This window comes from Prionailurus viverrinus, chromosome B1 (genome assembly GCF_022837055.1).
Source record: "Prionailurus viverrinus isolate Anna chromosome B1, UM_Priviv_1.0, whole genome shotgun sequence".
Classification (NCBI taxonomy): Eukaryota; Metazoa; Chordata; class Mammalia; order Carnivora; family Felidae; genus Prionailurus; species Prionailurus viverrinus.
In genome coordinates, this window is record NC_062564.1 from 150,458,070 (window position 1) to 150,668,918 (window position 210,849).

The 210,849-nt window shown below is 36.1% G+C and overlaps 3 protein-coding genes across 3 annotated transcripts; all 3 read left to right on the forward strand.

Moving 5' to 3' along the window:
* The first annotated feature begins 25,288 nt into the window (after positions 1-25,288).
* On the forward strand, positions 25,289-55,133 carry LOC125164877 (transmembrane protease serine 11G-like). The gene is made up of 10 exons (XM_047857614.1): positions 25,289-25,341; positions 27,339-27,460; positions 29,320-29,438; positions 32,702-32,769; positions 33,405-33,565; positions 46,229-46,267; positions 47,150-47,321; positions 48,436-48,695; positions 52,324-52,466; positions 54,975-55,133. The coding sequence occupies exons 1-10, from the start codon at positions 25,289-25,291 to the stop codon at positions 55,131-55,133; spliced, it is 1,296 nt and encodes a 431-aa protein (XP_047713570.1).
* A 15,134-nt stretch (positions 55,134-70,267) lies between these two features.
* TMPRSS11A (transmembrane serine protease 11A) lies at positions 70,268-123,102 on the forward strand. The gene is made up of 11 exons (XM_047857615.1): positions 70,268-70,345; positions 71,760-71,821; positions 84,043-84,164; positions 86,903-87,021; positions 101,416-101,483; positions 103,417-103,577; positions 106,809-106,847; positions 108,769-108,940; positions 116,211-116,470; positions 121,017-121,159; positions 122,941-123,102. The coding sequence occupies exons 1-11, from the start codon at positions 70,268-70,270 to the stop codon at positions 123,100-123,102; spliced, it is 1,386 nt and encodes a 461-aa protein (XP_047713571.1).
* Positions 123,103-128,672: 5,570 nt separating this feature from the next.
* Positions 128,673-204,751, forward strand: LOC125164879 (transmembrane protease serine 11D-like). The gene is made up of 13 exons (XM_047857616.1): positions 128,673-128,756; positions 134,954-135,190; positions 135,462-135,587; positions 169,945-169,996; positions 172,969-173,094; positions 174,996-175,114; positions 182,583-182,650; positions 189,241-189,398; positions 192,958-192,996; positions 195,785-195,962; positions 199,803-200,066; positions 201,194-201,332; positions 204,590-204,751. The coding sequence occupies exons 1-13, from the start codon at positions 128,673-128,675 to the stop codon at positions 204,749-204,751; spliced, it is 1,752 nt and encodes a 583-aa protein (XP_047713572.1).
* Positions 204,752-210,849: the final 6,098 nt, after the last annotated feature.

Consider the following 210,849-nt stretch of genomic DNA (forward strand, 5'->3'; position numbering starts at 1 on the left):
TTTTTTAAAAGCAGTCCCTTCTTTAAAATCATGTAATTGATTTAAGAATGTTTAAATTACACTGTAAAAAAAAAAACCCTAAGTGATCTACCGGATTTTCAAAATCATGTTTTGATATCTCAATATGTTTAGGACTATGTCTGGTTATAGACATAGTTGTAGGGTGTGTGGTCATCAGTCACCGGGGTTGTGACTACAGAGATGCAGCAGTATTCATCTTCAGGGTTCACATGTACGACCAAAGTGCTTGATTTCTTGTTCTGATATATCAGAGAAAAATCTAGCCTTTCTATTTCTTTAATGACAAAGTTTTGTTGATTTACATGTATGTATGTTTATCTGTAATATATGTAAACAAGATAAATATAACTTAAAAACTTTCCTAGTTATCATTTACATCTTAATATTGAGGTACAATAAACACAAAAGGGTCATCCACTCACACTCTCCTTTAAAAGGAAAATGTCACCACATTTCTGAGTTGATGACTGCTAATAACTAAATATCAATAGAAGCAGAGTAAAAACTTGAATGTTTATACTTCCTTCTATGCAGAGAAACAAAGGCTTCCTAGAGAATATTTAGCATATTTAAGATGTATTTGATTCAGAATAGACCTTTTTATATTAAAGCTAAACATAGTCTTTTGTAGAAAGAGGAAAACAAATCTGTCTACAAAATCAATAAATTTCTACTGTGTAAGTTCTCTAACAATGCATATATGCTTTCCTGTAACTATATTTACATTTCATAAGACTGATAGCTTTTTTGCATAGAAGTGCCTGTGAAACTGCACACTGATTTAAATGATTCAATGCTCAGTTCAAATTCAATTCAGTGACATTTTAACACAAATGAGAGCAATAAATACAAAAGGCCATAAGTAAATCTGAGAAATGGAAAAGTGGATTTTTAAAACAGGATTCATATGTCCTATTTTTAGTTTGATACCTGATCTATTGAGTGGTATTATAGGAGTCATGCAATGTATTTTACCTCATGTTTTCCATCTACCAAATGGGACATTAACTGTCTACCTCATGGGATTGTTGTGAGGCTTTCCTGTTGAATAATAAGTTGAAAAGTCAAAGAATGTTTAAAGCCTGCTAAACAAATGTGAAGTGTGTTATTGTAAACTGATATCAGTACAGATGATGTTGCAAATACAGTAAGATTGTAAAAAAAGGTTGTATTTTTTAAAATAGCGTTCACATTTTTACTGATAAATAGTATCGCCTTGTGAATTTTGCAAAAATATTGTGGTTAAAAAAAAAAAAACAAATAACAAACAAACCTGAGTTTTGCCTCCTGTGTTGTAAATGTTATAGTAATACTCTCATCTTAAAAAAACAAACAAACAAAAACCACTAAAATTTGCTTGTTTTGAAAGACAGGTCAAATCCATTAAACTGACAGTAAACAATACAGCACATAATCCCTGTGGAATCCTGATGGCATTTGGGGTGCCATGAGAACTAAAGCGTTCGTTTTTAATGCTAGAACAACAATGGACCAAAATTTTTGCAATGTTTAACCATCTCTCAATGAAATTCACAATTCAACAATAAGAGTAAAAGTACATCAATGGGAATCTACCTTCTTCAACTGAATAAATCTGTCACTTAGTTAATATGTTTGTTTGAGGGTGAGGGGATGTATTTAAGGCATTCCTTCATGCACTCATGAGAGTGAAAAATAACCTTGTTACAAATGACTGGAACCCTTGTGGCCAGTCTAGTCTTCCCCCACTACTCTCATCTGTTATGTGGCTGTCACTAGCCAGGAACATTACAGTTCTAGAAGTTGCAGGAATTAGATTGTTGCCAGCTAATGTTTCTCTGTGCAAAAAAAAAAAAAAAAAAAAAAAAAAAAAAGTGAGGAAAATTAAATTCACATAGTATTCAGCAAAGTTTCATTGGACCAAAACAGTTTTACTGTTAAGACAAACAACAAAAGTATATCCAACTATACCTAAGGAAAGGAGGATAATTTTAATGAGGCAAAGTTGCAGGGCTAGGTAAATTGTCAGCAAATTTAAAACCTTAATATGGTATAAATTAAAAATCTAGGTTATATTTTATATAACGAGCAGCAAAAGAACTCTACTAAACAACCAATGTCTTTCTCTTTGCTCTTTTCACTGCTTCATTAGAAAATCTGTTTTATGAATAGATAAAACACAGAAAGCCAACTAAAATTCAGCAAATTAAAATTTTTGATTGAGTTGTTTTTTTTTAATGTTTATTTATTTACTTTTGAGAGAGATAGAGGGAGCGCATGAGCAGAGGAGGGGCAGAGAGAGGAGAGAGAGAACCCCAAGCAGGCTCCACACTCAGCACAGAGACAAACCACCGACTGAGCCACCCAGGTGCCCTAAGCTGTTTCTGTAAATACTTACAATAAACATTCTTCTACAGATTTCAATATTTTCCTTGCCTTAAAGTTTTAACATGGCTAATAAGAAATGCAATCATGTCATAAAATTAAAAATCATGTCATAAAAATTAAAAACTTCGCTTCCAACTGCTTCAATCTGTGAAATGCAACATTAATCTACCTACCTCATGATGTTTATGAAACTTTCCTGTTGAATAATACCATCTAAAAATCAGAGAATATTTAAAACCTGTTTGAAAAGTGCAAAGTTTATTGCTGGATACCGATACCAGCATGGTTGATGCCAAACTTGCACTAAGATTGTCATAAATTTTTATACAGTGTTACCATTTTCATTTAGCAATACTAGTTGCTTTGTGTATTTTGCAAATTCCAGTGTTTTGTTGAATTACATTTAGTATTTTTTTTGTTAATGTTTTATTTATTTTTGAGAGAGAAAGAGACAGAATGTGAGTCAGAGAGAGGCAGAGAGAGAGAGAGGGAGAAACAGGATCTGAAGCAGGCTCCAGGCTCTGAGCTGTCAGCACAGAGCCCAAGGCAGGGCTCGAACTCCAAACTCAGAGATCATGACCTGAGCCAAAGTCAGATGCTTAATCAACTGAGCCACCCAGATGCCCCTTTAGCGTTTTCTTGAAAAGAAATAATATATAATCCAACTCATGTGTATTATTATTGTTAATTTATTGCAAAAAGAAAAATAGGCAAATTAAATTGTTGTTCACTTGATAGCTTTAAGAATGATTATAATCCAAATTCATTTCATATAAAGCATATTTTATTATAACATGTTAGAGAACTCTATAATCAATCTAGTGGCAACATTTTATTTTATTTTGATTTTAAATGTTTATTTATTTTATTTTTGAGAGAGAGAGAGAGAGAGAGAGAGAGAGCAGGGGAGGGGAAGAGGGGCAGAGAGGCAGAGAGAATCCCAAGCAAGCTCTGCGCTGTCAGCTTGGAGCCTGAAAGGGGCTCAGACTCACAAACCTCAAGATCATGACTTGAGCCAAAATCAAGAGTCGGACACTTGACCAACTGAGTCACCCAGGCACCCCTCTGCTGGGAACATTTTAAAAGCTATTGTGTAGTTGACAGTGGAAAATATCAAAGGCACTCCAAAATTAGCATTTAACAAAGTATACTTTAAAGAGTCTGCTTTGTAATATGTTAGTCTATATTTGGATTATTAAAAATTCTTTAACAAAGGTATGCAATAAAGAGTAAGCTAACCAGTTGTCATAGCTTTCCTTGAAGTTCTATTTTTATATATTTTGGTCCATTGTCAGAATCTATATCCCTACTTTTATTTAAAAAATGTAGTTTCATAAATAAGGAGATCATCCCATGGTATTGTCTGTAAGAGATGCTCAGATGTCCCCCTTTTAAATATTTCCAGGAAGAGAAATTTCATAAATGCATGGGATTGCCTTCCTAATGGTTTTAATAACCCCCTTTGTCTGTATTGTCAACCAAGGAAAAGCGGCTGTAAAGCAACCAGAAGTGTTGACTTGGGGTCTTAAGGATTGCAATCCAGGAGACAGAGTGGACAGAAATTAAAAAGTGTGCTCTGGAGGTGCAAGCGGGGAGTGCAGAGTTACCAAGGCAAAAACCACAAGGTGACACAACTTGTTTCAATGGAATTATGATTGGTGCTGACAGAGTTAAACTATCTAACACACTTATTGGCTACTTAGCTAATAGATGGGACCTTATCTCTATTTTAGTCCGAAGTACAGGATGTGTTCCAGAAGGCGGTCCACATGTAATGGACAAGTTGCCGCTGACAAAAGTAAAAAATCCGTGGTGCTCCAAAAATGGAAAGAGGCATGCATAAACTGCTTCCTCAGGGTCTTCCCAACCCTATTTTGAATGACTCTCTTAGCAATGCTTACTTTACCTTTGAAATCTTTCACAGTATTCAAAACAAGCACTTTTTGCCGAACCTCAAACCTGTGTCCTCTTGTTTAGATGTAAGTGGAGATTACTGAACTCCTGGGATTCACTCCACTAGTGTTTGTCCTACAAGTGATAATCCTCAGGGAAAGAGAATTAGAAGACCAAATGAACTTAGGCTGAAGTGCACTATGGAGGAAAGAATTTAAAAATGGAGAGGAGAGATCAAAAGAATCTGAAAGTAAAAAGGAAGCCATTGGAAAGACAAATATTAAGTACCAGCTACTTAATAAAAGTTTCAGAGAAAATAAAATAGTTGGACTACTGAATAAAATATTTTTTTAAAGTAAAGGGATGATTGATTTATCTCTTGAAAAAATACTATAGGAACATTATAACTATACTTTTTGAGAGAGTGCACACAATTGTATTGGCTTAACTATTTCTGTTTTTATCTTCTAATCCTTATGTATATTTTACAAAGTTGACGTTAAAGCATATATAAAATTATGGTTTTTTTTTCTGAGATCATATTATATATTTTTCAATGACTATGTGTTTGGTATAATTATTTTTTCAGGGCTACCTTTGAGTTGCTACATCAAATTGTTACATTACACAGACCTTGCCCAGAATGACAGGTTAGTCTACTGTCAACCAAATTTTATACTAGGGTCATGAGCTATAACCTAGGCATCCTTCCCTTCCTCACTCCATGAATCCCCTAGCCCTGCACCAAATGAAGAGCCCTGTAATCACCTACCCTTTCCACCTTTGCTTCTTTCCCGTTATGCTTATGGTTTCTTTTCCTCCTAATACTGTTCTTTTTCTTCCCTCCTTGGTTTAAAACCTCTTTACTACACTCTTTCTCAGCTGATTCCACTGAGTCTTCCTTGCTTCTTTTTATTAAAATATTCCTAGACCCTCAACCTTTTCACAGAATGCTCCCCCAGAGGTTACCAAAATCTGGATGCCCCTATCTAACATATCCCTTCATTTTAGGCTTTCCAAGTGATTGTCCTTTTTCTCTGAGTGTACTATTCAGTCAGAATTCCTCCAACTCTTAATTACAAGCTTATAAATACTTGTGTAGTCTTCCAACAATTACTGCTACACACTAGTATAAAACATGTAGTATTTTTAGTATATAGGCTCATACCTCTATCTATTCCACACATTGTGCCTCCTAATTACTGCCAACCTCTTGATCACTCCTCACAATTATTGACTTACTAGGTGTCTGCTCAAAATAGATCTCTCTCCCTAACTTCTGTCTTCATTGTAGTCAATTTCAACAGCCAAGTGGATAATCCACACTTAGTTTCAATTCTTTGAACTCATAAATCCAAATGACTCTAACTTCCAAATGACCCCGCCTCCATAATCCCCTGCCTAGATTTTTGGAAGAACTCCAAAATGATCTTCCTTCTCCAACTTGATGTCCTCTAGTCCATTCTCCTGCACTTTTGTTTCAATTACCTCTAATTTCTCCATCTCCTACAGAAGAGATACTTAATTTAGAGCCCAACAACTTGGATAGAAAAAAATCTTAACTTTATTTTCACTAACTTTTAACAGAAATTTGCTATTTCTTTCTATTATAAAATAGGCATAAAAAACCCAAAAAACAAAAATAAAAATAGTAACATAAGTTATATCAGTGACTTTGTCACCAAGAGAGATTATAGATATTTTTACTTCACTTAACAGTTGTTACATACTTATCAAAATATGTTTATGCTCATTGTAGCTTTGAAACTATGTTATTCAACATTGCTAAATCCTGTGATTTAATATGTTAATGGAAAAACATATTTATTACTCTGTTACAAATTTAAAATTTTTCCTATAACTATACTACTATATATTGGTTTCCCTATAATTCTGTGTATTCTATTTTATGCATCTAAAAAAACCACACATTTTTAGGAGAAGGGATCCACAGCCAAAGATAGACATGGCATTAAAAGAAATTAAGAGACCTTGACCTATAGAGTAAAAAACAAAATCCATTTTCTTGATGTTAAAAAATTTCATGATTATACTCTTCCTATTTTCCATTTTAATCTCCCATCTTGGCTTCTTCCTTTTGCCATTCTTCACTTCAGTTTTTAAAAAGGTACCGCTAGTCCTTTAAGTACACTGTAATGTTGCATCGTAAATGAACCCTTTTGCATAGAAGCTTCCCTACCCCCATCATTTTAGCAAGTGTGCTTTCTGAAACTGTTATACCAACTGACCATATTCCCAGAGTATATGATGTTAAATTTTCACTAAAATCTACTAACATTATTAAACATATAGGTTAAAGGATAGAAAATAATATTTTCTTTTAATGTTGTGGTAGGTAGGCAGAATTCTGAAATGGTCCTCCAAGATCTTCTGTCCTAATCTCATTGTAAATAAAATGAGATACACATGTCCATGATAATGTTACATTACATGGCAAAAAGGTAACTTTGTAATATGATTAAGATTACTAATCAGTTGACTTTGAATTAATAAAAAAGGAGGTTTTCCAGGTAGGTTTAATCTAATCTTTTAGAAGTAGAGAATTTCTCTTTCTGGTAGAAGAAAAGTCAGAGATTCTAAGTATGAGAAGACACACTATTTCTTGCTTGAAGACGGAAAGAACTGTGTATCAATTGCAGATAGCATTTAGGAGCAGAGCAGTCTTAGCTGACAGGCAGCAAAGGAACAGGGAACTTAGCCTTTCTGCAAGGAACTTAATTCTGCCAATGACTGGAATGAGCCAGAACATGATTTACCTCCATAGCTTCCACAAAAGAACCTAGCTGAGCTCATACCTTGCTTTCCACCTATGAGACAGAAAGCAGAGAACAAAGTTGAACTTGCCCAGACTTCTGATCAGCAGAATAAAAACAGATAACAAATGGCTGTTGTTTTAAGTGGTTAAGTTTATAGGAATTTGTTACTCATTAATATAAAAATTGGCAAAGATATAGAATTTTTATTTATTAGCTAATTTGAACATTTTGTCCATATATCACTTATCAATTGTAATTATTGTGTGTTCCTGTCTTGCCAAAAACTTTTTTTCAAAACAAAAGAGGGATGGAAATGTGAGTGAATGTGGATTGTCAAATCAACGTTATAAAAGAAAGACAGTACCACATGTCCAAGTGTTTGCAGAGGTGCTGATAAGTGCATTTTCATTCAAAGATATCAAAGTTTCTAGCCTCAAATGTTTCACTCTTTAACAGGAGAGATGGATCCATAGACGTGAAAATAAGAAAAAGTAAAACTAGATGCCAGCTTGAAGGGAAAGCATGGGTGAGGGGTTGCTCAGATAGTGTGAGAGCCAGGGAAATCTGGAGGAGTCATCCGAGAATGTAGGCTTTCAAAGTCTCGGGACTCTGTGTAGACGGATTCTAATTAAATTACTTGAATCTTACAGTGAGGTGGATTTTGAATTGAGAACTGTGCAAGAAAGAAGGGAAAGGATATTTTAGGCACGTGGGCAAAGACACAATAGGAAAAAAAAAAGGACTTGATAAACAGAAACGAAAACTCAAAGTCAAAGAAGGCAGATGCAGCCGTAGCTACAAAGAGCATATGAAAGAGAGTATGATCAGCTGGTGAAGCCTTTTAAAATGGCGGTTGGCACAAATATATTTTCATTTTTCTACCTTGAAGCTGGATTCCCCTTTAGAATACACACAAATGAACCACTGGGCCAGGCATAACGAGTACAGGTACCATTGCCCTGAGAAAAAAAAAGTCAAGGGCTATCAAATGTTTTACGAAAACCTTTGGTCTTGTTTCACGATTGCTTCTGAAAGAGAGGAAGAGCAGGGCCTGAGGACTAGACCTGTAGTGACTCAGAAGGAAGAGTGACACCTCTTGAAAGACAAATACAAAACTTCTCCAAGTTTTCAAGGGTGTTGCTTAGGTTTTGTAGGCGATACTGTTTCTCATTTATTTTCATTAGCCAAAGCCAGGAAATTCTTACTTCCTGCAACAAAGACTTATCAAGCGATTCTTCACTTCAAACCCTACTATTGGCTAAAATGTACCCATCCCAACTTGTTAAACTAGTTTATTCTAAATCCTTAAGCATTCTTTCTTTAGTTAGCTTACAAGTCTGAAAGAATGCCCAGGATGCTACTCATTTGACAAGAAATCTTAAGAAACACGGAGGTGGAGAAGTTTGTGTTCTCAGCAGAGTATGATGTATCAGTAAGTTTAACTTTATTTCATGTTTGACAGATTTGTTTCAGGTTGTGGTTTCTACTTCTGAAAATTATCGCGAACTGGAAATTGAATAGGTTTTTCTTTTCCTTGGCTGTTGTTGAAGACAATACGGTCGTGTTAGTGTTTTTTATTTCAGGAAACCATGCTAACAATTTCATATTTAGGATTTGAAAGGTTTAACAAGTTGGATTTTTATTGGAAATTTTAATGTGAAAATGAGATAGTCACAGAGACAGGAAGGAGAAACAGAGTCTGGGGTAACATTGTGTAAATTTGTATGAGTGAAAGGATGGGGCAATTCTTGCATGTATCCAGATTCTAGAATATCTAATGCTGTTTGTGATCTTTCCAAATCATGCATTCAGTTGACACCTTGAAGATACAGGAAATATACAAGTTGTAGAGCAAGTATTGTATTTTACCCCCATTCTGAAATTGATCAACATCATTGAAACTCAAAAAAAAAAAAAAAAGGAAACAACGTCCTTTTGAGACTTTTTTTTTGCTTTAAAATAAAAAGTTAAAGAACAATATAAGAATAATGTATACACAAGAATATAAAATAAGAGCAAAAAAATAATCCTAAAATTTTTGTATTTAATAGATTTGAAAGGAAGTCTATGGAAAATAAATCTTAGACGTTTTTTAGTTCCCACTCCCCTGTCTAATCCATTCGGCATTTTTCTATTTTTAACATTAATTATTTATTTGCAAATATGAGTCAATTAGTACAAATTACTCAAAATAATGAGGGAATTACAAATATCTTTCCTAATACTGTTTTTCTAGAGTTGCACTATTTCCTTTGTTGGTAATAATTGAATATTGTGTATAAAACTCAATTAAGCACACATGGACTTCTGGATCACAGTCTCCCAACAGATTTAATTCTCAATAGTCATTCAAAATGTTCATCTTTCTGCCTGCTCCCCATAGAGCTACACATTAATAACTTTAGGTTGTTAAAAGACAACATGAAATGAACAAAAACAACTTTTCACACTTAATTGATCTTATTTCTAGAACTGGCACACATTAGGATTCACTTTTTAAATGGAATGTAATAGAAGTGGGACGATGATCATTATTAATATTATTTTTATTTTAACTTAAAATTTTCTCCATTCTGTAGGGGGAAAAGTGGTGACTCCATATGATAAAGATAATCCAATTAATTATTATTATTATTATTATTATTATTTTTGCTCTTCAATATGCTATTCAATTAATAGTCCTCAATTTATTCAAGAATTACTATGTACTAGTCACCATTTGGGACATCAGAGGCATAGGGATGAATAAACACACAGTTTTAATTGCTTCTTTTAAGGGTTATGTAAATGTCAATTGTGTATTAGGGCTGGTTAAAGAAACCTACCATAAAGAAATGAAAGTGACATAAAGGGATAGAGACAGGAACAACAAGCTGAAGTAAAAATCTAGGAAAAGCATAAGACCTACCTCTGCTCAATTGACCAGGAAACCATTTAGACCTCTCCATTCCTATTATTTTATATTCTTAAGATTTTCAAAATTTTCCCTCCAAGTCCAAAATCCTTACAAATTCTATTGCCCCTATCCATATTCAGATAAATGATTATATCTACTGTATAGATTTTTGCCATATTGGTTTTGGTTTTTCTTAGTTTTGTGGCTCCCAGGAGTAATAAGGGGTACGGGTGTTTGGATGGGTGGGGGAGGTATTGAAAAACTATCTCTGTTCTTCCCTTTGGAAATCCATGCCTCAGTGTAGTTAAATCTCAGAAGATTTTCTCCATTTGAAATATACAGGTAAATGTCGATTAGTTTTTGTCACCTGTGGGTAATGTGAAGAAAATATACCTATTCTTTGTTGTACATGTTAGCACTTAGTAGAATTCTTGGCATGTAATATGTGAATTGAGCTGTTTGATTGTTCTTCAAATTTATATGGGACTAACAATTTATCAGGTTTGGTTATTTGGAACTTCTCCATTTGACTTAGCTGGATTTCATATCACTTTCAAAGACTCTTTCACACGGAAAATTTTGTTTACTTTTCTAGTAAGCCACTCTGTATTTAGATATAGTGGTATAAACAGGTGTAAATAGATTTATAATTTTTAGTCCTTATTTTCTTTCCTAAAACTGAGTAACTATGAAATAGATTCCTTGGATTATCACATTCCTACAATGAGGTTCTGAATAATTTTACATTTCTCTTTGCCTCACAGACATATGAGTCTCTTTTCTTTTTTTTAAATTAAGACATAATTAACATACAATATTACATTAGTTTCAGGTGTATAACATAATGATTTGATATTTGTCTATATTGTGAAGTGATCACAATAAGTCTAGTAAACATCCATCACCATACAGTTACAATTTTTTTTCTTGTGATAAGAACTTTTAAGATCTACTCTCTTAGCACCTTCCAAATAGGCAATATAGTCTCCTTGCTATACATTACATCTCCAAGACTTATTTATTTTATAACTGGAAGTTTGACCACTTTTGACCAACTTCATTCATTTCTTCTGCCCTCCCTTACTGCCTCTGGCAACCACCTAGAGTCTCTTTTCATGTAGTAACACCCACCAATGGATTTTAAGTTCTTTCCCACATTGATTGTAAAAATCAAGTTTGGGTTTTATAACAATAGGCATAAAAAGACTTTGTCAAGGTTTGTTGTTGTTTTTTAAATATTTTTCAGAGAGAGAGACAGATAGACAGACAGACAGAGACAGAATGTAAGCAGGGGAGGAGCAGAGAGAGAGGGAGACACAGAATCCGAAGCAGGCTCCAGGCTCTGAGCTGTCAGCACAGAGCCCAATGCAGGGCTCGAATTCACAAACTGCGAGATCATGACCTGAGCTGAAGTCTGATGCTTAACTGAGCCACCCAGGCTCCCCTCAGGTGATTTTTAATTTGGAAACCAAGCTTGTCATTTAAACAACATATTTCCCTTATGTTCTGTAATTTCCCTCATCTTTTGGGCTCTAGGAATTCAGGACTGTCAATGTAGGGCTAGGACAAGATACCAAAAAAAAAAAAAAAAAAAAAAAAAAAGAGAGAGAGAGAGAGAGAGAGAGGACAGATGGCCCCTAAACTGAGTAAGAGTAATTAGTATATCTGAAGTAGCAAAATTCCAAGTTTAAATTAGGTTTACCAGAACACACTCACATTATACATTGATATACATTTGTATTTTCTTTTTTATCAACACCTTTAAAAAATAAGACTTAATGAGATACAAACATCTGTTTTTCTATAGCTAAGTATTTTTACAGGATGATGTCATTATACATTATCTCTAATTTAAACCTCTATTTGTTTTTGTTTTTTAATTTTTCAATCATAGTAAAATGGATACACATATCATAAACAACACTGTAATAATGAACATCCTTCTGGATAATTTTTGCACAATTTGAAATTATTTCCTTAGGATAAGTTATCTTGTGCATTTTCACAATTTTTGAAATGCCATCCCTTCATTAACAAACTGCTCTACATCCTAACCTTCTTTTTTCTCTGTGTATTCTCTATATCCCTATAAAACTGAAATATAATTCTTTCCTCAAGACACGTTATTTTTTTACAACCATCTCAACTAAGGGTTTATTACTGAAGATTTAGTCTTGGTCCTCCTCACTCTTTACTGCCACCTCAGACCATAGTTCTCCACACCCTTGTAAACACCCTTGAAAACTGCCTTTTTCCTCTGAGGCTCACACAGTTTGCTCTCTGCCCTCTTTCTTTTCTCATCATGGTCCTTATGGACCCATGAGTATGCCCCCTCTTTACTGAAGACTGTCACTTGCTTCCCTTTTTTTTTTCTTTTCGTAAAGTGTATTTATTTTGAGAGAGAGAAAGAGACAGCACAAGCAGGGGAGGTGCAGAGAGAGGGGAGAGAGAATACCAAGTAGGCTCTGTGCTGTCAGCATGGAGCCTGACGCTGGGCTTGAACCCACAAACCATGAGATTATGACCAGAGCTGAAATCAAGAGTCAGGCACTTAACTAACTGACTGAGCCACCCAGGCACCCCGGCACTTGCTTCCCCATCTCTTCCTCTACTTCACGTCCTACATTTACTCTAGGTAACATCACTACCTTTGTGCTTCATCTGCAACATCCTAGTCATTTATTTCCTCGATCTTCTCATCTCTAAAATATTGTCTTCAAATACTACTCTCATGTCCACACCCTAGACTTGGTCATGACTTGGAATTACCTTTCTGAATCATAACTTTGGACAACTATTTCTATTCTAACCTTCCTTCTTAAAGTCTTAGTTATTTCTAGTGCATAAGGGTTTTTTTTTATTCATTGGCTCTTCTAATCTGTGAATTCTTCATACCTATTAGTTGCCATCCCCAACACACACACGTGCGTGCGCACATACACACACGTTTTTGTTTTGCTCGTGATCCTTATATTTATCATTTCAATAAATTTTTTAATGATGGCAAAATCCACTAAATTCTATTGTCCTTTTTTTCTTTCATCATTCACACCTGGATAAATTCTAGAGGGAATATAATTGTCTGAACAGTGGCTCACCCCTGCCCAGACCAGAAAATTCACAAATGTATAAGAGGTGCCAATTTATCTAGGATTCAGCTCTCTCCAGCATTCCTACTACATTCCCTTAGTCTGTACTCCCATTTTCCACTGCTATTTCCACCTCCTCCAGCCTCTCCAGATTTCCAATTCTCACCACCTGTCCTCTCATGTGTCTACTACTTCAAACAGAGAATGTGATTTATCAATTAGAAAAGAATTCCTTCAACTTCCTGACATTGAACCAACAAACCTACCTACATCCATTCATACTCTAACTGGATGCCTACAGTGTGTCCAAATTCTTCATTCTAGGTTAAGCCATATGGAAAGGTCAATACATGAACACTTTTGACCTCCACAAATAGCAATTTTATATGTAGGAACCTAAGAGTTTAGAATCCAGGATCCTTCAAATATCCACCCAACCTCAGGGTCTCTTCTGGCTTGTTAACACCATTGTAAGCATACTCAAAACTGTCCCATTCACAAGGGGAAAAAAATCCTCCATCAACCCATATGCCTTGATGACTTACTATCTCCCCATCCATAGTCAAGTTCATGGGGGGAAAACGTTTACATCTGCCTTTCTGTCTCCTCACTCCCAATTTATCCTCAAATCCACTGACATTTTGTTTATAATGCCACTACTCTGTTCCTTTTCCTGTCATAGTCACCAGTGATTCACTACTGCTTAACCCAATGGGTTTCTACATTTTTATCATACTTGATTTCTCAACAGTGTATGCACTGTGGATCAATCCTTCCTTGAATATCCTCTTTCATCATCATATCACACTTTACTTTCCTCTTTATTTTCCTCTGTGGTTTTCAGACTTCATTCTTTGCCCATATCTTAAATGTTAGTCAGTCTTCGTTAAGATTCCTCTCTGAGTCTTCCTTTCTTCCTATTATTTCAATTAAGAAAATTATTGACCACCTACCATATTCCATGTGCTAAAAGTACAATAATGAATTTGACACAGTACCTGGATTGTTCACTGCCATAATCTCAGTTACCAGAAGTACCTGGTATAAGTATAAACTTAATAATCATTTTTAAATGGTAAAGTAAAACTGCTAATGCATATTGCATGTTTTAAATTCATGTTTGTAAGCCAATCTACCTATTCCTTTTCATATTTGGAACATATAACTTAAAATTTGCCATTTGACTTTCCTTTTATTTATGAAAAATTGATAAATAGAAGATTTGATCTATTATTCACTTTCCTCTCCTTTAAAAAAGAGTAGTCAAATTATTTAGTGTTTCCTGTGATGATGTCTACATGCCATTTTTAGGAAGTGAATATCTCATGCAAAAATGCAAAAGCAAAACATGAAAATAAACTAAGATCATGTGATACTGATTTATCTAATCTGTTAGCTCCAAGAACTTTGCAAGCAAAGGTATCAACTTTTTATCAATGCTTGGTATCAAATAACTTAAAACAGTGAAAAAGACACAATTTATACAAACAAGGCAGTTTTTAAAAGAAGAGTTCTCCTCCTGGTGTGGCATTTCAGTAAAACACAAAGTGGGGTTTTTTTATTTTGGGGGGTTTTTATTTATTATTTTTTACAGTGTTGGCGTAGTACAATATTTTAAATGTCCCTATAGGAATAAGTAGTGTGCAATAATTATTTTATTTTATAGACTTATGGAAGCAAAGTTTGCAGTCTGAAAGTACTATTGCCCAGTCCATCCGCAATTAATCTTATTTCACAGATTCACGGCAAAGTTTTTCTGTTTCCCAGTTCATTAGCCATCTAAGAAAAAACTCCTTCCAAATTTCCTAGATATTGGCATATTACTGAGTTAAAATGCAAACTTAATCCTCAGTTCTGGTAAATAAACCACATAGAATTTCAGACTCATACACAGGGGTCATAGTAAGTGGATACTGAGAAAATTTCTTATGCAAACAAAAGATCTAAGTAATAATAAGATGAGCTCAATGTTAGTTTATTTCAACAATAACAATGAATGTACTCAATTCCTACCAAGGACAAGACTTGTAACTGGGTACATGGTAGGGGAATAAAGGAAACCTGATTTCTGGTAAGGGGATGATTGGAAGAACAATAAGTAGTAATGAATATAATACACTTTAAAATTGAATAAATGTTAAGTACAAGTATAATCAATGCACTTCAGCAAAATTACCTGAAAGACCAGTACCCATACTGCTGGTGACAAATGAAATGACTTTAGGTAGGATTTATTTTAATGTATGATAGAGAAGATAAAGCTACTATGTCATACTCAGCATTTGGTGGATATTATTGCTTAGGGATTGGCTATATTAAAAATGAGTTCATTTAAAAATGTAAGGAAATTACCTTGAGATATTAGTGCTTATGGCAAAAAAAAATTGTGATGATTGCAACTAAAATTTGAAAATCATTCAAAAAAAGAACAATGAATTTTAAACAAGACAGAATATGAACACTTCAAACACAGCACTTGAGTGAGTTCTTGAAGATGAGTACATTTTATGTACATAGGGAAGTGGCAATTGTAGACTGGGGTCATTAGATTCACAAAACAGAAAGCCTCCTTATTTAGTTAATGTAATAGGTGTTAAGTTTTAGCTTTGACCACATTGAAATCCTCAAGAAAATGCAAATTAGAAGCCCTACTCTTTAAAACACATGCTCATTATGGGTTTATTATAGAGGGTACTTATATACTTCAGCATACATAAAAATAAAATCATAAACACAGCAGGGGAAATTTTGATTTTTAAGTTTCATGGTTGATGCTTTTTTATAATTACTAGGGCTAAATATTGCTTTGATTGTAACTACCTGAATTTTCCAGTCCTTTCAAGTTTATCAAATGGAATCTTCTATAATTTTTGCAATTCAAGCTCAAATACCAACTCTCTGGCAAAAAATTCTTGTGCCCTCTAAATAATCTCTATTTCATGAAGAACTAATAAATTAAAATCCAGATTACTGAAATGTTCCCCTTACAAAATAAATAGCAGCTTAGAGCAAATAGCAGGGAAGAAACACTGGGTTTGGAGTCAGAACACCTAAATGAAAATTCCTCTAGTTAATAGCAATGTGTCCTTGGACCATACACAAGACCTGTTTTTATTGCTGTACCAATATTTCAGATAAACACCATGAAAACTACAAAAGATTACAAATGTGAAAGGTTATCATTGCTAATGGACCCAGTGAAGGTGCCAATTAGAAGACAGTTTAGTGTGTTAGGATTTATTTGATCATGACCCTTATGCCAGACACACATGTGTAACAAATGACTAGGTGATTTTCTAGGGGGTTGTTATACTTCTTTGACTTAGATTCTTACTTAGGTTTCTGAGAATAGACTCCATAGAATGGCTTATAAATGTCCCACTTATAAGCGAATTAAGTCTCTTCCACAAAGGATTTTAGTTCCCTCCAACAGGAAAAATCATGTTCTGTCCTCAACTGCTTTTTTGGGTTCCCTGAAGGTCATAGCCCAGATAGTCAGTGACCTCACTGTCGTGAGACATGTGACTAAGGCATGCCTCTCCCACATGGTCTACTGAACACCTCCACTGTAAGACTTTGGTTGCCCCGGTTACTCCACAAAATACTAGAAGCTCTTAAGTGCTGCCATGTACTATTTTTCTGAGTCTTGGTGTTCTTCCAGATCCTTGGATTTGGGCTGAAAATGAAATTGCTTTTTTTTCATAAAGTTCTGCTCAACAAAATTTCCCTTCCTTTTCCCAGGTTTCTATTTTTCTCACATGTCCCACTGGTCATTGCTGTCGTAATTTTGGATTAGAACCTGTGTTCCACAGAGAAAAATGTTCATAGGTAGAGGACGAGGAACTTAGGTGGGCTCCAATAGTTAGTACTTTTATGTTCTTGGGTAAATCTTTATAGCCTCAATTGAAAAATAGGCAAATCATACCATGTGAACTTTACAAAGTTATGGGATGGGGGTGCAGATCAAGTGTTACGGGGTATGATAAAGCTCTTTAAAAACTATAAAGTGCTATATAAATTAAAGCTATTATCATTATTATTATTGTTAGGGTGACCTGTGCTTCACCCTTCCACCCTCTACCTCACCCTCCGCTCTCCCAAACCTGTTTGAAATAAGGTGGGGCATCCTTGACTAAAGGACCACTCCCTATCTTCTCAGGGGCGCTAAGACTCTCTAGAACCACCCCCATGAGGCTCTGATTACACTGTGCAAATTTATCAAACACAGACAGAAAGAACTCCCAACAATTAAGATAGCTTATCATATATATACAAATGCCATTTATATTTAACTGAAGTAATACAGTCACCCTGTGGCAGGTATTTTGCTACTGAAATGTGAGGATGAGTCATAGGAAACTGGGGACAAGAGAACTGTATGTACACTCAGTTATCACATAGACAGGAATCTCCCAAATGAGTGTGACTTCTACGCAGTGGCTGGACTGCCTTGGTCAGAACAGAGTGTTTATATTTTTCTCTTCTTTCATTCTTTCTTTTTTCTTTTCTTTTTTTTTTTTTTATACTTTTTAAGCCATCCCATTTTGTTCAGCAGGGTCAACCAGTCTTCCTCATCCAAGTCTGATAGCAAGAGCTAATATCAAGTGCGAATTTACTAGCTCTTCATTCTTATATCTCTGTAGGGGTCATCTGCATTTTCCAGATTAATAAACTCAGGCTGTAATAAATGAGGCAAGGTCATGTGACTAGTGAGAGCAAAGACATTTTGTCTGAAAACGACCTGGGCTCTTTCCACCCCATACATGCAACCTCTCTTCAGAAAGCTGGTAAGGCTGCTGTGACCAAAGCAATCTCTTTAAAAAAAAAAAAAGTAATGTGAGAAATATTGCTTGTTTTCTGTTGAAGACTGTGTGATACATGCAGAATTATCTAGAAGAGATGCAATATCATGTAAAAATGTGTAAAATATTGTAACACAGTATTGTCTTCAAACATCTTATTAAAAGCCTGACCCATAATAGTGCACAATACATGCATTAAGATACAATCCAATAAATACGCTACTGTCAGCTTCTTTCTTCCTCATGAGTCCACAGTAACACAGAGAACTTTCAAATATGTGACAGATCACATACAGACCAGATTATACAGCTGAGTGGGATATTGAGAAAACTCTCTGGGCAATTAGGAGAAATTATCTAGATAATTGTCTTAATTCTTGACTTCATCTTTTCAAAGTGATTCTCTCAGATTGTAGGGGGATAAGACTACAACCCAATGTTTTCACTCCTTATCCCATATGCCCTTCAGTTAAATTTCATTGTCTCTGCAGAAAACAGAACAATGTTTTGAACAGAACAGTTCAATGAATAAGCCAGAATTTATTGCCCACTTTGGGCCAAACACGGTGTTAAACAGTATTGTTATAACAAGAAGAAAGGCGGAGAACACAGATGGGCACAGAAATAAGAGATAAAAAAGCACAATAGGGGTGGCAGATGTGTTGGTGGATGCTTTCTTCTGATTATTTCTATTTCCTCACTGAAATTGTTTTAAAGCCACTAGCTGAGGGTGAGGATGAAGAAGGAGGTATTGAAGATTTGAAAAGACAAGGTATGAATAATTATCTATTTCTCACACTGGGAGAAAGAAAGAATAACTAAATGAGTATTATGGCAAGGAAGCACTGAGGCCAACTTGAGGTTAGTGCTCCTGCATTTACAATGAGACTCATCAGCAAAATTGGGTATTTTTTTCCCAGCCATATTTGTATAAACACAGAGTAGGTATAAAGTTGTATTTAACCAGGGTTGGAGTTTTGTTAGATGATTATGACAGACACAAGATTACAGGATGAAAGATGTATGCCAGGAATGAGTATAATTAGAGACCATGGGATTTATGCCAAGTAAGAGAGCAATGTCACCATGAGGGTGATGGGAGACAGTGAAAAGATAGTAGGATCCATGTATTGTAAGTACCAGTGGGGGTGAAGTCAGGGTACTAAGGTAATGAGCTGGAAAAAAAAGAGTGGTGGTAGTTGCAGAGCTGGTTGATTAAAATTTAGATTGTGGAGAAATTGAAGTTATTGGTAATAACAAGATATAGAACATATATCTTGCTGGACAGCTGGGGTAAGGTGAAGGACAAAGTGACACAAATAACCATAACATGAAATAGAACACAACTAACCCAACAAAATAGCAACAATGCAGTAGAGGAAACTTCAAGGTGGCTGCTAACTGGAGTAGGATCGCAGTGAAAGGGACTGGCCCTTAAAGGAGGGAGAAGGCATTGGAGTAGTACATCGAAAGGTTTCCAGAAATGGAAATACCAGCAGCTGTGAAAAGAGGAGGTTAGAAATACAGGGGAAGAGAGGATATTTTAGGCAGAGGAAGTGTTGTGAGCAAAACAGGAATGGGTGAATGTAAGAAACAGAATAACACACGTGAAGAGAAGTACTATCCACTAAAAACCCAGAATTAAGCTAGATACACCAAATGAAAGACTCTTAAAAATCTAAATTATATCATGTTCTTCCTATATTTAAAGTTGTCCAGTGGGTTCCTATGACACTTTGAATTATCAGTGTTTTGGCATTGCCTTCAGGGGCCCCATGACTTGATACTTGTTTGTCCCTCTGGCTGAACCTCTTCTACTCTTTCTGGGACCGATCATGATCCAGCACCCTGGCCTGATTTCTTTCAAGAACTCAACAAGCTCACACTCTTTTTCTAGCTTTAGGAACTTGCTGCCACCTAGTTGTTCTTTACTCAGAAGTAAAGTTTCTAGAAGCTGTTTCTTCACAATTCACCTCTCAGCTGAAATGGCATCTCTGCAGGGACAACTCCTTACTACTCAGTTAGGCATCCACTCTCTATTCATTAATATGCTTTATTTTCATGAGATGAAACTTATTCTTTGGCTTATTTTCAGCCTCTTTCCACTAGCCTGTGAGCTCCATAAAAGGAGATAACTTATCGGTCTTTGCCACAGTTTTTCCAGCAGCAGAATCAGTTTTAGCACATAGTGGGATCTCTATAAATATATCCTCAATGAATGATTGAACGAATGAATGAATACTAACCCAAAGAGCTTATAGCAAACACAATGAGAAATATTCAAGGGTTTTTGAATGACAGAATCACATTATTAGAAGTGTATAATTGGAAGATAATTCTGGCAGCAACACTGTAGAATGTATTCGAGGGGAAATTATCTGGGCATGAAGAGATCTATTAATAGCTACTGTGTTTGTCCAGGTGAGACACATTGAATGCCTGAAGTATGATGATGTTAAGGACATGCAAAGAAGGGGACAAATGGGAAGGAAAATTCAGAGGTAGACTGACTATGTGAAGCAGTTGTGCAGAGGGAGATGTCCTATGATTTCAAGGTTCAGAGAGTGGGTAATCTAGAAAACTGTGAATAATCTTATTAACACATATATTTGTCTTTTAAAAACGTTATTTAAAAAAGTAAAGGGAAGTAAAGGAAGAGTGTAATAATAAATGTACAGACTTAGCTAAAAAGAGGGTGGTGATACAATAAGAACAAAGCAAAAGAAATGAATAGAAGGAAGAAAACGGAAAGAAAAACCACTATGGAGAAGCAAAGAGAAAAAAGAAAAGATTAGTGAAGGTGTGAAGAAATTATAACATTTTTACACTCTTGATAGGAATGTAAAATGGTGTGGGCACTTTGGGGAAGTTTAGCAGTTCCTCTAAATGTTAAGCATAGAGTTATCATAAGACCGAGAAATTCCACTCTTAGCTATGCATGCAAAAGAGATGAAAACACATTTCCAGACAAAAATGTGAACATGAATGCTCAGAGAAGCATGATTCATAATAGCCAAAAAGTAGGGACAATCCAAATGTCCATCACCTGATGAATATACAAATAAAATATAGCATACCCATAAAATAGAATATTATTTGGCACAAGAAAACAAATGAAGTCTTACCTCCCACTATGGAAAACAGTATGGAAATGATACATACCATCACATTGATAGCTTTTGAAAATATTATGCCAGGCAAAAGAAGACAAATACAAAAGACATTTGTTATATGATTGATTCTGTTTATATGAAATGTCCGGGATAAACAAAACAATAGAGACAGAAAGTAGATTAGTCATTGCCTAAAGTCAGGGAGTTAGGAAAAAATAGAGAGGGACTGCTAATGGGTACAGAGTCTCTGTTTGGGGTAATACAAGGTTTGAAAATTGATTGTGGTGATAGTTAATTTTGTGAATATAATGAAAACCATTGAATTCTACACTTTACATAAGTAAACTGTATGGTATGTGAATTATATCTCAATAAAGTTGCTAAAGAAATAAAGGAAGGAAGGAAGACATCAAAAGGCTCTGGCAGCTCAAAGTGTGTTTTGATTAAATGTAAAAACTCCTGACAGTTATTCACTAAAGCTGTCACTAAAGCTACCTATCATAACTCTCCCCTTTTGGCACTCATGTGACTTCTCTAGCAATAACAAACCTTTCTTTCAATAGTTCTTTCTGACTCAAGAAAGGCTTTACCTCATTTTCTTTTCACATTTCAAATTTAATTTTTAGAAATAAATATTTCCCTGTGGTTAGATACAGTGACAGTAGAACTTGTTCATTAGAAAATATTTGTAGCTAATACATCTGTGCATGCTTCAATGTTCAAAACAATCCCTGCCTTCTTGTGGAGGTCAAAATTTGTCATTAAACAGCAGTAGGAAGAGAGATGATTAAGGATAAATGATGCTTACTTGAAAATATTAATAAGAGCAAGAAAATGTACCAACAAAACTGAACCAGTGTTGGCCAAAGTAGTGTGGTACTTCTCTGGCCAATCACCTTCTCTTCAATAACCCAATAAGCCAATGGCCTATGCAACTTTTTGGTCCTCATCAGGTTTTAATTGCCTCAATACTCTAAATTTTCTTTCAAGGGGGACACCTGAGTGTCTCAGCCTGATAAGCATCTTACTCTTGATTTCAGCTCAGGTCATGGTCTCATGGTTTGTGAGTTTGACTTCCACGTTGGGCTCTGCACTCTGTCAGTGTGGAGCCTGCTTGGAAGTGTCTCTCCCTGCCTCTCTGCCCCTACCCGACTCGCGTGTGTACGCACACATGTACACACACACACACTCACTTTTACACACACACTCTCTCAATTCAAATAAACTTAAAAAAATTAAAATTTCCTTCAAGAAACAGCTTCTTATAGAACTTCATGCAAATTTGCATTCATGAACAGAACTTAATTATCCCCTTCTGAACTCTTATCAGCTAAAATACCAGTTAATTATGACATTAGTCAACTTTTCACTTATGAGACATTATGTCTACCTTATTTGCATAATGTGGAGTTATAGAAACAAGACACGCAGCTTGTCAGAACACGAAAGATAAACGAAAGCTCAAATCTTTCCATTTAATCTTTTTCACAACTTGTAGTATTTCTACTCACATCACAGATTTTATGCAAGTCTCATCATATCTGGTGGTACAATTAAAATCATCATCATCACTGTTCAGCCACTGTTACTATGATAATAACACCATCACCTCCTGATACTTACACAACAACAACTTTCTTCCAGAACTGTTCTGTCTTCCCTAGGCAATGGGTTAAAACCCCAGCCAGGTGATTCAATTATCTTGTCTGAAATTTTCTCATATCCATTATTGTAATTCTTCCCCTTATGGATTCTCCAAAATGTGTTCATCTGATAATGCCCACTTCTGAAACTAGGGATTACTCTTGAAGGCTCTGGTAGCCCCCCTTATCTCAAGCTTAGACTCTTATCTGCTGGAACTCTCCCTGGAGATCATCAGGGCTTTTCTAGGCTCCTAAGGGGCTTCCCAGTCTCTGCATAGTTTCTGGCCAGTGTTGTCATTCAGATTCCAAGGTCCTGGGCACCAATTCTCACCTCTTTCCTTCATGAGGGGCACATCTACCATCCAGCACATATTTTCTACCAGTTCACCCCATCTCATCTATGTACAAGGATATCTGCTTGATATCCTTTGTCTGCTGCTTTTGATAATAAAAATAATAAAATAATCAAAACTCCTAAGTCTTCACTAGGTTTTAGTTACTATCCTAAGTGCTTTAGGTATATTAACTCACTTAATCCTTGCAATAATCTCACAAGATAGGTATCATTACCTGCATTTGGTAAAGGGAACCTGAGGCACAAAGAGGTTGAAGGACTGCCCAAGGTCCCACAGAGGAGGAGCCAGGATAAGAAATCAGGTAGGCCGGCTGCAGAGCCCACATCCTTAACTACAATGAATAACCTCTTTCAGAGACCATGAACCCTTCAAGTCATGTGGCCATGGCTGTGGCAGAAAGAAAACCCTTTATCTCTCATCTTTGAATCACTGAGGGACAATATTATGGTTATATAAAATGTTTAAAAGCTCCAGGAAAACAGTAGATGAAGGACCTGAATATGTACCTTGGTAAAAAATTGTTACATTGAAAGATAATGGCTGACACTGATAAGAGCAAGGAGAGTTCATTCCCTTCTGCTGAGCTTTGGTTAAGAAATACCTCCCCATGAGACAGTCTGGATAATGAGCCACTCAGAATGTAACCAAAGGGAGGGGAGGGATCAAAAATGCTTTGACTTTTTGTGATTGACCTGTTGAATGAGTAACTTTTGTCACTGCTCATCTTTGCTTTGGCATAAACACTTCAAAGGTGAGGTCACTTTAAGTGTTTTTGTTTGTTTGAATGTCAAAGGTTTCTCTAAGGCTGGATTTTCCTACACTACACTGAATCTGTTTAGTCATCTGGCTGGGATAGTCTGACCAAAATTCAATTCTTTGAATTGGAAGGATTAGGGGGAAGGAGAAGCCAGGAAAGCAAGAGAAGGAAAGAATTGTCCTTTAGAGATTTTTAAGTGCAAAATTTATAATTGTAGCTCTATCCCACATAAATGCTTAAGATCATTTCTCCTCCTACCATATTTGAAGAAATTAATCTCTTGCAAGACTTTCTGCTAAAAAGTGTTTTCTTGTTTTTTTGGTTTTTTTTTTTTTCACAAATAGTTTAGGGCTGCCTGCTTTTTTATGACACAAAATTTTGTTTAGTAGACAAATATTTGCCAAGTACCTATGAGGTACAAACTCCACCAATCTAGAACAGCCAGTGATATTTCATCAATTTTTAAGTTAAAATTAGATTAGTACTGAACAAAATCAGGAAGAAAAATTATTTTATTTTTTAAAAAAAACATTTAAGAATACATTTTAGGGCATGTCTACATAATTAACAAAATGTACTCAGAGTGCCTGAGTGGCTCAGTCAGTTAAGCGTCTGACTTCCACTCAGATCATGATCTCACAGTTTGTGGGTTCGAGCCCTGTGTCGGGCTCTGTGCTGACAGCTTGGAGCCTGCTTTGGATTCTGTGTCTCCTTCTCTCTGCACCCCCCCCCCCACTCCACTCATGCTCTGTCTCTGTCTCTCAAAAATGAATAAATGTTAAAAAAAATTCTAAATAAAAAAACAAAGAAAATGTACCCACACATTTTTTCAATATGACCTGTATGTAAGACTATAATTCATTCTTAGTGATGTTTCTGGTGTTAGAAGTAAAACAGTTCAAAGAGAATTTTGTTTTGAAACTAAATTGCCTCCTTATGAATGGTTTTCCATATCTGACTCAGAGGAGAGGAAAGATGGGTCCAGCATTTTCAAGCTTTAAAAAATTATCATGGTTAAAATAAATAAATAAATAAAAATTATTTTTCAACCACTGTTTCCTCCAAAGAGAAATCATTAGTCCTTCTCTGAAATTGTCTTAGAAATACTCTACAGCTCTAGGAGCAATTTGGTACAATGCCATCCTTCCCTATAAGACCATAAGTTCCTTGAGAGGAAGATCTATTGAATAATCTTCATTATATTCCCCTGTTTTGTACATGACAATGCTCAATAAATATTCACTGAGTGAACTAATGAATACATGCATTAATACATCCATTAATTAGGTATATCTATATTCTCATTCATAAATTCTACTTTCTCATGTATATCCTTGAGAAATCCTTGTCTTTGTTTATATTGTTCCCTCTGCCTGTGGTAGACATCATTCTCACCAGTTCCTCCTCCTCAGCCTCCAAGACCCTGTTCAAAGGATAAGTTCTCTAAGGCAAAACCATTTGTATACACTCATCTCTCATTGCTTATTGGACATAATTCCATTATGGTATTTATCTCTTGTATTTTAGTAGTTACTTAATGTGTTGCTAGGTTACACATTCTTGAAGATGAGACTATGGCTTATTCACTTTTGAATCCCAAGCAGAAAGTGGCACACGAAGAAACTTGGTAAATGTTAACTGAATGAGATTCATGATTGCCCATGGTCTTCTATTAATAAAGGCAGTGAATATTTTCATCAGCTCTTGCCTTGCCCAGCTCTTCTAAAGATACCTCAGATGTTTGTAGATTTTTTAAAAAATTTTTTTTAACATTTATTTATTTTTGAGACAAGGAGACAGAGCATGAACGGGGGAGGGGCAGAGAGAGAGGGAGACACAGAATCGGAAGCAGGCTCCAGGCTCTGAGCCATCAGCCCAGAGCCTGACGTGGGGCTCAAACTCATGGACCGCAAGATCGTGACCTGAACTGAAGTCAGACACTTAACCGACTGAGCCACCCAGGCGCCCCAGATGTTTGTAGATTTTAATACTCTTGTCTTGCTACCAACCAAAGAAAGAGTGGCAAGCCAGAGTAACTTTAGCTCCTTCCAGAAACACAACAAAACTCAGAACCAGTGCTACCTGAGATACTTATTAGAGCTCAAGTTGATGGTTCTTGGGTGAGGAAACTGCCTCTAACTTCTTTGTGAAGATACAAGGATACAGAAATATCCCCACTTTTTCCAGATTGTTGATGCCAAAAGGTACCCCAAGGTGATATCTTCAATTATTTAGTGCTGATCTACTTTCCACTTTACCACAACCATCCACTGATCCAGGGAAGGTAATTCTTTCTTCTGCTTTTACATGTGTAATTTTAACAGAACAAGAACCGGTACCTTTAACCTTCAGAGACATATTCCTGCCTAGTTCTCCCATGAATCAGATGCTCCTGGACAAGCCATGCCAATTTTATTCCAGACTGTCTTAATTCTGTAATTATCCAGATTTAGCCTTTAGATTTTGGGCCCTGGCTCTGGGATAGGGACAGAACTTTGTCACATCCCCCTGCCTCCACACTGTTTTTCCGAAATATCAGTCATTTGCATACCACTTTCATGCTTTTTGCCATATTTGCATACTACTGGTACTATTATTGTCTTAATATTTTTGTTTAAATTGATTATTTACTCAAGTAAATATGGCCTTTTTTATCCAATATCATCTATTAAAAATCACAGGTCTGAAATCTTAAAGCCCTATGAAATAGATATTCATCAAACCAGTGGTTCTCACACCATGAAGTTCCCGGGTCCAAAGTCCTGAGCTATAATTATTTATTTGTTCATTATATTGATGATCTCTTTTTGATCTACCTATTATTTCTTCCTTATAGCTCTATTGTTTTTCTTCAACCTGTCCTATTCTAGATATTCTTCATATGCGTTACAGGTTACTTGTCATATAAATCAGGATTATGGGATTAAGTACAGAGGTCTGAAAAAAGCCCCCAAAGCCAAAGTCCTAATTCCAGTTCCCCCAACACCCAACTTTAAGGTTTTATTATTATTATTATTATTATTATTATTTATTTGAGTATTATTGACACACAGTGCTATATTAGTTTCAGGTATATGACTTAGTAATTTGACAAGTTTATACATTTTGCTATGTTCACCACAAGTATAGCTACCATCTGTCCCATTACATTGCTATTACCATATCATTGATTGTATCCAACTTTGAGCCTTTAGTAATCACTTTGAGCCTCTGTTGGGTTTATGCTAGAATGAGAAGAGTGACCCAGATGCTCTCATTATTTGAGGCTTTTTGGATGTGAACCACATGAGTGAAATATGTTTTTAGTTCATTTAACAAAGAAAAACATATTTCAGAAAATCTAGCGTGATGGGCCAGGAAGTATATGAAACAGTAGTCAATTGCAGTAAAATTCTGACTTTCTAAAATCAAAATATAAAGTCAAATGTCAATCAGTTATATTTTTCATTAACAGTATTTTAGTATTTTTTTCGATTTTTTATAGAACAATATATTTAATGTACTAAATGTAATATGAGCTAGCCATGAATTCTAGAGAAAAAAATTCTATATCAAAACTATGAAAAACTAAGATTTTAGTACTTAAGTTCTACTTGACTTTAATATACAACTCTCTCTCAAAAGGCCAGCAACACTGGGTAGAAGGACAAGTTCACTGAAACCATGGATGACTGCCCTTATTGTCACAGCTGTTGTGTTGGTTCTATCAATAATCATCGGTCTCCTTGTGTATTTTTTGGCATTTGGTAAGAATATACCTCATTGTATTATTTTGAAAATTTCAAGAGCCACTCAATTTATTTCAAAGCCTAATATTTTCTAATATTATAGAGTGCAATTTTAATTGCAACAATAATTTTCATAAATCTATGCATACTTCGTATGAAGCAGTATTAATTTGCATAAACTTATCTACATTTGGGAAATGATTATCCTTTATGTATAAAAATTATTTCTAGCATTTAAAATTTGAACTGGTTCATATAATATTATCTCTTGAACAATGCAATACATATTATTATATTGCTTAATAATATTTAATGTACTGAGGGTAAAATTTATTTTAGTAGCAATTCTGACTTCAAGGTTAACTTATGAGGATATATTATATTCTGTCATTATCTAATTAACAGCTTAAATGTATGAATTATTACTAACAGGTAATAATTTTATTATGAAACAATTGACAACCACATAACTCTGAGAATGTGTGATCTTAAAAATAGGTTAGAAATACTTGCAACTCATATGTACAATAAGGGGTAATATCCAAAATATATAAAGAACTCAAATAACTCAAAAACAGGAAGCCAAACAATCCAATTTAAGAATGGGCAGAAGACCTGAATAGACATTTTTCCAAAGAAGACATACACATAGCTAACAGGCACATGAAAAGGTACTCAACATCACTAATCATCAGGGAAATGCAATCAAAACCATGATAGCACCTCACACCTCTAGCATGACTATTATAAAAATGACAAAAAATAGGGGTAACCAGGGGGCTCAGTCAGTTAAGCATCTGACTCTTGATTCTGGCTCAGGTCATGATCTCACGGTCGTGAGATGAGCCCTGCGTCTGGCTCCGTGTTGGGCATTGAACCTGCTTAAGATTCTCTCTCCCTCTCCTTCTGCCCCTCCCTGTTTGCACCCTCTCTCAAAAATTAATAAAATAAATTAAAAAAAATAAAAAGACATAAAATAACAAGTATTGGCAAAGATTTGGAAAAAGGGAAACCACATACACTGATAGAGTGTAAATCGGTATAGCCACTATGGAAGACAGTATGAAAGTTCCTCAAAAAATTAAGAATAGATTTACCATATGAATCAGCTAATCTGCTTCTGGGAATTTATCTGAAAAAAACAAAAACATTAATTCAAAAAGATATATGCACCCCCAAGTTCACTGCTGAATTATTTACAGTAGCCAAAATCCACAAAAAACTTTAGTGTCTATTTATGGATGAATAAAGAAGATGTGATTATATAGATACAGATACACACACACACACACACACACACACACACACACTATGGATTACTACTCAGCCATAAAAAAGAAGGAATTCTTGCTATTTGAGACAATATGGACGGACCTTGAGGGCATTATACTAAGTGAAATAAGTCAAACAAAGAAAGATAAATACTATATGATTTCACTTTTATGGGCAGTCTATAAAAGCAAGCCAAATACACAAAACAAAACTCATAAATACATAATACAGATTAGTGGTTACTAGAGAGGAAGAAGTTATCAGAGGGGAAGTTGGGGATGGGCCAAAAGGGTGAAGGGGGTCAATTTTATGGTGACAGACGATAACAAGACATTGTGGTGATCACTTTGGAGTTTATACAAATATCAAATTATCATCTTGTACACCTGAAACTAATATAATATTATATGCCAATTTTACTTCAAAAAAAAAAAAGATAAAGAAAAGAAAAGGTTAGAGAGAGGTTTTGGCCACAGCTATTGAATTTTTAATTCCCAATAGTGCATCAATTATAGGATTTTTTTCTATGTTATCCCCTCTACTTCTGATATTTATACAACTCAATGAACTAAAGCAAAAACGTCCATTTTTGTTCTCCCTTCCAGATCAGAAATATTACTATTACCAAACCTCCTTCCAGATCCCCAGTATTGAATATAATCCTGAATTTTCAGTTGAGCACTCAAAAATTAGAACAGACCTGAAACAAAAAGTCAATAATGAGGTAAGTCTAGCATCATTTCTACCAATAATACTATTGTGAAGAAGGTTAAAATAAAGTTAAGAGATGATTGAACCTATACTGGGATTGCCAGATAAAATACAGAATGCTCAGTTAAATTTTAATTTCATATCCTCCTGAAAATATATTTCATTCAATATTTTAAACATGCCTATACCTTACATTGAAATGTAACCACATTTTTGTTTGCTAACTCTGGCAACTCTAACCGACATTTTCACAGGAAAATTGGAAAAATATCGTGGACAAAGAATAATTGCATCAAAGACTAAATAATAGAAGCCCAACAGAAAAATTAAATAGCTCAAACATAAAAAATGAAATTATTAGAGTTATCTGGAAACATAACTCAATCATTCAGACACAAACATTACCATGTATCAATTTTTAACCACCTAATGTATTTATGAGCCTCGTACATTTCCCACCAGGCAAGTTATACTAAACATTTATTCCTGAAAATACACCACAGAAACATACAGACCAGTTCTTCCACTGAAGACTTCAGTTGTGTACACAGCTTCTATTGTGTCTAGCATTGATCAAAGATGATAGATCATTTTGCCAGCTTTAGACATATTTCTTTCTTCATTGCCTCAACCAAAAGTAAAAACTGATGAAATGAGTTGAAGGTTACAACTGAGTGGGATTGACATGTCTTTCCAAAAACACATCATAAGGAAATTTTGATTAAGAAAAAATAATCAGGGCAGGGTATATTTTGTTATAGGAAGCAAAATATTAAATTACAGTCTAAGCATTGAAGTCAGGACATCCATATTCATATCCAAATTTTAATTTTTGACAGCCTATCAGCTTTGATAAAGCTCCTTGACCCGTCAAAGTTTTAACTACAAAACAGGTATAATTTCACCTACCTCCCTCAGTTATTCTGAAGACTGGTTTATGTTGTGAATAAAAAGTATGAAAAGTTATGTCCAAATAAATGTTAGCATCTGTTTCCTGTGCTCTCACAGAACTTTTTATACGCCTCTGCTAAAGCGCTTACCACCTTGTTACAACATTATTATTTTGTATGGCTTTGTCCTTCTGAATTTGTGAGGGGCTAAGTCTACTAATTCTTATATTTCTGGTGCCTATAACAGTGCCTGTCATGTGGTAGGACTATAAAAATACACTTCAAGGAGATGACTAGTAAGTAACGCACTAGAATTGGCCCTCTCCTCTAGAGTATTAATGGAGACAACATAATTAAGGGAAGTACGGTAATTTAGACCAGAAGTTGGCAATTTTTTTCTGTAAGTTACCAGATAGTAAATATTTTCAGTTTTGCAGGTTATGTGGTCTCTTGGAAACTATTCAAATCTGTCACTGGAGTGCAAAAGCAGCCATAAGATAATACGACAAATAAGTATGGCTATGGTCCAGTAATACTTCTTTATGGACACTTAAAGTGGAATTTTGTTAAATTGTTAGATGTCACAAAATATTCTTCTTCTGATTTTTTTCAACTATTCAAAAAATGGGAAGACCATTCTTAGATGGTTGTCTAGATTTTTCCTACAGGCTGTAATTTGCTGACCCCTGATTTAGACTATGAGTTATAGTTCTAGGAAATATTTTCCTAAAAGAAATTATTAAAACCAGTGCCTAAAATGAATTTTAGAAACTTTTTGTGGAGTTCAATAATCTAAATTGTTTATATGCTCAATTACCATGGGTAATACATGGTTCACAAAGCAGTGATTTCAAAAGAAACAAGAAAAAATAATGAAATTGTAAAGAGAATGGAAGGAGGCAAGCAGAAAATTTATGATTATATATAAGATATGCAAGTATCATATATAAAGACATATTAATGTATATAGAAAATCTGGAAGTACATAACCAAAAATACAAATAGCAGGTTCTCTATATGGTGACTTAGAAATTATTTTAATGCTTTTTGCTGTATTGCTTGCTTTTTATAACTTTTTACAATGAATATGTATTTGTTTTCTCAAATAATGTATGTATGCTATAAAAATATTTCCTTAAAAACCAAATGTATGTAGGGGCGCCTGGGTGGCGCAGTCGGTTAAGCGTCCGACTTCAGCCAGGTCACGATCTCGCGGTCTGTGAGTTCGAGCCCCGCGTCGGGCTCTGGGCTGATGGCTCAGAGCCTGGAGCCTATTTCCGATTCTGTCTCCCTCTCTCTCTGCCCCTCCCCCGTTCATGCTCTGTCTCTCTCTGTCCCAAAAATAAATGTTGAAAAAAAAAATTAAAAAAAAAAAACCAAATGTATGTATGCTATAAATGTATGTATGCTATAAAAATATTTCCTTAAAAACCAATTTTCCCTTTATAATCAGTTAGTAGGAAGACACATGGTCATTCATTTTTTTGCTATTGATTTCTCAACAAACATGCTCACTAATCCATCCAATATGATATGGCATGGCACTTCACCAGAAAAGAACTGATAAATTAACTGCATGAAAAGCATTTGTTCAACACAGACCCAGTTTCAATATTTGCAGCTCTTCACCTTTGATTTGGGAAACTGATTATTGAGACTCAAGTTCACTTAAGGTTTGGCATATGGTCAGTCTTTTTTTCAAGAAGCCAACTTGACAAGTTAATGATAATAAACAGGTTTGTAAAAGCATAGATTCTTTAATAAGCCGTGGTTTTAGTAAGAAATAATTTATTCTAGGAATTTATAGTACAGAGAAATTATCCCACAGAGAAAAGTCTAAAATGACATACAAATGGCATATGTAGTCTTGTCTTTTCTAAGTAATTATTTCATGCATTTTTTCTTGATGAATATATTTTTTTAGGAAGTACCTGATAAACACACATTCTGCACCTCTCCTCCCTTTGCCACAGGATCAAAACATGGCCTAAAAATTTCACTAAAGCCTACAAAACTGATTCTTCAATCAATGACGATAGCTGAGCTTTAATGATAATGACTATACACATCAAATTTTCAAAGAAATTCAGTCTCAGCACCTCCATCCCTATGTATATTTTATATTGGCTACTGAAATATCTAGCTTAATTCAACTCTTTATATCAGCCATCCTTGATCATGTGACAAATTGTTCAAAAATCAGCATCCACTTATAAGGATGACCTTTATGACACCAGGATTGTGCCCAAATGAGCTTTCTGAGGATAGTTGCAAACTTAGAAGTAAGTGCTATAACTGCAGATTTTACACAGGCATTTTTGTGATATATTGAAATGTGTGAATTCATATTTTAAAAGTTCTTTACTGTTGTTTTTTCTTTTTTCAGATAGATCAGATATTTCGAAGATCCAGTTTAAATCATTATTACATCAAGTCTCATGTTGTCACTCTCAGGTAATCACAACTAATTAATTTTTATAATGAAAAGACAATTTGTATTATTTAGTTATTTTTCAATTGTTCCATTTGTGGACAGGATCGAAAAATCTCAGACTTAACAAGAGCACAAATTTTTTAATATTATTACATTTAATTGTTATTCTTTCTGTATAGAGTACCTATAGGGAGAGAATTTCTTAGTTTGGGTATTGATACAATATATTCTACTGGTTGTCCTCTTAAAGACTTGCATTTTAGTTAAAGATACTTACAATCCTTAAATACTCTTCTCAGTTTTGCTTGCTTTATTTTTTAACAATAAATAGATATTGTGAATTTTTAAAAATCAAGAAAACATACACAAAGTTGATGGATTTAACAAGTGTTTTTTGATGTATTTTTCCAGAAAAAAAAATGTAGAACTCTCAGATACTCAGCTTTCTCTGAATATGATCAAGTTACACAAGGAGGGAATAATTCAGGTATTAACACCTATATGACACAGGAAGGAGGAAAAATCCATGAGAATAAAATACATAAAATATTTATGTTTATTTTCTTGAAGATATAACTAATATTTAAATACTAAGGTATAAAATAATCACAATTATTGCTATGACTTCACTCATTGTGGTGTTTTTCTTTTTCAGGTCAAGTAATGATGGTTTGAAAACAGATGTATTGCTTAAATTTCAGTTTGTTTCTAACAATGCAGACACAATAAAAAGGCAAGCTGGCAACATTTTGCATCAGAAGCTGATATTAAATGACAGCTTCTTGAAGACAGATACTTCATTACCTCATCTTAGAGGCAAGAAATATCATTTTCCTTCCCTTGTTAGAGTTTATCATTTTAGCAATATTCTCAACTACAGAGAAAAGTTTATTTTACCATAAAATGAAACCACTTTTCATTTTTAAATCTCTCCTTTACTTAATAATAAACAAATCCCCGCACAATCGACACCAAATATTATCTTCCTTTGGTTAGTATAGAAATAATTATGAAACATAAATTATACTATAACCCAAATATAATTTTTTTAAAGTTCTTGGTGGAATTGTTTGAATTAATTAAGAATGTATGAGATAAAAACCTACATTCTGCTACTGATATAGTAATCTATAGTGCCTGGCTCTTTCTGTTGCAATATTTTCTTCAATCTGAATCCAGAATGTAAGAGTGGTATGAACACAGAAATCATGATATGTGGAACACAAACATAATTTGGGCTCCTGTGAAAGGAGACCTGGCTCTTTTTCTGACACTACAATAAGCCTTCCTATAGCATGCAGGATAGGACTGGCCTAGGGCCATAGAGGAAACAGAATAAGAAAAATGTCAGGCCCTGATGATACCTGCCTCTGGCATAAAGGCACCATATCATTTGCAACACAGGCATAAGGAACTAGGTGATAAATGTTTGGGGTATGAGACTAAACAAAGCTCATCATAATTCCAAGGCTATTGTTAGCCTCATATATATTAACTTTGAAGTTGTTATATTTATAAGAACTTATGTAAGCTATGATACGAGACTCTAAGGCTGACAGATAATTAAGTTACTAACAAGTATTCCCTTGGTATCCCCCCCCCCCCCCCCCCCCCCCCCCCCCCGCCAAACTGTTCCAGAGCACTAGAGCAGATACATTATAATAAACTAACAGAAGAGAAACTTGCATTTGGTTTGGCAAAAGTCAGAAAGAAAAAAAATAGCTTGAAGAACTTTGAGTCTCTGTGAGTAATGGCCAACATTCAGTTCTGTTTATCATGCACCTAGAACAGAGTAGACTGAATCCAATGTACTGGGCTTTAGATAGCAGAGACAAGACTTCCTGAAGAAAACATTTTGTTAAGGATATAGGTACATGTGAAATTTTGACTTTTTAAAAAATGTGACTTAATCTTGAGCTCCCATGAAGCCAAATGTTAGAAATTTAAATTCCATCATTTCTGGATCTATCTGCCCACCCCGACCCCCACTTTGTGGTGTTAGGGCACTTAGGTCCTTCGCAGTGTTGCTGGATCAGGATGGGGATTGGTCTATTCAGGGATCTCCTGGTGAACCATCCATCACCAGATCTTCAGTTGCCTATCAAAGCAAGTTACTTTTAAGAAAATCCTCATTCCCATGCAAAACTCTTCTCAGATTCATCATTGATCCTGAGACTTCTGTGTTTACCGAGGGTGCTTAGAAATTAATTTGCACATATTTTATTTCATCTATCTTTGCAAAAGACTGACATTCTTGAATATTAGAAATGTGTCTTCTGTAGTTACAACCACATACCCAAGATTAGCACAGAACTCAGCACAGGGCAGGACGTTGGTATTTGTAAAATGTTCTATCTTTAACTGTGTAAACTAACTCAATCTCCTGAAAGTGGGCATGAAACAGAAGCAGTCTTAAAATCAACAATCACCACAGAACACTGAGGAAACTGGAATCATTCCTTTTTCCATATAGACTTTTAGAACTGCATGAAAATACAGAAAAATTTTAAAAACAAAAGCTGAGTTTCATAGGGTAAGAGAAATCATTTCAGTATATATAGTAAAAATAAAAATGCATGGAATATATTCTAGGAGACACTGCAGGTGGTAGTGGGAAGAACCTTAGACTAGAAGTCAGGAGACCTGTGTCCCAGCGATAACCATGGTAGTGCAGCCTTGGGTAAGTTGCTAAAATGGTCTCAGTTCCTATTTTGCAAAATGAAAATAGTAGCAACTGTGAAATTTATCCTTTGGAAAAACTTTAAAATGCTTTGAAAAGTATAAACATATTAATGTAATGTATTATTTTATGGGCTTTCTCAGGTATCTTTAGCAACACTGATCCTAGGAAGTTGGGGAATTGATTAACTTATCTCTTGAAAAGAGTATCTGGAAAGCTAAAACACACACATAGCCCCCAAACACAAATATTAGAAGAGTTAGTTGGCTAATATCTTGAGTCCAACAAAGAAAAAACAATGCAGAAATATATTAGGTTTAATTTTATAAAAGTAGTTTATACAGGATCACAATAAAGCTCAAGGGGAAGCTCTGAGTGTAGCTTTCAGAGTTAATAAAGTACAAGTTTGATAAATAGTTATCTATGTATATCTCATTTTTAAAAATTGCAGAATTTAAAGTGCTCATGCATAATTTGGTGAATTTCTTTCTAAAATTTATAGCCTTATGAAAATTTCTTCTCATTTTATACAAGTCAGAATACTCTCCAGTGATTCTAGTGACTAGATTTTGGGGGGAAAAGGAAAGAAAAAAGAAAAGGAAAGGAAAGAAACGGAAAGGAAAGGAAAGGAAAGGAAAGGAAAGGAAAGGAAAGGAAGGGAAAGGAAGGGAAAGGAAGGGAAAGGAAGGGAAAGGAAGGGAAAGGAAAGGAAGAAAGGAAGGAAGGAATGAAGGGAGGGAGGGAGGGGAAAACAATTAGTTGGAAGAGAGAATTAGCTAATATTGCCAGTGTCTCAAGAAAGTGTACTTTTAGTCACTGATTTTACTCTAAACCTTTCATGAAATTATTAATTCTTTTATGATCCCTAATTATGCCTCTATTTCTGTTTCTTTTCATCATATAAATATATATAATATAAAGAAAAATTCATGGAATTTACTTGTAGGGAGGAAAAATAATTTTCCCTTCATACTTCTGAGTTCTTGATTATAATAAAAGACTACTGTAATAAAAGATGATTGACAAGAAAAAAGAAACAAAAGTTTATTAGCATGATGTATACATGGAAGATAAGTAGGGGAAAATGAGTAACTCAAAGAGGTGGCTTAGAATTTGGCTTTTATAGCATCTTCATCAAGGAACAAATTTGTGAAGAAATGAGAGAACAAAGGAGAGCAGTTTTAGGCTTTCAAGGACAGAGATAAGGGCTAGTTAGTAAAAGTGTTATAAAGATTCTTCTGGTGCCTTCTCCAGGCTGATAGGGTCTAAAACTACCTCTAGGAATTAACCTTTCTCCTTCCTGGTAGAGAGAAGAAGAGGGACACCTTTGTAAACTTACGTCCTGCCTTTAGGCAAATAGAGGAAGGGCAAGAGGAATTTCTTGTATCTGCTTTTTCTCACTTACCTTTGATTCAAAATAACTCATATACCAAAGTGACATATTTTGGACTAGCATAATCTGATGCTCCTCACACTCTAGGAGAGGATGTAAGTGGTAGTCTTTTTTTTTTTAATCATTTAGGTCAGTTATGGGTTTTTTGGCTTGCTTTTAAAATGCATAAACTTCGCCTCTCTTTGTGAATTATCTCAGATCAAAGCCAAATAGCATGTGATATCACTTTTATTCATTCATACTAGTGTAATTTAAAAATTTTTAACATTTTAAAATCGTTTTCTGATCTTAATTTTTTCAGCCAGTAGGGCTTTTCCCTTCTAAATTTAGTATTTATTTCATAGCAGTTTTATTTAGCATAATAATAAGTTAACCAGAAGATTTATCAGTAATATTTCATTTAATCCCTTTCATGCCTTGTTTCTAATCAAACACTATATTATCTTTTTTAACCAGATCCAATATCTCACCCATTATTGAAATAAATTTTATTTTAGGTAGGAAAGTGAATAGTTAGAATAAGAAAGAAATCACAAATCACAAATTTTAAAAAGCTAATATACTACATATAGAATCCAGAAAAAAAAGGACATTATTTTTATTAATTAGTTTCTTGGTATGCCTCTGTAATACCTCACTGTTATCCCTTTACATTTTTTCGACTGCATATTTATTCTCTGATTACTTCTTCAAATGACAATGTTTTTAATATTCTATAAGAAGAATAGAAAAGTAATTCAGACTTTCCACTGGGATGCTTGACTTTTAAAAATATTTTGAAATAAGTATAGATTCACAGGAGGTTGCAAAGCAATTTATAGGGAAATCTCATGCTCTTGCGCCCTTCCCCCAGCCTTTGGTAAAGTTAACATCTTATACAACTATAGCACAACATCAAAGGCAAGAAATTGGCATAGATAAAACCCATAGAGCTTATTCAGGTATCATAGTTATATATGAGCTCATTTGTGTGTGTATGTGTGTGTGTGTATGTGTAGGTGCAGCTCTATGCCATTTTATCACATATGTAGCCTTGCATAACCACTACCACCATCAATATATTCAACTGTACCTTATTGCGTTGTCCTTGTGTTATCTGGACACAGATATAACTATACCCATCTCTTCCACCCATCCCTAGCCTCTGGCAACCATTAATCTATTCTCCATCTCTATAATTATTTCAAGAATGTCACATAAACTATACATTTTGTATCATTTTGAACTTGACCTTTTCCACTCAGTGTAATTTTCTTGAGGTTCATCCATGTTGATGTGTGTATCAATCATTTGTTCCTTCATTGCTGAGTAGTATTCCATTGTATTCCACAGTTTGTTTAACCACTCATCCATTGACTAACATTCGGGTAGTTTCAAGATTTTGGCTATTACAATGAAGCTGCTATGAACATTGGTATATATGTTCCTATAAGAATAAGTCTCCATTTTTCTGGGATACATCCAAGAGTATATTTTTTGGGTTTATAAAAACATTTTGAGTTTTGAAAGGAACTACAAAACTACTTTCCAGAGTGGCTGTACATTTTGCATTCCCATTGGCAATGTATAAGTGACCCAGTTTCTCTCAATCTTTGCCAGAATTTGGTGTTATCACTATTTTTCATGTTGGCCTTTCTGATAGGTGTATAGTTCTATCTTATTATGTCTTTAATTTTATTTTCTCCAATAGCTAATAATAGCAAAAATCCTTTTAATTGCTTGTCATCTATACATCCTCTTTGGCAAAATGTGCAAGATTTTTCTAATCGAGTTGATTTTTATTTTTTAAATATCAAATTTTGCAAGGTTTTAATGTATTCTAGATGCAAGGTCTTTGCCAGATATGTAATTTGTAAATAATTCCTACTGCTCTGACATTTGCTTTTTCATCCCATAAACAGATAGGAAATGTTTTACATTTGATGAGATTCAACCCACCAAACTTTCATTTTATGGATTATGTTGTTGGTAAGAAATATTCCCCTAGTCCTGGGTCTCTGACAATTATTTCCTATGTTCTTTTCTAAATTTTATAGTTTTACACTTATACTTTTTAACATTTTATACATATCTCTATAAAATTTGAAGGCTTCACATTACATTATATCTTATATTAAAGTCTATGATCCATTTTGAGCTCATTTTTGTGTAAGCTGTGAGGGTTTTTTTGCTGCCCACCTTTCACTGAATTACATTGTCTCCTTTATCAAAAATTAATTGGGCATTTTTGTGGGGATCTATTTTTGGGTTCTCCATTCTATTCCATTGATTTATCCTTCCACTAGGATCATACTCTCTTGAATGCTGCAGCTCTATAGCAAGCTTAGCATTGGGAAGGATGATTCTCCCACTTTATTATTCTTTATCATTATTATTTTAAATACTTTAGGTCTTAAATAAATTTTAGAATAATCTTATATATATCTACAAAAAAAAACCCTAACAGATTTTGATAGAAATTTTGCTAGACCTATAGATCTATTAGGGGCAAATTGACCTCTTTTACTATGTTGAGTATCAGCATTTTCTAACTTTCAGCATACAAATCCTGTACATTTTTGTTACATTTATAACTGAATATTTCATTTTCTTTGGAGAAACTGTAAACATGTTTTTATATTTTGATTTCTACTTGCTTATTGTCAGCATATAAAAATACAATTGATTTTTGAGTATTGATATTGTATTTTGCAACATTACTAAATTCACTTGTTAATTCTAGGCTGTTGTGGGTGGTTTTTTTTTTTTTTAGTAGATTCCTTGGAGTCTTCTATGTACACAATTATGTCATCTTCAAATAGAGAGAGTTTTCTTTTTTCTATCCAATGCATATGCCTTTTATTTGTTTTTCTTATCTTATTCAGTGGCTAGACCTTCCAGTACTATGTTACATAAGAGTGATGATAGTGGATATTCTTGCCTTATTTCCTATCATAGAGGGAAAGCATTCAATCTTTCACCTTTAAGTATGATGTTAGAAATAGGTTTTTTGTAAATGTTCATCAAAGAAGTTGAGAAAATACCTCTTAATGGACCAAGAGTTTTTATCATAAATGGGTGTTGGTTTTTTGAGATAAAATTTATGTAACATAAAATTAACCATTAGCCATTTTAAAGTGTACAATTTAGTAGCATTAAGTTGATAATATTGTGCAACCATTATCTCTACCTAGTTTCAAGACATTTTCCTGAGCTCAAAGGAAATCCTATACCAATTAAGCACTCATTTTCCCTTCCCCCAGCCCCTGACAACCCTAGTTAACTTTCTGTATTTATGGATTTACTTATTCAGGATGTTTCATATAGATGAGTCCATATAATATGTTACTTTTGTGTCTGGCTTATTTCACTTAGCATAATATTTTCAGAGTTCATCCATGTTTTAGGATGTATCAATACTTCATTTCTTTTTATGGCTGAATAATATTTTACTTTATAGATATATTTTGTTTACCTATTCATCAGTTGATGGACATTTGTGCTGTTTCCATTGTTCGGCTATTGTGAATAGTACTGCTATAAATATTGGTGTATAGTATTTGAATATCAGTTTTCAATACTGTTGGATATATACCTAGGAGTGGAATTTCTGGGCAATATGGTAACTCTATGTTTGACTTGTTACCGAACTGTAAACTGTTTTCCACAGTGGCTGCATCATTTTACATTCTCACCACAATGTATAAAGGTTCTAATATTTCCCAATCTTCATCAACACTTATTATTTTCAAATGTTTTTATTGTGACTATGATAGATGGATGTGGTGGTGTGACAGGTGCCAAATTTTGTTGAATATATCTTCTAGATCAATTGACATAATTATATAATTTTGTTCTGTAGCCTGTTGGTATGGAAGATTGCATTAATTGATTTACAAATATTGAACTATCCTTACGTACCTGGAATAAACCCACTTCATCACTCCATATTATTCTTTACATACATTGCTGGATTCAATTGGTTAAAATTTTGCTGAGAATTTTGCATCTAAATTCATGACAGATATTAGTGTGCTTTCTTTTCTTATCTAGTTCCAGTATTAGGATAATACTGGCTATATCAAATAAATTAGGAAATGTTCTCATTTCTTATAGTTTCTAGAAGGAATTGTGTAAAAGTGGTGTTAATTCTTAGAATGTTTTGCCAAAATCTCCAGTGAAGCCATCTGGGCCTAAGGATTCTTTTCTAATCTTTTATTACAAATTCAGTTTCTTTAACAGTAGGACTGTTCAGGTTATCCATACCATCTTTGATGAATTTTAGTAGTTTATGGTTTTCAAGGAATTCATCCTTTTCTTTTAAATTATCAAACTTATGAATGTAAGGTTGTTCAAAGTATTCCTTAATTAACTTATAAGGGCTGCAGGCTCTTTTGTGATAGCCCCTCATTTAATTGCTGATATTGGTGATTTTTGTCTTCTTTATTTTTATCTTTATCAATCTTCTAGAAGCTTATCAATTCGATTGATTTTTTTCTTACAACCACTGTTTTTTGTTTCAATGATTTTTTTATATTATTCTTCTGTTTTAACTCTTGATTGAAATTCTGATCTTGATTGATTTTTTTTCTTCACTATTTCCTTCTTCTACCTTACTTTAGGCCTACTTTGCTCTTCTTTTTCTAGTTTTTTTGAGTTAGGAACTCAGAGTGTTGATTTGAGATTATTTCTCTTTTCTAGCATAAGCATTTAGTACTGTAACTTTCCTCTCTGTAATGCTTTATCTGCATCCCACGATACTTAGTATGTTGTATTTTCATATTCCCTCAGTTCTATGTAATGTTTTTATTTTCTTTGGGACTTCTTGGACCATATTACTTAGTAGTCTGCTGTTTAATCCCGTGTTTGGAGATTTTCTCATTGCCTTTCTGTTATTGGTTTCTAATTTGACCCCACCATGAACAGAGAACATAATCTGATCTCAATTCTTTTAATATGCAGAAGATTATGACACTGGATATGGTCCAGTTTAATGAATATTCCATGGCTGCTTGCAAGGAATGTGCCTTCTGTTATTGCTGAATGGAGTTTTTTATAAATGTCAATTAGGTCTTGTTGTTGATGTTGTTTAATTCCATATCCTTGCTGATTTTCTGGCTAGTAATCCTGTCAATTGTTGATATTAGAGGATGGTGAAGCCCCAACTATAATTGTGAATTTGTCTATTCCTTCTTTCAGCTCTTTTGGTTATTGCTTGATGTATTTTGAAGCTCTGCTATTTGTAAACACACAAAGTTGTTACATATTCTTTGTAAATTGATCCTTTTATCATTATGTAATGTCCCTCTATGTCCCCAGTAGTTTTTCTCTTCTCTGAAGTCCACTTTATCTGAAATTAATAAAGCCACTACTGGTTTTTTTTGGATTCATATTTGTGTGATATATCTTTTTTCAACCTTTTATTTTCAATTTAGATATTTCCGTGTAAAAAGAAAATAGTTGAGCCATTTCTTAATTATACTCTGCCATTCTCTTTTAATTGATGTATTTAAACTATTTACACATTAAAGTAATTATTGATACGTTAGAGCTTAAGTCTCTCATTTTATTATAAATGCTTTCTATTTGTGCTGTGCCTTATATCTCTGTTGCTTGTTTTCTCCCTCCCTGTGGGTAACATCAATATTTTTTTAGAGTTCCATTTGATTATTTGTAATGTTTTTAAGTTTATCACTATGTATAATTGTCCTAGTGGTTGCTTTATGTATTAATATGCACACATGTAACTAGCCACAACCTACTGATGTCAACATTTCAAATGAAATATAAAAACTTTACCTCCATGTGGCCTGTGCCCTCCCCATTTTTTAGATATATTTTTCTTAAGTATTTCTTCTGTATACATTCAGCACATGAGATGGTGTCACATCTTTTACTTTGGCCATAAAATATGCTTAAAGAAACCCATGAAGTGAAAAACAGTGTATTATGTTTATTTCTGTGTTTACACATTCTGTTTCTTCCTTTCCTTTCTGAAGGTGCTAGCCTTCTTCTATTATCAGTTGCTTTTTGTTTGGAAAGCTTCCTTTAGCCCTTTTCCAAGAGTAGGTCTGTTAGAAACAAATTCTTTTAATTTCTATTTATCCTAGAATACCTTCATCTCCTCTTCATTTCTAAATACAGTTTCAGCGGATATAGGATTCGTGGTTAATAGTTTTTTTTCTTTCAGAGCTTGAAAAATGCTATGCCACTTTCTTTTGTCTTCCACGGTTTCAAATGAGAAAACTGCTGTTATTTGAATTGGTGTTACTTTATAGGTAATATATCATTTTTCTGTTTTTAAGAATTTTTCATTGTCTTTAGTTTTTAGTAACTTAATTATAATGGATCTTGGTGTGGACTTGAGTCTATCCTATTTGCGATTTTCTCACCTTCTTGAATCTGCAGATCTCTGTCTTTAGCCAAATTTGAGAAGTCTTCAACCATTGTTTCCTTCAATCCTTTTTCAGTCTCACACTCTTTTTCTTCTCCTTAGGGAACTCTGATAATAGGAATGTTAAATCTTTTGTTATCATCCCACAAATCTCAGATGTTTTCTTGATTTTTTTTCAGTCTCTTTTCTCTCTGTTCTTCTGAGTAAACACTATTTAATTTAATTCAAGTTTACTGACTCTATCCCCCAGGTCCACTCTCCATTATTAAGACCACCCAGCAGGGTTAATAACAATAATAATTAATAATAAATATAATAATATGAATATTATTGTAAATAATATTTACATATTATATAATATTATATATAAATATAATAGTATAAGTATAATAATAATTATTACTTATACTTTTCAGTCCTATAATTTTGCAATTGGTTTTTGTAACTTCTATTTCTTCGCTCAGATTTTCCATTTCTTCACTTGTTTCAAAAGAATTTGTAATTGACTGCTGAATTATTTTTCTGGCATCTGCTTTAAAATCCATATCAGATACTTCCAACTTCTTATTCATCTCAGTATTGGTATTTGTTGATATTCTTTTCTCATGCAGAGTGTGGTTTTCCTGGGTTTCAGTATGGCAAGTAACTTGTTTGTATTCTGAACATTTTAGTTTATGTTAGGAGACTCTTGATCCTATTTAATTCTTTTATTTTGGCAGAGAGCCAACTTGTTTAGGTTTGGAGTATAGATTCTCACCAACTTTTGTGGTTTCAATAACAACTTAGTTTGCAGAGTCCTTGCAGTATTTATTCTAGTCTTCTGGAACATCCTCTCAATTCCTGCTGCCAGCAACATATATGGGAATAAAACAGCCTTCTCTCAGCTGCCTTGTATCCCTTGGCCATCCTCTCCGTGTAGGGGTGTGGTGGGCTTGAACCTACTTATGTCACAGGGGAGATAAAGGTTGATGCTGTCCCTGTGGGTGTCAGTCTGCAAGCTGGTGCCCTGATTGGGAAGTGGGGTTTGGGATGGTCAAGGGCTTATTACTGTCACTGCTGCTAGTAAAATAGATAGCCAGCCCTGTGTTGTGAAACAGGAGATTTGGGCTCCTCACTAGGCCTCTGTTGTGCTTCTTCTTTCCCAGTATTTGGACGGAGAGAGCAGACTTTTCTTAGGATTTTTTTGTCTATGCCTATGGATGGTTTCAGATTGCAGGCCTTTCTTGGTCCCCAGTTCAAATGTAGGTGAGATGAAAACAAAACTAGGAAGCTCATCACACTGTCCTTCAATACTGTAGTCTCTAGCCATTTTTCCTTCCTCCTTCCAGCTTTAAGAGTTATTTTACCGTTATCTGCTAGATGATTTTCAGGATATTTAGTTGTATTTAGTTATAGGAGAAGGGCTGAGAAAAGGAAGTCTACAGTCTTGTTCCAAAAGTGGAGCTATTCAACTTTTGTCCTGCAGGTGGAGCACATCTGCTGGGTAACGTTCACCTAGGAGATTTCATGTCTTCTCTGAAGTCCCTCAGTAGTTGCCGCAGATAGAAATAAGCCCAGACTAGTTACTCATGAATTGACCATAATTCCACTCCTCTCATTGTTCCATTCCTACAGAAGGTGACACTAGACTATAATTGACCTTACCAGTGAAATGGTTGTAGAACAAGCTTTATACCTGAAGAAGTATTTAAATTATGTCCTTAATACTTTTGCCTCATACTGCTATTGGGAGGATATAAGCAATGTTTGTCATACTCCCTAGTAGATAGGACTCAGTAAATTACTAGTTATCATAACTGCTCATTATTCATTTAGCAAGTATTTATTAAGAACCTATTTGTGCCAGGAAATTACCTCTCCTCATAGAACACTGTAATTGGAATAAGAAAGACAATGGCCCACTAAAAAATAAGTAAACAAAAGTTATATCAAATAATTTGAATTTTCATATTCAATAAAGAGAATAGAGAATGGGAGGTTGTTTTGATTTGTCATGGAAAGCCTGTCTGAGGAGAAGACTTTAAGTTAATTTCTGATGGCAATAGGGAACCAACCATAAAAATGGCAGGGGACAACTAGAATAAAGACTGTATGAACACCTTGGCACAGCCAAGAAACAGAACAGCCAGGGTAACCACTGAGTTATGGCTAAAAGCAAGAACAGTTCAACATGACAACAAAGACGTAAATAGGGACCATGTCATGCAGATCCAGGTAGGAAGTTGCAGTTATAAAGATCAGGGAAGCCACTAGAGAATTATTAGCAAAACTAATTCAAAGGGATTTATTCTAATAAACAGTAATAAACATAAGCTTAGTTCCCTGCTGATGAACTCAATCTGAGTTTAGAGTCTGAAAGATGCATTAATATTTCAGGCTTACCAGAACTCCACACTAGTTTTCAACTTAACAAAACTGTGGATCTGGATTATTCATTATATTATCTGGCATGAGGAACAATTCATATAATTTCAGGGAGCAGTCACTGATCATGATTTCTTCTATTTTACTTTATGATAAAATGACTAACATATTTTGAGGATTCATTAGTACACTGGTGGACCTTTATTCTACTGGGAGCGTCTGTGGAGATGTCAGGCATCTAAGATGCTTTGAGTGCCTTTACCATATCACTAATGTGTGAATGAGGACAGAAGGAAATGGTGCCCACCATATAACAGTACACATGTAAAAGTAGTCCTAGACCCTCTTCTGTTTGACTTGCATTTTAATAAATTACTATGGCTAAATTAATTAGATGTAGCCTTCCTTCAAGAAAAATAATATCCTTCTCTATGCAGATGATTTTAAAATCATAACCCAGGATTTTCCCAGAGTCCATAAAGAGTTAGAAGAAGGGTTTAATTTATACCCAGGTCTCTTCTTCTGGTGGGATTTCATTTTATTGCCTTAAAATTAAAGAATGTCCTGACTAACTCAGCTCATCCCAACCAGAAATATTCATGTCATGTAGGCATAGTATTTCCAAATTATAATTGTTCTACTGCTGAGAAATCATCTTGCTTTTTCCAGATATGAATGAAGCACAAGCAGAGCACATTCTGAACAGCTGTAAGTTCGAGAATATCCCTGTGATGTTTGTAAATCAAATGCTAAAATTCAAAATACCGCTAGAGTTTCTCTATCCCCAGGTTTACTATTTCCCAAAAGTATGAAATATCTCTGAATGGATACATGATTTAACACTCTGTAAGAGGAAAAATTATTATTAATAATAATTGGCCATGCCTATATGGGCTCCTTGGAAATAACTTACTATTCCTCACAGAATGTTTCCCTGATAACTTATTTTAACAATTCCCTATCATTTTATTGTATTTATTCTTATTTGGCTCACTTTGTTAAAGTAGAAAATTTTGCTTAGAATTAAATAACACCCATTAATTTTAATATGTGAATTTTGATACAGTTGGGTAATGGCTATAATATTAGACAGGTATTTTAAATGTACCAGTGGTATTTTTCTGCAATAAGTAGTAAACATTGTGCACTCAAAATTGTCAACGATCATGAAGTAAACTGTTGCACATAAGAAAATGACCTAGTAAGATATGAAAAAACAAACTTTAAACTGAAATTGCTTTAAATGCACTAGGGAGGATATTAAATAGTTTATTTTTTAAGTTAATCATTTTTCAATTTGAATGATCATTATTCTATACATAATTTTGATTAATTTTTTGAAGGCAAGACAAATTTATAACTGTTTCCATCTTTATGTGCTAAACATGCCTTGACATGTTTAAAACACTGTTTATAAATAACCATCTTATAGCTACACTTGTTGAGAGCACAGCATAATGATAGAGAAGTTGAATCTCTATAATGTACAGCTAATGCTAATGTAACATTGTGTGTCAACTAAAATGAAACAATAAAATAAAATAAAATAAAAACAAAACAAAACAAAACTATCTTATTTCCTTCTGACAGGTTGTGGTAGAGGGAGAGAGTTTCCATCCATGGAACGAATTGCTGAAGGTTATCCTGCAAAAAGAGCTGATTGGCCATGGCAAGCCAGCCTGCAAATGGACGGCATCCATTTCTGTGGCGCGTCTTTGATCAGTGAGGAGTGGCTCCTGACTGCTGCTCACTGCTTTGACATGTAAGTCCTCAGTCTATACCAGCAGGATGACCAATTTCACCTTCTTTTCTTACCTTCATCTCTCATAATTCTCAAAAATTTTTCATTCTTTTATGAGCATCTTAGGCCTCCCACTGGAACTCAACATTGTGAAGCAGGCTTAGGAAGAAATGACAGTTACTAAAGAATAGTAGAAAAATTAGAGAATCTTCAGCTGCAACTGGAAATATATTCCCCAGCAATCCTAATTTAACTAAGAACAAGACAACACTTCAAAAGTTAAGCACACTCACCAGTTTTCCTAAGATATATTGTGGATTTTTTAACTCTGCTAATAGTACCCTGATGCACAAATTTACATCAAATTATCCCACATGAATGTCTTTAGTCCTGCACTTTAATTATATCTTTTTTGAAGATGTAACATATGGGATACATGGAGATAATAATGAGATACAGTAAATCTAGTGAAATTCATATCAAGTGGGAAAATATTCTGAGTAAAATGTTAACTAAAAATAAAGGATGACAAAACAATCAATATATAAAGTGTGCCTCCAAGTTGACACCTCTCCCTCTCCTTCTCCCTCCCTTCTCCCTTTCTTTCTCTCTCAATAGCTATACATACATTTATATTACTGCATGCATATGGGGGTATATATGTGCATGGATGTGTACATATATGGGCACATAAGTCTAATTTTTTATTTATTTATAGGCTTTTCAACTACTCTGTATTTCTTTTATAATCAAAACTAGCAACAATATTTTGTTTCCTTTAGAAAATACTCCCCCTCAAGGGGAGTAAGCTACCTTAGAATGGGGAGGCGGGGTGGATTTGTATCACCTAAATGAAGCAGAGCAATCCTGGGGGAGATACCTCAAGTAGAGTGGGAAGACCCCAATCAACTATCACCTTAAACAATTTTCTTTTCACTTTTTTCTTTTTTTTAATTTATTTTTTAAATTTGCATCCAAGTTAGTTAGTATATAGTGCAACAATGATTTCAGCAGTAGATTCCTTCACCTTAAACAATTTTCCCTTCTACCACCTCTATGTCCTATGCTTATTCGGAGTCTTGGGCAACTTTATATCAGAAATGAACCAACTGTAATACTTTTAATCTGTGATCAGTTACAAAAACCCCAAACTCTGGATGGCTAGTTTTGGAACAACTCTCAGCCCTCCTCTGATGAGAAGAAAGATACAATCAATTATCATTCACAACAACTATGCTACCCATAAGCATGATGACGACATTGCTGTGGTGAAGCTTTCCACCCCCGTCCTCTTTTCCAATGATGTGGGCAGAGTCTGTCTCCCAGATGATACTTTTGAAGTCTTGCCTCAGAGTCCAGTGTTTGTCACTGGATGGGGAGCATTAAAAGCTAATGGTGAGTATCTCAGTAAAAAGAACTAAGCAAAAAATGCAAAGCTGTCTTCCATTTGAATGGAGATATAAAATAAGATACAAAATCAAAATATTGAATGTAAGAGATGAAATCAAGATGTCCCATGAAAAATATCACAAAACAACAAACAAAAAAACCAGATATGGTGACTTATGGAAACTTTGGCTATTACTGTTAGACAGTATCTATGTTTAATGCTTTCTTTATGGGCTATTTTGGTTATAATTTTACAGCTAGTTATAACTTCCTTTTCAAAAATTATTAAGGCATATTTTTTCATATCATTTACTTCTTTGTTGCTGTCTCTTTTTTGTATTAAAAATTTTTAATGTTTATTTATTTTTGAAAGAGAGAGACAGAGACAGAGAGATAGAGCATGAGCAGGGAAGGGCCAGAGAGAGAGGGAGATGCAGAATCCAAAGCAGACGCCAGGCTTGGAGCTGACAGCACAGAGCCCAAGCACAGGGCACAGGGCTTGAACCCACAAACTGTAAGATCATGGCCTGAACCAAAGTTAGACGCTTAACCAACTGAGCCACCCAGGAGCCCCATGTTGCTGCTGTCTTTTATATGTAGAGATTCTGCCATGGCTGCATGAATCTTAAAGTATGTGATTTGTGAGCAGTAATAACGATAAATTTCTGTAATGTGTCATACAACTAAACAAAAACAGACTTAAGCAAATTTTTTAAGTAAACAATTTAAATGTCACGCCTGATGCTAACTATTAAATGGGACCCCTCTGATCCATGTATCTATGGAGCAGGTTTTAAGCCTCAGGATTTATACAGTTCAAAAGTACATTTTACTACATTTAATAATACACAATACACTGCAAAGATAGATCTTCAGATCTTGATAGGAGTCTCTGTTTCTACCTTTCTTAGGTGAGCAATTTACATATAGTTTAAGCAGCCTTTGAATTTCTGATTCTTATTCCAGTCTCTTGTTAAAAAGTTATAGTCTTATTTATGTACTTGCTCCAAAGATAGCTTTTATGTACTAAGTCTCTGTCACTTCATTTTTATAGAAATCTGCTTCCCTTCAATATGAACTCCAAAATTCTGATGTTGGGTCCAGGTTGCTATACTGTCATTATAATCTGAGAGTTCTTTTCCTCATCTTGGGGGATCTGCCTGTTCTATAGGCAATGGTGATGAGAACAAAGGGGAATCAAATCCTTTGGGATTAGAAGGCCACTATACTGACTAGGGTAGAAATGGAAAGCATCTACCACTAGGGCAATACCACTACACTTCCTCTAGACCCTAATTAAACTTAACACCACCCCCTCCCAGAGTAGTAGTTTGGGAGTGATTTGGGACTTCATCATGAATCATTCAATGCCCAATAGTGTGTAGATTACTAAACTTTGATCTATCTACTCTAACAAGTTGTATACTTTCCAGAAATAATGTTATAAATTTGTAAGACGTCAGTCTAAAGTTAAGCATTAAATATTTGATTATGGTTTTCTCTGTATTTTGAAACTGAGACAAGGACTAAGGTTTTCTTCTCTTACTTCCCCCAATTTTTCCAATTATATCTAATTAGAAATCTTGTTACCAGACAGCTTGTAAAATAGAAACTTTCTATTCTGGATGGTTTCTTCCTTGAATAGTTGACAATGTAAAATAGCTTGTTATATTGTTAAGCACTTGAATTGATTTTTTAAAAGTTGAGATTAAGGAATTATAAGCACTTGAAGTTTAAAACTAGGCATCCTAGGCCAATTAACATAACATATAAAAGTAGGCACACAGAAATTATAAATAGTTTAAATACAGTTGATTAAAACCTAGGAATACCTATAAATTTTAAATGTCAATTAGAGAGGACAAAAGAGATAGTATTGAATATTGCTGAAGCATCTATACAAATAGTTTAGCCTATTCTAAAAATCTGTATAAAGAATAGATAGTGAGCAGATTCTTTCACTAGGACCATTTCAAAGAGAATCAGAAATGAAGAGAAAATGGTCATATAATGACCCTCCAGTGCTTAAAAATGGTGAAGAAATGCACCAGATCCTAGATAATCTTTAATGACTATAAAAGATTTAGGCTTAGTTTTTCAGCAAGACAGTTAACGCTAGGTAAGTGAATTTACTAGGCCTAATACAGAGAATTAGATTTATTTACAGTTAGTGACAAAATCCCTAGAAACCTATATCTTCTCTTATAAAAGCTCTAGCACTCACTAGCCATCTTTGACATTGAAGTGCAGCTTAGTACCATGAGGGTTTTAAATACATAATTTCATACTCTACAATCCACTCCAATAGCTTCCATTGGCTGAAATCTAAATGTGGGACAAAGCACTATCATTATTGGTTACATTAATTATTTTTTTAAGTTTACTTATTTATTTTAAGAGAGAGAGAGAGAGAGAGAGAGAGAGAGATGGAGCACAAGTGGGAGAGGGACAGATAGAGAAGAAGAGAGAGAATCCCAAGCAGGCTCCTCACTGACAGTGTTAGCCAGATGCAGGGTTCGAACTCATGAACCATGAGATCATGCCCTGAGCTGAGATCAAGAGTCAAACACTTAACCAGCTGAGCAACCCAGGCACCCTGACATTAATTATTTTTTAACCCTTACAACAGACATGTGAGATAGGTATCATTTACTCCTTTTAGCGAGTATACTGATGCTTAGTGAGATTAAATAACTTGCCCAAGGCTAAATAGCACATAAATTGTGCAGTATTCAAACTCACATGTGCTACTGCTAAGCCTAGAGTCTTTAGCACAGAATTCGTTGGTCAAATTGACAGCACTGCCCTCCTTCCTCCTTTTAATTGTCTTTGAACCTTTTGTAAACAGTGCATCCATCTTTATATGAAGGACTAATACAGTCTTTAAAATAAAAGCTGCTCAGGGGTAATGAGAAGAATACAATGACTAAAACAGTACAATACACAATTAAAAGCACTTTTCATATAACAACAAATCAATGAATGTGTGGATCATTAGTAAAACAAGATTTAAATCTTATCTTGGTATTGGTTACTGACCCTGGAATTAGTTGTGGACAGCCATTTGAGCTATTATCAAAGTAGATATGGTCTTTCTGATGAAGCAGTAGGGTTCCATTTATTCAGTATTAAAATTACTTTCTGATCGTACAACCTCACTCTATACTGCTCTTCCTGAAAGATTTTCAATTCCCATTATAGCTGTGTTTTTTAAAGTGATGTGGCAGATTTCCAGGTAAGGTAAGGTAAACTATCACAGATTTTCCCAGGTGGTGAAAAATGCCCTGGGTTTAAATGTGATGTTATCCTCCATTTAGCTATGTGATCAGAGCAAGACTCATAACCAGGTAAGCTTTGGTTTTCTCATCTGAAAAAGAGAATATTCATATCTACTTTTGTTGGTTGTTGCAAGGATTAAATAAGATAGTGGAAGTAAATGTGCCAAGAATGGTACCTAGCACCTAGAAGGCACGCAAGAAATATAACTTGAACCTGAGCACTGTCATCGAGCTCAGAGTCCTACAACTTTAAGACATATATCTTATCACCAGTACATCCTTTATAAAACACAACAATTAACTATCATAAGCAACAATGTGAAAATTCTTCATCTATTAATTATTTTCTTCTTTAGGTCCTTTTCCCAATACTCTGCGACAAGTTGAAGTAGAGATCATAAGTAATGATGTATGTAATCAAGTTCACGTATATGGTGGTGCTGTATCATCAGGAATGATATGTGCTGGATTCTTGACAGGAAAGCGAGATGCCTGTGAGGTAAGAATAGGCTCAAATCCACAAAAATGAGTGTGTTGAATGGAGGTGGCCTCACTGACTAGAGACCGATGTCACTTCATACAACTATAAAATTAAGTTGACGAGGAGGGAAGAGAGTGTAAAAAGAGGGAATGGGAGAACCTTAAGAAATACTCCTCATTTAACACCCTCGTATTGTCCAGAACCATATGTAAAAAAGGACCATCAGTTGCAAATTAGTACTTTGATTAGAGAAAAAGACTGGAAGCAGATAGTAGAAACCAAGAAGCCACACAATCATTGCTTCAAGTCTCAATGATAACCAATTAGGTGTCTGACCCCTACTACTTGTAAGGCACTACGGAATGGAGTCTGAAGATCCCTCCATGGCCAGAGCCATCATCCCACCAGCGCTTAACCCTTTTGACCATTAGCAGTCTACATTCATATAGAATCACACCATTTAGGAAGAGAATACATTTATCAACACTTATTCATATTAAAGTGTTGCCTCACAAATTATATCTAAAAACTAAATAAATAGCATTTCACTAAACCATACAAAACCTTAGGATTAAACATTTAAGGAGAATATCAATTTTAAAGTCAGGCTACTTAAAAGATTAAAAATAAGTAACTAAAATAATGAAGTTTTAACTTGGGTCCAATAGTTTAGCAATTCTTAAAAGATTAGGAAATGTTTTGAGAATTTGACACATATGAGTGCTTTACTTAAATGCAAAGGGCCCACTATTGATCTGCCACTACCTGGCTATAATGTGATATACTAAATATTCATTCACTTATTCATTCCATTTGTTTTGTATATTGCAAGGTAATGTGGCAATTACTGAAGGAAATATAAACATTTAAAAAAAAAGTCTACACTGAATCCACAATGAATTTACAATCTAGTAATATAGCAAACAAGTAACGAAAAGAACAAAAACATAGGATTTGGCTACATATTCTGAATATAAGATCTCCTTCCACTCACTTTCCTTCCTGAGGAGAAGCAAAAACAAGGTGGTCCACAACACACCCGGATAACATGACTTTTGAGCAGAAACATAAATCTACGTAAAAGATGTTCTCTTTCCATTGGTCCATGTTCCCATACTTCCTTCGCCAGCAGCAAAGTAAAATACTAAGGACCTAAATTAGGATGTGGTCTTACAGGAAAAGAGCTGAGAAGCATTGCTTTTAGTAACCAGAGTTTTCACACTCTGTCCACTGAGCCCTAAAGGCTACATGGAAAGAGAAGGGAAGGGAGCTGAGAGCCAAAACTCTAGGATCCCAGGCCTGCTTCAAATGGGATCATTTGTCTTATAAAATAAGTCTATAATGGGCTTCCATATAGGTTTATTGCTAAAAGATAAATTTAAAAATCATCTGTCTAAACCTTGGGTTAAAGATATCAGGGAAGTCCTCAGGATTCACACACTTCAAACCAGTTCACTAGGGCTAGGGATTAAACCTTAGTTTGGAAATAAAAGTCTGTCAGTGATAATAGTACATATTTGCCTGGAGTGACCTTTGCATACCCTTCTCTTCACACACCTATTGCTGCACAACAATATAGCATCCAGGACACCTTCCTATCAATTGGTATGAATGGAACAAGGTGCAATTCAAATATGGGGTGCCTGGGTGGCTGCTCAGTCAGTTAAGCCTCTGACTTTGGCTCATATCATGATCTCACGGTTTGTGAGTTCGAGCCCTGCATCAGGCTCTGTGCTGACAGCTTAGAGCCTGGAGACTGCTTCAGATTCTGTGTCTTCTTCTTTCTCTGTCTTTCCACTGCTCGCTCTCTCTCTCTCTCTCGCTCTCTCAAAAAGAAATATTTTAAAAAGTTAAAAAAAACCACAAATTCATAGCAAGTGACTATATCTAGCTAACAGAAGAGGCTTCATGGAGGTGACATATAGTTGAGCCTTGAGTTCATCACTTATGTAACTATTATTGTATGCCTGGACTCAGGTTCAGTTTGTGCTCCCTGTTTAGATAGAGCAAAACTAAAAACTATACAAGGGTAAAACTGAAATATTAGCTTTATTCACACTATTCCAGATGAAGATATTAACACAGATAAGTAGAAGTAGTAAGATAAAAACAGGTAATAAGCAATAAATTCAATCGTTATATTAATAACAATGGTAAGTAAAAACAGAATTCATTTTATATGCTTTTGTTTATTTTATTTTTTAAATTTTTTAATGTTTTTATTTTATACGTGAGAGAGAGGGAGAGCATGAGCAGAGGAGGGGCAGAGAGAGAGGGAGACACGGAATCCAAAAGAAGCTCCAGGCTCTGAGCTGTCAGCACAGAGCCCGACACGGGGCTCGAACCCACAAACCATGAGATCATGACCTGAGCTGAAGCCAGACACTTAACCTACTGAGCCACCCAGGCACCCCTACATACTTTTATTTAAAATATTAATTTAATAGTCATTCACAGGCTCATAAGCTTTCATTTGTTACTCCCCTTTATTTATTGCATTGACAATGTACATTTCTTCTTCTACAGGGTGATTCTGGAGGACCTCTGGTTATAGCACATGATAGAAACTGGTATCTTATTGGGATAGTAAGCTGGGGAATAGACTGTGGAAAAGAAAACAAGCCTGGACTTTACACCAAAGTGACTTGCTATCGGGACTGGATTAAATCTAAAACCAACATCTAATGCAACAATCACCTGTACATCCAAAATGTTAATGTGGTCGCTAGCAAATTGTTTTGCTAGAATGTGTTGCTATGTATATTGTCATCGAGTTCAAGATGCAAATAAGCATGAACGGACAACATTCCCCTTAAACATGAGGAAAGCAGACTTTGTTATACATCATCTGAAATGTTTTGCTAACCTGAACATACAAGATATCAACTCCACAATGATCTTCCATTGCTGCTAAGTGTCTCCCATGATCTCCTTGCTCATTTTTCTGTTCCTACTCATTTAAAATGAGAACAATCCAGTTTAATCAGACAAGTACCAATTGGCTAAGCATTCTCTATTTTTTCTTCCCCGACAGGGCACACTGCCGTTCCCTGACTCTACAGTTTTCATGTTCCTCACCAAATAATCTTCATTAAGAATCTGTAGGTTCACTGTACTAGACAAATCAAGGTAATTAGTTCTGGCCAATGTGAACACAAATGATGGAGGGGCACTAGGCATGAAACTGGGACTTAAGAGATGGCCCTCCTATCAGCCCTTTCCCATTTGCCCTCACATGCACATTCACCTCTCTCTGAGACTTGAAAAACATTGATGTGACAGTGTATATTTTAAACTCTAAACAACTACCTAATATTTGCTTTGGAACAATAAATAAACCTGTGTACCAGACAGAAAAACTGAAAACACTGCCTAGCACAGATTCTGTGCTACCCTACCTAAAAATGCCTTTTTTTTTTTGTATTTAGAAAATAAAGAGAAAGTTTCTTGGTCTTTTTGTTAGATGGAAATGAGAACATAAAAGGACTCTGTGAGAAGGAGCTCCTTTCCATCTCTAAAAATGAGAGATGTTCCAAACCTGGTATAAATTAACTTTTCACTTATGTTTTATTATACCTTACTGCATTTTCTTTTCTAAATAGCTTTATTTTCAATCAACTTCAGAACAAGTAAAGGATCCACAGAATAAGAAGCCAATATAAATTAGATATTCATAAATCATTTACATGAGAAGCCAATATAAAATTAGATATTCATAACCAATTTGATATAAGATTTTGGAAAAAATCTGATTGTCTAATATTTAAATTTACTGTTAAAAATGGCTGGCATTCTTTATAGTATTTTTGGAGAATACTCAAATAATCCAGAAAGCATCTTTGGAGAGATTTAACTTATATGACAAAATAGTCATTTTCATATGTATTTAAATGTATATTTCCTGACACTATATATGACTATGGACTAGTATTCAACAAAACTCAAACTTTTTCTGTGCTTCTAAACCTTTGCTCCCCCTGTTATGATTAATTTGGCTAATGAAATAACTGCTGTGCTAAGATTTTCTTCTGAGTTTTATATCAGCTGAGAGTCTTTCTTGGTCCACATACATAATGTTATATTGTATACATTAAAATATATTTATAATAATAAACTCAACTCATTTCCTTTGAATCATCAGTATACTGCATTACACATCTCAACTTTTGCCCTGCTGACATTAGTCAGAGACAATTCTTTGTTGTGGGGGGAAGGTGGCAGCTATCCTGTGAACTGTAGAATGTTTGCAACATTTCCTACCTCTATACACTAGATGCTAGTGGTAACCCCCACCAAGTTATAATAACAGCAAATGTATCCAGATATTGCCAAACATTGTGGGGCTAAATCACCCCCATCTGAGAACCACTGCCATGGAATCAACAGTCAGAGGAAAAAAGTCACTTGTTAAAAATCTTACAACCACAATTTTCTTACATGGGTCTGAGCATATTTTTCTTCTCTCTTTTCTTACAATGCAAATGTGTTGAGAATGCTAAAAAGACCGTCTATGATGATTACTCTCATATCCAAAAAATCCTAACCAAATTAAGATCATTTGGAAAGTGAACCTGTTCGGGCAAAGGAGGCTGTTTATATAGATCTATTGAGATAGAAGTCTATCTATAGATAGATGTCAACTGGTCTATATAGATTAGAGAAATCTACATAAGTTTCTCTCTAGAGAGATACTTGTCATATACCTAAATCCTGCATAATCATACCACATATATATTCTATTTAATATTCTCTGAATGAATAAATAAATACTGCCTGAAAAAATATTTACATATTCGGCTGAGGCAGAATGGCTCAGTCCATCATTCACTAGCATTGTAGAGTGGAGAATAGGAAGTTGCATAGCATCACTATGCACTAAAAGCTGCATTATCTGAAATAGTAGCCACTAGTCAGACAGGACTATTTAGATTTAAATTAATTAAAATTAAGTAAATTAAAGTTCATTTAATTGAACTTTATAATAGTATCAGTTATACTAATACCTTTTCTAACATAAAAGAGTCAAATAAGGCTAATGGTACCATATTGGGTAGCACAGATATACATCATTTCCAAAATCATGAAGTTTTATGGACATCACTGGCCTACAGCATTGTATGCAACTGCTTGCATAAATCACTTATTCATCTAACAAATATTTCTTGAAACACTATGTGTCAGACACTGGATATTCTAGATATTGGGTATATAATTGTATATAAAACCAAGTCCTGTTCTCAAGACAACATAGAGGTAAAAGTATTTTTGATAATTATTGTTAAAAGTAACAGAGCCTTTGGGTAGTGTGTTTGGCCATGCATATCATGGTGACTTCCAGACTCTTCCTCTAGTGTCATTGGTCCACTAGTACAGAATGTTCTTTGTATAAGCTTTATCAGGCCCAGAGACCCATAAGGAAATTGAAGTGGTCACAAGTGGAATTTTCAACCTTAGACAAAGATCCCAGAACTTCTTCAATAAATAGTATATTAAAGAATAAAAAAGTTTAAAATATATATTTTTATTATTTTATTTAAGAATAAAAATATTTCGGTAGCTTTTTAAATCAGATGATTTCTTATAACCCAGAAAGATATATTAATGGCAACAAAAGAGTAGCAAGTAATAGAGGAGCATCAGAGTGACTTAGTCACAAAATTTAAAAATATCAAGTAATATTTTAAGCAAGAAGCCAACCCAGGTATAAAACAGGGACTGGATTGTGCAATATGTTAATATTGTTTTATTATAGATGAATCCAAGAAATGTAGAAACAACAGATCACTATAATCCAAACCTATGTTCATTAAAAACCCAGTAAGAAACAGACCAAGTGTGTTACTATGCTGCCATCTCCTGGTCTATATAATTTATTTAAATATACTTTTATTGTAATTGCATTTCAAGCTCTAAAGTTGCATAAGCTATTTTCCAACACAGATTAGTAGAAAGAAAAATCAGACAATCTCTCCCCAGTTATCTCCTGAGGTAATCAAAGTTTAAAACTGTATATCCTTAGGGCGCCTAGGTAGCTCAGTTGGTTGAACAATCGACTCTTGATTTCAGCTCAGGTCGTGATTTCATGGTTTGTGGGGTCGAGCCCCACATCAGGCTTTGTTCTGAGAACCGGTGGAGTCTGCTTGGTATTCTCCATTTATCCCTCTCTTTTATCCCTCACCCACTAGCACTCCCTCGCTTTCTCAAAATAAATAAACCTTTAAAAAAATGCATATATCCTTTCAAATTGTTCTGTTTATACAAATATAAACAAATATATTCATTCACTTATAAAGAGCTTACCCACTTTTTAAAAAAATAGCAACATTTTATATGCATTCAAATATATGCAATGTGTGTGTGTGTGTGTGCACGCACACACATGTGTGTGTGTAGTATCTGGGCTTTTGTTTCTGCTAAAATAATGTACTAGCGTAAGATATTCCCTCCAAATCAAAAAAAATCAGATAAACTATAGATGAAAGAAGCAAACATGGGTTCTAGGCCAGCAAATGAAAATAAAAGTGAAAGGCTACAAGACTAGGCTCTCGTGAAGTGAATTATGTAGGGAGGGTAGGTGGCTGACACCCTGAGTGGAATAAAAGAACAGGTCAAAGAAACACTATTTATGTTTTACTCTTGCAGTCCCCAACACCCTGCCTGCCCTATATTGCCTTAACAATACATTCACCTGCCCTTCAGACCAGAAACTAATCACAGCAATCCAGACAACTACTTTTGGGAGTATCAGGGCAAACACCTACTAAAGGGAGGAGGCTCTAGAAAAAGTGACCACTAATCAGATGCTTTCAGGTATTCCTCACCCTCACTCCTCCAAACCCCAGGATGGATGCATTAAAACTTAAGTAGCTGGCTTCCTCCAGTACCGCTTCCCTCTGAGGCCAGCTCTATAGCTGCTCCTCGTGTGGTCAGCCTGCACCTGCAGGGGTGAGCCACCACTGAACTTCTTAGCTGCGCTGGAGCCCCTCTCACCTGCTCATTTCTAGGGCTTTGGTAAGTGGTGTGTCATCTTGGCCTTCCCATAAAGCACATCTCCCACAGGGTCTTCTGGCTTCACATGGCAGATCCATTTCAGCATGGCCATTTCCCTCAGCTTCTTAATTTCTTCCACCACTGCCTGCCAGGACAACTGGGACGTTTCTGTTTCCCTCAGCTTTGGCTATTTCTTTCCACAAGATGTTAAGAGCCACTCCAGAAGCAAGACTTCCCCAGTCTCCTTGGGTCCTTGCCAGGGTGTTAATTCTATATTTTGAGAACATCAATGAATTCTTTTCCAGTCTTCCATTCAGCCTTCCTTCATCAAGCACACTCAAAACCCAATGTCAGGAACAGGAGTACTCTTCTCACTAATTCTCATAATCCCTCAAGTGCACAGTCTCCTTCCTCCCTTATCAGACCCAGCACATTCTAGTGGAGTTACCGACAGGTTTTCAGTTGAGGAAGGGGAAAGGGCTTGTGGGGAAAGCACTCGCCAGTATCTTGCTGCATGGGAGAAGGGCTGGTTTTTACTAAGGAGTGAGGTACTACTTCTGCAGAATTCAGAGGATCTGTAGAACAATATCCTCAAGGACATCCATACACTTGACTCCAAATTGCATTTCAAGGTCCTAGGTATTCCAAACCAGGGACCTGACCTAAAGAAGCATAGCAGATCTGCTTTGACCAAGTATTCAAATTCTGAGAAACTAACTATTAGGTCTTCATCCTGATGCTGAGCCACGTCTACTATTTCTCTGTAGGAGATTAGGGCCTCTTTGTAACCTACCTCACATAGCTTTTAACTGATTACAAAGGACTCTCAGCTTCTCCTTATCCTTCTGCAGGGCAACATGCAATTTAGCAGTAACCAGCCAACTCCACTATCTTTGTAGCACTCCTCCTTCTCATCTTGCCTCATCAATTGCCTGAACCATAATGGCTGCAATCATGCCCCTACCAGGAAGTTTTCCCAGGTCACCACTGGTGATATCTTCAGTAATTCAGGTCTCACCTTATGCCAGGAATTATCTGTGCTCTGCATGCTTCTCAGGGTGGTGTTCTCTTTACCCAACAGGCAATGTAGTGAGTTAGTCAGTCCTAAATTTTCTCAGACTATTCAATCAAACCTCAAGGTGGGATTTGAGAGATTGGGGAAATTTCTGTGAAGAAAATGGAATAATTCCTGGAAGAGTCAAAGAGACCCTAGAGAATACAGTTCAGGTTGTCCCCTTATGCAGCAAAGAGGAAGGAAGAAGAGTTAGATAGGAAGAATCTCGTCAGGTGGCTGTGCAATCCCAAGAAAATTTGACCAAGCCTATGGGGAGTCCTCAAATCAAAGCTGTCCATCAGAAAAGTCCCACATCTCTCAGGAGTGAGCTTGCCTTAACAACTCTGATGTGCATGGTTACAGGCTGGGAGAGGCTTAAAGGAAGCATGGCCTCCATGAGTGCAATGGATGGCTCTGAGCACAGCAGCTTGGCCCATCTGTCCATTCTATCCTGCAAATCAGGGGATCTGAGAGGCACATTTCCATTATCATCACCATCCTAGATCTTTGCCTAAAAATATGCACAGGGGCACTTGGGTGGCTCAGTCGGTTAAGCATCTGACTTTGGGTCAGGTCATGATCTTGCAGTTCGTGAGTTCAAGCCCCATGTCAGTCTCTGCACTGACAGTGCAGAGCTTACTTAGGATTCTCTCTCTCCCTCTCTCTCTCTGCCCCTCCCCTGCTCTTTCTCTCTCTCTCTCTCTAAATAAATAAACTTTTAAATACATAAGTAATAAATAAACTTAAAAAAATATGCACAAAAGTTGACCCCCAAAATGGATTAGAGATGTAAGTGAGAAGGGAAAAAAATGATAATGTTAAGACAAAAAAGGAGATTGTCTTTGTGACCCAGGATAGGTAATAGATTATTAAAGCAAACTATAGAGAGTATTAACTATAAGGCAAATAATAATAATACAATGAACTATTCACTGCTTTTTTTAAGTAAATGATAGAATGGATAGAATGGGAAAAATATTTAAAATGCATAAACTGAAAAGATACTAGAATATACAAAATAGTCCTGCAAATCAACAAAAAAGAACAGTCTCAGAAGAAATATGAGGAAGGATATGAAAAAGCAATTTATAGAAAAGAAAACCAAAAAGTTAATAAGCATGTAAGACAAATGTTCAAATAACTAGTATTGAGAAAAACACAATTAAAATAAAAGTAAATCATTACTGTACACCACACAGGCAAGTGGAATAATAGCAAGTATAGGCAAGGATGTGAACTTGGATTGCTGGTATTCACAGCCAATTTTAATTAAATTACACATACATGTCCGATGACTCCCAAATTCTGATATTTCACATCATGCATAAATTCACTTTTAAATTGTATCCCAGTACATTTTCTTCAGATTAGATCAGTTGGAAAAGTTTCAATTTTTCATATAATTTCAAGTGCAAACCAAAAATCACGAACACAGAAATTTTTCATTTGACAAGAGTTCAGCTATGAGAATTATGGCAGAAGGAAAAGAAAATAAAAACATGTTATTAAGTAATTCTGCCAATCCCCACAGTCTGCAGAATCAATGACCCATCTCTAATTGCCGAAGGGAGGAGAGTTTTTCTCCATTTGAATAAATTGCCAGAGGTTGTTAGATAAGCAGTCAAGAATTACTCTAGCATCTATGCAAAATAATCAACATAAATTTCATCTCTCAGAGTAATAGGCAATAGGAAGAGAAAGGTTTTATGTATTAATCTTCTAATTTAAACAGATTCTCATATTTATAACTAATACTTGCACCGAACTGCACTAACTGGTAACTTTGATTGAAATGTTAGCACATTCTGTTTGGTCTACTTAATTAATTGTGGACAGTATTATAGCTATGCCTATAATATTCTTAGGTCACTATCCAATCCATGCCCTTTCTTTAGCATGGAGCAGGACAAATAGTCTCCTCTTGAAACCTCTAGGACAAGAGATTTCCAAGGACTATTTCTCAGGAGATACAGAGATGCTGAGTAATTGGAGTTCAGGTATGCCCTGCTCACATCAACCAGAACTGCTCATTATGATTTGTTTCTCGAATTAGCTTCAGCATAAAATTCAGTTAAAATAAATGGTTCTACTGCTTTATCTCCACCCACCCAAAATAACTGTTGGAATTCATTGTCATAGGAAGATATTTGTTAGATTTTGTGACCCAGTTCAATAGGAACAGGAAGAGAGGTGGGGTGTAGATTCTTGTGTGAGAGGAAGATTTCATAAAGAATAAGTACAGGTCATGACAATTCAATTGATGTGGGACACTCAGGAATGGATGCAGAGGAATCAGAGTACAATAAATTGTTTGGTTATATCGAGTTTGAGATTTCAGAAACAGATTCACACTATTCCAGGAGACAGAACTTTAATGCAGAAGAATAATAACAAATGTTTAGAGATTTGTGGGTCAAATGCATACAGGTGCTATTTGAATCTGTGGCAGTGGATTAAAAAAGATAGGCTACAAGCTTCATGATATTTAATTTGGCAATGATTTTTTAAATGTGACAGTAAAAAAATAAGCAACAAAAGAAAAAACCGACAAACTGGACGACATCACAATTTTAAACTTTTGTGCATCAGAAGATGCTATAAACAGAGTGAAAAGGCAACCAATGAAATGAAATATTTCTAATATTTGCAAAATATTTTCAAATCATATATCTGGTAAGGGATTAATAGCCAGAATATACACAGACCTTCTACAACTCAACAACTAAAAAATAACCAACCAAATTTTAAAAGGGGCAAAATACTTAGACATTTCCCCAAAGAATATATACAAATGGTAATATGTATATGATAAAACTCTCAGCATCACTAATTATAGATAAATACAAATGAAAACCACAATTAGATACCACTTCACATGATAATGGGTATTAGGATACAAAAAAAAGTGTTGGTAAAGATGTGCACTAATTGTGCGTTATTGGTACAAATGTAAAACAATACAACTGCTATGGAAAATGCTATGGCAATATCTTAGTCCATTCTGACTGCTATAACAAAAGTACCATGAACTAGTTGGCTTAAACAACAAACATGTATTTCTCGCAGTTTCAGAGTCTGAGAAATCCAAAGTCAATGTGCTAGAAGATTCACGTCTGGTGAAAGCATGCTTCCTGGCTTAACTTTTCATTGTGTTCTCTCACCTGGTAGAAAAGGCAAGAGAGCTCTCTGGAGTCCCTTTTATTAGGGCATGAATCCCATCCATGAGGGTTCTATTCTAATGACCTAACCATCTCCCAAAGGCTCTATCTCCTAATACCATCACATTTAGGATTAGGATTTCAGCATAGAAATTTTAAGGAGACGCATTCAGTCTCCTTAAATCACTTATCGCTTAAATCACTCATCTAACAGGTGATTTCTCAAAAAATTAAACACAGAGTTACCATATGAAACAACAATTCTACCTCTGGGTATCTTTCCAAAAGAGTTGAAAGCAGAAACAAACAGATATTTGTACATCCATATTCATAGCAGCATTATTCTCAACAGCCAAAAGGTGGAAGTAACTCAAGAGTCCATTGACAGATGAATGGATAAACAAAATGTGGTATATACATACAATGGAATAATATTCTATGCTAAAAAAAAAGAAAATTCTGACACATGCTACAACAAAGATGAACTTTCAGGACGTTATGCTAAGTGAAATAATCCAGTCAGGCAGAAAAAGGCATACTGAATGAGTACACTCATATGAGGTTTATAAAGTACATACAGTAGTCAAATTAATAGAAACAAAAAGTAGAATGGTGGTTGCCAGGGACTAGAGGAAGGGGAAAATCGGAAGTTAGTATGCAAGAGGTACAGTGTTTCAGTTTTAGAAGACGAAAAATTCTGAGGATGGGTAATGCTGGTTGTTGCAAACAATGTGAATGTACTTAATGCCAAAGAACTGAACACTTAAAAAATGGCTAAAATGACTTGTTTTAGTTTTGTGAAATATGCTGTTAATATGTTTATAGGGATTGACTTAAACCTGTAGATTGCTTTGTGTAGCATAGACATTTTAACAATATTTGTTCTTCCAATCCATGAGCACGGAATGTCTTTCCATTTCTTTGCATCATCTTCAGTTTCTTTCATCAATGTTTTAAAGCTTTCAGAATACAGGTCTTTTACCTCTTTAAGTTTATTCCTAGGTATGTTGTGATTTTTGTTTCAATTGTAAATGGGATTGATTTCTTAATTTCTCTTTCTGCTGCTTCATTAATAGTGTATAGAAATGCATCAGATTTCTGTACATTAATTTTGTATCCTGCAACCTTACTGAATTCTTTTTCCAGTTCTAGCAGTTTTTTGTGGAGTCTTTAGGGTTTTCTATATATATTACCATGTCATCTACAAATAGTGAAAATTTTACTTCTTCCCTACTAATGTGGATGCATTTTATTCCTTTCTCTTATCTGATTGCTGTGGCTAGGACTTCCAGTACTATGTTGAATAAAAATGGGGAGAGTGGACATCTTTGTCTTGTTCTTGACCGTAAGGAAAAAGTTCTGTTTTTCCCCATTGAGGAAGGTGTTAGCTGTGGGTTTTTCATATAAGGACTTTATTATATTGAGGTAAGTTCCCTCTAAACCTACTTTGCTGAGAATTTTTATCACGGATAGATGTTTTGCTTTGTCAAATGCTTTTTCTTCATCTATTGAAATGATCCTGCGGCTTTTATGCTTTCTTTTATTGATGTGATGTATCACGTTCATTGATTTAGGAATATTGAACCTACTCTTGCATCCCAGAAATAAATCCCACTTGATTACGATGAATGAATTTTTTAAATGTATTGTTGGATTCAGTTTGCTAATATTTAGTTGAGGATTTTTGCATCTATGGTCATTCAGATATTCTGGCCTGTACTTCTCTTTTTTTATTGTGTCTTTATCTGGTTTTGGAATCTGGGTAATGCTAGCCTCATAGAATGAATTTGGAAGTTTTCCTTCCTCTTCTATTTTTTGTGATATGCATATTTTATCACAAAAAAGAACAGGAGAGAGACAGCAAAGGAGGGAACACAGAACAGAAAAGACAACATGTTGAGACTGAGGCAGAAACTGGAGTTTGCAGATACAAGTCAAGGAACTCCTGGAGCCACCAGAACTAGAAGAAACAAGGAATGATTATTCCTAGAGCCTTTGGAGGGAGTATAGTCATACTGACACCTTCATTTCCGACTTCTGGTCTCCGGAACTGTGAAAAAATAAATTTCTGTATTGTAAGCCACGAGGTTTGTGGTAATTTGTTACAGCAGCCTCAAGAACCCAATACAGTGATGCAGGGATCAAGGCCATCAGCTAAAATTGAGAATGGAAGAGTAAGTGAAGTGGTTTGAAGAAAAAAAAGAGAGGTGAGAGACTGCCCAGAAGTGTGGGGAAGTGAATGGCCTAGGGACATGTAAAATGACTACCTCCAGCATCAGGAGCACACTTTAGGATCATGCACAGGAATTTAAAACTAGATCAGTTTGTGTTTTTCTACTTGGCCTGTTTATCTGCACAAGAGTACAGCTAAAGAATCATGGAAACAGGTTTATCCAAAATTATCTTTTCATTGAGACAGCACAAAGTGAAAACAAAGTGAAGGAGTTGATGATATATACAAAGAAGTGACTTTAATGATTATCTTTTTTTTAACTTCCCTAATATCCAAGTACCTGAAATATATTCTGGTGCATCATAGGAACTGAGCAAAGATCTACTTAATGAGTTACTGAATGCCATGATTTTTAACATAGTAGGCTTCTCTGAAATAACCACAACACAAAGAGGCTGAGCTCCTATGTGCAAACACTCCTAGACTAAGGGATGTTTAACACCTGTTCATTCTCAACATGACAACACTTATTTGTCATTTGGCATCAGTTTAATTTCCTCTTATCAGACAGAGGACAAAAATATCAGTTGAAGGAAAATATTCAATCACAGAAGTTATATTGCTATTGTCTCATGATATAATCCTTATGCACTATAAGAGTTTTTATCATTTAATAGCACAATAGGAGACAAAAGCAAAGCAGTAGCATGCCAATTTAAGTTACACTGACAAACCTTCTTTAGTACTTATTTTCTGTGAAAAATTCCAACTTAAAAATTTTTTAATGTTTATTTATTTTGAGAGAGAGAGCACAAGTGGGGGAGGGGCAGAGAGAGAGGAGGGAGAGAATCCTAAGCAGACTCTGCACTGACAGCATAGAGCCCAATGTAGGGCTCGAATTCACGGAACTGTGAGATCATGACCCGACCTGAGGTCAAGAGTCAAACTCTTAATCAACTGAGCCAGCCAGGCACCCCTCCAACTTTAAAAGTATAGGTTTGGACATGACGACTATATACAATCTTTTGAAACAGTGAATTATTGAGATCTACTTATGCAGATGCCTAAAATGAAAATATATACAATTTTATCCATATAAAAATGTGATTATTGACCATCATAACTCTTTACATCTTTACATCTTACCTTGTCACATTAGGTAATTAGGTTGGGACATAAAATATAGACCAGAATAGTGGCCAAGGACTGCTACCTCTTACTACAGCCTCTGTAATCAGCTAGTGATAAGAAAAAATAAAATTATTTTTAAGGGTCAGCTTTGTATCAAGTGCCATTCATAAAGTAGATCTAAGTGATAAAGATAAGGGCCTTTTAGAGTCAAAGACACCTGAGGGGGAAAATGCCATCTTTACCACTTTCATATGTGAGATTAGGCAAACTATTTAACATCTATGAGTTCCAGTTTCTATTTCTGTAAAATGGGGTTAATTTGCATCCCAAAGAGCTGTTGCAAAGTGTTGATTGTATTGCTTGGCCTTTGATAAGTACTGTTTACTTGCAATTTTTATAGTCTCATTAAACTGTTTTTCTATATTGATTATATATTTGTATTGAGGTGTAAATTACATTCAGTAAAATTTACCTTTTTTTAGTGACTAGTTCTATGAACTTTGACAAATAAGTTCTTTGAACTTATAACCATCACCACAAAATATAAAACATTTTCCCCCAACTCCTAAACTCCCTTCTTGTGAATGCTTGCCTGTCACCACCAGATGCTGGAAACTCTGATTTTTGTCCTTAGAAGCTGGGCATTTTCTAGAACAGCCTATTAATGGAATCACACAACGTGTTGTCTTTTGAGTCTGGATTCTTTTACTCAATACAATGCCTTTGAGGTAATCTCATTTAATTTGCACATATATTACTATTCTCAGAGAAGGAAAATTACATTCAGAAAGTTAAATAACTTACTCAAAGTTGTAGTTAGACAGAAATTTCGTCCTCGCTTTATTTGTTTCAAGCTGTGTGCTTCTTGTTTGCTACACCATATTGCCTTCTGTTAGCCTACAGCTTACTGAACTTCCACTACCAATTCTGGAATTTATCTTCATATTCAGCCATTATTCCTCTACCTTCCCATAAACAGAGACCTGGAAAACTGAGGACCCAGAGGACATCAAGGCCAAAAGAGGAGTCCTGAGCAAATGGCTTGCCAGGTTCTGCTGTGCTGACATTCAGAGACGTCGCCATTTTATCTTAATACAGTTTACCATTCAGTTCTTGAATGTATACAACACACAGTATGGGGAGCATGTTACATGTACTCTCTCATTTAATTCCTACAATAGTCTGCAAAGCTATCATTAATTCTGTGCACAGATGAGGAAGCTAAGAAAGGTCAAGTAGCAGCTATGTTAGGGGAGCCTGGATTTACAGGCAGGTGCATCTCCCTTCAACATCTGGGCTTTGTTTACCAGGCCTTCTGCCACACACTATGGAAGCTGCCGTTTATTACTAGACACTGTGCTGGGCAGTGTTATACACACCATGTCATTTAATTCTGACGAAAGCCCTGAACATAAATGGTATCAGCTCATTTCATATAGGAGGAAATTGATGCTCAAAGGGTTTAAGTGGTCTGTTCAAGGTCACATAACTACCAAGGAGTCAAAATCCCATTTTAGGGGTGCCTGGGTGGCTTCTTCATTCAAGTGTCCAACTTCAGCTCAGGTCTTGATCTCACCATTCATAAGTTTGAGCACCACATCAGGCTCTGCACTGATAGCTTCAGAACCTCTGTCTCCCTCTCTCTATCCCCCCCACTCAAAAATAAATAAACACTCATTTAAAAAGTTAAAAAAAAACAGTATTCCATTCTAAGTCCATGCCACTGTTGACTATTCCATGGAACCTTGTGTCAGAGAAACAGCAGGGAAAAGATGGAAAGGAAGAATGTAACTACGTGTGCTCCTTGTATAGCTCAACATAATGAGCTTCACTAAGTGTTTCTCTGTTAAATAGGAAGAAAATATATGCAAATCAACTAAGATCTTAATATTAAAAGTTAATAATATCACTTCTTGGCCTTTTGGCTAAGATCAAGTGTAATATTAAGAGTTAATATTTCTGTAGTGCTTCCATTGCACAAGGTACTATTCTAAGTATTTTACATATATTGACACATTTACATTTCTAAAAACCTTAAAAGGTAGTCACTAGTATTATTCCTATTTTACAGTAGAAACTTCTAACATTTGAACCCCACATCTAATTCTAGAGTCTATGCACTTAAAGCATTCTACAGTACTAAGATTCTTTTGAATGGTACTTTCCCTAAGTGTTAGAAGCAATGACCACTAAATTTTCATTTAAAGTAGGGTTTCCTTTTAAATGGCTATCATTTGGTTGTGAGATTATAATCAAGGCTAAACACTAAGTATAGTCATACTGCATGTAGCTGTTAAAAAAGATAAGGTAAATCCATTTCTCTCAACATAAAATAGAGTATCAAGGGAAGAAAAGCCAAACTGCCCAAGGAAGTATATAATACTGTTCAATCAATACTCATATATGTTTTTCTATGGGTATACATGCATGTTTCTGTTTGTGTGTAAATGCTTAGTATATTCTGTAAGAAAATGGACCTTAATAACATTAGTTGCTTCTAAGGAGAAGGAAAGGCACCATGACCACAACATGGTGAAACAGCTTCAGCCTCATTTCTAATGTTTCAGTATACACAAAAAGCAGGTATTCATGTCTGATTGAAAATTATTGAAAATATTGTTTACTTATATTCTTTGTTTTCTTCACATTGATAAATGTCTCTCTCTTGCTCTATCTCTCTCTCTATATATATATGTATATATATATATACATGTATAGAAAATATATTTGTAATTCATATTACATAAATATAAATTATAGCATGTGTACGTATCACATTAAGCCATTTTAGGAAAAAATCTGGTTTGATATGAATTTATTTGCACATACTCTCAGAAGTATGTATTTTTTAAAGAAAAATAATTATATATTAATAAATTCACTCTACCCCTGTCATACATGGAGATAGCTGCTATTCAACTAAAAATTAAACACTATTTCTTGAATTATATTATGAATCTAGGTTTTAAGGGTACTTGATTGTTTTTATTAAGAGCTTTTATATAAAGGTTTCTTTAAAGTATTTGTATACCTACCAATAATCTTCTTTAAATTCTTAATCCTAGTGCATTCCTAAGGTATTTCTCATTCAAATCCTCTCAACCAGTTTATCTCCCTTTAACAAAATTAGTCAATACCAAAAGAAACTATGTTGCTTTCTTATTGGGACTATGCTATCTCTGGGCTGTTTTCTTCAAGCTATCCTGCGGGTTGAGGCTCTCTGTTCAGACTTGTCTAACTAGTTTCATTTCAACTATTTGTAATTTGTTTTAATTTCTTTCAGCCATAGACTTCTAATACATCTAGAGGTGACATGCAGTTGATTAGAAAGTCAAGTTCAGTGGGTGCAGACCTGCAAGACCAAATTCTTCCTCTTACAGATGATGTATCGGTAAGTTCAGTTTTGTTTAGCAAATGGCTTATTTGCTCTACTGTCTGTCAGTGTCTAGATTCCCTATTATGTCAGGGCACTGCCTGTGAGATGTCCTCAGTGCGTTCAATCTGTATGGATCTTGTGAGATTTCTGGAATTATTATAACAGCTGGATTAATTAATCTCTGTAATTGAAATCAATATCTTTGTATTAAAAATCATTCTTAGCATTATTTCATGTTGCCAGGTTCAATAGTTGGGATTTTAGAAGAAGTTAATGAAGAACTGTATTATATTATGTTCTGATTGAGTCTGGTTTGGGGACCTGTGGAAGGTGTTCCTTTGTTTTACAGAAAGCCTTCTTTAAGTAATCTGACTAAATTTATCTTCTACAGCATTTTCTGTTTTGTTGCTTTTTCTTATACCTTATAGTCAGTCCTGGGAACTAATAGGATTGGGAGGTCCATAGCTACAGAGATACCTGCCTTCTCATAGAAATCCTAGTATTCCTGTGGGAAGAATGGAAACAGGAGACCCAAACCTGTCTATTCCCTAAAACTCTCCCATTAAATACTAAAGAAAAAAACCTGAATTCTTTCATTTTATTTCCCAAAAGGGCATTTGCCACATGCAAAGGAGAGGAAAAAATAAGATTCCTTGGAATAACTTTATATGGAATTAAAACCATGATTTTAAACATCCATGATGACAATAATACTTCACGATTGCTTTGATTTATGCCACTTTCAAAGTATTTTTATGTATGCCATTCATGTAATAGGACACCCTTGTGAGATCAGAATAGATATCGTTAACTCCCTTTTTGAAATGAGGAATTTGAGGGAAACAGAAGTTAAGGGGCTTCTTTGGATCTATGGAGCTGTATGATGACAGAGTCCAAGAGCTGTCAACTACAACTTCCAAGTCCAGTATTCCCAGACTCCCGCAGCCTGTCTGGGTGGCAAGGATTCTACCTGGGAAATTTCAGAGAGGAGATCAGCCACTAAGGAAATCAGGAAATTCAGAGATCAGCTGCTGAGTTAGTGAATTCCACTGGGCTTCCTTCCCCACTAATAAAATACACATTTGTATGAGTCCTATAGTGAATTGCTAAAGGGTCTCTGAGATCCTTGGGCAGCGTCTACAAGGCTTCACACATAAGCAGCACTCCATAAATATTTGTTGAACAAATGAATGAGTACACAAATGGAAATGTCTAGCATAATATTTTGCTTATTCATTAAAATTCATTGAATTTGAAAATGCCTATTTCATGTTTATGGAAGTCATGATATTGTAAAGCAGTAAGTAGTTCCAACCTTTCATATTGCACATCCCCAAAATTATTCTCTTTAAAATATCACGATTATAGACACCAAAAGTCCTCTTTTCTAATGAATATTTGTGGGTTTACAGAAAGTTTTTGGCTTCAGGGGAAAAAATTAGGAGTAATATTGGCGGTCAGTGCTATTGTTCGAGATAGCCATCACATTTGGTAAAGAAAGGAGAAGGTGGGAAACTGAATGTGTATGGTTTCTTTGAGATAACTTCATGGAACACTCATCCAGGATTTGGAAGATTTTCAGGAGATGGCAGGTCACATTAATAGGCAGGCTTAAGGATTAAAGAAAAGCAAATGCTTAATTACTACTATGACACCCTACATTCCACATATAGTACTTCTACAATATGTTTTATAGCCATGCTCACCATTCTTCTCTATTAACAAGAAATATAATGTGGACACATTCTCAAAATATATTTGATCCATATCTTTGCTGTTTCTGCTACATTGAACTTTGGCTACTTCTCTATGTTTCATGACCATCTTCACTGTACTTCAGAGATAGTCCTTAGTGCTCAGACTTTGCTGTGAATACCCATCTTCATTTGCCTTTAGCAATATCCATACCCCTACTCCTTCCTATACATGTATTAATTGGGTGATTCATTCACTTAAAAATCTCAATTATTTTTCATATAAAAGATAAAATATCAAATGACTCATCATATCAACAAACAGGTTACTGTCTTGTTCCCAGAAGTCTGGCATCATTCTCTTCTTACAGCTCATTATTTTCAATATTGCTTATTAATAAATGTAAAAATTAGGTTCTTTCTCTTCATTATAATCCTTAAAAAAATTTTTTAATGTTTATTTAATTTTGAGAGAGAGAGAGAGAGGGAGAAAGAGACAGAGTGCAAGCAGGGGAGGTGCAGAGAGAGAGAGGGAGACACAGAATCTAAAGCAGGCTCCAGGCTCTGAGCTGTCAGCACAGAGCCCAACACGAGGCTCAAACTCTCATGAACCATAAGATTATGACCTGAGCTGAAGTCAGATGTTTAACTGACTGAGCCACCCAGGCGCCCCTTCATTATCATCTTTTAGAGAAAAAGGTAGTTCTGGGCAAATCTTATAAATATTGATGATTTAAAGTTTAATTTCATTTTGAATACTCATGTCAATCAACTTGTTAATTTGCCAAATTCATTCTCTAATTTATTCAAAAACTATATCTTCAGGGTTAAAACCAAAATGACAAAACCTTCATGTTACTTACTGATTACTAAATTGTGTGTAAATTAGTAACTAAATTTTACTGTTTTGTTAGTTTTCAACAACTCATGGTGCCATATGCATGCTATATTATATTAGTTCATTCATTCTCACAATCCTACAATTAGATGCCATTATTATCTCCACTGTATAGATAAAAGTTAACTGGCCCTACATTACAGGCTAAGAGAGCCAGAATCTGAACTTAACTATTAGGATATCCTGCTTTTCTCTCTTTGATAACTTTCAAGAGAAAACAACTTTTTGTTTTTTCATACAAAAACTGAGTAAGAGGGGTGCCTGGGTGGCTCAGTTGGTTAAATGTCCGACTTCAGCTCAGGCCATGATCTCACAGTTCATGAGTTTGAGCCCCACATTGGGCTCTGTGCTGACAGCTCAGAGTCTGGAGCCTGCTTCAATTTCCCTGTGTGTGTGTGTGTGTGTGTGTGTGTGTGTGTGTGTCTATCTCTGCCCCTCCCCCACTTGCTCTCTGTGTCTCTCTCAGGACACAGGCTGAGCTCTCAGCTCTCAAAAAGAAACATTAACAAAAATTTTTTTAAACTGAGTATGAAATTCATAGTGCTAAAAATGATTCACTGAGTTGGGTTTTTTCTGTAGTCAATAAATTGAAATATGTGTTCATGTCATCAAGATTAAAGGCTAGTATCTTCTTTGTTTTGCTTTCCTACTTTTCTACTTGTGTGGCATATAGGGAATAATATACTTATGGATAAAAATAGGCATTCTGGCAGATATGTATATAAAGTACTTGGAAACCAAGATGTTAAGAATTTATGATCAGGTAAGTGTAGGAATCCTTACTGGGTGGTAGTTTATTTGTAATTATTATAATAACATCTGCCATTTATTATCTATTTACAAAATGTGAATCATTTTGCATACATTGTCTCATTCATTATTTACAGTCCTCATACAAGTTAGCCTATTTTAAAGATCAGAGTTAGTGACTTTAACTCAAGCTGTACACACCATTCTATATTCCCAATTCATTAACAGCTGGGGCTGTGAAACATCTTGGGCAATGACAAGAAACTGACCTACTGGGGATATAGAAATAAGATAGGCAACATTTGAATAACATATTATGAAAGGCTTCACGTTCATTATCACAGTGGTCTGGTTACAAATGGGACAGACAGCCTTAAAGTCAGACAGTTAAGGACTTCCTTTCCCTTATCTCTGGTACCTGTGTTGTTTGCCTCTCTGATTCTTATTTTCCTCATTAGTGAGTCAGTGATAAGGTAACAAGGCCTACTCCACAAAGCTGTGTCAACAATTACATGAGATAAGTCACATGAAAACTCCTGAGCCAGAGTAGGAATTTGATATGTGCTAGAGCCTTTCATTTACTCACTTTATTGCCTCACGTCTCTGGGTACTATTTATTATCACCACTTTACAAGTGGAAAAACTGAAATTCAGAGAGGTTTCAAAAACATCTCAAGATATATGTCAAAAAATTAAATGCAAGGACTGAGGCCAAAGTCTTCTGATCCTAAAAGGCAGAGGATGCCTGGAGAGGATTTGTCTGGGCAGGTAAAGACTTAAAGGAAATTTTTAAAATATTTTTCTCAGAAAACTCCCTGTGTTCTCCTTTACTAAACCACTAAGCTCCTTTCCTATGTCACTACTCATACTTACGATACCAGCTGTGTCGGTTTTTGTCAAAGCAATTCTCCAACATCAGCTGGGTATCAATTCAATTTTGACATTAACTGGAGTTAGCACAGACCCCACAGGTTAAGGGCTTGGTCCATAAGACTTCCCCTGCCCCCATTTCAGACAGAAATCCCAAGTCCAGGTTGTTGTTACCTGTGTTCTTAACGACTGGCTATAAATTGGAGCTTCCCACAACTCCCTCCTTTATTTTAATATGCTAGGGTGGCTCACAGAATTCAAGAAAACAGTTTACCTAGTAGATTATCAACTTATTCCAAATGATATTAAAGGATATGAATGAACAGGCAAATGAAGAGATACATATGATGAGGTTCAGAAGGGTCCCCAGTACAGGAGATTTTGTCCTTGTAGAGTTGGTGGTATACCACCCTCCCAGGACAGAGATGCCCAGCACCAACTCAGAAGCTCTCCGAACCCCATACTATTGGGATTTTCATGGAGGCTTCATCGCATAGACATGATAAATTCTGAATGCAATCTTCAGCTTCTCTCCCATTCCCAGAGGTTTATATGGAGGGGTTGGTTGGTGGGCAGAAGGGGAATGAAGCTGAAATTCCAAGCTTGTAACTATAGCTTGGTCTTTCTGGTGACTAGTCCCTATCCTGAAGCTATGTAGGAGCCCACCCAGAGTTACCCCATTGGAACAAAAGACATTGCTATCACCCAGGAAATTCCAAGGGATCTAAGAGCTCTGTGTCAGGAACCAAGGTTAAAGACCAAACAGAACAAATGATGTTCCTGGTGCTCTTATCACTTAGGAAATTATAAGGGATTTAGGAACTCTGTGCCAAGAACTAGGACCAGAGATCAATATATACTTTTTCTATTATATCAAAATTTTTAATGCTCATTTTTGTTACCTTAATGGAAATTTATTATTTGTGTAATTTTAAATATTTATAGAAAAGAAGTTTATAATACTTCATTATTTTCAATCACATGGCACAGATTGAGACAAAAACACTATGGGTTGTACCATGAATTACATAAGGGTAGAATCTATGTTTTATTCATCCACGCCTTTCTAAGCTTTGAATGATGCCTTAAAACAAAATAGAGGCTCAATAAAATATTGTGAAAAAAGAAAGATGGGTGGATAGGTGGACAGATGGACGGATAGTTGAATAGACAGACAAACAAAAGGACAAAGGAGGAATAACACTGTAATAGCTAATCAATTCTTAGAAGTAGTTTGTTAGGGCATATTTATGGTATACAAGGCTCTGACCAAGGCATTTGAATACAATTTATTTTTCACACATGCATAGCATCCCAGTGTGGACCTTTGCCTCTTATCTGATACACATTTTACAAACTTTAATAGGTGGGACTGCATCTTATGCCAAAACATGTCAGGACTATACCAAACACACACATATAACACACACAAACACACGTGCACATACACCACATAATGTTTGGTGCTATCTTTTCTATAAAGTATAACATTCCATAATAAGTTTCTGTTTTGTTACTCAATCCCTTATTCCCACATTAATATTGTACTTATAAAACAGCATCTGCATTTTATTGTCACTCTGGGCCAGCCACAGTGGAACATATTTTTTGTGGATTAATACTGCATTAAAAATATTTGGGGTATTTACTAATACCCCTCCTATATAAGCTCTTTCCTGTAGGGCCACTCCAAGATGATCCTAAAATCTAAAATACTACTGGTCTCAATTACCTACCATAAAATTCTCATAGTAAAATGCCCATTGTCTCAGCATGGCTGATTTCTATCAAGTATGTAATAATAATAACAACAAAAATCGTGATACTAATTCACATTTATATAGTATTTACTATGGGCTGGTCAATTTACATGAATTAATGTATTTAGTGCTTATATAAATCCAATGAGGTAGGTATTAATTTCATTTCCATTTTCCAAATGGGAAGACTAAAACACAAAAGGGCCAAATACCTTGCTTCATATTGCAGAGCCACCAAATGACAGAGCTAGGACTTGAGCTCAGGTAGTCTGGCTCCAGAGACTCGTTTCTTATCATTTAATGCTATACCACTCTCAATTAGAAGTTAGCTCAATGATGGTGCATTAATTTAAACTAACATGTGACTGTGCTCTACCCCTAATCCAAAGTCTAAGTTCAAAACTATTTAAGAAAGGCTTTGCAGCTATAAGCTAGCACCATGAACCTTCATTTTGCTGTTATCTGAAGATGGAAGAGAGTTAAATGCCTAACCTCTCAGAATACAGCCAAGAAATCCCTCTTACTAAATCAAGACAGAACGATCTAGAAGGGACAAGAATCTGAAATTGATTTCACTCATTAGGGTTGGGTAGTTGCTAAAGACAGAGCTACAAGGCTTTAGAGTAAATCCAGCTTAGCAAGCCAGACATGACTAAGCAGTGAGTAACTGTGCAGGGAAGTGGCAGGAGGTGGGAGTTTCCCTCCATGGGGATGAAGTATCCATGGGGAATCCAGGAAAGGTGTTCTCAATCCCTTTAGCTTATGCTTTCCTCTTACAGCCTTAAAATTCTCATTCATGCTCCTTTTTTGCCCGTGTGCCCAATTTCCATCCCTGGGGCCAGAGTAAAGACATTTCCTTAGATAGGTGAAGAAATAGTCTTCTCTTCTCTGGGTCCTAATTTTCCTTCCCTGAGACCTCTGAATTCAGCTCAGCTTGAATAATTTCAACATTTTCCACAGAAACTTTTCTTTGCTCTGGACTCACAATGGTATTTTATTCAATTCTGCCCCTCGCCCCATTGTCCCTCCCATATCTGGGAGTTAAACACTGAAGGAATATAAAAAGTTTTCTTCGTTTCTTCTTTTTTAACCTCCTGACAAGCATTCCATGGAGCATCACAGTGCATAAATATATCTAGAGCTATGTTTTCAAAGCTGTGTTCTGTAGAACATCAGAATCCCACAGGATATGAGTAGATAGGGTGTTTTTTTAAAAAACGTATATTTGAGGGGCACCTGGGTGACTCAGTCAGTTGAGTGGCCGACTTTGACTCAGGTCATGATATCCTGGTTTGTGAGTTTGAGCTCCACATCAGACTCACTGCTCTCAGCCTGTCAGCTCATAGCCTGCTTAGGATCCTCTGTCCTCCTCTCTCTGTCCCTCCCCCACTTGCACTCTCCCAAAAATAAATATTGAAAAGTAAAGAAAGAAAGAAAGAAAGGAAGGAAGGAAGGAAGGAAGAAAGGAAGGAAGGAAGAAAGGAAGGAAGAAAACGTAATTTAAAAAACCTTTATTTCAGTCCAATTCAATAAATAGTATTCAAGATTCTGCTAAGAATCAGATAATGTATGAGGCACTGGGGTTGTATCAGTGAAAAGAATATATACAAAACCAAGACAGAAATATTGTTCACATTTACTTCCACTTAAAACCAGATTCTGAGACTTCTAGAAGTGAGGGTCCTCTCTAATTTTATTTAACCCATTTTTTTCAAACCTGTTTGAATATGGAAAACCTCCTTTCCCCCACCACCTGGGAACATTTTTGGAGAAATGTCTCAATGCTATATATGATGTTTTCACTATCTTCAAGATCTTGCCCACTTTGGGGTAAAAGGATATTTATACACATTTCAAGAAATAAAATATATAGAGAACTTGTAGGAGTATGAAAAAAAGTGTCAAATTAGATAAAAGCCTTCAAAGTTTACAGACAACCCTCAATATGGTTATCATTCTATCAGCCCTACCTCCCCTCTGCCCACTCCAGGTGACCTCTGCCACTGTTATAGGAGATTCTACGGGGAGGGAGAGAAGGGAATCCTAACTTTTTCAGAGTTCATCAAAGTGTAAAGCCAATAGAAAGGAAGATGTGAAAGCAAAATAAATTTCAGACTTAACCACAATGAGGGTGGGTGGCCGCTCTGATCAAACAACCTCTACTTTCACTTCCTAAAACTCTTCACTTGCCTTTCATGCTGCTTGAAATACCACCCATTATTCATCTGAGTTCATAGGAAACCTGTTCTAAAAAAACGTAAATATCACTCTCAGAAAGAAGTTTGATATCACAGAGAAAAATGGGCTTTTGAGTCACAGAAGCCCAAGTTAGGTTCTAGTTCTGCATACTGGCTTCATGAATGGAGCAAGTTAGTCACCTGTGAAGCAAAGATACATAATTCTACTGACAAGCATGTTTGGAGGATGAGATGCGACGATATACCAACAACTCCTACAAAGTCAGCATTTACTACCTAGTAGCTCTTGTTGTCACTCTTAGTATTAAATGGTCACCCTAAAATAGCCACTGTGGAAGACAGTATGGAGGTTCCTTAAATACAAGCATCCTATGATCCAATAATTCCACTATAGGATATTTACCCAAAACATACAAAAACACTAAATTCAAAGGGATACATGCACCTCTATGTTTACTGCAGCATTATTTACAATAGACAAATTATGTAAGTGGCCCAAGTGTCCTTTGATAGATGAAAAGATAAAGAAGAGGTGGGGGTGCCTGGGTGGCTCTGTCAGTTAAGTGTCCAACTATTGATTTTGGCTCAGGTCATGATCTCACAGTTAGTGAGATTGAGCCCCATGTCAGGTTCCACACTGACAGCCTGGAGCCTGTTTGGGATTCTGTCTCCCTCTCTCTATGCCCCTTCCCTTGCTCTCTCTCTTTCTCTCTCTCTCTCTCTTTCTCTTTCTTTCAAAATAAATAAATAAACTTTAAAAATAAAAAAAGAGGTGATACACACACACACACACACACACACACACACACACACACACACATACAATGGTATATTATTCCACCATAGAAATGAATGAAAACTTGCCATTTGCAACAAGTATGGAGCTAGAAAGTATCATGCTAAGCAAAATAAGTCAGAGAAGGACAAATACCATACAATTTCATTCATATGTGGAATTTAAGAAACAAAAGAGGAAAAAAAGAGAGATAAACCAAGAAACAGACTTTTAACTATAGAGAACAAACTGCTGGTTACCAGAGAGGAGGTGGGTGGGGGATGGGTGAACAGGTGAAGGGGATTGAACACATTTACCATGATAAGCACTTAGTAATGTGAAAGTGCTGAATTACTATATACTATGCCTGAAACTAATATACCACTATATGTTAATTATACTGGAACTATAATAAAACACTTAATTAAAAAATTAAATTAAATTAAATTAAATAATTAAACAAAATAGTCCCAGAGTACCCAAACAGATATTCACATGTCAGAGTATATTAGGTTACCACAAAATGTTGCTCTTCTGTAGCAAACATCTGACTTGAGTGACTCAAAGGAAATGATGATTTTCATTGGTAGAAAGAGAATTTGGCACTTTGGCTCTAGAACAACTTTCCTCCAGGGATGGGCACCATGCTAGGGAAAGAAGAGCAAAGTTTTTTGCACCAAATGCTTTCTAGGAACTTGATGCACTTAACACCTTTGTTCAGTTACATTAGAAGTTCAGTAAACTTGTAGGTGGCCTGGGAAGCTAACCAATAATTTATTTTTAAATAAGATTGCATGTTTTAAACTTCAAGAAACTATCTTTATGAAGATTTATGGGAACATAATCTGTCTGCAAATTGGCATTTGAATACTATTCACATGCATTTACATTTGTATAATGATAACATGCATCTACAAGAAAACAGAAGACTGATCCTGAAAATAGAAAAATTTATAGAGTTTATAGATAAAACGATAATGGGCATGTGGTTGACTGTAGAGCAAGCCTAAGTTGCTGCCTTCAGGGAAGGCCTTTCTAGAAAAAGGAAAATCCATGTGGATAAAGAGGTCTATGATGTCTTTTGCTGACTCAAACCTCTTTGAACTCACACATATAAAAGTCCTCAACTTAGAGTCTGGTTACTGAAGAATATCCCAACTCAGATCATTAACAGTTCAGACTGCCCTATATATTCCTCAAGATGTGTATTTTTCAGTCTGAAAAACTGCAGAAAGCAAAGTCACAAAATTATTGAAATTATCACGTTTTCATTGACATCTTTGGAAAAATGATGCCATGCATATGCCCTTTTAAACACTGAATACTCAAACTTAATGAAAGTAAATGAATATGATAAATTGGATTTCATACAGATTATAAATTGTGTTACTCTGAATTAAGTATCCTCTGTACTTGCCCTTTCCTTTAAGGAATGCAGAATGCCAAACAGGTCTTAAACAGGGATTACTTTTAGCTGCCTTCCCATTTCAAGTTCCAAGAGTTTATTTTGTATTCCCCCAAATTTTTAGTTGAATAAAATATACCTTAGTCTTCTTCTAATTGTACATTCAACATAGAAATTTCCTTTTAATGAAATAGTTTTCTAAAACCTCCACAAAAATTAGAAATTTTAAATATCACATGCTTTCTCTGAAGGCTATAGAGATTTCTGTCCATTTTCATGAAAGTTATATTTCCAGCTATGATAAAAAAAATTTTAAATGACCTCTAAGATTCCCATCCCTCAGTGTACACACTCCTGGACACTCAAACACTAATTTAGGTGCTGCTGTGAGGGAATTTTGCAGATATAATTAAGGTCTCAAATCAGTTGGCTTTAAGATAGGGAAATTGTCCTTGGTGGACCTACTCTAATCAGATGACACTTTTGAAAAGGACTAGGCTCTACCTGGAGAGATATTCAGGATGTAAGAGATTTGTTGGGAGGGTGATTCTCCATTGCTGGCTGTAGAGATGGAATGGGCCACATGCAAAGAATGTGGTGGAATCTATGAGCTGAGAGAGAGAGGCCTGTGACAGCCAGCAAGAGAACAGGGACCCCAGTTCAACTTCAAAGAACTGAGCTATGCCTAGAACTTAAGTGAGCTTAGAAAATGATCACAAATGTCAGATGAGATAGCTGCCTCAATCAACACCTTGATTTCAACCTTGTGAGATCCTGAGCAGAAAACTCAGCCATGACATGTACAGAACCGTGAGCTAATAAGTTGGTATTGCTTTAAGCTGCTAACTTTGTGGTAATTTGTTGCACAGCAATAAAAAATTAATACATCAGTGTTTGTTTTCTGATGCAAGTAAAGCAGGAAAAAAAATGCATGGGCACAATGGTGCAGTGCATCTCTACTTACAATCAGGCTAGATTCCCAAGGCTTTACTGAGCCTATTTTTCTCCAAATCTGAAGTGATATTATGCAAATAACTAGCAGGACCTCTCCAGAATGGAAAGTCAATGATGCATATTGGCTTTCATGCATCTCTTCATATTATCATATTATTCATAAAAGTTGATACTGAGTTGACAGTTTATTCATACAGGATTAAATAGCTGCAGATTTAGACTATGGCTCCTGAAGCTTTTGTAATGTGGCATTGTATACCTGTTATTCCCCAGAGGTTCTCACAAATGGAGAACCTAACACACCTATTTGTTGGTTGCCATTCCCCCTGCCCAGATGTTCACAGCTCCTTGTATGGGATTTGTAGATATGACTGCCACGGCACTTGAAGCAGTGGGCTATGGTTGTTGAACAACTCCTCTGCTAAGAGTCCTACCATTCAGTCTGTAACAGTGATGTGATCTTCCTGTCATCTACTTTCTCCATTTGCCCTATTCAGAGAAACTCTGATGAGAAGACAGATTTGAAAGCCCTTAAGTCTCCTTAAGTTCTAGCCTTCCTTCTTTGGTTCTCTTATTGATTTCGAATGTCTTGGAAACATACTAAGATTCTCTGAGAAAATGAATGGTCAAATAAATGAAGAATGAATGAATGAGTGAATAGATGAATATATAAATAATAAATCAATTTAAGAGAATGCACTCAATGGAGTGGAAGTGTGGCACTGCAGGAAAAACAATGGTGCCCTAGGAGTTAGAAGGCGTGAGTCTGAGAGGACCACTAGTTCTGTTACATCAGATGTCGTTTAATCATCTCTGGGCGTCAGTTTTCTCACCTGGAAAATGTGTTACATTCTACCAAATAGTTTCTAAGTTATCCTTAACTTCTGAATTTAGGTTTTATTTAAAAAAAAATTTTTAATGTTTATTTGTTATTGAGAGACAGAGAGAAACAGAGCGTGAACAGGGGAGGGACAGAGAGAGAGGGAGACACAGAATCCAATGGAGGCTCCAGGCTCTGAGCTGTCAGCACAGAGCCCGACATGGGGCTTGAACTCTCAAACCACGAGATTGTGACCTGAGCTGAAGTTGGTCGCCTAACCCACTGAGCCACTCAGACACCCCTGAATTTAGGTTTTAAATCATTCAAGAGGCTAAATAATGTTACACTCCACAGAGCTTCTGTTTGTTGTTATATTCTGGCACCTTAATTCTTGTCCATTGGAAGACACACTGCCTCTCCACAGCCAGCTGTCTAGATTCTTTTTAATTAGCCAATGCATACATTGTCAATATTTTCTATACCCACCAGAATTCAAGCCTCTCAAGCTCCACTAGGTTTATTGGGTAAATGTACTGCTTATGCCAAAGCTATTATCTTCTTAATTATTTAGGTCCATATGACTTGTATCTTTTATGCTTTCATTTACATATAAAATATGTCTATATTCAAAAGAAAAATTTCTTGTAAATCAACCAATATTTATTAAAATTACACTCAGTGCAGGGGCGCCTGGGTGACTCGGTCAGTTAAGCATCTGACTTTTAATTTCAGTTCAGGCCATGACTCATTGTTTGTGAAATTGAGCTTCACATCAGGCCCTATGCTGATAGTGTGGAGCCTGCTTGGGATTTGCTCTTTCTCTCTCTCACTCACACTCTCTGTATATCTCAAAATAAATAAATAAACTTAAAAAAATTAATGAAATAAATAATATAAAAAATAAAATTACACTCAGTGCAAAGCATTGGACTAAATCTTGTAAAGGAAAAATACCTTCTGTCCCCAAAGAGGTTGGTTTAGCAACACACACCCACCCAAAGCTAAATTCTAATGAAAGAGGTAAATAAAGTTGATTATAATGGCAAGTTGTAGAGAAAGAGACTACAAAATGAGTTAGAAGACCAGGACCTTTTTAAACCATTTGACTCTAATCAAGTGTCCTCTCTCTCAGCCTCTGTTATTTCATATATAAAGCTGGCATATCTTCCTCTTACAGATTTGTAAAATTCCTACTCTTTACCAGGCGCCTTATTAAATCTTAATGATAAAAAGATGAACAATACCAGTCTAGCTCATTGAGGAGTTCAGAATTAAATTTAGATTAATATACATGCAAACAAATACTTGACACAATGTCATTAGCACTATTGTTGATAAGAGATGTGGACTGACAGCACAGAGAGCCAGTGCCTCTAGAAATAGAAACCACGAGTAATATTGTACATTGCCAGATCCTGATCTTCTTAATACGTCCCTTCACCCCAAGATAACCTTGATGCATGTCCAAGACAAATGTATTCTTGCTGGAAAAGGTAGACCAAAGAAACTTGCTGTTATCCAAAGGAGAACCAGAAAGCTTGTAACTGTTACAGTGTAAGAGTAACCTGCTGAGTTTTCCTTTTTACAGGACAGTAGGATTTGGCACCCAGAGCAGAAGTTTGAAACCATGGATGATTGCCCTTCTCATTGTGTTATTACTGACAGTGGTGGCAGTGACCATTGGTATTCTGGCCCACTTGTTAGTCTCTGGTAGGTAAAGATTGTGAATTTCACTCAGCTTGATTTCATTTTTCTGCAAACTTTCATTTGTATATATGTAAATGTAATTTTATCTAAAAGTATTTTTGTGCTTTTACCAGCATTTAGAATTTAATTTTTTTCAGTCATTTTATAAAAATAATTATTGAATGCCTATTGTATATGAGTACTTTTCTGGATGACTCAAGGTACAACATTATATAAAGCAGACCAGTTTCCTATCTCCTTGGAGCTCACAAGCTAATATCCTTTTAAGACTACACAAAAGATCAAAAATGGTAACTGAAAGAGGTGCCTGTGTGGCTCAGTAGGTTGAGCAGCTGACTCCTGATTTCCCAGGGTCATGGGATCAAACCCCACGTTGAGCTCTGTGCTGAGCGTGGAGCCTGCTTAAGATTCTCCCCTCTTGGGGCAGCTGGGTGACTCAGTCGGTTATGTGTCTGACTTTAGCTCAAGTCATGATCTCACAGTTCATGGATTAGAGCCCTGCATCAGGCTCTGTGCTGACAGCTCACAGCCTGGAGCCTGTTTTGGATTCTGTGTCTCCCTCTCTCTCTGCCACTCCCCTGTTTATGCTCCGTCTCTCTCTCTCTCTCTCTCTCTCTCTCTCAAAAACAAATACTTAAAAAATTTTTAAAAAAAGATTCTCCCTCTCTCTATGCCCCTATCCCCCACTCACACACTTTCTCTCACTCTAAAAAGATTTAAAAACTAAAAAAAGTAGCAACTTAAATCTACTGGTAATCATAACTGTAACCATTCAAGTGAAAAACTATGATAAATTAGTTATTATATTAGTTATTAAAACTGACTCATTTACTCATCATTATGTCCACCAACATTTCAAGGGACAAAGAAAAACACATGTCCAACAAAATGATGAATTTTGAAATAATTGGTAAACTATAAATATGACAAATATTGTTACTTATTTTTAGAGAAAATTTTATCCTTTCCTAAATGATATTCACGTATTTTTTAATTGCCTGATATACTTATAATCACACAAATAATGCATTTCAGAATTCTTTTTAAATTACATCTTTCTCTGCACAGACTGCAAAGCATTAACATTTGTTGACAAATCTCCACAGGGTCACTCACACAGATGTGTTTGATAAAACAACTACCTCAGGCTTCTTACTTGAATGGCCTCACCTATTGTCATCTTCCTCAGACTTGTGGGGGGGGGGGGCTGGTGAAGACTCTATCACAATCATTAAAGGTTTTAAGAACACACTTCTGGGCTTTTTGTAACAACCCCGCCTGTAGTTTATGCTAATGGCAAAAGATTCTCAGGTCATTTCATTTGACTGCCTACGAGCCCCTTTACTAGGAGTATAATGTTTGATAATGATATGGATTGTGCAGATGAGTATCAGGGGGACCAAAAAAAAAGCACTACAGAGCCCAGAAACATACCACCTAGAAGATGTACCATTCTGATATCCCTCTCTCTTTCCTAGGTCCATAGCTGGGAAACCCATTGTGCCCACTGTGTCCTTCCTAGGCCAGGCTCCCTAAGGAGAGATGCTATTCTGTGGCTGGTCTGTTTTTCTATTTTCAACTCTTTGTAGGGGCGCCTGGGTGGCTTAGTCAGTTAAGCATCGACTTCAGCTCAGGTCGCAATCTCATGGTTCATGGGTTTGAGCCCTGCCTTGGGCTGTGTGCTAACAGCTCAGAGCCTGGAGCCTGCTTCAGATTCTGTCTCCTCCCTCTGCCCCTCCCCTGCTCACGCTCAGTCTCTGTCTCTCAAAAATAAATAAATGTAAAAAAAAAATTAACTCTTCGTAAATTTCTTGCCCCCCACCCCCAGAAGGCCAGACTCCTAAGATTACTAGATTTCTTAAGAGCCCCACTGCTCTGTTTTCTTATCTTTCCCAGCAGCCAAGCAGAGATCTGACTGATTCACCCCACTTACACACTGTTCTTATCTCCCACCTCTGACAGTTTGTTCCCTTTCTTTTCCTGTCTTTCTTACTTTGCCTGGCTCTCCCATTATAAATCAAAATTCAGGGGCGCCTGGGTGGCGCAGTCGGTTAAGCGTCCGACTTCAGCCAGGTCACGATCTCACGGTCTGTGAGTTCGAGCCCCGCGTCAGGCTCTGGGCTGATGGCTCGGAGCCTGGAGCCTGTTTCCGATTCTGTGTCTCCCTCTCTCTCTGCCCCTCCCCCGTTCATGCTCTGTCTCTCTCTGTCGCAAAGATAAATAAAAACGTTGAAAAAAAAATTTAAAAAAAATAAATAAATCAAAATTCACAAGGATGTTCATATACATCTACTTCTAGCAGAGTATAAGGTGGTATACATTTTACCTCAGCAAGACCTAATATAGGAATTAAATGTTTCAGCTTTAGAGCTAGTCTCTCTAGGTTTAAACTCAGGCCAACTCACTAGTTATATCGCATAGAGCAAGTTACTTAACACCTCTGTGCCACACTTTCTTCACCTGTGAAATGGAGGTGACACCAATCTCAGGGAGCTAGAGTGAGAACCAAATGAATTAATACATGTAAAGTGCCCAGAACAGTGTTTGGCAATATAGTAGACACTCAATAAATTCCAGTTATTATTAACATAAAAATTAATTATCTTCATTATATTTATTAAGAAAGTAAATTAGAAAAAAGTCTCAATAATAATTCAAGACTCTATACTAACGCCATTATATCTGTGCCTTGGATCCTGAAATCTAATCATGTTATTTCCTACTTTTCCTTTTTATCACAGGACAGAAAACGGAGTATTATCATGGAACATTTAAAATTTCAGATCTACAAGTCAATAGAAATTCTAGACAAAACAACACATACAACCTTAAGGACTTAAAGGAGATGAGTGAGAATTTGGTAAGTCAGATGTATTCTTTCTGTTTTAAAACAATGTTGAAGGAAGAGATTTGTGGATCATTTCCCTGAATATTTCTCAAAAGACTATTTTCAGACCACTTGCATTAAATCACCTTGAAAATTCCTAGGCCCCATTCCAGACCCACTGAATCAGTGTCTAATGGGATGGGTTGGCAGGGACGGGGGAACAAGGAAATCTCCATCCTGATAAACAGTGATTCTGATAAACCACCCTTTGTGACTCATCCACCTTATCTAAAGGTAAGAGAATTGGGGCATCTAGGTGGCTCAGTTGGTTAAGGGTCTAACTGTTGATTTCAGCTCAAGTCATGGTCCCAAGGTCATGGTATCAAGCTGCATGTTGGGCTCTGCACTGAGCCTGGAGCCTACTTAAGATTTTCTCTCTTTCTCCCTCTGCCGCTCTCTCTTCCTTGCTCTCTCTCTCTCTCTCTAATAAATAAATAAATAAATAAATAAATAAATAAATAAATAATAAAAATAAATAAAATAATAAAAATCCATAAATGGAAGTGAACAAATGCAGAGTGCATTTATGATAGTAATACTGTGTTTGAAAGTGGACTTTTAAATATCAATAAATCATGTATTTCTCAGAGTGAAGGAGCTTCACATGCAAAGACTGAGATAGGTAATGACAGATTACAATCATGAGCACATGCAAGGCCCTTCGCTGGCTGTCATTATTTATTACTCTCATTTTTTCACAAAACGTACTCCCATTCACCTCCCTCAGCAGGCAACCCTTCTTTGTGCCACATGTATTCTTTTGTTTGTATTCATTCCTGTAAAAATGTATTTTGTTGTTTTGTGTGCACATGCTTTTAATTTATTCTTTGTGTTATAAATCATTCATCTTAGTCATTTTGGGCTACTACATCAAACTACCAGATACTGAGTGGCTTGTAATATCAGATATTGATTTCTCAAAGTTCTGGAGGCTGGAGGTCTGAGATCAGGGAACAGCCAGGTCAGATTCTGATAAGGACCCTCTCTCAGGTTGCAGACTGCAGACTTCTCAGTGTATACCCACATAGTGGAGAACAGACCCAGAAAGCTCTCTGGGTCTCATTATAAGGGCACCACCAACCCCACTCATGACCTAATCACCTCTCAAAGGCCCCAACTCCTAGCACCATTACATTGAGGGTTAGCATTTCAACATGAATTTGGGGGCAGGAAACAAATATTCAGTCCATGGCATCACTTTTTGTTTCATGCCTTTTTACTTAGAACTTTTTTTAAAGCTCTGTCCATGTTGCTAAATGTACACATAATTCACTGCTATTGGCTACTACAAAATGGTTTATAGTGTGTTTTGCCATATTTTACCTCCTACCTATCATCCCAAGAAATGCTGCACTAAATAGCCTCCTACTTGTCCCCTATAGACCTGTGCAAGTTCTTCTGTGAGCAGAATTACTGGGTCACTGGGTGTGTACCCACTTAATTTAACTAATTAGTGTGGATTGCTCTTCAGAATGGCTGACCCAGTGTACACGCCCATCTGCAGTGCATAAGGATTCCTATGTCCCCACATCTTTGCCAACACTTGGTATTATTTGGCTTGCTGACTTCTGCCAGCCTAATAGGCAATAAGTTATGTCTTTTTGTGATTTAATTTACATTTTTCTAATTACTGAGTTTGTGCATTATTAAATACGCTTGTTAGCCTTTCGAGTTTTCATTTTTATAAATTGCTTGTACCTATCCTTTACCTGTTTTTCTGTTAGAGTCATTTTGTTTTATTAGTGTTATTTTCTAGAAGTTCCTTATATTTTCTAGATATGAACAGTTTGCTGGTTGAGGAAATTATAATCATCCATTCTATCTTCTATTAATTTGGACCATGTTGTCCTTCATGAAATAGAAATCCATAATTTTGAAATGATGATCTTCATCAATTTTGTCTTATGTTTGTGTTTTTAAAGTTTTTTTAAGAAGGTATTCCCTCTTTCAAGTCATAAAAATATTTTACTTTATTTTCTTCTATTAAGTTCAAAATTTTACTTTTTATATTAAGCCTTCAATGTATATAAAGTCCACCTTTGTGTGTGATGTTAGGTAGGAACCCAGGTTGTATTCTCCAAATAAGTTTTCCCAATTTAACTAAACAATCTTTCCTCCCAATGGCATGGTTGTTCAGCTCTTTACATTTCTTCACACCTGAATCTTGCAGAAAAGGAAACATGATCTATCTCCTCAAATTGCTTCATATCTCTTTGGAGATATGAGAGTAATGAGCATGAAACTGAACACCATGACATAATTAAGGACTAAATTGTATGCTGAGGACCATAAGGGCAGAAGAACTTCAAAGAAAAGGAAATTCAGCTAGGTTTCCCATGGTCAGGAAAGGCTTTGTATTATTTAGCCTTGTTTAAATGAAACAAGTGTCCTTTTTCCTCCACTCACCACCCAGTTACCTTCAGAAGAAGTATGTGAATGGTTCATGCCTCATCCTGCCACTCCTGTTTATTGTTGCTGAATCCCAATGAATGAAACCAGATTCTTCTCTCTGCCCTATATGGGTGCTAATTAGACAGCCAAGAAAGACAGGTTGCAGGTCCTGCTCTTCCTCATAATTTGGGATTTACTGATTTGAATGCAAATGGAGATGCAAAAGTAAAATGAGCTCATGCTCAGATACTGCTAAAAAGACTTCAGTAACCAGACACCTGTAATTCATGACACTCCCAAATAGGTAGGTCACTTTCTTCATTATTATAAGTTCGGGTAGGATCACTGTCTGATGTAGTACTTCATTTGAAGAAACATATTTCAGAAATATCAAGAAATACTTTTAAATTACAGGGTCATTACAGATGTGAAAGTCATAACCTTGTAATTCCATAACAATAGCTAGCATGTACTGAGTGCCAAGCACTACGCTAAAGCACCTTACATGTATTTTAGTTAATCCTCAAAAACAACTTTATGAGGTAACTACAATTACTATCACAATTTTACAGATGAGAAAATCAAGGTACAGAAAAGTTAATTTACTCAAGATCATAGAGCTAGCAAATGTAGCTAGTAAATGATTACATATTCTTAATAAACTTCTGTCATCCATAAGAATAATCTGTGTGACTTTATTTCCCACCTACTATGCACAAAATTCCAGAAATCAAGTAATTATCCCCGGTACATTAGTCTATTTCAATTACACTGTCAACATAGGCCAGTGACCATCGTCTCATTAAAAATGGGAACAGGTGGGAATTTTCTTAGGGATGTCTCCCCATAAAAAAACACTCCCCCTGTGCCCAGGGAGCACTCAGGGACACCAGAAAAGGGCTTAAAATGATCCTCCAAATATCCTTAATGCTATGTCTCTAGAACTGTAGAAAAAAAGGAGCTTGGAAACAGAAAGAGATGCAGAGATAAACTAGTTAGAAACACTCTAAAGGAATTAGAAAACAAAAGTGAGAGATTGGGTTCTGATCAACACTGAAGCAGGAAGTGCTTCTACTGAGAAAAATTAGTCGAGATAAATTTAAACTTAGCAAAAGTATTAGTCCCGAAGTTTGGATTTGCAGAAGGTAAAAGAAGTAAAAGATGCTCCATGCTTGGTGTAGGATTGTGGCCCTATGCCTGGAGAGAAGATATTGGATTTGGAAGATTTAAGAAAAAACTAAGCAGACATTATCAAGAAACTTCATGTTCAGAGGTTAGAAAAATTGAATGGAGAGTATGGCCAAGTCCTTTCCTGAGAACACAGACCTACATTTATTTTGAAATTAAAGATTAGGCATGTTTAAAAGAGGAAGATGTGTAACACCTCTACCTTAATTTGAATCCTGGAAGAAAAAGATAACTGTTGTATATTTCATGTCTAATCTGCAATGTAACACTGCAAAGGAGGCATTATTATCCACACTTTAAGGATAAGGGAACTAAACCTCTGAAGTTAAGGTCCATAGCCAGTAAATGACAGAGGGGAGATTTGAAGCCATATAGGTAATTTGAATATGTGCTCTTTCCACTAAATTGTTCAACTTGTCAGGAAGAAACTCAGCTAATATAGGAAGCTCAACTCTGTGTCAATTCTTCTCCCATTTAATATTTAAATTTATAAAGATTATAAATCCCATATGCTGTGCTAGGTAATTTAAGCAACACATTGGGTTTACTTGTTATAAAAGTGTGTCCTCCTCCATAGTATCCTCACTTTCCTGTTCAGTTTTTGGTCCAGCTTTATTGAAACACAATTTACAGATAACATTGTGTCAGTTTACAGTGTAAAGCATGTTGATTTGATGTATTGCAAAATTATTATCACTGTAACACTTCCATCATGTCACATAATTACTATTTTTTTGTGGTGAGAACATTTCAGATCTTATACTGTTAACAACATTCAAACAGCATTCAGTATTATTATCTATAATCACCGTGCTGTACATTACATCCCTAGAACGTATTCATCTTATAATTGGAAGTTTGTGCCCTTTGATCAATATCTCCCTGCTTCTCCCACCCCTCCCCCTCAGCCTTGGTAACCACCATTCTATTCTGTTTCTATGAATTCATCTTTTTAGACTTTACATATAAGTGATATCATACAGTATTTGTCTTTGTCTGATTTATTTCACTTAGCATGATGCCCTCAAGGTCCATTCATGTTGTCCTAAATAGCAGGATTTCCTTCTTTCTCATGGTTGAATAATATTCCATATGTATATATACATATATATATGACATGTTATTGTATTGTGTGATTGTGTGTATGTGTATATATATATACACATACATATGTACATACATACACACATACACACACACACACAACATCACATCTTCTTTATCCATTTATCAATTGACAGGCACTTAGGTTGTTTACATATCTTAACTACTGTGAATAATGATGCAATGAACATGGGAGTACAAATATCTCTTCTGTATGCTTGCTTTCATTTCCTTTGGATATATACCCAGAAGTATGGTTACTGGGGCATATTATAGTTCTACTTTTAATTTTTTGAGAAACCTCTATACTATTTATGATAGTGGTTGTACCAATTTACATTCTTCAAAAGAGTGCACATTCTTCAAAAGAGTTGCATCCTCTCCAACACTTGTTATCTCTTGTCTTTTTGATGATAGACATTCCAAAAGGTGTGAGATGATATTTCATTGGGTTTTAATTTGCATTCCCTGATTATTAGTGATGTTAAGCCCCTATTCATGTACCTGTTGACTATTTTGCTGTCTTCTGTGGAGAAATGTCTATACAGATCTTATACCCATTTTTAATCAGATTTTTTTTGAGTTGTATAAGTTCTTTATATACTTTGGATATTAACCCTTTATCAGATGTATGATTTGCAAATACTTTCTCCCATTCCACAGGTTGCCTTTTCATTTTGTTGATGACTTCCTTTGATGTGCAGAAGCTTTATAGTTTGATGGAGTTCCACTTAGCAATTTTCGCTTTTGTTGCTTATGCTTTTGGAATCATATTCAAATAATTGTTGCCCCAACCAATGTCAAGAAACATTTTGCTCTATTTTCTTCTAGAAGTTTTACGGTTTCAGGCCTCATGTTTAAATCTTTAATCTTTAATTTTGAATGAATTTTTAATTTAATTATTTTCAGTTTAATCTTTAATTTTGAATTATTTTTGAGAAGGAGTAAAGGGGCCCTATTTCATTCTTCTGCATGTGGTTATCCAGTTTTCCAACACTATGTATTGAAGAGATTATCCTTTCTACATTGAGTATTCTTGGCTGCCTTATTAAATATAAGCTGGTCATAAATGTGAGCATTTATTTCTGGGCTCTTGATTCCTTTCCATTGTTCCATGTGCCTTTTTATGTCAATACCATGCTGTTTTATTATAACTTTGTATTAGACTTTGAAATCAGGAAGTGAAATCAAGAAGTGGCTCTGTTCTTCTTTCTCAAGACTATTTGGCTACTCAGGGTCTTTTGTGGCTCCATATAAATTTTAGGATTTTTTTTCTATTTCTGTGAGAAATGCCACTAGAATTTTAATAGAGATTGCATTGTTCTATAGATGCTTTGGGTAGTACACGCATTTTAACAACATTAATTTTTCCAATCCATGAACATGGAATATCTTTCATTTATTTTTGTCTTCTTTGATTTCCTGCATCAAAGTGTTACAGTTTTCACTTCCTTGGTTAAATTTATTCCTAAGTATTTTATAATTTTTGATGCTACTGTGAATGGGATTATTTACTTTCTTTTTCAGATATTTCATTGTTAATATATAGAAATGCAGCCATTTTCTGTATGATTTTGTATCTTGAAACTTTACTGAATTCATTGATTACTTATCTGCTTTTTTGTGGGAATTTTTAGGATTTTCTCTATATAAAATCATATATGTGCAAATAAAGACAATTTATTCCTTTTTGATTTAGATACCTTTTATTTCTTTTTCCTGCTTGATTGCTTTGGCTAGAACTTCACTACCATGTTGAATAGGAGTGGTGAGAGTGGGCATCCTAGATATCTTGTTCCTGATCTTAGGAAGATTTCAACATTTCCCTGAGGTATATTGTATAATCTGTGGACTTGCCATAGATGGCCTTTATTATACTGAGGTATGTTCTTTCTATTTACAACTTGCTGAACATTTTTATCATGAAAGGGTGTTTCATTTGTCAAATGATCTTTCTGCATCTATTGAGATAATCATGTGATCTTTATCATGTGATCATTCTATTAATGTGTGTATTACATTTATTGATTTGTGTATGTTGAAGCATCCTTACACATCAGGAATATATACTGCTTGATCATAATGTGTGATCCTTTTAATATGTTGCTGAATTTGATTCACTAATTTTGTTGAGAATTTTTGCATCTATGTTCATCAGAGATTTTAGCCTATAGTTGTTTTTTTTTTAATTTTTTAAATTTAATTTATTTTTTAAAATTTATATCCAAATTAGTTAGCATATAGTGCAACAATGATTTCAGGAGTAGATTCCTTAATGCCCCTTACCCATTTAGCCTATCCCCTCTCCCACAACCCCTCCAGTAACCCTCAGTTTGTTCTCCATATTTATGAGTCTCTTCTGTTTTGTCCCCCTCCCTGTTTTTATATTATTTTTGTTTCCCTTCCCTTATGTTCATCTGTTTTGTCTCTTAAAGTCCTCATAGGAGTGAAGTCACATGATTTGTGTCTTTCTCTGACTAACTTCACTTAGCATAATACCCTCCAGTTCCATCCACGTAGTTACAAATGGTAAGATTTCATTCTTTTTGATTGCCGAGTAATACTCCATTGTGTGTGTGTGCGTGTGTGTGTGTGTGTGTGTGTGTGTGTGTGTGTATATATATATATATATATATATATATATACACACACCACATCTTCTTTATCCATTCATCCATCGATGGACATTTGGGCTCTTTCCATACTTTGGCTATTGTTGATAGTGCTGCTATAAACACTGGGGTGCATGTGTCCCTTCAAAACAGCACACCTATATCCCGTGGATAAATGCCTAGTAGTGCAATTGCTAGGTAGTAGGGTAGTTCTATTTTTAGTTTTGTGAGGAACCTCCATACTGTTTTCCAGAGGTAGCCTGTAGTTTTCTTATAGTGTCTTTATCTGGCTTTGGTATAAGGATAATGTTTACCTTGTAAAATGAATGTGGGAGTGGTCGTTCCTCTTCAATTTTTTGGAAGATTTTGGGTAGAATTGGTGTTATTTCTTTTTTAAATGTTTGGTAGGATTCATTAGTGAAACAATATGGTCCCGGGTTTTTCTGTATTGAAGGGTTTTGATTACTGATTCAACCTCCTTACTCCTTATTGATGTATTCACATTTTTAATTTCTACATGATTTAGTCTTGGTAGGTTGTATATTTCCAAGAATTTATCCATTTATTCCAGGTTATCCAATTTGTTAGTATATAAATTTTCACAGTCATCCCTTATGATCTTTTGTATTTTTGTAGCATCAGTTGTAATATTCTTTCATTTTCTGATTTTATTTGAGTCTTCTCTTTTTTTTTCCTTAGTTTGCCAAAGGTTTTGTCAATTTTCTTTAACTTTTCAAAAAACAACTCTTAGGTTTTTTTTAATCTTTTCTATTGTCTTTTAGTCTCTATCTCATTTATTTCCACTCTGATCTTTGTTATTTCCTTCCTTCTGCTAATGCTAGTTTTTTCTTCTACTTCTTTCTTTAAGTTTTAATTCCAGTTGAGTTAACATAGTGGTATATTAGTTTCAGGTGAACAATAGTTTTTCCTTCTTTTTCTAGTTGCTTGAGGTGTGCAGTTAGATTGTTTATTTAACATCTTTTTTTCTTAATGTAGGCATTCATCACTATGGACTTCTATCTTAGAGCTCTTTTGCAGCATCCCATAGTTTTGGTATGCGTTTGCATTTTCACTTGCTTCAAGATATTTTTTTTTATTTTTCCTTTGATTTCTCCTCTAACTCATTGGTTGTTGAGAAGTGCATTGCTTAATTTCCACATATTTGTGAATTTTCTAGCTTTCCTCAGTTCTTAACTTCTAGTTTCATATCATTGTGGTCACAGAAGATAGTATGATTTAAATCTTCTTAAATATTTGCTAAGACTTGTTTTGTATCCTATGAGGATCTACCCTAAAGAATGTTCTGTGTGTGCTTCAGAAGATGTGTATTCTCTTGTTGGGTGGATTGTTGTTTATATGTCTGTTAAGTCCATTTGATGTAAAAAATGGTTAGGTCCAAGGGTTACTTGTTGATTTTCTGTCTGGATGGTCTATCCACTGCTAAAAATGGGATATTAAAGTCCTCTATTATTATTGTATTATTGTCTATTTCTCTCTTCATATCTGTCAGTTTTTGCTTAATTTATTTAAGTACTCTGATGTTAGGTACAATATTTATAATGGTTCTATCTTCTTGATGAATTGACTCCTTTATCATTATATAATGACATTCTTTGTCTCTTGTTACTAGTTTTGGCATATGGTTTCTTGTTTGTACCAGTTTTTGAGGAGGAAGACAACAGAAAAACAACTATAATATGGGAAGGAGGTGGATGGAAATATTAGCATATATTTATTTAGCATAAATAATCTATGACTGGAGGGAAAATGTGGATGGTTGTTTTCTGAGAGAAGTTTTTTTGAGAAAGGAAGCAATATGAACCATCTCAAAACTTCCCGATAAAGTTATGAATATAGCACAGTCTTCACTCTACTGGATAATCTATTTAGATGATGGCTCATCATTCAGGAACTGTAAAAGAGTCTAAGAGTAATGATTCATACCTTCTCTTTCTCACAGATTAATCAAATTTAGAGATTTCAAAGACAACACACCTGGAGAGGACAGGAACCTTCTAAAGAAATGAGCTTTCCTTGCCTCAGGCATCTGGTTTAACTATCTTTAGTGCAACTTTAAATACACACAAATTACATATTTTCCTCTTCTAAAATAGTAATTCAGAGATCTAAGCTTTTGTGGTATACTGAAAGTTAATAATTTATCCTTTATCACCCTTCACTGCAAACATTTTAATTTCTTGAATTTACTTTGCCTCTCAATCTCAGGAATACAAACCAATTTGGGATAAGGTTATCCAATATATTGCTACTTACTATGTGTGATTAAACAGCCAGAGATGTCCATCTGTTTCTTTCTGACATTCTACAAGGAAACACTGAGGAAGGACCAGTATAGTCAAATAAATAACTTTGATAATATCCTATAATGTCACAATCCATTTGCTGATACTATTACCTCACGGTTTAGAGTAATCATACTTCCATAGTACTCCAGTCACACACCCTTATTACACAGGATCCAACTGCCATCTCTAATAGACACAGCACTGGGTTCACAGCTTTGGGAGGTTTTGTTTTTTTTTTTTAAAGGATTTTTGTGAACACAAAGTGACGTGATACCCAGAAAGCCACCAAAGCTTCAGAATCCTGTAGATACCATCACTGCTCAGGTTGGCCATGCCATACATAGGTTTAGAAAAATTATTCATAGCTGACTTTTTGATTCTTGGGTTGTACCAAAGATCTAGAGTTTTAAATAGATAGAACTTTTAAAAATTGCAATAAGAACTATAAAGATTATAGTCCTAATTTTAAAGGACAAAGAAAACAGACTGCCTTTGGAGGGGGATATAACAGTTTCTTGATCTCTTACATGCTGCCTGCTACACATCAGTGAGTAGGAGTTTGTTTTATTTATTTATTTATTTATTTATTTATTTATTTATTTTAAGTTTACTTATTTAGTTTGAGAGAGAGAAAGAGAGCATGTGCAAGTGGCGGGACAGCAGAGAGAGAGAAAGGGAGAGAGAGAATCCCAAGCAGGCTCCACATTGTTAGCACACACCCCAAAAAGGGGCTTCAACCCACGAACCACAAGATCATGACCTTAGCCAAAGTTAGATGCTTAATCGACTGAGCTGCCCAAATGCCCCAATAGAGGCTTTTACTAAAAACACACTTGTGTGCTCATCCCAAGGTCAACTGGCTCATTACTTTTTCACCTTGGGCAAGTCACTTCCTCATCTCTGTAATGCAAATAATAATAGTATTCACCTCAGAGGGTTGAGGAAAAAAGCAAAGGAGCTCATAAATACAGTGGACTTTGTGCTTGCTGCATAGGTGATCCACAACAGTGATGACTATTCCTACTATAATATCTATTGTAGTCTCACCTGGGAGGGGCTTTCCAAAAGCAATGAAATTACCTGAAAATGTCCATAAGGCAAAAGACTTCCCATCAGTAATTCATAGTCAATTTGCTTTTTTCTCCAGAAGCATTGATCTAAATCTGATGAAAAGCTCATTAAAAACTCTTGCAAGTTTCCTGGTAATGGCAAGGCTTTCTGATAAATTCTCACTTTTTTTCATGCATTCATTCAACAAAAACATGCTACATTTCTACATAGTATGGAATGAGAAAAGATCAATCACCACACTTAACATAAAGGGTTTGCAGTTGAATAAAGGAGATAATATATTTGCATAAATAACTATATTAAGGGAATAGTAGTAAGTATAAGATGGATTAGAAAAATCACAACAGAAAGAGGAAAGATTAAGGAATAACCACAAAGAAGCTTCAAGGAATAACCACAAAGAAGGTATTATCTGAAATAGACATTGAAGGAGAGATATGATTCAGAAAAGCAGAGCCAGCAGAATGGGGGAGGGTGCTATAGTTTCAAGGAATAGCCTGAGAAGGGCAAGTATAAAGGAAACAAGGGCCAGGGCTGACAGGTACACATGGTTGAAGACTGGACAGGATGGAAAATGGGCAGAAGGGGAAGTCCTTGAATATCTGACTCTGTAACCAGAGGCCCAAATGAATTGTGCTTTACTCTTTGTACTTAGAGTTCAGCTCTTGTAGCAAGGCAATCTCAATTAGGACTTATTTAAGGCAAAACAAGTGTTGTTTTTCTAAAGCATCTCTTATACTGTTCTTTGTGTGCTAATCTTATTGTAATTAGGAGAAAGCAACAGGATCTGAAGTTTTCTTCATGGCACATTGGTGAGTCCTTTAATTCTCAGGGCTCATCTGCTGTGACAGTGGAAGAAACTGCTTTTATATTCCATTGGCCAATCTTCAGTGGCATATCTATCTTAAGTTTACAGTGTCAACCCTGAAACACCTCCTATGTAACTACCAAGACTGCTGAGAGGAGCCCAGTTGGGGAGCATCTGACAGTGAAAGGCTGGCGACATGTGTAAACAGGGTTCTTTCCGGAATGAGAGCTGAATGGTTGGGCGAGGCTGTGTGTTGGAGTTAACAGCCTCACCCTCACTCTTTTATTAAACACCCAACTAACCTTCAATTGCCCTTTTAGAACTTAATCTCAGTGCAACTTCCAGCATTACAAAATCATCAAGCATAACGAGGTACTAGCCTGAAAGGGGGAGGCTCTCTGTTAAATTAAGAGACTAATCCCAACTATCAGACTCTGCCAATGCCCCCAGAAAGGAGGTGGGATAAATTTATTAATCACTATCTCTATTAGCTTCTGTGAATAATAAATTTATAACAAACTGGCACGCAGTTAAAAAAAAAGCGTCCTTTGAAACTTCTACAAATTTAGAATGCCAAATTATTGGCAGAATGTTTCTTATAAGGCAAGCCTTATCTTCTAGGAAAGATTAATCATTATTTTAGGGTCTAAGAAAGCTAGTTCATACGTAAAATCCACTTAGCAATAAAGTTTATGTTCATGTTTTCCCTGATTTTCCCTTGCTGAAAATCCCTTTTTGGTAGAAACCCATTTAGCCAGTCCCTATGCCCTAGTATTTCTCATAGTGTTTTCCTCAGGCTACCAGGATCACCTGAAGATCCTGGGGCTCACCCCAGGCTAATCGAAGAGGCTTTATAGGGGCAGGGTTTTGAAGAAGAAAACTTCTTTATTTCTATGATTACTAAAGTCACTTAAACCAAAGATGGAATTGATGCTGGGTGCAGATATTCTTCTCAGCAGGCATGTGGCCAGATGAATGATGTCATCTAAAGCCAAAAACTTAATCCAATATCTTCACCAACAAGTTATGAACAGCCAGCAGAACAATTGTGGGTGGAATTTCAGAGGATAATTACAAATCAAACTTCTATAAATACGCAACTGCTATTTGCTTTTCTTCCTTTTACTACTTGACACTCCTCTCCCTGTTTTTGTTGTTGTTTTGTTTTGTTTTTACCTTTTCTTTGCTTTTGGATCTCCCCCCAGATACTGAGTAAAAGACTAGCTATGTGTTGTGTAACAAAAAAAGAAATTAAATTTAAACAGTTCCATTTCTAGCATATGAACTGCACATTTCCTCAGTCTATTTAAGCTTTTCTTATGTAAATACAAATAAATGTATATTTTGGATACTGGCATTTTTTTTTAATTTTCTAAATACTACCTTTGATCTTCAGGTTTATAAATACATTACCAATTATAGCTTGATAAATGTTATACTTTCAATCAACCAACTGTTTATTTTATAACTTATTGTTATGGGTTCTGTGAAAGAACCTGAAGCAACATGTACATCATATTTATCAAGGAGGCTGTGTGATTGATAAGAAGAGATGAAACTACAAGCAGAAGATCTAAACTTAAGTCCCAGTTTATTATCCACCTGATGCCAGGGAAATTTATATAATGTCTTCAAGTGTCAGCTTCCTCTTCAAATAAACCAAGAATCAAAATAATTTTTATTCCATAACGTTATTGTAAGGGTTAAATGAGATTAGGAGTATTTTGTTTCCCAGTTAAGCACTTGGGAATGCCTGATAGTGCTAAGGGAGTCATGACTTGTTCCTTGATCTCTGAAACAGCTTTCCATTTATTCCATTTATTTTTTCCATTTATTCCATTTATTTCCATTTATTTTTCCATTTATATTTGCTTTTTCAAAATGAGAGTTGGTCTTCTTGCGCCTTAAGGATTTGGGACCTTGTTTTTACACATTTGGCTCATCACATTCATCAAATGTGAAATGGAATGCTCAAATTTAGATGACACTGTCGCCACCAAGTGGTCACCAGGAGATATTGCAATCCAGTATCCAGGCGTGCTAAGCCACAGCCACATGATGTCAGATCAGGCAATTAAAATTCTGTGCAATAAGGCTTATCTTCTTCTTCCTTCGTGATATGAAATGAGTGATAAAACTCTAATCTAAATCTTCAACACCATCTTACTCTTTATTCCTCTCTGATTTACCCTAGGGCCCACAATCAAAAACAATTAAAAAATCGTTGGCTCTCCCATATCCCTAATGCCTCTTTATACTTTCCACCAAAGACCTACAAAGAAATCTGAGACCTGAAACACCAGGATGGGGGCTAGGGAACCACCAGAACTTCATTGCCAAAATATACTTAGCATTTTTTGTGTGTTTTTAATCTTTATAACCCTATGAGCAGTATGTCAATATCTCAGTTTGGAAACTGAGGCTCAGGTTGGGTCCGGTCACTTACAAGGTTGCCCAGTTCATGAGCGGCAGGATAGGCTTCAAATCCAGTACTCAACCAAGGTTCTCTCCACCATCTCTCAAGGTTTCCCTGGATGTCCCACCTTGGCTCTATATCTTTTACTTTACCTTCTATATAATTTTAGGAAGATATCTTCTATTCTGGATATCTATGTCAGCACATTAGAATCACCTGGGGAGATTTTTAAAAATATGAATGCCTAGATTCCCTCCAGATCAATTATAACCAAGACTCTGAGATAAGGGCTCCAGCATCTATAATTTTAAGGAAAAAATGCCAATGGTTCTGCTGCACTGTGAGAGTTAAGAACCACTCGTTTAAATAATATTACTCATGTTAAAACTTCTTTTTATTGTTTTAGCATTTAGTCGGGGGGATATCCTTACTAAAAAATATTAACACAGAGTTTCTGTCTTGTAATAACAGGTGGATGAGATATTTATAGATTCGGCCTTGAACAAGCATTATATCAAGAACCAAGTAGTGAGACTGACGTATGTATATTTGGGCAAAGGTGGAGTCACAGCCTGGAGGGACATAGGGCAAAGGAGATGGGAATTCTTCACATATTGTTGCCTCTGTGAGCTTGGCTGTTGCCTAGGATTTCTCATGAATACCATCTCTACAGTGGTTTGGAGATATACTGCTGGCCACCATTTTTAAAATGTAAAAACTAAGATGCAGGGAGGTTAAGTGATACATTCAAAGTTCCCCAAGTGACAGAACAAGGATTTAAACCCCATCAGCTGATTATAAGGTCTGGGACTAACAGAACCTGTGGCCTTGGGAAAACCCAGCAGCGTGTCACTGCATACACCAAGTTCTATCTTTCAGACATGTCATTTCAAAAATAAGAAGGCCAAGTTGGCTACATAATGGGATCATAAGTTTTACTTGTAACAAAGTCCCAGTAACAGGAGGCATGCCCAAACAAAAAGATGTTCCTGTTTTAATAAGTTTTCTGTTTGTTATGGTAGAAGGGGGAAGTTCATATCAATTGCTGAAATAGCTCAGAGGTTTCAATTGTGTTATTTGGAAAGCATGTAGCAGAACACACACATAATAAATACAAATCTATGGACCTGTATGACTCATCTTCTTAAAAATGTATATATTCAAAGAGATTTATATTAAGAAATAATCACTTTTATCACCAATAGACTAATGCCTTATTGGAAGACTTATTCCACGTTCCTTATACCTTTACTAAATAGCCAGTGACCTCCAGAAGAATTTTATAATATTAATTGGATAAATTGTATAATATTTAGGAGATAAAAAACACATATTTGTTGAAATTTTCTAGAGTTCACATCCTCTATTTTCAAATTCTGATTTGCCATACCATTCTAGCAATATTATTACAGTCTTGTGAACTCATTTGAATTTATAGTCATTATCATTATGTAAGTTTTTGTGTGTGTCCAGAGAAACTCCACCTTGTAAACAAGGTCTTCCCTTTGATTCAAGAGGGAATACATTTGACAATTGGACATAAAATTCTGGTTATTATATCTTTACATTCTAGAGCCTAAATGGACCACAATATACAAAAAGCCTCAAAATCAATATGATTTCCTCTTTTTTTAGTCAAAGGATTTCGGACAATAAGGTCTATAGTGCTTTTCAGAGCTTGGGTCTTTTTAGGTGTAAAAATAAAAGATATAACAGATCAATACATAGATTTCAATTTTTTAAATACCTTTAATTGTTTGGCTTTCCTAATTTAAGAGGAAAACCTGAATACTACAGGTAAAGGGACTTGAACTTGTTCATATGAAGAAAGTTCAAATAACTGGACATGTGTAATCTAGGGAAGACTCAAAACCAAGAATGCTGTTATCTTCAAATACTTTATGTGGAAGAGAAAATTAAGGTTCTATATATGTCCCAAACTAGACCTAAGCTTAATGTAATGGAAGATATAGGAAGACATATTTCAACTCAAAATGAAGAACTCTCTTAAAATCAGAGCTGACCAAAGAGAAATAGCCTCTTGAGGGAAGTAAATTTCCCATCATTTTAATTACTGTACTGGGATTAGAGGGCCACTTATCACAAATGCAGTAGAGGTGGTTTAGGTATCAGATACATGAGCGATTGGCCAAAGAGACCACCAAAGTTTCTTCCAATTCTCAGACTTTATGATTCTGAGAAAATATTTTCTGATATCTGAGTCTTACCCAACTGCTATAACAAGCCTTCAAATTAATGGGGGAAATTTACAAAAAACATAATGGAAACTCGAAGAGACAACATATGAAATGACCTTGGGTCAGAGAGTGACATACAGATGAATGTCAATGTGAGAGGATTAGTCCTTGACATTTGCAGCAATTAAGATATAATTTAGGAGCATTAAGTATAGGAAAGAATATGATATCCAATGTATTCTTGGAATAAATACCTTTCTCTTGTATGTTGTAGGCCAGAGGAAGATGGTGTGAAAGTAGATATCATTATGATATTCCAGTTCCCCTCTCCTGAGCAAAGAGCCATGATAAAGGAGAAAATCCATAGCATCTTAAATCAGAAGATAAGGACCACAAGAGCCTTGTCAATAAATGCCTCCTCAGTTCAAGTTAATGGTAAGTAGGTGCACCTTCTGTGGTATGTGAAGTTTTCTATTAGGTCCATTTTATGTCTAATCTTAACCTTACTTGCCATTATTTCCTTTCCGAATAATAGCTAGAATTTAGATGGAAAAAAATTTCAAGTTAAAAATATGACATTTAAGGTTTTATTTTCCTCTGTTGAAAACATGTCTGAAGTTAGTTGTCAAGTGGTTTATCCTATAGGTATTGACTGGTACTCATCATAAAATAAGGAAACCTTACCACTAACAGAGAATTAATCTGACTCAGCCACTGCCTTCATGACTAAGCAAGTGAAAATACCAAGCATTTAGCAACAACTACTTTTTTAAGTGGGACCTTCCTAAAACATGAGGTCATTTGTTGCCTTTTAAAAATATGGATAGTTTCTGTATATAGTCAAGTTATGAAGTTTCTGTTTTTTCCTATGGGCATTTGGGAATATGGTAAACCAACTTTGTAGCCACTAAAGCCATCTTTTAAGTGATGCTTTAAAAATCACTGAGCTAGAAAAAAATCATTAGAACCATTATACTATACCATTATCATTTCTCTGAACAGGAAAATCAGTCTTTATCAAGGCCTTCTCTATGCCCTTCACGTGCAGCATCTAATTTCTATATTCTTATGAAATAGGCAAATTTATCTTTTACAGATATAAAAGAGAGATAAAAAAGTAAGGACTCTAATAATTAAAATGATTTAAGATTCAAGTCTAGATCTCTAATTTCTTGAGAGACTCTATATAAAAAGGGTTCTGTGGTCAAACACATCTTAGAAATTCTGTCTATGATATTCATCTCTTACGTTAGCATATTAAAGGCTCTGAGGAGGGGAGCCTGGGTGGCGCAGTCGGTTAAGCGTCCGACTTCAGCCAGGTCACGATCTCGCGGTCCGTGAGTTCGAGCCCCGCGTCGGGCTCTGGGCTGATGGCTCAGAGCCTGGAGCCTGTTTCCGATTCTGTGTCTCCCTCTCTCTCTGCCCCTCCCCCGTTCATGCTCTGTCTCTCTCTGTCCCAAAAATAAATAAACGTTGAAAAAAAAAATTAAAGGCTCTGAGGAGTCCAGCCAGACAGAAACCTGTTCACCCTTGTACATTAAGCTGCTTCCACAAGCACCTACTTCTGGCAGACAAGTGCAGATTTCCCCTACAAATTCCAATGGACACCAGACTTAAGAGAAGCACAAAGGAAGTGATTAATATCAGAGGTGAAACAGGATGCCCTGCCCTTGTAAGGGTCTGGCTGACTCTTCAAGAGGAAACCTGACCAGGAAGTGAAAATCTGAGGGAATGGGATGGGCAGGAGTCTGCTGAAGTGACAAAGAGTCAGCTACTCCGGGAATAAAGCCTGGGACCTCTCCCAACCCAGGAGGGAAGGGCTTAATCCACCTTCTTTGTTAGGTGGGGAAACAAATGAATCAAGATTGTGAAATAGTGGCAATTCTGATAAATTATATGACGTGTTACAATTATAATTTCCAATAACCAGTTAATTTGGCAGAAATTTAAAAGGCTGAGCTATCTGAAACCAGAAATGAAGCATGAAATGGTTATCAGTTGCCTACCTTTTGTTTTTTCACAGGGTCAGTTTGTGTGCTATAGTTTATTTTAATGACTAAGAAATTATTAAAAGGCAGGGTGTGCTGATTGAGAACCTATTTTGATCCCACTGAGTCACTGCAAGACCATCCAAGTAATTGGCCCACGACTTTACCTCCATTCTCTCAACAGTAAAATTGCACTAATAATGTTTGTTCTTCCTACAACCATAGAAATAGCATGAGGATATATAAGAAAGAACATATGCAACAAATAGGCCATTACCACTTAGAAAGCTAGTAAGTTGTACATGTGCTTTATACACAATGCATGTGATTAGTAGTAGAATAAGCCAGAACCTTCATGGTTTCAAAATTTCCAAATGTAAAAGAATCAGTGTTTACTAGCACGTAGGAAAACCCATTTAGTGAAAAGCTCAGTATTATCCTCAAGGCAATTTTTACAGGCAAAATCATTGCTCTCTAGGAACACTCAATCTGGGGGATTCCCAATGAATGGAAAACTGCCAAAATTCTAAACCAAGTCTAGAAATAACCCTGCAGCCCAAGATTATCTGTCATTTGTCAAGAATCTGTGTTTTGTTTTGTTTTGTTTTGTTTTCAGGAAAAAACAAAACTATGTGGTGTGGGTCCTTTATGGGTTGCAATGTGTCAAAGCAAAGCTAAAATCAACTTCTTTGCATTGCAAACACCATAGTTATGAAAGAGCAGCTCACTGTTCACATTTGGTTCATGTGTGCTCCAGTTCCTCTGATGTTACTTACAGCGTGCAGAGCCCTAATTACTAGATTACTCTCAACTCAAAGTATGTTAGAGGGTCACTCTCATGTCTAAGGCGTTAGTTTATTTCTCTCCTACACATGAAAAGTAAAATTCTTTGGTAAAAATTAGTTATGTTCACTGGTTGAAATAAATAAAATACTTCATCCTCATTCTGCTCATAAGCCTTTTTACCTTGAAAATCATCACAGTTTTCATATAACCTTCCACTGATTTCAATTTAAATGCTCATGTTTCCTTTGTCAGAATCCTAACTGTTGGAAATTGACAGAATTTAACTTTATATTCTCTCCAATAATTGGTCTTTACTAATACTTAGCAGATGTTGGATAAGAATACACAAGTTTATTCTTCAGAAAAAAAATCATTTTGATACTTTAGAAACTGTGTTTTAGAAGTATTATTCAATATAGTTTATTTGGGTGCTTTATCTTTTCATTCCTAAACGCTTTGACCAAAAAAATGCTTATGCGAAAGCTTAAATAGAAGAAATAAAAGCAGAGTTGTTCTGACTGAGGCTGGATTTGAGCCTGGAGATCCTGTCTACTTGCTGCCTCTTTCCCCATTTCACTTCACCCCTGAAATGAAATCCAAAGAGATTGTATCCTGCACAATTAGAAAACAACTGTTCTGTATTAACACAAACTATTTATGAATTTTAATCATCCACTGTTTGTGCCTTAATCACCCACTGCTAATTAGAGGTTGCCTACAAATCTCTATAAAAATTGTATACATATCCTGTTTTATTGGGTAGCCATTCTCCTGAATATTTGTTCAAGTGTCTAGAATCCATACATAGTCAATATCCTCTGGTAATTTCTGGTTATTGAGACCAACTGAGAGAATATCATATTATCATTCTATGTTCTCTTTTGTTTTTCAGCAATGAGCTCATCAACAGGAAAGCTAACTGTCCAAGCATGTAAGTCTAGTTAGCTTATTAAGAAAAGTTCAATTTCCACATCAGAAGAGAAAATATCTTCAAATATTAGCTCATAATTTCCCATCCATGTCATACATTTTCTTTGGAAGAGAATAACAATTGGACAATAAACAAGTATTTTTTTTCTAGCTCTGAAACCAATCTTTACATCATGTTCAAGAAAAACATTTTACATGGTAGGAATTTGGGGGCAATTTGAATAAACTATGTATTTCTGGCTTGGAATAAATGGGCTTGGTTTTCTAATTTTGAAAAATGCTATGAAATGTTCTTTCTGTTGAGAAAGGAAATAATGAGAAAGTGATAAATGGGGAGGAAATAGACTCCATTATTCGTGACTGAGCTATAAAATGTGCTTATTATGTTCATTTTCATGATTGACACCAGCTCCACTCACTCCCTTCATATCACTATGGCCTAAATTTTGAAAGATTTAATCAAAGTGGTGATGACTTTAAGCAAAAGCATTCATGCATTTGTTTCTGTGTCTTACAAACAAACTATATGTATCTATTCATTCATTCGTTTATTTGTTCAACAAATATCTTTTTCACATCTACCTAGTGCCAGAAAGTGAATACCACTATGAATAAGACAAGATCCCTCCTCTAAAATTAAGAGTTCAAAGGTAGGGGAAAATATAAATAAATCAGGAAATGTTAAAATAGAGTGATAAATGCTACAACAGAGAAAGTGCACAGTGCTATGAGAGCCAATCACAGAGTCAGCTTAACCTGGTCTCATAGAGTCAGAAAGTGATCCCTAAGACAAGAGAGACCATGAGTCAAGTGACAAGTGAGATGAGTGTCCTTGCCAGGGGGAGCAGTATGTAAAAATGTCATTAGAAAAACAGGAACATGGTCATTTATTGTAATTGAAAAATGTCAGTGTACCTGGAACATAGAATGGAGGGTGGGGAGCATGGGAAATGGATATGATTAATAGTGATCAAGGACCAGAATGATGCTGAAACATTTCAATTTCATTTGGAGGGCAGTGGGAAGTCACTCACTCAGATTTCAGTATAGAGAATGGATTAGAAGAGCAGGACTAGAGGCAGGGCGATGAGCTGGGAAGCTGTTGCAACCCTCCAGATGAGAAAAATGGTTGTCTAAACTAGAGTAATGGCAGAATGGTGGAGATTTCTACAATGACTGGCCACAATGGAGTGTAGTCAGTATCAGTAAAATGAGTTTTCTTTTGTGATACCCAATTAGTTGGAACAAGAATTGAATCTACTATATTTTCCTTATTAGCACCATGTTCTAAACAGGCTTAATTCTTAGGAACTTAAGCAGCAAAGTAATCTCTGATCTGACGCACATAATAGAGTACATATTTAGTCCCACCAATAGTGAATGGGATGTTTGTGTGGAAACATGGAACTCTTCACCCTGAAGAGTAAGAAACTGGTCATTATATGTTAACCCATGCACACCTTAGGAACTAGTCATACAGAAAAATGTATGGGAGAAGGAGTTTCAGCAAATGGGCAATTACTTGTCTGGTGAGTTCTACGGATAAAAACTTGTACTTTTACTGTGTAAAAATGTGTCAAAGTAACACGCTGGATCATCTGAAACTGGGAAGCAAAAATTATAGTAGGAGCTCCCAGGATATCTAGATAATTGATACCATAAGTCCTCAGGAAACATAACTTTGTGATATATCAACCCTTTGTAGTTTAACATAACTTTAGTAGGCAATATATATACCCACATCTATAAATGCAGGGATGAGCAAAACATCAGCATATCAGGAAACACAGAGGATAGGTGTTAATATTGTACATGTTTACATAATGATAGATGCAAATATTGCATTCTAGTACTCTATTAGGTACTCTGAATCAAAGACTATGGAGATATTTCTTATAACTTAGTGATTTTATCTCTTACAGGTTGTGGTAAACGAGTTGTTCCATTAATAGTCAACAGAATAATGTCTGGAGACATTGCAGCCAAGGCTGCCTGGCCATGGCAAGCTTCCCTTCAGCGAAATAACATACATCAGTGTGGGGCCACCTTGATTAGTAATACATGGCTCATCACCGCAGCACACTGCTTTAAGAAGTAAGTTATTGACTGTAAGTTGGCCCTCACTACTGCTAAAAAACTGAGTATTATGTTCTGATTAATAACCAAAGTCCCCCAGTATTACCGAGGTAAATGAGAAAATTTTCTTTCAGGCTTTTTTCTAATGTGTTATAGTTGCATACGTATTTTCAAAGTCAGTGAGGGTAGTAGTCCTTATCCTAGCATTCATTTGTCATGTCCTCACAGGTTTTGGTGGCTTTTTTGGAGTATAGTTGACACAAATGTCACATTAATTTCAGGTGTATAACATGGTGATTCAACTTCTTTATGTTATGCTATGCTTACCACAAATGTAGCTACCATCTGGCACCATACAACGCTATTACAATACCATTGGCTATATTTCCTATGCTTGCTTTTATTCCTGTGACTTATTTATTCCATATTTTCTCCATCCCTCAATACCTCTCCCCTCTGGCAACCACCATGTATGCATATACACACACACACACACATATGTATATATGCATGCATACACACACATATATAAACACACATATATGTACATATATGTATATATCAATATATATCAAATCTTTCTTATCTATTCATTTATCAGTGGACACTTAAGTTGCTTCCATATCCTGGCTATTGTAAATAATGTTGCAATAAAACATAGGGGTGTATATACCTTTTTTGTTTTAGTTTCTTCTTTTAAAGTTTTTATTTAAATTCCTGTTAGTTCACATACAGTGTGACATTAGTTTTAACTGTAGAATTTAATGATTCAGCACTTACATACCACATCCAGAGCTCATCACAAGTGTACTCCTTAATCTCGATCACCTTTTAAGCACATCCTTCCACCCACCTCCACTCTGGTAACCATCAGTTTGTTCTCTATAGTGAAGAGTCTGCTTCTTGGTTTGCCTCTCTCTTTTTCCCTTTGTTCATTTGTTTTGTTTCTTAAATCCTTCAGATGAGTGAAATCACATGGTATTTGTCCTTCTCTGACTTATTTCACTTAGCATAATACCATCCAGCTCTGGGATGACTGGTGGCTCAGTTGGTTAAGCGTTGGACTCTTGATCTCAGCTTAGGTCTTGAGATCATTGTCATGAATTCAAGCCCAGCACTGGGCTCTGCACTGGGCTTGAAGCCTACTTAAAAAAAAAATAGTCTCTAGCTCCATCCATGTTGTTGCAAATGGCAAGATTTGGCTTGAAATTAGCTTGGAAATTGGCAAGATTGGCTTGAAATTTCTTTGGCAAAAAATGGCTAAGTAATATCCCATTACATATATACTATATCTTCTTTGTCCATTCAACAGCCAATGGACATTTGGGCTGTTTCTATAATTTAGCTATTGTAGATAATGCTGCTATAAACATCAGGGTACATGTGTCCCTTTGAATTCATATTTTTGTATCCTTTGGTAAATATCTAGTAGTATGATTGCTGGATCGTAAGGTAGTTCTATTTTTAACTTTTTGAGGAAACTCCATACTGTTTTCCAGAGTGGTTGCACCAGTTTGCATTCCCACCAACAATGCAAGAGGGTTCTCCTTTCTTGGCAAGGTGGTGGTGCTTATGTTGTTGATTTTAACCATACTAACAGGTGTGAGGTGATATCTCATTATAGTTTTCATTTGGGGTGCATAGATCTTTTTGAATTAGTGTTTTTGTTTTCTTTGGATAAATACCCAGTAGTGGAATTACAGGGTCATATATGGTAATTCTGTTTTTATTTATTTATTTTTTTAAAGTTTATTTATTTTGAAAGAGAGAGCCCACACATGGGAGCAGGGGAAGGGCAGAGAGAGAGGGAGAGACAGAATCCCAAGCAGACTCCCCACCATCAGCACTGAGCCTGCCACAGGGCTCAAACTCACAAATTGTGAGATCTTGCCCTGAGCCCAAATCAAGAGTCAGATGCTTAACTGATTGAGCCACCCAGGCATCCCAGTAATTCTATTTTTTAATTTTTTGAGGAACCACCATATGATTTTTCAAAGTGGCTGTACCAATTTACATTCTCACCAATAATGCCTAAGGGTTCCTTTTCATCCACAACCTGGCCAACACTTGTTGTTCCTTATCTTTTTAATTTTATTCATTCTGACACGTATAAGGTGATGTCTCATTTGGTTTTTATTTGCATTTCTCTGATTACCAGTGATGTTGAGAATTTTTTCATGTGTCTGTTGGCCATCTGTATATCCCCTTTGGAAAAATGTCTATTTGGGCATACTGCCCATTTTTCAATTAGATCACTTGTTTTTTTGGTGTTGAGTTGTACAAGTTCTCTATATATTTTGATTATTAACCTTTATCAGGTATATCATTTGTAAATATACTCTTCCGTTCAGTAGGCTGCCTTTTTGTTTTGTTTATGGTTTCCTTCACTGTGCAGAAGACTCCAAATAACCAAAGCCATCTTGAGAAAGAATGGGGCTGAAGGAACCACAATCCCAGATTTCAAGATACACTACAAAGTTGTGGTGATCAAGACAGTATGATATTGATACAAAAATAGACACATAAATCAATAGAACAGAATAAAGATCCCAGAAATAAACCAATAATTATATGGCCCATTAATCTACAACAAAGGAGGCAAGAATATACAATGGGACAAAAGACAGTCTCTTCAACAAATGGTGCTGGGAAAACTCGACAGCTACATGCAAAAGAATGAAACTGGACCACCATCTTATACCATACACAAAAATAAACTCAAAATGGATTAAAGACCTAAATGTGACACCTGAAACCACAAAATTCCTAGAAGAAAACACAGGCAGCAATCTCTTTGACATTAGCTGTAGACATTTTTCTAGACATGTCTAGACAGGTAAGGGAAACAAAAGCAAAATTAAACTATACCAAAACTATACTACTATTCAAAAACTTTTTCACAGTGAAGGAAACCATCAACAAAATAAAACAAAAAGACAACCCACCAAATGGGAGAAGATATTTGCAAATTTTGATACCATGGTAATTCTGTCTACTGGAGTCTAAATTTGAATATAGAGACTTAGATTCTTAAAGTTTGAAAGACATCAGAGCTCAACAGGCCAATATGTTAGAATGCAAAGAAATCCCTAGTTTCCTAGTTGGGAATCGAATATCTCAAAGTAAGGAGAACTTACTAGCTCCAAAGTCAGCCAATTTTGTGGTAGATGGATCCACTTTTGCAAATATCCTTAAAACAATGAACATCAAATCTGCAACCTAATAACTTTTATCCACTGATATTTGTTTTTTTTATCTGGAACATCAGGGATCAAATTTATTTCCTTCTCCATAGAACCATGGAGAGAACTAATTCCTTATTTTATCTTTTTCAGGCCAGATAATATAAAATAAATGAGAATCTCAAAACCATACGTGAAAATAAATATCACTACTTTATTTCACAACATCAGCTTCAGATATCCTACAATCTTACTTCTTCTCCTCTACATGTTCTTGATTTTGTCAGTGTCTTCCTTAAATCATGCTTCCAAGAACGAAAACACTCTTCAAAATAGATAGTATGATTGGGGTGCCTGGGTGGCTCAGTCAGTTAAGTGTCCAACTCTTGATTTTGGCTCAGGTCATGATTTCACATTTCATGCAATTGAGCCCCACATCAGGGTCTGTGCTGACAGCGCAGAGCCTGCTTGGGATTCTCTCCTCTCCGCCTCTATGCTGCCCCCTCCCAAATAAATATAAATAAACATATTAAAAAATTAGATAGCATGACTAATGTCATAATGACAAAGTAAAATGCGAGGGCTTTTGAAAAAATAAAATAATATAAATTGAATGGAAGGTTATAGTTAGCTCAGTAACTGAACAACTCTATCTAAAGGATGATGATTAAGAATTGCTATTGAAAGACTGCAGATGTTTTTTATGGCCCACCAAAGATCTTTATTCTGCACTGTGTCCTAGACAATGTATTTTCTAGGCTTGGTAGGTGATGTGGAAGTTATAATCAACAAAGTAGCTGATGATAGATGCTGGAAAGGATAACAAATGTGGGTAAGAAAAACAAATTTCAACAGGACTTTAATTATGTTAGAATCATAAGCAAGAACTAAATGATTAATTTTGGTAAATATAAATGTAAGGCTCTACACTGAGTCAAAAAAATCTAAGTATATCAGTACCAAAAGCATATTTGTGCTTTAACATGTGCAAATTGCTTAAATTTTTTTTCAGAAAATAGCCTACTATGAGTTAGTTGTTCACAAAACTACATTATGATTTAAATTGAATTAAAAGAAATGCAGATTTCAAAATAAAGGAGACATTAGACTCTTTGTTGGTCAAATCCTGACTGGGATAGTGAGTTCTGTCCTGGACAACACACTCAAAGAAAAATTGAGAAAATGAAATGTTCTCAAACTATAGAGTGTTGAATGGTAAAGAAAGGTGATAATATAACTGTATGGTTTACTTTGCCATTCAAAGCCTATGTCTGAGACACTTTCCTGTGCAAGAGAATTAGGGAATCAAGGAAGAACTTTCAATAGTTAGAGCTGCTCAAATATGCAAGGGATTCTAAGGTGAAGAAAGAGATTCTAAGGGAAAGGCGATGTTCCCATCTGCAGAAGGGTTCAAGCATAGACAATTGCTACCTGAGACTGTGTTCTTACAACAACTATTAGCACTTATTAAGCTCTAGTGTGGTACAAATTTTTTATTAGATCCTTAAGATTGGTTTTACATAGGGGCACCTGGGTGACTCAGTTAAGCCTCCGACCGTGGCTCAGGTCATGATCTTATCTTATGGTTGGTGAGTTCGAGCCCCACGTTGCATCAGGCTCTGTGCTGACAGCTCAGAGCCTGGAGCCTGCTTCAGATTCAGTGTCTCTATCCCTTTCTGCCCCTCCCTTGCTCATGCTGTCTCTTTCTCTCTCAAAAGTAAATAAACATTTAAAAAAATTTTTTAAAGGATTGATTTTACATAACTCTTACACTCACACTCACCTCATTAAGTAAACAATGCTCGATAAGCTTTTTTTTCACTGAGCAAAATAAGAAAAGTTAAGTAACTTGCCCAAGGTCACAATGTTAGGGGAGGGTGGAATTGAACACAAGCATGTATGTCTGCCTCATGCAAAGTTCCATCTTTCAAGCACTGGGTCAGTGAGAGGACCAAATGACCCTTTATGGCCTTACCTAGTTTGAGATTGTTTGATATCATTGCACTCTTATACTGACTGAACCCTTTAAGAACTCTTATCACGTGGATCGATTTTCAAGCTAATAATCAACAAAATTCCCAGATCCTTTTTATAGGGATAGTTTCCAACCCAGGAATCACACTTTCAATTTTTACAATTTAGTCGGGGATCTGAATTACTGTTTTATACTCATTATCATTATCATTTTTTTTTATTTGGGCCCAGTTTAAAATTTTTTTAAGTTTATTTGTAATCTTCATTTAGGATCTTTCATGTCAGGTGTTTCTTTCAGGTTTTCTGTCCACAATGTAACAAATACAAGTTGTGTTAAATAGTATCAGGGTTTTGTTTGAAAGTTCTGAAATGATCATTTAAGTAAATGCAATTCAAGGTCTGTCCTTTGCACTTCCAAGTTCGAAATACTTGATTTATATTAAGTTTATCCAGGTATGACTAAGGTGAGGGAGCAGATTTGCACAAATAAAATTCACAAGAGATTTATTTATAAACAAAAATGTCAATATATTTATGCAAATGAACAATTGTGTTCACAAACCATTTTTATTTAGCTTTTCTCATTATTTTTGCACATCAAAACTGTGTATAAAAACACGATTTAAAATTTAAATTTAAGTTCCCGTAAAGATAAAAATAATAATCCCGACACAATTACAGCTGTCAAATTGGACTTAAACCCTATGATATGTTTATATGCTTCTTTCTATGACTAAAGCTACCTATTAGGAAATAATTAGGTTGAGGAACAAGTATCTATATGGGCAGTATCTGTTTCTGCTTATCCCTCATGGACGGTGTTAGTTAAGTACTTAGTTAAGAATACTAATCTTGCTACTAATAAATAGATTTTGATGGGAGACCATGTCCAATAAAGAGAAGAGCAGAGAGAGGCAAGCAGACATGATACATGGCAAATAGTTTAACCTATCTAGGTTTTATTTTCCTTATGTATAAAACAAAGGCTTTACTAGATGATCTTTTATTACTAAATGACCTTTCCAATCTCCATATGTACCATGATCTGCCAGTTGTGCACGCCCACAAGCTAAAAGTTGCTCACAAGCTAGAAGTCATCTATACTTGGTCACCTTTCACAAGACTTCTGACAAATTTTTTTCTTAAATGTTTATTTATTTTAGATAAAGAGGATCCAAAGCAGGCTCTGTGCTTTCAGCACAGAGCCCAATGTGGGGCTCGATCCCAAGAACTGTGAGATCATGACCTGAGCTGAAGTGAGAAGGTTAACTGACTGAGGCATCCAGGCGCTCCTACTTCTGACAACTTTTACCTCATTCACTCTTACCTTCCAACAATCTATTCTCCAGAAAGAACTTATGTGATTTTTTTTAATGTAAATGAGACTACATTACTCTTGTCTTAAAATCATCCAGTGAATTCCCATATCACTTGAATAAAATCTAAACACACTATCCATGACCTATAAGACACTCTAAAATCTGGTTCCTGCCTACCTCGCCAGCCTCATGCCCCACCACTCTTCCCTTGGGTCTCAAACTGCAGCCCATCTGATGTAAGCCTTGGGAAGTTTGTCTGGAAATTTGTCTCCCTGCCTTCTCACAGCTAATTCCCCATAAACCATGTCTCAGCCTAAACATCCTATTCTCAAAAGAGAATTATCTAACTACCCCCCTGTACTCTATTCCACTACCCTATTTTATTTTATTCATAGCCCTTATCACTGCTTGGATTTATTTATCTGTTAATTCATTTTGGGTTTTTTCCTTCACTGGAATTGAATACTGCCACCAGCAGGGACCTTTACTGTCTGGTTCACCACTTCAATCCCAGCACTTCAAATAAGATTTAGCATACAGAATTTCAACAAATATTTGCTGAAGAGATAAATGAATGATAGCTTATGTGCTTTACAGTTCTAGAATTCAATAATTCTTGTTTGGATTTCAGCTCTAAGATGCTATTTGTATACAGTTTATCTTTCAAAATAGCAATAGTCTATATTTAAAGGTCAAAGGAAACTATCATACAACCAAATATTTTTAAGATGGAGTTTTTTATTAGCCTTCATGCAGTTATTATAGTGCTGCAGTTTATATGTACAGTTTATATGCATTTCTAACCTTTTCCAGTAAAGCAAATCCACATCAATGGACTGTTAGCTTTGGAACAACAATCAACCCTCCATTAATGAAAAGAAATATCAGAAGAATTATTGTCCATGAGAGATATCACTCCCCAGCAAGAGAGTACGACATTGCTGTTGTACAGTTCTCTCCCAAGGTCACCTTTACTAATGACATCCGCCGGGTTTGTTTGCCAGAAGCCTCTGCATCCTTCCAACCCAATTCAACTGTTTATATCACAGGATTTGGAGCACTTTTCTACGGTGGTAGGTATCTCAGAAAGGACACAGAGCTCTAAATCCAATTTAGGACAGTGTGATTTAATCTAATCTCCATTAATATATCCTGCCAGCCATTTCCACACAGCTTGATTGGATTAGTTAGAGCTCTTACTTTGTCAGTGACAGAAACTCAACTCAAACTAACTAAAGCAAAAACAATAATAAAATGGCAAATTCGGCCCTTGTGATTTGGAAATCAAGAGAGAGGAGATGAGTCTTGTTTTAGACATAGCTGGATTCAGGAGTTTGTATGTCATTAGATGCTGAATCTCTGAATCTTCCCATTTCTGGCTCTGTTTTCCCCTAGATTGCCTTCATATGGAGGGATTCTAGTTCCACATAGTGTCAAAGGTGGCCAACAACATCAAGGTTTACATCATGTTCCCCTAATAGATGTGGAGGGAAGAACACGTCCTGCTCTTTGCCAGAATCTACATTAATCCCTGAAAAGGTTTCCTTTGGCCCCGTTTGTGTCCAGGGCACTTGGGTTGACTCACTAACTCAGGTACTCACTCCTGTGCCTATACCAAGAAAGGAAGGTGTGTGATAGCCTGGTCAGACTCACATAGAATAGGGAGAGGGAGCTCCAAAGGGGTAGGCTTCAAGGAAGACATAAAAGAAGTGAATGTTCCTTCAGCAACACTAGAGTCTATTTCTATGTGCTGTTGTCTATGCAATGCCAGGTGTGCATCAGATGTGTTGTCATCTTCATGCCCACTTTCCCTCCAATGCTCCCTCCCTTTATGCCTCATCTCTGTGAGCCCCCCTCTACCTTTTTAATCTATTCATCCCCTTGGTTTGCTCCGCTACTCATTTTCACTTTCCTGGGTCACTTCACAAGTTTTTCTGTTTCTCAGCTATAATGTCCAATTACAGCCAAATCTGCTTCAGAATTACAGAGGCTAATTTAGAGATCGTCTCTGATAACAAAGCTTCCATGGCTCTCTCTAAACTGATTTAACTTGATATACTTACTACCTTACACTTCTTTTTTTTTTTTATTTTTTTTTCAACGTTTATTTATTTTTTCTTTGGGACAGAGAGAGACAGAGCATGAACGGGGGAGGGGCAGAGAGAGAGGGAGACACAGAATTGGAAACAGGCTCCAGGCTCTGAGCCATCAGCCCAGAGCCTGACGCAGGGCTCGAACTCACGGACCGCGAGATCGTGACCTGGCTGAAGTCGGATGCTTAACCGACTGCGCCACCCAGGCGCCCCAACCTTACACTTCTAATAAGTAAAAATGATTTTGTTTTTGAATGCTTTTTTGGCATAGTCAGGTACACTCTGGATTGTAAAATCTGGTCTAGGTACTTACACATAACAACAGCAAGAGAGTTTCCTTAACTCTGGGCGTAAGAAGATAAAGAAAAGCCTTTCTGGGAATGACAAAATCCATTCACAGAGCTCTGTACAATTCCTTTATATATAAAAACCCTAAAGAATAAACCGTTAATTCTTAGTCTCCACTAAGGAACTAGGAATATCTTTCACTAATGTACCCAAGAATAGTCTTGATGGTCTCTAGATTTTTTTCCAGGTGTCTCATATGGTTTCATTACTATTACACAAACTGAGATATGTATGGCTTTCTTTACAGCCATATTACCAATCACAGAAATTATTCATATCTTACTAATCGCAGGGAAGCTGAGTAGAGCTGTAAGCATAACACCTCTATGTCTGCACTCTCTCTGATGGGTTTTCTTACAATATAGAATTTACACTCCCTGCTTCATGATGATGGGAGGGGCACTTCATTTTCCCTTTGGTTTGGTGGGAAGAATCAGTTCTGGCCTGGAGTTTGAGGTTGGCAGAAATATACCTGCCGTAATACTTTTTGAGTAGCAATGGAATCTAAATGGCATGTATAGAACCCAAAGCTGAACCCATTTTTTTCAAGCATCCATAAAATATTCACCAATACTGACCAAAAGTAGATCATATCTAGCTCCATAATACAATCTTCAACAACTTTAAAGAACTGAAATCATACACAGTATCTGTCTGATCATAATGAAAGCAAACTAGAAACCATCAGCAGAAAGAGAACAGAAAAATCTCTAACTGCTTAGAAATTAAACAATACCCTTCTAAATAATACATAGGTTACAGAGGAAGTCTTAAAGAAAATTTTAAGTATACAAAAGACTGAAAATGAAAAAGAAAACAACATCAATATGCGCAGGATGTAGCTAAAACAATGCAGAGAGGGAAATTTATAGCAACTGAAGACATTAGAAAAGAAGAAAATTCTCAAATCAATAATCTAAGTTCTTACTTAAATCAGAAATAAAGAGCAAAATAAGCCTAAAACAAGCAAAAGGAAGGAAATAATGATAGGTATAAATGAATAAAGTCAAAATTAAGAAAAAATAGAGAAAATTAGTGAAATAAAAGGCTGACTCTTTTAAAAAACAATACTTTGTGAGAAACATCATTAAGCATTCCCACAATAGTTGAGAAATAGTTCAGGGATGCCTGGAATTTATGTGCTGTGTTTTTTATAAATTTTGCAAACCAGTTTTCTGAAAAAGTTATAAATTTATATTGTCAGGTACAATATGTAGATTGTCAATTTCACTTTACCATTCCTGACACTGGACATGAATTTTTCTAACTGACAGTGTCGTAGGAAAAAAAAAAAAAAAAGACAAAACACCAATTTATTCAAAGAACAGAATAACTTAAGCACTTTTTAAACACTTCAGTAATCACCTCTCCAGAAATAAATCCTGAACTGGTATTCTACTAAAATTGGTATGTCTATTAGTTTCCCATTTCTGTGTAACAAATTACCACAAATTTAACAACTTCAAACAGCAAGCATTTATTCTTTCACAGTTTCCATGGGTCAGAATTTCAGACACAGCTTAGCTAGGTCCTCTTTTCAAGGTATCACAAAACAGCAAGCAAGGTGTCCACTGGAGTTGTGGTCTCAATCTGCAGCTCGGGGTTCTCTTTCAAGGTCACTGGTTGCTATGGAATACAGTTTCTTGCAGCTATAGAACTCATAGCAGCTTGCTTCTTCAAAACCATTAGGAAAAAGTCTCTGAACTCAGGGAAGGCCTAAACCCTTTTGAAAATGAGGTTCACCTCATTAGGTCAGGCCCACCTTGGATAATCTCCCTTTTGATGAACTCAATGTCAAACTGATTACATCCAGAGAATTCCCTTACCTGTGCCATGTAACATAACCTAATCATGAGAATGACATCCATTATATTCACAGATCCCATCCACACTTGGAGGCCGAAGCAGGGGAGGAGGTCATATAGGAATCTTGGAAATCATTGTAGATTCTGTCTACCACATGTCAGTTTCCTGACCAGTATGTGGTTTGATATAAAGAATCCCCGAATGCTTGTGATATTCTTTGTTTCCACCAGAGGCAGTTATCTTCCTGTCATAACATTGGGTTCTACAACTCAGGATCTAGTTTATACTCTGGAGTCCCAAAATTGTAATACATTAGAAATTAAATCATTGACTTTAAATGTCATTATATATGTAAAAGTTCTTCATAAAATGTAAAGGATAAAATAAATGTACACAGTATTTTAGTTATTTTATCAAGCCAAGGGAGGAAACTATCTAAACCTGACAAGTTTCTAGAAACAATCTGGAATCCACAAATACAAACTGTATTTTTAAAAATGAGTGCTTTCCTACCTATATATATATATAAATGGATTGGTTTAAAGAAAAAGTACGATGCTAAGCCAAATAATTCTGTCAGAGAAAGACGAACACCATATGATTTCACTCATATGTGGGATTTAAGTAAGACACACACAAACAAAGGAGCAAAGGAAAAAAAGAAAGAAACAGACCAAGAAACAGACTCTTAACTGATGGTTACCAGAGAGAGGTGGGAGAGGGGATAGATAAAATAGGCAATGGGGATTAAGAAATGCACTTGTTGTGATGAGCACCGGGTGATGCATGGAAGAGGTGAATCACTAAATTGTGCACCTAAAACTAACATGACACTGTGTTAACTATACTAGAATTAAGATAAAATAAAATAGGGGCGCCTGGGTAGCTCAGTCAGTTAGGTGTCCAACTTCAGCTCAGGTCATGATCCTGCAGTTTGTGAGTTTGAGCCCCTCATCTGGCTCTGTGCTGACAGCTCAAAGCCTGGAGCCTGCTTTGGATTCTGCATCTCCCTCTGTCTCTGCCCCTCTCTGCTCATGCTCTGTCTCTCTCTGTCTCTCAGTAATAAACATTAAAAAAAGATGAAATAAAATAATAAAAATAAAGTAAATGTACAAAGGTTTTCCAGAAAAAGACACAAAATGTTTTTCTTACAAGTATAGGTATTTACAAAAATATGATAAGGGCAATAATTATCATTTAAATGTGCCAGATTTTAAAGACAGATTTATTCTCTAGAAGCTGTTTATATTAACTTCATTTTGTATTGACAGTTTTAATATGAAATAGGTTCGATTAGGAAAAAAGTCCACTCACTTCTTTCTAGCTAAGGATGTTGATTGTAAACACTAAAATTACTTTGTTTTCCCTTAAGGGGAATCCCAAAATAATCTTCGAGAAGCCAGACTGAAAATCATAAGTGATGATGTGTGCAAACAACCACACATATATGGCCATGATATAAAATCTGGAATGTTTTGTGCTGGATATCTGGAAGGAATTTATGATGCCTGCAGGGTAGGTAGAAATTATTTTGATATCATTAACTCAAAATATTTTTTATCTCTTTCAAGAAATATTCAATGTTCTTTATGTTTGTACCAATATAGATATTTTGTCAGTTCAGTAATTTCTAAATGCATATTTCACAACACAAACATTTGTGGATGTTTTATTAAGCAAAATTATATAAGCAGCATTTCTTTTAAGCTATCAAACAAACTAACCAACCAAATTAAATTTTCTTAATACCACAAGTCCAAAGGTTCATACAGCAGAGTCCCTTTTCTTAAAGGGGTCTCATCTAGAAAGGAAATCATCATGAACAATGAGCTATGATGAGATGTTTTAAATGATATAATGGAGAGCAAATATCTTTAGTGCGAAGGGAACAATTTTACAGCAAATATCAGAGAAATCACACTTAAATGAGGCCTGAAGCATAAATGGCACTTAGCAGTTATACAACAAGAAAATACTATTATTTTTCTATACATAGAAAGAGCATAGCAAAAATAATGAAGGTATGAAATTATAATTCATATTTGAGGGAATTCTAAGTAATCTGTTGGCTCTCAGCATAAGGAGAATGAGAGGGCGAGAGGCAGTTAACACTGAGTGAGAAGGTGGATTAGGCCTGGTGCCCTTTCCAGTGCCTTCCTCTGCTAATAGCTATCCTGGATGTACGTTTTCTGATGAAGGTATAAAGTATGTTTCTTCCTGTAGGTACTTGCTTTATAACATGAGATTCTTGAAAACTTCAAGGAGATGATTGTACGTGATGAAATAATGGAAGTTGTTTTGATGTCAGGTGGCAGAAAGCTCTGCCCTGAGTCCCATAAATTACACATGTAAACCTCTGTCAGAAAGGAACAGGGAGTTTTGTAGCATATAGGCTGGGCAAGAGCGGAATCGGGTACATATCCAGCCTCAGTTGCTGAGAAAGAGGAGAGAGGCAGCTAGAATTCAGAGAATGCACAGAGAGGTCCAAGCCATGACGGAGAAGGGAAAGGTGGTGACAGGAGTCCAGGAGCAGACAGGATATGAGAATCTAGGCAAGTGGTGAGATTCGTGATATGCCTCGGGAAGGAGGTGGTCATAAGGAGATTTCACTAGATTGGGAAGCAGAGGTAAAATTCCTACTCCATGACTGTGCGAGTAGTAAAACAAAGCTCTAGACACAGAAAAACTGGGAAAGTTATTGAGAAAAGACTCAAGGACAGGGTCCAAGACATGAATACAGCAATTATAACTGAGGTGCGTGATGAGGGGATTAGTCTGTCTGATAAAACAGAGATCCAAGAACCCTGCTTCGAGCCAGGAGAAAACCAACACCAACTAGACTTTCTGTGTTGTGTATTTGAAATTTGCCAGTAGACCCTAGGCATTCTACACACACACACACACATACACACACACACACACACACACACACACACACAATAACTATGTGAAATGATAGATGTGTTAATAAAACTGATTGTGGTAATCATTTCACAAATTATATATATATATATATATATATATATGTGTGTGTGTATGTATGTTAAATATCACATTGTACATTTTAACTATATACAATTATATTTGTCATTTATATGTCTATAAATCTGAGAAAATTAAAATGTGGAAACTGAAGTTTAAAGTTTTTATAACTTTTGAAATCCATGTTTCAATTAATTGTTCTGTAATTGGTAATCAATAAATATGCTGTCTATAATAAAATATGTGCTTCATCAGAATATTTTAAGTAATAAGTTCTATATTTAGGTAATTTTATTTCTCTCTTTTATTTTCAGGGTGATTCTGGGGGACCCTTAGTTATAAAGGATTTTAAAGACACCTGGTATCTCATTGGAATCGTGAGCTGGGGAGATAACTGTGGTCAAAAGAACAAACCTGGAGTCTACACAGAAGTGGCTTATTACCGAAACTGGATCACTTCAAAAACAGGCCTCTAATTCTCTATAAAAGTTAAATATTGACAGCTTTAAGCAAGCTATACATGTATGAGAATTTAAATGTTTAGTGAATACAGTACAATGAAGTGAAATTAAATGATGTGATTTATTTTAAAATCACTTTAATCAACACATAGTCAATTTATAAGGGATTTAAATCCTTATAAATTTGTAAAGTCGTGGGTCAATTTATCCTGGCTGGAAGAATACAGCAGAGATACTCAACTCTTTACATCATGCAAATTGGAATATAAAAGAGGTGTAATGCAAATTTTTGAAAATAATCTGGATTTTTGGAACATCTTTGTCAAGGGTGTCTCCTTAAGTGAGAAACCTTTTAATCTCTTAAAGAATTCAGGGAAATGTTATATAATGTCTAATCATTTCTCCTGAGCTCACAAATACTTTTTTCTGTTTCTTTATTATTCCAAGTTTTCCAAAGAGATTTTTTTTATTTAATACATTTTCTACTTATAAACCCTTTAGAAGGATCCTCGAAAAAAGTTATATCTAGGAAACAAAATATGGTGATAAATCAGGCCAGAGATCTTGTAACCATTTTTACTATGAAACCTCCCTATTTTTGGTGATTTTTTAACACACACACACACACACACACACACACAGAAAAAAAGAGAAATATCCCCACCCTTAGATATATGCAAAGAAAGCCTGATTAATAAATGAGTGCACATAATAATTAGTCACAAATGTATCTTTGTTACAAAACCTGGGGGGAAGGTGATGGTAACTTCATGAGTCATTCCAAAACAATGGCACAAAAATTTGACGTTTTCATAGATGCATTTACATGTTTGAACCTCTAGGAGGTAGTTCTTTACATTATTGTAAGGTTAAATGCCTAGAAAAATGAGAATTCCCTAATATGTTGAAGAATCAATGAGTTTGTCCTTCTACATAGAAAGAAACATTTATATCTTTGAATTGATGCAGCCAATTATCTCCTAGGGCTTGTGGCAGTAGCCTAACTATTGCAACCATGAAACACTAGTTAAAAAAAAATGAAATGTAAATTTCAAGGACCTACTGCACAGAACACATAAACAAAGTAATCTGAAAAAAAGCCCCTAAGTGTCTCATGAAGACATTAGGAGAGTCAGGCTTGGGTATTCCATGGTACAATTAAATGAAGGCTTTGTGGAAACTGACTCCCTGACAAGGTCAGCGGAATATCAGGTTTGTGGGCAGAGACTGTATTTATTCATATAAATATAATTTATATTCTATAACTATAAGTCAAATATAAGTCCAAATATAAGCCAAACCATAGAAAAATTGAGTTACTTTATAATAATGTCTCCCCGTGGGCTATTGATAAGGCATGAAACTAATCCTACAATAATCTAAAAGAGACTAACAATTTATTCACACACACACACACACACACACACACACACACAAATCCATAAACTAGACTCACAGAATTTTAAAGGTTGAAGAAGACTGTGAGTCATTCAGGCCAACACACCTATGGTTCAGATAACTGAAGACAGGAAATGTCAATGACGTGGTAAACCTGTAGGTAGTTTGTATGCCCAGTGGGCCTAGAACTGAGGTACCAATTTCACATGCCCTTTTCCTTACAAAGTCTCTTTATGATCACATATATTTATTGGAATAATCAGATCTATAAGAATTTCAGTGACTTCTATTGAATCTATTTTAAATTAGAACTCTTATTTTTCACTTAATGTTACCCATTTATGTTCCTATGTGTCTTTTTGTGACTTGATAGCTCATTATTGCTGAATGATATACCATTGTATGGATGTACCACACAATTTGTTTATCCATTCACCTATCGAAGGACATCTCTGTTGCTTTCAAGTTTTGGCAATTATGACTAAGCTGCTATAAACATTGTGTGCAGGTTTTTGGTAAAAGAATAGATAAATCAATTCAACAGAATAGAGAGCCCAGAAGTAGAGTCATATATATATAACACCAATTGATCTTTGACAAAAGAGCAAAGGCAGTTCAGTGGAGAAAGAATAGTCTTTTCAACAAATGGTACCGGAAAAACAAGACATCCACAAACCAAAAATGAATCTTGATGCAGACCTTACACCTTTCACAAAATTAACTCAAGATGTGTCATAGACCTAAATGTAAAAGTTTTAAATGATATGATTCACTTGGGCAGCTGACTGCCAATTCTCTGAACTCACTTCAAGATAAAGTTGCTTCTTCATATGTAAAAACATACATAGGCTTATACGTTAGTCAATATTATGGTAGTAGTATATAATTCTGACTTTCGATGTTAAGATTCAAGAAATGATATTAGAGTTACAAACTTTGTATTGCTAAACTGTTTTGGGCAGCATATCATTCTGGCTTAAAAACAAGCAAATGTTGTTATATCATTTTAAATTTAATAATAAATAATGGTCAGAGCATTCTACAAATAATATCACTGAATCTGTGTTAGGCCAAATCTTAGCATGAATCTTTCAACTGCTCTTACAAATTGCATTTCTTTTAAATAACTAGTTTGAGTGATTCTGAAGCAGAATTTCTCAACCTTGGCACTTTTGACGTTTTGGCCCAGTTCATTCTTTACTGTGAGGGGCTGTCCTGTGCACGGAATATTTAGCAGCTCCCCTGGCCTCTGTCAACTAGATGCCTACAACACACTCCTTCCTCCCAAATTGTGATAACCAAAAATGTCTCCACATGTTGACAAATGTCCCCAAAGGAGCAAAGTGTTCCCTGTTGAGAACTGCTGTTCTGAAGGCATTTGGTCATGTTAGAAACTAAGAGATACCTCAAAATTATGACATTGAGTATTCAAAAGTTATGGTCTCCTGATCAAACTGAACATTCACTATCATGTTTCTAAAAGAAATAGCAGAATATGTCAGTGGCTATTTCAAATACAGACTGAGCTCCCTATACACAATGTGCTTGAAGGATTTCTCTCATACCCCTGCCTAGACTATATTTGTGGAGCCCCATTAACCATTACCATAAAGACAGACTTTTATAAATACAGCCTCTTGTATAGTCTCTCTATCTTGACCACAATCCACAGTAGAAAATATATTTCACATCACAGCTCCATAAATACATAAATAAATACATATATATTAAAAATTGACACAGAAGTTTCATAAAATAGTAGTTGCCTTAGTGCAATAAAATCCAATATTTTCTATTCTATTTCAATTTTTTAAAGGGTATGAACACTTAACATTTATTTTATTTTTTTTTAATATTTGTTTATTTTTGAGAGAGCTCAAGTGGGGAAGGGGCAGAGAGAGGGGGACAGAGGATCTGAAGCAGGCTCTACCCTGACAGGCTGACAGCAGCAAGCCCCATATGGGGTTCAAATTCACAAACTGTGAGATCATGACCTGAGCCAAAGTCGGATGCTCAACCAACTGAGCCACCCAAGTGCCCAACATTTTATTTTACTTTAGTTTAAAGTTTATTTATTTTGAGAGAGACAGAGACAGCACAAATGGGGGAGGGGGAGAGAGAGAGGAGACAGAGAATCCCAAGCAGTCTCCACACTGCCAGTGCAGAGCCCAGCATGGGGCTTGAAGTCATGAAACCGTGAGATCATGACCTGAACCAAAATCAAGAGTCGGACTTGCCTGACTGAGCAACCCAGGTGCCCCTCTATTTCAAATTGTTTAATGTTTACCCCACAAAGTAAGTTAATTTTAAAACCTAGCAGGCCATGACCTGCAGTGCCTATAGCACTTTCTAGAATAATAATCCACAATTATTAACATCATATTATTATTATCTCACCTACCCCCACTGCTCTTCCCACCTTCAGTTTCTCCCTACTCTGTCCATTTAGCAAATTGCAGTTCAGTTATGATGCTATTCAATAACATTATTCCCACTCACTCAAATCATCACTGATTTTCTCTTTCCCTGACAGAGTCTAAATCCATATCACCATGGATTTAGATACCTTTTACAATCTGCTAACAACCAACAGACTTTTTGTTTTGCTTGTGTTCAGTGTCCATAACTCTGAATGTTACACTTTATATCCTGAATACATTCTCCTCTCTGGTCATGCAATGTTCTCTTCGCTCTAGGAGGTCTAACCCAAATATCACCTCTACCAAGAATACTTTTATTATTACAGATAAAATTACTATCCATTCAAAAGCTTTTGGAGGTTTTTTGTTCCCCCTCTAAAGCATTTCTCATACTTTACTCTGCATTGCACTTTTAATATACATGTATTATCGCTAAAGTATAGTGCTAGTAGTTCCATAAGACTAAAGACTGATCATTCATTTTTGTATCACTCACAGTATTTAGGACATTATTCAGTATATATTATGTTTAGCGAAAGAATAAATTAACAGAGGCAAATTATGATTTCTATGAAGGTAAGAGACCTCAATTCTCAGTTGTTAACTGCTTCCCCCATGTCACTTTCCTGTACACGGCCTTCCAACCTGTGCTGGTCCTGCTTTTATATTCCTGAATGTTCCTAAAGGCTCCCCCCTCCCTGCCTACACCAGAAGTAGTCAAAATACAATAAAGCATGCATAATTGTGGCCTTTCAGGAAGCCCTCTAAATCAAAACCTGTTCTCTATATTCCCTTAAATGAGTACATCCCAAACCCATAGGAATATTTGGAAATGAGGCTAAAAATCTCCCATTCTCTTTCATCATTTTTATTTTACCTACCAGGGACTGTCCTTTCTTCCTCTTTCTGCCATGGGCCTCACAAATCTGGGTACTTCCCATGGCCCTGTTAGATATCCATGATTATATTCTTCTGATTGAGGTCCGTCTCTGTTGAATCTGTCTAATAGGAAAGAACAGAGATAAAACTAAAACATACATACTATATACTTTTTTAAAGTTCACAGAAATAAAGGAATTTGAATTTTAAAAAATGATATTTGGTTTATTGATTTTAATTATCCATATAAGATTGCCCTTTTCTTTTTTTTTTTTTTTCAACATTTATTTATTTTTGGGACAGAGAGAGACAGAGCATGAACGGGGGAGGGGCAGAGAGAGAGGGAGACACAGAATCGGAAACAGGCTCCAGGCTCTGAGCCATCAGCCCAGAGCCCGACGCGGGGCTCGAACTCCCAGACCGCGAGATCGTGACCTGGCCGAAGTCGGACGCTTAACCGACTGCGCCACCCAGGCGCCCCAAGATTGCCCTTTTCATGTCCATTAGCAATCAAGATTTAATTGATTAATTTTTTAAAACTGTTTTTGTTGTTTTCCAAGTTCAGAAGACTCCTCCACACCAGTAGTCACTAAATTAAATACAGGAAGGAAAACCCAAAATGCAACACTGAAATCCAAAAATATGCTTAATGGAAATGATTCTGGGGCTCATACATTAATGAAGGACTGAGAAACTCAGTGCAGCGAGAGTGTTAAGACCTTTGCTATATAAGTATATGCCAGGAATATCCAAGCTGGAAGAAAAATACCACACTTTAGACTCAGTAACTGAAAAATCACTTGTCTGTAACTGTGGTATTCTGAGCTAAAGTCAGAATTGCTGAGGTACAACTTTAGAGAGAAAGCTGTGTCAAAACCATCTTACAAGATGTTTAACCTGACGATTAAAGCCAGTGGAGAGGGCAATCTAGATACAAAGCCACTTAAATGGAAACAAGAAAAGTCTGAAAGAGTAAGTTCAAAGGAAAGTTTGAAAATTCAGAACCTAATTCTTAGAAGAACTAAAGGCAAAATGAGGCAGATTTTAATAGAGTAACAGTATTGTTATTTGTAAAACTAATGGTAGAGGAGTTAAAGGTATCATTTCAATTTTACTCATTGAAAGACCCAAATTGCTTGCTACATTTCTAAGGTGGGAGGTGGGTTACTACAGTAGCATCTTCAGACTATACACTTCTCAGTAGACAAAAATAGGAGTTAGCTGGCAACCTCTTCATATACTTAGGTTTTCTGCTTCAGGTTAATATAATTGGGATATGTAGATATAAGCTAGAATGGGGTCTTAATTAATTGGCATAGGGGAGAGCTGAGGAAGAAGGGAGTGATGGGGATGAATGGGAAAATTAAAGCTGAAAGTTAGGAGATTAATATTAATAGTTACTATCACCTCAAAAGGGCCCACCAAACCTCTAGACCCTGGCACTGGCCAGTAACAACAGTCAAGAGAGTATATTCTACATAGTAGTCTTCCATATGGTTGGAAATTCAGCATTCTTAACAATGTCACACAGTTGACATACTGTTGGCACCTGATCTTGATACCCCAGAGACAATACTGGTGCTACTTTTGTATGTACATTTCCCAAGTGCTAAAAAACTGGCAGAGGAATGCAGAATGGTACAACCACTTTGGAAGAAAGTTTGGCAGTTTTCGACAAAACTAAACACATTTTTATCACATGATCTAGTAATGGTGCTCCTTGGTATTTTTACACAAGCAAATTGAAAACTTACGTCAATACAAAAACATGCACGTGGATGTTTATAGCAGCTTTATTCATAATCGCCAAAATTTGTAAGCAATCAAGGCATCCTTCAGTAGGTGAATGGATAAATAACTGTGGTACATCCAGATCATGGAATATTACTCAATGATATAAAGAAATGAGCTATCAAGCCATGTAAAGACATGGAGGAAACTTCAATGCATATTACTAAGTGAAAGGAGACAATCTGAGAAGGCTGACTACCATATATTTCCAAGTATATGACATTCTGAAAAGGTAAAACTATGGAAACAGTAAAAATACCAGTAGTTCCCAGGAATTAAAGGGAGGGATGGATGAACAGGTAGAGTATAGAGGATTTTTAGGGTAGTAAAACTATTCTGTATGATACTATAATGTTTGTCAAAACCCTCAGCATGTCAATGTTGAGAGTGAATCCAAATGTAAACTCTGGGCTTTGAGTGATAATGATGTTTTATAGTTGGCCCGCTGGTTGTAACAGATGTACTACTCTGGTTGATAAGAGTGGGGGTGGCTCTGCGTGTCAGGGGCAATGGATGTATGGGAATTCTGTATTTTCTGCTCAATTTAGCCGTAAACCTAAAATTTCTCTACATGTAAAATCAATTTTTTAAAAAAGCCATTGGAGCCTCAGAGGCCCTTGAGATGTGGTTGAATAGTATAGAGGCATACTGAGTTTTTTTTTTTTTAATTTTTTTTCAACGTTTATTTATTTTTGGGATAGAGAGAGATAGAGCATGAACGGGGGAGGGGCAGAGAGAGAGGGAGACACAGAATCAGAAACAGGCTCCAGGCTCCGAGCCATCCGCCCAGAGCCCGACGCAGGGCTCGAACTCACGGACCGCGAGATCGTGACCTGGCTGAAGTCGGACGCTTAACCGACTGCGCCACCCAGGCGCCCCGAGGCATACTGAGTTTTAACTCGCAACGTAGTTAGTATAAGGGAATTCTTCTTCTGGAGGTAAATTGTGTTGTTGGCAGAAAATATAAAACATATTCTTCTAACGATCAAGCTTAAACTCTTTTTGTCAGTAGAATTAAGCAGAGAACAAAAATTAAAAGTATTTTTCTTCAATGAATAACTGAATATCATGTAGTCTAAAATTCCACAGAAACTGATGGTAACAGTGTGGAGGTCCCGCACAGGGACCCACAACCTCATGAGGGTACTGGAGACCTCCAGGGCAGTGTTACTACTGTTGGCTGGGAAAATCAAAGATAAAATGCAGGTTTCAGGAACGAGACAAAGAAACAAACAACCATTCCTCAGATCACCCTAATCTGTCCTCAGTCTTAAAATAGGTGTTACAGGTTTAGACATACTAGATGATGTTATGTGGTATGCAGTGTCACTGAAAATCCCTGCATAACCTGTTGAATATTTTGCATGGGCTATAATCATCAACTAGGGTAATATCGTGGTACAGAAAAGGCACTAGGTTGAGCACCTCCCTGACCGAGTTATGCAGCCCTCATAAAGTGGACTACATCTGCACTCTGGGCCTCCCAGGGCCATCTCAGAAGGCTCTGGCATTCAGTTACACTCTTATCCACAGGAATTCTCCTGCTTTCCTTTGAGAGATCATCTGCTTTAGCTGGAAACTGACAGCTAGAGGACTTCAAAATTCTCAAAATCCTCTGTTTACTTCAGCGAACGTAACACATTCAAAGAAAACGGAGGCAGTAACTATGATAGTACAAGACGTGGAAGTCCAGGCACATGGCTCCATGACACTGGTTCCCATCAAAGGAATATTTATAAATCTTAAAACCATGCTTAATGTTGAGGAAACAATATTTCTTCAAGGTATTTGATCTTTGTGGGAATGTTTCCGTGGAGAATTGGATATGAATGGAGATCCCTGAGAAAAGACAGTTTCAGTTTCAGTGATTAAAGGTAGGCTTAGTGTATAAGAGATTGGAGGAATTTCTGTCATTATCTATATGACTATCTATAAACTACACAGCTACCCTGGGGTTCCAAACTAACCTCCTCCAACATGAAGATTTGTTTTACTTTGTTTAAGTAACTAAGACATTAAAGTATGAAATGAATCACTGGGGAAACTTACATGTTTGTTACTAACCTAAACGATTCTCACATACAAAACTGTTGTGTCATTTATCTTGCTGGGATTATGTCTAGATGAAGAGATCATTTGCAGTTCCTCTCAGTGCTCTTCTTGAAACTATACTAAAAGTGGTAACAGTCTGGCTTCATCACATATGCATGATGGTGGTCCAGCACAAGCCTCTGGCTGAGCCTCCAACTCTCAAAGCCCCTCATGCTTTCCCAGGAGTCTAGACAGGCATTGAGGAGCCCCTTCTAGGATAGGAGTCATGCCCACAGCCTGGAACAGTTCTGTCTCCTTTCTCCCACTGTGTCTGATGCAATGAATATTGCCTTTGGTGCAAAAGCACAAACATTACTCCTGGCTTTTCATGAAAACCATTCTAGACACAGTCTTTCCCTCATACTGCCTTTCACTGGGCCATTTTTAAAAAGAACTTAACAACATACTCTAATTATGCCATCTCCTATTTAATCCAAAATCCTTTTTAGATATCTCTAAAAAGACCAGATCAACAGATTAGACATAGGACAAAAAATACACAGACACAAAAATACAGACTAGATTCCAAAGTGAGCTGGATAGCTTCTCCCTGTTCCATAACTATAGACTATTCCTAATCCTAGACAACTATCATAGTATTAAAAGTATTAATCATGGTATTAAATGGCTAAAAGCCTTGGAAAACAAATAAGGATGAATCAGTGGAATTGCATCAGTATCACTGAAAACAAAAACAAAAAAGAAGAACTTGAGTACATCTTCTTCTGACAGTAATTGAGAATTGTTATCTTTGTGTCAGAAGGGTGTTATATTGCACTTTCATGGTTACAAATGACCTCAAGCTCTGTTTAAGTACCTCTCTACAGTCATATATTTCATAGTTTGGTGAAAGAGTGAAACACCAATACAAAACCTGCCCATTGGTGCTCATTCGAATCAACTGGACTATTGAATAGAGGTTGAAATACTCTTAAAACAGTTGTAGGGGCATCTGGGTGGCTCAGTTGGTTAAGCCTCGGACTTCAGCTCCGGTCATAATCTCACAGTTCGTGCATCAGGCTCTGCACTGACAGTGTAAAGCCTGTTTGGATACTCTGTCTCCCTCTCTCTCTGCTGCTCCCCCCTCCTCTGCTCATGTGCTTGTGTGTTCTCTGTCTCTCAAAAATAAATAAATAAACATTTAAAATATTTGTAAAAGATTACATCACCAAATCACACATTTGCTGAATCGTGGATAGTATAACGCAGAGGTAAACAATATGAAGTTCAATGGAATGTATTTGAATCCCAGCTCCACAACCCTCCAGCAGAGTGACAATGGGTCTATTATTTGAACTTCACGATGGTTACTTTTATGTGTCATCTTGACTGGGCCACAGTTCCCACATATGTGGTCAAACATTATTTTGGATGTTTCTGAGAGGTTGTTTTAGATGATGTTAATATTTTTTTCCAGGTTTAAGATATAACTGACGAATGAAGTTGTATATATTTAATGTATACAACATGATGACTTGATAATACATATACGTTGTGATATTATTAGCACATTAAGTTAACACATCCATGGGGCACCCGCATGGCTGTCAATTGAGTGTCTGACTTCAGCTCCGGTCACAATCTGATTCATGGTTCGTGAGTTCAAGCTCCGCATCAGGCTCTCTGCTGTCATCACAGATATTTCAAGTATACAATATATTTCAAGTATACAATACAGTATTAACTGTAGTCACTACTGTGTACGTCAGGTTGTCAGGGGCTTAATGCAAGATGGTGGTTAAAGAGTACAAACTTTCAGTTAGAAGATGAATAAGTTCCAGGATCTAAAGTACAGCATGGTAACAATACTTAATAATACTGGATTATACTGGGGCGCCTGGGTGGCGCAGTGGGTTAAGCGTCCAACTTCAGCCAGGTCACGATCTTGCGGTCCGGGAGTTCAAGCCCCGCGTCAGGCTCTGGGCTGATGGCTCAGAGCCTGGAGCCTGTTTCTGATTCTGTGTCTCCCTCTCTCTCTGCCCCTCCCCCGTTCATGTTCTGTCTCTCTCTGTCCCAAAAATAAATAAACGTTGGAAAAAAAAATAATAATACTGGATTATATACTTCAAAGTTCCTATGAAAGTAGAGCTTTAATGTTCTCATAACAACAACAAAACGGTAATTGACATGAAGGACAACATTTCTCAATATCACATTATACACATTAAACTTTCATAATATTATGTGTCAATTATATCTCAATTAACCAAGAGGAAAAATCAGTACATTACCTTGAATTTAGCACTAAACATCTAGAAAAAGAAATGGGAGCTGGAGGAGTGAAGATGGCAGAGAAATAAGGGGACCCTGGGCTTTCCTTGTCCCTCAAACACAGCTGTACTGAAGTCAGATCACTTGGAACACCCAGGAAATTGATCTGTGGAGTGGCGGAAGGATCTCCACAGCTGGAGGGAGAGAGCATGGCAGATGCAAAGTGAGAAGTGAATTAGGGGAGAGAAAAATGGCAGTGCCATGGAGGGGAAGGTACACTTTCCATGGAGAGATGAAAGGGAGAGAAAGAGAGGGGTTGAGAAAGTGCAGCATCAAATTTGCACTAGAGGAAAAAACCTCTCTGGACCACGGACTGGGGAGCAAGAAGTACTTGCAACCTGAATGTTGCAGTTTTTTGTTTTTTGTTTCTTGGGTGTTTTGTTTTTGTTTTGTTTTTGTTTTTTGTTTGTTTGTTTGTTTGTTTTTGGCAAATAGCATTTGGAGCTCAAACTCTGAGGTTTTGGAAGTGTGCACCTTTCTCCAGAGTGGAGCTGTGGCACCTGCTCCTGAGCAGAAGGGAGCTGGCCCCATAGTGCATAGGGTGGTGTAGGAATCTCCAGGGCATATAGGGAAAGCACATTCCCCTTCCTGGAGTACTTTTGGAGTATATTGCCTCCCCAAGTACAGCAGACCCTGTAGGTGGTCTTTCATCAGCAGGGGACAGAGGTGCTCCCAGAGGGAATACAACCTTTGCTGCTTTTAGCAGTGCTACATCATAGATTCCACACACCGTGCATGCCTGAGACTTTTTTTCAGGAACGAAGAATTTCAGACATAGCATGGAGAGGCTCTATTCTGGAGGAGAGGGGTAGGATCTGTGTGGTGCCCAGTCCTTTAAGACTTGAGCTCTGAATCCCAGCCACAGGCCAAAGAATAAACACAGGAAAGTTGTGGCCCAGGGCAAGCTGACTGACTGAGCTATTCTGTGAGGGCCGCCTAAACAGTGTGAAGTGTGAGATCCCCAGTCCAGGGGTTGAGAAATTGGGGTGGTGCCATTTCCCCCAACACCAACACAGTGTGACTTCAGAGAGCAGTACAGCAGCCCCCAGCAGAAGCGGGACCTGCTTATACCAAACCCTAACCCCTGTGCCTGGCAAATGGTTAATTATTGGGAGGAGACTGACCCTGAGCCAATGCAGCAGGCCCTCTTCCAGGAGAGCAGCACCACCAGCACCCCACATGGACCAAGTATACTGAAAATCAAGTGCTTCAAAGTGTTACTTACGGTTCTGGTGGAAATAGATTCAGACTTAGTTTGTTTTTTTTTTTTTTACTTTTTTCTTTATTTTCTTTTTCTTTTGGAATCAGGCTCATAGTTTCTTGTTTGTTTTGTTTTTTATTTCCCTTTCTCTTTTTGGATCAGGATTTTTTTATTATTATTATTTTCTTCTACTTCCTTTTTCTTTTTCTTCTTCATTTTTTCTTTGGAATCAACATTACAGTTTTTTGATTCTCTGGGGTTTTTTTGTTCCCTTTCCTTTTCTCTTTTCTTGGAATCAGGCTCCCCTCTGCCCTTTTTTCCAGGAATTATTTCAACAAACCAAAGTACACCTAAAGATCCAAACAGTCCCCACTGCAAGCAAGGAGGAGCTCTGCACAGGACTGACCAGTGTCAAAGAGCACCCAGAATGCAACATCAGAGTGCATACAGTACGTACCAGAAACACTTCCTAGAGTGCCAGACCCTGGACAGTGTATGACCTTTTTTTAACATAGCAGTACTCTCAGGTGCAGGAAACATAACAAGCTTTAAAAAAATGCAAAAGACAGAAACTTAGTAAAAATGACAAGATGTAGGAATACTCCCCAGAATAAAATATCCATATTGTAGGAGTTCCAGAAGAAGAGGGGGAAAAATGGCAGATGGTTCATTTGAGCAAATTATAGCTGAGAACTTCCCTAATCTGGGGAAGGAAACAGGCATTCAAGTCCAAGAGGCACAGAGAACTTCCCTCAATATCCAAAAAAAAAAAAAAAAGTCAACACTACAACACATCATAGTGAAACTTACAAAGACAAAGATAAAGAGATTTCTGAAAGCAGCTAGGGACAAAAGGTCCTTAACCTACAAGGGTAGACATATAAGGTTAGCACCAGACCTGTCAACTGAAATTTGCTGGCCATAGGAAATGGCAGAAAATATTCAATGAGCTGAATGGGAAAAATATGCAACCAAAAATTCTTTATCCAGCAAAGCTGTCATTTCGAATAGAAAGAGAGATAAAGAGTTTCCCAAACAAACAAAAACTAAAGGAGTTCATGACCACAAAACCACCCTACAAGAAAATCTAAGGAGTACTCTGAGTGGAGGGAAAAAAAAAGACCAAAGCAACAAAGATTACAAAGGACCAGAGAACATCACCAGAACACCAACTCTACAGATAAAACAATGGCACTAAATTTGTATCTTTCAATAATCACTCCTAATATAAATGGACTACTTGCTCCAATCAAAAGACATAGGGTATCAGAATGGATAAAAACCAAGATCCATCTATATCCCGCTTACAAGAGATTCATTTTAGACATAAAGTTATGTGCAGATTGAAGGGAATGAGATGGAGAAACATCTATCATGCTAATGGGCATCAAAAGAAAACTAGAAGTGCCTGGGTGGCTCAGTCAGTTAAGCTTCTATGTTGGCTCACGCCATGATCTCCTGGTTTGGGAGTCTGAACCCCACATGAGGCTCTGTGCTGACAGTTTAGAGGCTGGAGTCTGCTTCAGATTCTGTGTCTCCCTCTCTCTCTCTGCCCCTGCCCCTGCCACTCACACTGGCTTGCTCTCTCTCTCTCTCTCTCAAAAAAAAAAATAACTACACATTAAAAAAAATTTTTTTAAATAAAGTTGGAGTATACATACTTATATCATAAAAACTAGATTTTAAAACAAAAACTGTAATAACAGATTAAGAAGGGCATTGTTATCATATTAAGGGGTCTATCCACCAAGAAGATCTAACAATTATAAATATTTATGCCCCTAACTTGAAGAACCTAAATATATAAATCAACTAATCACAAACATAAAGAAGCTCATTGAGAATAATACCATAAAGTAGGGGACTTTAATACCTCACTTACAGCAATGGACAGATCATCTAAGCAGAAAATCAACATGAAAAAATGGCTTTGAATGGACTTAACAGATATATTCATAATATTTCATACTAAAGCAGCAGAAACATATTCTTCTCAAGTGCACAAGGAACATTCTCCAGAATAGATTACAAACTCAGCGGGTCACAAAGAAGCCCTCAAAAGATAGAAAAAGATTGAGATCATAACATGCATATTTTCAGATCACAATGCTATGAAACTTGAAATCAACCACAAGACAAAATTTGAAAACCCTCAAATACATGGAGGTTAGAGAATATCCTACTAAAGAATGAATATGTTAATCAGGAAATTAAAGCAGAAATAAAAAAAATACATGGTGCAAATGAAAATGAAAACACAAGAGTACAAAACCTTTGGGATGCAGCAAAGGCAGTCCTCCGAGGAAAGTACATTGCAATTCACGCCTATTTCAAGAAGCAAGAAAGGTCCCAAATACACAACCTAACTTTACACCTAAAGGAACTAGAGAAGGAGCAGCAAATAAACCCTAAAGTCAGCAGAAAAAAGGGAAATAATAACGATTACAGGGGAAATAAATGATATAGAAAAAAAAACAGAACAACTCAATGAAACTAAATGCTGGTTCTTTAAAAGAATTAACAAAATTGATAAATCCCTAGCCAGACTTGTCACAGAGAAAAAGGTAGACAAAATCATGAATGAAAGAGGAGAGACCACAAACAAAACCAGAGATACAAATAATTATAAAAGAATACTATGAAAATTTATATGCCAACAAACTGGGCAACCTAGAAGAAACAGACAAATTACCAAAGACTCATGAACTATCAAAACTGAAACAGGAAGAAAGAAATAGAAAATCTGAACAGACTCATAACCAGCAAGGAAATTGAATCTATTATCAAAAATCCCCCAACAAACAAGAGTTCTGGGCCAGATAGCTTCCCAGGGGAATTCTACCAGACATTTAAAGAATTACTTTCTAGATGGCACCAATGTACCTTGATCACAAACTCCACTTGCCCCCCACCCCAGACCCTTTGCTTACACATACAAGTTAGTGATTACTATCTAATTGTTTTCTTCACACTCACCACATGTGCAAGATCTTGTTTTCTTCTCATTCACCATGTGGGTAATATCTTGTGAGCTCAATAAATATGAAGACAAAACCCCTGTTCAAGGCTCTTCTCTCCCCCTAGACATTTACCCCTCTCATATTCAATTCTATGTTCACTCTCTTGCTGGACAAGAAAGAACTCTAGACTCATAGTCTGCAACAGTTCGAAACCAGAAAAGACCCTGAATAGCCAAAGTAATGTTGAAAAAGAAAACCAAAGCTGGAGGCATCACAATCCCGGACTTCAAGCTGTATTACAAAGCTGTAATCATTAAAACAAATGGTACTGGTACAAAAACAAACACATAGATCAATGAAACAAAAAGGATAACCCAGAAACAGACTCACAAATGTATGGCCAACTAATCTTCAACAAAGCAGGAAAGAATATCCAAGAGAAAACAAGCAGTCTCTTCAGCGAATGGTGCTGGGAGAACTGGACAGCAACATGCAGAAAAATGAACAAGGACCACTTTCTTACACCATATACAAAAATATATTCAAAGTGGATGAAAGACCTAAATGTGAGACAGGAAATCATCAAAATCCTATTGGAGAAAATAGGCAACAACCTCTTTGACCTCAGCTGCAGCAACTTCTCACTAGACGCATCTCCAGAGGCAAGGGAAACAAAAACAAAAATGAACTATTGGGTCCTCATCAAGATGAAATTTTTTTGCATAGCAAAGGAAACAATCAACAAAACTAAAAGGCAACCAATGGAATGGGAAACGATATTTGAAAATGTCATATCAGATAAAGGGTTGGTATCCAAAATCTATAAAGAACTTGTCAAACTTAACACCCAAAAAACAAATAGAAGACATGAATATACACTGTTTGAAAGAAGCCATCCAGGTGGCTAACAGACACATGAAAAGATGCTCAACATCACTTATCATCAGCGAAATACAAAATAAAACCAAATTGCATATATATATATATATATATACACGTCTATATGTTTATATGTATATGTATACATACATACACATACACAATGGAATATTACTCAGTGATCAAAAAGAATGAAGTCTTGCCATTTCCAACAATGTAGACTGGGCTATAGTGTATTATGCTCAGTGAAATAAGTCAGTCAGAAAATGACAAATACCATATGATTTCACTCATATGTGGAATTTAAGAAACAAAGCAGATGAACATAGGGGAAGAGAAGGAAAAATAAGATAAAAAAAGACAGGGAGACAAACCATAAGAGACTCTTAACTATAGAGAACAAACTGAGAGTTGCTGGAGGGGAGGTGGAAGGGGGGATGGGCTAAAATGGGTGATGGGCATTAAGGAGGGCACTTGTCAGGATACGAACTGGGTGTTATATGTAAGTGATGAATCACTGGGTCCTACTCCTGAAACCAGTATTATACTGCATATTAACTAACTTGAATTTAAATACATAAATTTTCTTAAAAGAGAGGGAAAAAAAGAAATGGGAAAACTATTCAAAATAACAACAACAAATCCAATTTAAAAAAAAATCAAGAAATTTAATTGACAATCCCCAGGGCCAAGGCAGAAAGAAATTCAAGTTCAGTAAAAGGTCTATGTGACTAAAGATCTAGTAGGGCATGTTAGGTATATTATATGTAAAACAAAAAACAGAGTTTTCAAATCCCAACTTTAAAGTGAAGATCACAAGGACAAACACTTTAAATTACAAGTGTTTGATTTGTAATCTATATAGATGATGCTATGTAGTTTTTTCTAGAAAAGACAGACCCAGGGGGTTATTTATTTACATACAGTTAATAATTCCTCAGAACTAGATTGGTATAATTCTTAGTATTCCTTTAAGATTTTTATTAACCAAGATAATGTCAGCATTATGAAATTCACTGAAAAGCTTTCAGCATGTTCTATACAGCCAAGGGAACAGTTAAGACAGCATAGAAAGAGGAGGAGCCAAGATGGCGGAACAGCATGGAAGCTTTTTGTGTGTCTCACATCCATGAAATACAGCCAGACCAACATTAAACCATCCTACACACCTAGAAAACTGATTGGAAGATTAACAAAACAATCTGCACAGCCTGAACCACAGAATTCAGCAGGTATGCGACACGAAGAGCTGAACTTGGGGAGCGAGAAGTCGCAAAAGGTAGGGAACCCCTTTTGTGGACAGAGAGAGGATGGAGACTGGGGAGGGGGGAGCCTATGGGAAAAGCACCCCTTCCCAAAAGCAGCTAGAGAGAAAGTGGAAAATTGGAAACACCCGCAGGGACTAAACTAAAAAGGGAGAAAGCAGAAAGGACGAAGGAGAAGGTTTAAATTCCATTAAGACTGTAAACAAGGGGAGCGCAAAAGGCAGCAACTCCACAGCTTGATACTTGGCGGTGCTCTGGTGGGAACAGTGAATCCCCAGGAACAGAGTGGGGTCCAGGAGGTTCTCGGGCCACACAGGGAAAAGTGGTTCCACTGCTGGAAGGACATTTGGTAGAAACTATTGAAGCCACTTGGTCCCAGAAGATCCCAGAAGGCGGCCACATCGCTGGTGCTGGAGCAAGGTCATTGAGGGTGAAGGCTAGTGCCAGATGTGTGTTGTGATTTTCCATAATCCCTGAAACGCTGCTGCTACACTGTCTCGTGAACTTTCTTTGAGGCAGGCTGGCACCTGACCGCAGTATCAGGGCACCAGTAACAGCAGGGTCCAGTGGGCATTCCTGGGAGCAACCAACATTCGGCCATTGCTCATTCAGCCATTGCTCAGTGAGACCCTCCCACAGAGGGGCAGAACAGGTCAAAGCCGCAGTCCTTTGGAAGTAAGGGGCCAGGGAAAACAGCCTTATCTGAGACAAAATGTGGGAGAGGTACTGCCTGGGGCCTGGTCACAAAGAGAGAACAAGCAGGGAGTGGAGGAGAGCTGAAGACAGAGGACTGGTGTGCAATTGCTGATCTGGGAGAACAGACTGGGTAGCTGGGTGGCGCCATTTTCTCCACTCCCGCGCATGCGCATAGGCACCTACAAGCACCACAACAATCCACCTCAGTAAGCTAGCAGCGCCATCTTGTGGAGAGCGGAACTCTTACATTGAGACCTGCCCAAATGGGCCAACTTAACTCTTTAAGAACACAAGCGTCACCGCCAACTTGATTTATGGACTATAAAGAGCTCAAAGACTGACCTCTAGGGGAAAACGAAGCAATTTCAGTCCTACTTCAATCTGTTAGCAGGTTCATCTATTCATTTTTTTTCTTTTTTTGTTTTTTTTTTCCTTTTTCCTTTTTCTCTTTTACAATTCTTTTCTTTTTCTTGAATACAGAAAGAGAAAAAATTCATTTTTATTTTAAAATTTTATTTAAAATATCTGTCTTTAATTTTTATTACTATATTTTTCACTTTTGTGTAAATTTTTTCAAATTCTACTTTACTTCCATTATTTTATTTTAGTCTACTTCAGTGTACTCACCTTTTCAAATTTTCAAATAATTTCATTTTTTCTTTCTTTTTCTTTTTTTCTCTTTTTCATTTCTTTTCTTTTTCTTGAATGCAGAAAAAGAAAAACTTCATTTTTACTTTCAATTTCTTTTAAAAATATTTTATTTAATTTTTACTACTATATTTTTTGCTTATATGTATTTTTTTTCAAATTCTATTTTACTTCCATCATTTTATTTTAGTCTACTACAGTGGGTTCACTTTTTCATATTTTCAAACGATTTCTTTTTTTTTCTTTTTTCCTTTTTTCTTTTTCCTTTTTTGTCTCTTTTCACTTTTCTTAAATACAGAAAATGAAAAAATTCATATTTTTAATTTTTATTAAAAATATTTTTCTTTAATTTTTTCTACTATATTCTTTACTTTTGTGTATATTTTTTCAAATTCTATTTTACCCCCAACATATCATTTTAGTCTACTTGAGAGTATTCATTTTCTCAAATTTTCAAACGATTTCTTTTTCTCACCCCCCCTTTTTTTCTCTAATCTGTCAAACCACTTTCAACACCCAGACCAAAACACACCTAGGATCTAGATCATCTATTTTATTTGTGTGCGTGTGTGTGTCATTTTTAATTTTAATATATTTTTTTAATTTTAATTTTTTTAATTTCAATTTTTCTGCCTCATTAATTCCTTTTCTCCCTTCAAAATGACAAAAATGAAGGAATTCACCGCAAAAGAAACAGCATGAAGAAACGACAACCAGGGATTTAACCAACACAGATACAAGCAAGATGTCTGAACCAGAATTTAGAATCAAAATAATAAGAATACTAGCTGGAGTCGAAAATAGATTAGAATCCCTTTCTGCAGATATAAAAAAAGTAGAAAATAGCTGAAATTAAAAATGCTATAACTGAGCTGCAATCACACATGGATGCAGCGGTGGCAAGGATGAACAAGGCAGAACAGAGAATCAGCGATAGAGAGGACAAACTTATAGAGAATAACGAATCAGAAAAAAAGGGAGATTAGGGCAAAGGAGCACAATTTAAGAATTAGAGAAATCAGTGACTCATTAAAAAGGAACAACATCAGAATCATAGGGTTCCCAGAGGAGGAAGAGAGAGAAATAGGGGTAGAAGGGTTATGTGAGCAAATCACAGCAGAAAACTTTTTTAACCTGGGGAAAGACACAGACATCAAAATCCAAGAAGCACAGAGGACCCCCATTAGATTCAACAAAAACCAACCATCAACAAGGCATATCATAGTCAAATTCACAAAATACTCAGTCAAGGAAAGAATCATGAAAGCAGCAAGGGAAAAAAAGTCCCTAACCTACAAGGGAAGACAGATCAGGTTTGCAGAAGACCTATCCACAGAAACCTGGCAGGCCAGAAAGGAGTGGCAGGATATATTCAGTGTGCTGAATCAGAAAAATATGCAGCCAAGAATTCTTTATCCAGCAAGGCTGTCATTCAAAATAGAAGGAGAGATAAAAAGTTTCCCAGACAAACAAAAATTAAAGGAGTTTCTGACCACTAAACCAGCCCTGCAAGAAATATTAAGGAGGACTCTCTGAGGGGAGAAAAGATGAAAAAACAATATGTGTATATACATATATATACATGTGTGTGTGTGTATATATATATATATATATATATATATATATAAGCAACAAAGGATTAGAAAGGACCAGAGAACACCACCAGAAACTCCAACTCTACAAGCATCATAATGGCAATAAATTCATATCTTTCAGTACTCATTCTAAATGTCAATGGACTCAATGCTCCAATCAAAGGATGTAGGGTAACAGAATGAATAAGAAAACAAGATACATCTATATACTGTTTCCAAGAGACCCACTTTAAACCTAAAGACACCTACAGATTGAAAATAAGGGGATGGAGAACCATCTATCATGCTAACGGTCAACAAAAGCCAAAGTAGCCATACTTATATCAGACAACCTAGACTTTAAAATAAAGACTACCAAGAGATGCAGAAGGGCATTATATCATAATCAAGGGGTCTATAGACCAAGAAGACCTAACAATTTTAACATTTATGTGCCAAATGTGAAAGCACCCAAATATATAAATCAATTAATCACAAACATCAAGAAACTCATGGATGGTAATACCATAATAGTAGGAGACTTCAACACCCCACTCACAGCAATGGACAGATCATCTAATCAAAAAATCAACAAGGAAACAATGGCTTTGAATGACACACTTATGGACTTAATAGATGGACTTAATAGATATATTCAGAATATTTCATCCGAAAGCAGAAGAATATACATTCCTCTCCAGTGCACATGGAACATTCTCCAGAATAGACCATATACTGGGACACAAATCAGCCCTCAGCAAGTACAAAAAGATTGAGATCATACCATGTATATTTTCAGACCACAATGCCCTGAAACTCGAAATCAACAATAAGAAAATTTTTGGAAAGGTAGCAAATACTTGGAGACTAAAGAACATCCTTCTGAAGAATGAATGGACCAAAAAGAAGTTAAAGAGGAAATTAAAAAGTATATGGAAGCCAATGAAAATGATAACACCACAACCCAAAACCTCTGGGATGCAGCAAAGGCAGCCATAAGAGGAAAGTATATACCAATCCAGGCCTTCCTAAAGAAGGAAGAAAGATCTCAGATATACAACCTAACCTTACACCTTAAGGAGCTGGAAAAAGAACAACAAATAAAACCCAAAACCAGCAGAACACGGGAAATAATAAAGATTAGAGCAGAAATTAATGCTATTAAAACCAAAAAAATAGCAGAACAGATCAATGAAACCAGAAGCTGGTTCTTTGGAAGAACTAACAAAATTGATAAACCACTAGCCAGTTGGATCAAAAAGAAAAAGGAAAGGACCCAAATAAGTAAAATCAAGAATGAAAGAGGAGAAATCACAACCAACACAACAGAAATAAAAACAATAATAAGAGAATATTATGAGCAATTATATGCTAATAAAATGGGCAATCTGGAAGAAATGGACAAATTCCTAGAAACAGATACACTACCAAAACTGAAACAGGAAGAAATAGAAAATTTGAGCAGACCCATAACGGGTAAGGAAATCGAATTAGTAATCAAAAATCTGCCAAAAAACAAGAGTCCAGGGCCAGATGGCTTTCCAGGGGAATTCTACCAAACATTTAAGGAAGAGTTAACACCTATTCTCTTGAAACTGTTCCAAAAAATAGAAATGGAAGGAAAACTTCCAAACTCTTTCTATGAAGCCAGCATTACCTTGATTCCAAAACCAGACAGAGACCCCACTAAAAAGGAGAACTATAGACCAATTTCCCTGATGAACATGGATGCAAAAATCTTCAACAAGATATTAGCCAACCAGATCCAACAATACATTAAAAAAATTATTCGCCATGACCACATGGGATTTATACCTAGGATGCAGGGCTGGTTCAATATCTGCAAAATAATCAATGTGATTCATCACATCAATAAAAGAAAGGACAAGAACCATATGATCCTCTCAATAGATGCAGAGAAAGCATTTGACAAAATACAGCGTCCTTTCTTGATAAAAATCCTCAATAGGGACAGAAGGAGCATACCTCGAGATCATAAAAGCCATATATGAAAGACCCAATGCTAATATCATCCTCAATGGGGAAAAACTGAGAGCTTTCTGACTAAAGTTGGGAACAAGACAGGGATGTCCACTCTCGCCACTGTTATTCAACATAGTATTGGAAGTCTTGGCCTCAGGAATAAGACAACACAAAAAAATAAAAGGCATCCAAATCATCCAGGAGGAAGTCAAACTTTCACTCTTCGCAGATGACATGATACTCTATATGGAAAACTCTAAAGATTCCACCAAAAACGTGCTAGAACTGATCTATGAATTCAGCAAAGTGCAGGATATAAAACCAATGCACAGAGCTTGGTTGCATTCCTACACAACAACAATGAAGCAGCAGAAAGAGAAATCAAGGAATCAATCCCTTTTAGAACTGCACCAAAAACCATAAAATACCTAGGACTAAATCTAACCAAATAGGTGAAAAATCTATACACTGAAAACTATAGAAAGCTGATGAAAGAAACTGAAGAAGACACAAAGAAATGGAAAAAGATTCCATGCTCCTGGATAAGAAGAAAAAATATTGTTAAAATGTCGATACTACCCAAAGCAATCTACATATTCAATGCAATCCCAATCAAAATAACACCAGAATTGTTCACAGAGCTAGAACAAATAATCCTAAAATTTGTATAGAACCAGAAAAGACCCTGAAGAGCCACAGCAATCATGAAAAGAAAACCAAAGCAGGAGGCATCACAATCCAGGACTTCAAGCTGTATTACAAAGCTGTAATCACCAAGACAGTATGGTACTGGCACAAGAACAGACACTCAGATCCATGGAATGGAATAGAGAACCCAGAACTGGACCCACAAACATATGGCCAACTAATCTTTGACAAAGCAGGAAAGAATATCCAATGGAATAAAGACAGTCTCTTCAGCAAGTGGTGCTGGGGAAACTGGACAGCGACATGCAGAAGAATGAACCTGGACCACTTTCTTACACCATACACAAAAATAAACTCAAAATGGATGAAAGACCTCAATGTAAGACAGGAAGCCTTCAAAATCCTCGAGGAGAAAGCAGGCAAAAACCTCTTTTATCTTTCACATAGTAACTTCTTACTCAACACGTCTCTGGAGGCAAGGGAAACAAAAGCAAAAATGAACTACTGGGACCTCATCAAAATAAAAAGCTTCTGCACAGTGAAGGAAACAGTCAGCAAAACTAAAAGGCAACCAACAGAATGGGAGGAGATATTTGCAAATGACATACCAGATAAAGGGTTAGTATCCAAAATCTATAAAGAACTTATCAAACTCAACACCCAAAAAACAAATAATCCAGTGAAGAAATGGGCGAAAGACATGAATAGACACTTCTCCAAGGAAGACATCCAGATGGCCAACCGACACATGAAAAATGCTCAACTTCACTCATCATCAGGGAAATACAAATCAAACCCACAATGAGATACCACCTTACACCTGTCAGAATGGCTAACATTAACAATTCAGGCAATGACAGATGTTGGCAAGGATGCAGAGAAAGAGGATCTCTTTTGCATTGTTGGTGGCAATGCAAGCTTGTGCAGCCACTCTGGAAAACAGTATGGAGGTTCCTCAAAAAACTAAAAATAGAACTACCTTACTACCCAGCAATTGCACTACTAGGCATTTATCCATGGGATACAGGTGTGCTGTTTCAAAGGGACACATGCACCCCAATGTTTATAGCAGCACTATCGATAATAGCCAAAGTATGGAAAGAGCCCAAATGTCCATTGATGGATGAATGGATAAAGAAGGGGTAGTATATATATACAATGGAGTATTACTCGGCAATCAAACAGAATGAAATCTTGCCATCTGCAACTACATGGATGGAACTAGAGGGTGTTATGCTAAGTGAAATTAGTCAGTCAGAGAAAGACACAAATCATATGACTTCACTCATATGAGGACTTTAGGAGACAAAACAGATGAACATAAAGGAAGGGAAACAAAAATAATATAAAAACAGGGAGGGGGACAAAACAGAAGAGACTCATAAATATGGAGAACAAACTGAGGGTTACTGGAGGGGTTGTGGGAGGAGGGATGGGCTAAATGGGTAAGGGGCATTAAGGAATCTACTCCTGAAGTCATTGTTTCACTATATGCTAATTTAGATGTAAATTTAAAAAAATAAAAAATTAAAAAAAGAATTTGCAAAAAAAAGCATAAAAAGTAACTGTTTCCTGAAACATTAGGAGTCCAGATCTTTTAGAAAAAATTTTTTTATGTTTTTCATTTATTGTAGAGTTGTTTTCCTGTCCAAGATCCCTAGCTCTTGAATCAATTTCAATAATTTTCTTTTTTTTCAGAAATCTATTTTCTGAAGGCTAAATATTTTTAGTATAGTCACATATTATCATTTCTTATCTCTTCAATGTCTGTCATTATTACATTATTGTTCTCAATTTTCTAATTGTGATATATTTGTGTACTTTTTATCAACACAAATTACCCTCTTTGCCCTGGTTCCCTTTGTTGCTTTGGATACCTACCCCTACCCACTTTGTATGTTTGCTTGATGATAGTTCTTCTCTTTAAATTTCTTTTCCTTTTAAAACCGTCAGAAGAGACTTTGTTTCATACTATATCCTTTGAAACCACTCATATATATTAGCATAATTTTATGTTTAGTACAACTTCTGTCACCTTTCTCTCTACCACTTTTTTTCTTATATTGCCTGGCTAATTTCTTAATTATATTTTATTCCCCAAATACATGCCCATCCCCAGAGCAACAGAAAGCTTACTAATATTTCTATGTACTTCCCTCCTTTGGGGAAGATTTTCAACATTGTATTCATAATGGTCTAGTCACTGTTTTAAATATACATAAATTGTTTTCTTAAAGCATCTAAAAACAAAAGTGAAAAAAGTTTTGTGCCAAAACTTAATGTAATTTCATCTTCCACAACACTCCGTCTTTTCCCTCCTCTCCAGTGATATCTCTCCTTTTCCAGAGGACTGGTTTGTGCTTTTCTAGGATGTCATGGTGGTTCCCAACAGGGTTTTAGGAAAGCTACTCACCATGGGAATCCATACCCATAACTTAATAGGTTCTAGGGCCCTTAAATTACAACACTGCACAGCTATCGATATATTATTCAAAAATAACTACTTTAAAAATATTACCATATATTCAAGTCAATATATGATGAGTCATTGTCTCAGACTTAAGATTATAATTAAATTCCTTTTATTTTTTCATCGTCTTTGCTATCTTTCATGTCATTGTTGATATTAGACAAAAATCTTCTAAACAATACTTTCTTAACACTAAGCAAGAACCATCTACAAATTCTTGTGGGATTTTTATACTGTCTTTGATATAATTTTAATATCAATTTTAAATACCAACAAATGTTCTATTACTACTCAAGAATCCTTCATTTTAGAAAAGACAGATACAGGGGCGCCTGGGTGGCTCAGTCGGTTAAGCGTCCAACTTCGGCTCAGGTCATTATCTCACGGTTTGTGGGTTCGAGCCGCACGTCGGGCTCTGTACTGACAGTTCAGAGCCTGGAGCCTGTTTCAGATTCTGTGTCTCCCTCTCTCTCTGCCCCTCCCCCACTTGCACTCTTTCTCTCTCTGTCTCAAAAATAAACATTAAAAACAATTTAAAAAAAAAAGAAAAGAGAGATACAAAAGATATGACAGAAGAAAAAACAAGTCCACCCATGTCACACCTCAAATTACACTTAGTCATAACCTGAAGAGAACAGATTTCATAGCAAAAAAAAAAAAAAAGAACTGAGGCAGGTGGGAGCAAATGCTGTTTGGGCCCATACAGAGCCCCCATTTCTCCCATAGTAGCCATCTCATTTATGTACCCATCATGCCAAAACTTAGTGATACTGCACTAGAGTGACCATCTGTGCCAGTTTACCTAAGATTGGGTTTCCAGAATGCTAGAGTTTCAGTTTTAAAGCCTGGACAGTTCCGGGAAAAATGGAACAAGTTGATTCCTTACTGGTACCCTTCTCACTAGCACATTCCTGATGGCCTTGGTGAATGATATATTACCTGGGCCTTCCCATGAAACATGATTTTCTAATGAAGTTTTGCATAATATATCCATTCCACCATGCCTACTTCTCTGAGCCTTTTAATCCCTTGACCTCTACTGTCTCCCATTAAAATTCTAGAATTTCAACCTTGTTTAACATGGGCCATTGCTTTTTCTAGACTTCTGGGAGCCACCCCAGCAGCAAATTGACACCATCCCCTGTACCTTGCTTGGCAGGTGTTATGTCCTGTCTACTGAGAGACTGCCCCAAGTCAATCATCCCTTCCTTAACCAGCCTTATGTACCGGAACAGTTGCTCAAGCACCTTCCAAATCCAGTCAAACAGAACGTACACCCACAGCACCTGCTAGCACCTGCTGCCAGTTTTTGCAACTTCTTTGTAATATACATACTTTCCTCTCTCTTTAGACCCAACACATTCCCAGATGTTTATGTTGCAACTTAACATTGGTAAGAGGCCTAGTATCCAGGAGAGGAGATACATGCAGCTCCTGAAGAGGATAGCTATCACCTTGTAGGAAAAAGGCCTCTGCAGTGTCTCTGCAGAATACTAACTCTCAAAAGACAGAGAAGACCCACTTATGAAAATTCAGAAGGCTCAAAAGAAGTCTGCAGATCAAAATCTTCAGGGATGTCTAGCCAAATAACTACATTCCATGTGTCAGGTCCCAAGTTTTCCCAGGTAGGACTCTGACTTTGGAATAACAGACCTCTCTCTGTTGAGCATTCAACAATCATGGGAGTTCAGGCACTCTATCCAATCCTGTGCTTGGTATGCAGTTTTTTCCTACTCACTTACTTACTACATGAGATGAGGGTTTCCTAATAATCAACCAAAGAGAAACTTTGGATCTCATACTCAGTTTTCAATTACATTAATGTCCCTCAACTTTCCATTATCATTACTACTGCATTATGGGGCATACATACAGCCTACCAGCAACCATGCAATTCCACTGTCCTTATGTCTACCCCCCCCCCATTCCTTTCAAATACATGAATCAACACACTGGCCTATGCATTCACCTCTACTATAATGCTGGCCCAGCTCACCGGTGGTGAGAATTTTAATATCACATCACCACCTGTGCTACAGGCTGTCAGCGTGCCACCTACCACCGAGTCCTTATTACCATCTGGGTGGTGAGTGATCCAGTCCACAAATCGCATCTTATTGACTGTTTTCCTGGAGCTCTATCAGTACTACCTTTCACAAGTTGGATTTTCTGGACAACAAACACTGAGACAAAGTACAAAGCCTTATTGAAAAGTAACACCTGTTAAAGGAAAAGGGAGGAAGCTGTATTGTCAGGGGAGTAATGCCTATCCAATAAAATCTCTGCCAGACCAGCTGGGAACTCTGGAGTAAATGTTACTTGTTAGATAAATTTACATTACATGGAAATGGCAGTAATCTTACATCACCCTCTTGCTCAGTCATTGGTCGAGTAACCACTGAGAAGAAAATGCCCTGGCTTGAAAAATGAGTCAAAACTTGACAAAACTAGCAGTTTCAGGGTGTCGGGTTGTCTTAAGCATATCTTTTTACTTTGGTGCTTTGATATCTGGGGCTTTGCTAACCCTAGAGGGACTGCTGCTCCCAGGGCTAGCTAGTACCTAGAGACAGCAAATGACTCCACCGTGAGGGAGTCCTTCATATGCAAACCAACCAATCCAGAGTTCATACCCTAACCACCTCCTTTTGTGAGGCCTTACAAAATCAGGTAATTGGATTTTGTATGTGTGGCCAAGTTTAATTTTACATATTATCACTTGTACATAGTTGGAAGTAAGGGAATAAGTATATCCCACTATGTTTCAAAGGCTTTTGTCTATTCAAATGGCACATTGTGGTAGAAACAGTACACTCTTTGAGGTCAGAATACACCTGGATCAAATCTAGGTTCTTCTGCTTTTTCTAAAATTTACATTTATAATAAATGTTAACATGCATATTTAAATAACATTTTACAACTTTCAAAAAGTGGGAAAATTCACTATCTTTCTTTTTGTATCTATGTTAGAATTCTGTGACAGAGTCATGACGCATTCATTACCAACCATAGCCATATGACTGTGCTGCCCTGAACCTAAAGACAAAACAAACTCTAAATTGAAAGAAAACACCAGTGGTCCACACCTTCTTAGATCATCTGCTTTTTGGTTATTTTCTCTGCTCATATTGTTATGACGGGCTCCATTCAATGATTCATACATCTGTCAGAGCAAGGCTTATTAACACACATTTGCATATTTGGAGATTCTGTCTTTACCAGCATCTCTCTGCCTCAGCCTAGGCAGGCAAAAGAAGCAACCTTGATAGCTCATACACCGCATGATTTCTTCTCCCCTAAAACAAATGATCTATTTCCCTGAAGCCTGTTCAGGTCAGTCCTCCTAAGTCAGGTTGTCTTGGTTTTGTAAATGCAAAACTGGAGTAATAAAATCAAGCCAATGACATGGAGGAAGAAGATTCTGATAATTTTTCTATAATGTCAGCCTATATGCTTTATTCTTGCAATGGCTATTTGTTAAGAATAGAAAAGTCAAGACCTATCCTGACACTCCCTGAGGATTTGAAGATTAAGATTCAACATCTTTTGACCTAGCCCCTGTTAAGAGCAATTCCTTTGCCTCACAAACCATAATTTCATGCCCCACCTCTTTTTCTGTGTTGAGCTCATCACAGGCAAGCAGGAAGTCACTTTCAGACTGAATGCACTTTTTTTTTTCCTTATGCCGCTCCCCTGACTCACTCCCAAGTTCTGCTGTGAATCTGTGATAGGGCACCAGGATCTGCATTAATATATTCAGTTACTGGACATTTAAGTAATATATGTTGACTAAGCACCTACTCACTAAAAAAGGCCTTTGCTAAGTACTCCAGGTAATACAAAGATGGAGAAAAGCAAGCATGTGCAGTTGGGGGAAAGTGCTGTCAACAAAAACCAGAATATTTCATATCCTTGAAAAAAAAATTTTTAAGTAAATTTTTAAAAGTCCTTAAAGTATTTATATAATTTAGCCCAATAAGTTACTTTTCCTTTCCACTTATTTCAAGGAAACATTTAGCAGTGTAGTGAAAAATAAAAAGTATATTGGTGAAGGTGATCATTGAAAGAATCACCTACAGTTAAAACAAAGAAAACATCTAAATACATTGGGAGATGGTTTTAGTATTTTATGATAAATCTATTCAGTATAAGACGATTCACCCTTTAAATTGGAGCCATTAAAATTGGTAATAACTGATGAATCTATGTACTACATCTGCCAAGTTTTCTTTCAGTTTGAAATTACATCAAAATAAAAAATTATAATGTACATTTTATACAACTATTAGGTATATATACAGATACTAAAATAGTATATATAGCTACTAGAAATAAAAATGTAATAACACAGGGATATGCTTATAGAAATAACATTCGGTATAAAGAGCATAATACAAAGTTATATACTGTGATATAACTATATGAAAAAAACTTGTACATGTTAAAAGTACTTAAAGATTAATATGTAAAATGAAATGGTTTGTTTAGATAACTTTGTTCAAAAGTTATAAAAAATTTTGTTTTTACTAAAAAAAAAAAAAAACAACCAAAAATAAACAAAAAAACCCCGGAATATCAGACATGAGATATAGGATCCGATGGAAATATGTAAGTGAAGGGTAGAACGGTAGAGAGGAGCCCACTCCTTCCTGTCCCTCTTGTCTGATTTGCACATTATATAAAAAAAAAATGTGTAAGAAACTGAACACTTGTCTAGTTGAAGTCCTGGAGTGAATTCATTAGCCATTAGCTATCAGTGATTTACAAGATAAAGGCACAGAATCTGAGTTGAAAAGAATCCTCTAAAACCTTCTGATTTAGCTTTCTTTCTCAGTAAGTTGATGATATTCATAAAGGAATAAGTGATTTTTCTTCTTAGGCTACAGTTAGTTGGCAAAAAAGCTAAGACCAAAATTTAAGTTTTAATACCTGATCTAATTCAAATACACATTCTGATTCTTTAGCATGCAGTATTTCTCACAAAGTAACCTCAGCACAACCTTCCAGGTATATTTCCTACTCCTTCCCAACACATGTGATAGAAATGTCCTTTCTACTTCCATGCTGTTCCTGCCTCTGTGTTTTCATGGGTTCTGCCCTTGCCTGCAAACACTGCCGACATTCTCCATCCTTACCCTCACCCCACACTTGCTGTTTCTATGTTTTGCCATCTACTCATCTGCTAGCAGTAGTGAGTTAGAATATTTATTTCAAAACACATACTTGGAAAAAGACAAAGTCAATTTTAGTTCCAACTATTCTGCTTGCCTATCCCACAACTTTTACACCTATTCAATTACTTCTCTGTATCTCTGTTTCATATTCCGCGAGAAAAACAGTATTTTGTAACAGAGATGGGGAATTCGGAGGTAGTACTACCCATTAGTGTTTGGAAAATATTTTCTGATCATCCTCAGCTTGCTGTGGCAAAGAAGGAAGTGTATAACAATATAACACAGGCAAGAGTGTCATAAACTCTTGAATTAAAAATGACTAGAGTGTGTGGAGTAGTCGCAAGCTTTTGCAAAACAAAATACCTATCACCTGTTATCATGTTTAGTCACAATTTACCAGAATAAATAAAATTCTTACTGATTTGTGAAATTCCCTGTTTCTGATTCCATTCTACAAGTCATACTATTGGTTCAAGTTGATTCCTTCAGACTTGTTTAACAAGTTAGATTTTAATTACGTGGGATTTCCTCCTTTGTTTTCAGCTCCTTCATAGATCACACATAATACATAGAGTCATTCATTTGAGTAGAAATCTCAGAGAAGTTGGATAGGCAGAAGAAAGGACCTCTTCATTATTAAGGATTAAAATGTATAGGTAAGTCCCGTTTTTGTCTCTGTGGTTTTAGAAGTTTTATTATATCTTAGAGCATGTGAAAAATATACAGAAGCTGAAGAAATTTTGGCTGTGTCTAACAATCTTTTCCAGCAACTTCACTGAAACTTATAGATATTGTTTACATAATATGTTTGATGTTGTTTAAATAAGGTGTTTGGCTGACTGATTTTTTTTTTACAAAATTAGTAAACCTAAAGAGACGGCTTAGGATTATTAGGATTATGAAAACATATCTTTAAATAAGGAAGTGTATTTGTTTTCTCATGCTTAACTTTTCAAAAAGTGATGAGTGGATTTTAAAAATGTAATCAGTAAAAAATTCTTCTGTTGTTTTAGAATTTTTCCATGATTCTGTATTTTGACTTTTGTATAGCTACTAGCTATATGTAATGAACCTGAAACCTGAAGTCTTCTTTAAGAAAATAAGATAGTATTTGTTTACTTTTCATAAACTTACCATATCCTTATTTTCAAGTAAATTGTTATTGATACTTAAGAAAAAAATAGTACTTGTTCAGTTTTCTTTTTAATGAATATTTATTTTCATACACATTTACATAAAAGGAGCAACAAACTGGTCTAATCCAAAATCAGATTGTACAATCTCAAAAATCACTATACAATTTGATATGTTTATATGTGTACCTATGATTATACCTATTGTTCATTTTGTTTTTCCATGAACACAGAAAACCTGATACTAAGCCATTTAAAAAGTCATTTAAAAAATGTGCTAAATAAAAACATTAGCAATAGATTGGCTACATTAAGTGTAGTTGAGTTTACTTTAAATCTACCAAACTTTAGAAAACTCAATGAAAACTTAGATCATTTTAATAAAATATATATACAATTATGTGCATTTGAATATACATAAATACACAAATGAAAAATAGGTAACTATGTAAGTTTCTAACAACAATAAAGAATAATATATAAATAAAATAATTTCATACTCAACAGATATGATGAATTCATTAAAAGGGTTTAAAATCTATGAATTTATACATTGTATCTGTCCTCACTGTATGCAAAAAGTCACAGAGTTGTATTTACTCATCGACTATCACATCACAGAGCTCTACATGTGAGAAAGTCTATTGAGGAATATAAAATACTAACTACTAATCATGCTTGTTGTATTAAAGTGGTAAGCTTATTAATTACATTTTTCCATTATTTTTAAACTATCTATAACAATGTAACATTGTTTTGGTAATCAAAATACAGTTTGAAATGCATTTGGCTGAAACATTTTTATTTTAATTTTGTAAAGAAATTTCTCTAATTTTTCAAAAATTGGCCCTTATAAGGAGCTAAAGGTGCATCAAAATATCATTCAAAGGAAAATATAGAAAGATATAAAAACAATGCAAATAATAAAAGAGTGTACAATTTCAGAATACCTCGATCTAATTCCTAAATTGATCCACCTTACGTGAAATACGACACTCAATCAGAACCAAATTTTCCAATCACAAAAGACTCTTCTTTGAAGCCTTGATTTCTACAGATCACAGTCTGAAATATTTTATCTTTTAAATAGCCTGCACTACAAAAAATCAATCTGTGCTCCTTTTTTAACCTAAAATATATATAATTGCCAATTAGTTTTGTTCATGGATTGGTTGGGTTCATATATCATGACCCGGGCTGAAATCAAGAGTCAGATGCTCAGCCAGCTGAGCCACCCAGGCATCCCATGGATTGGTTGGTTTTTATGAGAATGAGATCATCAGAGTTACCATGCCAAATTGATGAAATTTTGAAAATAGTTTATGGATTCTCAACTATCAATTTGAGGATCCATGCCTAAAAACTAGTGCCTTCTGTCAACCTGAATAAAGAGCAGACTTCTCAGTGGAAAGGTGAAAGAGTATTCAAATGGGCTGGGGAGTTAAAAATTAGGCAAATTTTCACTCTGACAATTTTACTTTAAAGCCAAGACATCTGCCTGAGTTTAACATTACAAGGGATGAATTAAAACATACAGTTTCCTTCTCTGCTAGAATATTCCCATCAGCATAAAGTCATGCCATACTATCTCCAATTTAAATCTCAAACTCCACGATTTTCCAATTCCTTCATATGCTCTGAAAAAGCATGGTATCCAAATTGGGTAAAAGAAGGGAAATAAAAGTGTATAATATGTTTTTCAGGTAATTGTAGGCAATTTTTAGGGAATTTTTGGTATATTTCTAGGTAAATTCTGTGATATATTTTGGTTGAGAATGGGCTCTCTTGGATGGTTTGATTACTTTTATATATACATTAACCCCCCAGACCCCTCCAGGTTGTCCTTTCCTAAAGGTTGCAAAAATGCTGTGTTCCTATCTTCATCTACCTTGTTCATCCCTCTCCAAAGAAAGAAATCCTACCACAGGGCCCAAGAATCTGTACAGCTATGTTATCGTGATATAATAATTATTCATTTTAAATCCTTGGGTATTCCAGATTTTGTCAAGTTTACACAAGGAGTGTCTATGTCCACTAGATTACATAAAAAGTATGAAATACAGTTTGGAAAACAGGATAAAGATTTACAATCTGGAATTCAGAATGTAGTTTAAGGAAAGACTTAAAGGTAAGGGAGCATATCTCAGCTCAGGAACAGACAAGTCTTAGCAGAAAGCCTTAAACCATAACAGATCCTATTTCCATTTTCTTCCCATTTGTCTGTGCTTGTGATACAATGAACTGTCTAAACAGACATGCCGAAGCCAATCAGGTGCTCTGCCTTCTACCAGCTCAAAACAACATGAGACAAAAGTAGGAGGAAAAAACCATATCTGTCAAAAACATATTCCAAACTCTGCCTGTTGCTTCAATCCTGCTTTACAAATTGCTATTTTAACTTTCATAAACCATGCTTTAAATTATAAATCATTAGCAAAGACTATATGTCTTAATAGAAATTAGACAAGTGGGTATCAACTTATCTTTACAGACACAGCACCCAAAAATAGTGAACTTAAAGTTCAAGTTTTTGCCCACAAAACCCCCAGGCTGCATACCAAAACACTTGCCACACTTGGCCAGACTTTTTCTAATGGTGGTACATGCTGGGAGGTGGGGACATGGCATTACAATACATAGGAGGTAGGCTACAATTAGTCACCTAGGATCATATATTCTCCAACAAATTCTCTCATGTCCATTTTCTTAAAAGAAAAATTTTTTTAACGTTTTTATTTATTTTTGAGACAGAGAGACACAGAGCATGAATGGGGGAGGGAGAAAGAGAGAGGGAGACACAGAATCGGAAGCAGGCTCCAGGCTCTGAGTCATCAGCCCAGAGCCCCACGCGGGGCTCGAACTCGAACTCAGAACTCACGGACTGAGAGATCGTGACCTGAGCTGAAGTCGGACGCTTAACCAACTGAGCCACCCAGGCGCCCCTCTCATGTCCATTTTCAATTTGTCCTCTAGAAGGCACTGCCAAGTTATTTCCTAGAAATTTGTTACTTACCTGATTTTATGCTGCTTCAGCCCCCAACATGGCTATGGTTGATACCCGTAAAATAAGTCATGAATCAACACCTACTATTATAAGGAAACTTAAAGATATTCAATCCAATTCCTTAAATCCAATTTCTCCAACTACAAGGATCCCATTCTCTTGAGCAAAGAAAACGTCAGTTTTTCAAAGTATGCTTTAAGTCTAAATACAGCATATGTTCATGATATGTAAAATAGAAGCACCATTCCAAGTCTAAAGCCATTCATTGGATAACTATCCAAAATGACTGAAAATAAGATTGACTTTGGGAAAGTTTACACATGGATGACTAACTCAGCAGAAAGAAAATGGCAGATTCTATTGAATACTTATAGTATCCATTTGCCAGAGATATGAACAAGTGTTTCAGTGATTAATAAAAGGATAAGTAACCTCAAGGTTTAAGGAAATATATTAAAAACAGCCATTGAACATATTTTTTCTAACCTAGACAAATTTTTACCCAGACAATCTTACTTCTTAGCCAGGATATCTGCCTGAGTTTAATATTACAAAGAATGAATTAAAGCTTACCATTTGTTTCTCTGCTGGAATACTCCCATACGATTTCCAGTTTAAAAAACAAAAAACAAAAAAATCCTTCCTAGACCTACATTCCCTCTCCAGCTAGTGCTTTATTTCTCATTTCCTCCCTTCAACAGCAAAACTCTGCCAAAGGTTTGTCTAGACACACTGTCTCCATTTCTATTTCCTTCTTCACTACTTTTCTTTTTTTAATTTTTTATTGTGAAATATATTGCATAAAGACTAATTTTTAAAATGAACCTCAAGGCAGTCATCATTTATTAAGAAAAATAGCATCACCAGTATTTTTGAAGACTGTGGCCCCTCCCCAACTGCATCCTGTCTACTGACTGTGTTCTCCCGACCTGGCCCAATCTGTTATCTGGCATGTTATCTAAATGTCCTTGATTTTCTTTGTGATTTTACTGCTCATAGATAGATCCCCAAATAACATATAATTTAGTTCTACCTACATTTAAATTAATATAAATGGAATCAAAATTATGTTTTAATAAAGTAGGTAGTAATAATTTATTCATTCACAAGCGATATGATATTCCATTGTAAGAATATATTCTAACTTACATAGTCACCCTTATGGTATTTTGCCATTACAAATACTGTAGCTTTAAACATTCTCAAATGAATCCTGTGGTACAAGTGTTCAAGAGTTTCTCCTGAAAATGGCTTTTCTGGGTCATAGAGTGTGTGCATATTTATCTTTAACCTACTCTCTCTTGTCCCACTGCAAAAAGTTTCTTTTCCCTATGGCTCTGAAATAGCGCATGTCCAGATCTTCAGAGATTGTCTGCATTGCAAAATCCAATGGTCAGGTCTCAACACTCATTTTTACTTAATAGCTCCAGAATAGATCATTCCTTCCTTGAAACACGATCTTCATAAAGCTTCCAAAACACCATTGTCTCCTGAATTTAATCCTATCCCATTGGTCAAACTTTCTGAATTTATGTTATTGGATTATTTTCATTTTCCTACTGCCCAAATTCTGAGTAATTTGAGGTACAATTTCTCTTCTGTAGCTATACCTACTTTCTGTATGATTCCAACTAGTTCCACGGTTTTCACTACTATGTAAGCTTATGGTTTCCAAGGGCAAGTACTGTTCCCTCAAGTCCTCAATCATTCATTGGGAAACCCAAAATGTTCTTTCTTGAAAACAAGTTTTAATTCAATGTGGCAAAATAAGCCATTTTGAATCCTACATATCCATGCACTTTATCTTTAAGTCTTTTATGATATTTATACTCCATAAAGGATACTGCATTCATTCATTCATTATTCATCCATTTAAAAAATACCCACTTTTTCAGTGGCTAATAGTGGCACTGAAACCTTGTGGGGTGCTAGACATACAGAATGGAACTGAAAGGACTTGACCCTGCTTTCATGTTTATTGGTAAGACAGGCACTAAAAAATTTAAACAAGCAAGTACCTAACTAATTATAGTTGTGGTAAGTACTACAGAAAAAAGCTTGGGGGTGGCTTTTATTAATTAAGATAAATTGAAGCAATTTTCATTGAACATATTTATTCTATGGAAATCTCAACAGAGCAAAAGGTAGTCTTTGTTGAAAATCACAAACTTTCTGGCCAGGAGGCAACCTTTATAGTGATTGATATGAAAATATGTGGTCTCATTTTTACTTTTTTAATAGGATGATATTAAAATAAGTATTGTAATAGAGGAAACTAGCCATTTATGGAAGGTTTCTCTAAGGGAGTATTATTTAATCAGAAACTTAAGTGCAGGCATGAAACAGATTATGCTAGTCATTAAACACCATAAAAGGGAGTTGGGATTATATCTTGATAGAAATGTAAAACTGTTAAAGGTTTGGTGAGGGCAGAGATACTACTATGCTAGGATTTTTAAAAGACCATTCTGGCTGTCTGCAGGGAATGATCCTTGGGGAAAGGAGAGACACCCATTGATGAAGGAAGACCAGTTGGAGGCTAGTGCAGTATTTCAGAAAAAAAAATGAAGATGGAATGGACAAATGTGGTGGGAGTGCCGATAAAACTGGAGACAGACATAAGAAGCAGAAAGGATGGGCACTGGCACTTGACTGGGGATGAGAGAGGTGTTGAGGATGAGCACTGGGTGTTGTATGGAAACCAATTTGACAATAAATTATATAAAAAATAAAAATAAATAAAAAACATGAAAAGGCAAATTTGAAAAAAAAAAAGAGAGAGAGAGGTGTTGAGTAGGACTTTCAGTTTTTCTACATGAGTAACTTGAGAGATATTGGTATCATTTACTGAAAAAGAAATGCCAACAATGGGCTGTTTGATGGGGCAGAAACAGGTTACAAGTGCTAGAAGGGAGAAGACAATAAATTCAGCTTTAGAAATGCTGAGTTCTAGACACCAAGTGAGAATATGTAAAGGATGTAGTTGAAGACTTTGGCTTGAAAATCATGTGTAGATCAGTGTTTCTCAGAGTGTATAATATTTCAGAGTGTATAATCTCCATCTGAATCCCCTAAGGCAATTAAGTGTTATATTTGAGAGATGAATCACTAAATTCTACTCCTGAAATCATTATTATACTATACGTTAACTAACTTGGATTTAAATAAAATTTAAAAATTAAAAAAAAACAATGAAGGTTTCTGAGTAGCAAGACCAGACCCACTGAAACAGTTTACCTGGATATTGGATACAGGAATCTTTTGTTTTTCCAAGCTTTTCAGTTGATTCTCATGCACACAAACACTTGAGAGCTGTTGGTTTAGATGGTAATTGAAGCTGATTGCATGAGATCAGCTAGAGAGAAAAGAGAACACCCAGACAGAGCATGAAGAAACATAAGACACCTAAGGCTGAATACAGGAGAAGCAGCCAACAAGACATTTAAGAGGAGGAACCAGAAAGCTAGAGTGTGAAATCATGGGAGAAAAAAAAAAGACAGTGTTTCAACAAAAAAAGGAACTGTCAATAGTGCCAAACGCTGTTACCAGATATGTCCTAGCCTTCCTCAGAAAGACAGGACTGCCTCGTGGCAAAGACAATTCTTTGGCCATTTTTAAGATGTCCCCAATGCCTAGCAGAAGGGCATTGTAAGTATTCAATAGCTATTGATTTTCCTAACGTTTATTTAATAAACACTGTTAATAGAGTGCCTACCATGTCCTGGGTTGCAAAAAAAACAATAAAATAACAAAGAAGGGGCACTGACAAAGTCAAGAGGCTTCATAGCAGCACTTAAACTCTCTGTAGATCAGTTTATTCTTTTGCATAACGGGAAGTCGGAGTGGTTATTCCTGAAATTCTCTTCCATTGTTAACATTATGTGATTATACAGAATGTTACCACTCTTGAGAAATGCCATAATAAAAAAAATATATTATTTGCAGCTAAAGCTGGGTTCTACCTAAAAGAAGAATGTAGAATTTACCATTTATTGAACACAGGCCAGAGTTCTAAATACTTTTACAAATAGTATCCCATTTAATCTCACAGCCCTCCTTGGCATGTGATTGTCTTCATTTTATAAATGAGGAAAAACTAAAGCCCAGAGAGGTTTTATCACTTGCCAGCCATCAGCTGGTCTGTCTGATTACAAAAGTCATATCACTATTGTACGATATTATCTTACATTGTCTTTTTTTTTTAATGTTTATTTATTTTTGAGACAGAGACAGAGTGCGAGCAGGAGAGGGGCAGAGAGAGAGGGAGACACAGAATCCGAAGCAGGCTCCAGGCTCTGAGCTGTCAGCACATAGCTCGATGCGGGGCTCAAACCCACGAACTGTGAGATCATGACCTGAGCTGAAGTCGGACGTTCAACCGACTGAGCCACCCAGGCGCCCCTATCTTACATTATCTTATATTACTTGTGTAGCAATTAAAAATACAGGCTTCTGGACAGGGCTAGTGCTTCATTGAATACTTATATAAAAATAGAAGAAACCCAGTAAATGGATGCATTGGTTCAGGAGACAGAAAAGAACCCCTATGTGTGTGGCTCTTAATGCCCATGTTAGGAGCCATGTTCACAGAGTAAACAGGGCCTCATCCCTGTACAGCTCCACTTAAACAACAGACCATTAAAAACTTTGAGAGATACAGTGGAGAATTAATTATAAGCAGTGCCTGCCCTCATTTATTTGATTGACCAAGCACCAACACAGGGCCCAATGCCAGATGTAATTCTAGCTGTGTTAACAAATGTTTAACTCATTTGTCCTCACAACAGTCTGGAGGTACTACTGGTATCTTCAGTTTGCAGATAAGGACATTAAGGAGAAATTAGGTGAGTTCCCAGGTTCATATAGTAAGCAAATGGCAGAAGTGGAATTTGTACCCAGTTTGTCCACCTTCAGAACCTATGTTCTTAACTGCTGCCTCTCATGGTGCTTACCATCTACTAGGAAGCAGGGATATGAAGATGGGGAGATGGATGGGACCTTGTAAGCAGACAGACTTTCTTAAGAAATAGTGTTTGCAAAAACAGCGTGGGCAGTAAAGGTAAGAAAACCTACTAATAGAGTGGTCATGGAAATTTAGAAGGAGCCACCCTTGTAAAGGAGGAAAGAACAGTGTGAAGGTAACAAGTAAATTCACTGATTGTTTGTTCAATGACAAAAGAGAAAACTGGAGTCCAGAGGAGTGATTTGCCTCACGTCAAGCAGTTTTTCTGACCACTTCAACAATGTTCTACCCCCACTATACATATTGTTTCCCAACATAAACCATATGTCTGAATTTTTCCTATGCTCCAAGGGACATATTCTATTGTGTAGGCCTCAAAAATATTAGGATCAGTGACCTTGGAATTCTGTTCATTTCATTATGACATAAAACCATCATGGGAAAATAATACTGAGAATCTCAATTCTTTCCTCTGCTTCTGTAGACAAACTGGGCAATAAGCCACTAGAATTAAATTCAGGGGGCGCCTGGGTGGCTCAGTTGCTTAAGCATCCAACTTCAGCTCAGGTCATGATCTCATAGTTCGTGGGTTCGAGCCCCACATCAGGCTCTGTGCTGACCGCTCAGAGTCTGGAGCCTGCTTTGGATTCTGTATCTCCCTCTCTCTCTGCCCCTCCCTTGTTCGCGTTCTGTTTCTCTCTCTCTCTCTCTCTCTCTCTCTCTCTCTCAAAAATAAATAAACATTATAAAAAACTTTAAGAAGTACTAAACAGCTCCAACTACAATGAAATTCAACAGGTACGTGGTAGTCTCTCAAGTATCCAAAACGGAGAGAGAGGCACAGCAAGAAGCCTCCTTGTATATTTAAATATGAATAAGCGTGTCTTCTAAGCTGGGAGTGCAATAGTTCCCATGCTCTCCTGCAGAAACACTTAATGCCTTGGGCAAGTTAGAACTCACAGAGCAGCATTTTCTTAACTGAGTGCTGGGAACATTGTGATCCTCAAAATGTTAGGTATTTCAGGAATAAATACTTCTGTGCTCAAATAAGCTTGGGAAAACTCTAATATCTAGTCAGCTTAGGGTGCATATGGGAAGAAAGAATCAGCAGAATTAGGGAATGTGCAAAGAACAAATGGGTTTTGTCACATCTCAGCTTGAATTTAAATATAAGCTATTTTTTCTGGGATTTCTTGGCCTTTTTTCCCCACCCTGACATATGATAGTAATATGTGTGACACACCCCCAGGGATCTAACCAGGCTTATAAGCAATTCACCATGCACTACTTGTAACTCCACCCAAAAATATAAGAAAACACAAATCAGTAAGAGGAATGTTATGCCAGAATTATCAACTCTAAATTGTGTAAGAAGTAAATTATTTCAAAACTCTGATGCTTTAACTATTATTTGTAACAAATCACTTGCTATCAACAATAATACACCACTGTATTCCAATACTTCACTGAGAATTGCATGGCAATGGCATTGAAACTTGAACTGAATTGGGGCGCCTGGGTGGCTCAGTTGGTTGAGCGACTGACTTCGGCTCAGGTCTTGATCTCATGGTTTGTGAGTTTAGGCCTTGCATTGGGCTCTGTGCTGGCAGCTCAGAGCCTGGAGCCTGCTTCTGATTCTGTGTCTCCCTCTCTCTCTGCCCCTCCCCCACATGCTTTCTGTCTCTCTTGGCCTCTCAAAAATAAAGAAAACTAATAAAAATTTTTTTAAAAAAAAAGAAACTTGAACTGAATGGATTATTGAAAACTTTTCTGCTTCTGTGAGTTTAAGCCACTCTGTCAATTATTCTCTGACAGTTTGGTAATTTTGTTATTGCAATAAGTTAATAATCAATAAAATATGGATATAATTTTTAACAGCTTTATTGAGATGTAATTCCAGAACATAAATATCACCTATTTAAGTGTATGATTCAGTGGTTACTGGCATATTTATGGAGTTGTACAACCAACACCAAAATCCAATTTCGGAACATTTTCATCACTGCAACAGATACATTTAAGTTTAAATTTTTTAAACTACTCATTTCCCAAAGAGCACTTTGACAATAAAATATCACATATTTATACTGCCATATTTCCTTGTAATTTTCGGAAAGTTGGCAAATAATGTTGGTGCCAATAAAGGTTACAGATCTTCAGCCAAAAATAAGGAAAAAAAGGAAAGGAAAAGAAGGGAAAGAAGAGAATGAAGGCAGAAAATAAAACTTGTTTATTGAAAACTCAAACCAGATAGGTAAAAAAATTCTATTTGGAGGAAAATAGACAAGGAAACAAATCTTCAACTAAATAATTGTTTCTTGCTTAGGACCTGCTCTAGGTTCAATAGCTCTGTCAATAATTACACTTTCTAGAACTCAGAAGGAATACTAACATTGAACAGCAGTGCCCTCTATAGTACACTAGGTTCTCCCTAACATTAATTATCAAGGAGATAGGTAACCTGGGTCAGGAATTTCTCTGTCATGACTGTTGGTGAAACACCAGGCGTATATTCTTCTTTAATGATTGAATCAACAAAACATTGCTCCTATAACTTTGTGGATTTGATGATTTCTAGAGAAATACACTTAAAATGTCAGCATCATGAAGTGTGAGAAGAAATATTTCCATCTGTTCTGTTGTTTTCAAATCACCTAGGTAGCTCACCTTTATACACCACGCTACCATCTACCATAATGCCACTGTGCCCATTTGCACACTGAGAAGGCTCCATAATCTCAGTGATGGAAGCAAGAACCCACCCTTTGGGCAGCTGTAGAGTTCCAGCAAAGATTACTTTCCTTATAAAAGCGAGTGTATATTAAGCATAGCAGGGCAGTAAACAGAATATGCCTCCAAGTCCTTAACTGACTCTCTAAGTCAGGAGTCTTCAGACATCTTCTATTAATAATTACACAAGAGGGGCGCCTGGGTGGCGCTGTCGGTTAAGCGTCCGACTTCAGCCAGGTCACGATCTCGCGGTCCGTGAGTTCGAGCCCCGCGTCGGGCTCTGGGCTGATGGCTCAGAGCCTGGAGCCTGTTTCCGATTCTGTGTCTCCCTCTCTCTCTGCCCCTCCCCCGTTCATGCTCTGTCTCTCTCTGTCCCAAAAATAAAATAAACGTTGAAAAAAAAAAAAAAAAAATAATTACACAAGACTGATTCTACAGTGTAAATCTCCTAACTGCATGTCTTTTTCCATATTCCCCTTAGAAATCTTTTACAATGAGAGAATTGAACACTATGCTCAGAAGTTTAAAGTCAATTAAAGGAATCTTTCATATCTCAAATCTTCTATTTCAAAAACATGGCTGATGTTAGAACAAAGGAAATCTCACAAAAGAAGAAATAATTTTTAATTACAAAAATTTAAATGCCTGCCTTACTTATTACAGAAACATAAAGTGAACACTATTAACAAAACTGAAAATATTACAAAATTGAAACTATTTTTCAACTTAGCAGGGTCCAAATAAATTAAGATTTAATACACTATGATAAAGTATAATTTACAATATTTTCTTTCTCTAGTAGTTGTTTAATGCAGCCTCAATCACTAGGACCCAGTGAAATTTTTCTAAATCAGTTAATAATTGTGATAACTTATCTTGAAATACATTTCAATGCTATAATAAAAATAATAAAATGAAAAAAGAATGCCCATGGATTTCCAGTATATGAAAATGAATCCTTCAAGTTTAAGACCAGTTAGACAAAGTATGAATAGAGCACCATTAGGAAAGGCATTTTTTTCCCTCAACAGTAAAGGTAGATTTTTCCTCTTGGGGCCACACTCTCTCATGGGATTCATTCTATGACCTCAATTTATTTAAAAGAGGCTCAGTTCCAGAGTACAGCCTGAGTCCTAAGAAAGAAAAAACTTAACAAGCCAGTGAAGGAATTGAGACCACACTCTTAGCTTTATTGGCAGCAGGGTCTTACAAACCATCAACTCCCAACTCCACGACTTCAAACACACACACACACACACACATCTACCTATTAGTCATTTGTTCATATGAACTTGCAAATTTGGTGAGAAGAATTTGAATCCCGGATTGACTTTCCCTACAAATAACAGATTCCAGGACTTCAACACATCATTTCAGGTCTGCTATATACAGTTGTGAAGTTTGTGCAATGCACTAAATTGCATGGCTTGGGGGAAGATTGGAAGCTGAGATGGAGGCTGTGCTCCCTGGCAAGCTGTCTGTCCCAGAGTGTTGCTGCATGCAGCCCAAGGAGCAGCTTTCATAATTGTCTCTGTGTCCCAGAAAAGCTGCCTTTTCCTAATTCTCATCAAAGTATTACATAAGTTAGCTCAGGTCCTCCACCACTTGCCCAGCCTCTGTAGCCTCAGGAAGCATAAAGTGATTTATATCTCCAAGGAATATAAACTTATTTCAATGCTACCCAAGAGAAAAATAAATTGGCAAGTAAATCATTGATTTAAAAGAAAGTCACGTAGTGCATTCCAAAGGTACACAGACATAAAGTGGTGTGGGTTTGTGATTCAAGGATAAGATTCTTATCTTCCAAATTAACCTCGAGTTTTCAGAATGCACCATGGTTTAATGAAATAAATATATTCAAGAAGTCTTAAAACTGTGTCAATGACTCTGCCATCATCTAGTTGTATAATGGGAATAATCCTCTTGTGTCTCTCTCTTTCTTGCACCTAAGTTTATCAAGAACAGAAAAATTAAGAAAGAAAGAAAGAAAGAAAGAAAGAAAGAAAGAAAGAAAAATGTTGGACTAGATCAGTGAAAATTTACTGGAAATAGGAGCAGGGGATCCTTTTCTCCCATCCCAAATTCAAACAGAAAAGCTATTCCATTTAATCTGTTTTCCATTATTGAACTTGCAAGCAAGACCTTGTTTGAACAAAGTGTTTCTCAACCTAAAAAAATTAAAACGTTGAATTAGATGTCTACTGCCTGCCTAGTGGAACCATTTCAGAGTCTTCATAACTCCAATGCATAATGTAGATACACACACATATATATTCAAATATACGTGTTTGTATATCCTATAACACAAAGTCTATAGAAATATTTTGAACTTTCCATTTCTTAGCATCAGCAATAAGGTAGGGGATAGAAATGGATAACAACAACATGATAATTAACATAAAAATCTCCTCCCATCTGATGTGGACATTTGAAGTTTGAGCTTGACAGACCTGGATTCACATTCCAGCTCTGTCATTTACTAGCTGAGTAAGTAAGCCTCTATTTCATCATCTGTAAACTAGGGTTATTTACAAGGATTAAATTCAATGATGTAGAAAAAGTCAATACAGTGCCAGGTACATGGTAAGCACTCATTAGATGGCAGAGATTATTCTCCAATCTACATTTTGTCAGTATTTAAAATAAAAATGCACATCACACAATCCTATATGAAGTCCTTCCAAACTATAAATTATTTTTAAATCCTTCTTTGCAGTGTCACTCACCATTTTTTTCCATAAACAAACCTGATGCCGACTCTGGGATGGGTATTATGCTAGGGATGGGGCATGTCCTGACAGACAAGATGCAGGTCTACTTTTCATGAGATACAGCCTGGAGGTGGGTGCAGGAAAGAACGTTGTTTCCCACATGAAGGGATAAGGACTAGAAGAGGGAAATTCATTGGACATTATGAGATCAGATGAGGGGAAGCTAGGGGAGAAAAAGGCATCTACCTGGAGGGAAAATAAAGATGGTTAAATTATCTTCAGAATAAAAGGGGAATCTGCCAGGAAGTTGAGGTATCACATTTTCTAGACAAAGGGTCATCACACTGACGTGGCTGTCCCATTTGGTCTGGCTGGGGTTAAGCGGGCACATGAGGATACGACAGAAGATGAAGCTGCAGAGGTGACTATGAAGAGCTTTCAATGCCACGTGGAAGGTTTGGATGCCATCCTGAGGAGCTTGACAAGCTATAGATAATTTTTCAAATGAGATAGGGGAGGGGGAGAAAGTCAGAACCTAAGATTTAAACTCAAAAAGTCCCTGGAAGGATTTTAAAGGGTTGATCAGAAAGAAACAAAAATCCTGAATTCAGTCTAGAGCCCTTCCTTTCCCATATCTCATAAATGAATCATCAGCAAATCCTCTAGGATCTAAATTAAAAATATATCCAAACTCTGACATTTCTCTTACCACCTCCACTGCTCCCATGCTTGTCTCAACTAGTATCATGTCCCACCTCAACTACTGAATAACAAGTTATCTGCCCTCCATCCTATCACCCAGAGTGATCCTATTAAAGAAATAGATCCGGGGCGCCTGGGTGGCGCAGTCGGTTAAGCGTCCGACTTCAGCCAGGTCACGATCTCGCGGTCCGTGAGTTCGAGCCCCGCGTCAGGCTCTGGGCTGATGGCTCAGAGCCTAGAGACTGTTTCTGACTCTGTGTCTCCCTCTCTCTCTGCCCCTCCCCCGTTCATGCTCTGTCTCTCTCTCTGTCCCAAAAATAAATAAAAAACGTTGGAAAAAAAAAAAAGAAATAGATCTGACGTCACTCCTTTGCTCAAAACATCAAAGACTTTTTATTTAACTCAGAAGGCAGACCCAAGCCCTTACATGAAAAGCCCTAAAAGATCTGCCCCACCGCTGACTCCTACTCTTACCTTATTTCCCTCTCATGCCCTCTACCTCTACCTTGCTCATTCCACCCCAGTCCAGCTGCCCCCCTTGCTCTTCTTCAGATTTACCAGGTGAGCTCCTGGCTCAGAGCCTGCTGTTCCCTCCGCCAAAATCATTCTTCTCCTGGTTTCTTCTTGCATTAACTAATTAATGATTGAGTAGTTAATGGAAGAAGGGAGACCAGTTAAGAGGCATTTCAAGCAATATAAGTCAGGTGATAACAGTCAAAATTAAGAACAAAATAGATTAAAATAGGAAAAAAAATTTAGGTATAAGATAAGCACTGTTTGGTGATCTCTTGAATGTGGAAAGTGACTAAGAGGGAGCAGGTGCAGCTAATTCCTAGGTCTCCAACTTAGAATACAAGGTAGATAGCAGTGACATTCACCAATTTTAGAAACAGTGCAGAGTAAGTGTAGTGCTGGGGAGAAAATTCAGTTTTGAACTGAACTGTTATATTTAAGGAGGTTTTAAAACATCTATAAGGTGTCTGGTGATAATTGGCAGTAATGGCATGGAGCTCAAAAACAGAGGTCTGGGCTAAAGATCTATCCTAGAAAATATTATCCTATAGAACATTTGCTAAAACCATGACATAAAGTATGATTACTCAGGAAGAATGCTTCGTAGGAGAAGACAACTGTGGACCAAACCTTTGTTACTAAGATATCTGAAATCTTATTTAAAAGGACACAAAATTGTCTAAAAGTCCTTTATATACATATCATGTGCATCTGAATTTGCAGTTACCCTGTCACTGTTTTCCTCCATTCTTTCAGATAATGGAAATTATTGCCAATGGCTCTATTAATCCACAGCCCTATAATGGTTGTAAGTATGTGTCAATAGCAAAGATTAATTACTACAGTAGTCCCATATAAATTTGATATATTAATGTAAGACTTACTTTCAAATTAAAATTAAATCAACAATTATTTTATTGCACACTTACTAAAGTCCTACCTCTCAGTATATGTTGATCCCCTTTGCTTCCCCCAAGTGAAGTCAGAAGAGACAGAAGTCCCAAAGCTTTCCTATCTACTGTAGTGTGAGGGAGGAGGTGTATATGAAAGGAAGAGCATGTGCTTTGATTCAAACAAACCTAGTTTCAGTTTTCAGCTCTGCCATTCCTAATTTTTAGTTATTTACTCTCTGACCCTCAGTTCTCCTATGTTCAAAACAGGGTTCATAATACCTGCTTTACAACTGTGAAGATTGGCAATATACATGTACAATGCCTGACACTTAGACTCTCATGATAAAAGTATGGAATACATTTTCCAACATTAACATAACGTTTTCAAGTCAATAAAAGAGAGCAAAGAGAGGGGGAAGATGGTTAAACATGTTACAACTGAATTATCTGTTTTGCTGTTTAAATGCAAGCACTAAAAATCTCACTAATCAGGAACAAGCTTTGAAAGCAAAGTATTTTCTTGCACAGATTTCCATTGCATTGAGTAAAAATTCAGTGTTTACAAACATGTTTTCTCTACTAGTTTACAAAGTAAATATTGTGCACGATTTAGACTGTGTTGGCATAAGCTTTGTAACCAGCCACATACAGAGAGGTTCAATGACAAGGTTCACTATCAACAAGAAAGATATTTCTTCAGCTGTTTCTACAGGGTGGAACAACCCATTCTTATGCAATTAATTATGGCTTGTGAGATTAGATGACTTGAGCTCCACACCCTTTATTTATTGAGTCATATGTTTCATGGTGCTTTTTAGTCATTGAGTTTAACGTGTTTTCCATGAACTGAAGCAAAGTTGGTGCTAAAGTCATTCCCATGGGAGGCTCATCCAAGCTAAAGCATATGCTGACTTGAGCCTTTGGCTTTTCTTTTCAGCCTCCAACCTACTCCTAATCTTTCAGTACTTCTCCCTCCACACTCACAAATCTTAACACATTAGTTCATCTCTGGTTGAGGAGAAGGGTCAATCCATTGGCCCAAAATCCATTAGGTTTTTGGGTTTACCCTTGACTCCAAACCTGTCTCCTTTTGGCTCTGCCACTACTCAGCAGCCACTAACATTTTCTGAAATCACAAATGCCAAACTCTGAATTTGTGATCGCATGTCATTGGTACAGTGACCACCTAAGGTAGAAGATGAGTAAATGGAGTCTCAAAAATCAGCAAATGTCAAAGTGCCAATTTTCTCCAACTTGAAGTTCACCACAGTAGTGGTTTCCAAATATTGGACTCTGGACCAGCATCAGTGACAGTCAGTTTTCACCAGTATAGCAAAATGAACAAAGGAAGAGCAATAGAGTAAACAGGTATCATAAGGCTAAAGCCAAGTTATTTATTTTCTGATAGCCTGAGATTATGTCCTTCCTACTTCTACGTACTTCAGTGTCCTTTCTTTAAATGATAAGGTTTGAGCATGGTTATTTTTTTTTAACATGTTTATTCACCAGAATTGAAGGTTGGCAAGTCTAGGTCTGCCTCCAATAATCTTTTGAAATGTTATTGGTCCCAGAACCACAGAATACAATGTGCAGGTGGTACATTGCAAAATAGCAGGAAGTGCCCTTCTGTAAGTTTCTGAGTTATGCAGAGCCCAAACAAGATCAGGCAACCCTGCAATGAAACCTAAATGTCTGGGAATCACTGACCCTCAGAGCATTCTTTTCACACTTATACCAGAATGTTGGCAAAACAAATAGCAAAAATGAAAGACTATATTCTGGCTAAATGTAACTGCTTTTCAGCTCTGTTAAGTCTTTTAAATCTGACACATGCTTATAAGTTAACACATGCAACAAATATTTATAAATATCATAAGTATTTATCACCTATTTATGCCAGGCAACCTGCAAAGTGTCTGAAACATAAGCATGCACACTATCTCTTCCCTCCAAAGGCACACAGCCTAGTGGTAACCTATTTAACTAGAAATATATTTCATAACATAACTTCGTTGATCTTCAAAATGTCTTGTGAGGCAGATATTATTAATTCCATTTGTCAGACTAGGAAAGTCTCAGATTAATGACAGTGTGATCTCCAAGCACACAAGGGATAAAACAGAAATTCACACTTAGCCCTTCTGGTTACCTCCCTCGTGCAAGTATATGTGGTTGTGGGTAGGTGAAGAAGATAGCATCTGGACTATATACTCAATATAATGCCATGTACTCTATTAGTACCAATCTTTTGACTCACACTGAAGTTGACAAATTCATGGGGGAAAAATGATAAATCATGCAAATCTGCTGCTGGTACAGTTCTTCATTTCAGGGGCTTGCTACTCTTTCTGGATCTCAACACTTATCCTCTGTTCACACCCCACTTTTAATAATATGGAGAATATGACAGTGAGGAATGCTACTGTTCCGACTCCCTTCCCCCCACTCCCCACCCAAAATGATTAATCTTCTATACACCACTGGGATGGTGCCCAGTTACGGGAGGTTACTACAGTAAGTGTCCAACATAGGGTCTTAGAAAAACTTACAGCAAAACAGAACAATTAGCTGTTATTCTTGAGAACTTCATCAACTGACAGAAGAAGGGAAAGTAAGTGCAAAGCATAGGTCAGATTAACTTATTTTTCTATCAACTACCAAAATGTCAACAGTTCTGTGCTGAAAGAAATTTGAAAGAAAAATTATTAAGAAGAATGTTAGTTCAGGTTCATTTCCAGGATTATGTTCTGATCAATAATCACTGCAGTTTCCTATAAATAGAACCACATATAGGCTAAAAGACTTGGGGAGGCAATAATGATCATGAGTACTGAAATCATGGCTTCTCTAAGTGAAAGAATTAGTCTTTGATCATTTTCTCTTGTTCTAAGGCCAGCACGGGTACCATCAGCCTCACGATTCCTGAATCCCTATGTAGTGGGTTTCGTTGTTGTGGCAGGAGTGGTAATCCTGGCAGTGACCATAGCTCTACTCATCCACTTTTTAGCCTTTGGTAAGTACTAGAAGACTAAAAGTACCACTTTTTAGACCAAATAACTAAATATACCTTCAGAGGACAAGTCTGTCATTCTTTTATTGCCACTTTTATTTTCTAATATAACCTAATTGAGGGTCTTCTATATCTCTAAATACATGTTTGTGTCTATATATTCCCTCAATCAGTACTTTTCTCTTCTCTGTCACTTTTGTTTTTTTTAAATAAACATTATTACCCAGGCAAGAATTACTCTAGCCAAAGGAAAAACGTCTCTTGATTCTTTTCTCACACTAGAATTTGCTTACTGTGTTTTTTCACTTAATATCATGATTTCCTTCTTCATATAATAACCTGATAAAACTGTAGAAGTTAAATATTGCAAAGAACTTTAAGTTTCAACACCTAAAAATTGGATGTACCTAGTTATTTGTTAATTCATGATCTATTTCCTGATAAAACAGTTTTAGTTAAGAGAAGAGTTATGAAAGATAAGGGAAAAAAACAAATTTTTAAAAAAGATCTGTTCTTTTACTTTTCTCTATTATAACAAAAATGTAGAACATATGGACAAGAAACAATATAAAGAACACATATACCCTGCTCATTCATAAACAATGTTCCTTAATATTTCAGTGAACATCCCTTTCAGATGTTTTAACGTAAATATGTCAAATTTCACTAGATAACATAGGCTATAATCTGATTTTATCACTTATAAATGTACTTTGAGGTTATTTTATCTCAGCTACAATTGTGTTAAGTCATTTAAATCATATGTGTGGGTGTAGGTATATGGGTATCCATGAATATGGAGAGAAAGAGAGAACATAATTTATTGTATGTTCTATTGTAAATGGGCAAAAATGCTTATTTGAGAGTTGAAAAACTCCTAGTGGCACAATAAAATTACCAACATTAGAAAAAACAGTAATGAGGAATAATATTTCTCAGCCAATCTAATTACAAAGTTGTTGCTACATTTTGCTATCAAATCACCCAGAGTCAACTATGTCTTAGGTGAACTACAGAGGCAGGAAAAAGAAATCTCAAGTTTCCAATTAAATTAATGAATTTTCACTTTTGGTGGTACTATATTGTCACACAAACAGAACCTAGGTTAATCCTCTTCAGAGGGTGACCATTTACAGCCCTTGAAAGACTTGTCCTTCCACTACAAAGGAATACATTACCCTTCCACCAGGATCTCCAACTCTTTCTCCTGATTGAAGTATTTCTCTGCATTAGTTATCGCATATGAACGATCAAAAGAAAGCAGGGATTTTCCTGAGACAGGTTAGGTTATGCCCTTGTTCACAATGTTTCTAAGATGTATACAGTGTGTTTTGAGAGTCTTTATTTTCCTCACACAGCTGAATATGTCCTCTGGAAGACTTTTTTTGATGAAAACAATTCACACTGGACAACCAATTAGATATCCTGTTCAAAGGCTTATTTTCTAGTTTTAGTCTAAAAAACTAATGACAAGTCAATAATACCCCTAAAAAGATTATCATTTGAAATAATTTTAAAAACTATTCAGAATTATTTTGGGTATTCCTTAGTGATAAGTGAATAATAGCATATTATAGACGTTCATTAATATTTCTTGAATTAATAAATCTGCAATCACAAATCTCCCAAAAATATAGTAAAAATGAAAATTATGATACTTCTGAGCAGTTTGATTTCACAAATGATGCTGCTCTGATTTTCCTACATCTTTAAATTTTCAGCTTTGCCAATTTAAAAAAGAGAGAGACGAGTAATTTTATTATAGTTACATTTATAGTAAGTTTGGAGTTTTATGAGAAGCAACTTTTTTTAAATTGTGTAAGATAGCCTCCCATAATCCTGAATAAACTAAAGATTAAAGTACTTAGCAGTGAAATTGATTCTGCCTTTTCTTTGTTTTGCAGATCAAAAGTCTTATTTTTATCATAGCAGCTTTCAAATCCTAAATGTCAAATACAGTAATCAGTTAAATTCACCAGCTACACAGGAATATAGGGATTTGAGTGGAAGAATTGAATCTATGGTAAGTTAATATTTCTCTTTGCTCTTTATCCCATCATCAAACAAATTTGATAATAAATCTGATATTTTGTGATATATCTGTAATTGCTAGATGCTCTATATTGTTTTCTTCCCTGAATACTGAAAGATATGTTTCTTTGTGATTTTTCCAAGTTAATTTGCTAGTATACTGGTTCTTCTTTACATTTTTTAAGTCATAAGTGGAAAGTGTTAGAAGAGTCTTGAATAAATTAATATTTTACATGATTATGACTTCAAAGGCTGGAAGTCTATTGTTTGTGCAAGTTGAGCATTTATTACTGCTCTCCTTGAGATTGCCTTTCTAAATCCTTTTCATTTTGCCTTCTTTCCTTTTTCTTATCCAACTAAACACACAGGTAGCAGGTGTTAAAAGATATGTTTGCATGTCCATAATAACATAGGTTAAACAACACCCTACTTTGGCTCAATGATACACATAGAAAATATGCAAAGCAAGCTCGGGCTTTCAGTTGAAGAGGCCTGCTAGGAAACCTCACAAGTGGGCCCTTTGCATTCATTTATGACCATGGACCAGTGTGTGACCTTTCACCCAGAAAGTCAGAGTTGACCAGTGTCAAGGTTGCTTACTTACCCTTCCTTTTAAAGAGTCCTAAGAATATAAATTAATCCAGTTGCTCTAAAACTTAAACATTAACAAAATCACCTGGCAGGCTTTTCAAAACACAAATTTCTGAGCCGTGATGTGAGAGTCTCTGATTCAATAGGTCTGGGGTAAACTGAAGAATTTCCATTTCTAAGTTCCCAGGTGATGCTGATGCTAATGGTCCAAGGACCACAATTTGGGAACCACTAAGTTAATCTAATGAGGACTCTCATGGCTGGAGGACTGAATCACTGGATTGTCTAACACATTTTTCCCCAGAGGCAAACCTCACTAGAAGCCAACTTATGGGACAACTGCTTAGTTAGCATGGGATTAGAGCAAAGGAAGTTAGGTATATCATTTAAATGTTTAATGAGATCAGAATAACAGCTGAATCAGTGATTTGGGAGGAGAATCTATGACAGATCCTAAGATTTTCCTTGTTTTGAGAACCTTGAGAGTTTTGCAGAGTACTGGGCAGGCATTTTGTAAAATCCCATAACTGGGCTTTCTAAACCATTTCCTCATGCTTAGGGTGGAATTACAGGTTCAGGGGAGGACGACCATACAGAAAGAGTATCATTTTCACTCCATCACATGAAGGGGGTTCATTAAATTGTCAACATGACTTATCACTGTCAACTTGATCACCCAGCTGAAGTAGTGTTTGTCAGGTTTCTACACTGTAAAGTTACTTCCTCTCTTTTCCATACCATACTCTTTGGATGAAAGACACTATGTGCAAGCCACACAGAAGGAGTAGAGGAGTGAAGCGTTAAGCGTTGAATGTTTGAAGACTATTTAAAATTCTTCAGTCAATTCTCCCATGTATTTATCAACCAGTTGCTTATATCAATATAGTGGTCTCTGCATTTTTAAGATTAATTTTTATTTGTTTATTTGTTTTTAACTGTACCTTTTTTTTTTAATTTTTTTTAATGTTTATTTATTTTTGAGACAGAGAGAGACAGAGTGCAAGTGGTGGGGGGGTCAGAGAGAGAGGGAGACACAAAATCTGAAACAGGCTCCAGGCTCCGAGCTGTCAGCACAGAGCCTGATGCGGGGCTCGAACCCACGAACCGTGAGATCATGACCTGAGCCGAAGTCGGATGCTTAACAGACTGAGCCACCCAGGCGCCCCGAACTGTACCTGTTTTTTTATTTTTTGTTTTTTTTAAATATAATTTATTATCAAATTGGTTTCCATACAACACCTAGTGCTCACCCCAACAAGTGCCCTCCTCCACTCCCAATGCAGCACTTTCAACAACAGCCTAAATGTCCATCAACTGACAAATGGATAAAGAAGATGTGGTTTATATATACAATAAGATTAATTTTTAGGCTGCACTCCAGAAGTGCTCCAGTTTACATTTTCACCAGCAGCACATAAGTATGCACAAGTATGCTTATTTCCCCACAGCATTAACCCTCAATGTTGTAAATCATTTTAATTGTTGCTAATCTAGTAGGTGAGAAGTGATATCTCACTATTATTTGGATTTTCATTTCTTTGATTACTAAGATTTAATCTGTTTTCATATAGTAATAGGTCATTTTTATGACTTCATTTGTCAATTGCCTGATCATGACTTTGCCCATGTTCTTACTGGAGCATTTGTCTATTCTATATGGATTCAAAAAAAAACAAAAACAAAAACAAAAAGAATACCACTTATCCTTATTAGCATATTAAAGTTTGCCTGTCATTCACATTGCATATATTTCTCTAATAATGTGATTTGACTCTCAATCCTATTTATGATGTAGGGATTTTTTAATGTTAAACATTTAATTTTTTTATATATTTCGTATGTATTTATATATTTCATATATATTTTATATGTTTATAGAGCTAAATTATCAATCCCTTTTATGATTTCTCATTTTGTGTCATGTTAAAAATGGCTTTATTCATTCTAAATACTCTTTAAAATATTAACCCTCATTTTCTTTTTATAATTTTATTATTTCAGTTTTTAGTACCAAGCTATTGAGAGTACTGTGGTTTTATAATATATTTAAACACCTGGCAGGAAAAGATTTCACTTGAAATTCTTCTGATGTATGATTTCCATAATCTCATTTATTTATCCTTCTGTAAAACCACTTTGAACATTTAAAACATTGTATGAATGATACTCTAATAAGGTGCTAATCTATAGTTTACAAAGCACTTTCACATGTATTATACAGTCATATAAATTGACAAATAATTTTTATAGATGCATAAAATAAAGGTTGTGAGTTTAGGAAACATGTCAAAGGCCATTCAACTGGAGTGTAGTAGAACCAGAATTCAAACCAAGGTCTCCTGACTCCAAATCCAAGTATCATACCATTTCCCAATGGTAACATGAGTATCATCATTGTCCTTGTCCCACAGACAACATTGTTTTCCTTCATGAGCAATCGAATAGTCTCAGAAACTTCTATGAGGCAATTCATCTCTCTTTTCTAGCTCTCAGTTTACTCATCAGTGAAATAAAGTCATTGGACCAGATAATTTTCACAGTACATTCTAACTCAAAAAGCCTATGATTTTATGACTTTCATGCAATATATTCATTCATCTGTTTTTCCTATCCTGCCTCTCTGGCCACTCCTCTCTGTCTATATAGGCTCACCTTCCTTTATACTGTCATTAAATTTTGAAATTCCCCAAGGCTTTGACTTATGTTCTCCTCTTTTCTCACACTGTTTTTTTTCTATCCTTAGATGTTCTCTTTGATGAGTGTTACTTCAACCACACTTGTACACTAATGACTCATTCTGTCTCCAGCCCAGACTTTTCTTCTGTACTTCAGATCTGTTCACCACACTGCCAGCCTAATGTCTCCACTTCGCTGTTTTTTTATTAATCTTAAATTTATTCTGCCCCAAATCAAACTCATGATTTCCCCAGAGCATCCTAGCCTCCTTCCAATAATCCTGTCCCCATTAACAACATTTATTCAGTTTTCCAAACCCAAACCCTGGAATTCATCTTTGAATTACTGCCCTCTATCATTCCAAATACCCAATCCATTACCAACCTCTGCAGGTTTTATCTTCTTTATTTCCCTCAAATCCATTCATTTCTCTTCATACCTACTAACACCATGTCCATCCAAACCATCACCTCTACTCTGAACTACTAAAATAGCATTAACTGATTTGCATTTCTTCCCTAAAACTAAATATCCATAGGCAGCAAAAGAAATTATTCTCAAATTGCAAATCTGATTATATTATCCTTTTGTTTAAAACACTTCAGCAACTTCCCATTATTTATGATAAAGACCACTAACAAGACATGCGTGGTCTGGCCATTCTGGCTCCCTAGCCTCCTTGCTCTCTATGCTACAGCTGCACTGGCCTTCTTTCATTCCTGAAACACACCTGTGTGTTCCCACCTCAGGACTTTGCATGTGCCATTCACTTCACTTGTGAGGCTTTTTCCTTCCTCTTCAACTAGCTAACTTTGATTCTTCCTAACAATCTCAACTCCACCAGCATTTCCTCCAAGAAACCTCTCTAATATTGATTGGATCAAATTCCTCTACTGTATTTCTGTACTTATCAGTTGTAATTTTACTTAAATGTGGATGATAACTTGATTGGTGCTTGTCTGCTGCCATTAAATGTAAGCTCCATAATGGCAAGGACTGTTTATTTTCTCTCACCATTGTACCCAGTGCGTGATAGAAGGGGTTTGCAGCAAAAAAGTTACTGAAAAACTGTTGTTGAATGAGTGAAAAAAATGAATAAGGCCATCTAGAAATATTGAAAGCACCAGTTTGCAAAATATATATATCAAAACCATGAGCGCATTCTGACTAAATGGGATGGGTCTCTGTCAATAAAACAAAAGATTACGGTCAGGATTCATACCTGGGATCAACTGAACTGTTGAAACTCCCCTTTGTTATCAGGTGTGATAATGCAATAAATTCTGCAAACAATTGCCACTTTTTCCAAAATATATCTAATTATAGTCCCATGAACAAACTAGTTCATAGGAAGAGAAAGAAAACAATACCCATTTGAGATTAATTTTATCATATCACTTAAACCATCAGGGCTTCTGGGTAAAATTCATTTCAGTTACATCCATTTAACAAGCATTAATTATTGGAGTGCCTGGGTGGCTCAGTCGGCTAAGCGTCTGTCTCTTGATTTCAGCTCAGGTCATGATTTCATAGTTAATGAGATTGAGCCCAAAGATGGACCCCATGCTAATAGCACAGAGCCTGCTTGGGATTCTCTCTCCCTCTCTTTGCCCTTCCCCTGCTTATACACAGGCCCTCTCTCTTAAAATAAATAAGTAAGCTTAAAAAAAAAAGCATTGATCATTACTTAATGCCAAAAAAAAAACCCAATTTGATAACATACTTGACAATGAAATGTTCTTTGAATGAATAAATAAAAGATGCATTCTATCTGTTGGTTCCTGTGCCAAGTCTTAGGGATACAAAATAAAGACATCGTTGTAGTCAGAGGCTCACAGAGGTCTCCAAAACGGGGTTGTGCATTCCAGGGAGGGATTCACAGTAATTAATTGTGAATACTCAAATACTTGGATATCACTCTATATGTTTTCTTCTCATAAAGAGTATTTTTTAGAAGGAAGTGTTTTGTTACTATTTAATAAATGGATTGGCATTGGTACCTTGTTTGGTTTTATGTCAGCTGGTCCCACACAATGTTTGTAAAGGTATCTTGAGGGAAGAGGGGAAGGGCAGTAACACTTTTACTTGCTCTGAGTAGATTTCAACAATGTGCAGTTTCAACTGGATTTAAAGATTTTATTATCTAGTTCTAAAACTAAACAAAGCCTCCCCGAAATCACTAAAGGAACTGAGAAGAATCCTGCAAAACACAAATTTTAAAACCACAATTCGGAGATAACTCTAATATGCCAAGGACAGTAATGACCAAGTAAAGGAACAGTAAGGTAATAACAGAACTGACACTTCACTGCTAGTGACTAAAGCAAATTTACCAAGTGAAGCAATAAACAGTATCTTTCTTAGAAGATATTTAATACAAACACACATACATACCCTGTCTCTTCAAAGCGTAAGAAATTAGGTGCTTTTTAAATGAAGTTCATACCATGGAGAGAAGACTTTGAAAATATGTTTAGCAACAGGTCCATCATGAGGTGTTTGGATTTTCTTGTGTTTTACTGAAAATGTTGCATCTTACCTATAAAAGTGCTTAGACATGCACACATAAAAACTGGGGGGGAAGGATTAACTATCATGCTTGGTTGATTTTGAACATACTTCTTTTAATGTTTTTTAAATGTTTATTTATTTTTGAGAGAGAGAGAGCACAAGCAGGAAAGGGGCAGAGAGAGGGGGATAGAGTATCTGAAGTGGGTCTGCATTGTCAGCACAGAACCCAAGGTGGGGCTCAAACCCACAAACCTTGAGATCATGACCTGAGCTGAAATCATACGCCTAACCGACTGAGCCACCCAGGTGCCCCTAAACACACTTCTTTAAAAAAACATATAAAATGAAACACATTCCATTTGGTTTGCAAGGATAACCAATTGAAATCAGGGAAGACGGAAAGTCACATGTTAAATTTCAACAAAACCTTTGCACAATGGTTGGGAGGGACTGACAACTTTGTGTCACGATTTATTAAATTGTGCCAATGAGGCACTTTATACATTTAGAGCCACGTAATGGTGTGGAAATGTCTTCACCATTCCAAACCAAGTATTTAAATTAAACTTAGAATCATAACTTTGAATCATTTTATCACAAAGTATTTCAAAAATTATAAATTCTATCCACATTACCAATGAAAATATTATTACTAAATATAAAGGGGATAAAATGACTAAATGTTTGCTCTGTTAATTTGGTCTTTTAAATTTCTAATTTCGTCAATGTTTTATAGTATATATTATTAGCAGTACAGTGTTACTGCATATATATAATTTATAAATAAATATACATGTTTGTGCTACTCATGCATAAAATATTTTATCCATAGGAATGCATAATCAAAAATTTTTGGAGACCACTATAATAATAGATCATATTGCCACATATTTTATCTTTTTCTTGAAAACTGAACTTTCCATATATGGTTAAACAGAAAAGAAACTGATAACTGGAGGGTGGTTGAAATCACAAAAACAACATTATTTCCATTATTCAGCTCATGAATAATATAAACAAAACCATACCTATCAAGTAAGAAGACACTAAAAATAAGGTGATTTATCTTCATGGGTAGCTAATAAGATCTTTCTTCTCTAATTATGGAAATGTGTGATAACTGCAAACATTCTATATGTAATTGTCTTACACTTTAATGGCTGGTCTATTAACAAATTTAATGATTCACTTTGTTAGAATTTAAATAATCCACATCTCACTTCAGTTCTTATCAACTATGAACATTACTGAGGTATGAGAATTCTAGACTATTCTAGAATACAAAGATAATACTGACACCCTCAATCAGTGAAGAAATATAAAATAGTACTCTGTTTTTCATTGTTTACTTGATTTTTGTCCAACACCCTTGGGAAGAGCCACCAAATCACACTGAGTACAACATCTGATGTTTAGATGCCTTCTAGTGAAGATGCATCCTATCCATTATCATGTTTGTATCATAAGTGAAGAAATAGGCACTGCATCAAAAGGCTGTTTCCCCAGACTAAATCAATCCTATGTGTTGAGATGAAATTGAACTAAAATTTCATTGAAATTTGAACTGAACTGAACTGAAAACTCCAGTCCCTATTCCTCATTAACTTAAGTCCTGTGTTGCAAGGTTGGGAGGAAGGAGTACAACTGGAAGCATAAAAACATTTTCCCCTTTCTTTCTATAGATTACTAAAACATTCCAAGAATCAAATTTAAGAAATCAATTCATCAGAGCTCATGTTGTCAAACTGAGGTAAGTGGAACTATATAAAAATATATATAAGCTTAGGGGTGCCTGGGTGGCTCAGTTGGTTAAGCGTCCAACTTCGGCTCAGGTCATGATCTCATGGTCCGTGAGTTCGAGCCCCGCGTCAGGCTCTGTGCTGACAGCTCAGAGCCTGAAGCCTGCTTCAGATTCTGTGTCTCCCTCTCTCTGCCCCTCCCCAGTGTATGCGCGCTCTCTCTCTCTCTCTCTCAAAAATAAACATTAAAGCTTTAATGTTTATTAAATAGTAATATTACTAGTAATATATTAAGCTTATATTAAGCAATATGGCCCATTTGACTTTTGTTCACAGCATAGATAATGAGACATTCACACAATTTGTTGCAATATTATGAAAGTAGTATTATGGACAGCTTAAAAAACAATGCAAATAAACAAAAACAAAACATGCCACATTTTGATCTATTACTAATGTAAGTAAGCATATCACTTGAATACATGGTAGAAAAAAAAGAAAGGTTAAAGAGAGTTGGGTGAGGGTACAGTAACAAGGCCATCCTACTGTATAAATCCAGTGGATACCATTCACAATACAGTCTATGTAAACAGTGCCCCCTTGCAGTTGTGCAATTCTGTGGTCCTGGGCATATTCAGCCAAGATCAGAACACTATGACCAACATCAAGCTTTTTGGTTTGTATCTGCCTGGAATGCTATAACACAAAGGACCTTGTGGTCAAATCCAAGCATGTGTGGCATGAATTAACAATAAGGGGAGTAGCAGCACGCATTCTAGTTATTTGACATTCCTACCTTAGTTGAATATATACTTATCTGTGTGATGTGATGAGACAGGCCCTCCCAGCTAAAATACTGACCCTTACTGACCTTACCACAAATGCCTCAAATGCCCACATTACCCAATCCTTCAAATAATATGCAAAAGTCCTTTGAAAGGGAGGTGTTTCCCAAATACCACCACCACAAGAAAATTAATAGTTCTTATTTGCTGTAGAAATACTTAGTAAGTCCAGAGCATGAACATCTGGTCAGATACGTTTTGTTGAGAAATGAGAGGGGAAGGAAGAATCCATGGGAAGAGTACTACCAAATCAATTTTAGTCAGTTCAGCACACTTTCGACTTAGCACTGTCTTGTGAAAATCTCTGTACTAGCCACTGGCTTTCAAAACTTGTAGGATTGAATGAGTCATCTGTACTATTTTACTTCCCACTTACTGCTCAGTCCCCTGCAATCTTACTTCTGATGCCACCACAAAATGCTAATCGCCTTTGCCAAATTCAACAAGGACATTCAAATCACAAGCTCCAAGCAAATTATATAATCTTCTGTTTGGACCTCTCAGTGATATTTGGTACTGTTGTATTTTTAATCCTTCTTAAAATAGTACCATCCTGTAGTTTCTATGACCCTACACACCCTATTTTCCTCTTACCTCTCCATTCACTCCTCAATTTTCTTCACTAGCTCTTATTCCTTCTCTGCACATCCTTCAAATGTTGGACATGAGGCTGTGCTATAAGCCTCTCATCTTCTCAGTTCACATTCTTGACTTTCAGTGGCTTAATTGACCCCTATATGTTCATCATTCTCAAAGTTGCATCTCTGGGCCAGTCCTCTCTTCTCATCTCCAGTCATGAATGTACACAGCCATCTCCTTAATGTCATCACACAGGTATCTCACAGACAACTCAACTTACTAAATCCAGACCTGAACCTATCAACTCTCTCCCACCAAATGTTACCTCAAATTAATTGAGGTGTCACTTTCAACTTAGTTGCTCAAGAAATATGTAAGTCATCTTTAATTCCTCCTCTCCCTCAACCCATACATCCAATCATCTAATCTTTCAGTTCTATTTTCTAAATATCCCTAAGATCCGTAACTTTTCTTCAAACAGTGCCCTCAACCATCTCTCTCCTGGACTATGAACAGCCTCCTAATGAGTCTCCTTTCCTCCAGTCTTGCTCCACTCCACATTCTACAAAGCAGTCAGAAAGACTTTTTGAAACAAAATTCTAAACATATTACTCCCCTGGTTAAAATCCTTCCATTGGCCTCTCCTGGGCTCATCTTTCACTATCATCCAACTAGACTTCTTTCAATTCTTCACTGGCCCTAACCTCAAGACCTTCATATAAGCTATTCTCTCTGCTGGAAATGTACACACACTTTTCCCCCTTTCCCTTCAGTTTTAAACACAGTGTGTAAATAGAAAGCTTGAGGTACGGTAAGTCAAAAAAAATCAGGAAAGGATTACCCTTAAAAAGATAGTTTGTTACAGTTCACAAGAGGAGGGTACATGCCTCTTTGGTAGAGTTGTTATAAAGAACAAATAAATTAGTGTAAAACACATGGTCCTGTTTGGGTATCTTATTCAAAGTTTGTGTTTCACTAAAGATACCTCTTCTTTGAATTGGTTCTTCTACTTTTGTTAGTCTTTTCTTGTTGACTTGTAGGAATTCTGTATTTATAGTAGGTAGCAATCATTTGTCACTTTCTGTGTTGCAAATATATTCTTCCTGTCCATAGCATATCTTCAAACCTTATGGCATCTTTTATTGTGAAAAGTCAGTTGCAAATAGTCTTATTTAAGAAATTCTTTCTACTCATGTATGTAAAGACATTCATATTTTCTCGTAAGTTGTAAACATTTTTGCTCATATTTAGACACTTTGTATATGATATGAGAAATAGATTTAAATTTTTCCATATGAGTCATTCTCCTTCCATTTGTGATACCACTTCTGCAATACATTGTTTACATATGTCAAAGAATCAATTTCTGGTCATTAATTCTGTTCCTTCCTATTAAGCTTAATACTTGTCATTCAAATAAAATCTACCACTATAGATTTATCTATTTCTCCTTATGCAATATATTTTGAGGACATAGTGTCAAGTACCTATATGTTTAGAATTGGTATATCTTCCTCAGGAATTAGTTCTATCAAGATATTAATCTTTTTTAACCCTAATTAATTTTTTTAATCTTAAGATATCTTTTTTTAATGTGTATTTATTTTTGATGAGAGAGAAAGAGTGTGCAAGGTGGGGAGGGGCAGAGAGAGAGAGAGAGAGAGACAGAGGATCCAAAGCAGATTCGGTACTGACAGCAGCGAGTCCGATATAGGGCTCAAACTTTAGGGCTCACAAAGCATAAGATCATGACCTGAGCTGAAGTTGACCACTCAACCAACTGAGCCACCCAAGCACCTCAGTCTTAAAATCTCTTGTGTCTGATACCATTATAGCTACATTGACGTTCTTGTGGCTATCATTTTTCAATATATTTATCTATCCTTTTATATTTATTATTTACATATTCTTATAGGTTAGACATTTCTCCTAAAACAGAAAGTTAGATAATCTAATGCATTCTAATCATCTCTGCCTTATTTTAGTGATTATCCTTAAAATGTAAATAAGGAGAGTTGGCTTAATCCATTACCCTTCTTCTACTTGGAATTCTTATTCATGTTATGAATGATGTTTTAGCTCCACCTTATTTATAATGACACCAAATCAGTCATTGTAATGATAGATTACCAGTTTGTCACTTTCTCGGTTCCCTATTTCTCACTGTACCTCAACTCTCCTACGTTCAATCTCTCTCTTACTGAAGTACTTCATTTATAAATTTTCACAAGAGTCAGGGCATCTGGGTGGCTCAGTTGGTTAAGCGTCCAACTCTTAATTTCGGCTCATGTCATGATCTCACAGTCATGAGATCGAGCCCTGCTTTGGGTTCCATGCCAAGCATGGAGTCTGCTTAAAATTCTCTCTCTCCCTCTGCCCCTCTCCCCTGTTCACGCTTTCTTTCTAAAATAAAATAAATAGGGGCGCCTGGGTGGCGCAGTCAGTTAAGCGTCCGACTTCAGCCAGGTCACAATCTTGCGGTCCGTGAGTTCGAGCCCCGCGTCGGGCTCTGGGCTGATGGCTCAGAGCCTGGAGCCTGTTTCCGATTCTGTGTCTCCCTCTCTCTCTGCCCCTCCCCCGTTCATGCTCTGTCTCTCTCTGTCCCAAAAATAAATAAACGTTGAAAAAAAAAAAAAGAATCTGTTTAAAATAAAATAAATAAATTTTCACAAGAGTAAATGATCTGTAAAGTATCCTTTTTAATTTTTCTTTGGTCTACAAAAAGTCCTATTTCATCTTCATTCTTGAAAAAGACTTTAGTATGGATATAAAATTCCAAATTAATAGCTATTGTGTCTCAGTGCTATTGTGCTCTCAGTGTATATATACAATTATATATCACCATTTTCATTGCTATTAAAGAACTTGTCCTTCAGTCAAAATGTTCTTTGGTAGCTAATCTCTTCTCCATTGTCTGAATATCTTCCATTTGTCTGTTGAGTTCACAGCTTTTTAATGATGTATTTGTATGTGTGGGTTTTTTTTTTTTTTATTTAGTATGCCTCAGACTCATTGTGATCTAAGCCTTCATGCCTTCATCAATTCTGGATAATTCTCATCATCTCTTGTAATATTGCTGCTCCTTTGTTTTTGTTATTCTTTAGTTTTGCATTAGGTAAACATTGAGCCTTCTCTAGTCTCTTAGCCTCTATTTGATCTGTTTCATCTCTTTATCTGTTACGTTTTGTGTGATGTCTTTATGTTCATCTTTCAGTTCACCAATTTCTCTTCAGCTTTGTCATATTCTATGTAACCTACCCATTGAGTTTTCACTTTCAGTGAAAAGTTATTATTATGTATTCCTGTCTGCAAGCTCTGTTTGTTTCTTTTGTGAACCTGTTTGGTCTGTTTTGATAAAGTCCTATACTTTTCCCATATTTATGACTCCCCTTTTATGTCATTAGTCATTTCAAGTATAGTTATCTATCTGTTAATTTTATTATGCGATGCTTTTGAGGATGCTCTCCTTTTTCTGCTGAATCTAGCTCATGATATGTTGTTTGCCATTGGGATTGTATGCTTATATTTAATCCCACTTCATAAGTAAGACACTATGCAGCCTGGATTTAACATTCAATATTACAGAGCATTTGTTACTCTAGGAGGATCAGCAGCATATGGACCTTTTTTGTTTGTTAATTTCTTAAAGTTTCTGGAACCATGAAGGTGGTGGTACTATAAATCCAAAACGTTCAGGTAGCTAGCCTCATGATCATGAATTATCAGGAGAATCTTCTTTTTTCTGTCTAGACCTGGAACCCTAAGACCCATAGACCTACAGACCTTTTTTTTTTTTTTTTTTTAATGACATGATGAGTGTGTTTTTTTCTTTCCAATCCATGCTTTCATTGAGGGTTTAGTTCTTTGAGAATCCTGGTCTTATTTAGAAACCTAATGTTCATCTCCCTATTTAGCACTAGCCCAAAGAGTCCTCTCCAGCAACTATGTAAATGCTAAAAGTCAAGCCTGTTGGATACTCTAGTGCTTATCACATAATATTCATTTTCCTTATTTTTGGCTTTCCAAGATTTCCCTTCCTTTCACGTGACTTTAGCTTTGCATTCCAAATGAAATGTATTGTATTTTATCAAACACTTCTGGTTATTTTATATGGAGAAGGTTTTTTTTTTTAATTATTTGGGCTTTTGAGATGTTAGAAATGGATATAAATTATTTCTTCAGTGTCTGTTCCTCCATCTAAACTGCAAAATCCATGAGAATAGCAACTGTGAATCTTGGTCACAGCTAATTTCTGAAACCAAGAACAGTGCCTAGTGCAAGAAGGTACCTATTTAATATTGCTAAGTAAATATTAAATTAATATCTGAAATAAATATTACAGCAGAAATGACTATTGAGAGGAGAGGAGGAGGCCTAGAATGAATATGAGAGACAAATTTGTCTAAAGCACCTTTTCAGGAGAGAAGATGGCCAATGTTAGGTGGAGGAAATGATTTACATGGTAATTTACACAGAAAGAAGTGGAAATTATATCCATTTTTGATAATTATAGCCTTCAGTCAAATTATTAAGGCTCACTGTGAGAACTATCTGCGGTTAGCTGATAACAGAGGTAAAATTTTAACATATGACTACAAAAGTTAAATTTTGCTTTTGTAGCCACATTAATGGGTTTAGGTAATAGAAAATTAACCTGAGGCTTTAAGTCACATAAATTTGGAACCTCTCTCCTTACTGGTTTGTTTAATGAGATAAGGGTGTTTTGTTTTATTTTTTAAGATATGTGAAGTCTAATAAAAGCTAATATGTAGTATATACTATTCACTCTTCCCACAAGTTTTGCATATATTAATGGACATCATCTTCATAACAACCCATTTTGATGTGAGGAGACTTAAATACAGAAAGATTAAGAAACAAATAACTTACCAAAGTCAAACCATAAATGGCAGAGCTAGTATTATTCAAATTCTGGCATTCTGACTTCAAAGCAAGCTATACCAAATAGTGGATACAACATACTATGCATCAAAATCAAATATTTGTGGAACAGCATTGTGTGATAGATCATTAAGTATGCAAATACTGTTATGTGACCAGTTAAATTCTAAAGTTGAATTGCCCAAATGAATCTTTTTAATGTTTAATCAATAAGAGTATATAAACAGAACTGAAAATTATAATTATCTATTTTTTAATATATTTATGGTTTTCAGGCAAGAGGGTAATGGTGTGATAGCAGATGTTGTCATGAAATTTAAATTCACTAGAAACAACAATGGAGCATCAATGAAAAGGAGAATTGAGTCTGTTTTACACCACATGCTGAATAACTCTGGAAACTTGGAAATAAACCCTTCTACTGAGATAACATGCAAGTACCATTTTTATATACCATTTTATCCCAATATATCAACTAAACCAGTTTTAATTCATATTTTAATTTAATGAGACTGACTTTTCTTTCCTTGGAATTAAACTTTATGAAAACTATATATTATAAAGCTAGACATAATACATAGTTCTCTAATATAAAACATTCTAAAATTTAAAGAATCATTTAGCATTCATATAATAAATTTTATTTGCTAAACATTCTTTATTACTTTTCCCTCTCAACACTCCTTATCTCTCAACAGGAGAGACATTACTGTCAGATCTTCAATCTGTAGGTGTGCTATAGGAATGGTAAATAGCTGCTCAAGGTCAGAGAACAATTGAATTAACACTCCACCTCACCCAGAACCCAGCATGCAATTGGGAGGTGTGATTAATACTTCTAGAATAAAGAAGAAAATTAGAAGATTTAGCAACATCCTAACTCCTCTCTGAAAATATCTGTATCTCTTCTTGTCTTGACTCTATTTTCATTTTTTCCCATCCCAATTGCTACCACTCTGGTCCAAGCCAACATCATTTCTGACTTGAACTATTTGCACTAGCCTCTATACTACCCATTTTATTTACTGTTGGCCCCTTCCAAACTATTGTCCACATACTGATGAAGTTATGTTTTATATTTTAAAACATAATCTCATCATTATTTAAAAGCTTCCCATGACTTCCCACAAAAACACAAAACAAGCAAACAAAAAAAAAGACCTGTAACTGGGATACCCAGGCTTACCCAGGACAGTCCCAGTTCATGTCAATTGTCCAAGAACCATTATTAATATTAATCCCTAAGTATTTTGGTTTGGACAATAAATGATATGACCATCTCATTTAAAGCCCTGCATGATCTGGTTCAAACTTACCCCTTCAGCTACTTATTATACCACTCTTCCTTATTCATCATAATCTGGCCACATTTTCATTTCCTCCACCTGCCAAACTCTTCTCCTCCTGACTCAGGGCCTTTGTATACATTGTTTCAGTTTCTTATAATACTCTCTAGTTCATCCCTTTACATCCATCAGGTCTCATCTGGGTCACTGGTTTCTAATGTAAGCCTTTTCTAACTTCTATTACTCAATTATTTACCTGTATCATGGACTCCATTTTCCTTCATAACATTTATCACAATCAAAACTACAAAATTATTTGTGTGATATTTCTGTTGATTGTCTTCATCCTACTCTGTAAGTTTCCTAAAGGCAAGAACAAGTCTTTCTTGTTCATCCCAGTGTGCTTCTACTACCATCTACTACATAATAGATGCTCCATTAATATTTCTTGCATGACTAAAAAAAAAGACTTGATATGTACATAGAATTTAAGGACACTCCTCCAACTTTGTCATGCACTATTAATAAACCATGATTCCCTTAATATAAGCTCAGGATTAAAGGATTTTGGTAGCCCCAAAATCCCACACTGGACTGGTATTCAATTAGTATATGCCTGTTATAGCTGTACTAAATGTTATGATATTGAAATGCTTTCCTATCTATCGGTAAACCACCACTGTACCAAGCCCACAAAGATGTCTTCCCAGCCTTTTCAAATACTCCCATCCCTACCCCCAGACTCTCAGTTCATCCCCCTGCAATTGAAGAGTTAATGCTTAGGGACTTCCAAGACACTGCTCTAGCTCCACGGTTTATTACATCCTTCTGACTGGCTGGCTAATACTCATCCATTACAATTTGTTTAATCCCCACAACAACCATAGACTCTACTTTTATTGTTCCCACTCAGAAACGATGGACAATTGCCCAGAGTCCTGCAATCTTCATGTAGGGGAGGCAGGATTTGAACTCAAGTCTCTCTCATTCAAAGAATAAAAACGAGTGGTCAATTCTTTTTATTCCTGGCATCCAAAAGGATATTTGGACTCCCCTGACACAAAGCAGATATGATACCCAAACCCTGTGAAAGTTCTGGCAGGAAATAAGTTTGCAAAAATTGATTTTAGAAAGCATGAAAACTTGTCTGAGAAGTTTAGATATCTTTTATAGGAAAAAAGAAACTGGTTTCTCATTAGAAGCTTTCAAGCAAGGAAGGATATGATCGGACATAGATTTTTAGGGGGAAAAAAAACAGCCTGGTAAAGTAAAGGCAGACACATTGAAAAGTGCAAAGGTGGAGGCAGCGAACGCAGACTGAAGGTTGTTATAATACTACAGATGTTAGGGGCGCCTGGGCGGCTCAGTTGGTTAAGCGTCTGACTTCAGCTCAGGTCACGATCTTGCGGTCCGTGAGTTCGAGCCCCGCGTCGGGCTCTGGGCTGACGGCTCAGAGCCTGGAGCCTGCTTCCGATTCTGTGTCTCCCTCTCTCTCTGCCCCTCCCCCATTCATGCTCTGTCTCTGTCTCAAAAATAAATAAACATTAAAAAAAGAATAGTACAGATGTTAAATGATGAAAGCATGAACTAAAGTAGTAGCCAAAGGGATGGGGAGGATAGGCCTGATTCAAAGGATAGTTAGAGGCTAGAAGATACAAAATCTGAAAGCAAATAAAATGTGAAAATGACAGGAAGGGAGGGAACTGGAGACTGTTTCAGAATTCTAGCCACTGGTAGAAGTGGAATCATTTCCTAAAGGAGGAAATATAACAAAAGTAGCAAATCTGGGGTAAAATTTGGTGACCTTGAGTTTGAGAGGGCTGTAGCATGTGCAGACCTTAAACTAGAATAGACAGACCTTCACTATCTACTATCAACATAGTTTTCTGTCTGCGCCCTCCTCCCATTTTCCCACGTCACACTTTCACTCCTAGCTCTACTGACTTCATTGTTCCACAAACATCATGCATCTCCATGCACTTGTGCCCACTACACCTTCCACCTGGAATACACTTTCACTGCTTGTCTATCTAGAAAATTCCTTTCATGTCTTCAGAATACAGCTCATATGTTTTTCTCACCATGATAACTTGGTGAATATCTCAAGTAGCATGACCACCCTCTCCTTTCTCCTCTCTACTTCATACTTAAATTTATTTGAATGATTTTTAAAAATAATTTCTAAACTGTAAGTCATGTGAGGGCAGACCTCCTGTATTTTTCTCACTGTTACACCTGCAGTACTAAGAATTGTATCAGTTGAGTAATACAGATGTATCAATATATACCTACATATATATTCAGGTAAATGAAAACTTAACTTCTCTTATACGACTTATCACATCATATCTCAACAACTTGCTTATGTTTCTCTTTTCCCAACTAAACTGAGTGAATTGAAAGCAGGAATATCTTTTAAATATCTTTTAAGTATCTTTTAGTGTTTGATGAGAAAAAAGCACAAACTTAAGTATAGATAACAATAAATTGGGGGAAGACTGTAAACACACATTTCTAGGACTTATGACTCAGAGATTCTTTCAGCAGATCTGAGATGAAGCCTAGAAATCTGTATGTATCTTATCAGGCCCTAAGTGATTCTGATGGTGGTTGTCTGAAGACTACATTTAAGAAATTAAGACTACATGTAATAATATACAGTCCTTATTGTATTCATCTTACTCTCACTTTTTTTTTTAACACCAGCAATTACTGACCAGGATACAGTGGATATGTTCACTCAAGGTAAGTTTCAAAATTACCTTATAAAAATGGTTTCCAAAATATAAATAGTAAACATTCAAGTATTTGCACTCTTTGTCAAGGTAGTTTCTATTGAGGTGTTATTTTTATTCTTACTTCACTCCTGTGGTCTGAGATAAAACATTGCTGATTCCAACGGCCAGTGGAGTGATGTGTAGGTTTTCCCCTCCTTTTAGAGGAAGGTGCTGGCAGCAATGGCATTCTGTGTCAAGTCTGGCCTCAGGAAAAGTTTTTTTGCAGCTTTGGGAAGCTTTTCCTGCCCCAGTTCTATGGTGGCACTCCCTTAGACTTATAAATTATGTTTGGTGACACCATTTATATGGCTTCTCCTAATCACAAGAATAGCTTGCTTTGTTGTGGATTTAGGTTAATCGAAAAGTATAGTAAAAAAAAAAAAAATTATAAAAAGTGATGTTAGTTTTAGGTCTCAAATCTTAAGAAAAAGTCACTACTTTCCAATGTCATTCTGTATACTCTCAGGCTAGGATAGCAGAAATATAATCCCTAGAAAACAGCTGTTTACTTCTCTGGCTGATGAAATATAGTTAGAAATTAGTTCAATATACCTCAATAGCTGGCCTATCTCAGATACTTAAGTGATGTTACAAGGTAATGGTACCTTTTTCAACTTCATTTTATATTTAATTCATGCTTATTTTTAATGAAAATGTGCTTAAGTAATTTACTAGGGAATTTGGTTGAAGGATGAAGCAGAGGAACTTATGTTCTATGTATATTCTTTTTTTTAAAGTGTATGTATTTACTTTGTGAGAGAGGGGGGCAGGGGAGAGAGACAATTCCAAGCAGGCTCCACACTGCCAGGGCCCAGCTGGACACAGGGCTCAATCTCAGAACCGTGAGAGCATGACCTCAGCAGAAATCTAGAATCAGACCCTTAACTGACTGAGCTAACCAGGTGCCCCATTCTTTGTATATTCTTAATGAAAGTCTGGAGGTCTGTAAGAAAAAAAAATTGCCTTTGGATGGATGTCCTATTGAAGTAGTGTCACTACTTTAGAGCAATAGAAGTTGTTGCTGATGATTTACTTCTTATTTCTTAGTAATAGACTAAACAAAAGGAAATAAATCATGGAAATGAGGATGAAGAAGGCTTGAATAATCATTTCAGCTTTGGCCATTGGAGTGTTCATGGGCTTTCTCCTTTAAGGCACTTAAATAAACCTCATCTAGATGCTTAGAAACCCTCAGTTACCCTCAAGAATATTCTGTGAAATATGCCCTTGAAAAATGGCACATTTGGTAATATAGAGTCAGTTACATAGGTAGACTGGAACTTCCACGATGAGCTGGATTACCACTATGGAGATTTCTTGATGAAAGCAGTTTTCCTCCAACTTCAATGTGGACATGAATCACTCATAAGAATGTAGCTTCTAATAAGTTCTGAGGATCTGACATGCAGCACGGTGACTACGGTTAATAATACGGTATTGTGCGTTTGGAAGTTGCTAAGTAGATCTCAAGCACTCTCACCACACACACAAGAAGAGTTAACTATGTAATGTGATGGAGGTGTTGGTTATCTTGATCTTGGTAATCAGCAATGTATATGGATATCAACTCATCACACTGTACACTTTAAATATATACAATTATATTTGTCAATTACTCCACAATAAATTTGGGGAGAGGGAGAATGCAGCTTCTGATTTTTTTTCCTGGTGTGGGTCTTAGAGTCAAGTTTTTTCAGCTTTGAGGTATAAATGACAAAATTGTAAGATATTTAAAGTATACAACATTATGATTTGTTATACATATGCATTATGAAAAGATTCTCCCATCTAGTTAACATATTCATCACCTCACATATTTACTCCCACCCTTTTTTTGGTGAGAACATTTAAGTTCTACACTCCTAGCAAATTTCAATTATACAATAATGTTATCAACTATAATCATTATGTTTTGCACTAGATCCTCAGCAGAACTTATTCATCTTATAGCTGAAAGTTTGTCCCTTTTTATCAAATTCTCCACATTTCCCCCACCCTCCAAGCCCCTGGAAACTACTTTCTATTCTTTCTTTCTAGGAGTTTGACTTTTTTTTTTTTTTTTTAAGATTCCACATATAAATGGTATCAGGCCGTTTTTGTCTGGACTTGTTTTTGTCTGGATTATTTTACTTAGCATGATACCCTCCAGGTTCATCCATGTTCTTGCAAACAACAGGATTTCCTTCATTTTGAAGGCTGAATAATATCTCTGTATGCATGTATGTATATACAAATATATATGTATACACACACACACACACACACATTCTCTTGACCTATTCATTGATTGATAGACCCATAGGTTATTCTACACAGTGCCAACATGTCAACATTTTTAATAAACTTCCAGGGTTTATTAAAAAACCCTGCAGGTCCACAGATCATACTTTGGAGTAGCAAAGCTATATGGAAATTTCCTAGTGAACTTGTGGCCTGAGCTGTTATATCCAGCACTAACTTATCTTAACCCCCTTTGATGAGGAATTTCAGAGAACTCTAAAGTTGCTCTAGAATTTGAAATCTCTATGTCAATTAAGTTCAGAAATATTCTCTAAAATTCAGTCTATAGGCAATAGTAGTCACAAAGGTACTCTAAAAAACAACACATTAATCTTGCTTTTGGAAAGGCTAGCCTGTTCTAAGGACAAATACACAAAAGACAGAAAAGCTGTAAAAGATGGAGAGACTCTAACAGCATCTCCCAAATGTAAATGAATCATAATCTTCCCAGCACATTAATGCTTTCTTCTTATTAGGATGTGGGGCCCGTACAGACCTAATAACTCTGTCTGCGGAGAGGATCCTAGGAGGCACTAAGGCTGAGGAAGGAGACTGGCCATGGCAAGTCAGTCTACAGACGAATAATGTTCACCACTGCGGAGGCATCCTGATCAGTAGCATGTGGATCTTGACAGCAGCTCACTGCTTCAGAAGGTAAGGCTGTAGCTTATCTACCCACCTGGTAACAACTAGGAGAGACAGATACAGGACTCCACCCTGGACTGAACATGATTGGATTATGCTAGAAATAATTGCATGTGGAAAAAAATTAATGAGCCTTTTCTTCCTATTCATGATAGCAAAAACATTTTTTTTCCTCCTTCAGCTGGCTAAGTTAATACTATTTTTCTCTTTCAGGTAATAGTGTGCCATCATGGTAAAGAACAATGATCTATATGTAAGAGTGTTTAATTTAAATCCTAGCTATGAAAACTTGAGAAATTTACTGAACCTTTATAAGCCTTTTTTTTTTCCTAAATTAGGAAGATACTATTATCTGTGTCTTAGCCTTATTGATAGGATTAGATACACTAATGCAAACATGTTAAGTGTTAGCAAAATTAATTGCTGTAGGAAATTTGCACATTACATCATATAAGCTGATCAGCAGGCTCATGGCTGATCTGAGACTGCCTTATGCCATTAACTAATTCTTTCAAAACAATTATTGAGTATCTACTATGAGCACAGTATTATCACGGAAGGTAATTAAACACTGCCTATACTTTAAGTGAGCCTACATTCTAATGTTGGAGATAGACATACACAAAAATAATGATCAATAACAGTGAGTAGCATAAATAAAATGAATTTAAACAACTTCTAGAAAATTCTTCACTGATGTGACTAAAGGATAGTGCTAACATGAGGGTAATAAACTGCCAGTGGATAGTAGGATGCATAAACTTACTCATGATAGAAATTTAGACCTAGATGACTCAAATCTGTGAGGTTCAGACACACCTTATTATTGGAGCATCCTAGACCCTAACAGTTGCTGGGAATTAATCTCAAAACATTCACTAAGTGAAGACATCTAAACTCAAACATGCCTCTGACCATATCTACTCTTTTCTCAGACTCACTCAATATCCATAGTCTAAAATCCAACTTACTACACACCCATAGCCCTCCTATTGAAACAATCCAAATTTCTTTCTCAAAGCATGAACCTTGAGCTCCAGTCAGACTGCATTATTCTCTTCCCCTGGATTCTGCCTACTTTTTCAGGTTTAAGAGCATTGTGCGCTAGTCTTGTTAAACTTTACTCCCTCTTAATTTAATCGTTTTGTAACAGGCACTATATTATGCAGCAATACCCTCAAATCTGCAAAGGACTTCTTAGAAATAGTGAAGATTTTTCAGAATTCCAATACGAAGAAATGGAGGAAGGGATATTAACATTTTAGGGAGAAGAAGATTTAGAAAATGCTCTTAAACCTGAAAAATAGTAAGAGAATAATGCAATCTGGCTGGAGCTAAGGGTTCAATCTTTATTTCCACTTGAAAGGCCAAAGAAGAACTATGGAACTTATTGATTTTAATCACTTCTGAGTGTGGGAACCAGAAATGCAAATGCTTGGATTTAGTATAACAAAGGATGTAATACATAAACAGTCTGTATTCTAAGCCCTATGCAGACCCAACTACCAAAAGCTAAGTAAAGGATATCACTATAATGAAAGTCACCATTATAAATATCATCAATGTTTACCAAAGTAATTCATGATTTTAACTTTTTTTTTATTTATTTGGAGAGACAGAGAGTGAGCAGGGAAGGGGCAGAGAGATGGGGAGATAAAGAATCCCAAGCAGGCTCTGCGCTGTCAGCACAAATCCCACAGACGGTGAGATCACGACCTTAGCTGAGATCAAGAGCCAGACACTTAACTGAGCCACCGAGGCACCCCATAATTCATGATTTTAAATGCTTGGAACATCTTTGAATTATGCCTCCCCAATCCTTCTATTCACTACTAAATTGATCCAGGAAAGCTAACAAACTATGTGAACCTTATATTGGCACACTTCCAGTAGGCCTGATTGTCACTGAGAACCCATCAACGAGGATTTCTGGGGACACAGCCAGCCTTACATCAAGATATATAGATGTGATAAGGCCCTCCAAGAGTCCAAGAGAAGATTTTTGAGTTATCACTTCCCCTATGAAGTCTTCCCTGATGCTTTCTTCCTCCCCCATGGTACTCTCACAGAAATCTGCTCACTTATCTTTAGCAGTAGTCCCTGTGATTTATGATACTTAATTGTCTCATGTGGAGCTGCTCATGAACAGAGACCATAGTTATTTATATATTTTTAAGATTTTAAATTCCAGAAAGTTAGCATACAGTGTAATACTAGTTTCAGGTGTACAATATAGTGATTCAACACTTTCATACAACACCTGGTGCTTTTTAATCCTCATCATCTATTTAACCCATCCCCCCACCCACTTCCTCTCTGGTAACTATCAGTTTGTTCTCTATAGTTAAGCCTCTGTTTCTTAGATTGTTTGTTTTTCTCTCCTTTTTCCCCTTTGCTTGTTTGTTTTGCTTCTTAAATTCCACATATAAGTGAAATCATATAGTGTTTGTCTTTCTCTGACTGACTTATTTCAATTAGCATAATACTCTCTAGCTCTATTCACATCATTGCAAAGGGCAAGATTTCATTCTTTTTATGGCTAATATTCTAGTGTGTGTGTGTGTGTGTGTGTGTGTGTGTGTGTGTGTGCGTACCACCTCTTCTTTATCCATTCATCAGTTGATGGACACTTGGGCTTTTTCCACAATTTGGATATTGTAGATAATGCTACTATAAACATTAGGGTGCATGTATCCCTTTGAATTAGTATTTTTGTACTCTTTGGGTAAATACCTGGTAATGTGATTGCTAGATCATAGGATAGTCCTATTTTTTAAAATTTTTTTAATGTTTATTTATTTTTGAGAGGAGAGAGACAAAGTATGAGAGGGGGAGGAGCAGAGAGAGAGGGAGACACAGAATCTGATGCAAGCCCCAGGCTCTGAGCTGTCAGTACAGAACTTGCAATAGGGCTTGAACTCATGAACCTTGAGATCATAACATGAACCAAAGTAGGATGCTTAACCAATTGAGCCATCCAGGTGCCCCAGGGTAATCCTATTCTTTAACTTTTTGAGGAAACCAGAGTAGCTGCACTAGTTTGTATTCCCACCAACAATGCAAGAGGGTTCCCCTTTCTGCATATCCTCACCAACACCTGTTTCTTGTGTTGTTGATTTTAGCCATTCTGACAGGTGTGAGGTGGTATCTTAGAGTAGTTTTGATTTGTATTTCCCTGATGATCAGTGATGTTGAGCATCTTTTCACGTGTCTGCTGAATGTATGTCTTCTTCAGAAAAATGTTCATGTCTTCTCCTCATTTTTTAATTGGATTATTTGTTTTTTGGGTGTTGAGATTTATTAGTTCTTTATATGTTTGGGGTAATAAACCTTCTACACTTTATCAAATATATCATTTGCAGATATCTTCTCCCATTCTGAAGGTTGCCTTTTAGCTTTGTTGATTGTTTCCTTCACTGTGCAGAAGTAATCCCAATAGTTTGTTTTTGCTTTTGTTTCCCTTGCCTCAGGAAACATGTCTAGAAAGAAGTTGCTATGGCTGATATCAAAGAAGTTACCACCTGAGTTCTCTTCTATATTTCCTGGACATATAATTTTTATTTCTGTATCACCTATATCTAAATTCCACAAAACTCTTAAATTGTTGTTGTGTGGATACATTTTATTTTTATTCAAGCTTAGGAGCAACAGTGAGTTAATCAACTCTTCAATTCGCAGACCCTTTAGACAAATTATCATTCATTTACTAACTATGTAATCCAGAAAATATATACCAAAGAGATATTGATCAAATAGTTGCTAGCCGGGAAAGGGATGGCAAATGCAAAAATCAAATATTTGAAATGCTCATAAATTCACTCTTCAAAACACATTCTCATATTTTTTTAGCTACCCTAATCCTCGTCAGTGGACTGTCACTTTCGGTGTTTCAACAACATTTCCTAAACAGAGAAGAGGAGTAAGGACTATTTTAATCCATAGCAATTATAACCCTGCAACTCATGAAAATGATATTGCAGCTATACAACTTGACAGAGGCATCGCCTTTACCAAAGATATCCATAGGGTGTGTCTCCCGGAGGCTGCCCAGAATATTCCGCCTGGGTCTACTGCTTATGTAACAGGATGGGGATCTCAAGAATATGGCGGTAAGTGTCTCAGGAAAAATCAAACAACAACAACAACAACAACAACAACAAAATCTCCTGGGACTTGCTGTTATGTAATTTAATTAGGGAACACCTGAAGGACATGTTCTGTGGAAGGAACGATCCCATATTCTGATGAGTCCAACCTCTAGTTATTACTACATATCCTCAGCAAAGCAAAGCAGTGTCCCTAGAAATCATGGGGGATTCTCAAACATAGTAATAGGGAAACGTAAAATAAAAGTGGTGAAGAAACATGAGTTCTTCAATGAACCAGAGACTCTATAGGTCTCAAATGTCTCTCATATAAAGAAAATTTTTAATTTTGAAAAGAAGATTTTGATAGGTATTCTCTAAGGGTTTTAACACCCTCTAAGGCGTTAACAATCATTAAGGTATTCTGAGATGAAATGAATTCTACCTCTAGAGCAAGAAACTCTACATACATAAGCATTGCTCACTCTTTGTTTATTGAATGAATAATGAGGGCAATGTAAAAGAACAAATAGGGCCATGGTGAAGAGAATATCAACCAGGGCGTGGAAGGACATAGCATTAACAATTTCCACATGGTTCAGCTCATGCTGTAGATTGTATCTCCAACAAATAATATGAAGACTTAATTGTCCTAGAAAATACCTCATTGCGTTTTCACCACTGAAAGTAATTTGGTGTAATAGATAAAATGGTGCCAATCATAAAACTGGCAGTGCCATTCTGAAGGAACATCAATACAAGTAAAATAAATTATTTCTTTAGCCTTGAAACCAGACTGGTTTCTCTTTCATTGGTAAATTAAAGTTTACTCAATATGTAATTTTCCAATTCAAAGTCAGTCAGTGAATAACTTAAATGCTGCTAGTCAATATTAAAATAGCAGATATGTTTTGCTCTTAAGGTCCAAGGGGCACTGCATCACAAAGTAAGGGTAAAAAAATAAAATTGATCTGTGTAGAGGGTTTATTCTTCTCTACTATGGGCATCTTTGCTGAAAAGAAACTCCCAATATACCTTCCATAGCCTGCTTTGCTAAATAAGATACAGTGTTTTGGAGTCCAGTTATTCCTTCCCATGTTTGACATAGAATCATTAATTTACCCATTCCATTTCTGCTTTATACTTCACAGGTAGCACAGTTTCAGATCTACAGCAAGCACGGGTCAGAATAATAAGTAATGATGCGTGTAATGCACCAACTAGTTATAATGGAGCTGTTTTGTCAGGAATGCTATGTGCTGGACTACCTCAAGGTGGAGTGGATGCATGCCGAGTAAGTTCAAAATAATGTTATCATGTCATCATCCAAGTTCATAAGCACTTACTGGCATGTGATACTGTGATAAGCATAGAGGTAACATAATTAGAATACACAGCCCTGATCCTCCAAAAAATTGTTATATAGATTTTACAGTTAAAATTCTCTTATGAAATTGATCCAATGTTAATTTTAAGAACTTTCTTTGTGATTTTTTTTTTTTAAGTTTATTTATTTTTTGGGGGACAGAGAGAGACAGAGCATGAACGGGGGAGGGGCAGAGAGAGAGGGAGACACAGAATCGGAAACTGGCTCCAGGCTCCGAGCCGTCAGCCCAGAGCCTGACGCGGGGCTCGAACTCACGGACCGCGAGATCATGACCTGGCCGAAGTCGGACGCTTAACCGACTGCGCCACCCAGGCGCCCCTGTGATTTTTAATATAAATAACACCTGAATATCAGCACCCTGAAGATAAAAAATGTACCCAAAAAGCTTAGTTATTTCAGTCACAACAGTTTCTATTATTGTAAAACAGCACAAATGAGGGAGGGGGGAACTATTTAGATCGGTCCTGTCTTTTTTAACCAAACATAAAAATGAAAATAACTATGAAATTCTTACTTTAAAATAATTACAATAGGATTTTAATGCTAACATTTTTAATTAAATTATCTAAGCAATTAATGTGGTTATATCCTTTAATAGATTTTGATCCTATGTCTGAAATCCAACCTCATATAGTAACAGCAATAACTACTTAGTATCCAAAATTACATTTCTGGAATTAAGAAAAATTAATCTTTTCTTAGGGAATCTGCTGCTGTTTTGGGGGTGGGGGGAAATTGTATGCAGAAAAATCAAGTTTATTCTTTCCTCAAACAATGCTGACAGTTTTTTATTTCAATTTTTTTATTTCACTTTTTTATTTCAACTTAAATTCTAATTAACATATATGGTAAAATTGGTTTCAGGTGTAGAATTAAGTGACTTATCGCTTACAGACAACACCCAGTGCTTACCACAAGTGCCCTCCTTAGTACCTATCACCCATCTAGCACATCCCCCACCCACCTCCCTCCATCAAACCTCAGTTTGTTCTCTATCTTTAAGAGTCTCTTATGGTTTGCATACATTACTGACTTTTATATTTTAGTTCTCACATTCTTGAAAAAATGGGTAAGAAGTAGCTCTTCCACAGTTTTTTTCACATTTTGGGCATTTTCCCCTAAATGAAACATTTTTATTGACCACAAGTTGTGTATCAATGGAGAGAAACTGTTTATCAGTTTTCAAGAAACCATTAATCACCCATTAGCCCTTTGTTCCCTTTAAGTGGAGATGTCTTTGTGATAGGAAACACTTCTTGTTCCACTTCCTATTTTTTTTATTGCTAGTTCTGTAACAACAAATTCTCAAACTTCATAGTTTTCAAAAAAATTCACCAAATAAGTAACACACATCTACACTGACAATTCAGCATTAATTAGAACCGACTTAGGGAAACACATGAAATATAAAAGGGCATTACTCATGCCTTACTCAAAATGCCCCTTTCCTTCTGCATACACAATTTCCACTCTTCCCCTCAAGCCCGGATCAAGTCATCATGAAATTCCTCCTATGTGTTCCACTCTGGACCTCACTAATTTTCAGCTGAAATACTACAATACATAGAGTTTGTGCATCAGAAAGAACTAGCACTTTACAAAAGAGATTATGAGATCATACTTGTTTCAGTTCATTTATTCATAGAAATTGTATGTTTTCTGTGCACCAGATACAGTGCTAGCACAACTATGTGTTCCCTGCACTCATCAAGGCTATAGTCTAGAAGAGGGAACACAAGTTAAAATGCCTGCACAACCAGGCAGTGAAGCTGTCCAGATACAGGATAAATTACATGTCTCTCTTAGTTTAACATCTGCTCGTCCACTCTTAGATATTATGCAGAGAAATTCCTTACTAGAAAGAATAGCAGCAGAAGCATGATGAAAAAGAACTGGGTAGCTGGAGCACGAACACACAACCTGAAGGAGGCAGGTGCCAATCAGCTGCATGCAGTGCTTGCCATGCGATTGGTGATTCACACACTGACCCTTCTCCCCATCTAAACCAGTAATTAGAAGAGCTAGCTACAAAGAGCAGTCAAATGAATAGCAAACCATTCTAAAAGCACACTTGATAATAGTTGGCTTTTATTAGTAGTACAGACTGTATGCCAGGCTATACTGGAAGTGTTACATGTATAAAACTCATTTAAACATATAGAAACATTACTCATAGATGAGGAAACTGAGATCAGAAAAGCTATTAAATACTTTACTGAAGGTCATATGGCTGAGAAGTGGAGAATTCTTCTTACCTAGTCTATCTAACTCCAGAACCCACAGACTCAATCTATCATGCAGCATGTAAAATGGACTAAATTTGTCTCCCCAGCTAGATTATTGCATGTACAAATATTTGTTGGTTGGGTTATTATAATTGGCCAGTATTTCATAAGGAGTGTTTTACTCATTGTCTTATAAATTTCTTTGTGATTATTCACCAAAGAATACTTTTTGATGATATATTATTATGCATCAGACACCATGCAGGTACTATGAATAGGAAGATAAATGAAACTTCATCCATTCAACAAATATTTGCTTAGCATCTCCTGTGAGTTAGAAGCTTAGGATATAGCAGGGTCCAGAATAAGTATGCCTTCCCTGGCAGACCTTACAGAATAACCAGAAAAACAGACAATGAATAAGTATACTAAATGCTGTGAGTTTTGCAGCAATGTGCGGCTGTCACAAGGGGAATTGGTGCAAGGAAGTAAGTTCAAACAGGCATACAATGTGTTTGCATAAAATAATATAGAAGTGGTGAAAGAGATACACACAAGATGTGGAACACAGGAAGTAAAAAACCAACCCAACCCAAAGCTAGAAGGGGTGGCGGTGGGAAAGAAGGCACAGCCCTGTGAAAGCTTCCTGGAGGAGGTAAAGTCTGGGGTGGGAAGCAGTCCACCAAGTGACTGAGGACAGTCTGGGAAACATGCACCTCATCTTCTCACACCTGAGGAAGGAACCGTGTGTGTTCTTAAAGGATTTTGGTTAACTTTCACATGAAATTGGTACACTATTTCAACTTGCTGTAACATTTCAACAGGAAATGTCAGATTATTTTTATTGTCATACTGAGTGTGACTTCTACTGACAGAAATAAACTCCTTAATACTTCAGGGTGGTCTCACACTTAAATTCAATCATTGTGTTTCTTTCAGGGTGACTCTGGTGGCCCACTAGTTCAAGAGGACTCACGGCGGCTTTGGTTCCTTGTGGGGATAGTAAGCTGGGGGGATCAATGTGGTCTGCCAGATAAGCCAGGAGTATATACGCGAGTGACAGCCTACCGTGCTTGGATAACCGAAAAAACTGGGGTCTAGAGCAATAAAGGCATCTCTGTGGCAAAGTCTGTATGCAGGTGTATGTCTAAAATTCCAAAACCTTGCCTTTCAGCTGCAAAAGAACCCGAAGTTGCCCTATTTTAACCTCCGGTCACATAAATATCGTTTCGCAAACACAATTTGTTCTTTATTACTACAGATTTTGTTTTCTCAAGAAAGCTATATGAATGTTGCATAGTATTGTGGCTGTGTGCCAGGGGAAACATGTAAACTAGTTACAGAGGTAACAATTTTATTACAGTTGTGATAAGAGCTCATAGTGAGAAAAACAGGTACCCTGAGAGAAGATATTAGAGGAATCTGGACAAGTCTGCAGCATTGGAGGAGTCTTCCCTGAAAAGTCTCACTGACGCTGATAATGGTAGAATAATAGTCAAGGCAGCAAGAATAGCATGAGGAAATAAAAATCCTATTTATTTGAAATTTCTGGTTACTCAATAGGCGGTGTAAGTCCTAAAATTAAATATGTGAAGTCACTGTACAGCAATCTTAATTACCCTATAAGAACACACTCCCAAAGAAACTGAGGAATTTCAGGTATTTAAGATCAAAGCTAAAATAGTCACTGCTCAACTGAGACCCAAAGAATTATAATTTTTATGATGAATTTTATTAAAAATATCTTGGGGCGCTTGGGTGGCTCAGTCAGTTAAGTGCCTGACTATTGGTTTCAGCTCAGGTTATGATCTCCACACTTCGTTGAGATCAAGCCCTGCATCAGGCTCTAAGTTGACAATGTGGAGACTGCTTGGGATTCTCTCTGTTTTTCTCCACCCCTCCCCACTCTCTTTCTCAAAATAAATAAATAAACTTTAAAAATATCTCTCATCTATGTGAAAGAGAGAATTTACTTCCTCTGTAAACTGATGAAATACACCTGTGCAACCTTCTTAAGTAACTTCCAACTATACAGTGCTTTTGAACAACTAAGTAGGAATAATCTTAAGAACTAAAGATCACCCCAGTGGTGGTCATTTTTGAGAATATAAGGACCCTCAATAGCTAAATCCAAGTAATGAATTTAAAGTCACATGTGAAGTTATTTTGCAAAGAGAAGGGTTAAACAGTTTAATTTCAATAAAACTGTCTTGGGGTGCCTGGGTGGCTCAGTCGGTTGAGCGTCCGACTTTGGCTCAGGTCATGATCTCATGGTCTGTGGGTTCTAGCCCTGCGTCGGGCTCTGTGCTGAGGCTCAAAGCCTGTGCTCAGAGCCTGGAGCCTGCTTCAGATTCTGTGTCTCCCTCTCTCTCTGAGCCTCCCCCGTTCATGCTCTGCCTCTCTCTGTGTCAAAAATAAACAAACATTAAAAAAAATTAAAAAAATAAAACTGTTTTAGAAAAGAAATGCCTCTCTCCTTTTTTTCTCCCTTTCTCTTCCTTACACACACATTACCAATGAATGTAAATAAAATCCATTAAAATTTAATGGCACAGTAATTTATGTAGTTTGAATCATGAATGTAACTGAATTTTTATGGGATCCTGACATTAATTAAAGCTTGGTTACGCATGACCATCTATGTGTCAGGGCTTCCTCCTTCTAAAAGCTAACTCACAACACCTGGGCATCAGAACTACAACATGCATTGTGATAAAAACTTCTTGTATTTCCTCAGGTAAATTGTGAAGAGACCTACAGTGGAGTCATTTACTTTTAAGAAAAAGAAGTTGAAAATTTAACTAACTTGGTGAAATGTGCAAATTATTGATACATGTCATTTCAAATAAACTCTTTTAAAACTATTTCCCTGCCTAAGAATTTATGGAAGTTATGATTTATGAATGGCAATCCAACCATTTATTTAATTGGTTCTCCAACAAGAGAATTGCCAAGCCGACTCTAAAGGCTTGGTACTTTCTGCTGCCTTTTAATCAAGCTCTATAACTGAGGCAAGCGTCCAGCCTGACACTCCCTGGCTTCACCTGGTGAGGACAATGTTAAATTGGTAACTTAGTGTAAGCCTCAAGGGGAGCATGTTTTTGTGTATAGGTGTGTTGGTGTGTACATGTTTGTGTGTGTGTGTGTGTGTGTACATGCCCCCACATATTCATAAACATTTTTATTTATTCCTATGTATTGAAAGCTATATAAAGTACTTATTTAGCAGAAAACAGAACAAATTCAATTTATTGAAAATAAAATATTATTTAGCAAATATGTTTATTTATAAGAGAAGGAATATCTGAGGACCTTCTTTATTTATTTTTAACATACTAATGGGTTCCATGTTACTGACAGCTAAGTAACTCCATGAAAGCAATTTTAATATTTATGGGAGGTCCTAGAAAATTCAGGGGAAATATTTTATAATATCAAAAGGGAGTCTTCCAGAGTACCACTTTGCCATGAATAATAATTACTCTCGTTTAAATGGGAATGGAACAAAGAACTTCTTAGATTATTTATCTAAATCTGTCATAGATTCTAATTTACACAATTCAATTTCTATTTTCCAGTTTGCTAAACATTAAATGGTTCAAACAGATCCAAAATAGTTGTTTTCTTTCCATTTTTCATATGTCTATGTAATCCAAATCTCAAAACACAGCCCTTTTCATTTCTAATCAATCAGTTTGATTAATCTCCTACGGGGAAAACAGATCTTTTCCCTGCATATTTCAAGTGATTCATTTCTATAAGCATCAGTTGTCTTTTTAAGGACAGGTCCCTTGTCAAGGGAGATACTTAAGCAAAATCTGGATGATCAGCTGCAGAAATGTTTTAAAGGATTTCTGCAAAAGGTCAGGCTTAAAAATAGATTATTTCCATGGTCCCCTCCAGGCTAAGATTCTACTCACAATTAGGAAATAGTTTGGGGGAAGCATAAGATCTCTGAGAGAGAGAGGAATTTCAGAGTACTGGGACATTGTTTAAGCTGGTGCACAACGATAAAACATACATCATCTAGAGTAAATAAATCAAACTGATCGAAATTCAAATAAAGTAGAAATCCATTTTGGAGGGGGAAAAAAAAGCAACTGAATGAAACTGAGGAATTCAAAAAGCAAACAGAACTCTCAGGGCGTTTTCCAGGGTGGCCTCTACGTTTAACCTCCAATTATACAAATTAGACTGAAAGTACTAATGCAAGAAAAATCAGGGAATACAGGGGCGCCTGGGTGGCTCAGTCGGTTAAGCGTCCGACTTCAGCTCAGGTCACGAGCTCGAGGTCCGTGAGTTCGAGCCCCGAGTCAGGCTCTGGGCTGATGGCTCAGAGCCTGGAGCCTGCTTCCGATTCTGTGTCTCCCTCTCTCTCTGTCCCTCCCCCGTTCATGCTCTGTCTCTGTCTCAAAAATAAGTAAACATTAAAAAAAAAAATCAGGGAATACATTAATAAAAGGGTTTTTCCCTACAAAATTCATCCATCTAACCAGTCATTCATTGTTTTACCTATCATTTGTTTATCAATAGCTTTTGAGCACTTATAATGTGCCAAGCTTTATTCTGATCTAGTCAAGGCAACTTCTAGGAAAGAACAAGCCTGGCAGAGAAACAAGCAAGTATAACTTGCCCTGAGATGACAAGTTTGTGAGTTCCAGGAACAGTAAGAAGTCAATGTGGTTGGAGTAAAAATACTGAAGAAAAACATGTGTTAGAGGAGGTTGAAGAAATAGGTACATGGGCCAAAGAAGTTTTGATTTTATTCTAAATTTGAGGGCAAGATTTTGGAGGAGAATCACAACACCTGAGTTTCAGAACAACTACATTCACTGTGATGAAATCTTGTACTTCCTCATGTAAGTTGTGAAGTGACCTACGCTGAAGTCATTTACTTCATGGAAAAGAAGTGCAAATTTAACGAACTTGGTGAAATATATACACAAATTGTTGGTATACCTTATAACAAATAAACTCCTTTAAAATCATTTCCCTGCCTGAGTATTTATGAACATTATGATTTATAAAAAAAAATCTAAAACAATTGACGTAATTGCTTCTCCAAAAAGAGGACTGCCAAGTAGACTCTAAAGGCTTTGCACTTTCTGCTGCCTTATATGATCAATTTTCTGTTTCCTAAAGATTAATATGACTACTCTAAGAGAAAAAACTACAATACAAAAGTAGAAGGGAGAGGAGTCAGAAGACTATTGCAGGAACCCAGGAAAATGATGGGACTGACTTGGATTGAGGAGCTAATAGTGAAGATGGTGAAAAATACTTGAATTCAGGAGATATTTGCAGAAAAAAACAGCAGAAATTTCCGATAGACTAGATTTAGGGGCTGAGGGTAAGGGAGAAATCAAGGTTGACTCAAATTTTGAGCCTGAACAACTGAAAGGAAAATTTGGGAAGGGGATCCAGTTTGAGGATGGGGAATCAAGAGTTTCTTTCTGAATCTGTTACATTTGAAATGTACAAGCAATCAGGTCAGGAAAACAACTGTAAATTCATATCTGTCGCTCAGAGAAGGGATTGAACTGCAAATAGGAATTTGATGGCATTTACACTTTCAGGCAAGTAGAAGCAAAAGCCATTTTGCATGACTAAAAGAGAGAATGGGAAATACATCTTTTAGAAAATAAGGAAATGTCTGATGACCTCTATAAATATCCTGATGTCTGAAGATGAAAAAAGTTATTTTAGTATCGCACAAAAAAGACTTAAAGAAAAAATGTGTTCAATTTGATTTTATTAAAATTAAGAAATTTTATTATTCAAAAGACCCTATTAAAGAATAAAAAGGGGAAATGACAGAATGAGGGAAGATACTTACAATACACGTAACTAAACTGGTTAATACCTAAAATGCATAGGGAATTGTTACAAATCAATAAGGAAAATATAGGTAACTTGGTAAAAAAAAAATGGACAAAAGATTAGAACAGGTACATCAGAAAAAAGAAATCTGAATGGCCAATAAATACAATAAAAGGGGCTCAACCTCATTAGAAATAAAGAAAATAAAAAATAAAAGCATTATACCACAACTACACACCAATAGACAAAAATTGAAAGTCTGATAATATCAAGAACTGGCAAGGATGGAGTGGAGTAAATTGCTTTAATAAACTTGGGGAACTAGCAATTCCACTCCAAAGTGAATACACTAGAAATGGGCCCACGTGAGCAGGAATATACAAAGCAGCATTACTCATAACAGCCAAAATAGTGACAACAAAACGACCATCAACAGTAGACTGGATAAGTAAATTCTGTTATATTCACACAAGGGATTGTCACAGACTCTGGGTCTAGAGTTCTCTCTTGTCTAGCAAGAAAGCAGGACCCAAGATTAAAATGTCAGAGATGGCTAATGTCCAGGAGAAGACAAGAGCCCCAATTAAGGGTCCTTGCTCCATTTTTATTAGGATCAGAAGGCTTACAAACATGGTGATGGACGTGCACAAAGAGACAGTGAAACTGTGAACATTAACTCATGGACGTGAAGGAAAGGGGGTTTTGAAGTGACCTACCCCCAGGTTAGGGGGTTTGGGTTTAATACAAAAGAAAATCCTGGTGCTGGGCAGTTGGGTGGTAAGCTTGTTCACAGCAGACACCAGGCACCACGTCTGTTTACCTAAACTGCTGGGGCAAGAAAGACAGAACCTGTTCCATCAGAGTCAATAAGGCACCTTTCTTTTGCTAACTAGCTCCTCTTTGGGCAACTCTGCCCTGCAGCAGTCTAGAGCCCTATTTACTTGTTTACCTAATTTGGTCCTTCCCTCCTGTGAAAGCAGCTTTCTGCTACAGTACTAAATTGGGGGGCGTTTCCTCCCTGAATACCTAATCTTTACCTCATATACCTTTGTTCTATATTGGGGCCTTTGCCCCACCCTCTCTATACCTATTTACTTAATCTTGTTTACCCAAACTTGGGTGTAAGCATCCTATGGCTTTCTAATTCTTTATGCCTTGTTAACCCATCAGTGCAGGCTCAGGGAATTCCTAAACTTATTCCCCACAATGGATGATCATACAGCCACAAATATGAATAAACTAGAGCCACATTTAACGAAGTTGAACCTTAAAAACACAAAGTTAAACAAAAGAAACCAGCTGTTAAAAAATACATACTACTCCATTGATAGGTTTTTAAACTATATTGTTTAAGAATATATTTTACTCATGAAAAACTA

Excerpts from the sequence above, each read along its gene's own strand:
- LOC125164879 (XM_047857616.1), top strand. The coding sequence starts at position 128,673 with ATGTTTAACCTGACGATTAAAGCCAGTGGAGAGGGCAATCTAGATACA. Across the intron at positions 200,067-201,193 it reads TCTCAAGAATATGGCGGTAA|CACAGTTTCAGATCTACAGC; the intron begins GTGTCTCAGGAA and ends CTTCACAGGTAG. Across the intron at positions 201,333-204,589 it reads GTGGAGTGGATGCATGCCGA|GGTGACTCTGGTGGCCCACT; the intron begins GTAAGTTCAAAA and ends TGTTTCTTTCAG.
- TMPRSS11A (XM_047857615.1), top strand. The coding sequence starts at position 70,268 with ATGCAGTTGATTAGAAAGTCAAGTTCAGTGGGTGCAGACCTGCAAGAC. Across the intron at positions 84,165-86,902 it reads GGCCCACTTGTTAGTCTCTG|GACAGAAAACGGAGTATTAT; the intron begins GTAGGTAAAGAT and ends TTTTTATCACAG. Across the intron at positions 116,471-121,016 it reads TGGAGCACTTTTCTACGGTG|GGGAATCCCAAAATAATCTT; the intron begins GTAGGTATCTCA and ends TTTTCCCTTAAG.
- LOC125164877 (XM_047857614.1), top strand. The coding sequence starts at position 25,289 with ATGGCTTATTCACTTTTGAATCCCAAGCAGAAAGTGGCACACGAAGAA. Across the intron at positions 33,566-46,228 it reads TTCATTACCTCATCTTAGAG|ATATGAATGAAGCACAAGCA; the intron begins GCAAGAAATATC and ends TGCTTTTTCCAG. Across the intron at positions 48,696-52,323 it reads GGGAGCATTAAAAGCTAATG|GTCCTTTTCCCAATACTCTG; the intron begins GTGAGTATCTCA and ends TTTCTTCTTTAG.